We start from the raw sequence: 288,358 nt of genomic DNA, 5'->3' as shown, positions 1-288,358 counted from the left end.
CACACTGGGTGGACTTGGAGATAGGGGAGGAAACAGGAGGGCGCCCACCCTGGAGAATGGACATGGGACTAATGGCAGATGAGGGGGTGTGTCTAAGTGTGAGGGGGTGCATTGAAAAGTACTTGGAACTCAATGATAATGGGGAGGTCCAGGTGGGAGTGGTCTGGGAGGCGCTGAAGGCGGTGGTTAGAGGGGAGCTGATATCAATAAGGGCACATAAAGGGAAGCAGGAGAGTAAGGAACGGGAGCGGTTGCTGCAAGAACTTTTGAGGGTGGACAGACAATATGCGGAAGCACCGGAGGAGGGACTGTACAGGGAAAGGCAAAGGCTACATGTAGAATTTGACTTGCTGACTACGGGCACTGCAGAGGCACAATGGAGGAAGGCACAGGGTGTACAGTACGAATATTGGGAGAAGGCGAGCAGGTTGCTGGCACACCAATTGAGGAAAAGGGGAGCAGCGAGGGAAATAGGGGGAGTGAGGGATGAGGAAGGAGAGATGGAGCGGGGAGCGGAGAGAGTGAATGGAGTGTTCAAGACATTTTATAAAAAATTATATGAAGCTCAACCCCCGGATGGGAGGGAGAGAATGATGGGCTTCTTGGATCGGCTGGAATTTCCCAAGGTGGAAGAGCAGGAAAGGGTGGGACTGGGAGCACAGATCGAGGTAGAAGAAGTGGTGAAAGGAATTAGGAGCATGCAGGCGGGAAAGGCCCCGGGACCGGATGGATTCCCAGTCGAATTCTATAGAAAATATGTGGACTTGCTCGCCCCGGTATTGACGAGGACCTTTAATGAGGCAAAGGAAAGGGGACAACTGCCCCCGACTATGTCTGAAGCAACGATATCGCTTCTCTTAAAGAAGGAAAAGGACCCGCTACAATGCGGGTCCTATAGACCTATTTCCCTCCTAAATGTAGATGCCAAGATCCTGGCCAAGGTAGTGGCAATGAGAATAGAGGAATGTGTCCCGGGGGTGGTCCACGAGGACCAAACTGGGTTGGTGAAGGGGAGACAGCTGAACACGAATATACGGAGGCTGTTAGGGGTAATGATGATGGCCCCACCAGAGGGGGAAACGGAGATAGTAGTGGCAATGGATGCCGAGAAAGCATTTGATAGAGTGGAGTGGGATTATTTGTGGGAGGTGTTGAGGAGATTTGGTTTTGGAGAGGGGTATGTTAGATGGGTGCAGCTGTTGTATAGGGCCCCGATGGCGAGCGTGGTCACGAATGGACGGGGATCTGCATATTTTCGGGTCCATAGAGGGACAAGGCAGGGATGCCCTCTGTCCCCATTATTGTTTGCACTGGCGATTGAGCCCCTGGCGATAGCGTTGAGGGGTTCCAAGAAGTGGAGGGGAGTACTTAGAGGAGGAGAAGAACACCGGGTATCTTTGTATGCGGACGATTTGCTACTATACGTGGCGGACCCGGCGGAGGGGATGCCAGAAATAATGCGGATACTTGGGGAGTTTGGGGATTTTTCAGGGTATAAATTGAACATGGGGAAAAGTGAGTTGTTTGTGGTGCATCCAGGGGAGCAGAGTAGAGAAATAGAGGACCTACCGTTGAGGAAGGTAACAAGGGACTTTCGTTACCTGGGGATCCAGATAGCCAAGAATTGGGGGACATTGCATAGGTTAAATTTAACGCGGTTGGTGGAACAAATGGAGGAGGATTTCAAGAGATGGGATATGGTATCCCTGTCACTGGCAGGGAGGGTGCAGGCGGTTAAGATGGTGGTCCTCCCGAGATTCCTCTTTGTGTTTCAGTGCCTCCCGGTGGTGATCACGAAGGCTTTTTTAAAAGGATTGAAAAGAGCATCATGGGTTTTGTGTGGGCCGGGAAGACCCCGAGAGTGAGGAAGGGATTCTTACAGCGTAGCAGGGATAGGGGGGGGGCTGGCACTACCGAGCCTAAGTGAGTATTATTGGGCCGCTAATATTTCAATGGTGAGTAAGTGGATGGGAGAGGAGGAGGGAGCGGCGTGGAAGAGATTAGAGAGGGCGTCCTGTAGGGGGACTAGCCTACAGGCTATGGTGACAGCCCCATTGCCGTTCTCACCGAGGAACTACACCACAAGCCCGGTGGTGGTGGCTACACCGAAGATTTGGGGACAGTGGAGACGGCATAGGGGAAAGACTGGAGCCTTGGGGGGGTTCCCGATAAGAAACAACCATAGGTTTGCCCCGGGGGGAATGGATGGGGGATATGGAATGTGGCAAAGAGCAGGAATAACGCAACTGAAAGATCCGTTTGTGGATGGGAAGTTCGCGAGTCTGGGAGCGCTGACCGAGAAATATGGGTTGCCCCAAGGGAATGCATTCAGGTATATGCAACTGAGGGCTTTTGCGAGGCAACAGGTGAGGGAATTCCCGCAGCTCCCGACACAAGAGGTGCAGGACAGAGTGATCTCAAAGACATGGGTGGAGGATGGTAAGGTGTCAGATATATATAGGGAAATGAGGGACGAAGGGGAGACTATGGTAGATGAACTAAAAGGGAAATGGGAAGAAGAGCTGGGGGAGGAGATCGAGGAGGGGCTGTGGGCAGATGCCCTAAGCAGGGTAAACTCGTCGTCCTCGTGTGCCAGGCTAAGCCTGATTCAGTTTAAGGTATTACACAGGGCGCATATGACTGGAGCACGGCTCAGTAAATTTTTTGGGGTGGAGGATAGGTGTGCGAGGTGCTCGAGAAGCCCAGCGAATCATACCCATATGTTTTGGTCATGCCCGGCACTACAGGGGTTTTGGATGGGGGTGACAAAGGTGCTTTCAAAAGTAGTGGGGGTCCGGGTCGAACCAAGCTGGGGGTTGGTTATATTTGGGGTTGCACAAGAGCCGGGAGTGCAGGAGGCGAGAGAGGCCGATGTTTTGGCCTTTGAATCCCTAGTAGCCCGGCGCAGGATATTGTTAATGTGGAAAGAAGCCAAGCCCCCGGGGGTGGAGACCTGGATAAATGACATGGCAGGGTTTATAAAGCTAGAGCGGATTAAGTTCGTTCTAAAGGGGTCGGCTCAAGGGTTCACCAGGCGGTGGCAACCGTTCGTCGAATACCTCGCAGAAAGATAGATGGAATGGAAAAAAGAAGGCAGCAGCAGCCCAGGATCGGGGGGGGGGGGGGGGGGGGGGGTGGGGGGGGAGGAGGAACCAGAAGGACTCTCAGGGTTGTTAATATATACTGTATAATATGTATAGGTCGCTGCAACAGATAATTATATATTGGACTGTTAAATTATATTTTTGGAGAGTGTTACTTGTGATAAGGCAGTTGCCAATTAGGGTTAGTATTCATTTTTGTTATTTATTATTTATTCATTTTTTGTTTATAAAATAGGTCATTGTTATTTGTGTTGTTATAATATTGTGTAAAGGATGCACAATGTACTGTGTTGGTTGACCAAAAATTTTCAATAAAATATTTATTAAAAAAAAAGAAGAGGATTGACATTGTATTCGTTACCGTTTACTGTTTGTTGGTGGGGTGTAAATTTTGAAGAAAATGTGAAAATGGAGAATAAAAATATTTTTTAAAAAAACATTTTTATTTTGGTCACACCCGGATGACCATTGTGGAGGTCCTTTAGGATCAGCTCCTGTCCTTTATCTGGGATGACCAAACAAGTCCCCCACAACAGGATACCATCTTAGACATTGAATTCGGACAGCATGGAGGAAAATCCCATCCTCGTCACCTGTTTTGTGAGGGCCACAAAGAATCCAGCATGAGTTTGTAGAGTCTTCTTTTTATAAATTTAGAGTACCCAATTATTTTTTCCCAATTAAGGGGCAATTCAGCATGGCCAATCCACCTACCCTGGGTTTGTGGGGGTGAAACCCACTCATACACGGGGAGAATGAGCAAACTCCACAAGGACAGTGACCCAGAGCCGGGATTGAACCCGAGTCCTCAGCGGCGTGAGGCAGCAGTGCTAACCACTGTGCTGCCAGAGTTTGTAGAGTCAAAAAACTTTCTTTACAACAATATGCACAAAGTACCAGTAGTCCACTGGATAAAAGCTTTGACAAAGGGTCATCTGGACTCGAAACGTTAGCTCTTTTCTCTCCCTACAGATGCTGCCAGACCTGCTGAGATTTTCCAGCATTTTCTCTTTGGTACCAGCAGTTCACTACTGGTTCCCTCTCTAGCCGGTACCACACTGGCCAGCTCTAGTTATACAGCTGCACTACTAATGATTGCCCTGCCCCACTCTTATCTGGGGAGCTCATATTCCCCAAAGAACATGAGGTAACCAAGTGGGATCTGGGCAGGTTATAACAGTGAGGTTGTAGGTTGGTAGGGTGGCAGGTTGGTTGAGGTATTCCCGGGATCGGGTCAGGTCAGGAGGGATAGTAAGATCCGGGGCTAATTGGTTGGGTGATAGTTGGATTGGGGTCGGGAAGGGTAGTTGCATGCTGGGTGGTCAGAGGTTAGCGTGGTCACGCCAGTTTTTCTGGTGTGAAAGGCCACAGTTTTTACGACGGCGTGGGGACTGATGTGCCATCAATTAACACAAGACGAGTAGTGAACAAAACTGTGGCTTTAATAAGCTAAACAGAAAGCCTCCTGGCCACTGATCCCGAACTGGGGCAGGGCCGGAGGTCAGCCACCTTTATACCGAGCCCGAGGGGAGGTGGAGCCATCAGGCAGTGGTTTACCACAATACATGTAGTACAGTAACAGTTTACCACAATACATATAATACACTAACAGTGGTTTACCACAGGGACGTAGTCCCAAAAACAGAGAATCCAGACCCAGATCTCCAATGATACGCAGACAGGAGGATAATATAAAGAGCACAATTCTGAAGAGGTTGCTGGAATAGAGGGACCTGGGGTATATGTGCACAAATAATTGGAAGTGGCAGGATATATTGAGAAAGAAGTTAATAAAGCATTTGGGATTCTGTGCTTTATAAATAAAGACAGGGGAGGGGAGGCGGTAGCTTAGTGGTATTGTCACTGGACTAGTAATCCAGGGACCCAGGGTAATAATGCTCTGGGGACCAGGGTTCAAATCGTACCACGGCAAATGGTGGAATTTGAATTCAATAAATATCTGGAATTAAGTCTAATGATGACCATGAAACCATGGTCGATTGTTGTAAAAACCCATCTGGTTCACTAATGTCTTTTAGGGGAGGAAATCTGTCGTCCTTGCCTGGTCTGGCTTACATGTGACTCCAGACCCACAGCAATCCTCAGGGATGGGCAATAAATGCTGGCCCAGCCAGTGACATCCACACCCCATGAACAAATTTTTAAAAAGAGTAACATTTTTAAAATTGAATACAAAAGCAAGGAAGATATGGTGAGCCTTTATAAAGCACTAATTCAGACTCAACTGGAGTATTTAGGAAGGATGTGTAGGTTTTAAAGAGGGTGTAGAGAGGTTTACGAGGATGATTCCAGGGATAAGGGTAGATTGGAGAAGCTGGGACAGTTCCCCTTGGAGAAGAGAAAGTTGGGAAGGGGTTTGGTGTTTTTTTGTAGAGATATTGAAATGGGAGGAAATGAGTGGCAGCGTATGGCGACGTGGGAATGCTTGATTGATTTGTTGAAGAGAGAGTCTAAATGCATTGCTTCTACATTGTTGGAACCCTTCCTTCATGTGCGGGTAGGTTTGATGGGCACACTCCTCCAAGTGGTCTTATATAGTGGTTTCTGGTGGTTTCCTGGGGGTCCTCCTTGTTGGGTTGGGTTTTCCATGTGGAGGCAGTGTTTGTGCCTCTGTTGAGGCAGCGCTGTCGTATCCCCTAATATCCTTCTTGCGATGGCATGCAGTGCTGGATGGTGGCTGATATTCGGAGGTCAGCTTGGGCATTCGTCCCTTCGGGGTCTTTTTTGCTTCTTCTCTTCATGTGGGTGAATAGTATGAGGTTATAAATCCTGGGTCTGGTCTGATGGTTTATTGTAATGTGGGGGAGGGAATCAGTCCACCCTCCCAGCGCACTCAATTATTGGGTGCCTTGACAATTTGTCTTCTCTTTGGTGGTGGGATCTCCCTGGCTGGGTCTGACACAATCTTTTTTAGTAAAAATGGAGTGGTGCACTGCTCTGGGTGTGGTGGGCAAGGTGCAAGACCGGCCTGGAGTGTAGGGCTTGGGGTGTGCTAGAGATCCTGGGGGTACTGACTCTTGTGTGTTGGAGTATTCCGAGCTAGGACAGGTCCAGTGCTGTGGTTGGTATCCTGTTGCCCCCTAGGGTTGGGATGTCCCTTCTCGAAGGCACTTATTAGCAACATCCTGAGAGGCTGGGTTTTGCTTTGGAGGTGTTTGAATATCCTTGACTTAAGGACTCTTCTGTGCATGGAGGACCGGGGTTGAGTCGGGTCCAATACTTTGGTTGATATTCTGGTTCCCAAAATTATGGTCAGGACGTTTTCCGGTTTGCATGAGCAGTTTTTTTCTCTTCTTCATCAATGGGTGATTGGGTGCGCTGGAGGAATATGGACCCATGGTTGAGTCTTTTTATCCTGTGATGCGGTTCAGGCGCCTGGACCGCTCTGGAGGGGCCCTCCAGCATAGCGCTGGGAGGCGTTCCCTTATGGTGGTGGCCTGCTGCATCCTCCACAACATCACGCAGCAAACATGAGATTGGAGGGAGCATTGGTCTGGGTTCCAGTTTGTAAGAATCATTGGTTTGTACAGGGAAGGATGGATGGGGGTTTTCAGAGGTGGCAGAGAGCAGGGATCGAGAGGATGGGGGATTTATTTACAGATAGGAGCTTTCCCTGTTTGAAGGGTTTAGAGGAGAAATTTGAATGGCCAGCAGGAAACAGATTCAGGTATTTGCAGGTATGGGATTTTTTGCAAAGACAGGTTTCGACCTTTCCACTCCGACCGCCACAGGGAATACAGGACAGGGTAGTTTCTAGAACGGGGGGTGGGAGAGGGGAAAGTATCAGATATCTGCAAAGAACTCATGGAGTCAGAGGTAACTGAGATAGAGGAGCTAGAGGGCAAATTGGAAGATGAGCTAGCGGGAGAGATAGAGGCAGGTCTGTGGGCGGATGCCTTGAGTAGAGTCAATACATCCTCATCATGTGCCAGGCTCAGCCTGATACAATTTAAGGTAGTTCACCGGGCACACATAACGGTGGCCCGAATGAGCAGGTTTTTTGGGGTAGAGGGCGTGGTGTGCGGGGGGGGCAGCAAATCATGTCCATATGTTTTGGGCATGCCCGAAGCTTAGGGGATTCTGGCAGGGTTTTGCAGATGTCATGTCCACGGTACTAAAAACACGAGTGGTGCCGAGTCCAGAGGTGGCGATTTATGGAGTGTCGGAAGATCCGGGAGACCAGGGGGCGAGAGAGCCTTGGCCTTTGCCTCCCTCGTAGCCCATAGATGGATATTGCTCGCGTGAAGGGACTCGAAGCCCCTGAAATCAGAGACCTGGGTTAGCGACATGGCTGGGTTTCTCAGTCTCGAGAAAATCAAGTTCGCCCTGAGAGGGTCAATGCGAGGGTTCGTCCGGAGGTGGCAGCCGTTTGTCGACTTCTTCGGGGAAAATGACCTGTCAGCAGAGGCAACAAATTTAAAGGGGGGGGGTGTAGGCTATTTCCTGTTTAGGGTAGGGGGGACTTGTTAGGGATGGAGATGACTTATGTAATATGTTTAGATTTGGATTTGCATTGTTTACTGTTGTTACTGTTATTATTATAAAATTACAAATACCTTAATAAAATGTTTTTTTTAAAAACATCGTGCAGCAGTGGGTAACGTGCTGGATGAACATCAGTCCTCGTCCGATGAGGAGGATGCAGATTGGTCGAGGATGGGCAGGGCATGGAGCTCGGGCAGGCATGGGAGGCCGCACAACGTGTGCGCTTGGGCCAAATCGCATGGGATAATCTAATCGCCTCCAAGTTCACCGATTGGGGATTGGCCCCATATCCCAGCTCAATACCCCCCCCCCCACACTCCTCTGCTTGCAACCCCCTCCGGGATTCCTACCTGCCTCAATAAGGGGTGCGGGCCCAGGGTTGGCAATAACAGTGGATCAGGTCCATGGGATGGAGGATGATGGCAACTCGGATGTGCTCTGGTGCTCTGTATCGTTTGACAACGTCTGACTCCTGCCCACCATAGCACTTGCCGCAGTCCATCTGGGTGATCCCTGCATGCGAGCTGGCCATTCCATCACATCGAACCCCTGGGGTGGTGGAGCTGGGGACGGTGGGGGTAACGGTGAGGGAGGAGGAGACTGTGGGGGGATACCGGAGTGGTGAGCGCTGGCTGAACTGCAGTCCCTGGCCAATCCCACCCACAGCATCTATCCATTCCTCCCTTTGCGGCCGGCCCAGACCAGCCCATCCCTCACACCCTTCTGACAGAGCACCGAGGAGTTTAATGTGAACAAATATATACTGGTTTGTGCCCTAGCCCCTAATGCTATACTGTGCCCTGCACGCGTGCCAACTTAACTGGTATCTACTGTTCTGGCCTTACGGGCCCTAACGCTACATCTAGGTGAATCCCCAGGCGGTACAGCAGGAGTTGGTTGGTATGAAGAACCTGTGATTGAATCCTACAGGAATACAGACAGGTCTGGAATCCAAGGGGAGGAAGTTGCGATTAGTGCCTCTGGTGCTTCTGGAGTTGAGGGAAATGTATTTGGTGCGTGCCCGAACATGGCGCGAAACGTTTATCCTGAACTCTCGTGGTAATTGCGAGCAATCACCCCGTGGGGAGGTGTGCACCATTTTACCATTTTCTCATGGCTTTATCCTGTTTTTCCCTTCTTCTCTGGTGGGGCTTTTGGAGGTATCAAATCATGTCTAACGATTATATTGAGCCAGTTGTACTGCTGTTCTCCTGTTTCCCTCTGTAACATGTACATTGAGCCTTTACCTTTTCTTGTGGCGCTGGCCCATTCCTGTGGTTTTGTTGTGTTTTATGTTCAAATGTAAAATTTCAATAAGTATACTGTTATAACCCGACCGGACACCATGGGGTCTGTAACCTCAGAGCTCCTGTGGCCTCACCTGAGTATGATCTCCTTAGATGAGGGTGGAGCTACACCCTTAAGCCAGGGACTTCATGGGGCATAAATACCCCAGCCTAAGTGTGGGCAGGAGACCCTTCGAGGAGTGGAGTTGTAATATAATAGGTAGAATAAACTTGAGTTTTTCTTACAGTCATCGCTTCCGTGTGCTCGCTCACCTGGTATGGTACATATACTTTTTTTTAAATTGGTTTGAACTGTTATTCAAACAAGGGGGTTGAAGGGCAGCACGGCGGCACAGTGGTTAGCACTGCTGTCTCACGGCTCTGAGGTCCCAGGTTCGAATCCGGCTCTGGGTCACTGTCCGTGTGGAGTTTGCACATTCTCCCTGTGTTTGCGTGGATTTCACCCCCACAGCCCAAAAGATGTGCAGGGTAGGTGGATTGGCCACGCTAAATTGCCCCTTAATTAGAAAAAATTAATTGGGCACTCGAGCTTTATTTAAAAAAACAAAGGGGTTGCAATTCATGGCCTGCCCACGCCCATCCCAGTGGAGATGGACACATCTACCTGATTATGGTGCAGAGTTAAGCAACTCTTGCACTGTTGGCTCCTTTTATGTTCAGCAGGTTGAGCACCATTTACTGACAGCACGAGGTGCAATCAGCCTTCCGTTCTTAAAGATTGTGCCTCTGAAAGGGAAGTCGCACTGTATGATAGGAGGCTACTGCTGAATACTGTTGCTACAATTCCAAACATCTCTTCAAGTGACTGATAGACTGACGCAGCAATAGATCACATAACAATTAATTGCTGGTTCTTTTTAAACAATGTAACAGCTACAATACTGGCATCTACCCGACAATGTGGAAAATTGCCCAGCTATGTCCTGTCCACAAAAAACAGGACATATCTAGTCAGGTCAATTGCAGCCCCTCAGTTTACTCTTAATTATCAGCAAAATGATAGAGTGTGTCATCGACAGTGCTATCAAGTGGCGCTCACACAGCACTTAACCTGCTACCAGCAATTGGTTTGGTTCCTCCGCAGCCCTTTGTCTTCAGACTCATTACAGCTGTGGTCCAAATATTGGTCAAAAGAGCTGAATTCCAGAGGTGAGCTGAGAGTGACTGTCCTTGACATCAGGGCAACATTTGACCGTGTGTGACATCAAGGAACATGGGCAAAATTGAAGTCAATCAGAAAAGGGGAAAACTCTCCAATGGCTGGAGACATACCTAGCACAAAGGAAGATGGTTCACAGAAACCCCACAGTGCAGGAGGAGGCCGTTCAGTCCACCGAGCCTGCACCAACCCTGCAAAAGAGTACCCTATCCAGGCCCATCCCTATCCGTATAACCCCACTTAATCTTTTGACACCAAGGGGCAATTTAGCATGGCCAAACCACCTAGCCTGCACATCTTTGGACTGTGGGAGAGAACCGGAGCACCCAGAGGAAATCCATGCAGACACGGGAAGAAAGTGCAAACTCCACACAGACAGTCACCCAAGGTCGGAATTGAGCCCGGGTCCCTGACGCAGTGAGGCAGCCCCAGACATCAGTGCAGAAGTTCGTCAGCGTAATGTCTTAGGCCCAACCATCTTCAGATGCTGTGGAAAAGACCGTCTGTCCATCATAAGGTCAGAACTGAGGATATTTGCTGATGATTGCACAATGTTTAGCTCCATTTGCAACTCCTCAGATACTGAAGCAGTCTGTGCCTGCTTGCAGGAAAATCTGAACAACATTCAGGCTTGGATGGATAAATCTCAAGTAATTTTCTTGCCTCATAGATGCCAGCCAATGGCCATTTCCAACAAGAGAGAATTTAACCATCTCCCCTTGACATTCAATGGCACCCCTTCCACCACATTAAATATTAATTGCCCCAACAACTGGTGCACAGTGGCAGCTGTATCTACATCTACAAGATGCACTTTGGTAGCTACTCAAAGACGCGTTTGGCAGCGCCTTCTAACCCTGTGACATATACCACTTGCAAGAGCAAGATCAGCAGATACATGGGAACATGGTCCAGATCAGCTCCTCCAAGTCACACTCAACCTCAACTTGGAAATACATCTCCATTCCTTCACTGGGCCAAAATCCTGGAACTCCCTCCCTAACATCACTGTGGATGTACCTACACCGCATAGACTGCAGCGGGTCAAGAAGCTGGTTCACCACCACCTTGTTAAGAGCAATTAGGAGGCTGGCCATAAATGTTGGCCCAGCATTTCCCTAGCGACTGCCACATTGCATGAACAAATAAGGAAAAAATAAGTGGCACTACATGATCTTGATCTTTGGTGAGCGACGTGTGAATTTGTTAATTCATGTGTCACTTTAAATGATAGGCCTTCCACTGGAATATACCACACATGCTTTTGCCACAAAGTAAATATAATAGAATCTTTTCCCACATGTTTCGTACAGGATGTGGATTATGAAATGAATTGTAGTTCTACTTAATGCCAATGGATGGAGTTCGAACCCTTGGTGTTTGTAATATTTAAAACAGATCAGAAGTTCTATTCCAATTTTCCCGCTTATAAATAGAACTGTTCAGCCAACAAACATATTAGCCCATAACTTCCTGGACCTCCAACGTTGCATTTAGGGGATTACCCAACGATGCGCTGGGGAATCCCTCTTGGAAGTTCCCATGTAAATTTAGCCCAGGGTCTTTGCAATTACAGCGAGGAGGGTAAATCCATCCAGAGTGACAAACCTCCGGAGATTGACACTCTGAGGAAGTTACAGGCCTACGTGCAGTTTGCCTTGGTCCAAGTCTGGAAATTGGTTGATGTGATGTCATGGCTCATCAGGATTTCAATCCCAAGAAACCTATTGAAGCAGCCCCCACTTGAGTGAATGCACAGCCTGTACTCGTACTGAGGTCAATCGGCAATGAGCGACCCACAGGCAAACACCGGGTGTTTTGGTCTCAAGAGCAGCGGTTTTGGAAAAGGACAAAATGGTCAGGGTTCCCCACCTAATGATGGTACAGCCAACCATAAAGAAACAAACAGATCATCGCATTTCTTTCATTCCGACAATTTGAAGTGTTGCTGTGATGAGTAGAACAGCAAGGTTGTCTCAGTTCACAAAGTGTATGTGGATTTGAGTGCAATATATCATCGCTTACACAATATGCCAACTTTGCTGGCTGCGCAGTTCTAGTCATAAGTGGAAATGTTGGAACAGGATAGGATTGGGAACCAGGGTTGCGAACCCAACCGCATTGGCGTGAAGTCTCCAGGAATTCAAGATCAATCTCCAAGACATTGCCGTGCGCAACCCTGGAAAATAAATCATCGAGACATTTAAAAAGATGCTTTCTAAAAAAACATTTCTTTGAACATTTCTCTTTACCAGATATTAAAATATTGGAAATGGTTTTAAAAGGTATTTGGGTAATGAGTCTTTTTGCTTTCCAATTGGTGTAGGAAAGCCGTGTGTCACAAGGATGGCGGTTTTGCCAATCATTGGCAGGAGCGTGGGGGGGAGGGGGAGCTGATCATGTGATGAAGCCTCCAGGAATACATTTGATCACAGCTGGCAACTCTAACTTTGGATCTGTTTTAAATATTACAAATTCCAAAGGCTTTAACTCCATCCATTGGCAATAAAGCGAACTGCATTCACGTTAGAATCTGCTTCCTTTTTAAAAAAAATATGTTTATTCAAAGTTTTTCAATAATTTTTACAAAACACTCCAAAAAGGAAAGAAAATATACAAAATAAAAATGAAAAGGGCAATACGCCAACAAACAAAGCAACTTAATCCTCTAACCCTTAAATGGCTTAACAAATTAAGAACAAAATGGGGCAAACGCCCCTTACATAAACCAAACAAGAACCCCCGCCCCCCCGGGTTGCTGCTGCTGCTGACCTCCACCTAACGTTCCGCGAGAAAGTCAAGGAACGGTTACCACCGCCTGGAGAACCCCTGCACAGACCATCGCAAGGCAAACTTCATCTTCTCCAACCTGAGAAACCCCGCCATGTCACTGACCCAAGCCTCCACGCTTGGGGGCTTCGTGTCCCTCCACATTAGGAAGATCCTTCTCCGGGCTACCAAAGAGGCAAAGGCCAGAACTCCGACCTCTTTCGGCTCCTGCACTTCCAGCTCATCTGACACCCCAAATATCGCTATCCCCCAGCTCGGTTTTACCCGAGTATCCAAGACTCTGGACGTAGCCTTTGCGAAGCCCCTCCAAAATCCCGCAAGCGTCGGACACGCCCAGAACATATGGGGGTGGTTTGCTGGGCTCCCCGAACACCTCATACACCTGTCCTCTACCCCAAACAACTTACACATCCTCGCCCCTGTCATATGCACCCTGTGCACCACTTTAAACTGGATCAGACTGAGCCTGGCGCAAGGCGAGGAGGAATTAACCCTGCCCAGGGCATCAGCCCACAGGCCCTCATCCAGCTCCTCACCCAGCTCCTCCTCCCACTTGCCCTTCAGTTCCTCCAGCGAGGCTTCCTCCGCCTCCTGCAACTCCTGGTATATCGCCGAGACCTTACCCTCTCCGACCCACACGCCCAAAATCACCCTGTCTTGTATCCTCCGGGCAGGCAGCAGCGGGAATTCCCCTACCTGCCTCCTCACAAACACCCTGACCTGCATATACCTGAAGGCATTTCTCGGGGGTAACCCAAATTTCTCCTCCAGCGCCCTCAGACTGGCAAAAGTCCCATCAATGAATAAGTCCCCCATCATTTTAGGTCCCACCCGATGCCAACTTAGGAATCCACCATCCAACCTGCCCGGTGCAAACCTATGGTTGTTCTGTATCGGGGACCAGCTTGAGGTCCCCACCTCCCCCCTGTGCCGTCTCCACTGGCCCCCAGATCCTCAATGTCGCCGCCACCACCGGGCTCGTGGTGTACCGCGTCAGCGGTAGCGGCAACGGTGCCGTCACCAGTGCCCCCAGGCTAGTACCTCCACAGGACGCCGCCTCTAGTCTTTTCCATGCCGCTCCCTCTCCCTCCATTACCCATTTCCGAATCATTGCCACATTAGCGGCCCAGTAATAGCTACACAAATTCGGCAGCGCCATCCCCCCCCCCCCGACTACGCTCCAAGAACAGTCTCTTAACCCTCGGGGTCTTACTTGCCCATATAAACCCCATAATGCTCTTGCTCACTCACTTGACAAAGGCCTTAGGGATAACAATAGGCAGGCACTGGAACACGAACAATAACCTAGGGAGGACCGTCATCTTAACGGACTGCACCCTGCCCGTCAAGAGAGTGGCAACACGTCCCATCTCTTAAAGTCCTCCTCCATCTGGTCCACCAACTGTGCCAAGTTGAGCTTATGCAGGAGCCCCCCCAACTCTTGGCCACCTGGATGCCCAAATACCGGAAACTCCTCTCCACCCTCTTGAGCGGCAGCTCCTCCAGCCTCTTCTCCTGACCCCTCGCATGTACCACAAAGAGCTCGCTCTTCCTAATATTGAGCTTGCACCCTGAGAAGTCCCCAAACTCCCTAAGAGTCTGCATGACCGCTGCCATCCCCTCCACTGGATCAGCAATATACAAAAGCAGGTCATCTGCATATGATGAGACCCGATGCTCTTCCCCTCCCCGGACCAACCCCCTCCAGTTTCTCGACTCCCTTAGTGCCATGGCCAGCGGCTCAATTGCCAGGGCAAACAGCAGGGGGGACAGGGGGGACCCCTGTCTCGTCCCACGGTACAATCTGAAGTACTCTGACCTCAGCCAATTTGTCGATACGCTCACTACCGGGGCCTGGTACAACAATTTGACCTACCCTATGAACCCCTCCCCGAACCCAAACCTGCCCAGCACTTCCCACAGGTACTCCCACTCCACCCAATCAAAGGCCTTCTCCGCGTCCATTGCTGCCACCACTTCCGCCTCCCCCCCCCCCCTCCAAGAGCATCATGATCACATTCAGGAGCCTCCGCACATTTGCATTCAATTGCCTGCCCTTCACAAACCCCGTCTGGTCCTCGTGTATCACTCCCGGGACACAATCCTCAATCCTAGTGGCCAGGACCTTTGCCAGCGTCCACATTGAGGAGCGAAATCGGCCTATATGAGCCACACTGCAGCGGGTCTTTGTCCCGCTTGAGGATAAGCGAGATCAGTGCCCGAGACATAGTCGGGGGAAGAATCCCTTCTTCCTTCGCCTCGTTGAAGGTTCTCACCAGCAATGGACCCAACAGTTCCACAAACCTCCTATAGCACTCGACCAGGAACCCATCCAGCCCCGGGGCCTTGCCCGCCTGCATGCTCCCCAACCCCTTAACCAGCTCCTCCATCCCGATCAGGGCCCCCAAACCTTCGACCTGTCCATCCTCCACCCTTGGGAACCTCAATTGGTCCAGGAACTGCCGCCGCTTCTCCCCACCACCCAGGGGTTCTGACTTGTACAGGTTCCCGTAGAAATCCCTAAAGACCTCATTTATTTTGGCAGGAGTCGGCACCATGTTCCGTCCTCTGTCCCTGATTCCTCCAATTTCCCTAGCCGCCTCCTTCCTACGTAGCTGATGCGCCAGCATCCGACTCGCCTTCTCCCCATACTCGTACACTGTCCCCTGCACCTTCCTCCACCGGGCCTCAGCTTTCCCCGTAGTCAGCAAATCAAACTCCGTTTGGGGGCTCCGGCGCTCCTTCAGCAGCCCCTCTTCAGGGGATTCCACGTATCTCCGATCCACCCTCAGTATCTCCCCCACCAATCTCTCCCTCTCCATCCTCTCCCTCTTCTCCCTGTGAGCCCTGATTGAGATTAGCTCTCCCCTGACCACCGCCTTCAGCGCCTCCCAGACCACACTCACCAGTACCTCCCCATTACCATTGGCCTCTAAGTACCTTTGAATGCACCCTCGGTCCCGCCCACAGACCTCCTCATCTGCCAGCAGTCCCACATCCATGCGCCACAGCGGGCGCTGGCCCCTCTCCTCCCCCAACTCCAGCTCCACCCAGTGCGGGGCGTGGTCCGAAATCGCTATGGCCGAGTACTCCGTCCCCTCCACTCTTGGGATCAACGCCCTACTCACCACAAAGAAGTCTATCCGTGAATAGGCCTTGTACACATGGGAAAAGAAGGAGAATTCTCTCGCCGCTGGCCTGGCAAACCTCCACTGGTCCACTCCCCCCATCTGATCCATAAACCCCTTCAGAACCTTGGCCGCAGCTGGCCTCCTGCCCGACCTCAACCTAGATTGATCCAGTGTCGGGTCCAGTACCGTATTGATGTCCCCCCCCTCCATTATCAGATTCCCCACCTCTAGTTCCGGGATCCGGCTCAGCATGCGCTTCATGAACCCTGCATCGGCCCAATTCGGGGCATATACATTCACCAGCACCACCCGGGCCCCCTGCAGCCTACCACTCACCATCACAGAACGGCCCCCATTATCCGTCACAATACTCACTGCCTCGAAAGTCACCCACTTGCTCACCAGGATTGCGAACCCCCTGTTCTTCGCATCCAGCCCAGAGTGAAAGACTTGCCCCTCCCATCCCTTCCTCAGTCTGATCTGATCCGCCACCTACAGATGTGTCTCCTGCAACATAGCGACGTCTGCCTTCAGTCCCTTTAAGTGCGTGAACACCCGGGCCCTCTTGACCGGCCCATTCAGGCCTCTCACATTCCACGTGATCAGCCGGATCGGGGGACTATCCCCCCCCCCCCCCCCCCGCCGGCCACGTGCCCACGCCTCCCGTACTCTCCAGCCCCCCAGACGGGGGCTCCCCGCTCCACCTCTCCCTCTTACTTCCAGCTCCCCCTCAGTCAGTACAGCAGCAACCCAGATCCCCACCCCCACCCCAACCCCCCCTCCCCCGGCCAGGCAATTGCTTAGCCCCCCGGCTCCCCCCATTGCACTCTTGTAAGTCAGCTGACTCCTGCTGACCCCGGCCTCGTGCGCCTCCACGTTCACCGGCAGGCCCAGGATCCCATCCTCGTTATCAGAGGCTTTCTGTTGCACCTCCTTAATCGCCGTCCCCTGTGCCCTCTGGGTCTCCACCAGCCTCTCGATTGACGCCTTCATAGGGGCGAACATCTCCGCCTTCAACTCTGCAAAGCAGCTTTTCAAAAACTCCTGCTGCTCCCGAGACCACTGAGCCCACGCTGCCTGGTCTCCACCCGCCGCCATCTTGCTTTTCCGCACCCACTCTCCTCACTTTTCCAGTGCCGCTTTTTTGACCACACCGCTCCTGGTCCACTCCATACAGTGCTGGAGGAACCTCACTGCTACCTTCCCACACCGGGAATCGTCATCCAAGTGCCCCTGGGGTGATTTGTTATGTTGTAGGTGTAACATAAGCGGCTTCCTTGTGGTGCACTTGACAACGGAAGGTTCAGACGTGGTGATAACTTCAACACGTTTATTAAATTATTTACACTTCTATTACGCGGGTTCGACACTACTGCTAATCCTACTATAGCTACCCAGACTGACTAACCAGTCGCTGCCATCCACGTGGTGGGTGTAATATTGAATCAACCCTGTGTCTGTACTCACTGACTGTCTTCACTGGAAAGAGGCAGATCATGTGTGTGGTGTCCTTTATATATGGGTTGGTGTAATGCCCCCCTGTGGTCGTGTCACCTCCTTGTGTATCGTGAATGTCTATTGGTCGTGTCCTATCTACTTGATCTATTGGTTGAGTGTGTGTGTGTGATGTCTTTGGTGCTCCCTTTTTTATATGTTACATATTTTCTGCACACTTTGAGAAAATTGAACAAAAAACAGGTAGATAGGTTAAGGTATGTACAAGTCATGGGAACAGTGATTAAACAATAAGTCCAAATCATTCGTGTGAGTCCAAAAACCATCAATCATCATGGTCAAATGTCTCTTTTGGTTATGAACGCCATCAACGTCCCTGTGCCACAGGAACCAAGAAGTGGTCAAATCACTTCGCTGTCTGATTTGGAATCTTTTTCCGACGTTTGTGATGGTGCTGTCGGATGGCATCTTGTAGCTGATAAAGTGTTGACGTTGAAGAGGTACCATCAACAGTATCATTCGAGGTCATGGATGTGTCATATGTTGAAGTTGGATAAGACTGTACATAGAGACTTCCGGTGGCGTGGGCGAGCAGGGTGGCTGCAATAACAAGAGCTCCCGCCGGTGGCCGTGATTCACGGCGATTTCAGGGAAATCCCCGAGTCCTCACGCACTCCCCGACTATCGTCGGCCTTTGGGGCCGCCACGAGCAGCCAGCGGGGCCGGTTTAAAAACCAGCGAAGAACCCCGCGCGGGTGTCGGGCGGCGGGGGCTGAGGCGCCGGGCCCGGCAGGTCAGAGCAGCGGGGGGCAGAGCTACGAGGAGGCCGAGGCCAGGGCCCGAGGCCAGGGCGCCATGTAGGGAGGGTACTCCACGTCGGATGGCTCCCACCTAGGAGGAAGAAAGAAGGTTGAAGCCTGGTCCCAGGTGAATGTAGAGGAGAAAGAAAGAAGATTTAAGGAAGTTTGGTGAAAGTTTTTTTTTTCAAAAAAGAAGAATGTCAGATTGATGAAGGGCAGGAGGGTGAAGGGAGGGAGAGGAGAAAGGACAGAAGATAAAAAACAATAAGCCGCTAAAGGATGCGAAAAGCAGCGTCGAAGAAAGGAGGAAACGCGGGTTCGCCGCCATAGGAGAAGACGAGCAAAAGCAAAAGTGTTGACAGGATGGCGGAAGCTGAACTGCAAGGCGGGACCGCACCACTTATGGTGGAGAAGATGACCGAGGTGATGGCGGTGGAGCTGGAAAAACATTTGGTGAGGCACATGGAGGTCTTGAGGAAAGAGATGGCGGTCGTGTTGAGGTCATTATTGGAGGAGGCAATCGGCTCGATGAGGGTGGAGGTGGCAAAGGCATCGGCCGAGGTGAGAGAGCAGGGCGAGAAGATGAAGGAGGTGGAGGAGGCCGTGTCACGACACAGCGACCAGGTCACCTCGATGGGGGACGAGCTGCGGAGGGTGGTGGAGGTTAACAGAGGACTCCGAGCAAAGCTGGAAGACTTGGAAAACCGTTCAAGGCGGCACAATTTGTGAATTGTGGGCTTGCCCGAAGGGACAGAGGGCCCAAGGCCAACGCAATACTTCGCTAAGAAGTTGTCGGAGCTGATGGGGGAGGGTGAGAGCCCCACCCTGTACGAGCTAGACCAAGCTCATCGATCATTAAGGCCGAAGCCCAAAGTGAACGAGCCGCCACGGGCAGTAATTATCTGCTTCCAGAAGTTTTGCATGAAGGAGAAGGTATTAAGCTGGACGAAGCAGGAGCGTGAGGTGCTGTGGGATGGTACTGCGGTTCAGATCTACCAGGACTGGACGGTGGAGTTGGCCAAAAGACGAGCGGCGTTTGGGCGAGTGAAGGCGGCTTTGTACAAGAAGGGGGTGCGATTTGGTGTGGTGTACCCGGCGAAGTTGAGAGTAACATATAACGCCAAAGACAGCAGAGGCGGCTGAGGCGTTCGTGAGGGCAGAAGGCTTGGGACAGACGTGAAGAGCGGAACTGGAAGAGAGACTGTGGACTGTGTTTGAGCGGCTGGAAAATGTACAAATGTTACAACTTTCTTTTTACTGATTTGTATTGAAATTTACTTCTCTTTGCATTGTTACCGAGTTCAAGTTAATGGTGTTCTATGTTGCGACGGTTAAATGTTATGTTAGTGAATTGTAGGGGTTGGATTGTTGGGTTTATTTTGGTGTTTCTTTCTCTGGGACTGGGCGGAAGGGGGCGAGAAGTCTTGGCGGGGGAGCCACCCGCGCTAGCTAACTAAAGTCAGTTAGTGAACGGGGGTGAGGTGAGAGGAGGACTGCGGACGTTGGAGCCTGGATAGCAGGCTTCAATGGGCCTACGAGGCGAGCAAGAGGGATGGATGTTGGGGGATGTTTTTGTAGGGGGGGGTTCTTGGGAGGGGGGGAAAGGGTTTGATGTTAACAATGGACAGGGGCGGGTCAGGCTTATGGGGAAGGGCCCGGTGGTATGGTGATGGTGGATAAGAAAGGTGGGGGGGTGAGAGACCCCCAGTAAGGATAATTATGTGGAACGTGAGAGGGCTAGGAGGTCCAGTCAAGAGGTCAAGGGTGCTTGCACATCTTAAAAGTTTGAAAGCCGATGTAGCAATGCTGCAGGAGACTCACTTGAGGGTGAAGGACCAGGTGAGACTTAAAAAGGGCTGGGTTAGCCAAGTGTTTCACTCCGGATTTGATGGAAGGGCTCGAGGGGTAGCGGTGCTGGTCAGCAAAAGGGTACGCTTCCAGATGGAGAAGGTGGTGGCAGATCAGGGGGACAGATATGTGATTGTGACAGGGGCACTGGAGGGGAGATTAGTGGCGCTGTTAAGTGTATACGGTCCCAATTGGGACGATGTAGGATTCGCGAGGAAGGTGCTTGGGGCTATTCCCGACTTGGACGCACATGAGCTGATTGTGGGGGGGGACTGGAACTTGGTGCAGGAGCCAAGGTAAGACAGATCACGGCCACGCTCGCTGGTCCCATCAGGGGGGGGCGAAGGCGCTGGCTGGGCTAATGGTGGAAATGGGAGGGGTGGACCCTTGGAGGTTCCTGCACCCAAGAGAACGGGAGTATTAATTTTTCTCAGCGGTCCATAAGGTATACTCGCGGATCGACTTTTTTGTGGTGGGGAAGGCTTTGCTGGCTGGAGTCAAGGGGTCGGAATACTCTGCAATTGCAGTGTCAGATCACGCTCCACATTGGGTGGATATGGTGCTAGAGAAGGGGGCAGCGCAGAGACCAGGGTGGAAACTGGATGTGGGGCTTTTGAGGAACCAAGTGTTCTGTGAGAAAATTGAAAAGGTAATTAAGGAATATGTAGGTTTCAATTGTACTGGTGAGGTGTCAAAGGCAGTCGTCTGGGAGGCTCTAAAGGCGGTGGTGAGAGGTGAGGTAATTTTGTTCAAGGCCAGGGTGGATAAAGAGGAGAGGTTGGAGCGGCAGAGGATAATAGATGAGATGTTGGAGGTAGATCGGAGGTATGCAGAGGATGGGGACTCGGCGAAGCTGGAAATGAGGAAGGAACTACAGGCGAGCTTCGACCGACTGTCCACCAGGAAGACGGTGCGCTAACTGAGACGAGCAAGGGGTGCAGTTTATGAACATGTTAGCAGGTCAGCTCCTGAGGGAGGCAGCGGCAAGGGAAATTCTTCAGGTGAAGGATAGGGCAGGGAAGTTGGTGGTGGCCCCTGTGCTGATTAACAAGGTTTTTGAGGAGTTTTATGAGAGGTTGTACAAGTCAGAGCCACTCGGGGGAGACCGTGAGATGCAGGAATTTCTCGATGGGTTGGAGTACCCGAGGCTAGGGGAGGGGGACAGGGCTACATTAGAAGGAGCAATAGTGGAGCAGGAGATAAAGGATGCGATTGGGAGGATGCAGTCGGGGGAGGTGGCAGGGCCGGATGGGTTTCCGGTGGAATATTATAAAAAATTTAAGGATAGGTTGGCACCCCTGATGGTGGGGATGTTTGAGGAGGCGATAGGGAAGGGGGTGTTGCCACAAACCTTGGGGCAGGCATCGATTTCCCTGTTACACAAAAAAGATAAGGATCCGACAGAGTGTGGGTCGTATCGGCCCATATCACTTCTGAATGTGGACGTAAAAGTGTTGGCGAAGGTACTGGCGGGTAGGCTGGAGGAGTGCCTCCCGAAGGTGATGGGGAGGATCAGACGGGGTTCGTGAAAGGGAGGCAGCTGTTTTCGAACATTAGGAGGGTTTTGAACGTTGTTATGGCACCGGCGGAAAGAAAGGAAACAGAAGTAGTTGTTGTCATTGGACGCTGAGAAGGCATTTGATCGGGTAGAATGGGGGTACCTGATGGCAGTGCTGGAGCGGTTTGGGATTGGACCAAGGTTTTGTGAACTGGGTAAAGCTATTATATAAGGAACTGAAGGCGAGTGTCCGCACAAATAATATCAGTTTGAGATACTTTTCTCACCACCGTGGGATGAGACAGGGATGTCCTATGTCCCTCCTGCTGTTTGCACTTGCGATTGAGCCGTTGGCCATCGCATTAAGAAGTTCGGGAGCATGGAAAGGAATAGTGCGGGGGGGGGGATAGAGCATAGGGTGTCCTTATATGCCGACGACTTGCTGCTGTATGTGTCGGAGCCGAGTGCGTCGATAGGAGGAATATTGGAGCTACTGCGGGTATTTGGGTCTTTCTCGGGGTACAAGTTGAACCTGGACAAGAGTGAGTACTTTGTGGTGTCTCGGCTGGGGGTGAGACAGGGGTCGGGGGGCTGCCATTCCGTAGAGCAGGGACTCATTTTAGGTATCTAGGGGGTGCAGGTTGCCCGGGAGTGGAGGAGGCTTCGCAGGTACAACATCGCTAGTTTGGTGGGGAGAGTGAAAGCCGATCTGGCAAGGTGGGATGGCCTTCCTCTGTCACTGGCAGGTCGGGTACAGGCGGTTAAAATGAATGTGTTGCCGCGATTCCTGTTTATTTTTCAATGCCTACCGATTTTCCTGCCAAACGTCTTTTTTCAGGGAGATTGAGGGAAGGACTACCTCATTCATATGGGGAGGGAAGGTGGCCAGAGTGAGAAAGGTGCTGCTACAGATGGGAAGGCAGGCAGGTTTGGGTCTCCCGAACCTGTTGTACTACTACTGGGCGGCGAATGTGGAGAAGGTGCGGAGCTGGGTCAGAGGGGTTGATTTTCAGTGGGTCAGAATGGAGGAGTTTGTGCAGGGGGTCGGGGCTGAAGGCACTTGCAACAGCGCCGCTCCCGATAGCTCCGGGGAAATATTCAGGGAGTCCGGTAATAATAGGTTCATTGAGAAGTTAGTCTTACTTCGGTGGTAGGCAAAGTAATGGAAAGGGTACTGAAGGATAGGATTTCTGAGCATCTGGAAAGACACTGCTTGATTAGGGATAGTCAGCGTGGATTTGTGAGGGGTAGGTCTTGCCTTACAAATCTTATTGAATTCTTTGAGGAGGTGACCAAGCATGTGGATGAAGGTAAAGCAGTGGATGTAGTGTACATGGATTTTAGTAAGGCATTTGATAAAGTTCCCCATGGTAGGCTTATGCAGAAAGTAAGGAGGCATGGGGTAGTGGGAAATTTGGCCAGTTGGATAACGAACTGGCTAACCGATAGAAGTCAGAGAGCGGTGGTGGATGGCAAATATTCAGCCTGGAGCCCAGTTACCAGTGGCGTACCGCAGGGATCAGTTCTGGGTCCTCTGCTGTTTGTGATTTTCATTAATGACTTGGATGAGGGAGTTGAAGGGTGGGTCAGTAAATTTGCAGACGATACGAAGATTGGTGGAGTTGTGGATAGTAAGGAGGGCTGTTGTCGGCTGCAAAGAGACATAGATAGGATGCAGAGCTGGGCTGAGAAGTGGCAGATGGAGTTTAACCCTGAAAAGTGTGAGGTTGTCCATTTTGGAACGACAAATATGAATGCGGAATACAGGGTTAACGGTAGAGTTCTTGGCAATGTGGAGGAGCAGAGAGATCTTGGGGTCTATGTTCATACATCTTTGAAAGTTGCCACTCAAGTGGATAGAGCTGTGAAGAAGGCCTATGGTGGGCTCGCATTAATTAACAGAGGGATTGAATTTAAGAGCCGTGAGGTGATGATGCAGCTGTATAAAAGTTTGGTAAGGCCACATTTGGAGTATTGTGTACAGTTTTGGTCGCCTCATTTTAGGAAGGATGTGGAAGCTTTGGAAAAGGTACAAAGAAGATTTACCAGGATGTTGCCTGGAATGGAGAGTAGGTCTTACGAGGAAAGGTTGAGGGTGCTAGGCCTTTTCTCATTAGAACGGAGAAGGATGAGGGGCGACTTGATAGAGGTTTATAAGATGATCAGGGGAATAGATAGAGTAGACAGTCAGAGACTTTTTCCCCGGGTGGAACAAACCATTACAAGGGGACATAAATTTAAGGTGAAAGGTGGAAGATATAGGAGGGATATCAGAGGTAGGTTCTTTACCCAGAGAGTAGTGGGGGCATGGAATGCACTGCCTGTGGAAGTAGTTGAGTCGGAAACATTAGGGACCTTCAAGCAGCTATTGGACAGGTACATGGATTAAGGTAAAATGATATAGTGTAGATTTATTTGTTCTCAAGGGCAGCACAGTAGCATTGTGGATAGCACAATTGCTTCACAGCTCCAGGGTCCCAGGTTCGATTCCGGCTTGGGTCACTGTCTGTACGGAGTCTGCACGTCCTCCCCGTGTCTGCGTGGGTTTCCTCCGGGTGCTCCGGTTTCCTCCCACAGTCCAAAGATGTGCGGGTTAGGTGAATTGGCCAATGATAAATTGCCCTTAATGTCCAAATTGCCCTTGGTGTTGGGTGGAGGTGTTGAGTTTGGGTAAGGTGCTCTTTCCAAGAGCCGGTGCAGACTCAAAGGGCCGAGTGGCCTCCTTCTGCACTGTAAATGCAATGATAATCTATGATTAATCTAGGACAAAGGTTCGGCACAACATCGTGGGCCGAAGGGCCTGTTCTGTGCTGTATTTTCTATGTTCTATGTTCTAAAATCTGGAGGCAGTTTCGCCAACACTTCAGGTTGGGTTTAGGGTCAAGGGAAATGCCGATTCGGGGGAACCACAGATTTGAGCCAGGGAGGTGGGATGGAAGTTTTCGGAAATGGGAAGAGAAGGGGATTAAGACGTTAAAAGATTTGTTTCTTCAGGGTCGGTTTGCAGGATTGAGGGAGCTGGAAGCGAAGTAGGGGCTAGCGCATGGGCTAGTTTAGGTACATGCAGGTTCAGGATTTTGCCAGGAAGGAGAGACAGAGATACAGAGCTTCCCAGAGGAACCGGCCTCCACATTGCTGGAGGTGTTGACGACAAGGGGACTGGAGAAGGGGGCAGTGTCAGCGGTGTATGGAGCTATTTTGGAAGGGATAAGGCACCACTGGAAGGGATCAAAGCAAAGTGGGAGGAAGAGCTGGGAGAGGTTATAGAGGAGGGGGTCTGGTGTGAGGTGCTCCGGAGAGTGAATGCCTCCACCTCATGTGCGAGGTTGGGGCTGATACAGCTGAAGGTGGTATATAGAGCGCACCTCACGAGGGCGAGGATCAACCGATTTTTTTAAGGAGTAGAGGATGTGTGTGAGCGTTGCGGGGTGGGGGGTGGGGTGGATCACGTTCATATGTTTTGGTCCTGTCCAAAGCTAGGGGAGTACTGGAAAGAGGTGTTTGGGGTAATTTCCTTTTTTTTTTTTTATTAAATTATTTATTGAAAATTTTTGGTCAACCAACACAGTACATTGTGCATCCTTTACACAATATTATAACAACACAAATAACAATGACCTATTTGACCCGCCCCCCCCCCCCCCCCCCCCCCGGCCGATCCTGGGCTGCTGCTGCTGCCTTCTTTTTCCCATTCCGTCTATCTTTCTGCGAGGTATTCGACGAACGGTTGCCACCGCCTGGTGAACCCTTGAGCCGCCCCCCTTAGAACGAACTTAATCCGCTCTAGCTTTATAAACCCTGCCATGTCATTTATCCAGGTCTCCACCCCCGGGGGCTTGGCTTCTTTCCACATTAGCAATATCCTGCGCCGGGCTACTAGGGACGCAAAGGCCAAAACATCGGCCTCTCTCGCCTCCTGCACTCCCGGCTCTTGTGCAATCCCAAATATAGCCAACCCCCAGCTTGGTTCGACCCGGACTCCTACTACTTTTGAAAGCACCTTTGTCACCCCCATCCAAAACCCCTGTAGTGCCGGGCATGACCAAAACATATGGGTATGATTCGCTGGGCTTCTCGAGCACCTCGCACACCTATCCTCCACCCCAAAAAATTTACTGAGCCGTGCTCCAGTCATATGTGCCCTGTGTAATACCTTAAACTGAATCAGGCTTAGCCTGGCACACAAGGACGACGAGTTTACCCTGCTTAGGGCATCTGCCCACAGCCCCTCCTCGATCTCCTCCCCCAGCTCTTCTTCCCATTTCCCTTTTAGTTCATCTACCATAGTCTCCCCTTCGTCCCTCATTTCCCTAGATATATCTGACACCTTACCATCCCCCACCCATGTCTTTGAGATCACTCTGTCCTGCACCTCTTGTGTCGGGAGCTGCGGGAATTCCCTCACCTGTTGCCTCGCAAAAGCCCTCAGTTGCATATACCTGAATGCATTCCCTTGGGGCAACCCATATTTCTCGGTCAGCGCTCCCAGACTCGCGAACTTCCCATCCACAAACAGATCTTTCATTTGCGTTATTCCTGCTCTTTGCCACATTCCATATCCCTCATCCATTCCCCCCGGGGCAAACCTCTGGTTGTTTCTTATCGGGGACCCCCCCAAGGCTCCAGTCTTTCCCCTATGCCGTCTCCACTGTCCCCAAATCTTCAGTGTAGCCACCACCACCGGGCTTGTGGTGTAGTTCCTCGGTGAGAACGGCAATGGGGCTGTCACCATAGCCTGTAGACTAGTCCCCCTACAGGACGCCCTCTCTAATCTCTTCCACGCCGCTCCCTCCTCCTCTCCCATCCACTTACTCACCATTGAAATATTAGCGGCCCAATAATACTCACTTAGGCTCGGTAGTGCCAGCCCCCCCCCTATCCCTGCTACGCTGTAAGAATCCCTTCCTCACTCTCGGGGTCTTCCCGGCCCACACAAAACCCATGATGCTCTTTTCAATCCTTTTTAAAAAAGCCTTCGTGATCACCACCGGGAGGCACTGAAACACAAAGAGGAATCTCGGGAGGACCTCCATCTTAACCGCCTGCACCCTCCCTGCCATTGACAGGGATACCATATCCCATCTCTTGAAATCCTCCTCCATCTGTTCCACCAACCGCGTTAAATTTAACCTATGCAATGTGCCCCAATTCTTAGCTATCTGGATCCCCAGGTAACGAAAGTCCCTTGTTACCTTCCTCAACGGTAGGTCCTCTATTTCTCTACTCTGCTCCCCTGGATGCACCACAAACAACTCACTTTTCCCCATGTTCAATTTATACCCTGAAAAATCCCCAAACTCCCCAAGTATCCGCATTATTTCTGGCTTCCCCTCCGCCGGGTCCGCCACGTATAGTAGCAAATCGTCTGCATACAAAGATACCCGGTGCTCTTCTCCTCCCCTAAGTACTCCCCTCCACTTCTTGGAACCCCTCAACGCTATCGCCAGGGGCTCAATTGCCAGTGCAAACAATAATGGGGACAGAGGGCATCCCTGCCTTGTCCCTCTATGGAGCCGAAAATATGCAGATCCCCGTCCATTCGTGACCACGCTCGCCACTGGGGCCTTATACAACAGCTGCACCCATCTAACATACCCCTCTCCAAAACCAAATCTCCTCAACACCTCCCACAAATAATCCCACTCCACTCTATCAAATGCTTTCTCGGCATCCATCGCCACTACTATCTCCGTTTCTCCCTCTGGTGGGGCCATCATCATTACCCCTAACAACCTCCGTATATTCGTGTTCAGCTGTCTCCCCTTCACAAACCCAGTTTGGTCCTCGTGGACCACCCCCGGGACACATTCCTCTATTCTCATTGCCATTACCTTGGCCAGGACCTTGGCATCTACATTTAGGAGGGAAATAGGTCTATAGGACCCGCATTGTAGCGGGTCCTTTTCCTTCTTTAAGAGAAGCGATATCGTTGCTTCAGAAATAGTCGGGGGCAGTTGTCCCCTTTCCTTTGCCTCATTAAAGGTCCTCGTCAATACCGGGGCTAGCAAGTCCACATATTTTCTATAGAATTCGACTGGGAATCCATCCGGTCCCGGGGCCTTTCCCGCCTGCATGCTCCTAATTCCTTTCACCACTTCTTCTACCTCGATCTGTGCTCCCAGTCCCACCCTTTCCTGCTCTTCCACCTTGGGAAATTCCAGCCGATCCAAGAAGCCCATCATTCTCTCCCTCCCATCCGGGGGTTGAGCTTCATATAATTTTTTATAAAATGTCTTGAACACTCCATTCACTCTCTCCGCTCCCCGCTCCATCTCTCCTTCCTCATCCCTCACTCCCCCTATTTCCCTCGCTGCTCCCCTTTTCCTCAATTGGTGTGCCAGCAACCTGCTCGCCTTCTCCCCATATTCGTACTGTACACCCTGTGCCTTCCTCCATTGTGCCTCTGCAGTGCCCGTAGTCAGCAAGTCAAATTCTACATGTAGCCTTTGCCTTTCCCTGTACAGTCCCTCCTCCGGTGCTTCCGCATATTGTCTGTCCACCCTCAAAAGTTCTTGCAGCAACCGCTCCCGTTCCTTACTCTCCTGCTTCCCTTTATGTGCCCTTATTGATATCAGCTCCCCTCTAACCACCGCCTTCAGCGCCTCCCAGACCACTCCCACCTGGACCTCCCCATTATCATTGAGTTCCAAGTACTTTTCAATGCACCCCCTCACCCTTAGACACACCCCCTCATCTGCCATTAGTCCCATGTCCATTCTCCAGGGTGGGCGCCCTCCTGTTTCCTCCCCTATCTCCAAGTCCACCCAGTGTGGAGCGTGATCCGAAATGGCTATAGCTGTATACTCCGTTCCCCTCACCTTTGGGATCAATGCCCTACCCAGCACAAAAAAGTCTATTCGCGAGTAGACTTTATGGACATAGGAGAAAAACGAGAACTCCTTACTCCTAGGTCTGCTAAATCTCCACGGGTCTACACCTCCCATCTGCTCCATAAAATCTTTAAGTACCTTGGCTGCTGCCGGCCTCCTTCCAGTCCTGGACTTCGACCTATCCAGCCCTGGTTCCAACACCGTATTAAAATCTCCCCCCATTATCAGCTTTCCCATCTCTAGGTCCGGAATGCGTCCTAGCATCCGCCTCATAAAATTGGCATCATCCCAGTTCGGGGCATATACGTTTACGAAAACCACCGTCTCCCCCTGTAGTTTGCCACTCACCATCACGTATCTGCCCCCGTTATCCGCCACTATAGTCTTTGCCTCGAACATTACCCGCTTCCCCACTAATATAGCCACCCCCCTGTTTTTCGCATCTAGCCCCGAATGGAACACCTGCCCCACCCATCCTTTGCGTAGCCTAACCTGGTCTATCAGTTTCAGGTGCGTTTCCTGTAACATAACCACATCTGCCTTAAGTTTCTTAAGGTGTGCGAGTACCCGTGCCCTCTTTATCGGCCCGTTCAGCCCTCTCACGTTCCACGTGATCAGCCGAGTTGGGGGGCTTCCTCCCCCCCCCCCCCCCCTTGTCGATGAGCCATCACCTTTTTCCAGCTCCTCATCCGGTTCCCACGCAGCTGTATCTCCCCCAGGCGGTGCCCCCCCGCCCATCCTCTCCCATACCAGCTCCCCCCTCTCCCCAGCAGCAGCAACCCAGTAATTCCCCCCTCCCACCCCCCCCCGCTAGATCCCCCGCTAGCGTAATTACTCCCCCCATGTTGCTCCCAGAAGCCAGCAAAATCTGGCTGACCTCGGCTTCCCCCCGTGACCTCGGCTCGCACCGTGCGACGCCCCCTCCTTCCTGCTTCTCTATTCCCGCCATGATTATCATAGCGCGGGAACCAAGCCCGCGCTTCTCCCTTGGCCCCGCCCCCAATGGCCAACGCCCCATCTCCTCCACCTCCCCTCCTCCCCCCATCACCACCTGTGGGAGAGAGAAAAGTTACCACATCGCAGGATTAGTACATAAACCCCTCTTTGCCCCCCACATTCGCCCCACCACTTTGTTCGAACGTTCTTTTTAATAACCCGCTCATTCCAGTTTTTCTTCCACAATAAAAGTCCACGCTTCATCCGCCGTCTCAAAGTAGTGGTGCCTCCCTCGATATGTGACCCACAGTCTTGCCGGTTGCAGCATTCCAAATTTTATCTTCTTTTTATGAAGCACCGCCTTGGCCCGATTAAAGCTCGCCCTCCTTCTCGCCACCTCCGCACTCCAGTCTTGATAAACGCGGATCACCGCGTTCTCCCATTTACTGCTCCGAGTTTTCTTCGCCCATCTAAGGACCATTTCTCTATCCTTAAAACGGAGGAATCTCACCACTATGGCTCTGGGAATTTCTCCTGCTCTCGGTCCTCGCGCCATCACTCGGTATGCTCCCTCCACCTCCAACGGACCCGCCGGGGCCTCCGCTCCCATTAATGAGTGCAGCATCGTGCTCACATATGCCCCGACATCCGCTCCCTCCACACCTTCAGGAAGACCAAGAATCCTCAGGTTGTTCCTCCTTGCGTTGTTTTCCAGTGCCTCCAACCTTTCCACACATCGTTTCTGATGTGCCTCCTGCGTCTCCGTCTTCACCACCAGGCCCTGTATATCGTCCTCATTCTCGGCTGCCTTTGCCTTCACAACCCGAAGCTCCTGCTCCTGGGTCTTTTGTTCCTCCTTTAGCCCTTCGATCGCCTGTAGTATCGGGGCCAACAGCTCTTTCTTCATTTCCTTTTTGATCTCTTCCACACAGCATTTCAAGAACTCTTGTTGTTCAGGGCCCCATGTTAAACTGCCACCTTCCGACGCCATCTTGGTTTTTGCTTGCCTTCCTTGCCACTGTTCTAAAGGATCCACTGCAATCTGGCCACTCTCTCCTCCTTTTTCCATCCGTATCCAGGGGGGATTCCCTTCTGGTTTACCGCACAGTGTTTTTAGCCGTCAAAATTGCCGTTGGTGCTTCTATCAAGAGCCCAAAAGTCCGTTTCACAGGGAGCTGCCGAAACGTGCGACTCAGCTGGTCATCGCCGCACCCGGAAGTCTCGTTTGGGGTAATTTCCAAGGTGGTGCACGTGAAACTGGACCCGGGTCCCCAGGAGGCCATATTCGGGGTGTCGGACCAGCCAGGGTTGGAAACGGGAGCGGAGGCAGATATCATAGCCTTCGCCTCGTTGATCGCCCGAAGGCGGATCCTGCTGGGATGGAGAGCAGCCTCTCCACCCTGTGCCCTGGCGTGGCGGGGGGACCTGTTGGAATACTTGACCCTTGAGAAGGTTAAGTTCGAACTGAGGGGAAGCTCGGGGGGGGGGTTCTACAAGTCATGGGCACTATTTATTATGCACTTTCAAGAACTGGATAACATCGAACATTAGTTGGGAGGGGTGGGTGGGGGGGTGGGGTGGGGGAGGGGGGCTGTGTAGATTAAGGGTGACTACGGGTAATCCCTGATTCCTTTTGGTCATTTGTTTATGTAAACATGCGGGCTGATGTTTGGGGGTTGGTGGGCGGATGGGATCATTGTTATTATGGGGATTGACATATCTTGCTGATTATTGTTTATTGTTGATGGGTGTAAATGTGGGAGAAAATGTGAAAAAGGAGGAGAATAAAAAATTTTTTTTTTTTAAAAGACTGTACATACTGGTTCTGGCCACGTGCTGTGCAGGAAGGGTGATCCTGCTGAGAACCATTGAGGCTTGTCGAATTGGAAACAGAATTGCTGCTCGCATAAATACCTGGTGATGGTGTGAAACTAGAACCTTGCATCTGATAGGAATATGCCGTCTGGCCAGGCTGTGGTGCAGCAAATCCTGGGCTGTAACTAAGGCATCCAGTCTGTAGTGCAGATTGCGCTGGCGGTAGTCCTCCTTCGGTCTTGATTCCATTAGTGGGCAATCCGTAGTGCTGGCCTGTTTGAGAATATGCTGCATAGACTGCTGGCTGCTGCATGCCTGAATACTGGGTTTGTCCAGCATGAGCTGTCATTGGCTGCCCTGCTGGTGTGGAAAAAATGTGTGGATATAGCTGTGGTGAATATTGGTGTATTCCTCTTGGACTGTAGCCGCTGCTTGTTATTACTGACCCAGTGTAATTGTTAAGTGATCCATCTCCTGTCGTTGTGGCATCTGCTGTCACCCTGAGTGTGCCATCACTGAGGTTGCGGCACTCCCTGTCTGGAGTAAAGTCCGGTTTACGTGAATCAGTGTCGGCGTTTGGTTGCTTCCCATCTGGAGTCTGGTCTGTTTTAACTGAGTCAGTGTTGGTTTGTTGATGCTCCCCGTCCGGAGTCTTAGCAGGTTCACCGGAGTCACCAGTGATCTCACAGTGATCGTTGAGTGCCTCGTACACACTAGCTGAGGTCTGTCACTTTGCACATCCTGCATGGGAAGTGGGATGCTGTCGTCACTCGTCTCACATACCGTGGGTAGAGCCTCAGCAGCTGCTTGTTGTTCACTTGGTTGGGTAAATTGTCAGAGTCTTCATCTGATGGTGCAAACAATGTGGATGGACTGTCATTGTCTTGCTGTTGTCCTTCATTTGGGCTTGGACTGTCATCGTCGCTTTGTTCTTCACTGTAGCATGATAAGACCGTCATTGTCGTCCTGCTGTGCACTGGAGCGTGGTAGACTGTCATAGTCTTCTTGCTGTTTACTTGAGCATGGCAGACTTGCATCATTGGTCAGAGGAGGTTGCTAGACCCTCATGGTCTTGTTCCTGCAAGGACTGCACGTCGGAGTCTTGCGTTGCTTCTGTCCACGAGCCCGCTGTGGAAGCTTGTGACACTGGAGTCACTTCTTGTTCGTGCAAGGACTGCGGTGTGGAGTCTTGCATGTCTTCTTTCGTAGAGTCGGGAACCCTGAGCAGTGCGCTCTGTGTGGCAGCAGGCCGCTCTCTCTGGGCGTGTACCGCTCTCTGTCTCTTAATTTCAGGCCGCAGCATCATCCTGCACTCACGAGTTGGGATGTCATATCTGCTGGGCTGAAGATCCTCAAATCCGAAGAACGAATCCGCGTCTGCGTTGGATTCAATACGGGGATCGCCAATGTGCAACACGTCTAGTTGCGGTTCGGATTTGGTACTGGGGTAGCCTGCCAAGGTGAAAGGTTCATCTGTGTCATTGTGTTCTAGGACCATATCATCACTGTTTCCGTCGGAGCTGGCATTGGGCTCGCGAGGTCCAGAGAAAATATAAAGGTCGGTATTGAAGTATTCAAGGTCGGAATCATCGGTTTGTGCGTAGGTAACTGCTTGCTTCAGAGTTCTTCGGAGGTTAATTTCATTTCCTGGTTCAATTTGAGGCATTGTGCTGTCATTCCAGGTGAAGGAAGGTTGTTTTGCGGCTTTAAAAGATTTTTTCTTTGATTTGGGACGTTTCCCCTTTAAATGGGCGTGGTCCGAGGCCTCTGACATCATGACGCATGTGACATAGCGCGTAGGAAGCGATTGTGCATGCGCAGATCGCTGTTCCTTTACCGCTTTATGCGCTATCCTTTTCCTTTATGCGCGGCGTCTTGCGTGTGCGCAAACAGACATTCCCGTTCTGCGCGCTTCTCGCGCAACTGCGCAAGTGCAGTCCCTTTAGAAATATGGCCGCTGATCAAAACTGTTCTCTGCTCCGGGATCTCGGCCTCGGGGTGAGTACTAGCGCTTCTCTTACCTTTTCTTGCTGGTTGGAGTGTGTTTTCCTCACAGTATTTGACGAATTTGTCCAGGACTGCCTGGAAGTCGCTCCTGTTTTGCCCCTTGGTGAATCTGAATTTTTAAAAGATTTCTTCTGCTCTGGCACAAGCGATGATGAGGAGAAGCTCTGTTTTTTCAGGATCGGCCACTTCTTCTAGTTCGGCTGCCACCAGGAAGATTTCAAACCTTTGCCGGAATGCCCGCCAGTTTTTGCGGAGATCGCCGTGGCACTGGATCCCCTGCAGAACCCGGATCTCAAACATCTTACCTGGGTATCGTTGCTGGTTGTCACTGTACGCTGAGGTATGGCTATATGGATTGAAACAGTTCAGTCCTGGTACCATGTTTTGTCATGTTGTAGGTGTAACATAAGCGGCTTCCTTGTGGTGCACTTGACAAAGGAAGGTTCAGACATGGAGATAACTTCAACAATTTTATTAAACTATTTACACTTCTATTACTCGGGTTTGACACTACTGCTAATCCTACTATAGCTACCCAGACTGACTAACCAGTTGCTGCAATCCACGTGGTGGGTGTAATATTGAATCAACCCTGTGTCTCTACTCACTGACTGTCTCCACTGGAAAGAGAGGCAGATTATGTGTGTGGTGTCCTTTAAAAATGGGGTGGTGTAATGCCCCCCTGTGGTCGTGTCACCTCTTTGTGTATCGTGAATGTCTATTGGTCGTGTCCTATCTACTTGATCTATTGGTTGAGTGTGTGTGTGTGATGTCTATGGTACTCCCTCTAGTGTCTAGCTAGCCTACGTGCATTTCATTGATGCACATCACCACAAGGGGCTCCTTAAAAGGGCCCAAAAGTCCGTTCACGGCGGGAGCTGCCAAACATGCGGCCTACCCAGGCATAGCCACAACCGGACGTCCAGAATCTGCTTCCTTTATTAATCATGTGGAGTATTGCCTTTGCTTCTTGAGAAAAATCATGACCAATCTGACCATGTCCATGAGATTCATCTGTTATTCCCTTGATCCTATTCCCACTAAGCTACAGACTTGCTGAGGAGTCTGGAACATTCTGACTTGTCTTCCTGGTTCCTATCCTCCATCAATGCCAACACCTCATCCTCTTCCTAATAGAACCTTCCCACCCAATTGGAGGAGGTGCAACACCTTCCCCATTACCTCCTCCCTCCTCACTGTCCAAGGGCCCAAACACTCCTTTCAGGAGAAGCAACATTTCACGTGCACCTCCTTCAATTTGGTCTATTGTTTTTGCTGCTCCCAATGTGGGTCCCCTCTACACAGGGGCAGGGGGACTAAACATAGGCTGGGTGACCGCTTTGTGGAACACCTTTACTCTGCCTGCAAGCTTGTCCCCAAACCTTCCCGTCGCTTGCCATTTTAACTCAGCACCTTGCTCTCATGCCCACATATCCAAACTTGACCTGCTGCAATTCCCGGGTGTAGCCCAATGCAAATTGGAGGAGCAACATCTCATCTTCTGATTAGGCACGTTGCAGTCCTCAGGAATTAACACTGAGTGAAACAGCTTCAGACTATGAATTTTTCATCTTTTTAACAAAATTTTCCAATTAAGGGGCAATTTAGTGTGGCCAATCCACATAGCCTGCACATCTTTGAGTTGGGGGGGTGAGACCCAAGCAAACACTGGGAGAATGTGCAAACGTCACATGGACAGTGACCCAGGGCTGGGATCAAACCCAGGTCCTCGGCGCGTTGAGGCAGTAGTGCTAACAACTGCGCCACCGTGCTGCCTTCGCTGATTGTATTTCTAAGAGAATCATATATAAAATAAAAAGTACCATACTTTGTATAAGACTTTGGTGCATCTATACTTGGAGTACTGTGTCTCAGTTTAGTCTCCACACATGTCAATAGATACTTAAGTTTCGTAGAAGGTAAAGAGGAGGGAGACCAGAATGATATCTAACCTCAGAGCTCTTAGCTTGACACCAAGAATGACAGAATTGGCACCAAGATTTAGGGCTGTTAATTACAGACAAATGGGATGATTGAGGGGATAAAATTGATATTGTTAGTGGGAAACTATTGGATTCAGTCAAGATTGATACGAAATTTGAGATGAATAGGGCTGGAAAAAAAGCTAACATTTTGGGTTATGCTCCAGGATTTGTTATAAGTGTCAACTCTCTCTGGAGGCAAGATTTTCATCTCCCAATGGAAGCAAGAATCAAGTTGTGTAATGCTGAGCTTAGATTTTGTTTGGGTGGAAAATACATTTCCTCTGCCTTCCCCACCCCATGCCTTTTTGCAGGTCAGTATGGCCTTGGGTGCAAACCCCACACACACCTCTTATGAGGTTGCTGTTGCCATTGTGAAAATCATAGGAAATTTGAATCTCCTTCCACACACTAAGTGCTGGTGTGGATTTTGGAAGTCCAAAAATCAATTGCACCTCATGGCTTGCTGAGAGTCTGGAACATTCTGACAGTTAAGTATAAAATGGCTTGACACCTTCTAAATCACTATTAATATTTTTAATGCAGTAATTGGTCAGTGGACTGTCCTGCAAAGATAAGTTGACCATTACATTGATCAAAATTATCTAAGGGTTGACATGCATAAACAGTACTTTTCTCAATGAAGAAATTGCCACAATGCATTCAAACTGTACCAAAATGTGCTGGCAAACTGTTGTGTCATGTTTTATACTGAAATTTGAATATCCAGATAGTTTTTACTTTAAAAGAATGGCCCTGCCATTGAATTAAAAAAATCGAGGTTGCCTGCTCCACTCCATTGACTGACAGGCAATCTGACAGGCGATGTGAGAGTGACTGCCCTTGACATCAAGGCAGCATTGACTGAATATGGTATCAAGGAGCCCTAGCTAAACTGGAGTCCATGGGAATCATGGGGAACATGTTCCGCTGGTTGGAGTCATACCTGGCACAAAAGAAGATGGCTGTGGTGGTTGGAGGTCAATCATCTCAGCTCCAGGACATCACTGCAGGAGTTCCTCAGGGCAATGTGTAGCCATCTGGCATGGCCACTTACAACATGAAACATGGATGTTCGCAAAGCCTAAAGGGAAATATGGACAATGTAAGATTCAGGCAGGCACAGAGCCAGCATGTATATTCGTGAGCAGAGAATCTAGACAGCATCGAAACCCCCAACCGATTAGCATTTTAATGACCCATCTCCGTAAGACAAAGGACTGATACTCGAGTAACCGATACAGTCCCAGACACATCGGCGCCACTCCCTTTACTCAGGAAGCACAAACAGCAAGGTCAATGACCGCTTAGGACACGTCCAGCCATCAAGGCACCCACCCCTTTATTGGCTCAGATCAAAGGCAATGATCGAGAACTGCCCAATTAATTGGGTCCAAACCTAAGGACCGCCCAAAAGAGCGGGAAATCCCCAAGGATAAAGAGAGACACTGCCATGTGTTTGATCTCTTTTGGACCTGGCGCTCCGGCAACGTCCAACTCCAATTGCAGCAGCACCAGAAGCAAGTCCAAGTTCAACGCTCGCTACCAGACGGATGAGCCCAGCTGAGCAGCAGTTACTTCTCCAGACCCAGTAGATCCAGATTCGAACAAAGGCCACTGTTCCTCTGACCTAAGCCGGGTGCCTGAAGTTAAGTACAGGTTGTCATAGTTGTTAGGTGTAGTTTAAGTGGTACTGTTTATGTTGCATGTGTAAGTTAATCTTGTGTGTAAATAAAGTACCATTGATCTTGAACTAACTAACTGCCTGTTTGGCACTTTGATCGATACCCGGTTGAACCTTGTGGCGGTATCATTTTATACCTGGCGACTCTGAAAGCAATATAATATCGATATCTAGATAAAAGAAGGGCAACCTCATTGACTGCCATATTTATAGCAAGTAAAGATAGCAACAAATGTCCTAGGCCCAACCATCTTCAGCTGCTTCATCAATGACCTCCCTTCCATCATAAGGTCAGAAGTGGGGATGTTGGGACTTCCGGTTGCGGCGATGACCAGCTAAGCCGCACGTTTCGGCAGCTCCAGCTTAAACGGACCTTCGGGCTCTTTTAAGAGCCCCAACGGGAAATTATTTTTTGACGAAACCCGGTGTGGGGTGAGGCAACAGGGAGTCCCCCCAGTGAGAAAGAAAAAGATCGGTGGCAGCCAGATCTCGGAGAATCCTCGAGGGCAGCGGCAGAAGAAAGAAAGGAGCAAGATGGCGTCGGAGGGAGCCCAGGCGACATGGGGACCGGACCAAGACGAATTTTTAAGATGGTGTGTGGAGCTGCTTAAAAAGGAGGTGCAGGCCCCGATGCTACAGGCAATCAAGGGGCTTAAAGAGACACAAAAGGCCCAGGTGATAGAGCTCCGTGTGGTGGAGCAGAAGGTAACGGACAACGAGGACGAGATCCTGGGCCTAGTGGTCAAAATGCAGATGCACGAGGCGCTCCATAAGAAGTGCATCGAAAGGATTGAAGTCCTGGAAAATAGATCAAGGAGAAAGAACCTCCGGATCCTGGGTCTCCCCGAGGGAGTGGAAGGAGCTGACAGTGGGGCTTACGCGAGCACGATGCTACGCTCGCTAATGGGAGCTGAGGCCCCTTGGAAGTGGAAGGGGCCCACCGGGTCCCTGTGAGGAGACCAAAGGCGGGAGAACCACCTAGGGCGATGATCGTGCGATTTCGCCACTTCAATGATAGAGAGGTGGTTCTGAGATGGGCCAAGAAGGTACGAAGTAGCAGATGGGAGAATGCGGTGATACGAGTGTATCAGGATTGGAGTGCGGAGGTGGCGAGAAGGAGGGCGAGTTTCAATCGAGCCAAGGAGGTGCTGCATAAGAAGAAAGTGAAGTTCGGGATGTTGCAGCCGGCGAGATTGTGGGTCACGCACCAGGATAGACATTACTATTTTGAGACGTCGGAAGAAGCATGGACCTTCATTCAAAAAGAGAACCTGGACCAGAACTGAGGGACTGATGTTGGAGGGGAAACGACAATGCTGATGTATAGAGGTGTAAATTGGGGAGGGGGGGACACTGAGAAATGTGGGCGCCGGTGGGGGGGGAAGAAGAGACACAGGCGGGGGATGGGGAATGGGAACGGGGCGGTAGGGGGAGCTGCGCCATGGGGGGTGGGATGGTTCTAGAAAGCGCGGGGTTTCTTTTTATTTTCCCGCGCCAGAGAGATGATGGTGGGAAGATAGGCGCAAGGAGGATGGGAGTTCCTCACACGGGGGGGGGGGGTCAAGGAGAGAGCGGGAGAAGCCGGGGTCAGTTGAAGTCAGCTGACTTTCGGAAGCAATATTGGGGGAGTAACCATGCTAGATGGGGATCTAGCGGGGGGGGGGGGGGGGGGGGGGGGGGGGGGGGGGGGGGAGCGGGGACGACAACCGGGTTGCTGCTGCGGAGATCGAAAGGGAGCTGGTAAGAGAAAAGGTGGTCGAGGCGGGAATGCCCGAGTGTTCGCGCACTTAAAGGGACTGAAGGCAGACATGGCCATGCTTCAAGAGACGCATCTGAAGGTGGCGGACCAGGTTAGGTTAAGGAAAGGTTGGGTGGGACAGGTGTTCCACTCAGGGCTGGACGCAAAGAATAGAGGGGTGGCCATATTGGTGGGGAAACGGGTGTCGTTCGAGGCTAGGAACATCGTAGCAGACAGCGGGGGCAGATATGTGATGGTGAGTGGCAGACTGCAGGGAATGGAGGTCGTGCTGGTCAACGTATATGCCCCGAACTGGGATGATGCAGGATTTATGAAGCGGATGCTGGGACGCATCCCGGACCTGGAGGTAGGAAACCTGGTAATGGGGGGACTTCAACACCGTGCTAGACCCAGGGTTAGATAGATCTAGATCCAGGACCGGAAGAAGGCCGGCAGCGGCCAAGGTGCTTAGAGGGTTTATGGACCAAATGGGGGGAGTGGATCCATGTAGATTTGCTAGGCCGCTGGCCAAAGAGTTCTCCTTTTTCTCCCATGTCCATAAGGTATACTCCCGGATAGATTTCTTTGTTTTGGGAAGGTCACTGATTTCGAGGGTGGAAGGAACGGAGTACTCTGCCATAGCTGTTTCAGACCATGCTCCACATTGGGTGGATCTGGAACTAGGAGAGGAGAGAGAGCAGCGTCCACTCTGGCGACTGGATGTGGGATTATTGGCGGATGGGGGAGTCTGTGGAAGAGTGCGGGGATGTATCGAAAAGTATCTGGAGGCCAACGATGATGGGGAGGTCCGAGTGGGGGTAGTATGGGAAGCGCTGAAGACGGTGGTCAGGGGAGAGTTGATCTCCATCAGGGCTCACAAGGGGAAAACAGAGGCCAAAGAAAGGGAAAGATTACTGGGGGAGATTTTGAGTGTGGATAAAAAATATGCAGAGGCCCCGGACGAAGGACTATATAGGGAGAGGCGACGACTCCAGGTGGAGTTCGACCTGCTGACCACAGGGAGGGCAGAGGCACAGTGGAGGAAGGCACAGGGGATGAGATATGAAAATGGGGAAAAGGCGAGTCGCCTGTTGGCCCACCAGCTTCGAAAGAGGACAGCGGCGAGGGAAATAGGGGGAGTTAGGGATTAAACGGGAGCCATGGTGCGGAGAGCAGGGAAGATAAACGAGGTGTTTGAGACCTTTTACGAGAGGCTATATAGGTCCCAACCCCCGGAGGGAAAGGAGGGGATGCAGCAGTTTCTGGACCAACTAAGGTTCCCAAGGGTGGAGGAGCAGGAGGTGGCAGGCCTGGGGGCGCCAATTGGGGTGGACGAGGTGACCAAAGGGCTGGGGAACATGCAGGCAGGGAAGGCCCCGGGACCTGACGGGTTCCAGGTGGAATTTTATAGGAAATATGTGGACTTGTTGGCCCCGCTGCTGGTAAGAACCTTTAACGAGGCCAGAGAAGGGGGGACCCTACCCCCGACAATGTCGGAGGCGACGATATCACTAATCCTGAAGCGAGATAAAGACCCGCTGCAATGCGGGTCTTATAGGCCTATCTCACTCCTAAACGTGGACGCCAAGTTGCTGGCAAAAGTGCTGACAATGAGGATAGAGGATTGTGTCCCGGGGGTGGTGCACGAAGATCAGACAGGGTTCGTAAAGGGGAGACAATTGAATGTCAACGTGCGACGGCTATTGGGGGTGATAATGATGCCCCCAGCAGAGGGGGAGGCAGAGATAGTGGCGGCAATGGATGCAGAGAAGGCATTTGATAGGGTAGATTGGGAGTATCTATGGGAGGTGCTGAGGAGGTTCGGGTTCGGGGAGGGGTTTGTCAGCTGGGTTAAACTCCTCTATGGGGCCCCAATGGCAAGTGTGGTCACAAATCGGCAAAGGTCGGAGTATTTTCGACTACATAGGGGAACAAGACAGGGATGCCCCCTGTCCCCATTACTGTTCGCGCTGGCAATTGAACCATTGGCCATAGCGCTGAGAGACTCCAGGAAATGGAGAGGGGTGGTTAGAGGGGGAGAGGAACACCGAGTGTCACTCTACGCAGATGACCTACTGCTATATGTGGCGGATCCAGTGGGGGGGATGATAGAGGTTATGCAGATATTGAGGGAGTTTGGAGATTTCTCGGGATATAGGCTTAACATGGGGAAGAGTGAGCTTTTCGTGATACACCCTGGGGACCAGAGTAGAGGGATAGATGGCCTACCGCTAAGGAGAGTGGAAAGAAACTTCCGATACCTGGGGATTCAGATAGCCAGGAGCTGGAGAACCTTACACAGACTCAATCTGACTCGGCTGGTGGAGCAAATGGAAGAGGATTTCAAAAGGTGGGATATGCAGCCGCTGACACTGGCGGGTAGAGTGCAGGCGATTAAGATGATGGTCCTCCCGAGGTTCCTATTTGTGTTTCAATGTCTCCCTATATTGATCACTAAGGCCTTTTTCAAAAAAATAGATAGGAGCATCATGAGCTTCGTGTGGGCAGGGAAGGCCCCGAGGGTAAGGAGGGGGTTCCTGCAACGTAGCAGGGACAGAGGGGGACTGGCGTTGCTGAATTTGGGCGACTACTACTGGGCCGCCAACGTGGTAATGATCCGTAAGTGGATGATAGAGGGAGAGGGGGTGGCGTGGAAAAGGCTGGAGATGGCAACCTGTAAAGGAACGAGCTTAAAAGCGCTGGTGACGGCGCCACTACCGCTCTCCCCGAAAATGTTTACCACAAACCCAGTGGTGGCGGCAACATTAAGTATCTGGGGGCAATGGAGGCGACAGAGGGGTGTGCTGGGAGCCTCGGTGTGGTCCCCGATCAGGAACAACCATAGGTTTGCCCCAGGGAGGTTGGACGGAGGGTTCCAGAGCTGGCACCGGGCAGGAATTAGGAGAGTGGGAGACTTATTTATAGATGGGACGTTTGCGAGCTTGGGAGCGCTAGTGGAAAAGTATGAGCTGCCCCCGGGGAATATCTTTAGGGATATGCAGGTGAGGGCGTTCACGAGACAACAGGTGAGGGAATTTCCGCTGCTCTCGACACAAGGGATCCAGGACAGGGTGCTTTCGGGGGTGTGGGTCGGGGAGGGCAAAGTGTCCGAAATATATTGGGAGATGAGAGAAGAGGGGGAGGAGCTGGTAGAAGAACTGAAGGGAAAATGGGAAGAAGAGCTCGGGGAGGAGATTGAGGAGGGTTTGTGGGCTTATGCCCTAAGTAGGGTAAATTCCTCTTCCTCGTGTGCCAGGCTTAGCCTGGTCCAATTTAAGGTGCTACATAAAGCACACATAACGGGAGAGAGGTCGAGCAGGTTCTTCGGAGTGGAGGACAAATGCGGGAGGTGCGGGGGAAGCCCGGCGAACCACACACATATGTTTTGGTCGTATCCGGCACTGGAGGGGTATTGGAGGGGAGTGGCGGGAGTGATCTCGAAGGTGGTGAAGGTCCGGGTCAAGCCAAGCTGGGGGTTAGCTATATTTGGGGTAGCGGATGAGCCGGGAGTGCAGGAGGCGAAAGAGGCCGATATTGCAGCCTTTGCGTCCCTAGTAGCCCGGCGTAGGATTTTACTCATGTGGAAGGAAGCGAAACCCCCCCCCGGCGTGGAGGCCTGGGTAAACGATATGGCAGGGTTCATAAAACTGGAGCGGATGAAGTTTGCGCTGAGAGGATCGGCTCAAGGGTTCACCAGGCGGTGGCAACCGTTTCTCGACTATCTAGCGGAACGTTAGGGGGAAAATAGATAGCCAGCAGCAGCAGCCCGGGGGGGGGGAGGGGGGGATAAATTGTTTGTGTTCTAGATGGGGTGAGGGGGCGGGGGGGGGGGGGCACTATTTTGTGTTATTTTGTTAGTTCACTATTTTATTTAAACAATGTTATCTATCAGTTATCATGGTACCGTTTTTGTTGATTTGTAAGGGGGGAAAATTGTGTTTGAAAACTTTAATAAAATATATTTTTTTAAAAAAGAAGTGGGGATGTTTGCAGATGGCTGCACATTGGTCAGCACCATTCGCAATTCCTCAGATAATGAAGCATAATGATCTAACCATTGCCCCTTGACATTCAATAGCATTATCATCACTGAATCCCCCACACTTAACATCCTGGAGTTTGCCATTGATCAGAAACTGAACTGGACCAGCCATATTAATACTGCGGCTACCAAAACAGATCAAAGGCTAGGAACCCTACGGGGAGTAACTCACCTTCTGACCCCTCCCAAAGCCTGCCCACTATCTACAAGGCACAAGTCAGGAATACTCTCCACTTGCCTGGATAAGTGCAGCTCCAAGAACATTCAAGAAGCTCAACACCATCCAGGACAAAGCAGCCCGCTTGATTGCTCCTCCTTCCACACACCATCAAACCCTCCACCACCGATGAACAGTGGCAGCCGTGTGCACCATCTACAAGATGCACTGCAGGAACCACCAAGGTTCCTTCGGCAGCACCTTCCAAACCCACGACCATTACCATCTAGAAGGACAAGAGTAGCAGATACCTGGGAGCACCACCTCCTGGAGGTTCCCCTCCAAGCCACTCATCATCCTGACTTGGAAATATATCGCCATTTCTTCACTGTTGCTGGGGCAAAATCCTGGAACTCCCTCCCTAACAGCACTGTGAGTACGCCTATACCACAAGGACTGCAGCAGTTCAAGAAGGTAGCTCACCACAATCTTTTGAAGGGCAACTAGGGATGGGCAATAAATGCTGGCCTAACCAGCAACGTCCACATCTTATAAATACATTTTAAAAATAACGCCACTAAAAACTCTGGCTTGATTGCTGTTGGTGAGATCTTGCTGTACACAAATTGGCTGCGGTATTTCTCATATTCCAACAATCTCCACATTTGTAAAGTATTTCATTGGCTGTCAAGTGTTTTGGAATGTCCTTGGGATATACTTCATAAAGAGGAAAAGAAAAGCAAATAGTCAATTTACGAATATCTTTTTTTTTAAATTTAGAGTACCCAATTCATTTTTTCCAATTAAGGGGCAATTTAGCATGGCCAATCCACCTAGCTTGCACATTTTTAGGTTGTGGGTGCGAAACCCATGTAAACACTGGTAGAATGTGCAAACTCCACACGGACAGTGACCCAGAGCCGGGATCGAACCTGGGACCTTGGTGCATGAGGCAGCAATGCTAACCACTGCGCCACCGTGCTGCCCTTAACTTAAGAATATCTGGGAAGGTCCTTGTTATTCTCCTAAACTCCATGTAGCATGTTGCTCATTATAAACACTGCACGTAACAATTTCTATAACTGGATATATCCTCTTCACTCACGAACTAGTCCAACTCCCTTTTAAGGGACTGCGCAGAATCCATACCCACCACATGTTTTGGCAAACAGTCCCAGGCCTGGGTCTTGAAAAATGTGAGGCAGGCTCTTCTGCGGCTTCCAAAATCTACACCTAACTCATGACTGATATTATGTTTTCGAGCAAGATTTGGGTTTGATATGCAGTCTATAGGCTGCTATGCAGTGCGGGAGGAGCATGGATGTGAAGGTAGACTGTTTACAAGGTTGGCAGCATTCCAGCTCCCAACATCGGCTTAGGTCCCTTCAACATCATCCCTTGCCTCCACCCACCCCATGTCCCTTTTGCTCTCCATTCTCCTCATGTCCCCCTGCTCTCTACATGTCCCCTCCTATCCCCCATGCCACCTTATTCACCCTCCATAACAACTTACCCAGGATCTGCTATATATACCCCTCACTGACCATGCAAAAGCAATGGGAGATGGTGGAGTAAAAACCCGTAACCATCTAATAAAACTCCCATCGAAAAGTTTCTAATTGATACTGCTAAGAAGAAATACTGCAGTCTCATAGAAACAAACGTTAATCTCTTAAATGGCCATTAAGAAGTGTAAACAAGCAACCAAGTATTCAGGAACTATATCAAAGTAAGATTATGTTTTTACAACCTCTAAACACTATTAATGAATCCCCTGAGCAGCTGTGTCAACAGTGCTGAGTGCTCCAGCAAGTTTTGGAATTCAGCAAACATTCATAACAGCCACAGCTATCAAAATATTAGCATTCAGCTCCAGAATACCTGAAACTGATAGACCAGATAGTAGTGTTTAGTACTGTTGCTTCAGAGCGCCAGGGACCCGGGTTCGATTCCCGGATTGGTTCACTGTCTGTGCGGAGTCTGCATGTTCTCCCCATAATAATAAATAAGAATGATAATCTTTATTGTCACAGGTAGGCTTATATTAACACTGCAATGAAGTTACTGTGAAAGGCCCCTAGTCGTCACATTCCGGCGCATGTTCAGGTACACAGAGGGAGAATTCAGAATGTCCCCATTGCCTAACAGCATGTCTTTCGGGACTTGTGGGAGCAAACCGGAGCACAATAAAGATTATTATTATTACATTTCCATTTCAAATCAGATTTAAACATTTTAAAATTAATTTATGGGATGTGTACATTGCTGGTTAGGCCAGCATTTATTGCTGATCCCTAGTTATCCTTCAGAAGGTGGTAGTGAGTGCCGTCTTGAATTGCTGCAGTCCCTGAGATGTAGGTACACCCGCAGTGCTGTTCGGGAGGGAGTTCCAGGATTTTAACCCAATGACAGTGAAGGAACTGCAATATATTTCCAAGTCAGGGTTGTGAGTGACAAGTGGTGGCGTTCCCGGGTATCTGCTGCTCTTGTCCTTCTAGATGGTAATGGTTGTGGATTTGGTAAGTGCTATCTAAGGAACCACTGCAGTTACTGTGTGCATCTTGATGGGACACATGGCTGCCACTGTACGTCGGTGGTGGAGGGTTTGAATGTTTGTGGAAGAGGAATCAATCAAGCAGGCTGCTTTGTCCTGGATGGTGTCGAGCTTCTTGAGTGTTGTTGGAGCTGCACTGATCCAGGGAAATGGAGGGTATTCCATTACACTCCTAACTTGTGCCTTGTAGATGGGGGATAGGCTTTGGGGGGGGTCAGGAGATGAGTTACTTGCCGTAGGATTCCTAACTTTTGATGTGCCCTGTTAGACACAGTATTTATATGACTAGTCCAGTTCAGTTTCTGATCAATGGTAACCCCTAGCACATTGACAGTAAAGGATTCAGCAATGGTAATGATATTGAATGTCAAGGGGCAATGGTTAGACCCTCTCTTGTAGGAGATGGTCATTGCCTGGCACTTGTGCGGCATGAATGTAACTTGCCACTTATGAGCCCAAGCCTGGATATTGTACATGTCTTGCTGCATTTGGACATGGACTGCTTCATTACCTGAGGAATCGCAAATGGTTAGCTGTTATAAATATTGTTGAGGACTCTGCTGTGTAAGGCGGCCTGGTGACGCAATAGTTTTTTAAAAATAAAATTTAGAGCACCCAATTATTTTTTCCAATTAAGGGGCAATTTAGCGTGACCAATCTACCTACCCTGCACATCTTTGAGTTGTGGGGGTGAAACCCACGCAGACACGGGGAGAATGTGCAAACTCCACACGGACAGTGACCTAGGGCCGGGATTCGGACCCGGGTCCTCAGCGCCATGAGGCTGCAATGCTAACCACTGCGGGTGGCGCAATAGTTAAAAGGTTAGGAGGGGTTATTGGGTTCCGGGAATAGGGTGGAAGTGAGGGCTTAAGTGGGTCGGTGCAGATTCGATGGGCCGAATGGCCTCCTTCTGCACTGTATGTTCCATGTTCTATGTTCACTGCTGCCTCACGGCGCCGGGGAACCAGGTTCGATCCTGGCCACGTATCATTGTCTGTGTGGAGTTTGCACATCCTCCCCATGTCTGCGTGGATCTCACCGCCACAACCCAAAAGATGTGCAGGGTAGGTGAATTGATCACGCTAAATTGCCCCTTAATTGGAAAAAAAAGAATTGAGTACTCTAAAAACTTTTTAAAAAGGACTCGACTGTGTGATGGAGGGTGGATAGATAATCTAAGTGTTCACAGTCTCTGAATCTGAATCAGAATGAGTCCTGGTGCAGTGCAGAACTGAAGGAGTTAGCAATGTCATCGTTCAAATGCAGTGCTAAACTTAGGTCCAGCCAGCTCTCTCAGTTTGGCGTAATAGATCTCATGGCATTATTCAAAGAACCGGGCAGTTCTCCCTCGTGTCCTGTCCTCAACCAACATTAATAAAACAGATTACCTGATGATTTGTCTCATTGCTGTTTACGGGACCTTGATATACACAAATTAAGTGACATGTTTCTCTACACTTTGTCAGTACTCAATTGCCATTTAGGGCATGCTGAAATAGAAAAGGTGTTCTGTGATGCAAATTCTTTCCTTTTCTTTGACAGTGTCAACACACCATTTTCCTGAAAATCAGGCTTTTTGAAAACCACCATGTTGGGCAGATATTCCTCATCATGCTCTGTGGGGGAGTGGACAGAATGTCTTCTGCATTGAAAGCACCAAAATAACTGACATTCTCCTGTGACGCTCATTATAATGGTGTGGGTCGGCGTCGGGCATGTTGGAGGTGTACAATCAGTGGATTCAGCTACATTTGAGGTCTTACAGGTAGGAAGTTCATTCAATGGGCGGGCACACAGGAGCCCGTCCTGACCATGAAGCAGTTTTATGCTGTGTGGGGGAGTTGTGGTCGAGGCCTTGGATGGGAAGCCCGCGCCGTTGCCCCAATTGAGGCCATTTCCCACCCAGCCTCAATTTTAAGTCTGGTGGGAACATGGAACCGCCATAGAGCAAGGTCAGAAAGAATTTCAGTTAGATCTCAGGGAGAGAGGAGGTGGGACAGTTTCCATCAGAAATCCCCTTCTGATTGGGGGCACACTCCCTTTAAGGCCCAGTGACCCCCAGATCTCCATTTCACCACCCCCCCCCCCCCCAGCCCCCCAGCCTCTCCCCCAAGACCACAATCGCCCCTATTGTGACCCCCCCACTCCCCTGGCCTTCCCTACCCTCCCCACCCTGGGACTTCTTATACTTATCTTGTCCTCCGGCACCAGCACCTAGGCTCAGGCAGATTGGTGTAGTTCCTCTTCTGTCCACTGCAGCACTGTCCCTGCAGGGACTGGAGAGTCACTGGCCAATCAGATTGGCCTGCAGTTCTCTAAAGTGGGATTTAGTCCCAAGTGAGGAGCGGAAGTCCTGGCTGCAGCCAATCAATGGCCATTGGAGTGTAAATTGACTGCGGGGCAGTCAGAGTTGGCGGAGATGTATGGCTCCTTTAAATTTTTTGCCTGGCCACCCATCTCCGATAATTGAAAGCGCCCCAACTTGTACATGGCCTGCCCATAGAACATTTATCCACGCAACTTAGAGAGAATATTGCCTCCAACCCTCCGAGATCTTTCTGTTCCTCCAATTCTGGTGTCTTGCAGCACAGCTTTCTATGTGAAAAACAATTTTAGAAAGTAACTTGGAAATCAACACCCGAGTACATGACTCAATCAATTAAAAGGTCATCCCCACCCGTGAGGTCAGGTGACAGCTTGAGTTACAAGAAATCATAGTGGTATTTGTAACTGGAATAAAACAGGACACAAATAAAGTTGTTGGCTGCTTTCACCATCCATTGCGTTTAAAACGGAGGAGGGAGTTTCAGAACAAAGTCAATTAAATTCTTCAACAAGGGCGACATGGTGGCGCAGTGGTTAGCACTGCTGCCTCACGGCGCTGAGGACCTGGGTTCAATCTTGGCCCGGGTCACTGTCCGTGTGGAGTTTGCACATTTTCTCCATGTCTACGTGGGTCTCACCCCCCAACCCAAAAAGAGGTGCAGGGTAGGTGGATTGGTCATGCCAAATTGCCCCTCAATTGGAAAAAAATAAGTGGGTTACTCTAAATTTATTTCAAAAAATTAAATTCTTCAACAGCATGGATATAATTTGAAACCATCAAAATAGGAATCTGTGAGGGAAGGTTTGTGTCATATGTACTCTGCACTGTAGAAACCAACAATGACCAAATGTGTTTGCTAACTCTGACTCCACTGAAGAGCACTTTAAATGCTGTCCTTTCATATGACATGGTGGTACAGTGGTTAGCACTGCTGCCTCACAGCGCCTGGGACTCGGGTTAGATTCTGACCTCAGGTCACAGTGGATTTTGGACTTTCTCCCCGTCTCTGCTTGGGTTTCCTCCCACAGTCCAAAGATATTCATGTTAAGTGGATTGACTATGCTAAATGGCCCCATAAGGTCGGGTTGCAGAAATAGGGTGGGGAATTGGTTGCAGGAATAGGGTGGTCTTTCGATTGGTCAGTGCAGACTCAAAGGGCCGAATGGCCTCTTTCTGCACTGTAGGGATTCTATGATTCTATGACATGGACAGTCAGTGGTGTGAACTTCTGAATACTGTGAACACACCACTTTCAAGTAATAGTAACAGTGAAGAAAATACTTTCCCAACTAATATACGGCCACTCTGGGTAACCAGAAATTAGAGTGAGAAAGATAAATGGTGGAGTTTTTAACCTGATGGTGCACTCTGACTGCAAAGGAGAAGGTAGAAAACACAGATATTGGAGACTAACATTGAAGGAGACAGAAGCATTGATGAACCTGGTCACGACAACTGAAGACCGATGATGTTCTACAGCCATTCCGTCTAGAATGTGTGATCACAGTACTCTTACTAACACCTTAGCAACAATCTGTAGTTCCTTGAAGTATCGTGTAACAAAGAAATAGAAAGCCGAGGTGACAGAATGTGTTCTTAATTGAGAGCAGAACTCAGATCTTCTTAAACCTCATGGACTATTGACATGGTCATTGACTGAATATTCCCTCTTTTGGAGAAAGTACAGATATCCTCCTGTTGTGTTCATCTTACAAGTTCTGGTTGGTTGAGAGCAGTATTGCTTTGATACAAGTGAACATTTGTTCTTGATGTGTTTCCCAGCACTTTCCCTGGTCTTTCTTAAGTAGATGCCTCAAAAGGTACTGTGACATGTGCCAGATTTGGTAAGAATTTTGTCAACTGGTTTTATTTGATTTGATTTATTTATTGTCACATGTACCAAGGTACAGTGAAAAGTTTTGTTCTGTGTACAGTCCAGGCAGATCACTCCACATATGAAAACCATAGGACATACAATAAATACACAATGTAAAGATGAACATAAGACATCGGGTGAAGCATATGGAGTATAATGCTACAGCAGTAGAGAAGATGTGCAGAAAGATCAGTTCAGTCCATAAGAGGGTCATTTAGCAGTCTGGGTACAGCAGGGAAGAACCTGTTTAAGAATCTATTGGTGCGTGTCCTCAGACTTTTGTATCTTCTGCCTGATGGAAGAGGTTGGAAGAGAGAATACAAAGAACAAACAAAGAACAAAGAAAAGTACAGCACAGGAACAGGCCCTTCGGCCCTCCAAGCCTGTGCCGACCATGCTGCCCGACTAAACTAAAATCTTCTCCACTTCCGGGGTCCGCATCCCTCTATTCCCATCCTATTCATGTATTTGTCAAGATGCCCCTTAAACGTCACTAATCACTCCTATTTACATTCCGTTTGTCTTTCTGTCCAAGACATCCTTGTCAATCTCCAACTATCACTAGCCCCCTATCCAGCGCCACTGCTCCACACCGTGCCCTCCTCCCTTACCACTACACTATAAATCTGACCCTATTTCCAGTTCTCCCCAGCTTTGACAAAGTCATCCAGACTTGAAACGTTAGCTCCTTTCGTTCTCTTCTATTTATGTATTGCTACCCTTGGCCCGTTTCTATGCTGTTTCACTAACTGGACAGTGGGGTTAACTTTGTACCACGGTTTGCTTTCTCCCTTAATATGGATCTGTGCTGAAACCAGATTTCAAGATTTCCTGGCAATCTGGATGGCTTTCTCAGGGGTTGGATCTTGCTTCACTTGAAACATGTCTGAGAGTGGGCCGTCCTCCAATCCTGCAACCGTTCTATTCTCGATTTGCTCAGATTTCAGGTCACTGTAATCACAGCCTTCAGCCATTCTGTGTAGTTGATTAATGAAGGAGTCCATAGGTTCACCTGGCTGCTGGAAACATTTACTAAATGTAGCCCTTTCAAGGATTTTATTACATCTGAGGTTAAGATAAACATTGAATGCTTTTAAAGTGATTGATTCCTCGTCCAACTATTATAATGTAAGTTATTCTGCATACTGAATAAAGCAGTGTCTTCATCGTCTGTCTTTGTACCCAGACCTGAAACAATCGTGAACTAGGGAATCCCTTTCTCCAGAGTCCCCAATTTTGATTGATCTTGGCCTTGAATAACTCCAAATTATTCTGGAAGATTTCTCATCCATGATTAAAATGTTTAAATTAAAAAGATATCCAAAAATCCAACATGCTGCCACCTTTCGATTCTAGACAAAGACTTCCCGCACTTGCTGGTTTTGGTGGGCTCCCACAGTAATGCCATTCACGATCTGGGCATTTACCTTTTTTCAACAATAGCTAGATGGATCGATGGTTCGAGTCTTTCCTGCTTGAGGGGGTGGGGTTGGTGGGGGTTCCCTCAGGGAGGTTGGGCTTGGTCAGGAGCTGAAGCATTCGAGGTTGGTGGTCGCCCCTGGGCTGGGAGGGGGGGGGGGGGGGGGGGGGTGAGGCCTTCAAGCCATCTTTAAATATCGTGGAGACCCATAACAGGGGCAACCACAGATGCAGGCTGTCCTACCGAACACTTACAGGACAGAGCCCTACTGTGGTTTCTGTCCCGAAAGTCAGTTTCACTCGCTTTGACTGTGAGCAGCCTCTAGCTTCACAGCGGAAGGCTATTTCAAATGAGGAATTTGCTTTGATAGATGTGATAACACTTCACGCTTCTCGACTCCCAAGTGCCTCCTCGAGGGACTACGTACCATGCCTCAGAGGATGATTAGTGCATTGCATGTAAAGCAAACTTTGATGCCTGAACAATGTGTCTGAACTCTAGGAGCATCAGTTCCATTGAGGAAGCTGCCAATAGTCAAACACTAATGAGCAGGGCTTCAGCACTGAGGATCCTCTCGCAGCCAAAGGGTAAATGTGTGGATGAGTGGAGGGAACCTGAGCACGGCCTCCCTAATGTTCCCGGAAGAGGTCTGGGTTCTGGGGTCTAGGGACTCCTGATCTGGCCGAGAGTGAGGGTGCAGAGCAAGGCTTGCCAGCACAACTGGCTTGCTGGATGGCACAGAGAAAATGTGGGACATGTAAAGTTAGGGGACGCTTGGGGGATTGAGGGTCCCGGAATGGAAGCCCTAACTGATTGTCGGTATCTCTCCTTCTCCAGTTCTTTACAGATATAATGACGTTTTCTGGTGCGTTGCTGGTGGCAGCCGAGGTGGGCAGACGCCGGAGAAGGCATAAGCGACAACGCAGGGCTAGAGGTAACACCCCATGTGCAGGGGACGCAACAGACCCCTTTATACTAAATCTCAGTCAAAAGCACAGGGCCTCAAACAGCTGGAGGGAACTGTATCTATATCTGCACACTCATGCACTTTGGCATCCTCTTCTGTGTTGCACCCGCCTGCAACTAAGAAAGAAAGATTTGTGTTTATCAAGCACTTTTAACAACCTCAGCATATCCCAAAGCACCAATTAAATGTTTTTGATTAAGGTTTTACTGTAAGGAGGCATGGCAGCAAATTATGCCAGATTTCCCCTGTTTCTTCTGTAGCAGTGGTTTCAGGTTCCTCACCACGGCTTGAACACAGAATATAGAACATTACAGCGCAGTACAGGCCCTTCGGCCCTCGATGTTGCGCCAACCTGTGAAACCACTCTAAAACCCATCTACACTATTCCCTTATCGTCCATATGTCTATCCAATGACCATTTGAATGCCCTTAGTGTTGGCGAGTCCACTACTGTTGCAGGCAGGGCATTCCACGCCCTTACTACTCTCGGAGTAAAGAACCTACCTCTGACATCTGTCCTATATCTATCTCCCCTCAATTTAAAGCTATGTCCCCTCGTGCTAGACATCACCATCCGAGGAAAAAGGCTCTCACTGTCCACCCTATCCAATCTTCTGATCATCTTGTATGCCTCAATTAAGTCCTCTTAACCTTCTTCTCTCTAACGAAAACAACCTCAAGTCCCTCAGCCTTTCCTCATAAGATCTTCCCTCCATACCAGGCAACATTCTGGTAAATCGCCTCTGCACCCTTTCCAATGCTTCCATATCCTTCCTATAATGCGGCGACCAGAATTGCACGCAATACTCCAAATGCAGCCGCACCAGAGTTTTGTACAGCTGCAACATGACCTCATGGCTCCGAAACTCAATTCCTCTACCAATAAAAGCTAACACACCGTACGCCTTCTTAACAACCCTCTCAACCTGGGTGGCAACTTTCAGGGATCTATGTACATGGACACCGAAATCTCTCTGCTCATCCACACTGCCAAGAATCTTACCATTAGCCCAGTACTCTGTCTTCCTGTTATTCCTTCCAAAATGAATCACCTCACACTTTTCTGCATTAAACTCCATTTGCCACCTCTCAGCCCAGCGCTGCAGCTTATCTATGTCCCTCTGTAACTTGTGACATCCTTCCGCACTGTCCACAACTCCACCGACTTTAGTGTCATCTGCAAATTTACGCACCCATCCTTCTACGCCTTCCTCCAGGTCATTTATAAAAATGACAAACAGCAGTGGCCCCAAAACAGATCCTTGTGGTACATCGCTAGTAACTGGACTCCAGTCTGAACATTTCCCATCAACCACCACCCTTTGTCTTCTTCCAGCTAGCCAATTTCTGATCCAAACTGCTAAATCACCCTGAATCCCATGCCTCTGTATTTTCTGCAGTAGCCTACCGTGGGGAACCTTATCAAACGCTTTACTGAAATCCATATACACCACATCAACTGCTTTACCCACATCCACCTGTTTGGTCACCTTCTCAAAGAACTCAATAAGGTTGGTGAGGCACAACCTACCGTCACAAAACCGTGTTGACTATCTCTAATCAAATTATTCCTTTCCAGATGATTATACATCCTATCTCTTATAAACCTTTCCAAGATTTTGCCCACAACAGAAGTAAGACTCACTGGTCTATAGTTACCGGGGTTGTCTCTACTTCCCTTCTTGAACAAGGGGACAACATTTGCTATCCTCTAGTCTTCTGGCACTATTCCTGTAGACAAAGATGACTTAAATATCAAAGCCAAAGGCTCAGCAATCTCCTCCCTAGCTTCCCAGAGAATCCTAGGATAAATCCCATCCGGCCCAGGGGACTTATCTATTTTCACACTTTCCAGAATTGCTAACACCTCCTCCTTATGAACCTCAAGCCCTTCTAGTCTAGTAGCCTGAATCTCAGTATTCTCCTCGACAACAGTGTCTTTTTCTTGTGTGAATACTGACGAAAAATATTCATTTAGCACCTCTCCTATCTCCTCGGACTCCAAGCACAACTTCCCACTACTGTCCTTGACTGGCCCTACTCTTACCCCAGTCATTCGTTTATTCCTGACATATCTATAGAAACCTTTAGGGTTATCCTTGATCCTACCTGCCAAAGACTTCTCATGTCCCCTCCTGCCTCTTCTTAGCTCTCTCTTTAGGTCCTTCCTAGCTAACTTGTAACTCTCGAGCGCCCTAACTGGCCCATCATGTCTCATCTTTACATAAGCCTCCTTCTTCCTCTTGACAAGTGTTTCGACTGCTTTAGTAAACCACGGTTCCCTTGCTCGACCACTTCCTCCCTGCCTGACAGGTACATACTTATCAAGGACACGCAGTAGCTGTTCCTTGAACAAGCTCCACATTTCCATTGTGCCCATCCCCTGCAGTTTTCCTCTGCATCCGATGCATCCTAAGACTTGCCTCATCGCATCATAATTGCCTTTCCCCCAGATATAACTCTTGCCTTGCGGTATATACCTATCCCTTTCTAAAGTAAACGTAATCGAACTGTGGTCACTATTACCAAAGTGCTCACCTACCTCCAAATGTAACATCTGGCCTGGTTGAGTGTTATTGCTTGAGTGCAATAATCAAGCTGACACTCCAGTGCAGTACTTGGGAGTATGACAAGTCAGAGATACCATCTTCAGATGAGAGGTTAAGTCCAAAGTCCTCAATGCCTGCTCACATGGATGTTAAAAGAAACCATGGCGGCAGCACGGTGGCGCAGAGGGTTAGCCCTGCTGCCTCACGGCGCCGAGGTCCCAGGTTCGATCCCGGCTCTGGGTCACTGTCTGTGTGGAGTTTGCACATTCTCCCCGTGTTTGCGTGGGTTTCGCCCCCACAACCCAAAGATATGCAGGGGAGGTGGATTGGCCACACTAAATTGTCCCTTAATTGGAACAAAATGAATTGGGTACTCTAAATTTATTTTTTAAAACGATACCATGGAATCATTTTGAAGATGAGCAGGGAGTTTTCCCCGGTGTCCTGGCCAGTATCTAACCCCCCTCCTAGTCAACGGGTGGGTTTCTCCATTTGGAAGACTACCCGCCAGAGAATTGCTACCGGGAGCACAAATCACAAAGCAATTCAGTATCCCTCGCCATGCAAAATTTGCATGGCAAGGAATATGAGGGATTCCCGAGGGAATCCCGCAATTAGGCCGCCATTTTGAGTGGGCAGCCCGATAGCAAAGCTCCACAGCTGGCCCCCCCCCGCGCCCCCCCCCCGCGCCGCCCCCCCCCGCCCCCCCCCCCGCTGCCCCCCACCCGCCCCCCCCCCCGGCGCCGCCCCCCCCGCCCCCCGCGCCGCCCCCCCCGCCGCCCCCCCCCCACCCGCCCCCCCCCCCCCGCCGCCCCCCCCCCCCCCGCCGCCCCCCCCCCCCCCCCGCCGCCCCCCCCCACTGCAAATCAGCGTCCCACAGACCTGCCCCCCTGCCATGCTCCCGCGTCACGAAGCAGTCCACCAACCCCGGATTTTCTGGGAGCCACCCGTTTCCCCCAATTATGGGGTGATCCGACCCACCCTCCCCAAGGGACCCCCAAATAGGGAGAACACCCACAGCAATCCCCTAAGTAGGGAGACCCCCAAAGAGACTCCCTAAATAGGGAGACGACCACAGTGACCGTCTAACTGAAGGGACACCCCCGAGACCCCCTAACTAAAGAGCCCCCCCCCTAAAGACCCCCTGACTAAAGGCACCCCCAGAGGGATCCCCTAAATAGGGAGACCCTCCTAAATAGGGAAACCCCCCACAGTGACCCTCTAACTAAAGGGACCCACCCCCGACTCCCTAACTAAAGAGACCTCCCCCAGGGACCCCCTAACTAAAGGGACCCCCACAGGGACCCCCCTTAATAGGGAGACCCCCAAAATACCCCCCCCCCCAGGGACCCCTAACTAAAAGGACCACCTAGAAGCTGGAGAACAATCCAGACAGGGACAGTGAAATAAATCACAGTTGTAACACTCACCTGGAAGCTCCACATTTCCATTCCTGTTCTCATCAAGTGAACTGCTGTCACCTGTGTTTAAACCTCTCAGATCCATCAGCTGCAAACCATTCATTCATTTCTAATAATGGGCTGTGATTGACAGCTTCCACAAACGAGGTGTGAACTTTGCTTCATTCATCTTCTTCATGAATGAGCAACTGTAAGTGCTGTAACCACAATGTTTAGATTTGGATTTATTGTCACGTGTACCGAGGTACAGTGAAAAGTATTGTTCTGCGTACAGTCCACACAGATCGTTCCACACATGAAAAATATAGGACATATGATAAATGCACAAGGCAAATACATAGACATTGGGTGAAGCATACGGAGTGTGGTGCTCCAACAGTAGAGAAGATGGACAGAGAGATAAGTTCACTCCATAAGAGGGCCACTCAGGAGTCTAGCAACAGCGGGGAAGAACCTGTTTTTGAATCTATTGGCGCGTGTTCTCAAACCTTTGTATCTTCCGCCCGAGGTCAAAGGAGTACAGGTCCACAGGTCACTGAAAGGGGCAACACAGGTGGAGAAGGTAGTCAAGAAGGCATACGGCATGCTTGCCTTCATTGGCCGGGGCATTGAGTATAAGAATTGGCAAGTCATGTCGCAGCTGTATAGAACCTTAGTTAGGCCACACTTGGAGTATAGTGTTCAATTCTGGTCGCCACACTACTAGAAGGATGTGGAGGCTTTAGAGAGGGTGCAGAAGAGATTTACCAGGATGTTGTCTGGTATGGAGGGCATTAGCTATGAGGAGCGGTTGAATAAACTCGGTTTGTTCTCACTGGAACGAAGGAGGTTGAGGGGAGACCTGATAGAGGTCTACAAAATTATGAGGGGCATAGACAGAGTGGATAGTCAGAGGCTTTTCCCCGGGGTAGAAGGGTCAATTACTAGGGGGCATAGGTTTAAGGTGAGAGGGGCAAGGTTTAGAGTAGATGTACGAGGCAAGTTTTTTACGCAGAGGGTAGTGGGTGCCTGGAACTCGCTACCGGAGGAGGTGGTGGAAGCAGGGACGATAGTGACATTTAAGGGGCATCTTGACAAATACACGAATAGGATGGGAATAGAGGGAAACGGACCCAGGAAGTGTAGAAGATTGTAGTTTAGTCGGGCAGCATGGTCGGCACGGGCTTGGAGGGCCGAAGGGCCTGTTCCTGTGCTGTACATTTCTTTGTTCTTTGTTCTTTGTTTGAGGTTGAAAGAGAGAATAACCCGTGGATCTTTGATTATGCTGCCCGCTTTCCCAAGGCAGCGAGAGGTATAGACAGAGTCAATGGATGAGAGGCGGGTTTGTGTGATGGACTGGGCTGTGTTTACAACTCTCTGTAGTTTGTTACGGTCTTGGGTCAAGCTGTTGCCATACCAAGCTGTGACGCAGTCAGATAGGATGCTTTCTATGGTGCATCACAATTACAAACATCAACCACATCAAAGAGAGGTAAGTGCATTCCAATCACGCCCCTTCATGCTTGAGCGGTTTTGAAGAGCTGAGCTGGCCATTGACAGCACTTAACTCTCTTTGAAGTGGTTACTCGTCTATGAAAAAGATGAATTAAAGATGAACGCCAGACTGCAAGCCACGATGCCGCATCGCGGGGCAGAAATCCAGCCCAACATCACAAAAACAGTTTGCTGTGCGCATCTGGGCTATTGCATTTCCTGCAGTCCAACCTAGATGATACTTCAAAAATACTTAATTGGCTGTAAAGTACTTTGAGATGTCCAGTGGTTGTGAAAAGCCATTATAAATGCATATTTGTCCTGTTCTTTTGGAGGCTCTGCCGGATTCCTGTGGGAGTTATGTTGGGAAACTGCGAATCACAAGGTTCTGCCACTGCATACGCACCCCCCACCCCCCCCCCCCACCCCCCCCACCCCCACCCCCCACCCACCCCCGCACCCCCACCACCACCTACAGACCTACCATTTCAGGATTTCAGGTAATCTTGTCAGCCAGCATGTCTGTTCATTTCTCAGTTGAAAGAAATGTCAGAAAAAGATGACGGGGGGGACCTCCAGGTTTGGCTTGTAGAAGAACATTGCATGTAAGGTAGTGCCCACTAGAACCCTTGTTTTTGGTACTTTTCACCTGTTTCCCAGGGGTGATTGATTGGTTGACAAATTTGTCCCATTTGAGAGCCTTTTGGGTGAGCATATCAAAAGGCGCAAAAAAGAATATTGAGAAGAAAGGTGTGAGCAGTAGTCCTTCTGAAGAATTGACCAAGGTGAGGAGTCCTGTGGGATAGAAGATGGCGGAGGCAGGCTTGTTGGGTGGGGTCGTACCTATTATAATGGATAAGCTGACGGCGGTAATGGCTGTCGAATTTGAAAGACCAATTGGGCAAGCATTTCAAGAGGCAAGGGAGAGAAATGATGGAGACCCTCAAGAAAAAATCAGTGGATGATGCATTGGTCACAATAAAGGAGGCTTTGGGGAGGACTTCAGAGACAGTGCGGGAGCATGGTGAGGTGTTGAGGGGTTGGAGGACAGACACGGTCACGACATAGCGATCAGCTGGCCTCACTGGAAGCCGAGCTGCGGAGGGTGGAGGGCAATAACAAGGTCCTGAGAGCCAAGGTCGAAGACCTGGAGAATAGGCCGAGGCGGCAGAACCTCAGGATCGTGGGGTTGCCCAAGGGGGTGGAGGGTCTGAGGTTGACTGATCATTTTGAGGCAATGTTTATGAAGTTGATGGGGGAGGAGGATCAGATCTTCCCACCCATCAAATTTTTTCGGGCTCACCGGTCGCTCCAGGCGAAACCATGGGCGAATGAGTCATCATGAGCGGTGATAGCATGTTTTCACAACTATCAGATGAAGGAGAGGGTCCTGAAGTGTACCAATTAAAATCGGGAAGTTTGGTCAGAAAGCAGCAGTATTCGGATATACCAAGACGTCATGGCTTAATTGGCAAGGAGGCGGGCGGCCTTTAATAAGGCACGGTCAGAACTTTTTTAGAGTGGTGTGAGATTTGGTGTGGTGTACCCGGCGAGGCTGAGGGCATAATGCCAAGGAGCATTTCTTCAAGGCGGTGGAGGAAGCCTTACATTAAGGCTCAAGGATTTGGACTGAACTGAGTGGGTTTGCAAGAGACTTTGCTGGTGGTTGAGACCGGTTTGTATCGGGACATTTGATGTAAAGATGTAAAGATGTGTGATTTGTTCTTTTCCCCCTGTTCCCCTTCCCCCTTTTTCTTTCATGTTCCGAGTTGTTTTTAATTGAAATTGGTTCGTTTGGGGCTTTTTCTTCTGGTTGTGGTGTTTTCTCTTATCGGTGGGCATTTGTGGTTTTGAGGGTGTTGTGTTATGTAATTTGGAATAACACAAGCTGCCACTTGATGCAGTTTTGAGTAAAAAATGCTCCAGACTTTGAAGTGAGTTCAATGTGTTTTATTGAACTATTAGCACAGTTCTCAATGAGTTTGACTCTCTGCTAATCTAAATGTAGTCTAAGGTTAGTTAAATATGAGTTGAAGGATTCGTCTTTACCTTGCAATCGCTGCTTGAATATGTAGAGCTCGAAGATTTCGTTGGTGTCCACCTCACAGTGGCTGTCAAACTTGTCCAGGGTGGTCTGAAACTTTGTCTTGTCCTGGTCTTCGGCAAAGTGAAAGGAGTTGAATATTTCCAAGGTGTGATCACCCGCTGTGGTGAGGAAAAGAGCTATCTTCCGTGCATCAGACGCACCAGTGAGGTCTGATGCTTCGACTTAAAGCTGAAATTTCTGCTTGAATGTCCACCAGTTGGCACTGAGATTGCCGGAGGCCCTGAGCTGGTGAGGAGCCGGAATCTTTTCCATTGTGCTGGCATACATTCGCTGGTCGTCACGGATCTTGCTGAGTTGAACTAACTAGATTGAACAGACTCCTGGTATCATGTTGTGTTATGTAATTTGGAATAACACAAGCGGCCACTTGATGCAGTTTTGAGTAAAAGATGCTCCAGACTTTGAAGTGAGTTCAGTGTGTTTTATTGAACTATTAGCACAGTTCTCAATGAGTTTGACTCTCTGCTAATCTAAATGTAGTAACTCAGTCTAACTGAACCAGCCTTGCTCTAAGCAATGTGCTGGGGTGTGATGCTGAGGATACACCCTGTCTCACTCTGTAGATGTTGGCCTATGGAAAGAGGCGGGGTGTGAGTGCCTCATCCCTTTTATAGTGAGATACCACCCCTGAATATCCTGACTGCTCATTGGTCGTGTCCTATTCTATGTGTTCATTAGCTGCATGATTGCATATCATGACAGAGGGAGTTTGGGTTGGGGTAGGGGTGCGGGGTAGATTTAGGGTTAAGGGAGGGGGTGGGGGAGTTTCGGCTCTTGGGTGTGGTGGTATGGTTTTTTTTAGTTTCTTTCGATCGTTTATTTGTGGCATCTGGGCTCCGGCGGGGGGGGGGGGGGGGGGGGCTACCTTGCCAGCAAACTGAGGTTGGCTGGTGAATGGGAGCAAGGTGGGGGGAGGGGTTGCGGCTTGCTGGACCTGTTTAAAAGGTTTCTATGAGCCTAGAAGGTGTGAATGGTATGGAGGAGAGACCGGTTGTTTCAAGAGGTAGTAGCTGCGGGATTTCTGGGATTGTGGGCCCCTCCAGGGGTAGCAAAGATACTGACGACATTCATGAAGGCGATGAGTGGAGCAGATCCATGGCAGTTTTTTGCACCCCCAGGCAGGGAATTCTCATTTTTCTCTCCAATGCACAAAGTGTACTCGTGCATCAATTTTGTTTGCGACTCGGAGGTCTCTGCTGCCAGGGGTGAGGAAAGCAGAATATTCTGCAATAGTGATTTCAGATCACACTCCGCACCTGATGAATGTAGTTTTGGAGGTGGGGCTGTTAGCAGATTTGGGATTTTGTGTGAAGGTGGTCAGACTGATTGATGAGTATGTGAAGTTTAACAAGAATGAGGAGGTATCGTCCTCGGTGCTGTGGGAGGCCCTGAACGTGGAGGTGAGAGAGGGGATAATCTCGCACAAGGCGCAGGAGGATAGGGAGACAAGGGAAGAGCAGCGTGGGTTGGTGGATGAGATCTGGGAGATGGACTGAAGGTACTGGAGTGACCCCCATCCCAGAAATTCTGGTTAGTCGAAAGAACAAGCACCCTACCTAGGCCCGTGTCCCACCCTATCCTCGTAGCCCAGTAACCTCACCTAACCTTTTGCCACTAAGGGGCAATTTAGCATGGCCAATCCATCTAACCTGCACATCTTTGGACTGTGGGAGGAAACCGGAGCACCTGGAGGAAACCCACGCAGACACGGGGGGAAAGTGCAAACTACACACAGACACCCAAGGTCGGAATTGAACCCAGGTCCTGGGCGCTGTGAGGCAGCAGATATCATGGCTCTGATTTTTTTTCCCCTCTTTTTTTAACAAATTTCGAGTTGTTATGGGCCAGGGTTTAGAGAACCCCAAAGTGTATCATGAAGTTCACCTGACCCACAACGTTTAATAGATTGTGGTATGGGGAGCACACGGCCCACTCTACAGGTGTGGTACAGCAGAAATGGAAAAGTATTTTTGAAAGCAAAACAATGTTTATTCTATGAACTCAAGTTAACCTTTTTAAAACATACAGTGAACATCTTAGCAACCATTAATTCAAATACAACCCTCAAAGAATACAACACTAAGTAATCCTTTCAGCTTTCCTTTTAACATCCATAAGACTTAAAACACCTTTCCCCAGAAGCACATCAGGTTAAAGTCACTACTGTTATTAGTTTTAAATCACCAGGATTGATTTACAGTCTTTAGGTTACAGTGAGAGATTCATACATCTTCTGGCTGTGACTGCAGCTATCCAGCTCTGAAAACAAAACTAAAACACACCCTGCAGCAAACAGCCTAAAACAAAAGTAAAAAGCTGACAGACAGCCCAGCTCCACCCACACTCTGACATCACTGCAGTAATATACACCCATTTCTTAAAGGTGCTCTCACTACAGATATTTATATACACAACCCATTTATAAACACCCATTTCTTAAAGGTACTCTCACATGACAGAGTACCCAATTATTTTTTCCAATTAAGGGACAATTTAGCATGGCCAAACCGCCTAACCTGCATATCTTTGGCTGTGGGGTTGAGACCCATGCAGACACGGGGAGAATGTACAAACTCCACACGGACTGTGACCCGAGGCTGGGTTCAAACCTGGGTTCTCTGGGCCATGAGGCAGCAATGCTAACCACTCTGCCACCGTGCCACCATTTACGGAGTCCAGTGCACCGCTCAATGACAGCCCGGGCAGGTGGCCACATGGGCCTCGTTGTATCGGATCTCCACATCAGTCACCGGCCTCCATACTGGCGTCTTTAGTCAGGTCCTCAGTGGGTAACTTTTATCCCCCAAGAGCCAACCGGCCACCCTGGGGTGGTCCTCGAAGAGGCTGGGGATGTCTGACTGCCCCAGGATGTAGCTGTCGTGCACACTCCCTGGGAAGCGTGCATACACATGCATGATCTGCAAGGGGTGGTCGCACGAGCTGGATGTTCAGGGAGTGTAACCCCCTCCTGTTGATCAAGGGCACTCCAGGTGGCCCAGTGAGTGCAAGGCGACATGTGTGCCATCTATTACCCCCTGGACCTAGGCATCCCAGAGATGGCGGAGAATCCTACTGCCCGGGCATCTTGTTGGGCCTGGTACATGTCAAATTTTATATTGTTTTCTGCCCAGGCAATCTGGGCACCTGTGACTGGGCACCCGGGTACTCTTGTGGGCTGTAGCTTGTTTGATGCCGCACAAGTCCCCGCTCAAGTCCATGAATGATCCTGAGGCATAGAAGTTCAGGGCTGCGGGGACCTTGATGGCCACAGAGAGGGGGTATCCTCTCCTCCAGGTAGTGCCACGTCTGCGAGGACATGGCACATTAGCTGCGCCATCCCTTGTTGAGGTGGAGCCTCCTGCGGCACACGTTGTCCATCGTCTGTTCGAAAGACCAGTGACACCTGTACACCTTGGGCCATTGGGGGTCTCCCCTCTGGGTCCCTCCCTGGCCTGATGGGTGGCCAGGTCCTCAGGATTTGGGGTGGGGCCCTGCACATGGGTCGCTGCCTTGAGTCTCTGTCAATGCTGCTGCAGCTGCCTTCTGTAGTGTCTGGCCGCCTGGCCTGCCAACAGCACCACTAAGGCAAGTTTCTTTTTTATTCATTCATGGGACATGGGCATTGCAGGCTTGCCAGCATTTATAGCCCATCCCTAATTGCCCTTGAGGGGGCATTTAAGAGTCAACCACATTGCTGTGGGTCTAGAGTCACATGTAGGCCAGACCAGGTAAAGACGGCAGATTTCCTTCCCGAAAGGACATTAGTGAACCAGATGGATTTTCATGACAATCGACAATGATTTCATGGTCATCATTAGACTTTTAAGTCCAGATTTTTATTGAATTCAAATTTCACCATCTGCAGTGGTGGGATTTGAACCTGTGTCCCCAGAGCATTACTCTGGGTCTCTGGGTTACTTATCCAGTGGCAATACCATTATGCCACTTTGAGTTCTGTGGGGTCCAAAATATCGTCCATGCCGTGCAATATCTGTAAGGGATTGATGAGGTTAAGAGACTGACCACCAGCGGTGTCTTCCACCCCAGGACCCTCCATTCCCCCATCGCTCCTTCCCAACCACCCCACATCTGACACACTCTGACCATGCACCCCCAACGGCAGCGGGCCCCTGATCACTGGACCATTGACCCTGTACCACAGACACCCACAGTTAACGTTACCTGGACCGGACGCTGGTCCCCTCCCTGGTGCACACCCGCCCACCCTCTGGTCACAGAGACGTTCCTGGTGCCGGGGCCCAGCCCCTGGGTGTTAGGATGTTGGCCGGTGCGCCCGTGGTGTTGCCTCCCGGAGTGTTCAGGCACAGCGTCCAGGCACCACTGTCTGCTGGGCAATAACTCCCACTTGTTACATGGCATGCCTACCCACTTGGGATGTGTGAAGTGCCCACATAACTATGATTATCATAGAATCATAAAATCACGACAGTGCAGAAGACCATTCGACCCATTGTGTCTGTACCGACCCTTCGAATGAGCACTCTATCCATGTCTGCCCCACTCTATCCTTTTAATCCCGTAACCTAACCTGCACATACCTGGACACAAAGGAACAATTTAGCATGACCAATCCATCTAACCTGCACATCATTGGAATGTGGGAGGAAATTGGAGCACCCAGAGGAGACCCATGCTTACACGGGGAGAATGTTCAAACTGCTTACAGACAGTGACCCATGGCCGCATCGAATCCGGGTCCCTGGCGCTGTGAGACAACAGTACTAACCACTGTGCCACCATGCCAATTCCCAATTAGCTATAGCCTTCACCCACATGGCCAGAGGCCTCGGCGGTCAGTGGGAGTTATGGGTGGTCAGTGGGACAGGCAGGCAGGGGCTGGGGTTGTCCCCAGAATGAGTCCACACAGTCCAGGGGTTAGCATGATGGACCCGTGGGCGCTGAGATACCCATTCCCCCCCTCCCCAGCCTAGCCCAGGCCATGGGCAGCTAAGCCCCCTGCTCTGCAGCCCTCCCTCCATTGATGGCAGCCCATCCCGACCGAGGCTGCCCCTCCGGTGGCTCCCCCTCCGAGCACCGGGGCAGCAACCCCAGTGCCGCCGGGCTCTTTGCCTGTGAGCTAAGGTGGCTACTCACCATCTCAGGTTTACGCAGCGGCCTTCCTGCCATCTTCATGTTTTTTAAAAGGAGTACTAATCGGCGCCCACTTGCTTGGGAGGCCATTAGCTAGGGGGTCGCTTCCGTTAATTGTATGGAGATTGGCCTTAAGTGGTGATTATTGGTTTCTCGCCATGCTACGGCGGGATCCTGATTTCGCCAACAGGAGCGAGCCGGTTAGATAGCACACGGATCGGCGCCTGGCGCAGTTCTCGTTTTTGGCCTCTCCAGCGATTTAACAGCCTCGTCGCGCTCTCAGTTAAACGCAACGTGGCCATTTGGTTCCGGAGTCACCGAAGACCAAGTCGACGCCTGAGTCGCGACCAGCACTGCGGCGCTCTCAACGACAGATCAAGGCGTCCGATCGTCTAAATTTGTAACCTTCTCTGTAATTTTAAAACCAATCTGTATGTATATAGTTTTCCACCATCCTCGCTGGACTTATTTTTAACAGGGGGTGAATGTGGTAGTCACCACTGTTGTATTATATTGTATATATGGGTATTACGATAAGGCCCCTGTACTACAGGTACGGGGGTAGATCCCTGCCTGTTGGCTCCGCCCAGGAGGCGGAGCATAAATGTGTGTGCTCTCCGAACAGCAGCCATTTCGTAAGCTGCTGTAGGAGGCCACACATCTCTGTGTAATAAAGCCTCGATTACATTCTACTCTCATCTCGTCGTAATTGATAGCGCATCAGGGTGGCCGGTTAATCAACGCGTCGCTTTTAAAATTCTCATCCTTGTTTTTAAATTCCTTCCTGGCCTCGTCCCATGAGGCTCCCATGAAGTGCCTGGGATGCTTTATATTACAGGCATTATAAAATGCATGTTGTTGTTGTTAAAGATTCGAGTAATTGTTATAGAACATTAGAACAGTACAGCACAGAACAGGCCCTTCGGCCCTCGATGTTGTGCCGAGCATTGTCCGAAACCAAGATCAAGCTATCCCACTCCCTGTCATTCTGGTGTGCTCCATGTGCCTATCCAATAACCGCTTGAAAGTTCCTAAAGTGTCCGACTCCACTATCACAGCAGGCAGTCCATTCCACACCCTAACCACTCTCCGAGTAAAGAACCTACCTCGGACATCCTTCCTGTATCTCCTACCCTGAACCTTATAGTTATGCCCCCTTGTAACAGCTACATCCACCCGAGGAAATAGTCTCTGAACGTCCACTGTATCTATCCCCCTCATCATCTTATAAACCTCTATTAAGTCGCCTCTCATCCTCCTCCGCTCCAAAGAGAAAAGCCCTAGCTCCCTCAACCTTTCCGCATAAGACCTATCCTGCAAACCAGGCAGCATCCTGGTAAATCTCCTTTGCACCCTTTCCAATGCTTCCACATCCTTCCTATAGTGAGGTGACCAGAACTGCAGACAATATTCCAAATGTGGTCTCACCAGGGTCATGTACAGTTGCAGCATAACCCCGCGGCTCTTAAACTCAAGCCCCTGTTAATGAACGCTAACAAACTATCGGCTTTCTTCACGGCTCTATCCACTTGAGTGGCAACCTTCAGAGGTCTGTGGACATGAACCCCAAGATCTCTCTGTTCCTCCACATTCCTCAGAACCCTGCCGTTGACCCTGTAATCCGCATTCAAATTTTTCCTACCAACATGATTCCTTTAATGAGAAACAGCAGTTTTTGTGGTCAAGTGGATGTCTATGATTCGCATAATACCATGTGTGACATTAAAAAAAAATTTTTTTTAAGTGTACCCAATTCATTTTTTTCCAATTAAGAGGCAATTTGTCGTGGTCAATCCACCTGCACTGCTCATCTTTGGGTTGTGGGCGTTAAACTCCACACGGACAGTTACCCAGAGCCGGGATCGAACCTGGGACCTCTGCGCCATGAGGCAGCAGTGCTAGCCACTACGCCACCATGCTGCCCTTCCATGAGTGACATTCTATGGGGTTTCCTTCATCGCATTCCCTGTGTAAGGCTCAAACTATAGGTGAAGGTAGTTAAACTCTACCTTGAGCAGACGATTTCCGTTGTCGCACATGAGGTGACTCCCTCCGGAGAACTTTGTTTAAGCTCTTTTCACCCGACCTTCAATGGAAATGGGGACTGAAAATTGTTGGGGTCAATGGTTGAGTGTCCCACAGTAAGGGGATGCATAATAGGTACAGAACTATGGGCAGCACGGTAGCACAGTGGGTAGCACTGTTGCTTCACAGCTCCAGGGTCCCAGGTTTGATTCCCGGCTTGGGTCACTGTCTGTGTCGTGTCTGCACATTCTCCCCCTGTCTCTGTGGTTTCCTCCGGCTGCAACAGTTTCCTCCCTCAAGTCCCAAAAGACGTGCTGTTAGGGAATTTGGATATTCTGAATTCTCCCTCTCTGTACTTGAACAGGCGCCGGAATGTGGCGACTAGGAGCTTTTCACAGTAACTTCATTGCAGTGCTAATGTAAGCCTACTTGTGACAATAAAGATTATTATTATTAACAGAAGAAGGAAGAAGCAGTTGCAAAAGTGGAAGCTTCAAGTGCCTTGGTGGAGGAGAAAATGGCGGAGGTGATTGCAGTGCCGGGGCCACCCCACTAACCATTGAGATCTTAGCTGTGGAACTACAGAAACTGCGGTGAGAGGTCTTAGGGGACAATGAGAAGGCGGTTGAGGTAATTTCCTCGATTCGAGGGACCCTCGCTAAGATGGACAAGGTGCGGGCAGCATGTGGCGCAGTGGAACTATGGCGCTGAGGACCCGAGTTCGAATCCCGGCCCTGGGTTACTGTCTGTGTGGAGTTTGCACATTCTCCCCATGTCTGCGTGGGTTTCACCCCCACAACCCAAAGATGTGCAGGTTAGGTGGATTGGCCACGCTAAATTGCCCCTTAATTGGAAAAAAAAATAATTGGGTACTCTAAATTTATGGAAAAAAAGATGGACAAGGAGGTGAAACAGCAGGGTGTGGAGCTGCAAGAGGTAGGGGTTGTTCTGTTGCGGCAGAGCGATCAGATCAGGGCTCCGGGGGTGATGGTGGCAAGGGTGGTGGCCTGCAACAAGAGTTTGAGGGCTAAGATGGACGACCTGGAAAATTGGTCGAGAAGGCAGAATCTGAGGTTGGTTGGATTGCTGGAGGGGCTGGAGGGCCCAAACTCGACAAAGTTTTTGGCACAGTTGTTTTGGAAGATGGTGGGGGAGGGGGAAATGCTGGACTCTCCCGAGCTGATCTTGAACCCACCCGGTCGTTGAGGAAGAAGCACCGTGCTGGTGAGCCGCCTTGTGCAATTATTGTGCGATTCCACAGCTATTAGGATAAAGAAAGAGTTTTCCGGTGGGCAATGGAGAATCTGGGGCGTCATTCTCCGACCCCCAAGCGGGTCGGAGAATGGCCGTTGGCCGCCGTGAATCCCGCCCCCGCCAGTTGCCGAAGTCTCCGAAGGGAGAAAAGTCGGCGGGGCATTAATGGCGCCGCAGACGTCGGAGAATGGCACGGGTGTGCGCAAGGCAGACGATTTTGGGCCTGCCGATATTCTCCCTTCCGGATGGGCCGAAGTCCCATCGACGTGATGACCGGTCACGTCGACGTAAATCAAACCTCCTTTTCATCGGCGTGAACCTGTGCTCCAGGTTCACGCCGACCAGCGTGGAGGTGAGTGACGGCCTGGGGGGTTGGCTCTGGGCAGGCGATGGCGTGGCCGCAGTCTGAATGTGTGAGGAGAGGTGTGTCTCGGGTTCTGTGTGTGTGTATGTGCGGCGGGGGGGGGTGGTTAGAGTGGGCTGGGCTCCGGGGGAGTGCCGGGAGGGGGGTCCGTGCCGGGGAGGAGGATGGGGGGTCCGTGCCGGGGAGGAGGATGGGGGGGTCCGTGCCGGGGAGGGGGATGGGGGGGGGGGTCCGTGCCGCGGAGGAGGATGGGGGGCCCGTGCCGGGGAGGAGGATGGGAGGTCCGTGCCGGGGAGGGGGATGGGGGGGTCCGTGCCGGGGAGGGGGATGGGGATGGGGGGGGTCCGTGCCGGGGAGGAGGATGGGGGGGGGGGTCCGTGCCGGGGCGGGGGATGGGTGGTCCGTGCCGGGGAGGGGGATGGGGTCTGTGCCGGGGAGGGTTATGGGAGGTCCGTGCCGGGGAGGAGGATGGGAGGTCCGTGCTGGGGAGGAGGATGGGGGGGGTCCGTGCCGGGGAGGGGGATGGGGGGGGTGGTCCGTGCCGGGGAGGAGGATGGGGGGGTCCGTGCCTGGGAGGAGGATGGGGGGGGGGTCCGTGCCGGGGAGGAGGATGGGGGGGTCCGTGCCGGGGAGGAGGAAGGGGGGGTCCATGCCGGGGAGGAGGATGGGGGGGTCCGTGCCGGGGAGAAGGGGGGGGTCCGTGCCAGGGAGGAGGATGGGGGGGTCCGTGCCGGGGAGGGGGATGGGAGGTCTGTGCTGGGGAGGAGGATGGGGGGGTCCGTGCCGGGGAGGAGGATGGGGGGATCTGTGCCGGGGAGGCGGATGGGGGGGTCCGTGCCGTGGAGGGTGATGGGGGGGGGTCCGTGCCGGGGAGGGGGGGGGGGGGGTCCGTGCCGGGGAGGGGGATGGGGGGGGTGTCCGTGCCGGGGAGGAGGATGGGGGGGTCCGTGCCGGGGAGGAGGAAGGGGGGGGTCCGTGCCGGGGAGGCGGATGGGGGGGTCCGAGCCGGGGAGGGGGATGGGGGGGGGTCCGTGCCGGGGAGGAGGATGGGAGGTCCGTGCCAGGGAGGAGGATGGGGGGGTCCGTGCCGGGGAGGGGGAGGGGGATGGGGGGGGGGGGTCCGTGCCGGGGAGGAGGATGGGGGGGGGTCCGTGCCGGGGAGGAGATGGGGGGGGTCCGTGCCGGGGAGGGGGAAGGGGAAGGGGGGGGGGTCCGTGCCGGGGAGGAGGATGGGGGTGGGGTCCGTGCCAGGGAGGGGGATGGGGGGGGGGGTCCGTGCCGGGGAGGAGGATGGGGGGGGTCCGTGCCTGGAAGGAGGATGGGGGTGTCCGTGCCGGGGATGGGAATGGGGGGGGTGGGGTCCGTACCGGGGAGGAGGATGGGAGGTCCGTGCCGGGGAGGAGGATGGGGGTGTCCGTGCCGGGGAGGGGGATGGGGTGGGGTCCGTGCCGGGGGGGGAGGATGGGGGGTGTCCATGCCGGGGAGGGGGATGGGGGGGTCCGTGCCGGGGAGGAGGATGGGGGGTCCGTGCCGGGGAGGGGGATGGGGTCCGTGCCGGGGAGAGGATGGTGGGTCCGTGCCGGGGAGGAGGATGGGAGGTCCGTGCCGGGGAGGGGGATGGGGGGGTCCGTGCCGGGGAGGGGGATGGGGGAGGGGGGTCCGTGCCGGGGAGGAGGATGGGGGGGTGGGTCCGTGCCGGGGAGGGGGATGCGAGGGCAAGTGAGTTGGTCCACCTGGCCAGGTGCCAGCCTCCAACAGTTGGACCCATGCGGTCCATGCCACCTGGCTGGGGGGAAGGAGGGGATATGGGCAATGATAACATGTCGTCGTTCCCACCGCCCCCCCCCCCCCACCAGGCCGTCATGTTTTCCGATCATCCAGCGATGTTGGCCGCCGTGGCGGCAGCCGCTAATGTCTATGTTGCCCTGGATGAGGAGGAGGTGGAGGAGCGTGCCAGAGAGGCGGGGCAGGCGGCAGCCGCCCAGGCTAGAGGGACACCTGACCGACAGGGGGAGGAGGGGGAGGAGGACGTCGCGGCCCCACGGCAACGGAGGCACCTGAGGGCGCCCCGTGTGTACCGGCCCCGGCAGTCATACCAGGACCTCACGGACCGGGAATGCAGGAGGAGACTCCGGCTGAGGCGGGAAACCGTGGCACACATCTGCCACCTGCTGGCACACCTGTCACCGCGTGGCACTGGCGGTGGACACCCTCTCCCCGTGTCTGTCAAGGTTACGGTGGCCCTGAACTTTTATGCAACGGGGTCATTCCAGGCACCGAGTGGAGACCTGTCCGGCATATCGCAGACATCGATGCATCGGTGCATCCGGGCAGTGACAGATGCCCTATATGCCATGGCGCACCGCTACATCCGCTTCCCTGTGGACCGGGCCAGCCAAGATGCCCGGGTCGTGGGCTTCTCTGCCGTGGCCGGGTTCCCCATGGTCCAGGGCGCAATTGATGGGATGCACGTCGCCGTGCGGCCACCTGCAGATAACAGGGCCGTGTTCACCAATAGGAAGGGGACCTATTCGATGAACATACAGGTGGTCTGCGACCACCGCATGATGATCCTGCACGTCTGCGCCCGTTACCCAGGCAGTGTACACGACTCATACGTGTTGTCGCGGTCATCCATCCCCGGCATGTACGAGGGACACCATCCCCGGCTGAGGGGCTGGTTGCTGGGCGACAGGGGCTACCCATTGCGATCGTGGCTGATGACGCCTATACGGAGGCCACACAATGAGGCGGAGAACCGCTACAATGATGCCCATGTAGCGACAAGGGGAGTGATAGAGAGGTGCTTTGGCGTGCTGAAGATGCGTTTCAGGTGCCTGGACCTCTCTGGGGGCACCCTCCAGTATCGGTCAGATAGGGTCGGCTGCATCATTGTGGTGTGCTGCGTCCTGCACAACATAACCCAGCAGAGGGGCGATGTGCCGCAGGCAGAGGAGGGCGGAGTGGAGGAGCAGCAGGAAGAGGCGCAGTCCTCCCCAGATGAGGAGGATGGGGGCAATGGTCAGGGCAGACGGGCTAGACACAGGCGGGTGGCTGTCCACAGTTACCGGCTGGCCCAGCGGGCACGGGACAGACTGATAGCCGCCCGCTTCACTGACTAGATGGGCGTGGGAATCGGGTAGTGTGGCCACAGACCGCACACCATGGCAACAGCCGACCACCCACACCCCCACCCATCCACCCACCCAGCACCCACCCCCCCCTCCCCAACCCCACCCACCCCACCCGCATGCACACCACCCCCCCCCCATTGCCGATCCACCTGCGGCACAACGGGCCGGGCTCACACAGTTGCGGGTGGACGCGTGTCTATTGCAGGCCATGGAGGATGATGACAACCCGCCCTGCGGTGAGCTCCTTGCTCCACATCGTTGGACTATGTCTGACCCATGGCCACAGTACCACCATCCACCCGGACCATCCCTGCATGCGGCTGTGACACTGCAGCGCACGGTCCCGTCCTCTGCCCGGGGGATGTTGATGGCGGCCCAGGGGGAAGGGGGCAGACTCACCTGGGGCTGAGGTAAGACCACCCCTCACACACACACTTGCGCTCAACGTACATGACACCCCCGCACGCTTTGGACAGAGCACAAAGGCAGCTTCTGTAGGTGTAACATAGACTTTAATAACCAAAGGAGTTCATGCACGTGCCCTAGCCCCTAAAACTCATCTGTGCCCTGCACCCGTGCCAACTTACTCAGTGTCTAATTGTTTGGCCTTACGGGCCCTTTGACTACGTCTACGTGGTTCCCCAGACGGTACAGCAGAACTGGAGGTGGACTCCTGTGATTCCTGCCCTCTGACACAGGATCCCTTTGGCGGCCGTTTCCTGGGGCGTCCTGGCCTAGATGGGCCAGGCTGCGGCCCGGGCGACTGGGATGGCGAGCTGCCAGCCTGTCCTGCCCGTTGCCCACCCGATGCACCTGGGACGGAAGGGGGGGGAGTCCGAGGTGTCGCGGTGTTCCGGGACCTCCCCTACAGGGGGAGCCGGGACGGACCACACCACCTCCTCCTCCCTCGGGGTGCCCGATGGCCCCCAGGCCGCTACATGGATGGGGGATGCGAACGGACTGGCCATCCGACGCCCCCCCGACATCTGGCGCTGCCAGTCCTGGAGGCCCGTGCTGGTATCGACAGGGGTCTGCAGGTTTGCAGCCATGGAGTCCAGGGGGTTGGCAAACCCTGTCTGTGACTGTGCGACGCCGGCTCGCACATGGCCACTGGCGCCGATGCTCTCAGCAATGGCCTTCTGAGACTGGGCCATGGCCTGCAGAGACTGGGCCATGGCCTGCAGAGACTGGGCTATGGCCTGCTGAGACTGGGCTATGGCCTGCAGAGACTGGGCCATGGCCTGCAGAGACTGGGCCATGGCCTGCTGAGACTGGGCTATGGCGTTGAGCGCCTCTGCCATCTGGCGCTGGCACTGGCTCATGGCCTCCTGTGAGAGGGCAGCCATGTCCTGGGCCACAGACGCCGCCTGCACGGAAAGCCCCAGGCCTCGCAAACCGTTCCCCATGTCTGACACCGTCGCACCCATTGCCTCCACCGCGGACGCCACCCGTGCGGTGTCGGCCTGGGTGGCACGCATGACCGGCACCACTCCCAGCTCCTGGACGCGGGTGGACTCCTCCACCTGCAACTGCAGCCGCCGCAAGCCGGCCGTCACCCTCTTCGCTCGTCTCCGGGTCGGTGGTTGAATCGGATCTATGTGTGGGTGTGGTAACTCCAGGAACCGGGGATCCATCTGGGCGGCAGATGTTCGCTTGGGCTGGGCTGCCCTCCGACCGCCCGGCCCCTCTGCTGCTCCTACCTCCACCTGCTGTACCGGGACGGCTGTGTTGTGCGCACCAGTGAGTGTACCAGACGCCTCATCACTAAAGTGCCCAACCGAGGTGAGTGTTTCTGCGATGGTGGAGGGTGTTGGTGACAGCAGTGGCGTTGTGTCGTGCTCTTCGTCCCACTCTGAGTCCACAGCACTTTGGAGTGGGGGTTCGTCTCCACCCATCCACTCTGAGTCACTGTCCGGTATTTCGTCTTCCTGGGTAGTGCTGTACCGGGTAGTGCTGTCTCGGGTAGGGGTGTCCCGGGTAGGGGTGTCCTGGGTAGTGGTGTCCTGGGTAGTGGTGTCCTGGGTAGTGGTGACCTGGGTAGTGGTGTCCTGGGTAGTGGTGTCCTGGCTCGGCTGTGACGGGGGCCTGTGGCTGCCCCTCTCGTCGCTGGGTGGCACACGCCTGCGTCGTCGCACCCGCACGTGACGGGGGCGTCGTCTCCCTGTTGCTCCAGGTCTCTCCGTCTCCCATGGTCTCCAAGGGACATCCTGCGGGCGTCGCATGCCGGAGGGTCCGGGTCTCTCCGTCTCCCGTGGCCTCCGAGGGGCATCCTGTGGGCGTCGCATGCCGGAGGGTCCGGGTCTCTCCGTCTCCCGTGGCCTCTGAGGGGCATCCTGCGGGCGGTCTGCATCTGCGGGGTTGGGTGCCTCGACGTTTGGTCCTGCGATACACAATGAAGCATGCATGGTTAGACACGCAGGCAGTGATCAGGTGATATGGGGGAGGGGGAGATAGGGGAGGGGGGATATGGGGACGGGCTGTCGGTGGCTCACTTGCTAGTACGCCCCCGACCTCTGCATCAGCAACCTCACGGTCCTCAGGTCCGCCAGCCAGTTCCAGGGCCCTTTCCTCGTGTTTGGTCAGTGGCCTCTCATCAGCGGGGCCTCCTCCAGTCCTCACATGCTCCCTATTGTTGTGTGCGCGCTTCTCCTGTGGGGGGTGGTGGCAGGGGTAAAAGGCAACAGTGTTAGACAGGTATATGAATGCACGCCATCGGTTGCTCGTGTATTGCAGAGGTTAAGGTTAGGGCTGGATTCACTTGGGGATATGGGGGATATGGGGGAGGGGGGATATGGGGGAGGGGGGATATGGGGGATATGGGGGAGGGGGGATATGGGGAGGGGGGATATGGTGGAGGGGGGATATGGGGGAGGGGGGATATGGGGGAGGGGGATATGGGGGAGGGGGATATGGGGGAGGGGGGATATGGGGGAGGGGGGATATGGGGGAGGGGGGATATGGTGGAGGGGGATATGGGGGATATGGGGAGGGGGGATATTGGGGAGGGGGGATATGGTGAGGCGGAATATGGGGGGATATGGGGGAGGGGGGATATGGGGGAGGGGGGATATGGGGGATATGGGGGAGGGGGGATATGGGGAGGGGGGATATGGTGGAGGGGGGATATGGGGAGGGGGGATATGGGGGAGGGGGGATATGGGGGAGGTGGGATATGGGGGAGGGTATATGGGGAGGGAGATATGGGGAGGGGGGATATGGGGGTGGGGGGATATGGGGGAGGGCGGGGTATGGGGAGGGGGGATATGGGGGAGGGGGGATATGGGGGATATGGGGGAGGAGGGATATGGTGGAGGGGGGATATGGTGAGGCGGAATATGGGGGGATATGGGGGAGGGGGGATATGGGGGGATATGGGGAGGGGGGATATGGGGGAGGGGTATATGGGGAGGGGGGATATAGGGGAGGGGGGATATGGGGGAGGGGAGATATGGGGGCTATGGGGGAGGGGGGATATGGGGGAGGGGGGATATGGGGGAAGGGGGATATGGGGAGGGGGGATAATGGGAGGGGGGATATGGGGAGGGGGGATATGGGGATATGGGGGAGGGGGGATATTGGGGAGGGGGATATGGGGGAGGGGGGATATGGGGGAGGGGGGATATGGGGAGGGGGGATATGGGGAGGCGGAATATGGGGGGTATGGGGGAGGGGGATATGGGGAGGGGGATATGGGTGATGGGGGAAATGGGGGAGGGGGGATATGGGGGAGGGGGGATATGGGGGAGGGGGGTATATGATGGAGGGGGATATGGGGGAGGGGGGATATGGGGGATATGGGGAGGGGGATATGGGGAGGGGATATGGGGAGGGGGGATATGGGGAGGGGGGATATGGGAAAGGGGGGATATGGGGAGGGGGGATATGGGATGGGGGAGGGGGGATATGGGGAGGGCGATATGGGGGAGGGGGGATATGGGGGAGGGGGATATGGGGAGGGGGGATATGGGGGATATGGGGGAGGGGGATTATGGGGGAGGGGGGATATGGGGAGGGGGGATATGGGGAGGGGGATATGGGGAGGGGAGATATATGGGAGGGGGGATATGGGGGAGGGGGATATGGGGGAGGGGGGATATGGGGAGGGGGGATATGGGGGAAGGGAGATATGGGGAGGGGGATATGGGGAGGGGGGATATGGGGAGGGGGATATGGGGAGGGGGGATATGGGGGTGGGGGGATATGGGGGAGGGGGATATGGGGAGGGGGGTTATGGGGGATATGGGGAGGGGGATATGGGGAGGGGGATATGGGGAGGGGGATATGGGGAGGGGGGATATGGGGGATATGGGGAGGGGGATATGGGGAGGGGGGATATGGGGAGGGGGATATGGGGAGGGGGGATATGGGGAGGGGGGATATGGGGAGGGGGGATATGGGGAGGGGGATATGGGGAGGGGAGATATGGGGATGGGGATATGGGGGAGGGGGGATATGGGGAAGGGGGATATGGGGAGGGGGATATGGGGGAGGGGGTATATGGTGGAGGGGGGATATGGGGAGGGGGATATGGGGGAGGGGGGATATGGGGGGGATATGGGGAGGGGGGTATATGGGGGAGGGGGGATATGGCTATCGGGCGGGGGGGAGGCTCACCCTGCCTGCTCTGACGAGGTCGTTCACCTTCTTGTGGCACTGGGTGCCTGTCCGTCGTGTCAGGGCCGCAGCGGTGACGGCCTCTGCCACCTCCCTCCACAGACGCCGGCTGTGGCGTGGGGCAACTCTGCGGCCGTGCCCGGGATACAAGGCCTCCCTCCTCTGCTCCACTGCGTCCAGGAGCGCCTCCACGTCCCGTGACTGGAACCTCGGGGCTGAGCGGCGGCCAGCCATCCAGTCGGGTGTTCCGGTCGGGTGGGGGGGAGCAGCGCGTCCTTATGAGCCGTCGCGCCGTGCGGCGTGTATGACGCTGCATGGCGTGAACCACGTGCGCAAGCGCGGATCCCGTCTCGTCGCTGCTAGCCCATTTCGGGCCGGAGACTTTGCAACGATTTTTACGGTGTGACGCAAATCAGATTTGCGCCGATTTTTGCGCCGATCGGCGGACTTTGCGCCGATAACGGAGAATTTCGCCCCTTAAGTGCAGATGGGAAGGCCAGAAGGTGAGAATCTACCAGGATGTTGGAGCGGAGATGGCCAGGAGGCGTGCAGCTTTTAATGAGGCCAAGATATCGTAATAAAGTACAGCTTTGGCGTGGTTCACCCCGCACGCCTTCGGGTTATCTACGAAAAGAAGGACCACTACAATGAGACTACAGAGGAAGCTGAGGCATTCGTCCAAAGAAATGGACTGGGATTGAAATAATTGTAGTGTAATTTGTACGGATTGAGGGATGTTTGTTTGAAGCTGGGTGGGGGTTGCTTGTTTTTCTGTCTGTTATGTTTTTTAGTATCAATGGTTGAAGGGGTGTTGATTGGCCTGGTGTGTAACTTTACATGTGGAATTGTAAGTGGGGGTTGGTGGAAGGGTGCTGCTCACTGTTCATGTTACGTTCTGTTGGAATTCATAATGTCGGAGTAATGAATGGATCCCTTAGGGCAGCACGGTGGCGCAGTGGGTTAGCACTGCTGCCTCACGGCGACGAGGTCCCAGGTTCGATCCCAGCTCTGGGTCACTGGTCCGTGTGGAGTTTGCACATTCTCCCTGTGCTTGCGTGGGTTTCGCCCCCACAACCCAAAGATGTGCAGGGCAGGTGGATTGGCCACACTAAATTGCCCCTTAATTGGAAAAAATGAATTGGACACTCTAAATTAAAAATAAAATGAATGGATCCCTGTGTGGGGGCCACCCCACTAGCTAGAATAGTTAGTCAACGTACGTAAAGGGTTATCTGCGGCTCGTACGGTGGAGGGTTTATTAGATATGAGCTTAGGTTATTTTGGTTATTGGGTGGCTGAGGTTTGGTTGCAGAGGGGGCACTTGGGGGTCTGGTTGGTGTTTACTTGATCGATTGGGTGTGGTGTTGGTAGGTGGTGGGGAGGGGTGGTAGATTAGTCCTCTCACGGTGGCTGGCGGTTTTTCTTTGTCCTGATGTATTGGGAGCTCTGGTGGCCAGCATGAGTGGGCCTGGTGTCAGCCGTTCTCAGTGGGTTGCTGGACTCCCTCGCAAGGTGGGAATGGCTGACTCTGGTAAGGAGGAGAGGCTAGCCGACCCCTCCAGTCGGCTGGTCACATGGAATGTGAGAGGGTTGAGTGTCCCTGTAAAGAGATCTAGAGTGTTTGCGCACCTTAAGACCTTGAGGATTGATGTGGTGCTGTTGCAAGAGACCCATTTGTGAGCTGGAGATCAGATAAGGTTACGGAAGGATTGGGTGGGGCAGGTGTTTCATTCGGGCCTGGGGGTCAGCGATCCTGATTAATTTGGTAGCCTTTTTGACAGGGAAGGTTTTGACGGTTCTGAATGGGAGGTACATGGTGGTTAGTGGGTTGTTAGGGGATGCATGGGTGGTGCTGGTCAATATATATGCCCCAAATTGGGACGGTGCAGCTTTTATTAGTAAGTTGTTGTCTTTGATCTCGGATTTGGATTCACACCAGCTAATCACTGCATAATGAATTCCCAACTGGATAAGACGAGGCCTAAGGCGTTGAAGCCTTCTGGGATGGCAAAGGCACTGTTGGCTTTTATGATGTAGATTGGAGGAGCAGGTCCCTGGAGATATCTACACCCAGGGGAGAAGGATTTTTCATTCTTCTCTCAGGTTCACCAGGTTTATTCCAGGATTGATCTCTTTATGGTAGGTAGGTTCCTGCTGCCGAGGGTGGTGGGTGCAGGGTACTTTGCGATAGTGTTCTCTGACCGTGCTCTGCATTATGTGGGCGTGGTGGCTGGGTGGGGCTCCGCTCAGCAACCCCCAAGGAGATTTGATGCATCGCTGTTGGCGGATAAGGGCTCCTGCAAGACACTTTCCTCTGCCATTGAGGAGTATCTGAGATTTAATAGAGGCAAGGCTATTTCACCTTCCACATTGTGGGAGTCGTTGAAGGTGGCTTTTAGAGGGGAGATCATCTCTTTTAAGGCACACAAGGAGAAAGTGAAAGGGTGGAGAGGAGAGGTCGGTGGATGCCATCTTAGAGGTGGACCATAAATATTCGGTCAATCAAGCACGGTGGCGCAGTGGATAGCACTGCTGCCTCACGGCGCCGAGGTCCCATGTTCGATCCCGGCTCTGGGTCACTGTCCGTGTTTGGGTGGGTTTCGCGCCCACAACCCAAAGATGTGCAGGGTTGGTGGATTGGCCACGCTAAATTGCCCCTTAATTGGAAAAAAATTAATTGGACACTCTAAATTTATTAAAATAAATATTCGGTCAATCAGACACCAAGTTACTGGCTAGTAGGATGAGGCAGTTCCTGGACCAACTGAGGTTTCCACAGGTGGAGGAGGGGCGAGTAGAGGGATTGGGGGCCCTGATTGAGATGGAGGAACTGGTTAAGGGGTTAGGGGGTATGCAGGTGGGCAAGGCCCGGGACCGGATGGGTATCCCGTAGAGTTTTATGGGAAATTCTCGGAGCTGCTGGGTCCGCTGTTGTTGAGGACTTTCAATGAGGCTAAGGACAAGGGAACCCTTCCCCCGACGGTGTCGCAGGCTCTGATCTCGCTTATCCTCAAGCGAGATAAGGACCCGTTGCAATGCGGCTCCTATAGGCCGATTTCGCTCCTTAATGTGGATGACAAGCTGTTGGCCAGGATTTTGGCCACTAGGATTGAGGGCTGTGTCCCGGGAGTGATCAATGAGGATCAGACAGGGTTTGTGAAGGGCAGGCAGTCAAGAGTCTACGAATATGCGGAGGCTCCTGAATGTGATCATGATGCCCTCGGAAGGGGGGGATGCAGAAGTGGTAGCGGCAATGGACGCGGAGAAGGCCTTCGATCGGGTGGAGTGGGAGTACCTTTGGGAGGTGTTAGGCAGATTTGGGTTTGGAGAGGAATTTATAGGGTGGGTCAAATTGTTGTAACAGGCCCCGGTAGCGAGTGTGTCGACGAACCGGCTGCAGTCGGGTACTTTAGATTACATCGAGGGACGAGGCAGGGGTGCCTCCTGTCCCCCCTGCTGTTTGCCCTGGCGATCGAGCTGCTGGCCATGGCATTGAGGGAGTCCAGAAACTGGAGGGGGTTGGTTCGGTGGGGGGAGGAGCATCATGTTTCACTGTATGTGGATGACCTGCTCCTGTACATTGCGGATCCGGTGGAGGGAATGGGGGAGGTCATGCAGATTCTTAGGGATTTTGGAGACTTTTCGGGGTATAAGCTGAATGTTGGAAAAAGCGAGCTTTTTGTGATTCATGCGAGGGGCCAGGAAAAGAGACTGGGAGAGCTACCGCTTAAGGTGGTGGAGAGGAGCTTTCGCTACTTGGGCATTCAGGTGGCTAAGAGCTGGGAGGTCCTGCACAAGCTCAATTTAGCGCAGCTGGTGGATCAGATGGAGAGGACTTTAAGAGGTGGGACATGCTGCCGCTTTCCCTGGCGAGCAGGGTGCAGTCCGTAAAGATGATGGTCCTCCCCACAGATTCGTTCCGGGTAGAATAGACGGGGGGGTTCCTAAGTTGGCACAGGGCGGGTATCAAAAGGATGGGGGACTTGTTCATTGATGGGACTTTTGCTAGTCTGAGGGCGCTGGAGGAGAAATTTGGGCTACCCCGGGGAATACCTTTAGGTACATGCAGCTTCGGGCGTTCGTGAAAAAGCAGGTGGGGGAATTCCCGCTGCTGCCTGCCCGGAGGATACAGGACAGGGTGGTCTTGGGCGTGTGGGTAGGGGATGGCAAGATATCGGAAATATATCAGGAGCTGCAGGAGGCCTCGGTGGAGGAGCTGAAGGGCAAGTGGGAGGAGGAGCTGGGTGAGGAACTGGTTGAGGGTCTGTGGGCTGACGCCCTGGGCAGGGTCAATTCCTGGTTTGGGCAGTGGATGGATTTTGTTTGTAAAGGGCAGATACCCCACCTTGTTTTGTTAAATTGTTAAATAGTTATGGTGTTTTCTGTTTTATTGCTATGTTTTCTTTTTGTTGTTTTTCTTTTTGCAGTGGTTTGTAAAAATTACTGGCTAGTAGGAAGAAGCTACAGTTGGAGTTTGAGCTGCGGTCAACTGATAGGGCGGTGCGCCTGCTACGATGCTTGAGGGGGCTTTTTAATGAGCATGAGGAAAAGGCCACTCACTTGTCGGTGCACCAGTTGAGGCAATGGGGGGGGGGGCTCTCGAGAAATTGTGCAGGTTAGGTATGGGGGGAGTAGAGTGGTCTCTGCCCGGCGAAGATTAATGAGGCGTTTGAGGCATTTTATCAGAACATTTACGTGTCCGAGCCCCCAGAGGATGGGTTGTCAGTAGAGTTTTTCGGATAGTTTGGCTATTCCGGTGGTGGAACATGAGAAAAGGGAGGAATTGGAGGCCCCTCTGACTTTGGAGGAGGTTATGGAGGGTATGGGTCTGAGGCAGTCAGGGAAGGCGCCGGGGCCAAATGGGTTTCAGATTGAATTTTGTAAGCAGTTCGCCGGATTGCTCGCCCCAATGCTGCTTGAGATGCTTAAGAATTCTTTTTTTTAAATTTAGAGTACCCAATTCAATTTTTTTTCAATTAAGGGGCAATTTAGTGAGGCCAATCCACCTACCCTGCACATCTTTGGGTTGTGGGGGCGAAACCCACGCAAACACGGGGACAATGTGTTTGAGAATTCTGTGACTCGGGGCACGTTGCCAGCCACATTGGCGCAGATCTCTTTGATCTTATAGAAGGGTAAGGATCTGACAGAGTGTCGGTCCTCCCAACCCATTTCATTATTGAACGCGGATGCAAGGTTGTTGGCAAAGGTCTTGGCTAGGCACATGGAACCCTGCCTCCCAGGGTTCATATTGGAGGAGCAGACGGGGTTTGTTAAAGGGAAGGCAGTTGTCGCGGGTTGCGAGACGCAGGCCGGGGACTGGCCCAAGAAGGGTTATGGTTAATCAGCAGGGGAGGGGGGCAGGGTGCCTCCCTGAGCAGGCTGGTCACATGGAATGTGAGAGGGCTGAATGGGCCAGTGAAATGGTCGCGCGTGTTTGTGCATTTGAGGAGCTTCAAGGCGGATGTGGCATTTCTACAGGAAACGCATTTGAAGATTGGGGACCAGACTAGGTTGAGGAATGGATGGGTTGGACAGGTTTTTCACTCGGGGTTGGATATGAAGACGTGGGGAGTGGCGGTGCTAATAAATTTGCACCAGGGTAGTTGGACACAAGGCTCTGGGGGTGGCAGCAGGCAGGGATCTACCGGTTTAGGGACCTATTTGTGGGGGGCAGCTTCTTGAACCTAGAGGAACTGGAAGAGGAGCATGTGCTGCCCAGTGGGAATGGGGTCCAGTACCTACAGGTACAGGATTATGTTAAGAAGCAGGTGCCGTCCTTTCCCGACCTGCCGCCCCGGGACTGCAGGACAAAGTGGTGTCGAAAACAGGAATTGGCGAGGGAAGGGTGTCGTAGATTCATTAGGAATTAATGGACTGGGAGGGCACCCCAATTGGAGAAGTCAAACGGAAGTGGGAGAAAGAGCTGGGGCGAGTGGTGGAGGGTGGGTCATGGGAGGAGGCTCTGAGGAAAGGGAACGCATCCTTTTCGTGTTAATCAATTCAAAGTGGCTCATAGGGCGCATATGACGGTGGCCAGAACGAGCAGGTCCTTTGAGAGGGTGGAGGATAGGTGTGGGCAGTGCACAGGGAGGCCCGCGAACGAAATCCACCTGTTTTGGGGTAGTCAGAAGCCGGAGGAATTCTGCCGGAGGTTCGCTGATGTTATATCTGACGTACCGAAGGTTGTCCCGATTCCAGAAATGGTGATTTTCGGAGTGTGGGAAGACCCGGGAGTCCAGGGGCGAGAGAGGCCGACATTTTGGCCTTTGCCTCCCTGGTAGCCGGATCTTGTTGGAATGGAGGGACAGGGGGCCACTGAAACCAGGGTGTGGGTAAGTGACCTCGCGGAATTCCTGAAGCTGGAAAAAAAATCAAGTTCGCCTTGAGAGGATCTGTGTGGGGGTGTTCAAAGGGGATAAAAATGAGGGTGGCAGGGTGGAGGGGAACGGCAGGGAAGGTGGGGTGTTATTTATTGGTCATGAGACTTCCTGGGCTGGATTCTACGCAGGTGAGATTCTCCGTTGCACCGGCAGTGCACCCACTCCCAGGGATTTCCTGACAGCATGCGGCTGCCCACAATGGGAAACTCCATTAGCTGGCTGGCGGGATGGAGAATCCCGCTGCCGGGGGGCACGCTGCACCAGAAAACTGTTGCGCCAGGGCGGAGAATCCGACTCCCTGTTTTTAAAATATTTTTTTAAAAAGGGAAGGCAGTTCTCGGTTGTCGGCCAATGTTAGGCGGCTGCTTAATGTTGCTTTGTCCCCAACTCCAGCCTTTCTCTCGGAGGTGATTATCTCGTTAGTTATGGAAAAAGTGTTTGATAGGGTGGAGTGGGGCTATTTGTTTGAGATCATGGGGAGGTTTGGCCTAGATTTATATCTTGGATCTGGCTCTTCTACAGAGCCCCCACTGCGAGTGTTCATAACAACACTTTAAGTTTGAAATACTTCTAATTGAGGAGAGGCAGTTGAATAAACTCGGTTTGTTCTCACTGGAACAATGGAGGTTGAGGGGCGACCTGAAAGAGGTCAACAAAATTATGACAGGCATAGACAGAGTGGATAGTCAGAGGCTTTTCCCCAGGGTAGAAGGGTCAATTACTAGGGGCAGAGGTTTAAGGTGCAAGGGGCAAGGTTTAAAGTAGATGTACGAGGCAAGTTTTTTACACAGAGGGTAGTGGAACTCGCTGCCGGAGGAGGTGGTGGAAGCAGGGGTGACAGTGACATTTAAGGGGCATCTTGACAAATACATGAATATGATGGGAATAGAGGGATACGGGCCCAGGAAGTGTAAAAGATTGTAGTTTAGTCGGGCAGCATGGTCGGCACAGGCTTGGAGGGCTGAAGGGCCTGTTCCTGTGCTGTACTTTTCTTTGTTCTTTGAGACAGGGGTGTCCACTGTCCCTGCTATTGTTTGCCTTGGCAATTGAGACTCTGGCCATAGCAGAGTCGGGGGAGGGAGAAAAAGGGTAAAAGGTTGTACAAACTGTATAGTTCATTGTTGGGAAGCATGTTTCCCGGGGTGTTTATTTGCTGTAACCTGTTTTGATATTTTTTAAAATACTTTTTTTAAAAAAGGAAATGAAGAAAATGGAAGTGGCAAACTAAAAAGTTGTTAGCTATTAGCAAGCTTATGTTTAGGTATGCCTACTTCCAATGAAGTGTCAAAGAGGGCCAATTCAACAAAAGAACAGAAAAATCACAGTTGATCATGGTAAGGCTAGATATAAAAGTGCCTTGTTACATTTACATATAATTCTGATCAGAAAGTAGGAATCTTTTGCTCCCGATTTTCATCATCACTTACACAGCTAGTGCTTGAGAACAATCCTGCCACTAAATTTAAATCCCTATTTTGTGATCAAGATGTATGCTCCCTCTGCTTCTGAAACTGGCTCATGCAAATAGTCCACTCCAAGCCAACCACGAAGAAAGACAAAGAATTGGACTTTCTTTATTATTCCCTGAAGAGTAACTGTATTGTTAACATTTAAGCTTTCTTTTCAGCTCATTTCTCAGAGGTGAGCTGGCATGATGCTCTTCTCCACTCCCCATTCACAAGTATATTATAAAATCTTACCTTTTTGGTAGCGCTGCACTGGAAGAGCCAATGATAAGTTCCCACTGCCCAGAAATGCCTGTCTGGTTCTGTACAGGCGGTTTCATTGTAACTATTGTGACAATTTTTGGAAGTGGTCTGCAGCAGTCCCTTTAAGGATTGCCTGTTAGACGACATGTAAACCATAAAATACAATCAACTCGGCAATGCTGATTTTTCAAAGCTCCACCAACAGCACCGAGCCTCGCAGTACAGGCTGTCAATTTCAGGCTGTGCAGAACAAGCCTCATGATACCTCCAAACTCCATTCTTTAAAAAAAAAATTTAGAGTACCCAATTCAGTTTTTAAATCAAGGCGCAATTTAGCGTGGCCAATCCACCTACCCTGCACATCTTTGGGTTGTGGGGGCGAAACCCACGCAAACACCGGGAGAATGTGCAAACTCCACACAGACAGTGACCCAGAGCCGGGATCGAACCTGGGATCTCGGAGCTGTGGGCAACAGGGCTAACCCACTGCGCCACTGTGCTGCCCTTCTAACCTCACATTTGATAGCGGCCTCCTCTTCTAAAGTGCTACTTGGCCACCTAAAATGGACACAAGGCTGAAAGAAATGTTCCATTTAAAGTCGGTTGAACTTCATTTTTTTGGCACATTATTTAGCGTAAGTCTGTGCTTTCTTTGGCACATCACAGTTTGCTGATATTGAAATGTGACTTTTTTGCATTGCAAGACATCTTGGTAATTAATCTTTCTTCAATTTTCCTCCTGCTATCTTGGAACCAGCAAAATCTTTTGGAGGTTGGAATAATGCTGCAATAATTGGTGGAGGAAAAGGGGACAAAAATCATACACCTTGGGCGGAATTCAGACCAAGGAACTGATCATCGACTTCAAGAAGCATGGCATGACACACGCGCCCGTCTGCATCAATGGCTCCGAAGTGGAGATGGTCGATAGCTTTAAGTCCCTGGGGGTCACCATCACCAACAGGCTGTCCTGGTCCACTCACATTGATGCAACAGTCAAGAAAGCCTAACAACGTCTTTACTTCCTACGGAAGCTAAAGAAATTTGGCATGTCTGCATCGACTCTCACAAACGTCTACAGATGTGCGATAGAGAGCTTCCTATCCGTCTGCATCACAGCCTGGTATGGCAACTGCTCGGTCCAAGATCGCAAGAAACTGCAGAGTGTGGTGAACTCAGCCTTTGCATCACACGAGCTTGCCACCCGCACATTGATTCTGTCTACACCTCCCGCTGCCTCAGGAAAGCAGACAGCATTATCAGAGACTGATCTGTTCCCTGTCAGACACTATTCACGACGCCCTATGCTGCTCTTGCTCATGTATTTGCTTTGTTTGGCCCCTTGTTCCGTACTGTAACCAATCACTGTTTGTCGATGTACCATTTGTCAATGTACTCTGTTGATTATTCTTTTGTCTATTAAATACGTACTGTGTACATTCCCTCGGCCGCAGAAAATACTTTTCACTGTACTTCGGTATATGTGACAATGAATCAAATCAAATCAAAATCAAAGTGCCGGCGCAACGGAGAATCCGGAGGTGATTCATAACGGAAAATCAGTGTGAACCCCTCACCGATTCCGGTACCAGTGAAGGGTTAGCACCGGTGCTGTGTGGAACACCCGCAGATCGTGCGCGAAACAGCTGGAGAATCGCTGGGTCCCGGGCTGCGTATGCGCAGGGCTGACGAGATGCACCGGTCACGCTGGAAAACATGGCGCCAGCTGTGCTGGAACCCTAACCTTTTTTTTCTTTATTTTTAAAAATAAATTTAGAGTACCCAATTCATTTCTTTTCAATTAAGGGGCAATTTAGCGTGGCCAATCCCCCTACCCTGCACATCTTTGGATTGTGGGGGTGAGACCCATGCAGACATGGGGAGAATGTGCAAACTCCACACGGACAGTGACCCAGAGCCCGGGTTCACGGCGCTGTGAGGCAGTAGTGCTATCAACTGCGCCACCATGCCACCTTAGAAATTTTACTTTAACAGGATAGTGCGATATTGTTAAATTGACAGGGAAAAATCCCATTAGTAGTTTTTAACACTGTGCAGACAATAAGTCTGATTTCAGTGACAGCCTCAGCCCTCATTAACCTGTTCTGCACCAATTCAGAAAAACACCAAGAGAGTGGTTAAGTAGACAAAAGGACAAGGTTGAAGTTAATGATAACAGTGATAGTAAATTCATATTTGGGGGAAAGATTCAATACCTGAAATTAGATAAACAGCATAAGTTCTTTCCCATTCTGTAGAAGTAGATGTCGTGTTAGGTACACTGGTCTAACACTGGCTGCAACTGGATGCAGCTTAGATCAAACAGATACTCAAGACCTTGAAGTTAGTTCAATCAGGTTTATTGAACTAATAACACAGTTAGCACAGTTCTCTGTGAGTTCGACTCTCGGCTAACTTAAGTGTGGTTACTCTGTCTGACTGAACCAGACTAGCTCTTAGCCACGTGGTGGGGGTGTGAGATTGTAACAACACCCTTGACTGACTCTCTAGATATTCATCAGTGGATAGAGGCGGTTCGTGAGTGCCTCGTGTCTTTTACAGTCAGATCCCACCCCTGAGTGTCTTGCCTGCTTATTGGTCATGTCCTGTTCTCTGTGTCCATTAGCTGCTTGTCTGTATGTAATTATGTGTGTGTCTGCATATCATGACATCTCCCCTTTTTAAAAATGTTTTGATGACATATGTGAGCGTATTTACAAGAATAGGCCAATATTAACATATATACATGCAGTGGATATGAACATATGTACATGTGAAAACAGCTGTCTAATGCGAGAACACAGAACATAGCAAACAGAACAAATGTTCATAAGTCCAGTCTCTGTGGCTTGCGTCTGATCCTGGTCGACCGCCGGAGAGGTGGTGGTGGGGACGACAGCGCCTTGATGGGCGGGATTGAAGCCTGACTGGTGGCCTCGTGAGTCGAGGTATCAGGAGGTGGCAAAACAACAGAAGGAAACGGAGAAGAATGTGGTTGCGGGCAGGCAACTTTGCGCAGTGCCCGTCTGTTTCGTCGCACAACAGAACCATCAGCCAGACGCACAACATACGAGCGGGGGGCAGCCTGTCGAACAACGACAGCTGGAGCTGACCTGCCTTCATCAGGGATCTTGAGCCGAACAGTCTGACGGGGATAACACGGGCAAATCGATGGCATGAGCATCATAGCCCTGTTTTTGCCGGTCTCGGAGTTGTTGCACCTTCTGCAGCACCGGGAGGTGATCCAGGTTGGGCACGTGTATGGCTGGAAGTGTCGTTCGCAGGTCCCTGTTCATCAGGAGTTGAGCCAGCGACATGCCAGAGGACAGTGGGGTCGCCCTGTACGCAAGCAGCGCAAGGTGAATGTCAGAGGCAGAATCCGCGGCCTTGCAGATGAGCTGCTTCACTGTGTGCACCCCTTTCTCAACTTTTCCGTTTGACTGCGGATAGTGTGGGCTGGAAGTGACGTGTCTGAACTGATACGACTGGGCAAACAGAGACCATTCATGGCTGCTGAAGCACGGGCCATTGTCACTCATGACAGTGAGTGGGATACCATGCCTGGAGGACGTCTCCTTACAGGCCTTGATGACGGTCCGAGATGTGAGGTCTGACAGCTTCACGACTTCAGGGTAATTGGAAAAATAATCAATGATTAACACGTAATCACGACCATTTGCATGAAAGAGGTCGATGCCAACCTTGGACCACGGAGAGGTTTCGATTTCATGCTGCTGAAGTGTCTCCTTACTCTGCGCTGGCTGGAAGCGTTGACAGGTCGCACAGTTAAGGACCATGTTTGCGATGTCCTGGCTGATCCCGGGCCAGTAGACATAGAATTAAACATAGAATTTACAGTGCAGAAGGAGGCCATTCGGCCCATCAAGTCTGCACCGGCTCTTGGAAAGAGCACCCTACCTAAGGTCAACACCTCCACCCAATCTCCATAACCCAGTAACCCCACCCAACACTAAGAGCAATTTTGGACACTAAGGGCAATTTAGCATGGCCAATCCACCTAACCTGCACATCTTTGGACTGCCTGCCTGGCTCTGCATCTGCACTTTTCCACACCCTGGTGGCCCTCATGGAGCACCAAGCTCTGGAGACTGTGTGGAATTACAATCCAGTCCAGTTTGAGGAGGATGCCATCACCCACTGTCAGGTTGCCCTTTACATTGAAAAATTGAGGGCACTGCCCTTTTTGCCAGCCATTGGCGAGGTGCTGCATAACACGCTGCAAGAGGGGGTCTTTGGCTGTCTCCTCACGGATACGAATCACCTTCTCATCAGATGCCAGGAGGGTGCTAGCACACAGCTGCACCAGTGACTCAATTTGCCGGATGACGTTCAGTGGTTCACTAGGCACGGTGATGGAGCGGGACAGTGTATCGGCAATGATGAGCTCCTTGCCAGCCGTGTAGACCAGGTCAAAGTCATACCTTCTGAGTTTGAGGAGGATGCGCTGCAACCGAGGCGTCATGTCATTAAGGTCCTTGTGGATAATGTGGACCAGGGGCCTGTGATCCGTCTCAACTGTGAATGTCGGCAGGCCGTAGACATAGTCGTGACACTTGAGAATGCAAGTGAGAAGGCCAGGCATGCCTTCTCGATTTGTGCATACCTTTGTTCGGTGGGCGTCATTGCCCTTGATGCGAAGGCAACCGGTGCCCAGGATGGGGTGTCATCGCGTTGCAGCAGGACCGCACCGATGCCATCCTGGCTCGCATCTGTCAAGATTTTCGTTTCCCTGTCAGGGTCGGAAAATGCCAATGCGGGTGCAGTGGTGAGCTTGGCTTTCAGCTCCAACCACTCTGCCTGATGGGCCGCTTCCACTCAAAGGCAGTGGACTTCTAGGTTTCCTCAGCACCGCAGTCCCAGTACTAACCACTGTGCCGCCCTCAAATCTTTCTTAATGTTGATTTTTGCCAATAAAATATTCTTAACTGTCGAGTGCCTACTCCAGGATATACGTGCCATGCTTCAGAGGATGATTAATGCCCAGCATCTCAACGAAACGTTGATGCCTGAACAGAGTGCCTGAACTCTAGGTGCATCATTGCCGGTCTCAAAGACCGTGTTAGGGAACTGGAGCTGAAGCTGGATGAACTTCGGATCATCCGGGAGGCAGAGGGGGTGATTGAGAAGAGTTACAGGGAGGTAACCACACCCAAGGTACAGGACAAGAATAGCTGGGTTACAGTCAGGGGGAAAAAAACAAACAGGCAGAAAGTGCAGGGATCCCTCGTGGCCGTTCCCCTTCAAAACAAGTATACCGTTTTGGATGCTGTTGGGGGGGATGACCTACCGGGGGAATGCCCTAGCGGCCAGGTCTCTGGCACTGAGTCTGGCTCTGGGGCTCAGAAGGGAAGGGGGGAGAATAGAAAAGCAATAGTTGTAGGAGATTCAATGGTTAGGGGAATAGATAGGAGATTCTGTGGTCGCGAGCGAGACTCCCGGAAGGTATGTTGCCTCCCGGGTGCCAGGGCCAGGGATGTCTCGGATCGTGTCTTCAGGATCCTTAAGGGGGAGGGTGAGCAGCCAGAAGTCGTGGTGCACATTGGTACCAACGACACAGGTAGGAAAAGGGGTGTGGAGGTAATAAACAAGTTTAGGGAGTTAGGCTGGAAGTTAAAAGCCAGGACAGACAGAGTTGTCATCTCTGGTTTGTTGCCGGTGCCACGTGATAACGAGGCTAGGAATAGGGAGAGAGTGCAGTTGAACACGTGGCTGCAGGAATGGTGTAGGAGGGAGGGCTTCAGGTATTTGGATAATTGGAGCGCATTCTGGGGAAGGTGGGACCTGTACAAGCAGGACGGGTTGCATCTGAACCAGAGGGGCACCAATATCCTGGGAGGGAGGTTTTCTAGTATTCTTCGGGAGGGTTTAAACTAATTTGGCAGGGGAATGGGAACCGGATTTGTAGTCCAGCAACTAAGGTAGCCGATATTCAGGACGCCAAAGCGTGTAATGAGGCAGTGGGGAAGGGAACACTGACAAAGGAGAGTACTTGCAGGCACGGAGAGGGGTTGAAGTGTGTATACTTCAACGCAAGAAGCATCAGGAATAAGGTGGGTGAACTTAAGGCATGGATCGGTACTTGGGACTACGATGTGGTGACCATCACGGAAACTTGGATAGAAGAGGGGCAGAAATGGTTGTTGGAGGTCCCTGGTTATAGATGTTTCAATAAGATTAGGGAGGGTGGTAAAAGAGGTGGGGGGGGGGGGGGGGGTGGCATTATTAATTAGAGATAGTATAACAGCTGCAGAAAGGCAGTTCGAGGGGTATCAGCCTACTGAAGTAGTATGGGTTGAAGTCAGAAATAGGAAAGGAACAGTCACCTTGTTAGGAGTTTTCAATAGGCCCCCCAATAGTAGCAGAGATGTGGAGGAACAGATTGGGAAACAGATTTTGGAAAGGTGCAGAAGTCATAGGGTAGTAGTCATGGGCGACTTTAACTTCCCAAATATTGAGTGGAAACTCTTTAGATCAAATAGTTTGGATGGGGTGGTGTTTGTGCAGTGCGTCCAGGAAGCTTTTCTAACGCAGTATGTAGATTGTCCGACCAGAGGAGGGGCAATATTGGATTTAGTACTGGGTAATGAGCCAGGGCAAGTGATAGATTTGTTAGTGGGGGAGCATTTTGGAGATAGTGACCACAATTCTGTGACTTTCACTTTAGTAATGGAGAGGGATAGGTACGTGCAACAGGGCAAGGTTTACAATTGGGGGAAGGGTAAATACGATGTTGTCAGACAAGAATTGAAGTGCATAAGTTGGGAACATAGGCTGGCAGGGAAGGACACAAGTGAAATGTGGAACTTGTTCAAGGAACAGGTGCTACGTGTCCTTGATATGTATGTCCCTGTCAGGCAGGGAAGAGATGGTCGAGTGAGGGAACCATGGTTGACAAGAGAGGTTGAATGTCTTGTTAAGAGGAAAAAGGTGACTTATGTAAGGCTGAGGAAACAAGGTTCAGACAGGGCATTGGAGGGATACAAGATAGCTAGGAGGGAACTGAAGAAAGGGATTAGGAGAGCTAAGAGAGGGCATGAACAATCTTTGGCGGGTAGGATCAAGGAAAACCCCAAGGCCTTTTACACATATGTGAGAAATATGAGAATGACTAGAGCGAGGGTAGGTCCGATCAAGGACAGTAGCGGGAGATTGTGTATTGAGTCTGAAGAGATAGGAGAGGTCTTGAATGAGTACTTTTCTTCTGTATTTACAAATGAGAGGGGCGATATTGTTGGAGAGGACAGTGTGAAACAGATTGGTAAGCTCGAGGAAATACTTGTTAGGAAGGAAGATGTGTTGGGCATTTTGAAAAACTTGAGGATAGACAAGTCCCCCGGGCCTGACGGGATATATCCAAGGATTCTATGGGAAGCAAGAGATGAAATTGCAGAGCCATTGGCAATGATCTTTTCGTCCTCACTGTCAACAGGGGTGGTACCAGGGGATTGGAGAGTGGCGAATGTCGTGCTCCTGTTCAAAAAAGGGACTAGGGATAACCCTGGGAATTACAGGCCAGTTAGTCTTACTTCGGTGGTAGGCAAAGTAATGGAAAGGGTACTGAAGGATAGGATTTCTGAGCATCTGGAAAGACACTGCTTGATTAGGGATAGTCAGCACAGATTTGTGAGGGGTAGGTCTTGCCTTACAAATCTTATTGAATTCTTTGAGGAGGTGACCAAGTATGTGGATGAAGGTAAAGCAGTGGATGTAGTGTACATGGATTTTAGTAAGGCATTTGATAAAGTTCCCCATGGTAGGCTTATGCAGAAAGTAAGGAGGCATGGGATAGTGGGAAATTTGGCCAGTTGGATAACGAACTGGCTAACCGATAGAAGTCAGAGAGTGGTGGTGGATGGCAAATATTCAGCCTGGATCCCAGTTACCAGTGGCGTACCGCAGGGATCAGTTCTGGGTCCTCTGCTGTTTGTGATTTTCATTAATGACTTGGATGAGGGAGTTGAAGGGTGGGTCAGTAAATTTGCAGACGATACGAAGATTGGTGGAGTTGTGGATAGTAAGGAGGGCTGTTGTCGGCTGCAAAGAGACATAGATAGGATGCAGAGCTGGGCTGAGAAGTGGCAGATGGAGTTTAACCCTGAAAAGTGTGAGGTTGTCCATTTTGGAAGGACAAATATGAATGCGGAATACAGGGTTAACGGTAGAGTTCTTGGCAATGTGGAGGAGCAGAGAGATCTTGGGGTCTATGTTCATACATCTTTGAAAGTTGCCACTCAAGTGGATAGAGCTGTGAAGAAGGCCTATGGTGTGCTCGCGTTCATTAACAGAGGGATTGAATTTAAGAGCCGTGAGGTGATGATGCAGCTGTACAAAACTTTGGTAAGGCCACATTTGGAGTACTGTGTACAGTTCTGGTCGCCTCATTTTAGGAAGGATGTGGAAGCTTTGGAAAAGGTGCAAAGAAGATTTACCAGGATGTTGCCTGGAATGGAGAGTAGGTCTTACGAGGAAAGGTTGAGGGTGCTAGGCCTTTTCTCATTAGAACGGAGAAGGATGAGGGGCGACTTGATAGAGGTTTATAAGATGATCAGGGGAATAGATAGAGTAGACAGTCAGAGACTTTTTCCCCGGGTGGAACAAACCATTACAAGGGGATATAAATTTAAGGTGAAAGGTGGAAAATATAGGAGGGATATCAGAGGTAGGTTCTTTACCCAGAGAGTAGTGGGGGCATGGAATGCACTGCCTGTGGAAGTAGTTGAGTCGGAAACATTAGGGACCTTCAAGCAGCTATTGGATAGGTACATGGATTACGGTTAAATGATATAGTGTAGATTTATTTGTTGTCAAGGGCAGCACGGTAGCATTGTGGATAGCACAATTGCTTCACAGCTCCAGGGTCCCAGGTTCGATTCCGGATTGGGTCACTGACTGTGCGGAGTCTGCACGTCCTCCCCGTGTCTGCGTGGGTTTCCTCCGGGTGCTCCGGTTTCCTCCCACAATCCAAACATGTGCGGGTTAGGTGAATTGGCCAATGATAAATTGCCCTTAATGTCCAAATTGCCCTTGGTGTTGGGTGAAGGTGTTGAGTTTGGGTAGGGTGCTCTTTCCAAGAGCCGGTGCAGACTCAAAGGGCCGAATGGCCTCCCTCTGCACTGTAAATTCAATGATAATCTATGGTCAATCTAGGACAAAGGTTCGGCACAACATCGTGGGCCGAAGGGCCTGTTCTGTGCTGTATTTTCTATGTTCTATGTTCTATGTTCATCATCATAGGGGCGCTACCAGGAATCAAACACTAAAGAGCAAGCCTTCAGCATTAGGTATCCTCTCATGAACAAAGCGTAAGTGTGTGTATTTGGGGAGGTCACAGGAGCCTGGCCTCCCTAATGTTCCCGGCAGATGTCTGGAGTCTAGGGGCTCCGAATGTGGCTGGGGGTGAGTGTGCAGAGCAAGGTTTGCCAGCACAACTGGCTCGCTGGATGACACTCTGAGAGAAGGCGAGTGAGTCATGTTCAGGGAAGGGCTTGTGGGATTTGAGGATCCTGGGACGGAAGCCCTAATAGATTGTCGGTCTCTCTCCTTCCCCAATTCCTTCCAGATTAAAAAATGTTCGCTGATGTGGATCCCAGAGGCTGCCTTGCGTTGCTGGTGGCAACCGAGGCACACAGAGGCCGGAGGAGGAGGCAGCAACGACAACGGAAGCTGGAGGCAGTACACCATGTGCAGGGAACCACTGCACTCCCTGAAGATCCGGCCACTCATTAGGCTGAGGAGGAACTCAGAGGGGGAGGCCAGCGACGGCCCAAGGGTGTACAGGCAATGTTGGTCTTTTGATGAGATGACGGACAGCATGTGCCACAGGAGACTCTGTCTCAACAGAGAGACAGTGTTGCACCTGCCCACGTCCTTGGAGGCATGACACCCCATGGAAGACGAGGACACCCGTTCCCGGTGGCCATGAAGATCATCGCAGCCCTGTACCTTTATGCAACCGAGGAATTCCAGGGCTCGAGTGGGGACCTATGTGGCATTTCTCAAATTACAGCCTACAGGTGGATCCGGTAGGTAACAGATGCCCTGTATGCCCCGGCATCCAACTGCATCACCTTCAACCTGACCAAGCCCACGAAGATGCCAACGCTGGATGCCCAGGTCCAGGGGGCAATAGAGGCATGCATGTCGCCTTGTGGGCACCGGGGCATCAGGTTCCATTTGCTGCGTCTGTACTCACATGACCAACCAATCGTATTGCTGTCTAAGGTGTGACTTCCTCACGAGGGGTGGAACTCTTGCGTTAAAGCAAATAACCCTACTCCAAGCGTTAAATTGCTGGCCATTGGGATTGTGGACGGGATCACCCTGATCTTTTAGCTGGGGGTTATGGCGGGGTATGAACTTTAATAAGGACACGGGGAGGCCACACAGAGTAAAAAAGAACGAAGTTTTATTTACACAAACAATATATGCACTACCCGGTCGATCCCTACCAGGTTCCTCTCTGGTCGGTGCCTTACTGGCCAACCTTATGTACACTGGGTAATTGAGATAACCCGCACCTAGTGAGGGAGATCGTACTCCACAAGGAGCATGGGGAAGACAAGTATTCCCATCCTGTAGGTCCCGTGCGAGATATTACATGAACCATGGCACCCATAAAATCCAACCTATGAGTTGTGTGACCAAGTCAAATTTATTCCAGCAGGCCTTCGCTTAAAGTGGTGGTTGTGTTCCTGAAAATCGCTACTTGAAGCGAAACCCTTTAAGTAAAGCCAGAGTTAGGATAATTTGTGCCCAGAAAAATCAATGTAAATATTGAAACGCTGGACCATACATGTACAACGCTGTGCATTCTGAGCTGAAATAATTTGCAAAGTAAATGAAGTCACTAAATATAACAGAAATATGGAATAAATTTAAATTACTCAATTGGAGTATAGTATAGTTCGTGACTTTAAAATTGCTGCCATGCCTGCAGGCTTCTTCCTTGCAGAGACCTCTTTTAAACACCAATTTTATAACGGGTTCCTCAAACACAGGTACTGTACAGTAAAGTACAGAGCCCTGTACAGCAAAGAACAATAAAAGTTCCTTAACTAATACAGGGTACAGTTAAAAAAAAACAGTTTATCACGGTGCCGAGGTCGATCCCGGCTCTGGGTGACTGTCCGTGTGGAGTTTGCACATTCTCCCCATGTCTGCGTGGGTTTCGTCCCCAAAACACAAAGATGTGCAGGGTAGGTGGATTGACTAAATTGCTCCTTAATTGGAAAAAAATGAATTGGGTACTCTAAAATAAAAAAAACACAGTTTAAAATGAAGTTTAGTTTAGCACAAGGGGAGTACTTGGGAAAAAAATATTCCTCAAATGTACAGTAAGGATAAAATGACACCAACATAACCACAAGCCGGATTCTACTTACAGAATCACTGGGCAACGTTGCGCGATGACATCACGCACCCTATAAAAGGGGGAACACTGCACTTTAAATGGAACCCAGGCATAAAGCATGAAGCCATTTAAAAGAGGACACTTAAATGGAGACTCCCTTTACTTTCTTAGAGGGCAAAGGTTGAAAGGGTGTAAATGCTCATTGAGATTCTTGATGTTTGTTCAGGGAGTTGGGGGCATTTACATTACATGGAATTGGATATTATATACAATGCAAAAATAGACCATTCGGCCTCACTGTTCCATACTGGTACAGCAGGTAATAAGGAAGACAAATGGAATTTTGGCTTTATAGCTAAATGAATATAGTATAATAGAGGGAAATGTTGCTGCAAATGTACAAGGCATTGGTGAGGCCACACCTGGAGTGCCGTGTACAGCTTTGGTCCCCTTATTATTACTCGTTGGAATTTAGAAAGGTGCGGGGGGAATCTTATAGAAACATATAAAATAATGAAGAGAATAGATAGGATAGATGCGGGTTGGTTGTTTCCACTGGTGGGTGAAAGCAGAACTAGGAGGCATAGCCTCAAAATAAGGGGAAGTAGATTTAGGACTGAGCTTAGGAGGTACTTCTTCACCCAAAGGGTTGTGAATCTATGGAATTCCCTGCCCAGTGAAGCAGTTGAGGATCCTTCATTAAATGTTTTCAGGATAAAGGAATAAAGGGTTATGGTGTTCGGGCGGGAAAGTGGAGCTGAGTCCACAAAAGATCGGCCATGATCTCATTGAATGGCGGAGCAGGCTCGAGGGGCCAGATGGCCTACTCCTGCTCTTAGTTCTTATGTTCTTATTTGAGGAGGGATGTAGTTACATTAGAGGCAGTTCTAGAAGGTTCGCTAGGTTGATTCCAGAGATGAGGGATTTGTGTTATGAAGAGAGATTGAACAGTTTAGGCCTATGCTCTCTCAAGTTTAGAAGTGTCGATGGTAGCCATGATGTGGAGACTTCACCTGATGAAGGAGCAGTGCTCCGAAAGCTTGTGCTTTCAAATAAACCTGTCGGACTTTAACCTGGTGTTGTGAAACTTCTTACTGAGTTTAGAAGGATGAGAGATCTAATTGAGGTATATAAGATGATAAAAGATATTGACAAAGTAGGTGCAGAGCAGATGCTTCCTCTTGTGGGGTAATCTAGAACAAGAGATCATGGGCGGGATTCACAGATCCCGTGGCAGAGTGTCCATGCTGTCGTGTTTTACCACGTCGTGAACGGGTCGCTGCCAGGACTAATTCTGGCCCCTACAGGGGGCCACCATGGCGCTGGAGCGGTTCATGCCACTCCAGCTGCCGATCCCGGTGCGAACTGGGCGCCACGGGATCCGTGTATGCGCAGTGATGCCGGCGCCCACGCGCGCATGCGCAGTGGCCTCCTTCAACGCGCCGGCCCCGACGCTACATGGTGCAGGACTACAGGGGCCGGCGCGTAGGAAAGGAGGCCCCCAGCCAGAGAGGCCGGCCTGCCGATCGGTGGGCCTCGATCGCGGGCCAGGCCGCATCGGAGGCCCCCCTGGGTCGGCGCCCCCCTCCCCCCCCCCCCACAGGCTGCCACCTGACCCTTCCACGTTGAGTTCCTGCCGGCTGTGAGCAGGTGTGGACGGCGGCGGCGGGACTCAGCGTTTTCATGACAGCCGCTTGGCTTATCCCGGCCCGAGATGTAGAGCGGCCCGCAACCGGCGCCGCGCCAAACACGCCAGCGCCAATGGCACCGATTCTCCGCTCTGCGGAGTCGCGTATCTGTGGAATTGACTACCCCAGAGAGCAGTAGATGCCGGGACATTGAGCAGATTTGAGGAGGAGATAAACAGATTTTTAATTAGCAAATGATTTAAGAGTTATGGGGGACGGACAGAAAAGTGGAGTTGATGCTGAAAGGAGATCATCCATGATCGCATTGAATAGCTGAGCAGGGTCGAGGGGCTGAATTGCCTACTCCTGCTCCTAGTTCTTATATTCTTTTTTTTTTAAAATTAGAGTACCCAATTCATTTTTTCCAATTAAGGGGCAATTTAGCGTGTTCAATCCACCTACCTTGAACATCTTTGGGTTGTGGGGGCGAAACCCGTGCAAACTCCACACGGACAGTGACCCAGAGCTGGGATCGAACCTGGGAACTCAGCGCCGTGAGACTGCAGTGCTACCACTGCGCCACCGTGCTGCCCAGTTCTTATATTCTTATGTACTGAGTTTTACGCTCTACGTCAACATCCTCTCTTCCTTGCTCGTCTATCTATTCCCTTCTTCCTCATTTGCTTATTAGGCTTCCCCTAAAATTCACTGTACTATTCACCTCAATTACTTCCTGTGGTATCAAATTCTTCATCCTCACCACTCACTGGGTGAAGAGGTTTCTTCTGAATTCCCTACTAGATTTCTTGATGACTTCCTTGATGACTCCCCTCAAGAATAAACGGTACCGAGCCTATCCATTCCTTCCTGATCGTCATATCCCTACTGCTCTGGCATCATCCCGACAAACCCCCTTGGCATGCTCTCAAGGCCTTCACACACCCATTCTAGGCCTCCCCATCCCACCCCTCCCCAACCCCCTCAAACCTCCACCACCTCCTCAGATCAGTTTAAAAAAAAAGATTTCAAGGACCCAATTCATTTTTTTCCCAATAAGGAGCAATACCGATGGTCAATTCCCCTACCCTACACATCTTTGTGTTGTGGGGGTGAGACCACGCAGACCTGGTCCAATTTCCTTTGCTCCCTTGAAGGTATTATGATACATTGGATCACATTACAAGTTCCTAACCTGGCCTGAACTGTTTTGATGCTACCAAGCACACTTCCCAACAGGAAGGGAGAGAAATACGATGAGTCAGTGACTCAAGATACTCTTACTGCAAAAACAGAAGTTTGCATTAACTCCCTCTCTTCCCAGAATATATGTGCATAGAAATACACTCACACAAATATACACAACACACAGGTACATATAGAACTATGTGCAAATAAATACACAGATACCAGTGCGACCAACTTTTGCAGGGAAAATTAGCAGACGCATGGCATGGGGCACAGTGAGCAAAGGCAGGGTTTCCTGCCAGGGCTATGAGAACGGGTGTCCGGGAGGTGGCTGCCAGGGCGGTGAGAGTGGGGGTGGGCTGGTGGTCGCGACAAGATCTGCGACGGGGGGGGGGGGGGGGGGGGGGGGGGAGTGGGATGGTCGCTGGCAGGCCTATGAGAATGGGGGTCAGCTGGCTTTCATGGCTGCCAGGGCTGTGAGAGCGGGTGGAGGCGGTGGGTGCCAGGGTAGTGAGAGCGTGTGGAGTGGGGGGGTGGCTGCCAGGGCTGTGAGAGTGGGGGGTGTGGGGGGGCTGCCAAGGCTGTGAGAGTGGGGGGTGGGGTGGCGGCTGCCAGGGCTGTGAGAGTGGGGGTGGGGCTGCCAGGGCTGTGAGAGTGGGGGGTGGGGTTGCCAGGGCTGTGAGAGTGGGGGGTGGGGTGGCGGCTGCCAGGGCTGTGAGAGTGGGGATGGGGCTGCCAGGGCTCTGAGAGTGGGGGGTGGGGGTGGGGCTGCCAGGGCTGTGAGAGTGGGGGTGGGGCTGCCAGGGCTCTGAGAGTGGGGGGTGGGGCTGCCAGGTCTGTGAGAGTGGGGGGTGGGGGTGGGGCTGCCAGGGCTGTGAGAGTGGGGGGTGGGGCTGCCAGGTCTGTGAGAGTGGGGGTGGGGGGGGGGTGGCTGCCAGGGCTGTGAGAGTTGGGGTGGGGTTGTGGCTGCCGGGGCTGTGAGAGTGGGGGTGGGGGTGCCAGGTCTATGAGAGTGGGGGTGGGGGGTGGGGGGGGGTGGCTGCCAGGGCTGTGAGAGTGGGGGTGGGGTTGTGGCTGCCAGGGCTGTGAGAGTGGGGGTGGGGCTGCCAGGGCTGTGAGAGTGGGGGTTGCGGGTGGGGCGTCCAGGGCTGTGAGAGTGGGGGGTAGGGGTGCGGCTGCCAGGGCTGTGAGAGTGGGGGTGGGGGTGCGGCTGCCAGGGCTGTGAGAGTGGGGGTGGGGTTGTGGCTGCCGGGGCTGTGAGAGTGGGGGTGGGGGTGGGGCTGCCGGGGCTGTGAGAGTGGGGGTTAGGGTTGTGGCTGCCGGGGCTGAGAGAGTGGGGGTGGGGCTGCCAGGGCTGTGGGAGTGGGGGTGGGGCTGCCTGAACTGTGAGAGTGGGGGTGGGGCTGCCGGGGCTGTGGGAGTGGGGGTGGGGCTGCCAGGGCTGTGAGAGTGGGGGGTGGGGTTCCCAGGGCTGTGAGAGTGGGGGTTGTGGCTGCCGGGGCTGTGAGAGTGGGGGTGGGGGTTGTGGCTGCCAGGGCTGTGAGAGTGGGGGTGGGGCTGCCAGGGCTGTGAGAGTGGGGGTGGGGCTGCCAGGGCTGTGAGAGTGGGGGTTGTGGCTGCCAGGGCTGTGAGAGTGGGGGGTGGGGTTGCCAGGGCTGTGAGAGTGGGGGTTGTGGCTGCCAGGGCTGTGAGAGTGGGGGTGGGGTTGTGGCTGCCAGGACTGTGAGAGTGGGGGGTGGGGTTCCCAGGGCTGTGAGAGTGGGGGTTGTGGCTGCCGGGGCTGTGAGAGTGGGGGTGGGGGTTGTGGCTGCCAGGGCTGTGAGAGTGGGGGGTGGGGTTCCCAGGGCTGTGAGAGTGGGGGTTGTGGCTGCCGGGGCTGTGAGAGTGGGGGTGGGGGTGGGGCTGCCAGGACTGTGAGAGTGGGGGTGGGGCTGCCAGGGCTGTGAGAGTGGGGGTGGGGCTGCCAGGACTGTGAGAGTGGGGGTGGGGCTGCCAGGGCTGTGAGAGTGGGGGTGGGGCTGCCAGGGCTGTGAGAGTGGGGGTGGGGGTGGGGCTGCCAGGGCTGTGAGAGTGGGGGTGGGGTTGTGGCTGCCAGGGCTGTGAGAGTGGGGGGTGGGGTTGCCAGGGCTGTGAGAGTGGGGGTGGGGTTGTGGCTGCCAGGGCTGTGAGAGTGGGGTGGGGTTGTGGCTGCCAGGGCTGTGAGAGTGGGGGTGGGGCTGCCAGGGCTGTGAGAGTGGGGGTGGGGGTGGGGCGTCCAGGGCTGTGACAGTGGGGGGTGGGGCGTCCAGGGCTGTGACAGTGGAGGGTGGGGCTGCCAGGGCCGTGAGAGTGGGGGTGGGGGTGGGGCGTCCAGGGCTGTGACAGTGGGGGGTGGGGCGTCCAGGGCTGTGAGAGTGGGGGTGGGGGGTGGCTGCCAGGGCTGTGAGAGTGGGGGTGGGGCTGCCAGGGCTGTGAGAGTGGGGGTGGGGTGGGGCGTCCAGGGCTGTCAGAGTGGGGGGTGGGGTTGTCAGGGCTGTGAGAGTGGGGGTGGGGTTGTGGCTGCCAGGGCTGTGAGAGCGGGGGGTGGGGTTGTCAGGGATGTGAGAGCGGGGGGTGGGGGTGGGGCTGCCAGGGCTGTGAGAGTGGGGGGTGGGGTTGTCAGGGCTGTGAGAGTGGGGGTGGGGGTGGGGCTGCCAGGGCTGTGAGAGCGGGGGGTGGGGTTGTGGCTGCCAGGGCTGTGAGAGTGGGGGGTGGGGGTGGGGCTGCCAGGGCTGTGAGAGTGGGGGTGGGGGTGGGGCTGCCAGGGCTGTGAGAGCGGGGGGTGGGGTTGTGGCTGCCAGGGCTGTGAGAGTGGGGGTGGGGGTGGGGCTGCCAGGGCTGTGAGAGTGGGGGTGGGGTTGTGGCTGCCAGGGCTGTGAGAGTGGGGGTGGGGCTGCCAGGGCTGTGAGAGCGGGGGGTGGGGGTGAGGCTGCCAGGGCTGTGAGAGTGGGGGGTGGGGGTGTGGCTGCCAGGGCTGTGAGAGTGGGGGTGGGGCTGCCAGGGCTGTGAGAGTGGGGGTGGGGTTGTGGCTGCCAGGGCTGTGAGAGTGGGGGTGGGGCTGCCAGGGCTGTGAGAGTGGGGGTGGGGGTGGGGCGTCCAGGGCTGTGAGAGTGGAGGTGGAGTATTGGCTGCCAGGGCTGTGAGAGTGGGGGGTGGGGTTGTGGCTGCCAGGGCTGTCAGAGCGGGGGTGGGGTTGTGGCTGCCAGGGCTGTGAGAGTGGGGGGTGGGGGTGGGGCGTCCAGGGCTGTGAGAGTGGGGGTGGGGCTGCCAGGGCTGTGAGAGTGGGGTTGGGGCTGCCAGGGCTGTGAGAGGGGGGGTGGGGGTGGGGCTGCCAGGGCTGTGAGAGTGGGGGGTGGGGCGTCCAGGGCTGTGAGAGGGGGGGGTGGGGCTGCCAGGGCTGTGAGAGTGGGGGTGGGGCTGCCAGGGCTGTGAGAGTGGGGGTGGGGCTGCCAGGGCTGTGAGAGTGGGGGGTGGGGCGTCCAGGGCTGTGAGAGGGGGGTGGGGGTGGGGCTGCCAGGGCTGTGAGAGTGGGGGGTGGGGCGTCCAGGGCTGTGAGAGGGGGGTGGGGGTGGGGCTGCCAGGGCTGTGAGAGTGGGGGTGGGGCTGCCAGGGCTGTGAGAGTGGGGGTGGGGGTGGGGCTGCCAGGGCTGTGAGAGTGGGGGTGGGGGTGGGGCTGCCAGGGCTGTGAGAGTGGGGGGTGGGGCGTCCAGGGCTGTGAGAGGGGGGTGGGGTTGTGGCTGCCAGGGCTGTGAGAGTGGGGGTGGGGCTGCCAGGGCTGTGAGAGTGGGGGTGGGGCTGCCAGGGCTGTGAGAGTGGGGGTGGGGGTGGGGCGTCCAGGGCTGTGAGAGTGGGGGGTGGAGTTGTGGCTGCCAGGGCTGTGAGAGTGGGGGTGGGGTGGGGCTGCCAGGGCTGTGAGAGTGGGGGTGGGGGTGGGGCGTCCAGGGCTGTGAGAGTGGGGGGTGGGGTTGTGGCTGCACGGGCTGTGAGAGTGGGGGTGGGGGTGGGGCGTCCAGGGCTGTGAGAGTGGGGGGGTGGAGTTGTGGCTGCCAGGGCTGTGAGAGTGGGGGTGGGGTGGGGCTGCCAGGGCTGTGAGAGCGGGTGTGTGGCTGCCAGGGCTGTGAGAGTGGGGTGTTGGGGGGGGGGAGGGGGTGGCTGCCAGGGCTGTGAGAGTGGGGGGTGGGGTGGCGGCTGCCAGGGCTGTGAGAGTGGGGGTGGGGCTGCCAGGGCTGTGAGAGTGGGGTGTTGGGGGGGGGGAGGGGGTGGCTGCCAGGGCTGTGAGAGTGGGGGGTGGGGTGGCGGCTGCCAGGGCTGTGAGAGTGGGGGGTGGGGCTGCCAGGGCTGTGAGAGTGGGGGTGGGGCTGCCAGGGCTGTGAGAGTGGGGGTGGGGTTGTGGCTGCCAGGGCTGTGAGAGTGGATGTGGGGTTGTGGCTGCCAGGGCTGTGAGAGTGGGGGTGGGGCTGCCAGGACTGTGAGAGTGGGGGGTTGGGGGGGGGGGGAGGGGGTGGCTGCCAGGGCTGTGAGAGTGGGGGGTGGGGCTGCCAGGGCTGTGAGAGTGGGGGTGGGGCTGCCAGGGCTGTGAGAGTGGGGGTGGGGCTGCCAGGACTGTGAGAGTGGGGGTGGGGCTGCCAGGGCTGTGAGAGTGGGGGTGGGGTTGTGGCTGCCAGGGCTGTGAGAGTGGGGGTGGGGCTGCCAGGACTGTGAGAGTGGGGGGTGGGGCTGCCAGGGCTGTGAGAGTGGGGGTGGGGCTGCCAGGGCTGCGAGAGTGGGGGTGGGGTTGTGGCTGCCAGGGCTGTGAGAGTGGGGGTGGGGCTGCCAGGGCTGTGAGAGTGGGGGTGGGGGTGGGGTTGTGGCTGCCAGGGCTGTCAGAGCGGGGGGTGGGGGGGTGGCTGCCAGGGCTGTGAGAGTGGGGGTGGGGTGGGGCTGCCAGGGCTGTGAGAGTGGGGGGTGGAGTTGTGGCTGCCAGGGCTGTGAGAGTGGGGGTGGGGTGGGGCTGCCAGGGCTGTGAGAGCGGGTGTGTGGCTGCCAGGGCTGTGAGAGTGGGGTGTTGGGGGGGGGAGGGGGTGGCTGCCAGGGCTGTGAGAGTGGGGGGTGGGGTGGCGGCTGCCAGGGCTGTGAGAGTGGGGGTGGGGCTGCCAGGGCTGTGAGAGTGGGGTGTTGGGGGGGGGAGGGGGTGGCTGCCAGGGCTGTGAGAGTGGGGGGTGGGGTGGCGGCTGCCAGGGCTGTGAGAGTGGGGGTGGGGCTGCCAGGGCTGTGAGAGTGGGGGTGGGGTTGTGGCTGCCAGGGCTGTGAGAGTGGGGGTGGGGTTGTGGCTGCCAGGGCTGTGAGAGTGGGGGTGGGGCTGCCAGGACTGTGAGAGTGGGGGGTTGGGGGGGGAGGGGGTGGCTGCCAGGGCTGTGAGAGTGGGGGGTGGGGCTGCCAGGGCTGTGAGAGTGGGGGTGGGGCTGCCAGGGCTGTGAGAGTGGGGGTGGGGCTGCCAGGACTGTGAGAGTGGGGGTGGGGCTGCCAGGGCTGTGAGAGTGGGGGTGGGGTTGTGGCTGCCAGGGCTGTGAGAGTGGGGGTGGGGCTGCCAGGACTGTGAGAGTGGGGGGTGGGGCTGCCAGGGCTGTGAGAGTGGGGGTGGGGCTGCCAGGGCTGTGAGAGTGGGGGTGGGGTTGTGGCTGCCAGGGCTGTGAGAGTGGGGGTGGGGCTGCCAGGGCTGTCAGAGCGGGGGGTGGGGGGGTGGCTGCCAGGGCTGTGAGAGGGGGGTGGGGGTCGGGTTGTGGCTGCCAGGGCTGTGAGAGTGGGGGTGGGGTTGTGGCTGCCAGGGCTGTGAGAGTGGGGGGTGGGGGGGTGGCTGCCAGGGCTGTGAGAGTGGGGGGTGGGGATGTGGCTGCCGGGGCTGTGAGAGTGGGGGTGTGGTTGTGGCTGCCAGGGCTGTGAGAGTGGGGGTGGGGTTGTGGCTGCCAGGGCTGTGAGAGCGAGGAAGGGGCGTCCAGGGTTGTGAGAGTGGGGGGTGGGGGGGGGGGGGGCTGCCAGGACTGTGAGAGTGGGGGTGGGGCTGCCAGGGCTGTGAGAGTGGGGGTGGGGCTGCCAGGGCTGTGAGAGTGGGGGTGGGGTTGTGGCTGCCAGGGCTGTGAGAGTGGGGGTGGGGTTGTGGCTGCCAGGGCTGTGAGAGTGAGGAAGGGGCGTCCAGGGTTGTGAGAGTGGGGGGCTGCCATGGCTGTGAGAGCGGGGGTGGGGCGTCCAGGGCTGTGAGAGTGGGGGGTGGAGTTGTGGCTGCCAGGGCTGTGAGAGTGGGGGGTGGGGGGGGGGCTGCCAAGGCTGTGTGAGTGGGGGGTGGGGTGGCGGCTGCCAGGGCTGTGAGAGTGGGGGGTGGGGGTGGGGTTGCCAGGGCTGTGAGAGTGGGGGTGGGGCTGCCAGGGCTGTGAGAGTGGGGGGTGGGGGTGGGGCTGCCAGGGCTGTGAGAGTGGGGGGTGGGGTTGCCAGGGCTGTGAGAGTGGGGGTGGGGCTGCCAGGGCTGTGAGAGTGGGGGGTGGGGGTGGGGCTGCCAGGGCTGTGAGAGTGGGGGGTGGGGTTGCCAGGGCTGTGAGAGTGGGGGTGGGGATGTGGCTGCCAGGGCTGTGAGAGTGGGGGTCGGGTTGCCAGGGCTGTGAGAGTGGGGGTGGGGTTGCCAGGGCTGTGAGAGTGGGGGTGGGGTTGCCAGGGCTGTGAGAGTGGGGGGTGGGGTTGTCAGGGCTGTGAGAGTGGGGGGTGGGGTGGCGGCTGCCAGGGCTGTGAGAGTGGGGGTGGGGTTGCCAGGGCTGTGAGAGTGGGGGGTGGGGTTGTCAGGGCTGTGAGAGTGGGGGGGTGGGGATGTGGCTGCTGAGGGCTGTGAGAGCGGGGGTTGGGGGTGCGGCTGCCAGGGCTGTGGGGGTGGGGGTGGGGTTGTGGCTGCTGAGGGCTGTGAGAGCGGGGGTTGGGGGTGCGGCTGCCAGGGCTGTGGGGGTGGGGGTGGGGTTGTGGCTGCCAGGGCTGTGAGAGTGGGGGTGGGCGTGGGGCGTCCAGGGCTGTGAGAGTGGGGGTGGGGGTGGGGCGTCCAGGGCTGTGAGAGTGGGGGTGGGGGTGGGGCGTCCAGGGCTGTGAGAGTGGGGGGTGGAGTATTGGCTGCCAGGGCTGTGAGAGTGGGGGTGGAGTTGTGGCTGCCAGGGCTGTCAGAGCGGGGGTGGGGGGGTGGCTGCCAGGGCTGTGAGAGTGGGGGGTGGGGGGGTGGCTGCCAGGGCTGTGAGAGTGCGGGGTGGGGATGTGGCTGCCAGGGCTGTGAGAGTGGGGTTGTGGCTGCCAGGGCTGTGAGAGTGGGGGGTGGGGATGTGGCTGCCAGGGCTGTGAGAGTGGTGGGTGGGGATGTGGCTGCCAGGGCTGGAGAGTGGGGGTGGGGGGCTGCCAGGGCTGTGAGAGTGGGGGGTGGGGTTGCCAGGGCTGTGAAAGTGGGGGGTGGAGTATTGGCTGCCAGGGCTGTGAGAGCGGGGGGTGGGGGGGTGGCTGCCAGGGCTGTGAGAGTGGGGGTCGGGTTGTGGCTGCCAGGGCTGTGAGAGTGGGGGTGGGGTAGGGCTGCCAGGGCTGTGAGAGCGGGGGTGGGGCGTCCAGGGCTGTGAGAGTGGGGGTGGGGGTGGGGCTGCCAGGGCTGTGAGAGTGGGGGTGGGGGTGAGGCGTCCAGGGCTTTGAGAGTGGGGGTGGGGGTGGGGCTGCCAGGGCTGTGAGAGTGGGGGTGGAGTTGTGGCTGCCAGGGCTGTGAGAGTGGGGGTTGGGGGGGGGTGTGGCTGCCAGGGCTGTGAGAGGGGGGTAGGGGTGCGGCTGCCAGGGCTGTGAGAGTGGGGGTGGGGCTGCCAGTACTGTGAGAGTGGGGGTGGGGTTGTGGCTGCCAGGGCTGTGAGAGTGGGGGTGGGGTTGTGGCTGCCAGGGCTGTGAGAGCGAGGAAGGGGCGTCCAGGGTTGTGAGAGTGGGGGGTAGGGGTGCGGCTGCCAGGGCTGTGAGAGTGGGGGTGGGGATGCCAGGACTGTGAGAGTGGGGGTGGGGCTGCCAGGGCTGTGAGAGTGGGGGTGGGGATGCCAGGACTGTGAGAGTGGGGGTGGGGCGTCCAGGGCTGTGAGAGTGAGGGTGGGGCGTCCAGGGCTGTGAGAGTGGGGGTGGAGTTGTGGCTGCCAGGGCTGTGAGAGTGGGGTGTGGGGGCGGGGGGGCAGTGGCTGCCAAGGCTGTGAGAGGGGGGTAGGGGTGCGGCTGCCAGGGCTGTGTGAGTGGGGGGTGGGGCTGCCAGGGCTGTGAGAGTGGGGGGTGGGGTTGCCAGGGCTGTGAGAGTGGGGGTGGGGCTGCCAGGGCTGTGAGAGTGGGGGGTGGGGGTGGGGCTACCAGGGCTGTGAGAGTGGGGGGTGGGGTTGCCAGGGCTGTGAGAGTGGGGGTGGGGATGTGGCTGCCAGGGCTGTGAGAGTGGGGGTCGGGTTGCCAGGGCTGTGAGAGTGGGGGTGGGGTTGCCAGGGCTGTGAGAGTGGGGGTGGGGTTGCCAGGGCTGTGAGAGTGGGGGGTGGGGTTGTCAGGGCTGTGAGAGTGGGGGGTGGGGTGGCGGCTGCCAGGGCTGTGAGAGTGGGGGTGGGGTTGCCAGGGCTGTGAGAGTGGGGGGTGGGGTTGTCAGGGCTGTGAGAGTGGGGGGGTGGGGATGTGGCTGCCAGGGCTGTGAGAGTGGGGGGTGGGGTTGTGGCTGCTGAGGGCTGTGAGAGCGGGGGTTGGGGGTGCGGCTGCCAGGGCTGTGGGGGTGGGGGTGGGGTTGTGGCTGCCAGGGCTGTGAGAGTGGGGGTGGGCGTGGGGCGTCCAGGGCTGTGAGAGTGGGGGTGGGGGTGGGGCGTCCAGGGCTGTGAGAGTGGGGGTGGGGGTGGGGCGTCCAGGGCTGTGAGAGTGGGGGGTGGAGTATTGGCTGCCAGGGCTGTGAGAGTGGGGGTGGAGTTGTGGCTGCCAGGGCTGTCAGAGCGGGGGTGGGGGGGTGGCTGCCAGGGCTGTGAGAGTGGGGGGTGGGGGGGTGGCTGCCAGGGCTGTGAGAGTGCGGGGTGGGGATGTGGCTGCCAGGGCTGTGAGAGTGGGGTTGTGGCTGCCAGGGCTGTGAGAGTGGGGGGTGGGGATGTGGCTGCCAGGGCTGTGAGAGTGGTGGGTGGGGATGTGGCTGCCAGGGCTGGAGAGTGGGGGTGGGGGGCTGCCAGGGCTGTGAGAGTGGGGGGTGGGGTTGCCAGGGCTGTGAAAGTGGGGGGTGGAGTATTGGCTGCCAGGGCTGTGAGAGCGGGGGGTGGGGGGGTGGCTGCCAGGGCTGTGAGAGTGGGGGTCGGGTTGTGGCTGCCAGGGCTGTGAGAGTGGGGGTGGGGTAGGGCTGCCAGGGCTGTGAGAGCGGGGGTGGGGCGTCCAGGGCTGTGAGAGTGGGGGTGGGGGTGGGGCGTCCAGGGCTGTGAGAGTGGGGGTGGGGGTGGGGCTGCCAGGGCTGTGAGAGTGGGGGTGGGGGTGGGGCGTCCAGGGCTGTGAGAGTGGGGGTGGAGTTGTGGCTGCCAGGGCTGTGAGAGTGGGGGTTGGGGGGGGGTGTGGCTGCCAGGGCTGTGAGAGGGGGGTAGGGGTGCGGCTGCCAGGGCTGTGAGAGTGGGGGTGGGGCTGCCAGGACTGTGAGAGTGGGGGTGGGGTTGTGGCTGCCAGGGCTGTGAGAGTGGGGGTGGGGTTGTGGCTGCCAGGGCTGTGAGAGTGGGGGTGGGGCTGCCAGGACTGTGAGAGTGGGGGGTTGGGGGGGGAGGGGGTGGCTGCCAGGGCTGTGAGAGTGGGGGTGGGGTTGTGGCTGCCAGGGCTGTGAGAGTGGGGGTTGGGGGGGGGTGTGGCTGCCAGGGCTGTGAGAGGGGGGTAGGGGTGCGGCTGCCAGGGCTGTGAGAGTGGGGGTGGGGCTGCCAGGACTGTGAGAGTGGGGGTGGGGTTGTGGCTGCCAGGGCTGTGAGAGTGGGGGTGGGGTTGTGGCTGCCAGGGCTGTGAGAGCGAGGAAGGGGCGTCCAGGGTTGTGAGAGTGGGGGGTAGGGGTGCGGCTGCCAGGGCTGTGAGAGTGGGGGTGGGGATGCCAGGACTGTGAGAGTGGGGGTGGGGATGCCAGGACTGTGAGAGTGGGGGTGGGGATGCCAGGACTGTGAGAGTGGGGGTGGGGATGCCAGGACTGTGAGAGTGGGGGTGGGGCGTCCAGGGCTGTGAGAGTGGGGGTGGAGTTGTGGCTGCCAGGGCTGTGAGAGTGGGGTGTGGGGGCGGGGGGGCAGTGGCTGCCAAGGCTGTGAGAGGGGGGTAGGGGTGCGGCTGCCAGGGCTGTGTGAGTGGGGGGTGGGGCTGCCAGGGCTGTGAGAGTGGGGGTGGGTCTGCCAGGGCTGTGAGAGTGGGGGTGGGGCTGCCAGGGCTGTGAGAGTGGGGGTGAGGCGCCCAGGGCTGTGAGAGTGGGGGTGGGGTTCTGGCTGCCAGGGCTGTGAGAGCGAGGAAGGGGCGTCCAGGGTTGCGAGAGTGGGGGGGGGGGCTGCCATGGCTGTGAGAGCGGGGGTGGGGCGTCCATGGCTGTGAGAGTGGGGGGTGGAGTTGTGGCTGCCAGGGCTGTGAGAGTGGGGGGTGGGGGGGGCTGCCAATGCTGTGAGAGTGGGGGTGGGGTGGCGGCTGCCAGGGCTGTGAGAGTGGGGGTGGGGCTGCCAGGGCTGTGAGAGTGGGGGGTGGGGTTGCCAGGGCTGTGAGAGTGGGGGTGGGGATGTGGCTGCCAGGGCTGTGAGAGTGGGGGGTGGGGTTGCCAGGGCTGTGAGAGTGGGGGGTGGGGATGTGGCTGCCAGGGCTGTGAGAGTGGGGGTGGGGTTGCCAGGGCTGTGAGAGTGGGGGTGGGGTTGCCAGGGCTGTGAGAGTGGGGGGTGGGGTTGCCAGGGCTGTGAGAGTGGGGGGTGGGGTGGCGGCTGCCAGGGCTGTGAGTGGGGGTGGGGTTGCCAGGGCTCTGAGAGTGGGGGTGGGGATGTGGCTGCCAGGGCTGTGAGAGTGGGGAGTGGGGTTGCCAGGGCTGTGAGAGTGGGGGTGGGGTTGTGGCTGCCAGGGCTGTGAGAGTGGGGAGTGGGGCTGCCAAGGCTGTGAGAGTGGGGGTGGGTACGGGGGCTGCGAGAGTTGGGGTGGGTGCGGGGGATGCCAGGGCTGTGAGAGTGGGGGGTGAGGTTGTGGCTGCCAGGGCTGTGAGAGTGGGGTGGGGTTTTGGCTGCCAGGGCTGTGAGAGTGGGGGGTGGGGATGTGGCTGCCAGGGCTGTGAGAGTGGGGGTGGGGCTATCAGGGCTGTGAGAGTGGGGGGGTGGGGATGTGGCTGCCAGGGCTGTGACAGTGGGGGGTGGGGATGTGGCTGCCAGGGCTGTGAGAGTGGGGGTGGGGCTATCAGGGCTGTGAGAGTGGGGGGTGGGGATGTGGCTGCCAGGGCTGTGAGAGCGGGGTTGTGGCTGCCAGGGCTGCGAGAGTGGGGGGTGGGGCTGCCAGGGCTGTGAGAGTGGGGGGTGGTGCTGTCAGGGCTGCGAGAGTGGGTGGTGTTGCTGCCAGGGCTGTGAGAGTGGGGGTGGGTGCAGTGGCTGCCAGGGCTGTGAGAGAGAGGGGGGGGGGAGGTTGTTGCTGCCAGGGCTGTGAGAGCGAGGGTAGGTGCGGGGGCTGCCAGGGCTGTGAGAGTGGGGGTGGGTGCGGGGGCTGCCAGGGCTGTGAGAGGGGGTGGGTGCGGGGGCTGCCAGGGCTGTGAGAGAGGGGGTGGGGTTGTGGCTGCCAGGGCTGTGAGAGTGGGGGTGGGGCTGCCAGGGCTGTGAGAGAGGGGGTGGGGTTGTGGCTGCCAGGGCTGTGAGAGTGGGGGTGGGGCTGCCAGGGCTGTGAGAGTGGGGGTGGGGTTGTGGCTGCAGGGCTGTGAGAGTGGGGGTGGGGCTGCCAGGGCTGTGAGAGTGGGGGTGGGGCTGCCAGTGCTGTGAGAGTGGGGGTGGGGCTGCCAGGGCTGTGAGAGTGGGGGTGGGGTTGTGGCTGCCAGGGCTGTGAGAACATGCAAGCAAGAGGAGAGCGAGTCCTGCACATGCTTGAGCTTTATCAGACTGAATTCCGGTAATAGCAACATCCTGGCAACATTCGACACGGGAACACGGGACAATGGCCAGGACACAGGACAATCGTGTAAAATTAGGGACAGCTGGTCACCCTGACAGATGCCTACAGACCCATCCAACATACTCGGAAACGCACATCCAGGTGAACACACACAGATACATAGATACATACCCTTCAGCAGTCACGGCTTTGCAGTCTGCAAATCCGCTGGGGATATTGTGAATCCTGTGCCCTCAGCTGTGAGGGTAAGTCAGTCAATGTCAATACCCACCAGCTTTTCCCAAACTTGTACAAAAACAATTAATTTCAGAATGACACAAATTGGATGTGAAGTTTTCTGAGATGCAGCACAATAGTGGTGCAGTGAGCACACTCACCCACACACTTTGGGGACAGTCCACGCAATCAAAGAGATCAGTTTTGTTATAAGAGCAACTTTAATGCCTTCTATTTTTAAAGAGATCGCAGAAATTTGCTTGCTTTATGTGGGTCATATTTTATAAAAACACGTGGCATTTTAGACATAGTGCCGTCGCCGCATCTTGGGGTAGACGTTCATCTTGGGCAGTCAATCGTCAGCCCATAAAATTGGGCTATAAATGGGCGACTGTTTCACTATCCTTTTAACGGTACTGCCATGATAAATTTATACCTCAATCATTTATGAGTAGACTAACGGGAAATCCCGTTGACAACGGCGGGATTGGTAGATCCCACTGGCGGGCCACCTCCGCTGCAGAAAAACATGCGGCGGAGTGATCGGTAAATCCCACCCATGGTGTTTAATTAATTTGCTGGAGATTTTATTTAAGAAGTAACAGCGAGGTTTGATGAGGGTAATGCTTTTGATCTGATATACATGGACTTCCAAGAGGTATTTGATACAGTGCTGCACAGCAGGGTTTATAGCTCATGGAATAAAAAGGACAGTAAGAACATGGATACAAAATTGACAGAGTGACAGAGTGGTTAATGGATGTTACTCACCCTGGAGGGAGGTTTGTAGTGGAGTTCCCCAGAAGTCAATGTTGGGACACTTACTCTTCCTAATATATATATATATTTAAAATTTAGAGTACCCAAGTTCTTTTTTTCCAATTAAGGGTCAATTTAGTGTGGCCAATCCACCTCACTGCCCATCTTTGGGTTGTGGGGGTGAAACCCACGCAGACACAGGGAGAAAGTGTCTCCACACAGTGTCCCGGGGCCAGGATCGAACCCAGATCCTCAGCACTGTAGGCAGCAGTGCTAACCACTGCACCACCGTGTCGCCCCTCTGATATATAATAATGACTTAGACTGTACTGGACATGTTTTCAAAATTTGTAGATTATATGAAACTTAGAAGCATGAGCTGTGAAGAGGATAGTGTGCAACTTCAAAAGGATAGAGACAGGCTGGAATTGATTGATAAGTAGTAGATGAAGTTCAATGTAGAAAAGTGTTGTTTGAAAGGTAGAACATGGAGAGACAATATACAATTCTAAAGGGGGTGCAGGAGTAGAGGGACCTGGGTGAATGTGTACATAAATCATTGGTGGTGGCAGGACAGGTTGAGAGCATGGTTAATAAAGCATACAGTATCACAGGTTCTATTGCATAACCACTTCCTTACCTTGCAGGTCAGCTGTTCGGGAGAGAGATCAGTTTTGGGAGCAGGCCTATTGGCTGACTGTAAATCAGGAAGGATACAAAGGGTGTGGCTGAAGTGCCTTTAGAAACAGAGTGCTGAAGGCAAACAGAGTGTATCTGAGTTTGGGTGAGGCTGAGTTCGGGTAAGAGGGGAGTGACAAAAAAAAAAAAAAATCAAGTTAATTAAGTAAAGTAATTAACTAGTTAAGGGAATTTGGTGCTCACCTGAAGGAGGTGCAGAGAAGCAGACCTGTGAGGGAGTCTCTGGAGCAACTACATCACAGCCAGCAGGTAAGTGTTTGGCTTGTAACTGGTAAGTGATTTCTCTCTCTTTGACTTTCTCCTAGCTGTGTAGTGTAGTTCAAATTTAACTTCAGGTTTAAGTCATGGCAGGAGAGCTCAGACCCGTGTCATGCTCCTCTTGTGAGATGTGGCAAGTCAGGGACCCTTCTGGTGTCCCTGACTCCTTCATCTGCAAGAAGTGTGTCCAACTGCAGCTCCTGTTAGACCGCTTGACGGCTCTGGAGCTGCGGATGGACTCACTTTGGAGCATCCGCGATGCTGAGGAAGTTGTGGATAGCACATTCAGTGAGTTGGTCACACCGCAGATTAAAATTACTGAGGCAGATAGGGAAAGGGTGACCAACAGACAGAGGAAGAGTAGGAAGGCAGTGCAGGGATCCCCTGCGGTCATCTCCCTCCAAAACAGATTTACCGTTTTGGAAACTGTTGGGGGAGATGGCTCACCAGGGGAAGGTGGCAGCAGCCAGGTTCATGGCACCGTGGCTGGCTCTGCTGCACAGAAGGGCGGGAAAAAGAGTGGCAGAGCTATAGTGATAGGGGATTCAATCGTAAGGGGAATAGACAGGCGTTTCTGCGGACGCAAACGAGAATCCAGGTTGGTATGTTGCCTCCCTGGTGCAAGGGTCAAGGATGTCTCGGAGCGGCTGCAGGGCATTCTGGAGGGGGAGGGTGAACAGCCAGCTGTCGTGGTGCATATAGGCACCAACGATATAGGTAAAAAACGGGATGAGGTCCTACAAGCTGAATTTAGGGAGTTAGGAGTTAAACTAAAAAGTAGGACCTCAAAGGTAGTAATCTCAGGATTGCTACCAGTGCCACGTGATAGTCAGAGTAGGAATGACAGGATAGCTAGGATGAATACATGGCTTGAGAGATGGTGCAAGAGGGAGGGTTTCAAATTCCTGGGACATTGGGACCGATTCTGGGGGAGGTGGGACCTGTACAAATCGGACGGTCTGCATCTGGGTGGGACCGGAACCAATGTTCTCGGGGGGGTGTTTGCTAGTGTAGTTGGGGAGGGTTTAAACTAATGTGCCAGGGGGATGGGAACCGATGTAGGAAGTCAGTGGGGACAGAAACAAAAGGCAGGAAGGGAGAGTGTGTAAAGCATGACCAGAGAAAGCAGGGCAGAGAGCAAGGAAGGTCTACATTAAACTGCATTTATTTCAATGCAAGGGGCCTGACGGGCAAAGCGGATGAACTCAGGGCATGGACGGGCACATGGGACTGGGATATTATAGCTATGACTGAAACATGGCTAAGGGAGGGGCAGGACTGGCAGCTCAATGTTCCGGGCTACAGATGCTATAGAAAGGATAGAACAGGAGGTAAGAGAGGAGGGGGAGTGGCGTTTTTGATTAGGGAGAACATCACGGCAGTACTTAGAGGGGATATATCCGAGGGTTCGCCCACTGAGTCTATATGGGTGGAACTGAAAAATAAGAAGGGAGAGATCACCTTGGTAGGACTGTACTACAGGCCCCCAAATAGTCAGCGGGAAATTGAGGAGCAAATATGTAAGGAGATTACAGATAGCTGCAAGAATAATAGGGTGGTAGTAGTAGGGGACTTTAACTTTCCCAACATTGACTGGGACAGTCATAGCATTAGGGGCTTGGATGGAGGGAAATTTGTTGAGTGTATTCAGGAGGAATTTCTCATTCAGTATGTGGATGGACCGACTAGAGAGGGGGCAAAACTTGACCTCGTCTTGGGAAATAAGGAAGGGCAAGTGATAGAAGTGCTAGTGAGGGATCACTTTGGGACAAGTGACCATAATTCCATTAGTTTTAAGATAGCTATGGAGAATGATAGGTCTGGCCCAAGAGTTAAAATTCTTAATTGGGGCAAGGCCAATTTTGATGGTATCAGACAGGAACTTGCAGAGGTAGATTGGGGGAGACTATTGGCAGACAAAGGGACGGCTGGTAAATGGGAGGCTTTTAAAAATGTGTTAACCAGGGTGCAGGGTAAGCACATTCCCTTTAGAGTGAAGGGCAAGGCTGGTAGAAGTAGGGAACCCTGGATGACTCGAGATATTGAGACTCTGGTCAAAAAGAAGAAGGAGGCATATGACGTACATAAGCAACTGGGATCAAGTAGATCCCTTGAAGAGTATAGAGATTGTCGAAATAGAGTTAAGAGGGAAATCAGGAGGGCAAAAAGGGGACATGAAATTGCTTTGGCAAATAATGCAAGGGAGAATCCAAAGAGATTCTACAGATACATAAAGGGGAAAAGAGTAACTAGGGACAGAGTAGGGCCTCTTAAGGATCAACAAGGGCATTTATGTGCAGAGCCACAAGAGTTGGGTGAGATCCTGAATGAATATTTCTCATCGGTATTCACGGTGGAGAAAGGCATGGATGTTAGGAAACTAAGGGAAATAAATAGTGATGTCTTGAGAAGTGTGCATATTACAGAGGAGGAGGTGCTGGAAGTCTTAAAGCGCATCAAGGTAGATAAATCCCCGGGACCTGATGAAATGTATCCCAGGATGTTGTGGGAGGCTAGGGAGGAAATTGCGGGTCCCCTAACCGAGATATTTGAATCATCGGCAGCCACACGTGAGGTGCCTGAAGATTGGAGAGTGGCGAATGTTGTGCCCTTGTTTAAGAAGGGCAGCAGGGAAAAGCCTGGGAACTACAGACCGGTGAGCCTAACGTCTGTAGTAGGTAAGTTGCTAGAAGGTATTCTGAGAGACAGGATCTACAAGCATTTAGAGAGGCAAGGACTGATTCGGGGCAGTCAGCATGGCTTTGTGCGTGGAAAATCATGTCTCACAAATTTGATTGAGTTTTTTGAGGGAGTGACCAAGAAGGTAGATGAGGGTAGTGCAGTAGACGTTGTCTACATGGACTTTAGCAAAGCCTTTGACAAGGTACCGCATGGTAGGTTGTTGCAGAAGGTTAAAGCTCACGGGATCCAGGGTGAGGTTGCCAATTGGATTCAAAATTGGCTGGACGACAGAAGGCAGAGGGTGGTTGTAGAGGGTTGTTTTTCAAACTGGAGGCCTGTGACCAGTGGTGTGCCTCAGGGATCGGTGCTGGGTCCACTGTTATTTGTGATTTATATTAATGATTTGGATGAGAATTTAGGAGGCATGGTTAGTAAGTTTGCAGATGACACCAAGATTGGTGGCACAGTGGATAGTGAAGAAGGTTATCTAGGATTGCAACGGGATCTTGATCAATTAGGCCAGTGGGCCGACGAATGGCAGATGGAGTTTAATTTAGATAAATGTGAGGTGATGCATTTTGGCAGATCGAATCAGGCCAGGACCTACTCAGTTAATGGTATGGCGTTGGGGAGAGTTATAGAACAAAGAGATCTAGGAGTACAGGTTCATAGCTCCTTGAAGGTGGAGTCGCAGGTGGACAGGGTGGTGAAGAAGGCATTCGGCATGCTTGGTTTCATTGGTCAGAACATTGAATATAGGAGTTGGGACGTCTTGTTGAAGTTGTACAAGACATTGGTACGGCCACACTTGGAATACTGTGTGCAGTTCTGGTCACCCTATTATAGAAAGGATATTATTAAACTAGAAAGAGTGCAGAAAAGATTTACTAGGATGTTGCCGGGACTTGATGGTTTGAGTTATAAGGAGAGGCTGGATAGACTGGGACTTTTTTCCCTGGAGCGTAGGAGGCTTAGGGGTGATCTTATAGAGGTCTATAAAATAATGAGGGGCATAGATAAGGTAGATAGTCAACATCTTTTCCCAAAGGTAGGGGAGTCTAAAACTAGAGGGCATAGGTTTAAGGTGAGAGGGGAGAGATTCAGAAGGGCCCAGAGGGGCAATTTCTTCACTCAGAGGGTAGTGAGTGTCTGGAATGGGCTGCCAGAGGTAGTAGTAGAAGCGGGTACAATTGTGTCTTTCAAAAAGCATTTAGATTGTTACATGGGTAAGATGGGTATAGAGGGTTATGGGCCAAGTGCGGGCATCTGGGACTAGCTTAATGGTAAAAAACTGGGCGGCATGGACTGGTTGGGCCGAAGGGCCTGTTTCCATGCTGTAAACTTCTATGATTCTATGATTCTATCTATGATTAATAAGGAGGTGGAATACAAGAGCAAGAAGGTTATGTTGGACTTGTATAAAACATTGGCTCAGACCAACTGCACTTTCCAGTTCTGTACATCACACTTTAATAATAATAATCACTTATTGTCACAAGTAGGTTCAATGAAGTTACTGTGAAAAGCCCCTAGTCGCCACATTCCGGCGCCTGTTTGGGGAGGCCGGTACGGGAATTGAACCCGGGAATTCTGCATTACAAGCCACTGTGCTAAACCAGACATGAACCTTTTGAGAGAGTTCAGGAAAGATTCACGAGAATGGTTCCAGGGATGAGTGACTTCAGTTACGAAGATCGATTAGAGAAGCAGGGACTCATTTCCTGGTAGAAAAGAAGGCTGAGAGGAGATTTGTTAGAGGTATTCAAAATCATGAGGGGTCTGGACAGAATAGATGGGGACAAACTCTTCTCTCTGGTGGAGGATTGAAAATAAGAGCTTAAGGTAATTGGCAAAAGAAGCAATGTGGCCATGAGGAGGAACTTTTTAATCCAGCTAGTGGTTAGGATCTGGAATGAGCTCCCTGACAGTGTGGAGGCAAGTTCAATCCAGGCATTTAAGAGGGAATTGGATTATTATTTGAATAAGAAGAATGAGCAGCATTGCAGGGTGAAGGTGGCGGAATGGCACTAGGTAAATTCCTTACTCACAGAGCTGGCACAGGCACAATGGGCCGAATGGCCTCCTTCTTGCTATAATACTTCTGTAATTAATGGATCTATTCTAGTGGTTAGACAGGGCACTAAGACCTCTGCCCAACGTTGCATCTCTATTAAACACAGCTTGCAGTTTAAGTGACAACTTTCCATTTGCAAACTTACTGCCCTTTCTGCCTGCAATATCTGCATTCCAAAAGTAATTCATTATACCTGATGCACTTTAAGATTTCCTTTGCTGTTCTCATATTATAAATATTTTGAATCCTGCTCATTCTTAGGAAGGAGAATAAGCAGGAAACACATTTCTAAATCTTTATTAATTCAATTCTAGTCCTAACGACTGAGTGTAGTAGAAGGTGTAAAAGTAGCTTTCCTTTCCCTTGCATCAATCTGGACTAACTGCAAGGGAAGCTTGGGACAAGCTGTAAAGGATTCATGCCACCTAGTGTTGCCAACATTGTTTGGGCGTATCGGAGGAAATTTCATCACAAGAACCCATCACCCATCCCCAAACTAGACATGGGTCACCAACATCAGTGCTCATAGCAGACATTATTTTGCCAATTGGAAAGCAAACAAACTCTTCATCAGCTGATCTCATGTTTCTTGTTGCGGTGGCTTTAAGTCAAATAGCCTTTTTTGCCATCTCAGCATCTGTAAATGAAAGAGTTCAAAGACTTCTTCATCAGCCTATAAATTATCTCCCAGGTCTAATGCAGTGGCGTCCTGTAGATTAATTCCTGCAGGTTCCAGTAACGCCACACCAAACGTTACAGTTGCAAGCACTGGCATAAGCACTGGCATAGGTAGACCAGTTTAGCTCAGTGGGCTAGACAGCTGGTTTGTGATGCAGAACAAGGCCAGCAGCACGGGTTCAATTCCTGTACCAACTGAGGTACCCGAACAGGAGCCAGACTGTGGCGACCAGGGGCTTTTCACAGTAACTTCATTGCAGTGTTAATGTAAGCCTACTTGTGACAATAAACAGATTATTATTAAGCACTGTGGGGTTGAAGGGGCCATTGGCCAGCAATGTATTTACTTCAGTTGGCTGGACAGCTGGTCTATGATGCAGAGCGAGGCCAACAGTGCGGGTTCAATCTCCATATTGGCTGAGGTTATTCATGAAGGCCCTGCCTTCTCAACATTGCCCATTGCCTGAGGTGTGGTGGTCCTCGGGTTAAATCACCACCAGTTAGCTCTTGCCCTGAAAGGGAAAAGTAGCCTGTGGCCATCTGGGACTATGGTCACTTTCCTTTCTGTGGTAAACCATTGTACTGTTGTACTGGGGCAGCACGGTAGCATTGTGGACAGCATAATTGCTTCACAGCTCCAGGGTCCCAGGTTCGATTCCGGCTTGGGTCACTGTCTGTGCGGAGTCTGCACATCCTCCCCGTGTGTGCGTGGGTTTCCTCCGGGTGCTCCGGTTTCCTCCCACAGTCCAAAGATGTGCAGGTTAGGTGGATTGTCCATGATAAATTGCCCTTAGTGTCCAGGATTGCCTTTAGTGTTGGGTGGGGTTACTGGGTTATGGGGATAGGATGGAGGTGTTGACCTTGGGTAGGGTGCTCTTTCCAAAAGCCGGTGCAGACTCGATGGGCTGAATGGCCTCCTTCTGCACTGTAAATTCTATGATAATCTATGACATGCCTGGGCTTGTCCCTGCTGGCTCCAAACCACTGTAGTATATAATCTGTGTATTGTGGTAAACTGCCACTGTATTATATGTAATGTGGTAAGCTACTGCCTGCTGGCTCGGTATAAAGGTGGCTAGTCTCCGCCGCTGCCTCAGTTCGGGATCCGAGGCCAGGAGGCTTTCTGTTTAGTTTATTAAAGCTTCAGTTACATTCACCACTCGTCATGTGTTCATTGATGGCATATCAATTTAATAAACTAAACCTCTAAGATGAATTCATCACTCAAGCCTTATCGCCTGGAGCTGGACCCACAGGCAGCTGGTGCCACTGCAATATTCGAGCACTGGCTAAGCTGCTTCGAAGCATACCTCGGGTCCTTCACCGAAGAGTTCACCGACCTCCAAAGTAAGCAGATCCTCCAGGCACGGGTGAGCCCGCAAGTCTTTCTTCGCATCAGGGATGCCCCTCGTATACGGAGGCGATAATGCTGCTGAAGGGACACTATGTAAAGTTTGTAAACAAAGTGTATGCTAGCCACGAGACGACAACGCCCTGGGGAATCACTAGCAGAATTCCTGCGTGCCTTGCGGGTACTCTGCCGGAACTGTGACTGCCAGGCGGTATCGGCTACCCAACATGCGGAGCTGTTGGTCAGGGACGCTTATGTCGCAGGTATGAAATCGAACTACATCCACCAGCGATTGCTAGAAGGAGGTACACTCGGCCTCCCAGAGACAGTGCAGCTCTCAAACTCACTGGAGGTGGCCTTCCAGAACATGGAGGCCTACACCTCCGACCGCGCGGCACCCTTGTGGACCTCGTGGGTGCTGCCATCACCCGACTGGAGTGCGGCGCAAGCCTCTGCTGCGCAGCAGCCCGTCAACACCGGAAGCCCGAAGTGCTACTTTTGCGGCCATGGTAAGCATCCCAGACAACGCTGCCCTGCACGGAACGCAACTTGCAACGGGTGTGGGAGGAAGGGCCACTTTGCGAAACCCTGCCAGGCCCGATCTCTCCCGAAAACTCCTAGGCCCAACAGCGCTGCCTGCTGCCTGTCGGGGCCGCCCCCAGCTGCCACGCCACCCGCCATGTGCGACCCGTGGGCGCCGTCATCTTTGACGCCATCTTGCACTCCACCCACCATGCGCGATGCATGGGGGTCGCCATCTTTGACGCCATCCCCGATGCCATCCGCCACGCGCGACCCATGGGGGCCGCCATCCTGGGACCATTCCGCAGCCTCCAGCCCTGCTCACCCCGTCGTACGCTGGCCACTGCTACTTCCGACCGGCCTACCCATCACCTTCCGAATTTCGCCTCCACCACGCTCGACCAGCCTCGGCCTTATCACCTCACAAAATCTACGATGACCGTCCGGATCAACGGGCACGAGACGGCCTGCCTTTTCGACTCCAGCACAGACAGCTTCATACACACAGATACGGTAAGGTGCTGCTCCCTCCCAATTTTACCCGCGACCCAGAAAATCTCCCTGGCTTCAAGAACACATTGTGTAGCAATCCGGGGGTACTGTGTCACGGCCCTTACCGTACGAGGCGTAGAGTACACTAACTTTAAACTCTACGTCCTTCCCCATCTCTGCGCTGCCCTATTACTGGGGCTCGACTTCCAGTGCCACCTCCAAAGCCTTACTTTAAAGTTTGGTGGACCCCTGCCCCCCCCCCCCCCCCCCCCCTCACCGTCTGTAGCCTCACGACCCTTAAAGTCACCCCATCCTCGCTCTTCGCTAACCTCACCCCGGACTGTAAGCCCGTTGCCACTAGGAGCAGACGATACAGTGCCCGGGACAGGGCCTTTATCAGGTTGGAGGTCCAGCAACTACTACAAGAGGGGATCATTGAGGCTAGTACCAGCCCCTGGACAGCCCAAGTGGTCATCGTCAAGACTGGGGAGAAGCACCGGATGGTCATCGACTACGGTCAGACCATCAACCGGTACACGCAGCTCGATGCAAACCCCCTCCCCCGCATATCTGACATGGTCAATCAGATTGCGCAGTATTGAGTCTTCTCCACAGTTGACTTGAAGTCCGCGTACCACCAGCTCCCTATCCGCCCGGAGGACCGCCAATACACTGCCTTCGAGGCAGATGGCCGCCTCTACCACTTCCTCAGGGTTCCCTTCGGCGTCACTAATGGGGTCTCAGTCTTCCAACGAGAAATGGACCGAATGGTTGACCAGTACGGGCTGCGGGCCACGTTCCCGTACTTAGAAAATGTCACCATCTGAGGCCATGACCAGCAGGACAATGACGAAAACCTCCGGCACTTCCTCTACACCGCTAAACTCCTGAACCTCACCTATAATAAGGAAAAATGCGTTTTCCGCACAACCCGCCTAGCCATCCTTGGCTACGTTGTGGAAAACAGAGTCCTAGGGCCCAACCCCGACTGCATGCGCCCCCTCCTGGAGCTCCCCCTCCCCCACTGCCCCAAGGCCATGAAGAGATGCCTGGGGCTCTTCTCGTACTATGCCCAGTGGGTCCCAAATTATGCGGACAAGGCCTGTCCACTTATTAAATCCACTGTTTTGCCCCTGACGGCTGAGGCCCACCTGGCCTTCAACCGCATCAAGGCAGATATTGCCAAAGCCGCGATGCACGCTGTGGACGAGTCCATTCCGTTCCAGGCAGAGAGCGATGCGTCGGACTTTGCTCTGGCCGCTACCTTCAACCAGGCGGGCAGGCCCGTGGCTTTCTTCTCCCGTACCTTCCATGCCTCTGAAATTCGACACTCCTCTGTCAATAAGGAAGCCCAAATCATTGTAGAAGCTGTGCGACATTGGAGGCATTACCTGGCCGGCAGGCGATTCACTCTCCTCACTGACCAACGGTCGGTTGCCTTCATGCTTTACAATACACAGCGGGGCAAAATCAAGAACGACAAGATTCTGAGGTGGAGGATCGAGCTCTCCACCTACAACTACGATATCTTGTACCGACCTGGGAAGCTCAATGAGCCCCCAGATGCCCCATCTGAGCGGTACATGTGCCAGCGCACAAGTGGACTAACTCCGGGTCCTCCACAATGACCTCTGTCACCCGGGGGTCACCCGTTTTTTTCACTTTATCAAGGCTCGCAACCTGCCCTACTCCATCGAGGAGGTCAGGAACGTGACCAGGGACTGCCAGGTCTGCGCGGAGTGCAAACCGCACTTCTATCGGCCAGACAGAGCGCACCTGGTAAAGGCCTCTCGCCCCTTTGAGCGCCTCAGCATCAATTTCAAAGGACCCCTCCCCTCCACTGACTGTAACGTATACTTCCTCAACATTGTTGACAAATACTCAAGATTCCCCTTTGCCATCCCATGCCCTGACATGACTTCTGCCACCGTCATCAAGGCCCTGCACAGTCTTTTCACCTTGTTCCGGTTCCCCACCTACATTCATAGCGATCGGGGTTCCTCCTTCATGAGCAACGGGTTGTGTCAGTTCCTGCTTACCAAGGGCATCACCTCCAGCAGGACGACCAGCTACAACCCCCGGGGTAACAGACAGGTGGAGAGGGAGAACGCGACGGTCTGGAAGGCTGTCCTCCTGGCCCTACGGTCTAGAAGTCTCCCAGTCTCCCGCTGCAGGAGGTCCTCTCCGATGCACTCCACTCCATCCGGTCGCTCCTGTGCACTGCCACCAACGAGACCCCTCACGAGCGTATATTTGCCTTCCCCAGGAAGTCCACCTCCGGGGTCTTGCTTCCGTCCTGGCTGACAGTCCCAGGGTCCGTCCGCCTCCGGAAGCATGCGAGGAGCCATAAAGCAGATCCCCTCATCGAGAAGGTCATGCTCCTCCATGCCAATCCACAATATGCCTCCTTGGCACATCATGACGGGCGACAGGACACAGTCTCACTCCGGGATTTGGCACCTGCAGGTTCCCCAGCGACCATCACCACCACCCCCGATCCTACACAGTCTCCCTCCACCACTACCCAGCTACTTCAAGGTCTGGCACCCGCAGGCCCACCGGCGGCCATCGCCACCACCCCCACCCACACACCGCCCCCCCCCCCCTCCACCGACTCAACTACTGGGTGAAGAAGAGGACGACACGCTTCCGGACACGCAGGTCTCAACACCGGTGCCCACACCACAGCCGGGACTGAGGCGATCACGGCGGAAGGTCAAGGCCCCCCCGACAGACTTAATCTTTAAGTCCAATTCACCCCCGCTGGACTATATTTTTAACAGGGGGGGAATGTGGTAAACCACTGCATTGTATTGTACTGTTGTACTGTTACATGCCTGTGCTTGTCCCTGCTGGCTCCGAACCACTGTAGTATATAATCTGTGCATTGTGGTAAACTGCCACTGTATTATATGTAATGTGGTAAACTACTGCCTGCTGGCTCCTCCTCCCCTCGGGCTCGGTATAAAGGTGGCTCGTCTCCGCCGCTGCCTCAGTTCGGGATCCGAGGCCAGGAGGCTTTCTGTTTAGTTTATTAAAGCTTCAGTTACCTTCACCACTCATCGTGTGTTCATGGATGGCATGTCACTTTCATTAACAAAAGAAATGGGGGGAATACGGGTGGAGTTACTGTCGCAAGACAAACAAAGAAATGTACAGCACAGGAACAGGCCCTTCGGCCCTCCAAGCCCGTGCCGACCATACTGCCCGACTAAACTACAATCTTCTACACTTCCTGGGTCCGTATCCTTCTATTCCCATCCTATTCATATATTTGTCAAGATGCCCCTTAAATGTCCCTATCGTCCCTGCTTCCACCACCTCCTCCGGTAGCGAGTTCCAGGCACACACTACCCTCTGCGTAAAAAACTTGCCTCGTACATCTACTCTAAACCTTGCCCCTCTCACCTTAAACCTATGCCCCCTAGTAATTGACCCCTCTACCCTGGGGAAAAGCCTCTGACTATCCACTCTGTCTATGCCCCTCATAATTTTGTATACCTCTATCAGGTCGCCCCTCAACCTCCTTCGTTCCATCAGAACAGGAAATGTGTGATTTTTTGGGGGGCATGGGTTTGATGCCCTCACTGGGTAAGATGCCAATCAATTGGTTCCAGAGTGCTTCCCCTGTTCACCAACAAAGATGTCACTGCTTTCTGTAGCAGGGAGGCACGTGGAAAGATTTGCAGCGGTTAACGCTGAATAAGTCAGCCAGATGTTAACATCCAAGCGCTTCACAATGCATCTTAATCGGAGGCCAGGTCATATTTCGTCAGCAACGGTGCAAGAGGTGGGGGGGGGGGGGGGTACTCGCTGCTGCACTTGGCAATTAATTTAGGAAACAAATTTGCGCTACCAATCTGCAGAGCGCTTAGCGTTCCCGACCAAATTTGGAGAGGGAGGAGGAGCCCGCCTCAACCGCACTTGACGCACAAGGCTCGGGCGGGGAGCGGGAGAGCAGCCCGGGTGTCTGACACGCGGCTCCGCCAACCGCGGCCGCCCGGCGCACGCCAGTCCACCAATCGGACGGGGAGGGAGGCGGGGTTCGGCGAGCCCACCAATCGGGAGGAGGACTGGGTAGGAGGCGGGGCTTGTCTCCTCCCCTCCGCCCGCCATCAGATTCGGTTGCGCGGCGGGCCGGGCCGAGTGCGCATGCGCGGGGCAGGCCGGCCCAGCTGAAAGTTGAGGAGAAAGCGAAGCGGCGGGAGCTGGTGCGTGTCGGCGCCGATCGCCACAGACCCAGACAGACGGAGAGAGAGGGAGACAAAGAAACAACGACGGCCTTTGTGCGCTTCACGGCCCGCTGAACATGACAGAGCCGCAGTCGGCACTCTTACTCCGAAGGCAGCTGGCAGGTAAAAAGGGAAAGAGACATGATCGGTAGGGGAAGGCCCCCCCCCCCCCCACCCCGGTTCGCCGTCACCGGGATCCCTCCCCCCCCCCCCCTCGATGGCGGCGGTCGGTCGTTGCACAATCGGCGCCTCAGCAACTCTGCCCCCCTCCCCCGTTTATTCTCGGCCCGCTTTAAGCGCCGACTCTCCCGGGGTTCTTTAGCTCCCGCCTACTGTTTGAAGCCACAGGCCCGGTTTCTTTGTCCGGTTACGGTTCTTCTGTTTATTTCGTCCGTCGTCTCTACACTGCCCCCCCCCCGCCCCCCCGTTATTCGCTCTCCCACTGCCCCCCCCCCCCCCCCCCAAGGACCGGCTTGCGCCTGGCGCCCAGCATGTCAGCTCCCGGCCGTGCTGTCCTGAGCTCTGCCTCTATTGTTGCCCCCAGTTCCTTTCTCTTCCCCACCGTCCCCATTTCTTTCCTCTCCAGCGTCCTCCTATTCCCAAAATACATCGGCGCAGTGATGCACCAGTTTGCTTTTTAAAACTATCCGTACGTAAAATGCCGGGTCAGATCTTTAAAAATTCGTTCGTTATCAATTCGCACCGGCTCAAACTATTTTAGCTACTATTACATTCACATACGAGACGGGTTGGCTCGATGTCTCTTTCCTCAATGGGAGTTTTAATTTGTATTTAGTATTCTCCCCCGACATGCCACATATCACTCTCTCCTGACTGGGTACATTTTGTGTTCATGGTAAATAATACAAATGTCTGGCTTTGGATTATTAGAACATTGCTTTATCTCTGGTATGCTGGAGTCCTGCCCTGCTTGTTGTTGAATATATGGGATCAGTCCTGGGATTCTGGCACAGAATGTTGGTCAGGATACTGATCTTTAAATAGTGCCTGACTAGGTGGTTGGATCTTTTGGTCTCCTCTGATAGATGGCAATGTAGCATTTCCTCAGTGTTGTGCTGAAGATTGTACTCCAGACATGGAATAGGCTGGAAGTGACATTCCAGATATGTCATATACATAGTAACAGGAGAGTCGAAAGAAGAATGTGGGCTGGTTATGAACCAAATGGATATTATCTTATGGAGGCATGAGTGTTTTAGATTTGTCTTCACCAAATGGAGGATGTTGCCAGTCTCACAATAAATTGATAGAGCCCTGCCAACCCTTTAAGTACTTGAAATGAAAATCGCTGATTGTCACAAGTAGGCTTCAAATGAAGTTACTGTGAAAAGCCCCTAGTCGCCACATTCCGGCGCCTGTTTGGAGAGGCTGGTACTTTTGAATAGAAACTCCTCTGATAAGGATGGGTTGAATTCTAAGTTCCTAAGTGAAGTGAAAACAGCAAAAGCGTAGAAATCAAAAGGAGTCATTACCTAATGTGATGTCATAGAATAGAATTATCATAGAATTTACAGTGCAGAAGGAGGCCATTTGGCCCATCGAGTCTGCACCGGCTCTTAGAAAGAGCACCCTACCCAAGGTCAACACCTCCACCCCATCCCCATAACCCAGTAACCCCACCCAACACTAAGGGCAATTTGTCATGGCCAATCCACCTAACCTGCACATCTTTGGACTGTGGGAGGAAACCGAAGCACCCGGAGGAAACCCATGCACACACTGGGAGGATGTGCAGACTCCGCACAGACAGTGACCCAAGCCAGAATTGAACTTGGGACCCTGGAGCTGTGAAGCAATTGTTATGATGTGATTCACCTTCTATCCTTTTCTGATGAGATGTGTAATGGAGTTTGATGTTAGGACCCCTCTCTCCCTGATATATAATATATATTGACCTTTGTGTACAGGGTACAGTTTCAAAATTGAATGCTATAAAACGGGGACCATGAAGTGGAGAACCTTAAAACTACACAAGTTGATGGAATGGGTGTTAAATTAAATTTAATACAGAGAAGTGTGAAATTATTCCATTTTGGTAGGAAGAATGCAGAGAGACAACCTAAAACGCACCATTCTAAGTAACGAGTAACTCATTTTTGGGGGGACAAAGTTAGTAGAGTACCAAGAAAACTAGCTTCCCTTTTTAATATTACTTAGAATTTACAGTGCAGAAGGATACCATTCAGTCTATCGAGTCTGCACCGGCCCTTGAAAAGAGCACCCTACCTAAACCCATACCTCCACCCGATCCCAGTAACCCCACCTAACCTTTTTGGGCACTAGGGGCCAATCCACCTAACCTGCACAGACAGTGACCCAAACCGGACTCGAACCTGGGATCCTGGAGCTGTGAAGCAACTGTGCTACCGTGCCGCCCAGTATTAGTATAGGATTTCTACTATATGCCTATCCAGGTGGATCTGTGCCAGTAAGCACTGCACATTATACCAAGTAGGGTTGGATATTTATGAGCCTTAAATTCTCAGCCATCTGTCTTCCAGTGAGGGTGCTATGAATGAACCAAGGTACTCACAAAATTAAACTGAAGTTGTGTGGGTCTAGTTTTATTTTTATTTCCATCTGGTTTAAGTTTATCATTCGTGTAATCATCAGTTGCAAGCCATATTGCATAAAATCACCCATTTCTTTCAGAGGTGAGGGCTGCAGGAGAACCTGCCATTCAAATTCAGAACTTTACCATCTGTGGGGCACTGAAATGGTTCAGGAAATATTGTTCATGCTCAGTTAGCCCCGTAAATTTACTCTACCTTGTATACTGGCAAAAAGCAGTAGAGAATTCATGGACTAGGAGAAACAACGATGGTTAGAGCTACAAGAGGAAAGGTGAGAAAAAGTTTGCGGATTCTAAAAACAACACTTTTACTATATTTAAGGGAAAGGCGGTAATTAAGGAAATTGTAGACTTGCTAAATAGCTACTTTGTATCTGCCTTCATAGAGGTTGAGTTTCGAAGGAAAATAATTCCAGGGCAGGCACTAACTTGATTCACTAAATTTTATTAAAACATGATGTTCTAGCGAAGTTAAAAGTAAAATGGCCATTGTCCCAGATCACAATAGGCTACTTTCCCTTTGAGGGAAAAAGCTGACTGGTGGTGATTTATCTTGATGACCACCACATCTCAGGTGAGGTACACAATTGAGAAGGCAGAGCCTTCATGAATAACCTCATCCGGTACAGGAATTGAACGCGCACTATTGGCCTCATTCTACATCACGAACGAGCTGTCCAGCCAACTGAGCTAAACTGGTCCCCAGTTGGTCTAGAGACTACTGTCGCAGATAGACAAATTTTAAGGATCTGATGGCTTCCGCCCCAAGGTATTGGAGGAAGCAGGCTAGAAAATTTTGGATGCATTAGTAGCTATCTTCCAAAACTCGTATACCTATTTAGGAATTGTCCCCTTTGGATTGCAAAATGCTAATGTCACTCCATTATTTTAAGAAGGCTAAGAGATAGCTTATTAGTCCTGCCATTTTTTAGTTTAACATTAGATGTTGTGGCATTACTGGAATCTAATAATAATCGTTTATTGTGAAAAGCCCCTAGTCGCCACATTCCGGCGCCTGTTCGGGGAGGCTGAGATGGGAATTGAACCCGTGCTGCTGACATTGTTCTGAATTACTAGCCACCTGTTTAGCCAAACCAGCCCCTTCAATCTATGTATCGGGATGGAGTGATTGCGCTTTTGGACAAATATTTTTAAAAAATCTTTTAAAAATAAATTTAGAGTACTCTATTCATTTTTTCCAATTAGGGGGCAATTTACTTTACTAGCGTGTTCAATCCACTTAACGTGCGCATCTTTTGGGGTGTGGGGGGCGAAACCCACGCAAACATGGGGAGAATGTGCAAACTCCACACGGACAGTGACCCAGAGCCAGGATCGAGCCTGGGACCTTGCGCCGTGAGACTGCAGTGCTGCCCTGCTTTTGGACAAATATGAGCTGATCAGAAGGAGCCAGAATCGATTTGTAAAATTTGAGACAACTAATTAAACTATTTGAACTTTTGATGTGATATCTGATGGTGTAGATAAGAAAGCACCTGGATGTTACTTGTTTATGGCCAGAGTTAAAATGAGTATAGGTGGAAATGCAGGCAAACCTATTGGCTTGGAGCTACGCGATATGGGAATGAAGGTTCTGTAATTGACAGGATGCGACCAGACGTGCCCCACTGGCATAGTAAATAGTATGTTTGGGAGCAGAAAATTGAAAGGATACATTGATGTATCACAAAGTTTGCTCGTGCTGTTTGGGGTTGAGGTTTAAACTAATTTGGCGGGGGGTGGGTGGGATACAGTATGGAGAGCGAAGGTGGACATGTTAAGGCACACGGTAATATGGCAAAGCTAAATGGCATTTGTTTTAATGCAAGGAATATTATGGGTAATGCAAGGAATATTATGGGTAAGGCTGATGAATTGAGGGTGTTCTTAATATATGGGAGTATATTCCCGTACCGGCCTCCCCGAACAGGCGCCGGAATGTGGCGCCTAGGGGCTTTTCACAGTAACTTCATTGAAGCTTACTCATGACAATAAGCGATTTTCATTTCATCTTATAAAATGAAAATCGCTTATTGTCACAAGTAGGCTTCAATGAAGTTACTGTGAAAATCCCCTAGTCCCCACATTCCGGCGCCTGTTCGGGGAGGCTGGTACGGGAATTGAACCGTGCTGCTGGCCTGCTTTGGTCTGATTTCAAAGCCAGTGATTTAGCCCTGTGCTAAACGAGCCCCATGGGACATTGTTGAGGGAGAGGCAAGACAGGCAGCTCAATATTCCAGGCTATAGAATCTTCGGGCTTGCTATGGGGTGTCACATTATTGATTAAGTAAGAGTCAATTACTGCAGTGGGGAGGAATGATATATTTAACAGGCTCCTCAATTGAGCCCATGTAGATGGAACATTAAAACAAAAGGCATCTTTTTTAGAATGAATTTAGAGTACCCAATTTTTTCCAATTAAGGGGCAATTTTAGCGTGGCCAATCCACCTAACTTGCACATTTTTGGGTTGTGGGGGCGAACCCCACGCAGACACTGAGAGAATGTGCAAACTCCACACGGATAGTGACCCAGCGCCCGGGATCGAACCTGGGACCTCGGCGCATGAGGCAGCAATGCTAACCACCGTACTGCCCCTGAACAAAAGGCATCTTGACAAACGCATGGATAGGATGGGTATAGAAGGAAACGGTACAAGGAAGTGCTGAGGGTTTTGGCAAAGGTTGGTACCATGACCGGTACAGGCTTGAAGGGCCTGTTCCTGTGCTGTATTGTTTTTGATTTATTATTGTCACACTTATTAATATACAATGAAAAGTATTGTTTCTTGCACGCTGTACGGACAACGCATACCGTACATAGGGAAGGAAGGAGAGACTGCAGAATGTAATATTACAGTCATCTAGGGTTTAGAGAGAAAATAAACTTAATACGAGGTAGTTCCGTTCAAAGGCTTGATGACAGCAGGGAAGAAGCTGTTCTTGAGTCGGTTGGTACGTGACCTCAAACCTTTGTATCTTTTTCCTGACGGAAGAAGGTGGAAGAGAATATGTCCGGGGTGCATGAAGTCCTTAATTATGCTGGCTGTCTTTGTTCTTTTTTTTAAAAGTGGACAGTCGTGTTGCCTGGAGTGTACTGTAGGTCCCCAGCCGGGGAGAGATAGAAGAGCCGATGTGTAGACAAATCTCAAGAGAAGTATAAAATTATGGGGTAATAATGTTTGGAGATTTCAACTTCCCCCCCAATATTAATTGAGATACACAAAGTGTGAAAGGCTTAGAGGGGGCGGAATTAAAAGTGCATCCAGGACAGCATTTTGAGCCAGTATGTAGACAGTCCGACAAGAGAGAGGGTGGTACTAGAGGGATATAAGCCAGGCAATTGGTGGAAGTGTTGGTGTGGGAGGATTTCGGTGATGACCATAACTTGGTAAGATTTAAAGTAGTTATGGAAAAGGACCGAGATGGAATGGAAATCAAAGTTCTGAATTGATGGAAGGCTGAATTTGAAAGATATATATATAAGGACCTGGCCAAAGCTACTTGTAGGAAAATCCACATCAGAGCAGTGGGAATCGTTCATAAAGAAAATACTGTGTACAGGGCCAACATGTAAGGGTAAAAAGATGGGACCAACAAGTCCAGAGAACTCTGGGATGTCATGGGATATACAGGAAAAAAAGGGAGGCTTTTTGCAGTACAGGGGGCTCAAAACAGTGGAAGCCCTAGAGGAGTATAGTGCAGTGTGTACTTTAAGAAATTGGGAGAGCGAAGAGGGGTTATGAGAAAGCACGGGGGGTGAAATACAGGAAAGTCCCACAGTATTTTATGAGTATATTTAAGGGCATGAGGGTTACCAGAGAAAGAGTAGGGCCCATTGGGGACCAAAGTGGCAATGTGTATGTGGAGCTGGTGACTTGGGTAAGATTTTAAATGTGTTTTTTGCATCTGTTCACTATGGAGAAGGAGGAGGAGAATGTCGATGTAGAAATCAGGGAGGGGAACTATGATATAAAGTGCATACATCCCCAGGCCCAGACTACTCCCAGGCTTCTGTGGGAGGCAATGGAGGGGATTGCATGGGCTCTGACACAAATTTTTGAATCCTCTTGGCCATGGGAGAGGTGCAAGAGAGCTGGAACACAGCTAGTACCACCCTCTCTCTTGTCGGACTTTCTACATACTGGCTCAAAATGCTGTCCTGGATGCACTTTTAATTCTGCCCCCTCTAAGCTTTTCACACTTTGTGTATCTCAATTAATATTGGGGGAAGTTGAAATCCCCAAACATTATTACCCTATAATTTTATACTTCTCTTGAGATTTGTCTACACATCGGTCTTCTATCTCCCTCCTTATTCAAAGAGGGGGGGTAGGGATAAGGATGGATGGCATGGTGGTTAACACTGCTGCATCACTGTCTCAGGGACCCTGAGACAGAATACAACCAATCCTCCGTCCTTATAACAAACGAACAAAGAAATGTACAGCACAGGAACAGGCCCTTCGGCCCACCAAGCCCGTGCTGACCATGCTGCCCGACTAAACTACAATCTTCTACACTTCCTGGGTCCGTATCCCTCTATTCCCATCCTATTCATGTATTTGTCAAGGTGCCCTTAAATGTCACTATCGTCCCTGCTTCCACCACCTCCTCCGGTAGCGAGTTCCAGGCACCCACTACCCTCTGCGTAAAAAACTTGCCTCGTACATCTACTCTAAACCTTGCCCCTCTCACCTTAAACCTATGCCCCCTAGTAATTGACCCTTCTACCCTGGGGAAAAGCCTCTGACTATCCACTCTGTCTATGCCCCTCATAATTTTGTAGACCTCTATCAGGTCTCTCCTGAACCTTCTTCGTTCCAGTGAGAGCAAACCAAGTTTATTCAACCGCTCCTCATAGCTAATGCCCTACATGCCAGGCAACATTCTGGTAAATCTCTTCTGCACCCTCTCTAAAGCCTCCACATCCTTCTGGTAGTGTGGCGACCAGAATTGAACACTATACTCCAAGTGTGGCCTAACTAAGGTTCTATACAGCTGCAACATGACTTGCCAATTCTTATACTCAATGCCCCGGCCAATGAAGGCAAGCATGCCGTATGCCTTCTTGACTACCTTCTCCACCTGTGCTGCCCCTTTCAATGACCTGTGGACCTGTACTCCTAGATCTCTTTGACTTTCAATACTCTTGAGGGTTCTACCATTCACTGTATATTCCCTACCTGCATTAGACCTTCCAAAATGCATTACCTCACATTTGTCCGGATTAAACTCCATCTGCCATCTCTCCGCCCAAGCCTCCAAACAATCTAAATCCTGCTGTATCCTCTGACAGTCCTCATCGCTATCCGCAATTCCACCAACCTTTGTGTCGTCTGCAAACTTACTAATCAGACCAGTTACATTTTCCTCCAAATCATTTATATATACTACAAAGAGCAAAGGTCCCAGCACTGATCCCTGTGGAACACCACTGGTCACAGCCCTCTAATTAGAAAAGCATCCTTCCATTGCTACTCTCTGCCTTCTATGACCTAGCCAGTTCTGAATCCACCTTGCCAGCTCACCCCTGATCCCGTGTGACTTCACCTTTTGTACTAGTCTACCATGAGGGACCTTGTCAAAGGCCTTACTGAAGTCCATATAGACACATCCACTGCCCTACCTGCATCAATCATCTTAGTGACCTCCTCGAAAAACTCTATCAAGTTAGTGAGACACGACCTCCCCTTCACAAAACCATGCTGCCTCTCACTAATACGTCCATTTGCTTCCAAATGGGAGTAGATCCTGTCTCGAAGAATTCTCTCCAGTAATTTCCCTACAACTGAAGTAAGGCTCACCGGCCTGTAGTTCCCTGGATTATCCTTGCTACCCTTCTTAAACAGAGGAACAACATTGGCTATTCTCCAGTCCTCCGGGACATCCCCTGAAGACAGTGAGGATCCAAAGATTTCTGTCAAGGCCTCAGCAATTTCCTCTCCAGCCTCCTTCAGTATTCTGGGGTAGATCCCATCAGGCCCTGGGGACTTATCTACCTTAATATTTTTTAAGACACCCAACACCTCGTCTTTTTGGATCTCAATGTGACCCAGGCTATCTACACACCCTTCGCCAGACTCAACGTCTACCAATTTCTTCTCTTTGGTGAATACTGATGCAAAGTATTCATTTAGTACCTCGCCCATTTCCTCTGGCTCCACACATAGATTCCCTTGCCTATCCTTCAGTGGGCCAACCCTTTCCCTGGCTACCCTCTTGCTTTTTATGTACGTGTAAAAAGCCTTGGGATTTTCCTTAACCGTATTTGCCAATGACTTTTCGTGACCCCTTCTAGCCCTCCTGACTCCTTGCTTAAGTTCCTTCCTACTTTCCTTATATTCCACGCAGGCTTCGTCTGTTCCCAGCCTTTTAGCCCTGACAAATGCCTCCTTTTTCTTTTTGACGAGGCCTACAATATCTCTCGTTATCCAAGGTTCCCGAAAATTGCCGTATTTATCCTCCTTCCTCACAGGAACATGCCGGTCCTGAATTCCTTTCAACTGCCACTTGAAAGCCTCCCACATGTCAGATGTTGATTTGCCCTCAAACATCCACCCCCAATCTATGTTCTTCTGTTCCCGCCTAATATTGTTATAATTAGCCTTCCCCCAATTTAGCACATTCATCCTAGGAACACTCTTATCCTTGTCCACCAGTACTTTAAAACTTACTGAATTGTGGTCACTGTTACCGAAATGCTCCCCTACTGAAACATCTACCACCTGGCTGGGCTCATTCCCCAATACCAGGTCCGGTACCGCCCCTTCCCTAGTTGGACTGTCTACATATTGTTTTAAGAAGCCCTCCTGGATGCTCCTTACAAACTCCGCCCGTCTAAGCCCCTGGCGCTAAGTGAGTCCCAGTCAATATTGGGGAAGTTGAAGTCTCCCATCACCACAACCCTGTTGTTTTTACTCTTTTCCAAAATCTGTCTACCTATCTGCTCCTCTATCTCCCGCTGGCTGTTGGGAGGCCTGTAGTAAACCCCCAACATTGTGACTGCACCCTTCTTATTCCTGATCTCTACCCATATAGCCTCACTGCCCTCTGAGGTGTCCTCCCGCAGTACAGCTGTGATATTCTCCCGAACCAGTAGTGCAACTCTGCCTCCCCTTTTACATCCCCCTCTATCCCGCCTGAAACATCTGAATCCTGGAACGTTTAGCTGCCAATCCTGCCCTTCCCTCAATCAGGTCTCTGTAATGGCAACAACACCATAGTTCCAAGTACCAATCCAAGCTCTACGTTCATCTGCCTTACCCGTAATACTTCTTGCATTAAAACATATGCACTTCAGGCCACCAGACCCGCTGTGTTCAGCAACTTCTCCCTGTCTTCTCTGCCTCAGAGCCCCACTGTCCCTATTCCCTAGTTCTCCCTCAATGCTCTCACCTTCTGACCTATTGCTCCCGTGCCCACCCCCCTGCCATACTAACATCCGTCAAGTCCCTCTCCTCGGTGAATACCGATGCAAAGAACTCATTAAGAATCTCACCAATTTCCTCTGACTCCATGCATAAATTCCCTCTTTTGTCTTTTGAGTAGGCCAATCCTTTCTCTAGTTACCCTCTTGCTCCTTATATACGAATAAAAGACTTTGGAATTTTCCTTAACCCTGTTAGCCAAAGATATTTCATGACCCCTTTTAGCCCTCTTTATTGCGCGTTTGAGATTTGTCCTACTTTCCCGATATTCCAAAGCTTCGGCTGTCTTCAGTTGCCTAGACCTTATGTATGCTTCCTTTTTCCTCTTAGCTAGTCTCACAATTCCACCAGTCATCCATGGTTCCCTAATCTTGCCATTTCTATCCCTCATTTTCACAGGGACATGTCTGTCCTGCACTCTAATCAACCTCTCTTTAAAAGCCTCCCACATATCAAATGTGGATTTACCTTCAAACAGCTGCTCCCAATCCACATTTCCCAGCTCCTGACGAATTTTGGTACAGTTGACCTTCCCCCAATTTAGCACTCTTCCTTTAGGACTATTCTCGTCTTTGTCCATGAGTATTCTAAAACTTACCGAATTGTGATCACTATTCCCAAAGTAATCCCTGACTGAAACTTCAGCCACCTGGCCGCGCTCATTCCCCAATACCAGGTCCAATATGGCCCCTTCCCGAGTTGGACTATTTACATACTGCTCTAGAAAACCCTCCTGGATGCTCCTTCTAAATTCTGCTCCATCAAGACCTCTGACAACAAGTGTATCCCAGTCAATGGTGGGAAAATTAAAATCTCCTATCACCACCACCCTGTTGCTCCTACATCTTTCCATAATCTGTTTACATATTTGTACCTCTATCTCACGCTCGCTGTTGGGAGGTCTGTAGTGCATTCCCAACATTGTTACCGCACCCTTCCTATTTCTGAGCTCTGCCCATATCGCCTCACTGCTCGAGTCCTCCATCGTGCCCTCCTTCAGCACAGCTGTGATATCCTCTCTGACCAGTAATGCAACTCTTCCACCCCTTTTACGTCCCTCTCTATCCCGCCTGAAGCATCGATATCCTGGGATATTTAGTTCATGCCCTTCCCTCAACCAAGTCTCAGAAATAGCAATAACATCATACTCTCAGGTACTAATCCAAGCCCTAAGTTCATCTGCCTTACCTACTACACTTCTTGCATTAAAACAAATGCACCTCAGACCACCAGTCCCTTTGCGTTCATCATCTGCTCCCTGCCTACTCTTCCCCTTAGTCACGCTGACTTCATGATCTAGTTCCTTACAGGCTTTAGTTACTACCTCCTTACTGTCCACTAACCTCCTCATTTGGTTCCCATCCCCCTGCCACATTAGTTTAAACCCTCCCCAACAGCGTTGGCAAAAGCACCCCCAAGGACATTGGTTCCAGTCCGGCCCAGGTGTAGACTGTCCAATTTGTAGTAGTCCCACCTACCCCAGAACCGGTCCCAATGTTCCAAAAATCTGAACCCCTCCCTCCTGCACCATCTCTCAAGCCACGCATTCATCCTGCCTATTCTTTCATTTCTACTCTGACCACCATGTGGCACTGGTAGCAATCCTGAGATTACTACCTCTGAGGTTCGACTTTTAACTTGGCTCCTAAACTCCCTACATTCTGCTTGTAGGACCTCATACTGTTTTTTTACCTATATCGTTGGTGCCTATATGCACCACGACAACTGGCTGTTCACCCTCCCCCATCAGAATGTTCTGCAGCCGATCTGAGACATCCCTGACCCGTGCCCCTGGGAGGCAACATACCATTTGGGAGTCTCGTTTTCGACCACAGAACCGCCTATCCACTCCCCTTACAATTGAATCCCCTATGACTATAGCCCTTCCACTCTTTTTCCCGCCCTTCTGCACAGCAGAGCCAGCCACGGTGCCATGAACCTGGCTACTGCTGCCTTCCCCGGTGAGCCATCTCCCCCAACAGTATCCAAAATGGTATACCTGTTTTGGAGGGAGATGGCCGCAGGGGACACCTGCACTGCCTTCCTGCTTTTTCTCTGCCTTTTGGTCACCCATTCCCTTTCTCCCTCAGCAATCCTAATCTGTGGTGTGACTAATTCGTTAAACGTGCTATCCACTACCTCCTCAGTATCACGGATGCTCCAAAGTGAGTCCATCCGCAGCTCCAGAGCCGTCATGAGGTCTAACAAGAGCTGCAGCTGGACACACTTCCCACACGGGAAGGAGCCAGAGACATCAGCCACGACCCTGAGCTCCCACATTGAGCAAGAGGAGCATAACACGGGTCTGAGATCTCCTGCTATTTTTAATCTTAAGCTTAACTTAGTCTAACTATAATATCAAATAATAGATAAATGAAAAAGGAAAAAAATAAATTGTTACCAATCACAAGATTTAAAAAAAAGAAATAGAAAAACCCTACCTTATCAACACACCTCGGGGGGGGGGGGGGGGGGGGGGGGAGAAAGAAAAACTACTTACCAGTCACCAGCCAATCACTTAGCTGCTGGCTGTGACGTTACGGTTCAACTTCTTTCTACTTCTACCTGCCCTCGAGTCTCCCTCGTGTCTTTAGGATCCTTAAGGGGGAGGGGGAGCAGCCAGAAGTCGTGGTGAACATTGGTACCAATGATGTTGGTAGGAAAAGGGGTGTGGATGTAATAAACGAGTTCAGGGAGTTAGGCTGGAAGTTAAAAGCCAGGACAGACAGAGTTGTCATCTCTGGTTTGTTGCCGGTGCCACGTGATAGCTATGAATAGGGAGAGAGTGCAGTTGAACACGTGGCTGCAGGAATGGTGTAGGAGGGTGGGAGGGCTTCAGGTATTTGGGTAATTGGAGCGCATTCTGGGGAAAGTGGGACCTGTACAAGCAGGACGGGTTGCATCTGAACCAGAGGGGCACCAATTTCCTGGGAGGGAGGTTTTCTAGTACTCTTTGGGAGGGTTTAAACTAATTTGGCTGGGGAATGGGAACCGGATTTGTAGTCCAGCAACTAAGGTAGCTGATGTTCAGGACGCCAAAGCGTGTAGTGAAGCAATGGGGAAGGTAACACTGACAAAGGAGAGTACTTGCAGGCACGGAGATGGGTTGAAGTGTGGAAGAAATAGGAAAGGAGCAGTCACCTTGTTGGGAGTTTTCTATAGGCCCACCAATAGCAGCAGAGATGTGGAGAAACAGATTTTGGAAACGTGCAGAAGTCACAGGGTAATAGTCATGGGCGACTTCAACTTTCCATATATTGAGTGGACACTCTTTAGATCAAATAATTTGGATGGGGTGGTGTTTGTGCAGTGTGTCCAGGAAACTTTTCCAACACAGTATGTAGATTGTCTGACCAGAGGGGAGGCCATATTGGATTTGGTACTTGGTAATGAACCAGGGCAAATGATAGATTTGTTAGTGGGGGTGCATTTTGGAGATAGTGACCACAATTCTGTGACTTTCACTTTAGTAATGGAGAGGGATAGGTACGTGCAACAGGGCAAGGTTTACAATTGGGGGAAGGGGAAATACGACGCTGTCAGACAAGAACTGAAGTGCATAAGTTAGGAACATAGGCTGTCAGGGAAGGACACAATTGAAATGTGCAACTTGTTCAATGAACAGGTACTACGTGTCCTTGATATGTATGTCCGTGTCAGGCAGGGAAGAGATGGTCGAGTGAGGGAACCATGGTTGACGAGAGGTTGAATGTCTTGTTAAGAGGAAGAAGAATACTTATGTAAGGCTGAGGAAACAAGGTTTAGACAGGGTGCTGGAGGGATACAAGATAACCAGGAGGGAACTGAAGAAAGGGATTAGACGAGCTAAGAGAGGGCACGAAAAATCTTTGGTGGGTAGGATCAAGGAAAACCCCAAGGCCTCTTACACATATGTGAGAAATATGAGAATGACTAGAGCGAGGGTAGGTCCGATCACGGACAGTAGCGGGAGATTGTGTATTGAGTCTGAAGAGATAGGAGAGGTCTCGAACGAGTACTTTTCTTCAGTATTTACGACCAAGAACACTACAGACAGTTACCCGCAGATCCGACCAAGGAACACATCCGCCAACTTAACAGACTGATCAAGACCTTGGATCCAGATCTTCAGAGCACCCTACGTGCTCTCATCCCACGTACTCCCCGCATTGGAGATCTCTACTGCCTCCCGAAAATACATAAGGCCAACACACCAGGCCGCCCTATCGTTTCAGGCAATGGGACCCTGTGTGAGAACCTCTCTGGCTACATCGAGGGCATCTTGAAACCCATCGTACAAGGTACACCCAGCTTCTGTCGCGACACGACGGACTTCCTACAGAAATTCAGCACCCATGGACCAGTTGAACCAGGAACATTCCTCGTCACAATGGACGTCTCGGCACTCTACACCAGCATCCCCCATGACGACGGCATTGCTGCAACAGCCTCAGTACTCAACACCGACAACTGCCAATATCCAGACGCAATTCTGCAACTCATCCGCTTCATTCTGGATCACAACGTCTTCACCTTCGACAACAAGTTCTTCATCCAGACGCACGGAACAGCCATAGGGACCAAATTCGCACCCCAATACGTCAACATCTTCATGCACAAGTTTGAACAGGACCTACTCACCGCACAGGACGTTCAACCAACGTTATACACCAGATACATCGATGACATTTTTTTCCTTTGGACCCACGGCGAAGAATCACTGAAACGACTACACGATGACATTAATAAGTTCCATCCAACCATCAGACTCACCGTGGACTACTCTCCAAAATCAGTTGCGTTCTTGGACACACTCGTCTCCATCAAGGACGGTCACCTCAGCACGTCGCTTTATCGCAAACCCACGGATAACCTCATGATGCTCCACTTCTCCAGCTTCCACCCTAAACACATTAAAGAAGCCATCCCCTATGGACAAGCGCTCCGTATACACAGGATCTGCCCAGACGAGGAGGAGCGTAACAGACATCTACAGACGTTGAAAGATGCCCTTGTACGAACGGGATATGGCACTCGACTCATCGATCGACAGTTCCAACGCGCCACAGCGAAAAACCGGACCGACCTCCTCAGAAGACAAACATGGGACACAACCGACAGAATACCCTTCGTCGTCCAGTACTTCCCCGGAGCGGAGAAACTACGTCATCTTCTTCACAGCCTTCAACACGTCATCGATGACGATGAACATCTTGCCAAGGTCATCCCCACACCCCCACTACTTGCCTTCAAACAACCGCGCAACCTCAAACGAACCATTGTTTGCAGCAAACTACCCAGTCTTCAGAACAGTGACCACGACACCACACAACCCTGTCATGGCAATCTCTGGAAGACGTGCCAGATCATTGACATGGATACCACTATTACACGTGAGAACACCACCCACCAGGTACGCGGTACATACTCGTGCGACTCGGCCAACGTTGTCTACCTCATACGCTGCAGGAAAGGATGTCCCGAAGCGTGGTACATTGGCGAGACCATGCGACAACGAATGAACGGACATCGCGCAACAATCACCAGGCAGGAATGTTCCCTTCCAGTCGGGGAACACTTCAGCAGTCAAGGGCATTCAGCCTCTGATCTCCGGGTAAGCGTTCTCCAAGGCGGCCTTCAGGACCCGCGACAACGCAGAATCGCCGAGCAGAAACTTATAGCCAAGTTCCGCACACATGAGTGCGGCCTCAACCGGGACCTGGGATTCATGTCGCATTACATTCATCCCCCACCATCTGGCCTGCAAAATCCTACCAACTGTCCTGGCTTGATACAATTTACACCTCTTTAACCTGGGGTTACCCCATCTCTGGATCTGTAAAGATTTAATCACCTGCTAATGCTTGCATTCCTAGCATTGTTTGGCATCTTTGAATTTGTCTATATATGTGTTTCTGGAACAGACCTCTGCATTCACCTGAGGAAGGAGCAGCGCTCTGAAAGCTAGTGACATCGAAACAAACCTGTTGGACTTTAACCTGGTGTTGTAAGACTTCGTTCAGTATTTACGAATGAGAGGAACCATATTGTTGGAGAGGACAGTGTGAAACAGACTGGTAAGCTCGAGGAGATTCTTGTTAGGAAGGAACATGTGTTGGGCATTTTGAAAAACTTGAGGATATACTAGTCCCCCGGGCCTGAAGGGATATATCCAAGGATTTTATGGGAAGCAAGAGATGAAATTGCAGAGCCGTTGGCAATGATCTTTTCGTCCTCACTGTCAACAGGGGTGGTACCAGGGGATTGGAGAATAGTGAATGTCATGTCCCTGTTCAAAAAAGGGAATAGTGATAACCCTGGGAATTACAGGCCAGTTAGTCTTACTTCGGTGGTAGGCAAAGTAGTAGAAAGGGTGCTGAGGGATAGGATTTCTGAGCATCTGGAAAGACACTGCTTGATTAGGGATAGTCAGCACGGATTTGTGAGGGGTAGGTCTTGCCTCACAAGTCTTGTTGAATTCTTTGAGGAGGTGACCAAGCGCGTGGATGAAGGTAAGGCAGTGGATGTAGTGTACATGGATTTTAGTGAGGCATTTGATAAGGTTCCCCATGGTAGGCTTATGCAGAAAGAAAGGAGGCATGGGATAGTGGGGAATTTGGCCAGTTGGATAACAAACTGGCTAACCGATAGAAGTCCGAGAGTGGTGGTGGATGGCAAATATTCAGCCTGGAGCCCAGTTACCAGTGGTGTACCGCAGGGATCAGTGCTGGGTCCTCTGCTGTTTGTGATTTTCATTAATGACTTGGGTGAGGGAGTTGAAGGGTGGGTCAGTAAATTTGTAGGCGATACGAAGATTGGTGGAGTTGTGGATAGTGAGGAGGGCTGTTGCCACCTGCAAAGAGACATAGATAGGATGCTGGGCTGAGAAGTGGCAGATGGAGTTTAACCCTGAAAAGTGTGAGGTTGTCCATTTTGGAAGGACAAATATGAATGCGGAATACAGGGTTAACGGTAGAGTTCTTGGCATTGTGGAGGAGCAGAGAGACCTTGGGGTCTATGTTCATACATCTTTGAAAGTTGCCACTCAAGTGGATAGAGCTGTGCAGAAGGCCTATGGTGTGCTAGAGCTCATTAGCAGAGGGATTGAATTTAAGAGCCGTAAGGTGATGATACAGCTGTACAAAACCTTGGTAAGGCCACATTTGGAGTACTGTGTGCACTTCTGGTCGCCTCATTTTAGGAAGGATGTGGAAGCTTTGGAAAATGTGCATGTTGCCTGAATGGAGAGTAGGTGTCATGAGGAAAGGTTGAGGGTGCTAAGCCTTTTCTCATTAGAACGGAGAAGGATGAGGGACGACTTGATAGAGGTTTATAAGGTGATCAGGGGAATAGATAAAGTAGACCGTCAGAAACTTTTTCCCTTGGTGGAACAAATCATTACAAGGGGACATAAATTTAAGGTGAATGGTGGAAGATATAGGGGGGATATCAGAGGTAGGTTCTTTATCCAGAGAGTAGTGGGGGCATGGAATGCACTGCCTGTGGAAGTAGTTGAGTCGGAAACATTAGGGACCTTCAAGCAGCTATTGGATAGGTACATGGATTACGGTAGAATGCTGGGGTGTAGATTTATTTGTTCTTAATCTAGGACAAAAGTCTGGCACAACATCGTGGGCTGTGCTGTATTTTCTATGTTCTATGATCTTTACTCGGCTGGGATCCTTACAGTGATTGTTTTTTTTTTGGTTAGAGGAGGAGGTAGGGAGGGAAACACCGAAGAAGTGTTTGGTGTTTAACTAGCACTTGACAACCGCTCCTCCACAAACCACCACCTGGATACAGTGACCGCAATGCACTGATGCAAATTTTCCCCGCAACTTTTTTTTTCCAAAAAATATACTTTATTCATAAAATCTCTAATAAACATTACAGAACATTTTGAATTGTTGTGACTACATTTCCATCAAAGTTAAGTATTCACTTGATTTTCTTATATTCAATTGGGATGACATTCCACACATTTCCCTGTTTACTTTACAATTCTTTCGTAAGTGTTTACATCGACATGTTTCTTTTATACATTGGAGTGTTAATGATTCAGACCGAGGGGTTTTACACTGTTACCCGCCCCTCGGTGTGTATTTGCTGGTAAGACCTTACACAGTGGCCTTTCCCCATTGCGCCTTGGCGGCAGCTGCCCCAAGCTTGAGTGCGTCCCTCAGCACGTAGTCCTGGACCTCGGAATGTGCCAGTCTGCAACACTCGGTTGAGGACAATTCTTTGCACTGGAAGATCAGCAAGTTTCGGGCAGACCAAAGAGCATCTTTCACCGAGTTGATGACCTTCCAGCAGCAGTTGATGTTTGTCTCGGTGTGTCCCCCTGGAAACTGTCCGTAGAGCACAGAGTCCTGTGTCACAGAGCTGCTCGGGATGAACCTTGACATTAATTTTTCCAATTAAGGGGCAATTGTAGCATGGCCAATCCACCTACCCTGCACATCTTTGGGTTGTGGGGACATGGGGACAATGTGCAAACTCCACACGGAGAGTCACCTAGAGCCGGGATTGAACCTGGGACCTCGGCGCTGTGAGGCAGCAGTGCTAACCGCTGCACCACTGTGTTGCCCTTCTCAACGGCTCCTTCAACAGCATCATCCAACCCCACAATCTTGATCAACTACAAGAACAATGGTACCAGATGCCATGGGGATACTACCACCTGCATGTTCCCCAAACTATCCTGACTTGAAACTATATTGTTCTTTTGTTGTCGCTAGGTCAAAATCGTGGAACGTCCTTTTTTTTAATAAATATATTTTATTAAAGTTTTTCGATCAAACAAAATTTTCCCATTTTACAACTTTGTAATAATATATACATTGATTGTGCCAACAACAAAATAAGAAACAACAGAAATAGTAACTTCGTAACATCTAATATAAATAACTAATATATAAACACACACAAAACCCCTGAGGACCCAAATGAGCCCTCTTTCCCCCCCTCCCCCCTGGGTTGCTGCTGCTACCTTTCCTATTTTCCCTTATCGCTCTGCGAGATAGTCGAGGAACGGTTGCCACCGCCTGGTGAACCCTTGAGCCGAACCCCTTAGTGCGTACTTTATCCGCTCCAATTTTATGAAACCTGCCATGTCATTGATCCAGGCCTCCACACCCGGGGGCTTAACTTCTTTCCACGTAAGTAGAATCCTTCGCCGGGCTACCAGGGACGCAAAGGCCAAAACATCGGCCTCTCTCGCCTCCTGCACTCGCGGCTCATCTGCAACCCCAAATGTAGCCAACCCCCAGCCTGGTTCGACCCGGACCCCCATCACCTTTGAAATCACTTTTGCCACACCCACCCAGAACCCATGCAATACCGGACATGACCAAAACATGTGGGTGTGGTTCGTCGGGCTTCCCGCGCATCTCCTGCACCTATCCTCCACTCCAAAAAATCTACTCAGCCTTGCTCCAGTCATATGCGCCCTGTGTAGAACCTCGAATTGTATCAGGCTGAGCCTGGCACACGAGGACGAAGAGTTTACCCTACTTAGGGCATCTGCCCACAGCCCCTCCTCAATCTCTTCCCCCAGCTCCTCCTCCCATTTTCCCATCAGCTCCTCTACCATCGTCTCCCCCTCGTCTCTCATTTCCCTATATATATCTGACACCCTACCATCACCCACCCATGCCCCCGAAATCACTCTTTCCTGGATCTCTTGTGCCGGGAGCTGCGGAAATTCCCTCACCTGTTGCCTCACAAATGCCCTCACTTGCATATAGCGAAATGCATTCCCAGGTGGCAACCATATTTTTCTGTCAGTGCTCCCAGACTCGCGAACGTCCCGTCTAAGAACAAGTCCTGCAATTTCGCAATTCCTGCTCGCTGCCAAGATTTAAATCCCCCATCTATCCTTCCTGGGACGAACCTATGGTTGTTCCTTATCGGGGACCACACTGAGGCACCCGTCACTCCCTTATGTCGTTTCCACTGCCCCCAAATTTTCAGAGGTGCCACCCACTGGGTTTGTGGTCTATTTTTTCGGGGAGAACGGTAACGGCGCCGTCGCCAGTGCTTTTAGACTAGTTCCCCTACAGGACACCATCTCCAGTCTTTTCCACGCCGCTCCTTCCCCTTCCCTCATCCACTTACATATCATTGACACGTTGGTGGCCCAATAATAATCACTTAGACTCGGCAGTGCCAGTCCCCCTCTGTCCCTACTGCGCTGCAGGAACCCCCTCTTTACTCTTGGGGTCTTTCCAGCCCACACAAAGCTCATAATACTCTTGTCCACCTTCTTAAAAAAGGCCTTTGTAATCAGTACAGGGAGGCACTGGAACACCATTTTAACCGCCTGCACCCTGCCCGCCAATGACAGGGGCGCCATGTCCCACCTCCTAAAGTCCTCTTCCATCTGCTCTACCAATCGTGCCAAGTTAAGCTTATGCAAGGTTCCCCAGTTCCTGGCCATCTGGATCCCTAAATACCGGAAATCCCTTGTTACCCTCCTCAACGGTAAATCGTCTATTCCCCTGCCCTGTTCCCCGGGGTGCATCACAAACAGTTCACTCTTCCCCATATTCAATTTATATCCTGAAAATTCTCCAAACTCCCTGAGTGTCTGCATTATCTCAGGCATCCCCTCCACTGGGTACGCGACATACAACAACAAATCATCCGCGTATAATGACGCCCGATGCTCTTCTCCTCCTCTAAGTACCCCCCTTCACTTCCTAGAGCCCCTCAGCGCTATGGCCAGTGGCTTAATTGCCAACGCAAACAGTAACGGGGACAGGGGACATCCCTGTCTTGTACCCCTATATAGTCGGAAGTGGTCAGATCGTTGCCTATTTGTAATCACACTTGCCACCGGGGCCCTGTACAGGAGCTGAAACCATCTAATGAACCCCTCTCCAAATCCAAATTTCCTCAGTACTTCCCTCGGGTAGTCCCACTCCACTCTATCAAATGCTTTCTCTGCATCCATCGCCACCACTATCTCCTCCTCCCCCTCCGGTGGGGGCATCATCATCACCCCCAGCAGCCTCCGTATATTAGCATTCAATTGCCTCCCTTTAACAAACCCCATTTGATCATCATGCACCACCCCAGGGACACAGTCCTCTATCCTCGTCGCCAAAAGCTTGGCATCTACGTTCAAGAGGGAAATAGGCCTGTATGACCCGCACTGCAGCGGGTCTTTGTCTCTTTTCAGGATCAGCGACATAGTCGGGGGTAGTGTCCCCCTTTCCCTAGCCTCATTGAAGGTTCTCGTCAGAAGTGGGGCCAGCAGGTCCACGTATTTCCTATAGAACTCCACCGGGAACCCATCTGGTCCCGGGACCTTCCCTGCCTGCATGTTCCCAATTCCTTTTACCACCTCCTCCACCTCCATCTGCGCTCCTAGTCCTGTCATCTCCTGTTCCTCAACCTTCGGGAACTCCAGCTGGTCTAGGAAACGCATCATTCCCTCTTTCCCTTCCGGGGGTTGAGCCTTATATAGCCTCTTGTAAAATACCTTAAACACCCCGTTCCATCTTTCCCTCCTCATCTCTAACCCCTCCGATCTCTCTCGCCGCCCCCTCTTCCTAAGTTGTTGGGCCAGCAGCCGGCTCGCCTTCTCTCCATATTCATACTGCACTCCCTGTGCCTTCCTCCATTGTGCCTCCGCCTTGCCCGTGGTCAACAAGTCAAAGTCCGTGTGCAATCTCCGTCTTTCCCTGTACAGCCCTTCATCTGGAGCCTCCGCATATTGCCTATCCACCCTCAAAATCTCCCTCAATAATCTCTCCCTTTCTTTACCCTCTTGTTTCCCCTTATGGGCCCTTATGGAGATCAGCTCCCCTCTAACCACCGCCTTCAGTGCCTCCCAGACCACTCCCACCTGGACCTCTGTCATCATTAATCTCTAGGTACCTTTCAATACATCCCCTCACCCTTACACATACCCCCTCATCCGCCAACAGTCCCATATCTAATCTCCAGAGTGGGCACTGTTCCTTTTCCTCTCCTACTTCCAGATCTACCCAATGTGGGGCATGATCTGAAATGGCTATAGCCGAATACTCCGTTCCTGCCACCTTCGGGATCAGCGCCCTTCCCAGGACAAAGAAGTCTATCCGGGAGTACACTTTGTGGACATGGGAGAAGAAGGAAAACTCTTTACTCCTTGGCCTAGTAAATCTCCAGGGATCCACTCCTCCGATCTGCTCCATAAAGCCCTTAAGCACCTTGGCCGCTGCCGGCCTCCTCCCGGTCCTAGATCTGGACCGGCCCAGCCCTGGGTCCAGCACCGTGTTGAAGCCCCCCCGCCCCCCCCATTACCAACTTTCCCATCTCCAGGTCCGGGATGCGCCCCAACATACGCTTCATAAAGTTCACATCATCCCAGTTCGGGGCATATGCATTCACCAGCACCACCGCCTCACCTTGCAATCTGCCACACACCATGTATCTACCCCCACTGTCCGCCACTATGGTCTTCGCCTCAAACAATACCCGTTTCCCCACCAGTATTGCCACCCCTCTATTTTTCGCATCCAAGCCCGAGTGGAATACCTGACCCACCCATCCTTTTCTTAATCTGACCTGATCCGCCAGTTTCAGGTGCGTCTCCTGAAGCATGACGACGTCTGCCTTTAGCTTCTTTAGGTGCGCAATACCCTTGCCCTCTTAATCGGCCCGTTCAACCCTCTCACGTTCCACGTGATCAACCGGGTTGGGGGGCTCTTTACCCCCCCCCCTCGTCGACTAGCCATCCCCTTTTTTAGACCAGCTCCTCACCCGGTTCCCCCCTGACGGCGCCCTCCCGTCCCGACCATCCCATCCCGTAACAGCTCCCCCTTCCCCTTAGCAGCAGCAACCCAGTTAACCCCCCCCCCCCCCTGCTAGATCCCTCTCTAGCTTAGTTGCTCCCCCCATATTGCTTCCGGAAGTCAGCAAACTCTGGCTGACCTCGGCTTCCCTCGTTTATCCTTAGCCTCCCATTATGTGAGGCCCCCTCCTTCCTGCGCCCCCTTTTCCCGGCACAATTTCCATAGCGCGGGAACAAAGCCCGCGCTTCCCTCTCTGCCCCGCCCCTGATGGCGCAGCTCCCTCTCTCCGTCCCCCTCCCCTTCCCCACCGGCGCCCACATTTCTTCGTGTCCCCCCCCCCCTTCGAGGGGAAAGAAAATTTTCCCCCATCTGATTCACAGTCCCTTGCCACCACCTCACTACTTCATTTCAAACACTCTTTCTCCAATCTAGTCCAACTTCTCCTCTTCAATAAATGTCCACGCCTCTTCTGCCGTCTCGAAGTAGTGGTGTTTACCCTGGTATGTAACCCACAGTCTTGTCGGCTGCAACATTCCGAACTTCACTTTCCTCTTGTGGAGCACCGCCGTGGCCCGATTGAAACTCGCCCTCCTTCTCGCCACCTCCGCACTCCAATCCTGATACACGCGGATCACCGCGTTCTCCCACCTGCTGCTCCGTGTCTTTTTCGCCCATCTCAGAACCATCTCCCTGGCCTTGTAGCGGTGGAACCTCACCACTATTGCTCGAGGTATTTCTCCTGCCTTTGGTCTTCTCACGAGGACTCTATACGCTCCCTCCACTTCCAGGGGGCCCGTCGGGGCCTCAGCTCCCATTAAGGTGCGGAGCATCGTGCTCACATACGCCCCAACGTCGGCTCCCTCTGCCCCTTCGGGAAGACCCAAGATTCTTAAGTTCTTCTCCTCGAGCTATTTTCCAGGGCTTCCAGTCTCTCCATACACCTCTTATGCAGTGCCTCGTGCGTCTCCGTCTTCACCACCAAGCCCTGTATCTCCTCATTTTCGGCAGCTTTTGCCTTCACTCCACGGAGCTCCATCTCTTGGGTCTTCTGCGCCTCCTTTAACCCCTCAATCGCCTGCAGCATCGGCGCCAGCACCTCCTTGAGCTCCTCCACACATCGCCGGAGGAACTCCTGCTGTTCCAGGCCCCATACCAACTGGCCTCCCTCCACCGCCATCTTGCTTCTCTCTTCCCTTCTTTGCCGCTGCTCCAGAGGATCCTCCGCAACCTGGCCACTATTATCTCTTCTGTCCATTCACATCCGGGGGGACTCCCTTCTATGTCGCCTCACAGTGGGGTTAGCCTTCGAAAATTGCCGTTGGGGCACCCGATAAGAGCCCAAAAGTCCGTTAAAACGGGAGGTGCCGAAATGTGCGACTTAGCTGGTCATCGCCGCACCCGGAAGTCGTGGAACTTCCTTTTTAACTGCACTAAAAGGACGATCCTTTTAAAACAGAAATGAGAGGGCAGCACGGTGGCGCAGTGGGTTAGCCCTGCTGCCTAACGGCGTCGAGGTCCCAGGTCCGATCCCGGCTCTGGGTCACTGTCCGTGTGGAGTTTGCACGCTCTCCCCGTGTTTGCGTGGGTTTCGCAACCCAAAGATGTGCAGGGTAGGTGGATTGGCCACTCTAAATTGCCCCTTAATTGGAAAAAATGAATTGGGTACTCTAAATTTAAAAAAAAAAACAAATGAGGAAGAATTTCTTCAGCCAGAGGGTGGTGAATCTGTGGAACTCTTTGCCGCAGATGGCTGTGGAGGACAAATCACTGAAGGTCTTTCAAACAGATATTTAGGTTTTTGATTAATCAGGGGTTATGGGGAGAAAGCAGGAGAATCGAGATGAGAAAAATATCAGCCATGATTGAATGGCGGAGCAGACTCGATGAGCCGAGTGGTCTAATTCTGCTCCAATGTCTTATGGTATTCGGGGTGGGCAATAAATGCTTATCTAGCGTTTCATGAATGAATAATATACATTTTGATCAGAGCTGTCAGTAAATACACCTAGTGGAAATCTAGAAAGACTACCCAACAAAGCTGTTGAGACTTGGTAAATTGCAAATTTCAAAACTGCAATTGTTTCTTTTAACAAAGCTAAATACTGGGAATGCTGGGAATCTGAAGTACTACTAGAAATATTCAGCAAGCCTGGTAGCATCTGTGAAGAGGGGCAGTTAACTTTTCGAGTTGAATTCTGATTCTTTGGGGATGTTCAGAACAAGAACTGTTTTTGTTGGGCTAGGTTATTAAGGGCTAGTGGGCTATGGTGGATGTAAAATGCAAACCAGCCATGATCTAATTGGTGGAATGGCTCAAGATGCTGCATGGCTTACTCCTGTTTCCTATCTCCTGTCTACTGTGTAATCCCATACGTTTGGTGAATTTGGAGCATTGAACTTGTTTGTATAAGATGAGTGAACTGATCTTTACCAGGACAGTGTGAGAGTGCTACAGTTTGCATTTGGAGTGGTGGCGGATGGTTTCACCCAGGAATCCCACTTGTTAACTTGTGATCCAACTAGAAGTGTGTGGCTGTCAAATTGACCAGTTGGATTTTGAAATTCAGCACCAGGCTAAATAGCCTGCCTGTCTCGACCATAGTTGTGTAAATAGTAATTTGGCTGAGGTATTGAAATTCAAATTAGAAAGAGACAAGTGTTGGTAGTGAATACTTTTTTTTTCCCAATGAAGGGGCAATTTAGCGTGTTCAATCCACCTATCCTGCACATCTTTTTTGGTTCTGTGGGTGAGACCCATGCAGACATGGGGAGCTTGTGCAGCTCCACATGGACAGAGTCCCGGGAGTGAACCCGGGTCTCGGCGCTGTGATGCAGCTGTGCTAACCACTGGAAGTTGCATGTTTTAAAATTAACAGTCCGATGAATAAATCTGACGTTGAGCCAGATAGAACAAGGTCTGTCTGAAAATTTACTTTTGGTATCTTTGGAATTGGTTGAACTAGGCCAGGGTGGGAATCTATAATTTCTCCTCTGATGTGCCAGCCTCAAATGGGGGTAACTTTGACCAAAGTTTCTCTTTTGATATGCTAGCTAGATAATGATGCACAGTTGATGAGTAACATGAGTGGGTATTAGAGGGAAGTTGGCAGTAATCTCTGCAGCTGCCTGCTCTAAAGTAAAAACACTGCCTAGAATTTTGATGCTATTACATATATCATGGTTGGCCAGCATGTTGTGCTTTGCACAATCTACATGAACATCTATGGCAAAAATAAATATGCTCGTCTTGAATTGTAAAATGCATTATGCTTTTATAAAACTATGTAACTTGGTACCAGTAATCCACTGCATTGAAAAGTGTCCAGAATTTGCAATTGTTTGTTTTAAATTGCATTGACTGCAAATTGTTTCCAGCATTTTGCCTGCTTATGAAGGTGGCATAATAAACACCGTTTAAACTGATGCACTGGAGGAATTCTTACATGGCGTTTTTGCCCATTTTGCAAATTGGCAGCATCAATTTCCCAACCCTCTCGGATGTATTTGTTACATTCTATCACCATACCAATCACACCACAGGCTAAATATCGTTTCCACCTTCTGGTATGAAGAATAGATGAAAGGTGAAATGGCATAGTTGTAGTCTATGGGTAACCCAAGACTGTTTGCAGTCTGTTGTGTGCTTTCTTGACTGTTAGAAGGTCTATGGCTCAGTCAATACCACCCCTGCCTGAGCCACACGGCTCCATGTTCAAGTTCCACTTCAGGATTCTAACCACAAAAGCAGTGTTCATGATGAGATTCAAACAGGTTGGTAAACAGCCCAATGGTCCTTCCACTTCCATCCTATTCCCCCCAAGAGAAAAAGTGTCTGAAGATACACAAATAAATTGTCTTTTAGATTGACTTCTGAAGAGATTGCCAAAGATTCTCTGGCTTGTCGTTGCTCCATTTATTGCCTGACCCAACTGGGATTATCTCTGATTAGACATACAGAAAAGTTGCTACTTGACGATTGGCTGCTCAATTTGAGTTGCTAGGCTTGAGACATTGTACCAATCAACAGGACTGCAAAGAGATGTAACTTGAGTTGATTTCTGCGCAGAAAGGGAGTTCTAGAAAGATTAGGTGCCTCCGTGTGGGTAAGTTGTGACTTCCCAGTAATTCGCCAAAATTCTTTAACAGAAATAAGAACTGGCTGAGCTCCTGTGAAGCTGATCAAATGTGACCATATGGTGACAAAACATTTCCTGGAAATTAGCTTCTCTTTGCTTTGAAAGTTAAATCTGCTATATTAAATGTGGAAGATCTATCTTTTATGTGAGGGTGCAGATTTCTTCGAATTGATTATCCTTGGTCTATATTGTGTTATGGGCCAGGGTTTAGAGAACCCCGAAGTGTATCATGGAGTTCATCTGACCCACAGCTTTTAATAGATTGTGGTATGGGGATTACACGGCCCACTTGACAGGTGTGGTACAGCAGACATGGAAAAGTATTTTTTTAAAGCAAAACAATGCCATACCTCCCCCTCTTTTACCACCTTCCCTGAGCTTACTGAAACATCTAAACCCCGGAACCTGCAACAACCATTCCTGTCCCTGTTCTATCCATGTCTCCGAAATGGCCACGACATCGAAGTCCCAGGTACCAACCCATGCTGCAAGTTCACCCACCTTATTCCGGATGCTCATGGCATTGAAGTAGACACACTTCAAACCACCTTCCTGCCTACCGGTACACTCCTGCGACCTTGAAACCTTACTCATGACCTCACTACCCTCAACCTCCTATACATTGGAGCTACAATTCAGGTTCCCATCCCCCCACTGAATTAGTTTAAACCCTCCCGAAGAGCATTAGCAAATTTCCCCACCAGGATATTGGTACCCCTCTGGTTCAGGTGTAGACCATCCCTTTGTAGAGGTCCCACCTACCCCAGAATGAGCCCCAATTATCCAGGTGTCTGAATTCCTCCCTCCTGCACCATCCCTGTAGCCACGTGTTCAACTGTTCTCTCTCCCTATTTCTCGTCTTGCTAGCACGTGGCACGGGTAACAACCCAGAGATAATAACTCTGTTTGTTCTCGCTCTAAGATTCCACCCTAGCTCCCTGAATACCTGCCTTACATCCCCATCCCTTTTCCTACCTATGTCGTTGGTGCCTATGTGGACCACGACTTGGGGCTGCTTCCCCCTCTCCCTTAAGGATCCCGAAAACACGTTTCGAGACATCACGGACCCTGGCACCTGGGAGGCAACACACCAACCGCGAGTCTCTCTCGTTCCCACAGAATCTCCTATCTGTCCCCCTAACTATGGAGTCCCCAATGACTAATGCTCTACTCCTCTTCCCCCTTCCCTTCTGAGCAACAGGGACAGACTCTGTGCCAGAGACCTGTACCCCATGGCTTACCCCTCATATTATGTTCATAATTTTATAAACTTCTATCAGGTCGCCCCTCAGCCTGTGTCTTTCTAGGGAAAACAACCCCAGTTTATTCAATCTCTCCTCATAGCTAATACCCTCCATACCAGGCAATATCTTGGTAAATCTTTCCTGTACTCTCTCCAAAGCCTCCACGTCCTTCTGGTAGTGCGGTGACCAGAATTGGACACAGTATTCCAAATGTGGCCTAACCAACGTTCTGTATAACTGTAACATAAATATGTGATCTATTATACTCGATACCCCGTCCTATGAAGGCAAGCATGCCATATGCTTTCTTTACCACCATTTCCACCTGTGCTGCCACTTTTAATGATCTGTGGACCTGCACGTCCAGATCTTTCTTGTGTGTCTATGCTCCTGATGGTTCTGCCATTTATTTTATAGCTCCCATCCGAATTGTATCTACCACGTTACATTTGTCAGGGTGAAATTCCATCTGCCTTTCTCTGCCCAATTTTGCAGCCTACCTGTACCTTGCTGTATTCTCTGACAATCTTCACTATCCGCAACACCTGCAATCTTAGTATCATCCGCAAACATGCTAATCAGAGCAGCTACAATTTCTTCAAGTAATTTATACATCTGTCTGTCTGTCTCAGTACTGATCCCTGCGGATCACCACTAGTCACAGACCTCTATTCGGAAAAACATCCTTCCATTGTTGCCCTCTATCTCCTATGGCCAAGCCAGTTCTAAATCCATCTAGCTAGTTCACCCCTGACCCCATGTGATCTAATCTTTTGCGCCAGCTTGCCATGAGGGACCTTATCAAATGCTTTACTAAAGTCCATGTAGACAACGTTCACATCCCTTCCCTCATCAATCTTTTTTGTCACCTCCTCAATAAATTGAATTAGTGAGACATGACCTCCTCGTACAAAACCATGCTGTGTGTCGCTAATAAGACCACTTCCAAATGTGCATAGATCCTATTTCTGAGAATCTTTTCCAACAATTTCACTATCCTGACGTCAAGCTCACTGGCCTATAATTACCCGGGTTATCTTTGCTACCCTTCCTAAATAACGGGACAACATTGGCTATCCTCCAATCCTCTGGGATTTCACCTGTGGCCAATGAGAAAACAAAGATTTCTGCTAGAGGCCCAGCGATTTTTACCTCTTGTCTTCCTCAGTAATCTGGGATAGATGCCACTTGGCCTTGAGGATTTGTCTACTTTAATGCTTTTTAACACACCTAACACTTCGTCCCTCGTAATAACGACCTGTTCTAAAGGTTTACACGTCCCTCTGAGACACTACCAATCAACATGTATTAGTAAAGAAATGGTTTGGGGAAATTAATGGGATTGAAGGCGAATAAATCTCCAGGGCCTGATAATCTTCATCCTAGAGTACTTCAGGAAGTGGCCTGGGAAAGAGTAGAGCCACTGGTGGCCATCTGTGCCCCACAACTGTTCACGTAAATTAATGATTTGGATGAGGGAACTAAAAGTTGGGTGGGAGTGTGAGCTGTGAGGAGGATGCGAGATGCTTCAGCGGGATTTGGACAGGCTGAGTGGGCACATGCATGGCAGATGCAGTATGATGTGGATGAATGTGAGGGTGAGGTTATCTATTTTAGTAGCAAAAATAGGAAGGCAGATTATTATTTGAATGAGTGTAAATTGAGAGAGGTGGATACTCAGCGAGACCTTGGTGTCCTCGTGCATCAGTCGCTGAAAGTAAGCATGGAGGCACAACAGGCAGTAAAGAAGGCAAATGGTATGTTGGCCTTCATAGGGAGAGGATTTGAGTATAGGAATAGAGATGTTTTACTGCAATTGTATAGGGCTTTGGTGAGGCCACATCTGGAGTATTGTGTGCAGTTTTGGTGTCCTTATCTGAGGAAGAATGTTCATGCTATGGAGGGAGTGCAGCAAAGGTTTACCAGGTAACAGGATTCGACTGGGTAGACTCCGAAAGAATGTTCCCAATGCCCAGAACGATGGGTCATAGTTTGAGGATAAGGAGTAAACCTTTTTAGAACTGAGGTGAGGAGATATTTCTTCATCCAGAGTGGTGAATCTGTGGACTTCACTACACAGAACGTAGTTGAGGCCAAAACGATGTGTAATTTCAAGAAGGAATTAGATATAGCTCTTGGGGCTAAAGGGATTATCATAGAATTTACAGTGCAGAAGGAGGCCATTCGGCCCATCGAGTCCGCACCGGCTCCTGGAAAAAGCACCCCACCCAAGGTCAACGCCTCCACCCTATCCCCATAACCCAGCAACCCCACCCGACACTAAGGGCAATTTATCATGGCCAATCCACCTAACCTGCACATCTTTGGACTGTGGGAGGAAACCGGAGCACCCGGAGGAAACCCACGCACACACTGGGAGGATGTGCAGACTCCGCACAGACGGTGACCCAAGCCGGAATCGAACCTGGGACCCTGGCGCTGTGAAGCAATTGTGCTATCCACAATGCTACCGTGCTGCCCCAAGGGATATTGGGGGAAGGCGGGATCACGGTATTGAAATTGATGATCAGCCATAATAATGAATGGATGAGCAGGCTCGAAGAGCTGAATGGCCTCTTTGCTTCGATTTTCTATAGCGTTGCACAGAATACGACTCCAGCAGCTAAAATGTTATACTCTATTTATACAGCATTTAATCTACATGTTTGTGTTACCTGAAACTACGATCATGGAATCTTACCAAGAAAACATAACTTTCCAAAGGTTAGGGGATTTGCGTTACAAGATTTAGCTCAGTTGGCTAGACAGCTAGATCGACCGATAGAGGAATGTCAGCAGCGCACCGGCTGAGGTTATTCATAAAGGCCCGCCTTCTCAACCTTTCCCCTCACCTGAGGTGATCCTCATGTTAAGCCACCACCAACCAGTCAGCTCTCCCGCTCCAAGGGGAAAGCAGCCTATGGTCATCTGGAATTATGGTGACTTTACCTTTTTACTCCATGATGTACCAGGTTCCACATTCTAGCCACTCTGAGTAAATAAGTTTCTCCTGGACTCCTTTCTTATAGTTTGGTCACTATCTTATATTTATGGCCCCTAACTTTTGGATTCTCCTGGAAGTGGCGGTATCTCCTCTACACTACCCTATTGAACTCCTTCGTCATTTTGAAGATCTATCACCATCTATTTTGTTTCTGCAGAAAAGTGCCTCAGTCTGTTCAATCGTACTTGACACAACAGATATTGTAACCTATCAGATTTGATTTTGCAAACTTTTGTTATGTCCCAAGATATTGCAAAAGGGCCTTGCTAATAATGGCAGATACTGGATGTTCCACTTTATTAGCAACCTTAAGAAAGCTGTCCTTTCCCGTCTCTCCATTTCTTCTACTGTTGAAGCAGAAAATCTGGTCTATCCCAAAGCTGTTCTGTATAGAAGACTTGGCTTAACTAGCTTTCTGCCCTGTGCAATACAGCATCGTTACTGATGGAAATCACTGATATGACAGGCATTGGAAATTTGTTTGTGAACCTGCTGCTTGTAATTCTGGTAGGGCACTTTGATGCTTAAACTACTGTGTCATGTTTATAAATTCAGCGTCTGAATTTTTGCGAGGTTGCTTGGACATTGTCAGTTCTAGGAATGCTTTGGGGAAAGTGGCTGTACGGTAGACTATTGCCACAGAACCACAGCTGCAGAATGGCCTCAGGCCAGATAAAATTAATCTGCTTGAATAAGCAGCTGCAATGTACAATTGGACAGTTATCTCCACCAGTGTACAACATAGTGGAATGGGCCACAGTAAAACTGCGACTGTTGTTGTTTGCACTAGGAAGCTATTAAGCATAATTTTAATAACTAACAGCATGGTGGAAGAAATATACAATGGTTACTGTCAGATTGATTTTTAGAATTGAGCACGTCCTTATGCCTGCATAATAGTGGTGCTAGTGTTCTCCACTTTTTAAAAAAAGAACTACTGCAGAGCAACTTGTTTCTCCTGCATATCAGTGTTTAGTGAGCAACAGGAGTGTGGAAAATAATTGGTTTCTTAATGACCTTGCATTACAGGCTACAGTTAATTATGGGGAGGGAAGAATTTGTAGTGCCCAGACAAAACCTTTTTTAATATAAATTTAGGGATTATCCAATTTTGTTTCCAATTGAGGGGCAATTTAGTGCGGCCAATCCACCTACCCTGCACATCTTTTTGGCTCGTTGGGGTGAGACCCACGCCGACACTGGGAGAATGTGAAAACTCCACACGGACAGTGACCCGGGGCTGGGATTGAACCTGGGTCCCGGCAGCGTGAGGCAGCAGTGGTAACCATTGTGCCACCGTGCTGCCCCCATCCCCTCGTTCGTTAAGTGCGCCCTATACACCACTTTCAATTGAATCAACCCCAAGCCTCGCACATGAGGTTGAGGCATTGACCCTTCGCAACACTTCACACCATAATCCTTCCTCCAGCCCCACCCCAACTCTTCCTCCCATTTAGCCTTAATACCTTCCAGAGACTCCTTTTCCTTCTCCGTAATCCAACCATAAATTGCTGAGACAACCTCCCTCTCCAACCCCCCACCACAGCACCGAGGAGGGCGGTGCCCCAGGGAAATGCGGAAAAGTCTTTCTTGTGAAATTCTGCACCCGCATATACCTAAAGCCTTCCTCACGCTGCAGCCCATACTTCACCCCAATCTCCCCTCCAGAAACAGATCCTTCATCCCTTTCACCTCCCATCCCCGGAACCTCGCATCCATCCTACCCAGCTCAAACCCACAATTCCCTCTTATTGGTATCATCCACGTCCTCAACTTGGAAGTGCTGTCGAAATTGCCTCCAGATCATCAGCGTGGCTATTCCTACCGGATTCCCAAAATACTTCACTGGGGCTAGTGGTGCCGTTGCCAGCGCCCGCAACTCCAACCCCTTACAGGTCCCCGCCTCTATCCACACAGCGTCCGACTCTTTCCTCCAGCCCCGCACTTTCTCCGCATTCGCCGCTCAGTAATAGGGCAACAGATTTGAAAGAACCAAGCCCCCTGACTGTCCTCCCTTTGGAGCACCACCTTCCTTATCCTCACCACCTTCCCTGCCCACACAACGAGACCAGCCTCGCCATCCATTGAAAAAATGCCTTTGGCAAAAAGACCGGTAGAAACTAGAACAGGAACAAACTGTGGCAAAATATTTATTTTGACTGCCTGGAACCGGCCAGCCAACGACAAAGGGAGATTATCCCATCTCCCCAGATCCTCTTCGCCTTCCCTATCCGGCTCGTGAAATTGAGCTTACGGAGTCACGCATAGTCCTAAAGTGAGTTGTTGCCACCCTAAATGGCAACCCCTCCTCTCCCACGCCTCCACCTGAAGGAGACCGGACAACCCCCCCCCCCCCCCCCCCCCCCCAACCACCGATTCTCCCCCACCACCACCACCGATACTGGTGAGGATCCAGTTATCGCGTGGCTGCTAACATCCTCCTCACAAACACAGCGCCGTCCCGTTCGGGGCATACACAGACCAACACCACCAACCTCCCCTCCAGCGCACCTGCCACTTTCACGTACCTGACCTCTTGATCCGCCACCATCGTCTCCATTTGGAACCTCACCCACTTACCCACCAGTATAGCTCTCCCCATGTCCTACTATTGAAGCCAGAATGGAATACCTGGTTCAGTCAGCCCTTCCTCCACCTCATCTGGTCCTTTACCCTAGATGGGTATCCTGTAACAGCACTACCTCTGCTTTCAGATGTGAGAAAACTCATGCTCTCTCCACTGGTCCCCCTAATCCTTGTACGTTCCATGCCACTACTCTCACTCTCTCTCTCTCTCTCTCTCTCTCTCTTTTCCCGCAATTTCCATCCTTCGAGGCCCTGCCTCATAAACTGGACCCCGCCCTGGCCCTAGTCACTGTCTGTCTGTCTGTCTGTCTGTCTGTCTGTCTGTCTGTCTGTCTGTCTGTCTGTCTGTCTGTCTGTCTGTCTGTCTGTCTGTCTGTCTGTCTGTCTGTCTGTCTGTCTGTCTGTCTGTCTGTCTGTCTGTCTGTCTGTCTGTCTGTCTGTCTGTCTTTCTCTCTTCCTCTCTTTCTCTCTCTTCTCTCTTTCTCTCTTTCTCTCTTTCTCTCTTTCTCTCTTTCTCTCTTTCTCTCTTTCTCTCTTTCTCTCTTTCTCTCTCTTTCTCCCCCCCCACCCCACAAGCAATGTTTTTGTTGTGGGGATGAGACCCACACAGACACGGGGAGAATGTGCACACTGCACATGAGCAGTGCCCAGCAGGGCTTGAGCATGGATTTCAGCGCTGTGAGGCAGCAATGCTCACCACTGTTCCACCGTGCTGTCCCATCCCTAGCACCCATACAAGAGCAAGAACCCCAAATCAAAAACCATCAAAGTCCAAATTAAGTGCAATCCCAGGCCTACTGCCTTCACAAACATCTCCGCTGCCGTCTTGAAATAAGAGTCTCTGCCGTTGTACGTGACTCCGCTTTGCCGGGTTGACCACACCAAACCGCACGTTGTGCTTATACAGCATGGCCGTAGCCCGTCCGAAGGCCGCTTGCCTCCTTGCCAGTTCCCGCATCAAGTTGGAGTGGATTTGTTTTATTGTCATGTGTACCAAGGTATAGTTAAAAATGTCATTCTGCATACAGTCCAGACAAATCATACATGAAAAAAAACATAAGACATATACAAATACACAATGTAAATATGGTTTGAGTGATGTAGAAAGGGGATCTGTGTGAGAGAGCTCGCAGAGAGGCACCACACTCCGACACCATCTTGCTTTTCCTGGTTTATACGTATACCCTTGCATTCCCACTCCACCTTGCACCTCTGCTTCGTCCACCTCGGCACACTCCTTCACCTGAAAATTATGGAAACAGACAATCACTGCCCTCGGTAGCTCATTCACCCTCTGCCTCGACCAGTGGGCCCTGTCCAACTCCTGCTGGAAGAGCTTTACTCCCTCCCTAATCAGCTTCGCCATCATATCGGTGAAGTATTCTGTAGGCCTCAGACCCTCCACACCTTCGGACATACCCACGATCCTTAGCATATGCCATCGCGACCTGTTCTCCAGGTCTTCCAACTTGGCTCTCAGCCCTCTGTTGATCTCTGCCACCCTCTGCAGCTCCTCATCCACCAAGGTGAAATGGTCACTGCCGTGAGAGGTTTCCTCCATCCCCTTTCATTTTCTCCCCGTCCTCCCACACCACGCCTCACCAACTGCTCTCTCACCGGGGCAATGATCTCCCCCACCCACGCCTTCGACGAGGTAATCATAACCTGATGCTTTTCAAAATGCTTTGAGAGCAGATATTCAAACTCCCCAGCCATCACCTCTAGAAGCAGAGGACACAATCTCAGACGAAAGGGACGATCTTTTAAAACAGAGATGAGGAGGAATTTTTTCAGCCAGAAGGTGGTGGATCTGTGGAACTCTTAGCCGCAGAAGGCTGTGGAGGCCAAATCACTGAGTGTCTTTAAGATAGATTCTCGGTTAATAAGGGGATCAAGGGTTATGGGGAGAAAGCAGGAGAATTGGGATGAGATAAATATCAGCCATGATTGATTGGCAGAGCAGACTTGATGGGCTGCTGGCCTTATTCTGCTCCTGTGTCTTATGGTCTTCTAAAATGTAACTGACTATCTACTACACCTTTCCCAACCCTACCTTCCTTGTCTCTGTGTGTCTGCCTGTGTGTGTGTGTCTGCCTGTGTGTGTGTGTCTGCCTGTGTGTGTGTGTCTGCCTGTGTGTGTGTGTCTGCCTGTGTGTGTGTGTGTGTCTGCCTGTGTGTGTGTGTGTCTGCCTGTGTCTGCCTGTGTCTGCCTGTGTGTGCCTGTGTGTGTGTGTCTGCCTGTGTCTGTCTCGGTGTGTGTGTGTGTCGGTGTGTGTGTGTGTGTGTGTCGGTGTGTGTGTGTGTGTCGGTGTGTGTGTGTGTGTCTCTCTCGGTGTGTGTGTGTGTCTCTCTCGGTGTGTGTGTGTGTCTCTCTCGGTGTGTGTGTGTGTCTCTCTCGGTGTGTGTGTGTGTCTCTCTCGGTGTGTGTGTGTGTCTCTCTCGGTGTGTGTGTGTCTCTCTCGGTGTGTGTGTGTCTCTCTCGGTGTGTGTGTGTCTCTCTCGGTGTGTGTGTGTGTCTCTCTCGGTGTGTGTGTGTCTCTCTCTCGGTGTGTGTGTGTCTCTCTCTCGGTGTGTGTGTGTCTCTCTCTCGGTGTGTGTCTGTCTCTCGGTCGGTGTGTGTGTGTGTGTCTCTCGGTCGGTGTGTGTGTGTGTGTCTCTCGGTCGGTGTGTGTGTGTGTGTCTCTCTCTCTCGGTGTGTGTGTGTGTGTGTCTCTCTCTCTCGGTGTGTGTGTGTGTGTGTCTCTCTCTCTCGGTGTGTGTGTGTGTGTGTCTCTCTCTCTCGGTGTGTGTGTGTGTCTCTCTCTCTCGGTGTGTGTGTGTGTGTGTCTCTCGGTCGGTGTGTGTGTGTGTCTGTCTCTCGGTCGGTGTGTGTGTGTGTCTGTCTCTCGGTCGGTGTGTGTGTGTGTCTGTCTCTCTCTCTCTGTGTGTGTGTGTGTCTCTCTCTCGGTGTGTGTGTGTGTGTCTCTCTCTCTCGGTGTGTGTGTGTGTGTCTCTCTCTCGGTGTGTGTGTGTGTGTCTCTCTCTCGGTGTGTGTGTGTGTGTCTCTCTCTCGGTGTGTGTGTGTGTGTCTCTCTCTCGGTGTGTGTGTGTGTGTCTCTCTCTCGGTGTGTGTGTGTGTGTCTCTCTCTCGGTGTGTGTGTGTGTGTCTCTCTCTCGGTGTGTGTGTGTGTGTCTCTCTCTCGGTGTGTGTGTGTGTGTCTCTCTCTCGGTGTGTGTGTGTGTGTCTCTCTCTCGGTGTGTGTGTGTGTGTGTCTCTCTCTCGGTGTGTGTGTGTGTGTCTCTCTCTCGGTGTGTGTGTCTCTCTCTCGGTGTGTGTGTGTCTCTCTCTCGGTGTGTGTGTGTCTCTCTCTCGGTGTGTGTGTGTGTCTCTCTCTCGGTGTGTGTGTGTGTCTCTCTCTCGGTGTGTGTGTGTGTGTCTCTCTCGGTGTGTGTGTGTGTGTGTCTCTCTCGGTGTGTGTGTGTGTGTCTCTCTCTCGGTGTGTGTGTCTCTGTGTGTGTCTCTGTGTGTGTCTCTGTGTGTGTCTCTGTGTGTGTCTCTGTGTGTGTCTCTGTGTGTGTCTCTGTGTGTGTCTCTGTGTGTGTCTCTGTGTGTGTGTGTGTGTGTGTCTCTCTGTGTGTGTGTGTGTGTGTCTCTCTCTCGGGGTGTGTGTGTGTGTGTCTCTCTCTCGGGGTGTGTGTGTCTCTCTCTCTCGGGGTGTGTCTCTCGGTGTGTGTGTGTGTGTGTCTCTCTCTCGGTGTGTGTGTCTCTCTCTCGGTGTGTGTGTCTCTCTCTCGGTGTGTGTGTCTCTCTCTCGGTGTGTGTGTCTCTCTCTCGGTGTGTGTGTCTCTCTCTCGGTGTGTGTGTCTCTCTCTCGGTGTGTGTGTCTCTCTCTCGGTGTGTGTGTGTGTGTGTCTCTCTCTCGGTGTGTGTGTGTGTGTCTCTCTCTCGGTGTGTGTGTGTGTGTCTCTCTCTCGGTGTGTGTGTGTGTGTCTCTCTCTCGGTGTGTGTGTGTGTGTCTCTCTCTCGGTGTGTGTGTGTGTGTCTCTCTCTCGGTGTGTGTGTGTGTGTCTCTCTCTCGGTGTGTGTGTGTGTGTCTCTCTCTCGGTGTGTGTGTGTGTGTCTCTCTCTCGGTGTGTGTGTGTGTGTCTCTCTCTCGGTGTGTGTGTGTGTGTCTCTCTCTCGGTGTGTGTGTGTGTGTCTCTCTCTCGGAGTGTGTCTCTCTCGGTGTGTGTCTCTCTCTGTGTGTGTGTCTCTGTGTGTGTCTCTGTGTGTGTCTCTGTGTGTGTGTGTGTGTGTGTGTGTGTGTCTCTCTCTCGGGGTGTGTGTGTGTGTGTCTCTCTCTCGGGGTGTGTGTGTGTGTGTCTCTCTCTCGGGGTGTGTGTGTGTGTGTGTGTGTCTCTCTCGGTGTGTGTGTGTGTGTCTCTCTCTCTCGGTGTGTGTGTGTGTGTGTGTCTCTCTCTCTCGGTGTGTGTGTGTGTGTGTGTCTCTCTCGGTGTGTGTGTGTGTGTGTCTCTCTCGGTGTGTGTGTGTGTGTGTCTCTCGGTCGGTGTGTGTGTGTGTGTGTCTCTCGGTCGGTGTGTGTGTGTGTGTGTCTCTCGGTCGGTGTGTGTGTGTGTCTGTCTCTCGGTCGGTGTGTGTGTGTCTGTCTCTCTCTCTCGGTGTGTGTGTGTGTCTCTCTCTCTGTGTGTGTGTGTGTGTGTCTCTCTCTCTGTGTGTGTGTGTGTGTCTCTCTCTCGGTGTGTGTGTCTCTCGGTGTGTGTGTGTGTGTGTGTGTGTCTCTCTCTCGGTGTGTGTGTGTGTGTGTGTGTGTGTGTGTCTCTCTCTCGGTGTGTGTGTGTGTGTCTCTCTCTCGGTGTGTGTGTGTGTGTCTCTCTCTCGGTGTGTGTGTGTGTCTCTCTCTCTCGGTGTGTGTGTGTGTCTCTCTCTCTCGGTGTGTGTGTGTGTCTCTCTCTCTCGGTGTGTGTGTGTGTCTCTCTCTCTCGGGGTGTGTGTGTGTGTGTCTCTCTCTCGGTGTGTGTGTGTGTGTCTCTCTCTCGGTGTGTGTGCGTGTGTCTCTCTCTCGGTGTGTGCGTGTGTCTCTCTCTCGGTGTGTGCGTGTGTGTCTCTCTGTGTGTGTGTGTGTGTGTGTGTGTCTCTCTCTCGGGGTGTGTGTGTGTGTGTCTCTCTCTCGGGGTGTGTGTGTGTGTGTCTCTCTCTCGGGGTGTGTGTGTGTGTGTGTGTGTCTCTCTCGGTGTGTGTGTGTGTGTCTCTCTCTCTCGGTGTGTGTGTGTGTGTGTGTCTCTCTCTCTCGGTGTGTGTGTGTGTGTGTGTCTCTCTCGGTGTGTGTGTGTGTGTGTCTCTCTCGGTGTGTGTGTGTGTGTGTCTCTCGGTCGGTGTGTGTGTGTGTGTGTCTCTCGGTCGGTGTGTGTGTGTGTGTGTCTCTCGGTCGGTGTGTGTGTGTGTCTGTCTCTCGGTCGGTGTGTGTGTGTCTGTCTCTCTCTCTCGGTGTGTGTGTGTGTCTCTCTCTCTGTGTGTGTGTGTGTGTGTCTCTCTCTCTGTGTGTGTGTGTGTGTCTCTCTCTCGGTGTGTGTGTCTCTCGGTGTGTGTGTGTGTGTGTGTGTGTCTCTCTCTCGGTGTGTGTGTGTGTGTGTGTGTGTGTGTCTCTCTCTCGGTGTGTGTGTGTGTGTCTCTCTCTCGGTGTGTGTGTGTGTGTCTCTCTCTCGGTGTGTGTGTGTGTCTCTCTCTCTCGGTGTGTGTGTGTGTCTCTCTCTCTCGGTGTGTGTGTGTGTCTCTCTCTCTCGGTGTGTGTGTGTGTCTCTCTCTCTCGGGGTGTGTGTGTGTGTGTCTCTCTCTCGGTGTGTGTGTGTGTGTCTCTCTCTCGGTGTGTGTGCGTGTGTCTCTCTCTCGGTGTGTGCGTGTGTCTCTCTCTCGGTGTGTGCGTGTGTGTCTCTCTGTGTGTGTGTGTGTGTGTGTGTGTCTCTCTCTCGGGGTGTGTGTGTGTGTGTCTCTCTCTCGGGGTGTGTGTCTCTCTCTCTCGGGGTGTGTGTGTGTGTGTCTCTCTCTCGGGGTGTGTGTGTGTGTGTCTCTCTCTCGGGGTGTGTGTGTGTCTCTCTCTCGGGGTGTGTGTGTGTGTGTCTCTCTCTCGGGGTGTGTGTGTGTGTGTCTCTCTCTCGGGGTGTGTGTGTGTGTGTCTCTCTCTCGGGGTGTGTGTGTGTGTGTCTCTCTCTCGGTGTGTGTGCGTGTGTCTCTCTCTCGGTGTGTGCGTGTGTCTCTCTCTCGGTGTGTGCGTGTGTGTCTCTCTGTGTGTGTGTGTGTGTGTGTGTGTCTCTCTCTCGGGTGTGTGTGTGTGTGTCTCTCTCTCGGGGTGTGTGTCTCTCTCTCTCGGGGTGTGTGTGTGTGTGTCTCTCTCTCGGGGTGTGTGTGTGTGTGTCTCTCTCTCGGGGTGTGTGTGTGTCTCTCTCTCGGGGTGTGTGTGTGTGTGTCTCTCTCTCGGGGTGTGTGTGTGTGTGTCTCTCTCTCGGGGTGTGTGTGTGTGTGTCTCTCTCTCGGGGTGTGTGTGTGTGTGTCTCTCTCTCGGGGTGTGTGTGTGTGTGTCTCTCTCTCGGTGTGTGTGTGTGTCTCTCTCTCGGGGTGTGTGTGTGTGTGTCTCTCTCTCGGGGTGTGTGTGTGTGTGTCTCTCTCTCTCGGTGTGTGTGTGTGTGTGTCTCTCTCTCTCGGTGTGTGTGTGTGTGTGTCTCTCTCTCTCGGTGTGTGTGTGTCTCTCTCTCTCGGTGTGTGTGTGTGTGTGTCTCTCTCTCTCGGTGTGTGTGTGTGTGTGTCTCTCTCTCTCGGTGTGTGTGTGTGTGTGTGTCTCTCTCTCTCGGTGTGTGTGTGTGTGTGTCTCTCTCGGTGTGTGTGTGTGTGTCTGTGTGTCTCTCTCTCTCGGTGTGTGTGTGTGTGTGTCTCTCTCTCTCGGGTGTGTGTGTGTGTGTCCTCTCTGACTCTGGGTCTCTCTCGGGTGTGTGTGTGTGTCTCCTCTCTCGGTGTGTGTGTGTGTCTCTCTCGGTGTGTGTGTGTCTCTCTCTCGTGTGTGTGTGTGTGTCCTCTCTCTCGGTGTGTGTGTGTGTCTCTCTCTCGGGGTGTGTGTGTGTGTCTCTCTCTCGGGTGTGTGTGTGTGTGTCTCTCTCGGGTGTGTGTGTGTGTCTCTCTCTCCGGTGTGTGTGTGTGTGTCTCTCTCTCGGGTGTGTGTGTGTGTGTCTCTCTCGGTGTGTGTGTGTGTGTCTCTCTCGGTGTGTCGTGTGTGTGTGTCTCTCTCTCTCGGTGTGTGTGTGTGTGTGTCTCTCTCTCTCGGTGTGTGTGTGTGTGTGTCTCTCTCTCGGTGTGTGTGTGTGTGTGTCTCTCTCTCGGTGTGTGTGTGTGTGTCTCTCTCTCGGTGTGTGTGTGTGTGTCTCTCTCTCGGTGTGTGTGTGTCTCTCTCGGGGTGTGTGTGTGTGTGTGTGTGTGTGTGTGTGTCTCTCTCTGGGTGTGTGTGTGTGTCTCTCTCTCGGTGTGTGTGTGTGTGTCTCTCTCTCGGTGTGTGTGTGTGTGTCTCTCTCTCGGTGTGTGTGTGTGTCTCTCTCTCGGTGTGTGTGTGTGTGTCTCTCTCGGGGTGTGTGTGTGTGTGTGTGTCTCTCTCTGGGTGTGTGTGTGTGTCTCTCTCTCGGTGTGTGTGTGTGTGTCTCTCTCTCGGTGTGTCTCTCTCTCGGTGTGTGTGTCTCTCGGTGTGTGTGTGTGTGTGTGTGTCTCTCTCTCGGTGTGTGTGTGTGTGTGTGTGTCTCTCGGTGTGTGTGTGTGTGTCTCTCTCTCGGTGTGTGTGTGTGTGTCTCTCTCTCGGTGTGTGTGTGTGTGTCTCTCTCTCGGTGTGTGTGTCTCTCTCTCGGTGTGTGTGTGTGTGTCTCTCTCTCGGTGTGTGTGTGTGTGTCTCTCTCTCGGTGTGTGTGTGTGTGTCTCTCTCGGGGTGTGTGTGTGTGTGTCTCTCTCTCGGGTGTGTGTGTGTGTGTGTCTCTCTCTCGGGGTGTGTGTCTCTCTCTCGGGGTGTGTGTGTGTGTCTCTCTCTCGGGGTGTGTGTGTGTGTGTCTCTCTCTCGGTGTGTGTGTGTGTGTCTCTCGGTGTGTGTGTGTGTGTGTCTCTCGGTGTGTGTGTGTGTGTGTCTCTCGGTGTGTGTGTGTGTGTGTCTCTCGGTGTGTGTGTGTGTGTGTCTCTCGGTGTGTGTGTGTGTGTGTCTCTCGGTGTGTGTGTGTGTCTCTCTCTCGGTGTGTGTGTGTGTCTCTCTCTCGGTGTGTGTGTGTGTGTCTCTCTCTCGGTGTGTGTGTGTGTGTCTCTCTCTCGGTGTGTGTGTGTGTGTGTCTCTCTCTCGGTGTGTGTGTGTGTGTCTCTCTCTCGGTGTGTGTGTGTGTGTCTCTCTCTCGGTCGGTGTGTGTGTCTCTCTCTCGGTCGGTGTGTGTGGGGGTCTCTCGGGGTGTGGTTGGGGGGTCTCTCGGCGTGTGTGTGGGGGGGTCTCTCGGCGTGTGTGTGGGGGGGTCTCTCGGGGTGTGTGTGGGGGGGTCTCTCGGGGTGTGTGTGGGGGGGTCTCTCGGGGTGTGTGTGGGGGGGTCTCTCGGGGTGTGTGTGGGGGGGTCTCTCGGGGTGTGTGTGGGGGGGTCTCTCGGGGTGTGTGTGGGGGGGTCTCTCGGGGTGTGTGTGGGGGGGTCTCGTAGTGTGTGTGGGGGGGTCTCGTAGTGTGTGTAGTGTGATGTTATACATTTTGGTAGCGAGATGAAAGAAGGACAATATGAAATAAAGGGTATAATGCTGGCGGAGGTGCACAAGGTGTACACAAATCGCTGAAAGGGCCGGACAGGTTGAGAAAGTGGTGAATAAGGCAATTGGGATTCTGAGCTTCGATAAAACACTCATTTGGTACCAGCTGGTGTATTGTCCAATTCTGGTGCAATCCACAGTTCAGGAAGGACTTTAAGGCATTAGAGAAGGTACAGAAAAGATTCTTTAATTTTAATAGTAATCTTTATTGTCACATATCGCAAATAGACTTGCATTAAAAAATTTTTTTTTTCGAGTACCCAATTCATTTTTTTCCAATTTAGCGTGGCCAATCCACCTACCCTGCACATCTTTGGGTTGTGGGGGCGAAACCCACGCAAACACGGGGAGAATATGCAAACTCCACACGGACCAGTGACCCAGAGCCGGGATCGAACCTGGGACCTCCGCGCCGTGAGGCAGCAGTGCTACCCACTGCGCCATCGTGCTGCCCCTCAAGTAGGCTTACATTAACACTACAATGAAGTTACTGTGAAAAGCCCCGGCGCTACACTCCGGCGCCTGTTCGGGTACACTGAGGGAGAATTCAGAATGTCCAATTCACCTAACGGCACGTCTTTTGGGACTTGGAGGAAACCGGAGCACCCGGAGGAAACACACGCAGACACAGGGAGAACGTGCAGCCTCCGCACAGACAGTGACCCAAGCCGGGAATGGGACCGTGGAACTGTGAAGCTACCGTGCTGCCCATGAGAATAATTAGAGTACAGGAACTTCTGCAATGTGGATGAGTATTCAAAATCAAGATGGGTTTGAAGAGAGTAGAGTGAAGCTGTTGCCATTGACAGGAGGTTTGAGAACCAGTGGACGTTGATTATAAGGTGAATGACAGGCAGCATGAATTTTATTTTTAATCCAGTGAGTGATTAGCATCTGGAATGCACTGCCTTGGTAGAGGCAGATTCATTGTGGCTTTCAATGGGGAATTGGATAGGCATCTGAAAAGAGAATTTGCAGTACTGTGGGGAATGGGACCAGCTGAGTTGCTCTTGCAAAAAGCCCACGTGGGACTCACTGGTCAAATTGCTTCCTTCTATGCTGTAACCATTCTATGATTCTAGGCAAATGATCCATGTTTTCTGTGCAGTTGGTGTGACATTAATTAAAATCATCTTGCAAATTAACCTAATAAAAGCAAAATACTGCAGATGCTGAAAATCTGAAATAAACAGAAAACTTAACTCTCAAAGGATCGTTTAGATCTAAAACATTAACTCTTTTCCCTCCAGAGATGCTGCTAGACCTGCTGAGTTTATCCAGCATTTTCTGTTTTGATTGCAGATTAACCTGTTGTGAAGGCTAATCTCAAAGTCAGGTTGCTTAGGCCCTTCACTGTATTGACAGTGATGATGGTGGCTGTAGCAGGTACAAATCCAGATGAATTCTTAGCACGTGAAAAGCTATGACTCATCTGGGAGGCACCAAAACGTGTAATGGGCTATGCTGCAGTCAAGTTGGTGCTAAATCTGGGGACTACAACTAGATGTAACATGTATTTTTGTAGGATTTTCTCATGTAAACTAAAATTGGAACTCTTAATTGTACTGAGATTTATTTGTCTTTTGGAAATGATTATTTTCTCTTTAATCCAATGTGAGATTTTCAAAAATGCGTGTTTTTAAACGGCCTTTGATTAAAGTACATGTTTATTTCATTTTTATCTCAATCTTGTATCGAGTGTCAGGTTTTGATTGCTGCTCTGTACAGCTGAAACTTGCTTGGCAAGTTGCTTTGTTATCACTTCTGGAGGTGTGGCTTCCCAAATCATCGTGTGTAAAAAGTGGTGGTTGGCTCATGATCACTTGCCTGTCAAGTTTTTAATTAATACCTAATTGATGAAAGCTGCACAGATCAAAAATAATGAAGAATCAGTGTTAAATAAAGAATCATAAAAAAAACCCAATTATTTATTGAGACCTAAAAACAATTGCACAAAAACCACCAGAGCTTTGAGCAGTTTTGATTATTGAATATAGAACAAAGAACATTACAGCGCAGTACAGGCCCTTCGGCCCTCGATGTTGCGCCGTCCTGTGAAACCACTCTAAAGCCCATCTACACTGTTCCCTTATTGTCCATATGTCTATCCAATGACCATTTGAATGTCCTTGGTGTTGGCGAGTCCACTACTGTTGCAGGCAGGGCATTCCACGCCCTTACTACTCTCTGAGTAAAGAACCTACCTCTGACATCTGTCTTATATCTATCTCCCCTCAATTTAAAGCTATGTCCCCTCGTGCTAGACATCACCATCCGAGGAAAAAGGCTCTTACTGTCCACCCTATCCAATCCTCTGATCATCTTGTATGCCTCAATTAAGTGACCTCTTAACCTTCTCTCTAACGAAAACAGCCTCAAGTCCCTCAGCCTTTCCTCATAAGATCTTCCCTCCATACCAGGCAACATTCTGGTAAATCTCCTCTGCACCCTTTCCAATGCTTCCACATCCTTCCTATAATGCGGCGACCAGAATTGCACGTAATACTCAATGCGGCCGCACCAGAGTGTTGTATAGCTGCAACATGACCTCATGGCTCCGAAACTCAATCCCTCTACCAATAAAATCTAACACACCGTACGCCTTCTTCACAACCCTCTCAACCTGGGTGGCAACTTTCAGGGATCTATGTACATGGACACCGAGATCTCTCTGCTCATCCACACTGCCAAGAATCTTACCATTAGCTCAGTACTCCGTCTTCCTGTTATTCCTTCCAAAATGAATCACCTCACACTTTTCTGCTTTAAACTCCATTTGCCACCTCTCAGCCCAGCGCTGCAGCTTATCTATGTCCCTCTGTAACTTGTAACATCCTTCCGCACTGCCCACAAATCCACCGACTTTAGTGTCATCTGCAAATTTACTCACCCATCTTTCTACGCCCTCCTCCAGGTCATTTATAAAAATGACAAACAGCAGTGGCCCCAAATAGTTTGATTTATTATGTAATTTGGTGCCAACATTTGTTAGCATATTGTAATTTGTTGTAAGCTGTTCCGCAGTGTGCTTCTTGTAGTTTTGGGGGAAAATTTAAATTGCTTATGCCGAACTGGAGCGATATGCCTGTTATCCTCTTCTTCCACCCCAAATTTTAAAAATATAAATTTTAGAGTACTTCATTTTTTTTCCAATTAAAGGTCAATTTAGAGTGTCAATTTAGTGTGTCCAATCTACCTACCGTGCACAACTTTGGGTTGTGGGGTGAGACACACATAGACACGGGAGAACGTGCAAACTCCACATGGACAGTGACCCGGGGCCGGGATCGAACCCGGGTCCTCAGTGCCGTAAGGCAGCAGTGCTTTCAACTGTGTCACCCCTTCACCCCAAATTTCTGACCATGGAAGTGAAAGGTAATAACTTTCCACAATGGCCCCTGTAACTCTCCTTTCAACACCACCCTCTGATGTTATGCTGCTTGAACACTCTTTTAATATTTTAAACATTCTTTTTTTTATCCTGTCCCGTACTAACTTGGATTCTATTAGACTCCTAATAAAGTATTAGACACTCTATTTGTACATCTTGTCCTTTGCTCTCATGTCAATGTGAATGGATTTTTTTGCAGTATTTTGTAATACACACACACCATCTTATTCGTTAGTAATTTGCAATGTTAATATGGGTGCAGGTGGTGCACTTTGATCTAGGAGGCTGGTGGAAACTGAAATGCTATGCCAGTTACTACTTCAAGGATGCAGATGCTTCATAACTGGTAAAACTCAGATACCGTAGATCACAGCATATAAATTCACCTGGCGTGTAAGACAATCTCTGATTTTAGAGGCCAAAATACACGTTTAGGCCTCTACTTGATGTACAAGTCGACCCATCTTCCCGATTTTTCAGTTAACTGCCACATATTTGGGGCTATGCTCATATTAGCCTCAATTTTTCTAACTGGGAAATACATGTTGGATTAAGTAGGATGCTCTTTCCAAGGGCGGTGCAGACCCGAGGCCGAATGGCCTCCTGCACTGTAAATTCTATTCTATGAATGTTTAGGGTTATACTCCTAAGTCAGCACATGGGGTCAAATGGGTGATACAGGCCATATTTCCAAGAAGAATTACAGAATCACTACAGTGCAGAAGGAGGCCATTCGGCCCATCGAGTCTGCACCGACCCTCCAAAAGAGCGCCCTTCCTAGGCCCACTCCCTCACCCAATCCCAGTAACCCCACCTAAACATTTGGATACTAAGAGGAAATTTAACATGGTCAATCCTCCTAACCCGCAGAGCTATGGACGTGGGAGGAAACCGGAGCACCCGGAGGAAAAACACAGACACAGGAAGAAAGTGCAAACTCCGCACAGTCGCCCAAGGCCAGAATTAAACCCGGGTCCCTAGCGCCATGAGGCATCAGTGCTAACCACTGTGCCACATGCTGCCCTAATTGGGAATTGTGGGAGTTTAATATGTCCACAAAGAGCAGACTGCGCATGGTGATTAGCTAACAATTTTTTCCCCTTTCCAAGGGGGTTCATCTCTTTTTTGCCCATGTTCGAACCAAGGCAGTAATGAGGTCAGGAACTGAGTGGCATGACAGATCCCAAACTTGAGCGTCAGTGAACAGGTTATTGCTAAGCAAGTGCCACTTGATAGCACTGTTGATACCCCCTTCCATCAATTTATATATCATTGTAGCTATGTAGCATTATGTAGCATTTTTTTTAAAAAATAAATATTTTATTGAAAATTTTTGGTCAACCAACACAGTACATTGTGCATCCTTTACACAATATTATAACAACACAAATAACAATGACCCCCCCTCCCCCCGATCCTGGGCTGCTGCTGCTGCCTTCTTTTTTCCATTCCATCTATCTTTCTGCGAGGTATTCGACGAACGGTTGCCACCGCCTGGTGAACCCTTGAGCCTTAGAACGAACTTAATCCGCTCTAGCTTTATAAACCCTGCCATGTCATTTATCCAGGTCTCCACCCCCGGGGGCTTGGCTTCTTTCCACATTAACAATATCCTGCGCTGGGCTACTAGGGACGCAAAGGCCAAAACATCGGCCTCTCTCGCCTCCTGCACTCCCGGCTCTTGTGCAACCCCAAATATAGCCAACCCCCAGCTTGGTTCGACCCGGACCCCCACTACTTTTGAAAGCACCTTTGTCACCCCCTTCCAAAACCCCTGTAGTGCCGGGCATGACCAAAACATATGGGTATGATTCGCTGGGCTTCTCGAGCACCTCGCACACCTATCCTCCACCCCAAAAAATTTACTGAGCCGTGCTCCAGTCATATGTGCCCTGTGTAATACCTTAAACTGAATCAGGCTTAGCCTGGCACACGAGGACGACGAGTTTACCCTGCTTAGGGCATCTGCCCACAGCCCCTCCTCGATCTCCTCCCCCAGCTCTTCTTCCCATTTCCCTTTTAGTTCATCTACCATAGTCTCCCCTTCGTCCCTCATTTCCCTATATATATCTGACACTTTACCATCCCCCACCCATGTCTTTGAGATCACTCTGTCCTGCACCTCTTGTGTCGGGAGTTGCGGGAATTCCCTCACCTGTTGCCTCGCAAAAGCCCTCAGTTGCATATACCTGAATGCATTCCCTTGGGGCAACCCATATTTCTCGGTCAGCGCTCCCAGACTCGCGAACTTCCCATCCACAAACAGATCTTTCAGTTGCGTTATTCCTGCTCTTTGCCACATTCCATATCCCCCATCCATTCCCCCCGGGGCAAACCTATGGTTGTTTCTTATCGGGGACCCCCCCCATAAGGCTCCAGTCTTTCCCCTATGCCGTTTCCACTGTCCCCAAATCTTCAGTGTAGCCACCACCACCGGGCTTGTGGTGTAGTTCCTCGGTGAGAACGGCAATGGGGCTGTCACCATAGCCTGTAGGCTAGTCCCCCTACAGGACACCCTCTCTAATCTCTTCCACGCCGCTCCCTCCTCCTCTCCCATCCACTTACTCACCATTGAAATATTAGCGGCCCAATAATACTCACTTAGGCTCGGTAGTGCCAGCCCCCCCCTATCCCTGCTACGCTGTAAGAATCCCTTCCTCACTCTCGGGGTCTTCCCGGCCCACACAAAACCCATGATGCTCTTTTCAATCCTTTAAAAAAAAAAGCCTTCGTGATCACCACCGGGAGGCACTGAAACACAAAGAGGAATCTCGGGAGGACCACCATCTTAACCGCCTGCACCCTCCCTGCCAGTGACAGGGATACCATATCCCATCTCTTGAAATCCTCCTCCATTTGTTCCACCAACCGCGTTAAATTTAACCTATGCAATGTGCCCCAATTCTTGGCTATCTGGATCCCCAGGTAACGAAAGTCCCTTTTTACCTTCCTCAACGGTAGGTCCTCTATTTCTCTACTCTGCTCCCCTGGATGCACCACAAACAACTCACTTTTCCCCCATGTTCAATTTATACCCTGAAAAATCCCCAAACTCCCCAAGTATCCGCATTATTTCTGGCATCCCCTCCGCCGGGTCTGCCACGTATTATGTTGCATTTTTATATGGCATCTTCCACAACCTCAGTTTCCCAAAGCACTTAGAAAGTACTTAATTATTTATTTATTTAAAAAAAATTTTTTTTTTTTTTTTACAGTACCCAATTATTTTTTTCCAATTAAGGGGCAGTTGGCATGGCCAATCCACCTACCCTGCACATCTCCGTGTCGTAGGCAGCAGTGCTAACCAATGTGCCACCATGCCGTCCAGAAAGTACTTAATTATTGTATAGTTACTTGTTATATAAAAACATAGCTAATTTACATACACAGCTTCCCACAAACTAGAAGAATGATAAGATTACCTTTTTAAAAAAAAAAGTGATAGCTGAGGAATAAAATCGGGGAGAATGTCCTAAGCCGGGAAAGCTGAAGCAGTTTGACCCTGGTATGCATTTGTGACCTTGTTGAATATCAATACTGCACCCACTTCCAATTTTAAATTGATGTTAAGCCTTCAACTAACCAGTCTCGTGTTTACTAAGTAAATGCAAGTTTTATCAATGTAAATTAATTTTAAAGCAAGTAGTGAGCTAAGGCACACAACTGTTATTAAGTGGTTTTAATTCTCAACTTATCTCATGTTCACGTCGCATCAAATATTCACTGATACAATTCTTGGTTCTACACCCTGGAACCTCCACCTGTCCACATTCAATCCTCAGTGAAATTAAGTTCTCAATATTTTTTTCTCAATTATCTGTTAAAATCCTTTGTTCCATGTGAAGGACTACCAAGGTGTAGCTGCATTGAGAATTTCTTGCTGATGATTAAGATTGAATGTAATGCCATCTGTAGCAAGTTACTTTGCTAACTGCACATTCTTCTGTTCATGCTGTGCTAAGGGACTTTTTATGCTTGTTCATTTAGTCTGCAACGCTGCACAAGAAAATGCACAAGACTTCTAAACCGTAGCAGGAGGGCAGTGACATTAGTGACAATCTGTATGCTAGTACCTTTTAGTTGCTTGTATTGAGTCACGCAACACAGTTGTAAAAGATGAACGTTAAACCTTGTAATGTAATCAGTTACTGAGATGGAACTGTACTACTTTAGCCTGCATAACCTGCACTTTAATATTTAGCAATTGTTTGAAAGAAGTTTCCAGCCAACAGTAATTTTCCAGGTTTTGATAGGGAAGGGGAAATGACAGGAGAAGGAGAGCAGGGTGTTACAATTAATACATAATGCAGTCTAGAGACAGTAAAGAGCTTAAAATAATTATTCTATGTTACATACTGTAGCAGACTGCACTTATTTTTCAACTTTTGATTTAAAACGGTTGCAGTTTAACAGACCTTGTCCTCTGTCTAGTCCAACTGCCAAAAGCTGAAACTGTAGTTGCTGTTATGATGCAGAGTTGGAAGAAACTGAGCTATTTAATTCTGCTTTGACCTAATTATTCCACAGCAACCTAATTATTCCACAGCAAGTTGAAAGCTTGTACACAAAACAACTTTTAAAATAAGTTAGTACCAGAGTTGTATTCCTCACTAATGTACCTTAAATGGTTTGCAGTGTGGGACAGCTCAAACATTACTTAAAATTGGTGTACAAATAATTGAATTTCTAATGGAACCTATTTGTGGTCACCTAATTAATATTAATATTTTCCAAGTTTTCCTCACTTTTTATTATAATAATAATCTTTATTATAGACAGTAAGATTCCATACTTTTTTTTTTTGTGGAATTTTTTTAATTTAAAACCGATTTGTAACGTTTACAGAGAAAAAAGGCCTTAACATATTGAAAACGAACAGTGGGGTAGAATAAACATATTAATAAAGCACTTCCCCAACCAGCTCTATTTACCCATGCCCCACGTGCTCAACTAACCTAATGTGGCTCTAACCCCCCCCCCCCCCCCCCCCCCCCCCCCGGGTGCTGCTGCTGTCGGTTTCCTATGCTATTCCCTGCAAGTGACTATCTCCCCCGGGGATTTCTGATTCCCTATCCCCCCTTACCCTCTTAAGTCTTCTCTGCTCTCTCCCCCCCCCCCCCACCTCTACCTCGTGCTCCAGCTCCGTTACTGTGTCCGCCTGGGTGGAGAGCTTCACCTCGACCTCCCTGAGCGCCTTCTCTTGGACCGCTTGCGCCTCGACCATTCGATCCATCACCGCCCTTATCGGGTCCAACGTGTCCCTCTCCAAGTCGGCGAAGCAGCTCCGGAAAAACTCCATCTGCTGCTCCCTTGGCCAGTGAGCCTCCGCTCCCTGTTCCCCGCTGGCCGCCATGCTTCGCTGCCCGGTCTGGGGTCCCCGCTGCTCCTGCTTCGAACTTCGCCACTCCACTCGACCACTTCTGGTCCGTCTGTCCATAGCCCGGGAGGAAAACCTCTTCTTTTCGTCTCCTCCGCCGATTCAGGCCGCCAGGTCCCGAAGAAATCCTGCAAAACAGGTCTGTTTGCCCATCGCGGGCGGGAGCGATCCAACCTGCGACCTGCTTCCTCGAGGGCGCCACCTGAAGTCTAAGATTCCATACTTAAGAACATCAGAAATAAAACAATAAAATAAGCCTCCCCATGTCTGCTCTGTCATTCAATAAGATAATGGCTGACGATTGGGGACTTAATTTCGCTTTCCTCTTGTCTGCCACCCATAATCCTTGACTCCCTTGTCAATCTAACTCCATCCTGAATATATTCAGTGACTCCACCTCTTCTGCTTGCTGGGGACGTGAATTCTGAGCGCTACCAACCCACTGAAAAAAGAAATATCCCCTCATCTGTCTTAAATGTTTTATTTTGAAACTGTATCCCCTAGTTCTAGATTCTAGAGAGGAAATATCCTGTCAGCATCTACCCTGTCAAACCAACTCCGAGTCTAGTCCCAACCTTTCCTCATTAAACAACCCCTTCATCCCAGGAATTGGCTTTGGGAACTCTCCAACTGCTTTAATGCAGGTATATCCCTCCTTAAGTAAATTTAAAAAAAAGTTAGAGTACCCAATTCATTTTTTCCAATTAAGGGGCAATTTAACGTGGCCAATCCACCTACCCTGCACATCTTTGGGTTGTGGGGGTGAGACCCACGCAAACATGGGGAGAATGTGCAAACTTCACACAGACAGTGACCCAGAGCTGGGATCGATCCTGGGACCTCGGTGCCATGAGGCGGCAGTGTTAACCACTGTGCCACCGTGCTGCCCTACTCTTTAAGTAACATGACAAAAACTGTACTGTAGGTATGGTCTCACCTGTACCATTATAGCAAGACTCCCCTACTTCTATACTCCCATCGCCATTGCAATATTCTGTTGGCCGTCCAAATTATTTGCTATCCCTGCACACTGACAATTCTGATGTGTATGCAAGGGCATCTGGATCCTTTTGGCACGCACGCAGTGTCTCTTTCTATTTCTATCTCAATAATATTCTGCTTTTTGTTTTACTCTTCTTGCCAAAGTGGGAAACATAACATCTTCCACCTTATACTTCATCTGCCACATTTTTGCCCCACTCGCTTAACCTATGCCTGTTGAAGATTATACAGCACTGATCCCTGTGGCAATCCACTGGTTAGAGTTTGCAATCCACATAATACCCCATTTACCCTAACTCGTTCGAGGAAGAGTCCTTTTGGACTCTAAATGTTTTGTTAAAATACATTTGTAGTACCCAATTCTTTTTATCCAATTAAGGAACAATTTAAAGTGGTCAATCCACCTACCCTGCACATCTTTTAGGGTTGTGGGGGATGAGACCCACGTAGATACTGGAGAATGTGCAAACTCCACACAGCCCGTGACCCAGGGCCAGGATTGAACCCGGGTCCTCGGTGCCGTGAGACAGCAGTGCTAACCATTATGCTGCCCCTTTGGACTCTAAATGTTAACTCTATTTCTTTCTCCACAGATTTTCCCAGATCTTTGGTTTTATTTCTGTTTCTAGCTAGCCGGTCCTCCCTCCATAATGTATTAACGTTACTCCCAACATCTATAAGCTCTTATCTTGTACAATAACATTTATGTGGCACCTTTATCAAATTCATTTTGGAAATCCAAATATACTACATCTACCGATTCCCCTTTATTCACTCCTATGTGCTACATCCTCAAAGAAATCTACTGAATTTGTCAAAGAGGATTTCCCTTTCACAAAGCCATGGTGACTGTCTGATCCGAGTACGATTTTCTAAATCCCCTGCTACTACCCCTTTTTAATAATAGATTCTAGCATTTTTCCAATGATAGATATTAGGAATCGTAGGCCAGTTAATCTGCGTTCAGTCTCCCTCTTTATTTTTTAAATTTAAGAGTACCCGACTATTGTTTTTCCAATTAAGGGGCAATTTAGCATGGTCAATCCTCCTAACCTGCACATCTGTGTCGTGGGGGTGAAACTCACGCTGACACTGGGAGAACCCACCTCCTTTCCTCTCAAATTGTCAAATAGCCTTGAATATTCAGATCCCAGCCTTGGTCATCTTCATCATCTCTCTAATGCCTATCATATCATACTCCTTTATTTCCAGTTGTGCTATCAATTCATCCATTTTGTTAACTAATCGGATAAAACCCATAAAATTTTAATCTTTTAAATGTTTTTTTTGCCTGCTCTTGAGCTTATTTCTGGTGCACTGTTAGGTGCGTTTACTCTGTCTTCCTGTCGTACTCTGGTTATCACTGCCCTGTCTTATCCATTAAACTTTTTAAACCTCCTCTCGTATGAACCCTCTTTCTACCCCCGCCGTTCAGTTTTCAAGCCCTCCTCTACAATTTGCAAGTCTTCTGATTCCAGTGTGATTCAGGTGAAGGCTGTCCCGACAGTACAGCTTCCACTTTCCTCAGTGCCCTGTGAATCAAAATCCATTTCTCGCCCACCATTCTGCCACACATTCAACTCTGATAACCGTACAATCATGCAATTTACTCATGACTTGAGGAGTAATCCAGAGATTATCATATTTGTGCTTCTGCAATTTCGTCTCTATCTGCTTATATTCTTTGGGCTGACCCTTTTTTCTTAGTACGAAGTCTTGCAACACCAGGTTAAAGTCCAACAGGTTTGTTTCGATGTCACTAGCTTTTCTTAATCCTATGTATGTCGTTGGTAGCCACATGGACCATTAGAACCGTCTCATTCCGGAGAGGGACCAACGCCCGCTGTGGTGTCTGGATGTGGGATTACTGGCGGGTGAGGAGGTGTGCAGGAGGGAGCGGGGGTGCATTGAAAGGTATTTGGAGGCCAACGACAATGGAGAGGTGCAGGCGGGGGTAGTATGGGAGGCGCTGAAGGTGGTCAGGGGAGAGTTAATTTCCATCAGGGCTCACAGGGAGAAGAGAGAGGGCAGGGAAAGGGAGAGGTTAGTGGGGGAGATTTTAAGAGTAGACAGGAGATATGCAGAGGCCCCGGAGGAGGGACTACTTAGGGAGCAGCGAAGTCTCCAGATGGAATTCGACCTGTTGACCACAGGCAAGGCAGAGGCACAGTGGAGGAAAGCACAGGGGGCGACGTACGAGTATGGGGAGAAGGCGAGCCGGATGCTGGCACATGAGCTCCGTAAGAGGATGGCAGCGAGGGAGATAGGTGGAGTCAAGGATAGCAGGGGAATCACGGTGCGGAGTGCAGTGAAAGTAAATGAGGCATTTAAGGACATTTATCAGGAGCTGTACTGATCTCAGCCCCCAGCGGGGGAAGAGGGGATGCGACGATTTGTAGATCAACTGAGGTTCCCGGGGGTGGAGGAGCAGGAGGTGGCTGGTTTGGGGGCGCTGGTTAAAGGACTGGGGAGAATGCAGGCAGGGAAGGCCCCGTGGCCAGATAGAACATAGAAAAATACAGCACAGAACAGGCCCTTCGGCCCACGATGTTGTGCCAAACCTTTGTCCTAGATTAATCATAGATTATCATTGAATTTACAGTGCAGAAGGAGGCCATTCGGCCCATTGAGTCTGCACCGGCTCTTGGAAAGAGCACCTTACCCATAGTCAACACCTCCACCCAATACTAAGGGCAATTTTGGACACTAAGGGCAATTTATCATGGCCAATCCACCTAACCTGCATATTTTTGGACTGTGGGAGGAAACCGGAGCACCTGGAGGAAACCCACGTAGACACGGGGAGGATGTGCAGACTCCACACAGACAGTGACCCAAGCCGGAATCGAACCTGGGGCCCTGGAGCTGTGAAGCAATTGTGCTAGCCACAATGCTACCATGCTGCCCTTAAGAACAAATAAATCTACACTCTCATTTTACCGTAATCCATGTACCTAACCAATAGCTGCTTGAAGGTCCCTAATGTTTCCGACTCAACTACTTCAACAGGCAATGCATTCCATGCTCCCACTACTCTCTGGGTAAAGAACCTACCTCTGACATCCCCCCCCCCCCTATATCTTCCACCATTCACCTTAAATTTATGTCCCCTTGTAATGGTTTGTTCCACCCGGGGAAAAGGTCTCTGACTGTCTACTCTATCTATTCCCCTGATCATCTTATAAACCTCTATTAAGTCGCCCCTTATCCTTATCCTTCTCCGTTCTAATGAGAAAAGGCCTAGCACCCTCAACCTTTCCTCGTAAGACCTACTCTCCATTCCAGGCAAAATCCTGGTCATCTCCTTTGCACCTTTTCCAAAGCTTCCACATCCTTCCTAAAATGAGGCGACCAGAACTGTACACAGTACTCCAAATGTGGCCGTACCAAAGTTTTGTACAGCTGCATCATCACCTCACTGCTCTTAAATTCAATCCCTCTGTTAATGAACGCTAGCACACCATAGGCCTTCTTTACAGCTCTATCCACTTGAGTGGCAACTTTTAAAGTATGAACATAGACCCCAAGATCTCTCTGCTCCTCCACATTACCAAGAACTCTACCGTTAACCCTGTATTCCGCATTCATATTTCTCCTTCCAAAATGGACAACCTCACACTTTTCAGGGTTAAACTCCATCTGCCACTTCTCAGCCCAGCTCTGCTTCCTATCTGTGTCTCTTTGCAGCCGACAACAGCCTTCCTCACTATCCACAACTCCAGCAATCTTCGTATCATCTGCAAATTTACTGACCCATCCTTCAACTCCCTCATCCAAGTCATTAATGAAAATCACAATATTTGCCATCTACCACCACTCTCTGACTTCTATCGGTTAGCCAGTTCGTTATCCAACTGGCCAAATGTCACACTATCCCATGCCTCCTTACTTTCTGCAGAAGTCTACCATAAGGGGAGACTTATCAAATGCCTTACTAAAATCCATGTACACTACATCCACTGCTTTACCTTCAGCCACATGCTTGGTCACCTCCTCAAAGAATTCAATAAGACTTGTAAGGCAAGACCTACCCCTCACAAATCCGTGCTGACTATCCCTAATCAAGCAGTGTCTTTCCAGATGCTCAGAAATCCTATCCTTCAGTACCCTTTCCATGACTTTGCCTACCACCGAAGTAAGACTAACTGGCCTGTAATTCCCAGGGTTATCCCTATTCCCTTTTTTGAACAGGGGCACGACATTCGCCACTCTTCAATCACCTGGTACCACCCCTGTTGACAGTGAGGACGAAAAGATCATTGCCAACGGCTCTGCAATTTCATCTCTTGCTTCCCATAGAATCCTTGGATATATCCCGTCAGGCCCGGGGGAACATGTCTATCCTCAAGTTTTTCAAAATGCCCAACACATCTTCCTTCCTAACAAGTATTTCCTCGAGTTTACCAGTCTGTTTCACACTGTCCTCTCCAACAATATGGCTCCTCTCATTTGTAAATACAGAAGAAAAGTACTCGTTCAAGATCTCTCCTATCTCTTCAGACTCCATACACAATCTCCCGCTACTGTCCTTGATCGGACCTACCCTCGCTCTAGTCATTCTCATATTTCTCACATATGATGGGTTCCCGGTTGAGTTTTGCAGGAAGTATGCGGACCTGTTAGCCCCGTTGCTAGTGAGAACTTTCAATGAGGCAAGGGAGGGGGGGACCCTGCCCCCGACAATGTCCGGGGTACTGATTTCTCTGATCCTGAAGCGGGACAAAGACCCACTGCAATGTGGGTTGTATAGGCCGATTTTGCTCTTCAATGTGGATGCTAAGTTGCTGGCAAAAGTGCTGGCCACGAGAATTGAGGATTGTGTCCCGGGGGTGATTCATGAGGACCAGACGGGATTTGTAAAGGGCAGGCAGCTGAACACCAATGTTCGGAGGCTCCTAAACGTGATTATGTTCTTATGGGATATGGTGTATGGGCCAGAGAGTGGAGCTGAGTCCACAAAGATCAGAAATTATCTCATTAAATGGCAGAGCAGGCTCGAGGGGCCAGATGGCCTACTCAAGTTCCTAGTTCTTATGTTCTTATGATGATGCCATCGGTGGAGGGAGAGGCGGAGATCGTGGCAGCTATGGACGCGGAGAAGGCCTTTGACCGGGTGGAGTGGGAGTATCTCTGGGAAGTGTTGCGGAGGTTTGGGTTTGGGGAGGGGTTTACCAGGTGGGTTAAGCTCCTATATAGAGCCCCGGTGGCGAGTGTGGCTACGAATCGGCGGAGGTCGGAGTATTTTCGGCTGTATCGAGGGACAAGGCAGGGGTGCCCCCTGTCCCCCCTGTTGTTTGCATTAGCAATTGAGCCTTTGGCCATGGCATTAAGGGAGTCCAGGAAATGGAGGGGGGTGGTCCGAGGGGGAGAGGAGCATCGCTGTATGCGGACGACCTGTTGCTGTAGGTGGCAGATCCAGTGGAGGGGATGGTGGAGGTCATGCGGATCCTAAGGGAGTTTGGGGACTTCTCGGGCTATAAGCTCAATGTAGGGAAAAGTGAGCTCTTTGTGGTGCATCCAGGGGACCAGGGAAGAGGGATAGACAACCTACCGTTGAGGAGGGAGGAAAGGAGCTTTCGGTACTTGGGGATCCAGGTAGCAAGGAGCTGGGGGGCCCTGCACAAACTTAATTTGACGCGGCTGGTGGAGCAGATGGAGGAGGACTTCAAAAGATGGGATGTGTTGCCACTCTCGCTAGCGGGCAGGGTACAGTCGATTAAAATGATGGTCCTCCCGAGGTTTCTTTTTGTGTTCCAGTGCCTTCCTATTATGATTACCAAGGCCTTTTTTTAAGCGGGTAGGTAGGAGCATCATGGGTTTTGTGTGGGCCAACAAGACCCCGAGGGTAAGGAGGGGGTTTCTGGAGCGTAGTAGGGACAGGGAGGGCTGGCATTGCCGAATCTGGGTGACTATTATTGGGCGGCCAACGTGGCGATGATCCGTAAGTGGGTAATGGAGGGAGAGGGGGGGCGGCATGGAAGAGGTTGGAGGTGGCGTCCTGCAAAGGAACGAGCCTGAGGGCACTGGTGACGGCACCGCTGCCGCTCTGGCCGACAAGGTACACCACGAGTCCGGTAGTGGCAGCAACGCTAAAGATCTGGGGGCAGTGGAGACAACATAGGGGTGAGATGGGAGCCTCGGTGTGGTCCCCGATCCGGGGAGAACCATCGGTTCGTCCCAGGGAGGATGGATGGGGGAACCCGGCACAGCGGATTCAGGACAGGGTGATTTCGGGTGTATGGGTCGGAGAAGGCAAGGTTTCGGCGATATATCAGGAGATGAAAGAAGAGGGGGGAGGCTTTGGTAGAGGAGCTGAAGGATAAGTGGGAGGAGGAGTTGGGGGAGGAGATTGAAGAGGGTCTGTGGGCGGATGCCCTGAGTAAGGTCAATTCCTCTTCCTCATGTGCCAGGCTCAGCCTGATACAGTTTAATGTTATTCCCAGAGCACATATGACCGGGGCGAGGCTGGAGTAGGTTCTTTGGGGTGGAGGACAGATGTGGGAGGTTCTTGGGAAGCCCGGTGAACCACGTCCATATGTTTTGGTCGTGCCCGGCACTGGATGGGTTCTGGGGGGGTTTCGCGAGGACTATGTCCAAGGTGGTGAAAGTCCAGGTCAAACCAAGTTGGGGGCTGCCATTATTTGGGGTGGCGGACGAGCTGAGAGTGCAGGAGGCGAAAGAGGCTGGTATTCTGGCCTTTGCGTCCCTGGTATCCCGGCGGAGGATCTTGCTATTATGGAAGGACGCAAAACCCCCCAGTGTGGAAGCCTGGATAAATGACATGGAGGGTTCATTAAGCTGGAGAGGATAAAGTTTGCCTTGAGAGGGTCTGCGCAGGGGTTCTTCAGGCGGTGGCAACCGTTCCTAGACTAACTCGCGGAGCGCTAGAAGGAGCTCGGTCAGCAGCAACCCGGGGGGGGGGGGGGGGGGTATTTGGGCGGGTGGGGAAGGGGTTTTTCCCAGGTGGTATTTGTAAAAGCATACGGGAGGATTAATATGTGCGGGAGAAACCCATTGTATAAGTTCTGTATTAAGTTTGATTGATATGTTTATGTTCTGTTCTTCTTTTTTCTGTTACGGGGGGGGGGGGGGGGGGGGGTTTAACTGGCTGAAAATTTTTGTTGGAAAAACTTTGAATAAATATATTTTTTAAAAAAAAGAACCGTCTCATTCCAAGTTCCCCTCCAGTCTTGAGGAGGTGTCCTTAATCCTGGCACTAGGCAAGCAACACAGACAGCCCTTGGAACTCACTAAATCTACACATTTAATGCAGTACTTGTATATCTCCTTGGTAACTATGACTCAGTAAAGATTTAGCTCAGTTGGCTGGACAACTAGTTTGTGATGAATAGGGAGGCCATCGATGCGGGTTCAAATTCCTCGTACAGGTGTAGGCTATTCATGAAGGCCCCACCTTCTCAACCTTGCCCCTCACCTGAGGTGTGGTGATCCTCTGGTTAAACCACCATCAGTCAACTCTGCCCACTCTCCCACTGAGAATTTGAGGCCTTGTTTCTTTCTGGTCTGTGAGACTTTTTTTTGTGTTACTGACCTGGGAGCAGCTTCAATTGCTGTAATACTGTGAGTCAGCACTAAGTTTAAAAAAAACAAATCTGCAACTTTAGAGTTGAGGAACGTAATGTAAGATTCAGGTTACCTAGTGATTCATGTCATCTGTCCTTGAATTGCCACTTCTTTAGTAATGTATATAGATTGTTACTTGCACTTCAAGAGGTGAGTTACGTAACTGAGTGAAGGTTGAGGAAGCCAAGGTGAGCTCTGTTTTAGTAGATTGAAGAGCTAAGGAAACTTCCATTGTGATTTAGTATAACATTTTGCCTGATCCTTGGCTATGTGCAGATGTGACAGCTATGCTAAACAGCTAAATGTTTTCATATGGTATTACTTGGTGGTGCGTTAGAGGTTACTTTGTTGCTGGGAGGAGATGCACATTAATATAAAATTAGAACGCTTGTAAAATCTCAGGAATTGAGTTTTTGACTCACGTTAAGGATAGTTTTCCTTCCCGCCAAATCTATACTCCGGTGGGGGGAGGGGATGGATGGACGACACAGCTCTGTACTGTCTACGCTTTTAGAGTCATTGACCCATAATCTCTGGGCAATGGATACCTGAACCCATTTACCTTTTCCCTGACTCTCCTCAACATACCTTCTTAATAATAATTAGTGTTGAATAAAGGGGAACGTGGCTTCCTTTCCCTCTACTGCATTCAGCGGATTTCAGCACTGCAGCCCGGTAGCACAGTGGTTAGCATAGTTGCTTCACAGCTCCAGGGTCCCAGGTCCTATGATATTTCTATGATGTTGCCATGGGCTCTTGACCGTTGCTTTTTCAATGCTTTCAGCTGTTCGTTGATATCATGTGGCAGTGAATTGGATTTGCTGAAGACTTGCGTCTGTGATGCTGGAGACCTCGGGCAGAGATGGATCATCCACTTCATGTTCCTGGCTGAAGATGGCTGCAAATACCTTGTCTCTTGCATTGATGTGCTGGGCTCTGGCACCATGCCGAATGGGGATGTTTGTGCAGCCGCAGCTGCCTTTGTTTAATTGTTGTCCTTGATTAATCACTGGATATAGCAGGGTTGCAACCATAATCTGCAGAAATTAGGAGTTGCACAATGTGGATGAGATTGAAATTGGACTTGAGGGAGCCAAAAAAGAGAACATCTGACTCCTGTTTTTTGTATCTTGTATTCTTGTCACTTTAGTTCTTACTTAAACGGCTACTTGTAGTCCGTATTATACTTCTTTACACCTGGCTACTTTGCAGCAAGGCAGACAAATTAACATACTTCCTTACTTTTACCATGGTAATCAGTAAACTTCTTGTGCTTAAGTAACACATGATCAAATTCTATATACCTTCCACTTCAGGGCTGTTTTCAGACAGGTCTCTTCAGTGTTCTCAGTTATATTAGAAATTTTCAAATGCGTGTTTTGACAGAGGATGTACTTCTGAGGCTGTACAAGGCTCTGGTCAGACCCCATCTGGAGTATTGTGAGCAGCTTTGGGCCCTGTATCTAAGGAAGGATGCGCTGGCCTTGGAAAGGGTCCAGAAGAGGTTCACAAGAATGATCCCTGGAATGAAGAGCTTGTCGTATGAGGAACATTTGAGGACTCTGGGTCTGTATTCATTGGGAGTTAGAAGGGACGAGAGGGGATCTTATTGAAACTTACAAGATACTGCGAGACCTCGATAGAGGGGACGTGGAGAGGATGTTTCCACTTGTCGGAAAAACTAGAACCAGAGGACACCATCTCAGACTAAAGGGGCAATCCTTTAAGAGAGATGATGAGGAATTTCTTCAGCCAGAGGGTGGTGAATCTGTCTAACTCTTTGCTGCAGAAGGCTGTGGAGGCCAGATCACGGAGTGTCTTTAAGACAGAGATAGATAGGTTCTTGATTAATAAAGGGGTTATGGGGAGAAGGCAGGAGAATGGGGATGAGAAAATATCAGCCATAATTGAATGGCGGAGCAGACTCAATGGGCTGAGTGGCCTAATTCTGCTCCTATGTCTTATGGTCTTGGGACGCAATCCTGACTCGTTCAATTTACAGATTGTTATGTACGTATGCAGTCCCTAACCTCCCAAGACAACTTCTTAAAGTATGTTAAATCTCCATTACCTGGAACTACTGGCACTATTTGCTAACATAGAATTACCTGACAGTTGAACAGATATCCTAGTTGAAATAATGAACTCGTTGAATTGAAACCTCCAACCGTTCATGAATTATGGAAGAATAAACGTGCTCTGACTGTACAACTGGGGCTGCAAAATATGAATTGAATTTAGGATTATATATCCAGTCCAATGTTAAGCTGACTCATGAAAGCCAAGTTACGACCCACCATCTAAACCCCCTGTGGCAAAGAATTCCACAGAGTCACTACCCTCTTGTGAAGAAATCCCTCCTCGTCTGTCACTAATGGGCGATCCCGTACTCTGAAATTATGCCCTCTGGTCCTAGTGTCTCCAAAAGGGGAAACAACCTCTCTGCATCTACCCTGTCAAGCCCCTGAGAATCCAATATATACCTCAATAAGGTTGCCTCTCATTCTTCTAAACTCCAATAAGTATAGGCTCAACCTTTCTGATGATAAAATCTCTGCATACCCGGGCTCAACCTAGTGAATCTTCTCTGGACTGCCTCCAATGCCATATATCTTTCCTTGGATAAGGGGACCAACAGTGTTCACAGTATTTCAGATGTGAAACTGGTACTGTGTATTATTTTAGCAAAACTTCTCTGTTTTTATACTCCATTCCCTTTTGAAATAAAGGCCAACATTCTATTTGCTTTCCCAACTACCCTGCTGAACTTGCATGCTGGCCTTTTGTGATTTATGAATGAGGTCCCCCCAAATCCTGTCGGAGAATCTTCAAATTCCTCTGTGCTGCAGCTTTCTGCCGTCTTTCCGCATTTAAGTAATATTCAGTTCCTTTATTCTTCCTACCATACCAAAATGCATAGCCTCTACATTATAGTCCATCTGCCCAAGTTTTTGCCCACTCGCTTAACTTGTCTATATCCCTCTAGATTCTTGGTGAATTCCTCACCACTTGTCTTCCCATTTATTTTTTGTCACCTGCAAACTTGACAATAGTACATTCAAGTGTTAGAAGTGGAAAAACAGCTATGAAAGGAAACCAAATACAGAACAATACAAAAGAGAATGACAGGCGGTGACTAGTGTGGTACTGCAGGGATTGATGCTGGGGCTCCAGCTATTAACAATGTGTCCATGATTTAGATGAGGGAACTAAATGTAATATCTCCAAGTTTGCAGATGACACTAGGCTGGGTGGGAGGGTCAGCTGTGAGAAGGATGCAGAAATTCTTCAATGTGATTTGGACAAGGTGTGAATGGGCAAATGAATTGCAGATGCAGCATAATCTGGATTAATGTGAGGTTATTCATTTTGTAGTAAAATAAGGAAGGCAGATTATTACCTGAATGGCTATAGATTGAGAGAGGGGAATATGTAACGAAACCTGGTGTCCTTGTACGCCAGTTGCTGCAAGTAAGCATGCAGCAGGCTGTAAAGAAGACAAATGGTATGTTGGCCTTCACAGCGGGAGGATTTGAGTACAGGAGCAGGGATGTCATGCTGCAATTATACAGTGCCTTGGTGAGACCACATCTGGAATATTGTGTGCAGTTTTGGTGTCCTTATCTGAGGAAGGATATTCTTGCTATAGATGGGAAACAACAAAGGTTTACCAGACTAATTCCTGGGATGGCAGGTCTGACGTATGAGGAGAGCTTGAGTCGGTTAGGATTATATTCGCTGGAGTTTAGAAGAATGAGGGGGGATCTCCTAGAAACCTGTATAAAAAATAAAAAAAATGTTTTTTAAAATTAACAGGACTACACAGGGTAGATGCAGGAAGGCTGTTCCCAATAGCAGTGGAGTCTAGAACTATGGGTCACTGTCCAAGGGTACTAGGTAACCTATTTGGGACTGAGATGAGAAATTTCAGAATCTGGAGAGGTCAGCCTGTGGAATTTGCAGTTGAGGCCAAAATGTTATGTTTTCAAGAAGGAGTTGGATATAACTCTTGGGATCAAAGCGGGAACAGGTTATTGAATTGGATGGTTAGCCAATGAATGGGGGAACATGCTTGAAGGGATGAATGGTCCACTCGTGATCCCTTTTTCCTATTTCCATAGCCTGGACTGATCTTGTAAAATATATATTTTTTAAATATATTTTTATTCAAATTTTTACATATTTTCACCAACCCCCCCCCCCCCTTACAGAAAAAAGAAAAACAAAGAACGCATAAATAAACATCTTACAACTACATAAACACAGGAGTAAACACAAAGTTTACTACTGTGCCAGCTCCGGAACCCTCCATCCATTCTCCCCGGGATGAACCGATGGTTCTCTTGGATCGGGGACCAAACCGAAGCCTCTACCTCACCCCTGTGGCGTCTCCACTGCTCCCAAATTTTCAAAGTCGCCGCCACCATCGGACCCGTGGTGTACCTCGTCGGCGGGAGCGGCAGCGGTGCTGTCACCAGCGCTCTCAGACTCATGCCCACACAGGACGCCATCTCCAGCCTCTTCCATGCCGCCCCCTCCCCTTCCATTACCCACTTGCGTATCATCGCCACATTGGCAGCCCAGTAGCACCCACATAGATTAGGCAACGCTAACCCTCCTCTGTCCCTACTCCGTTCCAGAAACACCCTTCTCACCCTCGCCACACAAATCCCATGATGCTCCTGCTGACCCGCTTAAAAAAGGCCTTGGGGATCAGGATGGAGGAGGCACTGGAATACGAAAAGGAACCTCGGGAGCACCTTCACTTTCACCGACTGCGCCCTACCCGCCAGGGAGAGTGGCAGCATATCCCACCTTTTAAACTCCTCCTCCATCTGCTCCACCAGACGTGTCAAGTTGAGCTTGTGTAGGGCCTCCCAGCTCCTGGCCACCTGGATCCCCAGGTTCCCAAAACCCCTTTCCGCCCTCTTCAATGGAAGCTCGTCTATCCCCTTCCCTGGTCCCCTGGGTGTACCACAAAGAGCTCATTCTTCCCCACGTTGAGGTTATACCCGGAAAAGTCCCCAAACTCCCTGAGGATCCGCATCACCTCTGGCATCCCCCCCACTGGGTCCGCCACATACAGTAACAGGTCATCGGCATACAACGACACCCAGTGTCGTCATCCTCACCCCCGGACCAGCCCCCTCCAGTTCCTGGACTCCGTTAAAGCCATAGCCAAAGGCTCAATTGCCAATGCAAATAGCAAGGGGGCACTCCTGCCTCGTCCCCCGGTACAATCAAAAGTATTCCGTCCTCCTCCGATTCGTGGCCACACTCTCCACCGGGGCTTCATAAAGTAGCCTACCCCAACTAATGAACCCCTCCACGAACCCAAACCTCCTCAACACTTCCCAAAGGTACCCCCACTCCATCCTATCGAAGGCCTTCTCCGCGTCCATCGCCGTCACTATCTCCGCTTCCCTCTCCACGGCAGGCATCATGATTACGTTAAGGAGCCTCCGCACATTGGTATTCCGCTGCCTTCCCTTCACAAAACCCGTCAGGTCCTCGTGAATCACCCCCGGGACACAGTCCTCAATTCTGGTAGCCAACACCTTCGCTAACAGCTTTGCGTCCACGTTGAGGAGCGAGATTGGCCTATACGACCCACACTGTAATGGATCCTTGTCCCGCTTCGGGATCAGCGTCCTGGACATCATCGGGGGTAGGGCTCTCTTCTCCCCCCGCCCCCCCCCCCCCCCCCCCCCCCCCCCCTCGCCTCATTGAAAGTCCTCACTAGTAGAGGGCCCAGCAGGTCCATGTACGTCCGGTAAAATTCCACCGGGAGCCCATCTGGCCCCGGTGCCTTCCCCGCCTGCATACTCCCCAACCCCTTAGTCAGCTCCTCCGGCCCTACATGGTGCCCCAAGCCCAGCCACCTGCTCCTCCTCCACCCTCTGGAACCTCGGGGGCTCAGACCTATACAGCCCCTCATAAAAGTCTCTAAATACCCCATTTATTCCCACCGCACTCCCCACTGTTCCCCCCCTTTATCCCTAACCGTCTCCCCGTACTCAAACCCTTGCGCTTTCCTCCACTGCACCTCTGCTTTCTTGGTGGTCAAGCCTGGTGGCTTTGTCGCTCCTTGAGTAGTCCCTCCTCGGGGACCTCTGCATACCTCCTATCCACCCGTAAAATCTCCCCCACCAATTCCCCCCCCCTCCTCTCCTTCCACTCCTTGTGGGCCCTAGTGGAGATTAGCTTGCCCCTAATCACCACCTTCTGCATCCCAGACCACCTGCACCTCCCCATTATCGTTAGCCTCTAGATAGCTTTCAATGCACCCCTGGATCCACCCGCTCACCTCCTCATCCGCCAGCGAGCCCACATGACCTTGTAAAATTATAATCCTATTTCAAAGATTGGTAGTGACTCACTGCTTTACCTGGGAACATCTGTCAAGCATGGCGCTTTGACAACATACGATGTTGTCAGACAAGAATTGAAGTGCATAAGTTGGGAACATAGGCTGGCAGGGAAGGACACAAGTGAAATGTGGAACTTATTCAAGGAACAGGTGCTACGTGTCCTTGATATGTATGTCCCTGTCAGGCAGGGAAGAGATGGTCGAGTGAGGGAACCATGGTTGACAAGAGAGGTTGAATGTCTTGTTAAGAGGAAAAAGGTGACTTATGTAAGGCTGAGGAAACAAGGTTCAGACAGGGCATTGGAGGGATACAAGATAGCCAGGAGGGAACTGAAGAAAGGGATTAGGAGAGCTAAGAGAGGGCATGAAAAATCTTTGGCGGGTAGGATCAAGGAAAACCCCAAGGCCTTTTACACATATGTGAGAAATATGAGAATGACTAGAGCGAGGGTAGGTCCAATCAAGGACAGTAGCGGGAGATTGTGTATTGAGTCTGAAGAGATAGGAGAGGTCTTGAATGAGTACTTTTCTTCTGTATTTACAAATGAGAGGGGCGATATTGTTGGAGAGGACAGTGTGAAACAGATTGGTAAGCTCGAGGAAATACTTGTTAGGAAGGAAGATGTGTTGGGCATTTTGAAAAACTTGAGGATAGACAAGTCCCCCGGGCCTGACTGGATATATCCAAGGATTCTATGGGAAGCAAGAGATGAAATTGCAGAGCCGTTGGCAATTATCTTTTCATCCTCACTGTCAACAGGAGTGGTACCAGGGGATTGGAGAGTGGCGAATGTCGTGCCCCTGTTCAAAAAAGGAACTAGGGATAACCCTGGGAATTACAGGCCAGTTAGTCTGAATATTCAGCCTGGATCCCAGTTACCAGTGGCGTACCGCAGGGATCAGTTCTGGGTCCTCTGCTGTTTGTGATTTTCATTAATGACTTGGATGAGGGAGTTGAAGGGTGGGTCAGTAAATTTGCAGACGATACGAAGATTGGTGGAGTTGTGGATAGTAAGGAGGGCTGTTGTCGGCTGCAAAGAGACATTGATAGGATGCAGAGCTGGGCTGAGAAGTGGCAGATGGAGTTTAACCCTGAAAAGTGTGAGGTTGTCCATTTTGGAGGTGTTGAGTTTGGGTAGGGTGCTCTTTCCAAGAGCCGGTGCAGACTCAAAGGGCCGAATGGCCTCCTTCTGCACTGTAAATTCAATGATAATCTATGATTAATCTAGGACAAAGGTTCGGCACAACATCGTGGGCCGAAGGGCCTGTTCTGTGCTGTATTTTCTATGTTCTATGTTTTCTGCTTTCTCCAAAAGCCAGGTTTCTCGCCCACAATATTTTGTACAATTTGAAACATTTGTTTCAAGTAGCATTCACATTCTTTTGCAGAACATAGTCATACAAAAGTATAAACTCATTTGGCCCATTTGAAGTATTCCAAAATATTGTAATTGCTGCATCTTTGGAGGAGCAGTTTGCTTTTGAAAAGGGGTGGAAGATAAATGGTTACTGGAGCTTACCATTGCTCTACTTTGCTGTTTGTTTCCCCATTGTGCTGGCTTTATTCCCTGTAATGAGTGTCATTACTACTATGAAATGAATGTTTTTACTCCGCCTAATCACGTGTGGAGCTGATCCAGAATTCTTTTTCTGGCTGGGTTTTAATCAAAATGTTAATGGTGAAAGGAGACATGGATCCCAGTATGAGTTTCTTTATGCAATTTCTTGTGAATGCAAAGTTAAATGTGGCATATTTTTCATGCAGTTCTGTTTGGATTTTTACCTTTATTTTTCTGCTCGTGTTACTTTCTGGCATGCAGAACACCAGCTGGAGATGGTGCAGAGGTGGCTGTAGTTTTGTTTCTCTACCACTGATAATCTGTCTGCAGAACATATTGGCTGGAGGGAGGGCAATGGCTCCTAAGTGAAGGGAAATAAAATGTGGTGGGCTGTTGAATATTTTGATGAAAACGGGGTTTGAGATGAGTAGTGCAGTGCTCTTAATTCTGACTATTTTCTTGGCTTCCAGTAACACTCCTTTTGGGTTTTATTTTTTTTTGTACTGTTAAATGGCAATCCTACTTCACTGAGTCCCAGCAATGAAGTTACTAACTTGGTAATGAACACTTGGATCGATTGATCTACTGAAGGTTGTCTTTAGTATATTTAGATCTCCTTAGTCTCTTGCAACAGTGGATTAGTATATGATGCTGTGCAGTTTTGGCTTATTTTTCTAATTTCTTTTTTTAAATATAAATTTAGAATACCCTGTTGTGTTATGCTGCGTCGTGTAGCATAAGCTGCTTCCTTGATGTATGCTTTGACAAAGGAAGCTCCAGACTATGAAATGAGTTCAACTTGTTTATTGAACTATTAACACAGTTCTTAAATGAGTTTGACTCTGCTAATCTAGCTGTAGTAACTCAGTCTATCTTTACCAGATTGCTCTAAGCCACGTGCTGGGTGTGATGCTGTTGATCAACCCTGATGTACTCTCTAGATGTCTGTCTGTGGAAAGAGGCAGAGCATGTGTGCCCTGTCCTTTTATATGGGTTGTGAAGTGCCCCCTTGTGGTAATGCCACCTTTGGGTGTCCTGATTACCCATTGGTTGTGTCCTGTTCTAATGATCCATTGGCTGTATGTCTGCATGTCATGACATCTCTGGTGCTCCCTCTAGTGGTTACTTAGTTGTAGTGTATTTACATTAACCCCCTGTGTATATACAGTGATGCATAGCACCACAACCCAATTCTATTTTTTACATTTAAGGGGCAACTTAGCGTAGCCAATGAGCCTACCCTGCACATCTTTTAGGGTTGTGAGGGTGAGACCTACGTAGACACTGGGAGAATGTGCAATCTCCACACGGCGCTGAGGACACGGGGCCGAGATTGAACCCGGGTCCTCAGCGTTGTGAGACAGCAGTGCTAGCCACTGTGCTACTGTGCTGCCCTAATTTTTAAAATTTCTAACCATTTATTTTTGTATTGTGAAGAAGGGAATGAATACTATAGAAACATCTGCAGTTGCTGCTAAAGTTTGTGTTCTGATGTTGAATCCCAAGTTTCTTTACCCGTCAGTCTGGCCTCAATAAAAGTCGAGATGGATTTGCAGGTACAGCATTAGTTATTTTATTTAGCTTGCAAGCTTTCCTCAATTCCTAGGAGCATGAAGCACATTCTGCTCCATGGACTTCTGGAATCAAGTGAGGATATAAGACAAATGTACTGATACATTCAAATGGCATCAAGTTTCACATACTCGACGCCCATAGGTCATCCTATATCCCTCCTGACCTGTTTGATCTATTCTGATTGGCTCACTTCCAATCCCTTCCTCTGGCCTCTATTACTCAGCATCCTTTTCTCCTGCTTTGGTGGACACACCTCTTCCTGCTTTTCCATGCGGTCTGAAATCCTTTGTCTGTGAACTCACCAGAATTAAACTGGCCTACCTCTACATCACATTAACTAATATCTCTAAAGTAACTATTTTATATCACATTCGTCACTGAAGCACAGCGCTTAAATGCCACCCCATTTTCTGGAGTAATTTCACATTACCTTCATTGCAGTGTTAATGTAAGCCTACTTGTGACACTAATAAAAGATTAGTGTGCTCTTTTGGTGTCCTTATCTGAGGAAGGATGTTCTTGCTATGGAGGGAGTGCTGCGAAGGTTTGCAGGCTGAATCCTGGGATGGTGTGACCGTCATGAGGAGACAATAGGTTAGGATTATATTAATTGGAGGTTAGAAGAGTAGGGGGGGGGGGAATCTCAGAAACTGAGAAAATTCTAACAAGATTGGACAGGGTAGATTCAGAAAGAATGTTCCTGATGGTGGGGGAATCCAGAATTAGCGGGGTCGTAGTTTGAGGATCTGGGGTCAACCTTTTAGGACTGAGGTGAGGAGAAATTTCTTGACCCAGAGATTGGTGAATCTTTGGAAATCACTGTCACAAAAGTAATTGAGGCAAAAACGTTGTGCATTTTCAAGAAGGAATTAGCTATAGCTCTTGGGGCTTAAGGATATGGGGAAGGTGGGATCATGGTATTGAACTACGATCATAATGAATGGTGGAGCAGGCTCGAAGGGCCGAATTGGCTTCCTCCTGCTTCTAGTTTCTATGTATGTTTCTATTTATAATGTTTCTCATTACCTCTGAATTCATCTGCATAGAGTACAAACATTTGGAGGCAAAATTCCAATGTTCACCGTTGGTCGTAATCATGCCCAGGATAGCCTGAACAGATTTTTTAGTTTCACACAGAAAGAACTAGCAATTTTTGAAATATTGCATGTTGTACTCATGAGCTGGGCTCTTGTATCCACCATGGTGCGACTTAATGTTTGTATAAATATTTTATTGACTGCCGTATCTGCCAAGTACTGATTTCAGGTCACATTGCAGTGAAACTGGAATTATGAATGCATTTCTGAGGTGGCGCCTGCATCCTGCTGTGTACTTGCATCTTTTGTGTTATTTTCCCTTTACACTCCACTCCTCCCAATCCTTTTGGCCGATAACATTAGAGTTGACTAGTTGAATCCTGCTTCCTACCTCTCCCTTCCCTTAAGTTACACCACATTTTCTTGCAATGTCATGGCTGGAGACTGGGTATATTGTCAATAATCCCAATTCTTCACAAACTACTTCAACATTAGAAGTATGCCTGCGACTTGTTTTCAATAATAACTACATTCTGCCCTTTTTGAAAACCTTCTTGTGAGCTAAGTGCCTGCATTGCTTTCTCAGCCCGCCAGACAGTTAGTGGCAACTATAATCTTAGGTTTTCCATTGTGGATGAATGAAGTGTTCAGGAGGTACTTGGCTCAAAGTACTGTCGCTTAGCAAGATTTTTGTCTCTACTCCAGGTCAGTAAATTCAGCAGGCATTACTGCATATTGATCAAGGCCTCTAACATTGCTGGTTGCAAATCCTCCCCTAATGTGACCTGGCTGGGATTGGCGACTCAGCATGTGTCACAGAGATCTTTTGGACTCGACTAGCTAGCTGCTTGATGAGCATGAATGCCTATCCCACACTTAGTCTTCGTCAAGTCTCAATCCAAGTTAAGCTCGCCATAAGTTACCTGATATAATGGATTATATTTTTTCTTCGCCCTCTGCGTTTGAGACTTCTGTGTTGGTGTTGAGGCCTGTGGAATCCCTGAATATGGGTACTGTAGGAGTTTGAGCACCAACACAAGAGTATTAATAAATTTGTGTTTAATTTTAGTGACGTAATCGAGAGCTGAGCCTTTGGATGTTTAGATATTTTGTGGATCAGAGCTGGCCTGGCTGATTACCTATAATTACCTATAATTATTTTTGACTCTTAACAGAGGCTTTGCTTACATTCAATCTGCACTTGGCAAGCGTGCCATCTTGGGGCCAACTTAACCCCTCCGATTCCGCTTGCCTCCTACCATATCTCCACAATGACAGAACTGTGAAGTGAGGTAAAGAGCAATTAATGTATAAGATTGGGGTATTACTTCATCCTGATCACCCCAGGGAACGTCCAACTAAAACAGCAGAAGTTGAGCAAGAGAACTTTCGAACCTAAACTTGCATTTGAGGTCGTCATAATCCCTGAATTAAAGCTGTGTTCATATAAACCAGTCTCCAGGATGATGGCAGTTGGCTTTTGTGATGAAAGGGCCAAATCAAGATGGCATGTAAAGTGCTAGATACATTAATATATCTGATACCAAATCTGAACCAGGGATTTTTTATATTTGGACTTTGTTTAACTTGCTGCTATTGCTTCTGCTAATGCTGATCCGATTAAAGTCTATTAGTGTGATGTCCAATGTTAGTCCTCTGCTCTGACTTGATGCACAGGTGTATTCCTACCTTTAAATTCAAGGGCAAATGATTGTTTTATCTCGCCAAGTGCACTACCTTCAATTATAGACAGTTAATGGGATGTGCAGGCTTTAAGCTTTGAAATCTGGAGATTGCTGGCTGGTGGGCTGGAATGTATCACCGTGTATTCTCAGCATTTCAAGCTGCAACATAAATGTAATCATTTAATCAAAGGTTTAAACACTGGTGACTTCTTAAAAATATTCTGAGGCATAGTTATGCTTGTGTTCTCAAACTAAAATTGGTACTGCCCTGAGATTCCAAGTCAGATCGGTGGATTTTGCTCAGTATGTTGACAAAACAATAGTAGTTCCAGCACTACTTAGACCCAAAACAGTACTTTGGGTCTCTTCAGGCAATGAAAGACACAGTACTTCACAGCCAATAACATGTCCTTTTTTTGGGAAGTATTATCACTGTATTTAAATGTATACAAGGGCCAGCAATAGTCATGAGATTTATGGTCAATAAGTACTGCCTCATTAGCCAGGACCACATCCCATGAATTATTATTTTTAAAAAATCTTGTCCAACATGATTTTTCATACATAGGCAGGATCCTATTGTCCTGACGTTAAAATAATTCTGACCTGGAAGCAGAATATAATGTTTTTTTTATTCCTCTTCCCTGTGCTCCTCTTCTTTTCTCAACCTTGCTCATAACTTGTGCTTGGGCACACTCCTTTATCCACAAATGACAGAATGTGACAGATGTCGTGTCCCTTTGTCATGTATGAAGTTTCTGTAATGTATGCTGATCAGGCTGCTGCTTTTTCTCCCCATTGCAGACTTGCACATTGCATCAGTGGGCAAGCTTCTTTCATGACTAGCTCTCCCTCATTGATGCTTGGGTGAGTGGCTGATGTAAAAAGTTAAGATGCAATTGTTCCCTCCCAAAAATGTATTTTCTTTTCCAATTTTGAGCTACTTGCTCCCATTTGGATTTTGCAATATTTGTTGAGGACATAAGTACTTTAAAAAAAAAAAAAAAAAAAAAAATGTTCTCAATCTTTTGTTTTTATGATTTGATTATAAAATTATCTGTGCTTAACACTAGATTTGTGGCTAGGCAGTTAATGCACTGGCAAGGCATGTTTTTCCCATGAACAGATAATCACCCAGTGATTCAGGCTGGAATGTCTGGAAACATCACTTAAAAATGCTACGAAGCATCACTATCCGTGGCAATATCCCAAAAAGAATTCCACGCAAAACTTTATTTAAAAAAAAAAACCTACACCGTATGAAAAAGATTTAAAAAAAAAAAAAAAAAAAATTGCTGCTTCCCGTGTGTAAATTTTCTGCTTGACTTTGAATGCTCAATCAAGAAACATGTGCATTTATATAGTGCCTTTCTTTACTGCTGGACATGCTAAAGACCTTGCAGCTAATGAAGGGAGTTGGTGTATAATGTAGGCAATGGCAACCAATTTGACCAGATCATTTTTTAGTGATGGTTGAAGGATATGTTTTAACTAGGATACTATGGACGATTCCCCAGTTCTTTATCCAAATAATGGAAACTATGCATCCACTTGAGGCAGACCGGTTATTTGTTAATGTCCCCTCCAAAATGCTACGCCTCGACTGCACTGAACTATCTTCCTGGATCATCAGTGCTTTCCAAACCTTTTCCCACTGGGATACCAATCCAAAGCTTCAAAATTGCATGACCCTTCTGAGCGACTGGGGGGAGAGAGGCAGGCAGAGGTTTTAATTTTCACATTTTTAAAAGCATTCCTTTCTTGGTTTGTTTTTTGAAGCAGATATCAGGCCTCTATCATCAACCAGTTAGGCCATACCCCACAAGTATTTAGAGGGGCCTGACTGCTATTAACATTCAATCAGGGTTCTGCAGCAGCTATTGCTACCCCCCCCCCCCCCCCCCCCCCCATTTTGGGAAGTCCTTTCCCAGATTATGTTCTCAGGCCACTGAGTGTGACTTGAACCTCTGACCTTCTGACTTGGGTGAGAACACTACTGACTGAACATGGCATTCGCACAATTTTATCGAGAAGCTTTCAACCATACTCTGAAGCATGTTGTTGAGGTCTGTACTCTGGGGGCTGGTGAAAGGAGAGGAGATGGAGGAATTTTGCATGACTGATTCATTTGCTCTTTTATCATAAATTTGCACATAAAAGTACAACTTTAATAACTAGCAAAATAATCTGGGTGAAATTAGCATTGTATGTTGCTGTATGAATGCAAGATATAGGAGCAAGAGCAGGCCATTCGACCCCTCAAGCCTGCTCCATCATTCGGTAAGATCAATGCTGATTTTCTTCTTCAGCTACACCTTTCCATCCTGTCCCAACACCCCCCCCCCCCCCCCCCCCCCAATAGCCTATTGATTTCTGACTTAACTTAGCATCCAAAGCCCAAAAGTGAAGTTCTCAAATCATCTTCTGAGACCGGACCTCTGTTTTCTAGATTTCCCAGCCAGAGAAAATATCCCCTTAGCAACTACCCTGTTGAGCCCCATCTGAATCTAGTATCGCTCTGAGATCATCTCTTTCTCTAAACTCAAGGAGAAATGGAAGGAGTCTCCTCATAAAATAATTCCCTCATTCCAGGAACTAATCTAGTGAGGTTTCTGCAATCCCTCTGGGGCAAGCATATCCTTCCTTGGGATAGGAGACCAGGATTGTACATAGTACTTTAAGTATGGTCTTGTCAAGATCCGATAAATCCTAGTAAGATTTACTCAGTATTTTACTGCCAATCCTGATGTAATAACAAATATTATTTGATTTCTGCTAGCTGTCCCTGCGGGTTAACCTTTTCTGTGATTTGTGAAGGACCACTAGGTCTCTGAATACCAACCTTTCAGACTCTTGCCATTTAAAAAAAAAACATTGCTTTTCCTGAAGTGGATAAATTCATGTTCCACAGTTTATTCCATTTACCATATTCTTGCCTACTCACTTAACCTGTTCTTTGCTGCATCCTCCTTAGGTGGGAAAATGAGCTATCTTTATTTTGCCGGCAAATTTGGATACATGTTTCTTGCTCCTCTTGTTTTAAGTCATTATATAAACTGTAAATAATTGCAGCTCAAGACTGATCCTGATAGTATCACAGTTACAGCCGACCCATTGTTTTCCCTATAATCTTTGTTAGCCATGGACTGAGGATTGGTTGATATAATTTTGTTACTGTGAAGCCAAATGTTGTGTAATAACCTTGTGTAAAAGTGAAGTTCCAGATGACCATGGGCTGCTTTCCCCTTTTGAGGGGAGGGGGCGTTTAACCTGAGGATCACCACTCCTTAGGTGAGGTTGGGAAGGTGGAGCCTTCATGAATAGCCCCAGCCGGTATGGTAATTGAAACCATGCTGCTGGCCCTGCTTTGCATCACAAACCAGCTGTCTAGCCATGTGAGCTGAACTGGAACCTTGTGTGGCACCTTATTTTTAAAAAATTAAAAAAATTTAGAGACCTAATTGATTTTTTCCAATTTAAGGGGCAATTTAGCATGGCCAATCCACCGATTCTGCACATCTTTGGGTTGTGGGGGCGAAACCCACGCAAACATGGGGAGATTGTGCAACTTTACACGGACAATGACCCAGAGCCGGGAACGAACCTGGGACCTCGGCGCCGTGAGGCAGCAATGCTGACCGCTACACCACCGTGCTGCCTTGTGTGGCACTTTATTGACTGCTTTTTGAAAATCCACATGTATTACATTCACTGATTCTCCTTTATCTCCCCTACTAGTTGTGTCTTCAGAGTTTGTCAAACACAATCTCCTGCAATTGTACAGGTGAGACCACATCTGGAGTATTGAGTCCCGTTTTGGTCTCCTTATTTGAGGAAGGATATGGTGGCAATGGAGGCAGTTCATAGGAGGTTCACCAGATTGATTCCCGGGATGAAAGGGTTGATGTGTGAGAAGAAATTAAACAGTTTGGACTTATACTCACTGGAGTTTCGAAGAATGAGCGACAATCTGATTGAGGTTTACAGAATACTAAGAGGGATTGATAAAGTAATTGTAGATCAAATGTTCCCCCTTGTGGGGCAAACTAGAACGAGAGGTCACGAATATAGGTTGAGAGGCAGTAGATTTAAAACTGAGATGAGGAAGAACTACTTCTCTCAGCGGGTGATGAATTTGTGGAACTCTCTGTTCCACAAAGTATGGCATCAAGGAGTTCTAGCAAAACTGGAGTCGGTCGGTTGGGGGGGGTGGGGGGGGGAAGCTTTCTGGTTGGAGTGGTACCTGGCACAAAGGAAGATGGTTGTGGAGGTTGGAGGTCAATTATCTCCACTCCAGGATATCACTGCAGGAATTCCTCAGGGTACTGTCCTCGGCCCAACCATCTTCAGCTGCTTTTTCAATGGCCTCCCTTCCATCATATGGTCAGAAGTGGGTAATGTTCAGCACCATTCGCAATTCCTCTAAGATAATGAAGCAGTGCATGTCCAAATGCAGCAAGTCCTGGCCTGACAAGTGGCAAGTTACATTTGTGCCAGGCAAAGGAAGGCAATGTACCAAAGCCATGCCCTTCCAAAGTTTATTAACAGAAATTTGCATTACGTAAACATTTGTGACATACTTCTGAAATGTAGAGGACATGACTTGTGTATTATGTTATTGAATAATTACATGTGCAATACCTTGGACTATATTTGGAATCGGCTGGTTACTAGCAATGGTAAAAATGTTCTTTTTAAACAATTAACAAATGTTTAGCCTGGTTGTAGAATTAACTTGCTGCTTTCAGTTCATGCAGCAAATAATTTGGCTGCAGTGTTGGACTGAGATAATAGTGCATAAAAGCATGTCATTACTAGCCAACTGTGACATTCAAATTAGTTTAGCGTGCCAGCAGAACTTGCAAAACCTGTGTACTCCTCTTAAATATTTTTCCTAAAGGTCCCTCGTGCAAAGTTCTTTAGCAGTAAGGCAATCAGATGCTTGTTCACTCTTATGTGCGTGCTCTCTCTTGAAAGGAATTTAATCATAAATCTGAAGGCTATGGGAATGAGTGAATTTCCCCCCAAAAAATAACATTAACCAGATGCAAGGCTAGCTTTTTCAGGCACATAGCCTAGTTTTGTTTTCTTGGCTGAATTTCCTGACAGAAGGTGGAGCTCTGCAGTAAGTCAGGTGATCAGTCACAGAAATTAACTGATTGTTCTTAGTTGTTTTTAAAGGATAATTTTCCACCAACCTGATGAATGTTAAGTTTCTAACATTATTTGTAGGCTTTACGGACCATCTCATTGTTGCTCATAGCAAAATTCCAACTCTGCGTAGTTTCACAGTGAAGATGATGAACGCATCCTGCAGATAGAACATATAGAACATAGAACAATACAGCGCAGTACAGGCCCTTCGGCCCACGATGTTGCAAAGAAACAAAAGCCATCTAACCTACACTATGCCATTATCATCCATATGTTTATCCAATAAACTTTTAAATGCCCTCAATGTTGGCGAGTTCACTACTGTAGCAGGTAGGGCATTCCACGGCCTCACTACTCTTTGCGTAAAGAACCTACCTCTGACCTCTGTCCTATATCTATTACCCCTCAGTTTAAAGCTATGTCCCCTCGTGCCAGCCATATCCATCCGCGGGAGAAGGCTCTCTCTGTCCACCCTATCCAACCCCCTGATCATTTTGTATGCCTCTATTAAGTCTCCTCTTAACCTTCTTCTCTCCAACGAAAACAACCTCAAGTCCATCAGCCTTTCCTCATAAAATTTTCCCTCCATACCAGGCAACATCCTGGTAAATCTCCTCTGCACCTGCTCCAAAGCCTCCACGTCCTTCCTATAATGCGGTGGCCAGAACTGTACGCAATACTCCAAATGCGGCCGTACCAGAGTTCTGTACAGCTGCAACATGACCTCCCGACTCAATCCCTCTACCAATAAAGGCCAACACTCCATAGGCCTTCTTCACAACCCGATCAACCTGGGTGGCAAATTTCAGGGATCTATGTACATGGACACCTAGATCCCTCTGCTCATCCACACTTTCAAGAACTTTACCATGAGCCAAATATTCCGCATTCCTGTTATTCCTTCCAAAGTGAATCACCTCACACTTCTCTACATTAAACTCCATTTGCCACCTCTCAGCCCAGCTCTGCAGCTTATCTATATCCCTCTGTAACCTGCTACATCCTTCCACACTATCGACAACACCACCGACTTTAGTATCGTCTGCAAATTTACTCACCCACCCTTCTGCGCCTTCCTCTAGGTCATTGATAAAAATGACAAACAGCAACGGCCCCAGAACAGATCCTTGTGGTACTCCACTTGTGACTGTACTCCATTCTGAACATTTCCCATCAACCACCACCCTCTGTCTTCTTTCAGCTAGCCAATTTCTGATCCACATCTCTAAATCACCCTCAATCCCCAGCCTCTGTATTTTTTTGCAATAGCCTACCGTGGGGAACCTTATCAAACGCTTTGCTGAAATCCATATACACCACATCAACTGCTCTACCCTCGTCTACCTGTTCAGTCACCTTCTCAAAGAACTCATAAGGTTTGTGAGGCATGACCTACCCTTCACAAAGCCATGCTGACTATCCCTGATCATATTATTCCTATCTAGATGATTTTAAATCTTGTCTTTTATAATCCCCTCCAAGACTTTACCCACTACAGACGTGAGGCTCACCGGTCTATAGTTGCCGGGGCTGTCTCTGCTCCCCTTTTTGAACAAAGGGACCACATTTGCTGTCCTCCAGTCCTCTGGCACTATTCCTGTAGCCAATGATGACATAAAAATCAAAGCCAAAGGTCCAGCAATCTCTTCCCTGGCCTCCCAGAGAATCCTAGGATAAATCCCATCAGGTCCCGGGGACTTATCTATTTTCAGCCTGTCCAGAATTGCCAACACCTCTTCCCTACGTACCTCAATGCCATCTATTCTATTAGCCTGGGGCTCAGCATTCTCCTCCACAACATTATCTTTTTCCTGAGTGAATACTGACGAAAAATATTCATTTAGTATCTCGCCTATCTCTTCAGACTCCACACACAATTTCCCATCCCTGTCCTTGACTGGTCCTACTCGTTCCCTAGTCATTCGCTTATTCCTGACATACCTATAGAAAGCTTTTGGGTTTTCCTTGATCCTTCCTGCCAAATACTTCTCATGTCCCCTCCTTGCTCGTCTTAGCTCTCTCTTTAGATCCTTCCTCGCTACCTTGTAACTATCCATCGCCCCAACCGAAACTTCACACTTCATCTTCACATAGGCCTCCTCCTTCCTCCTAACAAGAGATTCCACTTCCTTGGTAAACCACGGTTCCCTCGCTCGACGCCTTCCTCCCTGTCTGACCGGTACATACTTATCAAGAACACGCAGTAGCTGATCCTTGAACAAGCCCCACTTATCCAGTGTGCCCAACACTTGCAGCCTACTTCTCCACCTTATCCCCCCCAAGTCACGTCTAATGGCATCATAATTGCCCTTCCCCCAGCTATAACTCTTGCCCTGCGGTGTATACTTATCCCTTTCCATCATTAACGTAAACGTCACCGAATTGTGGTCACTGTCCCCAAAGTGCTCTCCTACCTCCAAATCCAACACCTGGCCTGGTTCATTACCCAAAACCAAATCCAACGTGGCCTCGCCTCTTGTTGGCCTGTCAACACATTGTTTCAGGAAACCCTCCTGCACACACTGTACAAAAAACGACCCATCTATTGTACTCGAACTATATCTTTTCCAGTCAATATTTGGAAAGTTAAAGTCTCCCATAATAACTACCCTGTTACTTTCGCTCATATCCAGAATCATCTTCGCCATCCTTTCCTCTACATCCCTAGAACTATTAGGAGGCGTATAAAAAACTCCCAACAGGGTGACCTCTCCTTTCCTGTTTCTAACTTCAGCCCATACTACCTCGGAAGAAGAGTCCCCATCTAGCATCCTCTCCGCCACTGTAATACTGCTCTTGACTAGCAGCGCCACACCTCCCCCTCTTTTGCCTCCTTCTCTGAGCTTACTAAAACACCTAAACCCCGGAACCTGCAACATCCATTCCTGTCCCTGCTCTATCCATGTCTCCGAAATGGCCACAACATCGAAGTCCCAGGTACCAACCCATGCTGCCAGTTCCCCTACCTTGTTTCGTATACTCCTGGCATTGAAGTAGACACACTTCAAACCACCTACCTGAACACTGGCCCCCTCCTGCGACGTCAAATCTGTGCTCCTGACCTCTATACTCTCATTCTCCCTTACCCTAAAACTACAATCCAGGTTCCCATGCCCCTGCTGCATTAGTTTAAACCCCCCCAAAGAGCACTAACAAATCTTCCCCCCCAGGATATTTGTGCCCCTCAGGTTCAGATGTAGACCATCCTGTCTGTAGAGGTCCCACCTTCCCCAGAAAGAGCCCCAGTTATCCAGAAATCTGAATCCCTCCCGCCTGCACCATCCCTGTAGCCACATGTTTAAATGCTCTCTCTCCCTATTCCTCATCTCACTATCACATGACACGGGCAACAACCCAGAGATAACAACTCTGTTTGTTCTAGTTCTGAGCTTCCATCCTAGCTCCCTGAAAGCCTGCCTGACATCCTTGTCCCCTTTCCTACCTATGTCGTTAGTGCCAATGTGGACCACGACTTGGGGCTGCTCCCCCTCCCCCCTAAGGACCCGGAAAACACGATCCGAGACATCACGTACCCCTGCACCTGGGAGGCAACATACCAAACGTGAGTCTCTCACGCTCCCACAAAATCTCCTATCTGTGCTCCTGACTATCGAGTCCCCAATTACTAATGCTCTGCTCCTCTCCCCCCTTCCCTTCTGAGCAACAGGGACAGACTCTGTGCCAGAGGCCCGTACCCCATGGCTTACCCCTGGTAAGTCTCTCTTCCCCCCCCCCCCCCCCCCCCCCCCCCCCCCCCCCCCCCCCCCCCCACAAGTATCCAAAGCGGTATACTTGTTTCTCAGGGGAACGACCGCAGGGGATCCCTGCACTGACTGCTTTTTCCCAGTCCCTCTTACAGTTACCCACCTATCTCCAATCTTTGGTGTAACTAATTCCCTGAAGCTGCTATCTATGACCCCTTCTGCCTCCCGAATGATCCGAAGTTCTTCCAACTCCAGCTCCAGTTCCCTAACTCGGTCTTGGAGGAGCTGGAGATGGCAGCACTTCCTGCAGGTAAAATCAGCAGGGACACTAACTGCATCCTTCACCTCAAACATCCTGCAGGAGGAACATTGCACTCCCTTCCCTGCCATTCCTCTAACTTACTACCAAGATCTGGCTAACAACTAAATTTTTATAAAAAATAATAATAATATAATAAAATATGGTACTTACCTCAGACCAATGGGTTTTATTATTAGGTTAGAGGAGGAGGGCGGGTGGGAGACACTACACGTGTAGTGTCTCGGGTTTCCTCTCCACCAGAATTTATTGGTGAGGGTCTTCCCAGACGTCCGCGGGTCGACTTCCTGTTCCCGCCTAAAAAACTAATTTAAAAAAAAAAGAAAAATTCTCAGCTCCTGCTGAAATTGACTAACCAGCCAGCTCCACTCCCGCCGAAATCGACTGGCCTGCCCCTGCAAAGACAAGTGCTTTTAAAGGTTGACTTACCTCCCAGCAGCCACTTCCGCACTGCTCCCGCTGAAACTGACTCACCAGCTGTTCTCACGCCGAAATCGACTGGCCTGCCCCTGCAAAGACAAGTGCTTTTAAAGGACAGACTTACCTCCCAGCAACCACTTCCGCAATGCTCCCGCTGAAACTGACTCACCAGCTGTTCTCACGCCAAAATCGACTCTAGATCTAGTTGATTTCTTGTCAGATTAAGTTGCTAGCGATATTGCGTTTATCAACTTGAAAATTATTTACAATAACTTTAAAGTTGACCGTATCTGACCAATTTAACAATATTTACTAACCATATTGAATGCATTGCTCGAGGATATGCTCTCCTACCATTGCAGTACCAACAAATAGCACCGCCCTTTGACATTCAATGGCATTACCATCACTGAATCCCCTACAATCAACTTCCTGGGGGTTACCATTGATCAGAAACTGTAAGTGGACTAGTCATATTAATACTGTGGCTACCAGGCAGGTCAAAGGCTAGGAATCCTATGGCGAGGAACTCGCCTCCTGAAATGAAATGAAAATCGCTTATTGTCACAAGTGGGCTTCAATGAAGCTACTGTGAAAAGCCCCTAGTCGCCACATTCCGGTGTCTGTTCGGGGAGGCTGTTACGGGAACCCCCAAAAAGCCTGTCCACCATCTACAAGGCACAAGTCAGGAGTGCAATGGAATACTCTCCACTTGCCCGGATGCGTGCAGCTCCAACAACATTCATGAAGCTCAACACCATCCACGGCAAAGCACCCCGCTTGATTGCTCCCCCTTCTACAAACATTCAAACCCTCCACCACTGCCGAACAGGGGAATTTTGCTATGAGCAACAATGAGATGGTCCGTACAGCCTACAGATAATGTTAGAAACTTAATTTTCCACCAACCTGATGAATGTTATCATCCTTTAAAAACAACATCAGTTAATTTCTGTGACTGATCACCTGATGTACTGCAGAGCTCCACCCAAATCATACATCTACAAGATGCACTGCAGTAACTCCCCAAGGTTCCTTAGCACCTGCCAAACCCACGACCACTTCCATCTAGAAGGACAAGAGCAGCAGATACCCGAGAACCCCATCACCTGGAGGTTACCCTCCAAGTCACTCACCACCCTGACTTGAAAATATATCGCCGCTCCTTCACTGTCGCTGGGGCAACATCGTGGAACTCCCTCTCTAACAGTATAGTGGGTGTACCTACACCTCGATGACTGCAAGAAGGCAACTCACCACCATCTTCTGAAGGGCAACTAGGGATGGGCAACAAATACTGCCAAACCAGCCACTCCCACAACCCGTATATTAATTTTTAAAGAAAATTATTCTTCCTTATTCTGATCTTGTGATCTTTGCTAAAGAGGCACTGATTGTGACGAGATCTATCCTTGAGAGGTTTCTTCCTATAAGTTGTATTACTAACAGGAGGATGTAATTGAATGCTAAACCAGCAGACTTGGCTGTTTAAATATGCCTAATGCAGAAGACTGGTAAAAGGTGCATGTTGTAGCACCTAATTATTGTTGGGATCATGATGACCTTGATTGTGCTCAAACCATATGAGAGCTCTAGGGAAGGCAAATGGAATTTCAGGTTGTATTTCCATGTCCAAGACTATCTGGTCTTGTATCAATAGTGCTAGTCTAAATAAGACTTAAATGCTTACATTTGGGCAGTGTTGTCCTGTTGGATTTTGATACTTACCAAATTTCACCCCTTGATTTAAAAAAAAAAAAAATAAAGAAATATTAAGAAAACAAATAGGCAATATTTTAAAAATAGGGGTGAGGTTTTAAACTACCAGCAATCAAAACCAATACATTCACTGTCCGAACCAGAGGAATAGCTTCAAAAGGGTTTTGCAATTCACCTGTTCAGCAAAACAAGCCTGCTGTACCCAATTCAAAGGGCGGTGACAATCTGTTCTGTTTCTGACAGCGTGCTTCAGTTAATTTTAAAACAAATCTGAAGGAGTAAACTCCTTTTTAACTGAATCCATTTAACAGTATATTAGGAGACTCTGAGGAAAAATATCTTTTTTAAATATAAATTTAGAGTAATTCTTTTTTCCAATTAAGGGACAATTTAGTGTGGCCAATCTACCTACCCTGCACATCTTTTAGGATTGTGGGGGTGGGACCCATGCAGACACTGGGGGAATGCATGGACAGTGACCCGGGGCCGGGATCGAACCCTGGTCCTCTGCGAAGTGAGGCAGCTGTTCGAACCACTACACCACCGTGCTGCTCAGGAGGGAAAAGAATGAACCAATCTTTACGGAATGGCTTAACTCTGTCGCCTGCCATTTCCAACACAGCATCTAGATATTTAATAGACTTCTGGCTCATGACCACCTCTTGTAATCTCTTAAGCCAAAAGCACCCTATTCTTTTCAGTCACTTGACCGACCTATTAGGACGACTGAATGTATTTGGGTGTTGCTGCATTGCCTCAACTTGCTAAAATGGCACACTTCCACCCTAATTGGCATCTATGCAATGATGTTCGTCACTCTCACACCTCAACTGTTTTGTGAAAACTTCTAACTACCATCTAAACAAAACCAGGTTCTTTAATTAGCATCCTTTGTCACTAGATTCCACAAGAAAATTCTGCAAGCAATCGGACTGCTGTCCTTGCAAATGCTGGCTTTCATAGCACTTCACCGAACAGTCCAACTGATTTAAATGCATGATTTAGAAGCACTTAACACAGGATTGGAGAAGATAACACGAGTGGAATATTTTCCTTGTTTCATTGAGCATGTGACTCTTCAGCTTCTGAGCCACAATAAATCCATCTAAGTTGTATTCTGATACATGTAGCAACAGTCTGATGTATAATTCTTATCAAACGGCAATGTGATTGATTTTCTTTGCTTAATTAGAATTGATGACATATAGTGGTCTAGAGCAGTGTTTTCAGACTTTCTTTCCTGGGACCCACTTTTAGCAACTGTTGGATCTTCGAGACCCATGCCGCCAACCTTACAACCCACCATTATTGCTTACCTTTAATGCAGCAGGTGAGCCTGCTTGGTCCTCACAAGCTCACTTGCTTCGTCATTCAATGTTACATTTCTGCTAAGGACTTCAGCTGACGATTTAAATTCTCGCTGATCCTTTGAGAAAAATCAAAAGGTTTGTCCTAACTCACCGTGCCTAGTATTCAAATGCCTTTGAAGATTTGAGTTTTTAAAAAAACTTCCATTTGTCAGTACTCCCCTGCATGTAACACACATGGGCTTTGCAGCGGCACAATTAAAGTCATTACCTCAAGAAATCATCTTTATACTACTTTGTTCCTGATTTCAGTTTCTTCTTAATTGTTTGTTCACCAGCGGCCCTGGAGCTCTGGATCAGCTCACACCAGCACTGCTTTGTCCTGTCGTGGACTCTCCTGCGAAGCTCTTTCCAGTAGACTCAATTGTCAGATCCTGGCTTGTTTGTGTCCTCTCTTCCTTATTATAATATAATCATAGAATTTACAGTGCAGAAGGAGGCCATTCGGCCCATTGAGTGCACCGGCTCTTGGAAAGAGCACCCTACCCATGGTCCACACCTCCACCCTATCACAGTAACCCCACCCAATACTAAGGGCAATTTTGGACACTAAGGGCAATTTATCATGGCCAATCCACCTATCCTGCACATCTTTGGACTGTGGGAGGAAACCGGAGCACCCGGAGGAAACCCACGCACACACTGGGATGATGTGCAGACTCCGCACAGACAGTGACCCAAGCCGGAATCGAACCTGGGACCCTGGAGCTGTGAAGCAATTGTGCTATCCACAATGCTACCGTGCTGTCCATCTTCAGTTCTCCACATAGTCCTGTTACATGGTTGAAGTTTCAAAACTAGAGTATATGGTTGCGAGGGATCGTGTGTAATTGGGAAATTATGACACATGTGTATACAATTTATAGGCAGTGTTGGTTTCGTCTAATGCTGACTTTTTTGATGGATTTGTGCATGCACTCCTGTCTTAACAGCCAGCTGGGACTATCCAGTCCCTTTTTTGTAGGCTCAAAGTCTGCATTTCCCCAGCAAAATCTTTAACTTTGGGACCAAGTTAATTTCCCTCTGGAACAAACTGTTGAAGTGTAATGGGTGTGGATTTTCTGCAGAGAATTAGACACTTCTTTTGAGAAGAGGGCAATTTTCATTAAAAATAAATTGTTATATAGCTGTGATTATGAGGAACATTGAGCTCTTAATCTCTCTCTAGATTGATTGTTGTCTTGGTCAGCAACATACCTGAATAAGTTGCCCGTCCGAAAGGTGTTTACAAAAGCAAAATATTGCGGTTGCTGGAAATCTGAAATAAAAGCAGAAAGTGCTACAAAGATTCGGCAGCATCTGGGGAGAGAAACAGATAACTCTCGAGTCCGTTAGATACAGACTCTAAATGTTAACTCTGTTTCTCTTTCCACATGCTGCCAGCCCAGTCATTCCAGCATTTTCTGTTTTTATTACTAAGACATTTATGCCTGAGGGATGAGTGGATGGTGTAAATGATTGCAGAAAGCTGAGGAGGGTGGGGGTGGAGAGCTAATGGCTTGTTGCAATGCTTTTTTGTAAGTTGCATTTGGGGGTGCAGTCTCCATTTCTGTCCTGGGGTTAAGGATATAGGAGAAACAAATTCATGCTTACCTAGGCCATTAAACATTAAATTCATTAGACTGGTTCTTTCCAATGCCACAATTGCCATCACTGCAATTTAAAAATAACACCACCGACGAACACTTCAAAAGGACGATATTATACATGTTTTCATAAATAGACTTTGACTCTTGATTTATAGTGTCGTCTGTAGGACTAACCTGAAGGGTAACTGATCATGTGGGTTGTTTTTGAACAGTGCTCTGTCACAATTTATGTTAAGTATTAGAACTTGCTCAAAATGTAACCTTTGTCCATACTTACCATTTTACTTCTCATTCTAGAGCTGAACAAGAATCCTGTTGATGGTTTTTCAGCGGGGTTGATCGATGACAATGACCTATACAGATGGGAAGTACTCATCATTGGCCCTCCTGACACACTATAGTAAGTATTGCATGTAATTTTAGGGTGGGTGATTATGCTTTGTTCATGTCATAGGAGTCCCGCAGTATGGTGAATAAAACTGTTGCAAAATCTAGGCAGTGATGACCTGTTTTCCCATTCTTGTCAGGTTTGGGGGGTGGGGGGGGAAACGGTGAAAATATACTATTGCTCAAATTTTATACATTAGGTGATTTTCTAGGCTGCTTTCCAGTGGGTTCTTGAGTCTATAAATGAAGGAATAACAAATGGGTGACCCTGAAATGCTATAGTTTTTCTTTTTCCAAAAATAAATTTAGAGTACCCAATTATTTTTTTCCCAATTAAGGGGCAATTTAGCATGGCCAATCCACCTGCCCTGCACATCTTTGGGTTGTGGGGGGTGAAACCCACGCAGACATGGGGAGAATGTGCAAACTCCACACGGACAGTGATCTGGGGTTGGGATCGAACCCGGGTCCTCATTGGAAAAAAATAATTGGTTACTCTAAATTTGTCAAATAAACCAAAATAGGATATTCATTGATGAAAAAATTATTTATTTCATAAAATAGGTGGGTGCTGCTATGTTCGATGAATCTTGCAGGCGAATTATAGTGGCATTACGTTCAAATGGAATCATACAGCTCTGGTGCTGTGACACCAAAGGAAATTCTGCTTTGTGGCTTTTTCTACTAATTTTGCTCATTTTGGGAGAGGGAGGTCGTTTTCACCCTTTTTGGTTCTCCCCTCACCAGACTGAATTTTAAAAAACCCAGTCCCTGATTCGTGTAGCCAATGAAGTTGAGTGAAATGGAATATTTGTTTCCACATCTTAGTTTCAGTAAACTTAGCCTTATGTTGTGTATTCTAATCTAATCCTTCAATTTACTTTTTGTTTTGCAACTTGAATGCAATGTGATGTAAATATCACCACTGTGCTGCAAAGATGCGTGGTAGTATCATTGGTCTATTCTACCTTCCTGGCACTGGTCAGAAATATAAAACGAAGGAGAGGTGTGGAGGGGCAGGTGATCTGTAGTCTCTCAGTCCCAAAACTCTGCAGGCGCAGCTCTTGGAAACTGGAGAGTAATATTATAACTGGGGCCTGTAGAATTCAGCAGCACCTTGAGGTCAGTTTCCATGACCAGTCCAACCAAATCCTGATTTAAGGATGTAAGATTTCTGGGCAAGCCTATTCAACTTTTGTAGTGCATTACTCTCTGTATGTTTGCTATCTTGCGGTGTATTTATATTGGCAACTCATCGCGGCTCTAAGGCCTAGCCAGTTAATGTAAGAACTGTTGCCCAGAAGTTAATGTAAATACTCATAATGATGAGGGCAAGTATATGCAGTTTATACTTTTTTAAAAATATATTTTTTATTCTCCTTTTTCACATTTTCTCCCAAATTTACACCCACCAACAATAAACAATAATCAGTAACAAATATGTCAATCCCCATATCAATAACAACGATCCCATCCAAACCCCAAACATTAGCCTGCATGTTCATATAAACCAATGACAAAAAGGAATCAGGAATCACCCATAGTCACCATTACCATTAACACACACAGCTGCCACCACCCCCCCCCCCCCCCCACAAAACTAATGTTCGATGTTATCCAGTTCTTGAAAGTGCATAATGCTGGTGGGGAAGCGGGTGTCGTTTGAGGCCAAGAACATAGTAGCGGACAATGGAGGCCGATACGTGATGGTGAGCGGTAGGTTGCAGGGGATGGGGGTGGTATTGGTAAATGTATACGCCCCGAATTGGGACGATGCTGGATTAATGAAACGGATGTTGGGGCGTATTCAGGACTTGGAGGTAGGAAGCTTGATAATGGGTGGGGATTTCAACGCGGTGTTGGACCCAGCACTGGATCGCTCCAGATCTAGGATGGGAAAGAGGCTGGCTGCGGCCAAGGTGCTCGGGGGGGTTTATGGATCAGGTGGGGGGGGTAGATCCGTGGAGATTTGCCAGGCCTTTGGCCAGAGAATTTTCTTTTTTCTCCCATGTACACAAGGCCTACTCCCGGATAGATTTTTTTTGTTCTGGGCAGGGCATTGACCCCGAAAGTGGAGGGAACGGAGTATTCGGCCATAGCCATTTCGGACCATGCCCTGCACTGGGTGGAACTAGAGCTGGGGGAGGAGAGGGACCAACGCCCACTGTGGCGGTTGGATGTGGGACTGCTGGCAGACGAGGAAGTGTGCGGGAGGGTGCGGGGGTGTATCGAAAGGTATCTGGAGGCCAACGACAATGGGGAGGTGCAGGTGGGAGTAGTATGGGAGGCGCTGAAGGCGGTGGTCAGGGGAGAGTTGATCTCCATCAGGGCTCATAGGGAGAAGAGAGAGGGCAGGGAAAGGGAGAGGTTAGTGGGGGAGATTTTAAGAGTAGACAGGAGATATGCAGAGGCCCCTGATGAGGGACTACTCAGGGAGAGACGAAGTCTCCAGACGGAGTTCGACCTGTTGACCACAGGCAAGGCAGAGGCACAGTGGAGGAAAGCACAGGGGGCGACGTACGAGTATGGGGAGAAGGCGAGCCGGGTGCTGGCACATCAGCTCCGTAAGAGGATTGCAGCGAGGGAAATAGGTGGAGTCAAGGATGGAAGGGGAACTACGGTGCGGAGTGCGGTGAAAGTGAATGAGGCATTCGAGGCCTTCTACGAGGAGCTGAATAGGTCCCAGCCCCCAGGGGGGAAAGAGGGGATGCGACGATTCTTGGACCAACTGAGGTTCCCGAGGGTGGAGGAGCAGGAGGTGGTTGGTTTGGGGGTGCCAATTGGGGTGGAGGAGCTGGTTAAAGCACTGGGGAGCACGCAGGCAGGGTAGGCCCCGGGACCGGATGGGTTCCCGGTGGAGTTCTGTAGGAAGTATGTAGACCTGTTAGCCCCGTTGCTGGTAAAGACTTTCAATGAGGCAAGGGAGGGGGGGGACCCTGCCCCCGACAATGTCGGAGGCGACAATCTCTTTGATCCTGAAGCGGGATAAGGACCCACTGCAATGCGGGTCGTATAGGCTGATCTCGCTCCTCAACGTAGATGCTAAGTTGTTGGCAAAAGTGTTGGCTACGAGGATTGAGGACTGTGTCCCCGGGGGGTGATTCACGAGGACCAGACGGAATTTGTAAAGGGCAGGCAGCTAAATACCAATGTGCGGAGGCTCCTAAATGTGATTATGATGCCATCGGTGGAGGGAGAGGCGGAGATAGTGGCAGCTATGGACGCGGAGAAGGCCTTTGAACGAGTAGAGTGGGAGTATCTCTGGGAAGTGTTGCGGAGGTTTGGGTTCGGGGGAGGGTTTATTAGCTGAGTTAAGCTCCTATATAGAGCCCCGGTGGCGAGTGTGGTTACGAATCGGCGGAGGTCGGAGTACTTCCGGCTGTATCGAGGGAGGCGTCAGGGGTGCCCCCTGTTGTTTGCATTAGCAATTGAACCTTTGGCCATGGCATTAAGGGAGTCCAGGAAATGGAGGGGGGTGGTTCGAGGGGGAGAGGAGCATCGAGTGTCGCTGTATGCAGACAACCTGTTGCTGTATGTGGCGGACCCAGTGGAGGGGATGGTGGAGGTCATGCAGATCCTAAGGGGGTTTGGGGACTTCTCGGGCTACAAGCTCAATGTAGGGAAGAGTGAGCTCTTTGTGGTGCATCCGGGGGATCAGAGAAGAGGGATAGATGACCTACCGTTTAGGATGGCGGAAAGGAGTTTCGATACTTGGGGATCCAGGTAGGTAGGAGCTGGGGGGCCCTGCACAAATTAAATTGCCGCGGCTGGTGGAGCAGATGGAGGAGGACATTAAACGGTGGGACATGTTGCCACTCTCGCTAGCGGGCAGGGTCCAGTCGATTAAAATGGTGGTCCTCCCGAGGTTTCTTGTATTCCAATGCCTTCCAATTGTGATCACCAAGGCCTTTTTAAAGAGGGTAGGCAGGAGCATTATGGGTTTTGTGTGGGCGAGTAAGACCTCGAGGGTAAGGAGGGGGTTCCTGGAGCGTAGTAGAGATAGAGGAGGGCTGGCGTTGCCGAATCTGGGTGGCTACTATTGGGCAGCCAACGTGGCGATGATCCGTAAGTGGGTGATGGAAGAAGAGGTTGGAGATGGCGTCCTGCAAAGGAACGCGCCTGGGGGCGCTGGTGATGGCACCGCTGCCGCTCTCGCCGACAAGGTACACCACTAGTCCGGTGGTGGCAGCAACACTAAAGATCTGGGGCCAGTGGAGACGGCACAGGAGTGCGATGGGAGCCTCGGTGTGGTCCCCGATCAGAGATAATCATCGGCTTGTCCCAGGAAGGATGGATGGGGGGTTTCAGAGCTGGCATCGGGCAGGTATTAGAAGAATGGGGGACCTGTTCATCGATGGGACGTTTGTGAGCTTAGGGGCGCTGGAGAAGTTTTGACTACCCCCGGGAAACGCTTTCAGGTACATGCAAGTGAGGGTGTTTGTGAGGCGGCAGGTGAGGGAATTCCCGCTGCTCCCGGCACAGGGGATTCAAGACAGGGTTATTTCGGGCGTATGGATCGGAGAGGGCAAGGTGTTGGCGATATACCAGGAGATGAAAGAAGAGGGGGAGGCTTTGGTAGAGGAGCTGAAGGGTAAATGGGAAGAGGAGCTGGGGGTGGAGATCGAGGAGGGTCTGTGGGCTGATGCCCTAAGTAGGGTTAATTCCTCTTCCTCGTGTGCCAGGCTTAGCCTGATACAATTTAAGGTTGTTCACAGAGCGCATATGACGGGGGCGAGGCTGAGCAGGTTCTTTGGGATGGAGGACAGATGTGGGAGGTGCTCAGGAAGCCCGGCGAACCATGTCCATATGTTTTGGTCGTGTCCGGCACTGGATGGGTTCGGGGGGGGGGGGGGGGGGGGGGGGTGTTGCGAGAACTATATCTAAGGTGGTGAAAGTCCGGGTCAAGCCAAGCTGGGGGCTAGCACTATTTGGAGTAGCGGACGAGCCGGGAGTGCAGGAGGCGAAAGAGGCCGGCATTCTGGCCTTTGCGTCCCTGGTAGCCCGGCGAAGGATCTTGTTCGTGTGGAAAGATGCGAAGCCCCCCAATGTGGAAGCCTGGATAAATTACATGGCAGGGTTTATCAAGTTGGAGAGGATAAAGTTTGCTCTGATAGGGTCTGTGCAGGGGTTCTCCAGGCCGTGGCAACCGTTCCTAGACTATCTCGCGGAGCGTTAGATGGAGTTCGATCGACAGCAGCAGCAACCCGGGGGGGTCATCGCTTTTGTGGGGGGGGGGGGGGGGGGGGGGGGGGGGGGGGGGGGGGGGGGGGGGGCGGCGCGCATCTGCAAGAAAATACATAAATGATCCGGAAAACTGATATGTTACGGGAGGAATCCAATGTACATAAATTCTGTATAGTATTGATTTGCCACGTTTATGTCTTGCTATGCGAGTTTCTTTTCTTTTTGTTACGGGGGAGGGGTTTGGTCTGTATGGGTGAAAATTGTGTTAAAAATTCTTAATAAACATATTTTAAAAAAACAAAAAGAATGTGAATAATGGCCATGAATTGTTGATCCCTCCAACCCATCAGGATCCGACTTCGGGCGATCAACAAGGCGAAGGCTACAACATCTGCCTCCGCACCCGTTTCCAACCCTGGCTGGTCCGACACCCCGAATATGGCCTCCCAGGGGCCCGGGTCCAGTTTCACGTGCACCACTTTAGAAATTACCCGAAAAACCTCCTTCCAGTAATCCTCTAGCTTTGGACAGGACCAAAACATATGAAACGTGATTAGCGGGGTCCTCCCCGCAATGTTCCCACACATCTTCTACTCCTTCAAAGAATCTGCTCATCCTTGCCCTCGTGAGGTGTGCTCTGTATACCACCTTCAGCTGTTTCAGCCCCAACTTCGCGCACGAGGTGGAGGCATTCACTCTCCAGAGCACCTCATACCAGAACCCCTCCTCCATATCCTCTCCCAACTCTTCCTCACACTGTGCTTTGATCCCTTCCAGTTGTGCCTTCTCCTCTTCCAAAATAGCCCCATAAACCGCTGACACTACCCCCTTCTCCAGTCCCCCTGTCATCAGCACCACCTCCAGCAATGTGGAGGCCGGATTCACCGGGAAGCCCTGTATCTCCTTTCTGGCAAAGCGGTGCTGTGGCTAGTGCTTTCAATCCCGACCCCCTGCACAAACTCTCCTCCATTCTGACCCACTGGGAATCAACCCCTCTGACCCAAGCTCCGCACCTTCTCCACATTCGCTGCCAGTAGTAATAAATCCGGTTCGGAAGACCCAAACCCCCTGCCTGCTTTCCCTCTGTAGCAGCACCTTTCTAACTCTGGCCACCTTCCCTCCCCATATGAACGACGCAATCCTTCCCTCAGTCCAAAGGTGTGCAGGTTAGGTGGATTGGCCATGATAATTGCCCTTCGTGTCCAAAATTGGCCTTAGTGTTGGGTGGGGTTGCTGGGTTGTGGAGATAGGGTGGAGGTGTTGACCTTGGGTAGGGCGTTCTTTCCAAGAGCGGGTGTAAACTCGATGGGCCGAATGGCCTCCTTCTGCACTGTAAATTCTAAAAAATTCTATGATCTCTCTGAAAAAAGCCTTTGGCAGGAAAATCGACAGGCATTGAAAAATAAACAAATCGTGGCAACACATTCATTTTACAGAAATCGCGGCAACATGTTCATTTTATATGCAGTTTATACTTAAATGGGATTAAGTCTTGTAGCCATCTGGGATGGCCACTTTCAGCATATACAATGGACACTCGCAGAGCATTCAGGGAAAAATGGACAATGCAAAGTAACAAGCAGGCACAGAGCCTGAATGTGTATTTAATAGACAGACTGCAGACAGAATCGAAACTCTTGGCCGATTTGCACATTGATGGCCCATCTCCGATGAACAAAGACTGGTGCTCAGGTAGCCGATACCGTCCCAGACATTCCGGTGCCACTACCCCAGAAACAAACAAAGCAAGGCCAACGGCCACTTGGGACATGCCCAGCCATCAAGGCACCCGCCCCTTTATTGGCTCAGATCGATGGCAGTGATCAAGAAGTGGCCCAATTAATTGGGGCCAAGTTTAAGGCCTTCCTAAAAGCATGCGAAATCCCCCCCGTGTATAAGAAGGAACCCTGCCATATGTTCAGCCTCTTGGATTCGGCTCTCAACTGGAGAGACCCTTCCACCTGCACCACCAGAAGCAAGTAAGTTCAAGTTCAACGCTCGCTGCCAGACGGACAACCATAGCTATACTCCTGCTACTTCTTCGAACCCAACAGCCTCAGATCCGAACAACGGCCACTGTTCCTCTGACCTAAGTGGGCACCCGAAGTTAAGTATAGGTGTCAGTGATAGACATAGTTTAGCCTGTAGTGTTGTGCATGAGTAAATCATACTGTGTGTAAATAAAGTAGCATTGACTTTGAATTGACTAACTGGTGTATTGGCTCTTTGATCGGTATTCGGTTGAACCTTGTGGCGGTATCAAGAGATACCTGTCGATTCTGAAAGCATATTCATAATTAAGATTAAGAAAGGCGACCTTATTGATCGCCATATTTATAGCTACTAGAAAGAGAGCAACAGTCTCCATTAGATTTGGAGTACTTCATAAACTAGGTTTAATACTGCACTGGATTTGCACTACTGAATGACCAGCCTAATTGGTGAGGTTGCCTTCTACCTAGAATTTCTCTGTCTAGTTGGGTTGAATCCAGAATTACTTCAAACATTGAGCTTGTGATCTAGATGCACCTTTAATGAGCAAACAAAATAGTAACTCAAATGTACATGATCTGACAGAGTTCTAAATGCAGGAATCTGCGAATCAAATCACAGACTGATCATTCAAGAGTTCACTTGTGCTGTGACGGAATGGATCAGAAAATGGAGTTGGTTCATCCTGCTGAAAATACCAGCATTTCTCTTGCCTGGCCGGGAAGCTTGTGACAAGGATACAGTTTAAGAGCAGTCTATAATTTCAAAAGGAAGTTGGAGGTCACTTGAAGTTCCTTCCAGGTCATTGGGAGAAAGCAGGGGAATGGGACCTTCTGATTTGATCGGCAGAGAGCAAGCATGGTTTGATTGGCTGAATGGCCACCTCCTGTGATTTATATGACTGAGAACAAGAGATCAGGGATGGGGGTTGTGTATTATTGTCGAGAGAGGGATTGTGGTTGTGGGTATCAGCTAATTGCAGAGAGGAAAGCTTGTTGAACCTAGAGGAAACATTGCTATTCCTGCTGACCCACAAGCATGTTGTAAAGTCGTATCAATCCTAACCTCCATTTACCTGTCTCGTTCCCCAAGGCCTAGGAAATCTCTGCAAAAATGCATTTTGAGAGGAAAAGGCCTGTAAAAATTAGGCTTGTACTTCCTTAAGCTTTTACTGACCAAGTGTGGATTGATTGCCTGACCTTCTGTCTGTTTAAACCTGAAGTGGTCAGATCAGTTTTTAATTTTGGCTTTAACTTCTCACGTGACCTCACCCACTAGGGATTAAAATTACACTACTATTTATTGCACATCAGAGTTTTGTACTGTGCTGATTCTCTCAGGCACAGAAAATGTATGCTTGAAGCACAAGTAATATTATCAAGGATGGCCTTTTGTCCAGCATAACGTGTCAATTCTAAACTACAGCTGTTTGGACAAACCAAGATGGCAGCCAAAATTATTTTTGGAAAATGCTTGATTTAATTTTCTCCCTTTTGTTTGCAGTCGATTGGCATCATGTATCTTCATGCTTTTCTGCTATTGATTCTCACTTTATTTGGATACGGTTTATTTTTGTTCCTATACTGTCAACTTCCAAAAACATAATTTTAAGGTGGCACATCTTGCTTACCAAGGCTTTAAAAATGGGAAAAATCTGAACACCTAGATAAAGGAGCATGTAAAGAACACTTGAAACCCCTGACTGAATTGCAGAATGTATGAAAGTTCATTCCTCAAATACTATGCAATTTGAGATCTTTGATATTTTGCATGACTGTTCTAAACCTTCACTATTAGCTACGCTATTGATCTGTTAATACATATTGAAAATGACACCGAGCATTTCTTCTCGCCTCCATTGTTTTATAAATATGGAATTCCATTGTTGCAGTCAAGGAGCTTGCTCAATAAAATTGGATAAGATAAAGCAGTTGGGACTGACTAAGCAGTTTACAAACCAGCTATCATGAATTTGCAGGAGCCCAGTTGGCCATGGTGTGTCCCTACCATTACTTGTCACTTGGCACACCACCAAAAACAGATTACTTTTATCATTCACTGCTGTGTTTTTATGAACAGGCATGGTTGCACTTAAAAATAATTAATTAGCAATGGAAGCACTTTATGTCACAGAATGATGGGCCATATGTATAGAATGCTGTCTTACTGTTCAACTTTTCCAATCACAAGGAATGGAAATACAAGCTGAAGTTATATTAATATTCTACATCGTGTGTGCGTGTGGCATCTAGCTACTATCCCTGTGCTAAACCAGCCACTGATGATCTGCAGTGGAGTGCCATAAGCACAAGTGTGAAATGTCTTGGGACTTAGCCAGGGATAAATGTGTGGGAGTGAGACTAGCAGTTATTGTGGGATATTCTTACTGTGATTAGATGGGTCAGAAAGGAACCAGATAAGGACAGTCCCACTAGTTGAGATGTATTGATGAAGAAAGATGTTAGTGATTCCTTTGAGAGCTGCAGAGCAGAGAAGAAAGGTGAAGGCTAGTGCATCTCGATCAATCTCAGTTATTTATTTGATTAGGGCCTTTGACAAGGGTGGAAATCTGTTTGGAGAGGTGCAGGCAATTTAGTGTGGCGAATCCACCTACGCTGCACATCTTTGGGTTGTGGGGGTGGGACCCACGCAGACACTGGGAGAATGTACAACTGCTGGGTTTGAGGGAAATATCTATAATATCTTGTGATGGTGCAGCAGAGGAATTTTTGAGTTTAGCATGATAAGCTTGTGATTTGCACCAACACAAATTAGTTTTGTGTTGGTGCTGTGCAATTTGCTGCGTTTCAGCGTTGAGCAATTACCATTCGCTGTGGATCTTATTGTTTTAGATGGTTTTGCTCGGGTATCATTGATTTTGTTTTAAAAATTGAGCTTGAGGGCAGCATGGTGGTGCAGTGGTTAGCACTGCTGCCTCATGGCACTGCGGATCCTGGTTCGAATGCGGATCCGGGTTCGACCCCAGCCCCGTGTAGAGTTTGTACATTCTCCCCATGTCTGCATGGGTCTCACTTTATATTTATTTCTAGTTCAATTTTTTAAAAATATGAGTGATTGCCTGCCTTTTTTGGAGGAAGCATTTCTTCTGGGGCAGTCCCTTGGGATTGAGTATGAATTGCTTCCCCTCCGGTCTGATGGGTTCTGAGATGGCTGATAAATCCAAAATGTGATCTGTAGACTGTCACCTGAGGCAGGTGGGTCTGGGAGGTGCGTGCATGCATCAACTTTATCAATGGGTTTGGTGCCTTCCTAAATTAGCAGTCTCCATTTTGGTCAGCCTCCAAGCCAGGAACTCCCATTGGTTTGTGGGAATGTTTGACCTATTCGGGGATGCTTTTGAGGACATTCCTAAGGCCGTTCCATTTTCCACCTGGGATTCTCCTACCACAGAGTTCTAAGACCTGAACAGTTGCTTCGCCAGATTTAGAGGATCTTGCGATGGCGCTGCTGGTGATACTTCTCAGAGGTGCCTGCTGTAGGTTATCTCCTCTTCAAAGTATATAGGAGCATGGGGATTGTTGCTTAGTAAACCGTGGCTTTGAGATCCAATACCCTTTTTTGATTTTCCTTGAGGTACCATTTAGCAACTATGTCACATCCTGCCACAATGACAATCACTTAAAAGGCTGCTCTCTTCTAATAAGCTGTAATTGGATTTTATTTAAGTGTTGCAACCTACTCATTTCCTAATTTAGAGAACCAGCAGGTCGTGCTGCTTTGTAATCTGATATCTGCAGAAAAAGTTTAGAACTGGCATAGGGTTTGGCAAGTTACTTTCTTCTTACTGTATGTTGGGAATGGGAATGTCAAGCATGGGGCAGGAGATCTGATTGTTTCATTCACAACCTTAACTGTAATATAATCGGTGATACTTTCTGAAGCAAAATGGGATTTGCTGTTTTGGCGCTGTAAGAATTTGTTTTTGTTGAGTGGCGCGGTAAGAATTTGTGTTATGCAAGTTTAGTCCGTTGCATTGCGAGGGCATGAGACATATTTAGTCAACAGCCTAATGATGCACAGACCTTTTTAATGGCAATCATAGTATGATTGCAGTGAAAGCAGTGTTTGAAATGGAAAAAACATTTGAAAAGGTACTAAGATTCTAGATTTGGGTAAGGATTACTTTAATGGGATGAGACAGACTGTCCACAGTAAACTGAACAAATCTATTTAATGGATAAAAAGATGAAAGGGCTTGTGGGAGGCTTTTGAAGAATTCGATGTGATGGAGATCCAATGTATACCCCTAAAGGGCAAGAGTTCTACTTTGCAGAAGACGTAGTCACAATAAGAGCTAAGAGACAACGTGAAATTAATACGAAAAGCATCCAAAAAATAGCAGAGATCCTGGTCAATAGGAAAAATGCAAAAGGGTGACAGAGTGCAAGATAAGATCTACAACAGGGAGAATGAGGAGAAACATGCAAGAGGTGTGGATCAACACAGCTTTTACAATGATTAGCAGAAAGAGGATTATCAGAAGCAAAGTGGGCTCACTTTTCCTCCATTGTAAATACTGAGGTGAGTATGCCAGGTATCTTGAGGAAACTATTATTGGGACAGCAACAGCGCAAAATTAAAGTAAGTAAGATAACAGTAGTGGCAAAATTAATGGCATTGTGGCAAATCCTCAGGATAGAGTTCCTATCCCAGGGTTTTAAAAGATATAGATGAGAACATTGCAGATGTCTGAATTCATGACCTCCACAATTTAAAAATGGTGTATTGGCCTTGGAGGAAGTGCATGTAGACTTCCATGGAGTCAAGAGGAGGTCGACTAGTTCTGGTTGTATTCCTTAGAATTTTGAAGATCATGGAATGGCTTGATTGAAGTATTCAAGCTATTAAGGGAAACCGTTTCCAGTTGAAGAGTCTTAGATTAATTTTTGCCCATTTAATCCCAACAATTAAAAGTAGAGGACCGACCGTTGGAATACTCTTTTAGAGAACAGCAATTGACTTGAGGTTTATAGATTTGTGTGAGACAAAGATATTGGAGAATATGGGGCAAAAGCTGGCTGAGATCAGCCATGATCTTTTTAAAGAATAGATTTGATGGACCAAATGGCCTACTCCATTTCTATTGGCAATGTGACGTTGGAGGTACATTCATAAAATTAATATATGAACTGTAAAACATTTTATTTCTGAAAGCCCGCTTACAGTTAGTATTCCAAACACTTAGAATGCTAGACAACATTTGTAAACAATAAGCAAAATTGCGTATGCACATTTTGACGGGGTGAATGGGTAATTGACCAAACGTGAGACACCTAGATGACTTCAGTGATACTACCTGTGACTAAAGCTCCAAGACCCTTCTCCTGGTAGGTATGTGAATTTAGCATCTCGTACTGTTTTGGACATCCCACTTACTTTTGGTTGAAATAAGGGCAAGAACACAAATTGGAACGGGGTAGGCCATTTGGGCCTTTGAGTCAGATCCATCATTCAGTAAGATTATGATGGATCTGATGGTGGCCTCACTCGACTTTCCTGCCCGCTTTCCATTTATCCTTGACTCCCTTGTAGGTCAAAAATCTGTCAAACTCGGCTTTGAATATATTTAATAAAAAGCCTCCACTACTCACTATGATGGAGAATTCCAAAGATTAACATCCTTCTAAATTTCTTCAACTCTGTCTTAAATGATTCTGTAATGTCCTCAGTTCTGTATGCCTCCACAAGGGCAAACAGTACCTTATTAAGCCCCTTCAGAATCTTGTATGTTTCAATAAGATCACCTCTTGTTCTTTTTTAAAAAAAAAAGTTTAAAGTACCCAATTATTCTTTTTCCCATTAAAGAGCAATTTAGTGTGGTCAATCCACCTAACCTGCACATCTTTGAGTTGTGGGGGTGAAACCCACGCAGACACATGATGAATGTGCAAACTCCACACAGACAGTGACCCAGGGCCAGGATCGAACTCCGGGCCACAGCGCTGTAGTGCCAGTGCTAACCACTGCACCGCTGTGCTGCTCTTGATCACCTCTTATTCTTAACTCCAGTGGCACAGGCCCAATCTGCTCAATCTTCCCTCTTACAACAACCTTTTCTTTAAGATAAATTTAGAGTACCCAATTCTTTTTTTTATATACCAATTATGGGGCAATTTAGCACGGCCAATTCATCTATCCCACACATCTTTTTGGGTTGTGGGGGTGAGACCCACACAAACATGGGAAGAATGTGCAAACTCCATACGGACATGACCCGGGGTTGGGATCGAACCCGGATCGTCGGCGTGTGAGGCAGCAGTGCTAACCACTGCATCACGGTACTGCCCCTACAACAACCCTTTCAATCCAAAAATTAATCTAATAATAATAATAATAGCCAACCTCCTCGGAACTGCGTCCAATGCAAGTTTATCCCTCAAATGAGCACACCCAAACCATGCAGTGCACCAGGTGCGATCTCGTAATGCCATGTAACAATGCCAAACTACTTTTATGCACCGTTCCTCTTGCAATAGAGGCCAATATTCGATTTGCTAAGACTTGATGTACTTACTAGCTGAAGAACAAGCAGATCAGGATACCCCTGTGTCGCAGCATTCTGTAGCTTTTCTATTCTTCCTACCAAAACCGTACATTTTTCCACATTATTCTCAATCTACTAAATTTCTGCCCACTTGTTTAACCCATCTAAGTCTCTTTTTGCAGAATTGTATCCTCCTCACAACTTCTTTCCACCTATCTTTAATTTGGTTGCGGTACACCTGGTCCCTTCATCCAAGTTATTAATATAGATTGTAAACAGTTGAGGCTTCTGCATTGAACCTCGTGCCACCCCAACTAATTACAACTTGCCTTCCTGAAATTTACCCATTTATCCTGTTTATCTTAATTAACCATTTTAATATTACCCCAATGCCATGAACTTGTAACTCGCTATCTCCTTGTATTTTGATATTAAAGGCAGGCCACTCAGTCGACTGCACTTGCACCAACTCGTCAACCTATTACCTTAATCCCTTCCCCATGTTCTTTTGTTTCTAACTCAAACTGCAATTTAACGTATTTCCTTTCCCCTCCTTTTTTTTAGTCTTAAACTAAAGATTTCATTTATGGCACCCCTTTCACAACTGCAACTCCCAAATTGCTTTGCTGCCATGAAGTACTTTGAGGTGTGGCTACTGCTAAAGGAAAAGCAGCAGCCAATTTATGCACAGCAATGGGATAGTGACCAGACAATCTCTTTGAAACTGAAAGCAAAAGTGCTGGAAATATTCATCAGGTCTGGCAGCACCTGTGGAGAGCAAAAGTTGACATTTGGTAGTCCAATATTTGGAACTCAGTGTGTTGGTTGAGCAATAAATGTTGGCTCGGATATTGGGAAAGCTCTCCTTAGTGTTGCGGGATCTTTCCGTCCTCCTGAGATAGAACACCTTATTAGACAAAAGATAGAATCTTCAACAATGCAAGTACACCTTCAGTGAGTGCTGTATTTGTGTCTGCATAGGTTATGTGATCATAACTGTAGTCCAGTTGAGCCCACAATATTCTTTAAAATATATATATATTTAGTGCACCCAATTAATTTTTTTCCAATTAAGGGGCAATTTAGCGTGTTCAAACCACCTACCTTGCACATCTTTGGGTTGTGGGGCGAAATCCACGCAGACACTGGGAGAATGTGCAAATTCCACACAGACAGTGACCCAGAGCCGGGATCGGGATGAGGCAGCAGGGCTAACCTACTGTGCCACTGTGCTGCCCTCCACAATGTTCTTAAGGGAAGAGTGCAACCACTAAGCCACAGTTCGCAGCCAAATCCTTTCCCGCTAGTTGCTGGCTGGCTAATGAAAGCTATTTTCTCTATTTTTGCAACCCTCTTGCACTCAAATTTGAACTCCTGTCACTCCCAATTAGTTCCGTTTTTCATTATTCTTCTCTCCTAACTAAAACCTCTCGTTCTTGGTCTCTAAAATTCCTCCCTACTCGTGGAAAGAGCTTGATATGCTTTACAAATTAACACCCCCAAAACTGGACACTGTTCTGACCACAGACTAGCCAACAATGTATCCATATTTTACTGTTGATTCAGCTGCTTGTATATTTTGATCTTTTCTTTGTTTCTGCCATCAAATGCAAGTTTGGAATCACAGTTTGTAGACTATCTCCAAAACTGCAACAGATCAGTATCGAGGTTGTTCTGCAGCGTGGAAGTGAAATTCCTGTTGTGTTGCACAAATTGTGTTGCTCAGCTCTTGGTTTATGTTTGTACTTGTGTGAATAGTTTTGTTAATGGGTTTAACTGTTTTCCGTCAGCACTGCGTAACTTCAAATTTGTGCAGAATGATATATTTTCTGTTAAGTAAATGTGACTGTTGTATTGCTATGGAAAATAACTGTTGCATCTTTATTCACAGTGAAGGCGGAGTGTTCAAAGCTCATCTTACCTTCCCCAAAGACTATCCCCTCAGGCCGCCAAAGATGAAATTCATCACCGAAATCTGGCATCCAAATGGTGAGAGTAAAGTAGTCGTTGACAATGCTTGGCTATAGATTGGGACAGAGGTGGAAAAGAAACTGGAGGATAACGAGGGGAAAGCATAGTCCTGCATTTTGACAAAATCTGCCCTTGTAAATCTCCTGTAATGTTTGTACTTTGTGTTGAGGTTGACCGTGTTGAATATGTCAGGTGTGTTATGCCCTGCAGCACACTACTGTTCAATGAACAAAAAATGCTCCCAAATCAGGAAGAATAACAAGCCGAGATGGAAGCGTAGCATACAATCCCTTGGTATGCGCACATCATTAGCCTCTTTATACAAAAGGAAATGTCTGTATATGCAGGAATTCTGAAACAGAAAATGCTTAGCAGGTCAGGCAGCGTCTGTGGAGAAAAAGTTAATGTTTCAGGTTAACCTTTCATCCGGAATTGAAGTTTAATGCAAGTGATTTTAATCAAGTGGCAGGAAAGGTGGCGTGATGAAAAGGAAAAAAGGTCTGTCAATAAGGTGGAAGGTAGGAAATGTTAAATGGCAAACCCCTTTTAGTGACTTTATTTGTTAAATTCCCTGTGATGGCTGCATCTTTGTACATACCACTGGGCTTTGGTTCCCTTGAGTGCATTGTGTTTCACCTTTGTGTTATAGAATTATGGCAGCACTTCACTGTTTTCTGCAGCTGAACACTGGCTGGAGATTTTAAGCTCATGGCTGTCAAAACTAGTTTTGTGTTCGATGGGGATATCATGCAGTGCCACAGTCCATGTCTGTTATACCTGCTTTTTTCCCAGCAACCACAAAGATAGAGAGCTTGGGCAGATAATTTTAAAAAAAAAAAAAGTATTTTTATTCCAATTGTCAACATTTTCCAATAGCATACCCAACATATTAAGCCCCCACCACAAGACTTCTCTACACCACCACCCCCCCCCCCCCCCCGCGATGAGAACTCCCATTAGGTCCCCCAGCCATGTCGAGGCACAGTGTGGAGAAACTGACCACCCCAACAGAACCCACCTGCAAGCAATCAGCAAGGTGAAGCTAAAACATCCGCCCCGCACCTGTCTGCAATCCGGCAGACTCCCCAAATATGGCCCCTAGGGGACTGAGTCCATGTCCACATGTAAAACCACTGACATGGTGCTCAAAAAACTCCTTCCAGCTTCTACTGTACTGTATCCCCTCAAACAACCGGCTCATCCTTGACTTTATCAGATGTGCCCTGTGCACCACCTTCAGCTGTATCAATTCCAGCATCACACCGAAGATTGAGGCATTCATCCTCCGCAGCACCTCACACCACAATCCCTCCTCTAATGCCGTCCCCAACTCCTCTTCCCACGTGGCCTTAATCCCGTCCATGAACAACTTATCCTCCTTCAGAAACCTCCCACTAATCGACGAGACACCCCCCCCCCCCCCCCGACTTCCAGCACCCCCACTGACAGCAACTCCTCCAACAACGAGACGGCGTTATCAGAAAGGTTGGAAAGACCTTCACAAAGTCCCGCCTGCATGTACTGAAAACCCTCCTCCCACGCCAGTCCAACCTTCTCATTCAACTCCTCCTAGCTCGCAAAACACCCTCCCAGAAACAGATCCTTCATCTCCCTGACTCCCCTCTCCTCCCATCCCCAGAACCTCGCACTCATCCTCCCCGGCTTGAATCCGTGACCCCCACCCCCAATCGACATCACCCTCGACCCCGCTCCCAACCTAAGGTGCTGCTGGAATTGCCCCCAAATCATCTTCATGGCAAACAGCACAGGACTTCCCGAATACTTCCCTGTATTCATCACCATGTCCACACCGTACACGAGCCCGCCTCCATCCATACCCACAAAATTTCCACCTCCCTATTCCAACCCCATATCTTCTCCTGCATTCGCAGTCCAATAATAATGCACTGGATTCGGGAGGCCTATCCCCACTGACTGCCGTGCCCTCTGCAATATCACCTTTCTTATCCTGGCCACCATCCCCGCCCAGACAAACGAGGAAATCAGCCTATCCACCCCCTTGAAAACGCCTATGGTAAAGAGACTGGCAGGCACTGAAGCAAAAACCATGGCAAAATGTTCATCTTCACCACCTGCACCCAGCCTGCCAACGACAGGGCAAGACCATCCCGCTTAAACAAATCCATTTCACCCTCCCCACCAAGCTCTCAAAATTCAATTTCCGAAGACCTGCCCAATCCCAGGCTACCTGCACCCCCAGACACCTAAAATGAGAAGCTGCCACACAATATGGCAACCTCCCAACCCCCACCCCTGGAGCAGATACCACAAAATACTCACTTTCCCCTAAATTCGGCATATAACCTGGAAACACCCAAATCTATTAAGCAAACCCATTATGTCCTCATCAAGGAGCCCGGCCCTGAAATGTATAACAACCAATCATCCGCATACAAGAACATCCTATGCTCCTTCTCCCCCATCCACTATCCCCTTCCCAAGGGCTCAATCGGCAACGCAAACAGAAGGGTGGACATGGGGCATCCCTGCCTTGTTCCCCAATGCAACAAAAAATACCCTGAGTTCAAGTAATTCATGTGCGCACACGCCATTGATTCCTTACACAGTAATTTCATCCATGCCACAAACTTAGGCTCAATCCCAAACTTCTCCGTAATCAGATAACTCCGCTCCAACAACTTAAAAAAAATATATATATATATATTTATTAAAGTTTTTTAACACAATTTTTCACCCTTACAAACAATAACCCCCCCCCCCCCTCGTAACAAAATAGAAAGAAAACTCAAATAGCAAGATATATACATGGTAAAACGATATGTTACAGAGCTTTGTACACTGGCTCCCTCCCGTACATGCCAGTTTCCCAAATCTTTCATGTGTTCTCTTGCTCAAACACCCCCTAGGCAGACCCCCCCCCCCCCCCCAAAACAGGACCCCCCCCCCCCCCCCCCCCCCCGGGGTTGCTGCTGACCGACCTTCCTCTAACACGCTCCGCGAGATAGTCTAGGAACGGTTGCCACCGCCCTGCACAGACCCTCTCAAGGCAAACCTTATCCTCTCCAGCTTAATGAACCCAGCCATGTCGTTTGTCCAGGCCTCCACGCTGGGGGGCTTTGCCTCCTTCTACATTAGCAAGATCCTTCGCCGGGCTACTAGGGACGCAAAGGCCAGAAGGCCGGCCTCTTTCGCCTCCTGCACTCCCGGCTCGTCCACTACTCCAAATAGTGCTAGCCCCCAGCTTTGCTTGACCCGGACTTTCACCACCTGAGATATTGCTCCCGCCACTCCTCTCCAGAACCCCTCCAGTGCCGGGCATGACCAAAACATATGGACATGGTTCACCGGACTTCCTGAGCACCTTCCACATCTGTCCTGTACCCCATAAAACCTACTCAACCTCGCCCCCGTCAAGTGCGCTCTGTGAACCACCTTAAATTGTATCAGGCTGAGCCTGGCACATGAGGAGGAGGAATTAACCCTACCTAGGGCATCAGCCCATAACCCCTCCTCAATCTCCTCCCCCAGCTCATCCTCCCATTTACCCTTCAGCTCCTCTACCAACGCTTCCCCCTCTTTCATCTCCAGGTATATTGCCGACACCTTGCGCTCCCCGACCCATACACCCGAAATCACCCTGTCTTGAATTTCCTGTGCCGTGAGCAACGGGAATTCCCTCACCTGCCGCCTCACAAACGCCCTCACCTGCATGTATCTAAAAACATTTCCCGGGGGATCTCAAACTTCTCCTCTAGTGCCCCTAGGCTCGCAAACGTCCCATCAATGAACAGGTCCCCCATTCTTCTAATTCCTGCCCGATGCCAGCTCTAAAAACCCCCCCCGTCCATCCTCCCCGGGACAAACCGGTGGTTACCCCTGATCGGGGACCACACCGAGGCACCCATTGCACCCCTGTGTCGTCTCCACTGGCCCCAGATCTTTAGCGTTGCTGCCACCACCGGACTCGTGGTTTAATCTGACGGCGAGAGCGGCAGCGGTGCCGTCACCAGCGCCCCAGGCTCGTTCCTTTGCAGGACGCCATCTCCAACCTCTTCCATGCCGCCCCCTCTCCCTCCATCACCCACTTACGGATCATCGCCACATTTGCTGCCCAGTAGTAGCTCCCTAGGTTCGGCAGCGCCAGCCCTCCTCGGTCCCTACTGCGTTCCAGAAACCCCCTTCTTACCCTCGGGGTCCTATTCGCTCACATAAACCCCATAATACTCCTGCCTACTCGCTTAAAAAAGGCCTTGGTGATCACGATGGGAAGGCACTGAAACACAAACAGAAACCTCGGAAGGACCACCATTTTGACCGACTGCACTCTACCCGCTAGCGAGAGCGATAACATGTCCCATCTTTTGAAGTCCTCCTCCATCTGCCCACCAACCTCGTCAGATTCAGTTTATGTAGGGCCCCCCAACTCCTGGCTATCTGGATCCCCAGGTACCGAAAGCTCCCCTCCGCCGCTCTCAGCGGTAGATCGCCTATCCCCCTTTCCTGGTCCCCTGCCTGTAATACAAAAAGCTCACTCTTCCCTACATTGAGCTTATAGCCCGAAAAATCCCCAAACTCCCTTAGAGTCTGCATGACCTCCACCATCCCCTCCAATAGATCCGCCACATACAGCAACAGGTCATCCGCATAAAGCGACACTCGATGCTCTTTCTCCCCCTCGGACCACCCCCCTCCATTTCCTAGACTCCCTCAATGACATGGCCAAGGGTTCAATTGCCAATGCAAACAAAAGAGGGGACAGGGGGCACCCCTGCCTCGTCCCACGGTACAGCCGAAAATACTCCGACCTCCGCCGATTCGTCACCACACTCGCCACCGGGGCTCTGTAAAGGAGCTTAACCCAACTAATAAACCCTCCCCTGAACCCAAACCTACGCAGCACTTCCCAGAGGTACTCCCACTCTACTCGGTCAAAGGCCTTCTCCGCGTCCATAGCTGCCACTATCTCCGCCTCTCCCTCCACCGATGGCATCATTATCACGTTTAGGTGCCGCCACACATTGGTGTTCAGTTGCCTGCCCTTTACAAATCCCGTCTGGTCCTCGTGGATCACCCCCGGGACACAGTCCTCGATCCTCGTTGCCAGCAACTTAGCATCCACGTTGAGGAGCGAGATCGGCCTGTACGATCCACATTGCAGTGGGTTATTGTCCCGCTTAAGGATCAAAGAAATCGTCGCCTCCGACGTTGTCGGGGGCAGGGTCCCTTCCTCCCTTGCCTCATTAAAGGTCCTCACTAGTAGCGGGGCCAACAGGTCTACGTACTTCCTGTAGAACTCCACCGGGAACCCGTCCGGTCCCGGGGCTTCCCTGCCTGCATACTCCCCAAACTCTTGCTCAGCTCCTCCAACCCAATTGGTGCTCCCAAACCAGCCATCTCCTGCTCCTCCACCCTCGGGAATCTCAATTGGTCTAGGGATCGTCTCATCCCCTCTTCCCCCGCTGGGGGCTGGGATCTGTACAGCTCCTCATAGAAGGCCTTGAATGCCTCGTTTATTTTCGTCGCACTCCGCACCGTGGCTCCCCTTCCATCCTTGACTCCACCTATTTCCCTCGCTGCCATCCTCTTACAGAGCTGGCGTGCCAGCATCCGACTCGCCTTCTCCCCATACTCGTAGGTCGCCCCCTGCGCCTTCCTCCACTGTGCCTCTGCCTTCCCTGTGGTCAACAGATCAAACTCCGTCTGGAGACGTCGCCTTTCCCCAAGTAATCCCTCCACGGGGGCCTCTGCGTGTCTCCTGTCCACTCTTAAAATCTCCCCCACTAACCTCTCCCTTTCCATGCCCTCTATCTTCTCCCTATGAGCCCTAGTGGAGATTAGCTCTCCCCTGATCACCACCTTCAGCGCCTCCCATACCACCCCCACCCGCACCTCCCCATTGTCATTGACCTCCAGGTACCTTTCGATGCACCCCCTCACCCTCCCACACGCCACCTCATCTGCCAGCATTCCCACATCCAACCGCCACAGCGGGCGTTGGTCCCCCTCCTCTCCCAACTCCAGCTCCACCCATGCGGGGCGTGATCTGAAACGGCTATGGCTGAATACTCCGTTCCCTCCACTTTCGGGATCAGCGCCCTGCCCAGAACAAAAAAATCTATCCGGGAGTAGGCTTTGTGCACGTGGGAGAAAAAAGAAAATTCCCTGGCCTGTGGCCTGGCAAACCTCCACGGGTCCACTCCCCCCATCTGATCCATAAACCCCCTAAGCACCTTGGCCACCGCCGGCCTCTTTCCAGTCCTAGATCTGGAGCGATCCAGTGCTGGGTCCAACACCGTATTCAAATCCCCACCCATTATCAGGCCTCCTACCTCCAGGTCCGGAATGCGCCCCAACATGCGCTTCATGAATCCTGCATCATCCCAGTTCGGTTAATACCACCCACGTCCCCTGCAACTTACCGCTCACCATCACATATCGCCCTCCGTTGTCCACTACGATAATCTTGGCCTCAAACGACACCCGCTTCCCCACCAGTATTGCCACCCCTCTATTCTTCGCGTCCAGCCCCAAATGGAATACCTGTCCTACCCACCCCTTTCCTAACCTGACCTGATCTGCCACCTTTAAATGTGTCTCTTGGAGCATGACCACGTCTGCCTTCAGTCCCTTTAAGTGCGCGAACACTCGGGCCCTCTTTACCGGCCCATTCGGGCCCCTCACATTCCACGTTATCAGCCGGATTGGGGGGGCTCCCCCGACTAGCCATCTCCTTTTCTAGGCCAGTCCCGTGTCCGCGCCGCCCTCCCCCTCCAGTCCCCCAGCCGGGAGACCCCCGCCCCGACCACCACTTCTGTGTCCCATTCCCCTTCGGCCAGTGCAGCAGCAACCCTTTTCCCCACCGCTAGACCCGTGTCTAGCTTTTTTGCTCCCCCCATATCACTCCTGTAAGTCAGCTGACACCTGCTGACCCCGGCTTCCCCTGCCGTCCCATTGACCTCCCCGTGTGGGAATCTCCCAATCAGTGTGCGTTCCTCCATTCCCCCCCCCCCGCCTTTCTTCCCTAGCGCGGGAAAAAACCCCGCGCTTTCCTAAGCCTACTCCGCCCCCTCTGGCACAGCTCCTGTCGCGGCTTTGTCTATTTCCCCCATCGCCATCCCCCTCTCTCCCCCAGCCCATGTAACATTTCCTGCGCGTGATTAACACCCTATATACAATAAACATCAACAGCCCCCCCCCCCCCCCAAACCCTCAGTTTGAGTCCAACTTTTCGGTTTGAATAAAGGTCCACACCTCTTCAGGCGTTTCGAAATAATGGTGCTGATCCTTGTATGTGACCCACAATCGCGTTGGCTGCAGCATTCCGAATCTCACTCCCTTCTGGTGCAACACCGCCTTGGCCTGGTTGAAACCCGCTCTCCTCTTTGCAACCTCCGTGCTCCAGTCCGGGTATATTCGGATCTCCGCATTGTCCCACCTGCTGTTCCGCTCCTTCTTGGCCCATTTCAAAACCCTCTCTCTGTCCGTGAAACGGTGAAACGTCACCACAATCGCCCTTGGCGGCTCATTAGCCTTGGGCCTCCTCGCCCCGGTGTGCCCCATCCAGCCTCGAAGGGGCCTCCGCGCTGTAGCCACCTAAAATGGCTGATTCCCGAGTTAAAATGGTCAAACCCCGATCTAAAATGGCGAACGGAAGAGGCTGATGGGAAAATCAGCCAACAGGACTCAAACGGACAGCTGCAGGCAAAACAGTGTATTCGGCTCTGGGGAAGTCGGCCCAGACCGATACCTGCAGCCATTAACATCACAACAACCCAGCCATCTGCATAGTAAGCAGCCATCCCCGGGAACAATTGCTACACATTAGCAACATAAAGCCGATCCAGACTTTTCGCCGATCAAGGAATCGCCCCATTATTGGAGCATATCGAACCAAGTGATTGGGACCAAGTCCAATCACTTGGAACCAGGGTCAAGATCCGCCCCGAGAGGCGGGAAGCCCCTGGGAACTATAAAAATAGGGGCCAAGTTCAGATCGACCCTTTTTCTCCTGCTCGCAACCTTCGAGACCCTTCAACGAAGAAACAAGTAAGTGTTACTCCAGCGATCGCTACCAGAGAGGTGCTCCAGACTATCGACTCGTACCAGCCTTTTTGAATCCCGCAGGCCAGACCCAATTCGATAGACCATTCGTTTCCCTGACCTGGTGGGCCATCACCAAAATGTTGCTCTTATTAGCCTTCAGTTTTATTAGCTCTAATTCTGTCACCTTTGCTCACGAGTCGCCAGGTATCTTTCTGATACCGCCACGTGGTTCAACCTCAAGTAATGATTAATAATGCAGCACACCGCTTAGTAAAAGTTAAAACAACGATCATTTATTATATACAGCAATAAATACTTATACAATAATCCTACTTCTAGACCCATCATCGCCTCGAGCATCGTGCTCGCATATGCCCCGGCATCAGCCCCCTCCACTCCTTCAGGGAGACCCAGGATCCGCAGGTTCTTTCTCCTCGACCTGTTCTCCAGGTCTTCGAATCTTCACGCCCACCTCTTGTGCAGCGCCTCGTGCTCCTCCACTCTCACCGCCAGGCCCAAGATCTCGTCCTCATTCTCATTGAATTTTATCTGCACCTCCTGGATCTTTACCTCGTGGGCCTTCTGGGTCATCCCTAGTCCTTCAATCGCCGACAGCATAGGCGCCAGCATCTCCTTCCGCAGCTCCTCGAAGCAGCGCTTGATGAACTCCTGCAGCTCCGGCCCGCATTCCGCTTTGTCCCTGGCCGCCGCCATTTTGTTTTTCTTCCCTCGCTTCTCCCGCTGCTCCAATGTCGCTTTTTTGGCCGTTTCACTTCTGGTCCGGTCCATAAAAGGTGGAGGGGACCCCTCTCTCTCCCCATCCCCACGGATCGTCTTCAAATAAATTCCTGTTGGGGCTCCTCTAAAGAGCCCGAAAGTCCATAATAGCAGGAGCTGCCGAATCGTGCGGCTTAGCTCCGCATAGCCGCAACCGGAAGTGCTTCCGCTCCAACAACTTAATGAGATAGCTCCACTCCGCCCGATCAAACGCCTTCTCCGCATCCAACGCCAACTCCCTTCCTTCTGCCTGAGAAAGCACCACTATCTGCAGCTGCTGCACATTCAACGACAGCTATCTTCCCTTAATGAACTTCGTCTGATCCTCCCCAATCACCCACAGTAGATACACCTCCAAACTTGGTGCCAGCACCGTTGCCGATATCTTAGCGTCTAAATTCAGTAGAGATATGGACTTGACTCCCACTCCACCGGGTCCTTATCCTTTTTTTTTTTAGCAGTAATGAGATGGAGACCTGTCCCATGGTTTTCGGCAACGCCAGCCCCCCCCCTCCCCCCCCCGCCTCCCCGATCATCACATCCTCGAACATTTCCACCAACAACGGCGCCAGATTATTCTTTTTACAAAAAAATTTAGAGTGCCCAATTATTTTCGTTTTTCCAATGAAGGGGCAATTTAGCATGGTCAATCCACCTAACCTGTACAACTTTGGGTTGTGGGGGTGAAACCCACGCAGACATGGGGAGAATGTGCAAACTCCACATGGACAGTGACCCAGGGCCGGGATTCGAACCCGTGTCCTCAGCGCCGCAGTCCCAGTGCTATCCACTGCGCCACATGCTGCCCTGCCAGATTATTCTTCTAGAAGTCCACTGGGAAACCATCCGGCCCCGCTGTATTTCCCAATCGCCACCTTCACCTCTCCAACCCCCACCGATTCCTCCAGGCCTGCCCTCTCTGCTTCACTCACCTTCGGACACTCTAGCCTCTCCAAAACCTCCCTCATCTCCAGCTCGTCCTCTGGTGGTTCTGACTTGTACAGGTCTCTGTAAAACTCCTCAAACACCCTATTAAGCCTGGGCAGATAAACCTTCAGTCCCAAACTTTGAGCTGTCTGATCTGGATGTTGGTGCCAATGAGACTCCTTCCTCCTCTAACACTGCCGTTTCCTAACTCAAAAGAGGTGGAGGTGGAATATAAAGAGTTCATCTTGAGTTTTGAAGTCTTTCATTTAAATGTTTTTATCTTGAAGCACTGGGAGAAACAACACAAACCTTAAAATGATAATGGCTGGTTTCCATTCTGAATATATTTAGATATATAGCTTATGAGTTGAAGGTGGACATTTCACTACCATTGTAACAAAGATAACTGCTTTCTACTTGGTCCTCTCGAAGATAAAGAACAAAGAAAATTACAGCACAGGAACAGGCCCTTCAGCCCTCCCAGCCTGCGCCGATCCAGATCCTTCATCTAAACCTGTCGCCTATTTTCCAAGGATCTACTTCCCTCTGTTCCCCGCCCGTTCATATATCTGTCTCGATGCATCTTAAATGATGCTATCGTGCCCGCCTCTACCACCTCCGCTGGCAAAGCGTTCCAGGCACCCACCACCCTCTGCGTAAAAAAAACTTTCCACGCACATCTCCCTTAAACTTTCTCCCCCTCACCTTGAAATCGTGGCCCCTTGTAATTGACACCCCCACTCTTGGAAAAAGCTTGTTGCTATCCACCCTGTCCATACCTCATAATTTTGTATACCTCATAATTTTGTAGACCTCAATCAGGTCCCCCCTCAACCTCCATCTTTCCAACGAAAACAATCCTAATCTACTCAACCTTTCTTCATAGCTAGCACCTTGCATACCAGGCAACATCCTGGTGAACCTCCTCTGCACCCTCTCTAAAGCATCCACACCCTTCTGGTAATGTGGCGACCAGAACTGCATGCAGTATTCCAAATGTGGCCTAACCAAAGTCCTATACAACTGTAACATGACCTGCCGACTCTTGTACTCAATACCCCGTCCGATGAAGGAAAGCATGCCGTATGCCTTCTTGACCACTCTATCGACCTGCGTTGCCACCTTCAGGGTACAATGGACCTGAACTCCCAGATCTCTCTGTACATCAATTTTCCCCAGGACTCTTCCATTGACCATATAGTCCGCTCTTGAATTAGATCTTCCAAAATGCATCACCTCGCATTTGCCTGGATTTAACTCCATCTGCCATTTCTCTGCCCAACTCTCCAATCTATCTGTATTTTGCTGTATTCTCTGACAGTCCTCCTCACTCTGCAACTCCACCAATCTTAGTATCATCTGCAAACTTGCTAATCAGACCACCTATACCTTCGTCCAGATCATTTATGTATATCACAAACAACAGTGGTCCGAGCACGGATCCCTGTGGAACACCACTAGTCACCTTTCTCCATTTTGAGACACTCCCTTCCACCACTACTCTCTGTCTCCTGTTGCCCAGCTAGTTCTTTATCCATCTAGCTAGTACACCCTGAACCCCATACGACTTCACTTTTTCCATCAACTTGCCATGGGAAACTTTATCAAACGCCCGACTGAAGTCCATGTATATGACATCTACAGCCCTTCCCTCATCAATTAACTTTGTCATTTCCTCAAAGAATTCTATTAGGTTTGTAAGACATGACCTTCCCTGCACAAAACCATGCTGCCTATCACTGATCAGTCTATTTTCTTCCAAATGTGAATAGATCCTATCCCTCAGTATCTTCAACAGTTTGCCGACCACTGACATCAAGCTCACAGGCCTATAATTCCCTGGATTATCCCTGCTACTCTTCTTAAACAAAGGGACAACATTAGCAATTCTCCAGTCCTCCGGGACCTCACCCGTGCTCAAGGATGCGGCAAAGATATCTGTTAAGGCCCCAACTATTTCGTCCCTCGCTTCCCTCAGTAACCTGGGATAGATCCCATCCGGACCTGGGGACTTGTCCACCTTAATGCCTTTTAGAATACCCAAAACTTCCCCCTTCCTTATGCCGACTTGACCTAAAGTATTTAAACATCCATCCCTAGCCTCAACATCCATCATGTCCCTCTCCTTGGTGAATACCGATGCAAAGTACTCATTAAGAATCTCACCCATTTCCTCTGACTCCACGCATAAATTCCCTCTTTTGCCTTTGAGTGGGCCAATCCTTTCTCTAGTTATCCTCCTGCTCCTTATATACGAATAAAAGGCTTTGGGATTTTCCTTAACCCTGTTAGCCAAAGATATTTCATGACCCCTTTTACCCCTCTTTATTGCGCGTTTGAGATTTGTCCTACTTTCCCTATATTCCTCCAAAGCTTCATCAGTTTTAAGTCGCCTAGATCTTATGTATGCTTCCTTTTTCATCTTAGCTAGTCTCACAATTCCACCAGTCATCCATGGTTCCCTAATCTTGCCATTTATATCCCTCATTTTCACAGGGACATGTCTGGCCTGCACTCTAATCAACCTTTCCTTAAAAGACTCTCACATTTCAAATGTGGATTTACCACTAAACAGCTGCTCCCAATCCACATTCCCTAGCTCCTGCCGAATTTTGTTATACTTGGCCTTTCCCCAATTTAACACTCTTCCTTTCGGACCACTCTCGTCTTTGTCCATGAGTATTCTAAAACTTACGGAATTGTGATCGCTATTCCCAAAGTAATCACCGACTGAAACTTCAACCACCTGGTCGGGATCATTCCCCAATACCAGGTCCAGTATTGCCCCTTCCCGAGTTGGACTATTTACATACTGCTCTAAAAAAAAAAAACTCTCCTGGATGCTCCTTACAAATTCTGCTCCATCTACGCCTCCAAAACTACATGAGTCCCATTCAGTGTTGGGGAAATTAGAATCTCCCATCACGACCACCCTATTGTTCATACATTTTTCTATAATCTGTCTACATATTTGTACCTCTACTTCACGCTCGCTCTTGGGAGGCCTGTAGTAAAGTCCCAACAATGTTACTGCACCCTTCCTATTTCTTAGCTCTACCCATATTGCCTCAGTTCCCTCCTTAATCACAGCTGTGATATCGTCTCTGACCAGTAATGCAACTCCTCCACCCCTTTTACCTCCCCCTCTATCCCTCCTGAAGCATCTATACCCTGGGATATTTAATTGCCAATCTTGCCCATCCCTCAACCAAGTCTCAATAATACCAATAACATTATATTCCCAGGTAGTAATCCAAGCCCTAAATTCATCTGCCTTACCTGCTACACTTCTCGCATTAAAACAAATGCACCGCAGACCACCTGTCCCTTTGCGTTCATCATCTCTTCCCTGTCTACTCTTTCCCCTTAGTCACATTGAGTTTATTATCTAGTACCTTACTGGCTTTAGTTGCTGCCTCTTTACTGACCTCTAACTTCCTAATATGGTTCCCATCCCCCTGCCACATTAGTTTAAAACCTCCCCAACAGTGTTAGCATTGGTTCCAGTCCTGCCCAGGTGTAGACCATCCGATTTGTAATGGTCCCACCGCCCCCAGAACCGGTTCCAATGTCCCAAAAATCTGAACCCCCTCCCTCCTGCACCATCTCTCAAACCACGTATTCATTCTGACTATTCTTGAATTTCTACTCTGACTGTCTTGTGGCACAGGTAGCAATCCTGAGATTACTACCTTTGAGGTCCTACTTTTTAACTTATCGCCTAACTCCCTAAATTCTGATTGTAGGACCTCATCCCGTTTTTTACCTACATCGTTGGTGCCTATATGCACCACGACAACTGGCTGTTCACCCTCCCACTTCAGAATGTTCTGCAGCTGATCTGAGACATCCCTGACCCGTGCACCCGGGAGGCAACGTACCATTTGGGAGTCTCGTTTTCGACCACCGAAACACCTGTTTACTCCCCTTACGATTGAATCCCCTATGACTATAGCCCTGCCAGTCTTTTTCCTGCTCTTCTGTGCAGCAGAACCAGCCATGGTGCCATGGGCCTGGCTACTACTGCCTTCCCCTGGTGAGTCATCTCTCCCAACAGTATCCAAAACGGTATACCTATTTTGGAGGGAGATGACCACAGGGGACACTTGCACTGCCTTCCTGCTCTTTCTTTGCCTTTTGGTCACCCATTCCCTGTCTCCCTCACCAATCCTAATCTGCGGTGTGACCAACTCACTGAATGTGCTATCCACAACCTCCTCAGCAAAGCGGATGCTCCAAAGTGTGTCCATCCGCAGCTCCAGAGCCGTCATGCGGCCTAACAGGAGCTGCGGCTGGACACACTTCCCGCACATGAAGGAGTCAGGGGCATTGGCCGCGTCCCTGAACTCCCACATTGAGCACGAGGAGCATAACACGGGGCTGGGATCTCCTGCCATTTTTACACCTTACCGTAACTGATTACAAATATAATATCAAATAATGAATAAGTGAAAGGAATAAAGATTTTACTTACCAATCCCAATACTTACCAACACATGAAAAGTTAAATTTCTCCCAGCTACTGCTAATTGGAGCACTTTCCTTACCAGCCAATCAGGTAACTGCTTTGCTGTGATGTCACTCTTCAAGGTAAGTTTTTAAAGAGGAAATTTTACCTTCCCGACAAACCCCTGGTCACTGCTTCCGCCGAAAATCTGAAGGCCGCTTCTCCGGCAGCTGTGTCCCCGCCGCTCTCCTCGCGCTCTTTCACTGTGTCCCCGCTGCTCTCACGCTCTTTCACTGCAGGCTGTGACATCATGGTTCAACTTCTTTCTACTTCTACCTGCCCTCTAGTCTCCCTCTTGATCTTTACTCGGCTGACATTTCCATTTTGGCAAGGAGTAAGGCATCCTCTGCCTGTCAATCAGACAACAGGTGAAATGTGCATGGATATGCAAGAGCAAATAATGTGGCCTATAAAATGTTTATATGGAGAATGCGACCGTTCGTTAAAGGATTGAATAGATCTGGCATGAGATGATAGGCGGTAAAATAATTGAACGAAGACATTTGCAGGCAAAAGACGTGTGAAAAGCTGTGGTAGTAAGGCAGATGGGACTGGAAGCAAGAAAACTGGCTGAGTAAACTCCGTGGGTGAACACTGATCGTAGACTGCCCTACCAGCTCACCCCAAGCAGCAGCGACATATTGCTTTCCCCCCTTTCATAGAACATAGAAAAATACTGCACAGAACAGGCCCTTCGGCCCACGATGTGCCGAACTTTTGTCCTAGATTAAGAACAAATTAATCTACACCCCATCATTCTACCGTAATCCATGTACCTATCCAATAGCCGCTTGAAGGTCCCTAATGTTTCCGACTCAACTACTTCCACAGGCAGCGCATTCCATGCCCCCACTACTCTCTGGGTAAAGAACCAACCTCTGACCCCCCCCCCCCCCTATATCTTCCACCATTCACCTTAAATTTATGTCCCCTTGTAATGATTTGTTCCACCAGGGGAAAAAGGTCTCTGACTGCTCTATCTATTCCCCTGATCGTCAACCTCTATCAAGTCGCCCCTCATCCTTCTCTGTTCTAATGAGAAAAGGCCTAGCACCCTCAAACCTTTCCTCGTAAGACCTACTCTCCTCGCAATACCTACTCTCCATTCCAGGCAACATCTGGTAAATCTCCTTTGCACCTTTTCCAAAGCTTCCACATCCTTCCTAAAATGAGGCGACGAGAACTGCACACAATACTCCAAATGTGACCGTATCAAGATTTTGTACAGCTGCATCATCACCTCACTGCTCTTAAATTCAATCCCTCTGCTAATGAACGCGAGCACACCATAGGCCTTCTTCACAGCTCTATCCACTTGAGTGGCAGCTTTCAAAGATGTATGAACATAGACCCCAAGATCTCTCTCCTCCTCCACATTGCCAAGAACCCTACTGTTAACCCTGTATTCCGTATTCTTATTTGTCCTTCCGAAATGGACAGCCTCACACTTTTCAGGGTTAAACTCCATCTGCCACGTCTCAGCCCAGCTCTGCATCCTATCTATGTCTCTTTGCAGCTGACAACAGCCCTCCTCACTATCCACAACTCCACCAATCTTCGTATCGTCTGCAAATTTACTGACCCACCCTTCAACTCCCTCATCCAAGTCATTAATGAAAATCACAAACAGCAGAGGACCCAGAACTGATCCCTGTGGTATGCCGCTGGTAACTGGGCTCCAGGCTGAATATTTGCCATCCACCACCACGCTCTGACTTCTATCGGTTAGCCAGTACGTTATCCAACTGGCCAAATTCCCCACTATCCCATGCCTCCTTACTTTCTGCAAAAGCTTACCATGGGGAACCTTATCAAATGCCTCACTAAAATCCATGTACACTACATTCACTGCTTTACCTTCATCCATGTGCTTGTCACCTCCTCAAAGAATTCAATAAGACTTGAGGCAAGACCTACTCCTCACAAATACGTGCTGACTGCCCCTAATCAAGCAGTGTCTTTCCAGATGCTCAGATGCCCTTTTTTTGAACAGGGACATGACATTCGCTATTCTCCAATCCCCTGGTACCACCCCTGTTGACAGTGAGGACGAAAGGATCATTGCCAACGGCTCTGCAATTTCATCTCTTGCTTCCCATAAAATCCTTGGATATATCCCGTCAGGCCCGGGGAACTTGTCTATCCTCCAAGTTTTTAAAATGCCCAACACATCTTCCTTCCTAACAAGTATCTCCTCGAGCTTACCAGTCTGTTTCACACTGTCCTCTCCAACAATATGGCCACTCTCGTTTGTAAATACTGAAGAATAGTACTCGTTCAAGACCTCTCCTATCTCTTCGGACACAGTGCACAATCTCCCGCTACTGTCCGTGATCGGACCTACCCTCGCTCTAGTCATTCTCATATTTCTCACATGTGTAAAAGGCCTTGGGGTTTTCCTTGATCCTACCCACCAAAGATTTTTCATGCCCTCTTTTACCTCTCCTAATCCTTTTCTTCAGTTCCCTCCTGGCTATATCGTATCCCTCCAGTGCCCTGTCTGAACCTTGTTTCCTCAGCCTTACATAAGTATCCTTCTTCCTCTTAACAAGACATTCAACAGGGGGCGACCTACGAGTACGGGGAAAAGGCCAGTCGAATGCTGGCACACCAGCTCCGTAAGAGGGCGGCAGCGAGGGAAATAGGGGGAGTCAAAGATGGTGGGGGAGCCATGGCTCCCAGTGTGCAACAGAAATAAACAAGGTATTCAAGGCCTTCTATGAAGAGCTGTACAGGTCCCAGCCCCCAGGGGGGCGGAAAGAGGAGATGAGAAGATACCTGGACCAACTGCGGTTCCCGAGGGTGGAGGAGCAAGAGGTGGTTGGTTTGGGGGCACCAATCGGGTTGGAGGAGCTGAGTAAGGGTTTGGGGAGCATGCAGGCGGGGAAGGCCCCGGGGCAGGATGGGTTCCCGGTGGAGTACTATAGAAAGTATCCGGACCTGTTGGCCCCGCTACTAGTGAGGACCTTTAACAAGGCAAGAGAGGAGGGGACCCTGCCCCCGACAATGTCGGAGGCGACAATTTCCTTGATTCTGAAGCGAGACAAGGATCCACTGCAATGTGGATCGTACAGGCCGATTTCGCTCCTTAATGTGGACACTAAGCTATTGGCAAAAGTGCTGGCCACGAGGATTGAGGACTGTGTCCCGGGGGTGATACATGAGGACCAGACGGGATTTGTAAAGGGCAGGCAATTAAATACGAATGTGCGGCGGCTCTTAAATGTGATAATGATGCCATTGGAGGAGGGAGAGGCAGAGATAGTGGCAGCCATGGACGCGGAAAAGGCCTTTTACCGAGTAGAGTGGGAGTACCTCTGGGAGGTGTTGCGTAGGTTTGGGTTCGGGGGAGGGTTTATTAGCTGGGTTAAGCTCCTTTACAGCGCCCCGGTGGCAAGTGTGGTGACGAACCGGCGGAGGTCGGAGTACTTTTGGCTGTACCGAGGAACGAGGCAGGGGTGCCCTCTGTCCCCCCCTGCTGTTTGCATTGGCGATCGAACCCGTGGCCATATCACTGAGGGAGTCTAATAAATGGAGGGGTGTGATCCGCTGGGGAGAAGAGCATCGGGTGTCGCTATACGCGGACGACCTGCTGCTGTACGTGGCGGACCCAATGGAGGGGATGGTGGAGGTCATGCAGACTTTGAGGGAGTTTGTGGAGTTCTCGGGCTATAAGCTCAATGTAGGGAAGAGCAAGCTTTTTGTACTACAGGCAGGGGACCAAGAAAGAGGGATAGGGGACCTACCGCTGAGGAGGGCGGAGGAGAGTTTTCGGTATCTAGGGATCCAGATAGCCAGGAGCTGGGGGGCCCTACACAAATTGAATCTGACTAGGTTGGTGGACCAAATGGAGGTGGACTTCAAAAGATGGGACATGTTGCCGCTTGCGTTGGCGGGTAGAGTGCAGTCGGTCAAAATGGTGGTCCTTCCGAGGTTTTTGTTTGTGTTCCAGTGCCTCCTCATCGTGATTACCCAAGGGCTTTTTCAAGAGAGTAGGTAGGAGTATTATGGGGTTTGTGTGGGCAAACAGGACCCAGAGGGTAAGGAGAGGGTTCCTGGAACGCAGTAGGGACTGAGGAGGGCTGGCGCTGCCAAACCTAGGGAGCTACTACTGGGCAGCAAACGTGGCGATGATCCGTAAGTGGGTTATGGAGGGAGAGGGGGCGGCATGGAAGAGGATGGAGATGGCGTCCTGCAAAGGAAAGAGCTTGGGGGCGCTGGTGATGGCACCGCTGCCGCTCTCGCCATCAAAGTACACCACGAGCCCGGTGGTGGCGGCAACGTTAAGGATCTGGGGCCAGTGGAGACGGCATAGGGGTGCAGTGGGAGCCTCGGTGTGGTCCCCGATCAGGGGTAACCACCGATTTGTCCCGGGGAAGATGGACGGGGGGTTCCAGGGCTGGCATCGGGCGGGGATTAGAAGAATGGGAGACCTGTTTATCGACGGGTCATTTGCGAGCCTAGGGGCACTGGAGGAGAAGTTTGAGCGACCCCCGGGAAATGCATTCAGATATATGCAGATGAGGGCTTTTGTGAGGCGACAGGTCAGGGAATTCCCGCTGCTCCCGACACACAAAATTCAAGACAGGGTGATCTCGGGTGTATGGGTCGTGGAGGGCAAGGTTTCGGCAATACACCGAGATGAAAGAAGAGGGCCACGAGGATTGCTCTAGCAGAAGAGTTGAAGGGTAAATGGGAGGAGGAGCTGGGGGAGGAGATCGAGGAAGGTTTGTGGGCTGACGCCCTGGGTAGGGTTAATTCCTCCTCCAGGCTCAGCCTGATACAATTTAAGGTGGTTCACAGAGCGCACCTGACGGGGGCGAGGTTGAGTAGTTTCTTTGGGGTAGAGGACAGATGCGGAAGATGTTCAGGGAGCCCGGCTAACCATGTCCACATGTTCTGGACATGTCTGGCACTGGAGGGGTTCTGGAGAGGAGTGGCGGGAGCAATATCTCAGGTGGTGAAAGTCTGGGTCAAGGCAAGCTGGGGGCTAGCACTATTTGGAGTAGTGGACGAGCCAGGAGTGCAGGAGGCGAAAGAGGCCGGCATTCTGGCCTTTGCGTCCCTGGTAGCCCGGCGAAGGATCTTGCTAATGTGGAAGGAGGCGAAGCCCCCTAGCGTGGAGGCCTGGACAAACGACATGGCTGGGTTCATAAAGTTGGAGAAGATTAAGTTTGCCTTAAGGGGGTCTGCGCAGGTGTTCTACAGGCGGTGGCAACCGTTCCTAGACTACCTCGCGGAACGTTAGAGGAAGGTTAGTCAGCAGCAGCAGCAACCCTGAGGGGGGGGGAACGAGAGATTGTTTGAGGGGACAGATGAGCGGGGGATAACATGGAGGGTGGGGGAAACTGGCACGAACGGGCGAGAGCCAGTGTATAAAGCTATGTAAATATATCATTTCACCATGTATATATCTTGCTCAGGGCGATTTTGTGTTATTTTGTTACCGTGGGGGGTGGGGGATTTATTGTTTGTAAGGGGAAAAATTTGTTTTGTTAAAAAACTATAATTAATATATTTTTTTAAAAAACAAGACATTCAAACTCTCTTGTCAACCATGGTTCCCTCACTCGACCATACCTTCCCCGCATGTATGACAGGGACATGTATTCCAAGGACACGTAGTATCTGTTCCTTGAACAAGTTCCACATTTCAATTGTGTCCTTCCCTGACAGCCTATGTTCCCAACTTATGCACTTCAGTTCTTGTCTGACAGCATCGTATTTACCCTTCCCCCAATTGTAAACCTTGCCCTGTTGCACGCACCTATCCCTCTCCATTACTAAAGTGAAAGTCACAGAATTGTGGTCACTATCTCAAATGCTCCCCCACTAACAAAACTATCACTTGCCCTGGTTCATTACCAAGTATCAAATCCAATATGGCCTCCCCTCTGGTTGGACAACCTACATACTGTGTTAGAAAAGCTTCCTGGGCACACTGCACAAACACCACCCCATCCAAACTATTTGATCTGAAGAGTTTCCACTCAATATTTGGAAAGTTGAAGTCACCCAACTACCCTGTGACTTCTGCACCTTTCCAGAACCTGTTTCCCAATCTGTTCCTCCACATCTCTGCTGCTATTGGGGGGCCTATAGAAAACTCCCAATAAGGTCACTGCTCCTTTCCTATTTCTGACTTCAACCCATACTACCTCAGTAGGCAGATCCTCCTCGAACTGCCTTTCTGCAGCTGTTATACTATCTCTCATTAACAATGCACCCCCCACCCACGCCTTTTACCACCCTCCCTAATCTTATTGAAACATCTATATCCAGGAACCTCCAACAACCATTTCTGTCCCTCTTCTATCCAAGTTTCCGTGATGGCCACCACATCATAGTCCCAAGTACCGATCCATGCCTTAAGTTCACCCACCTTATACCTGATGCTTCTTGCGTTGAAGTATACACACTTCAACCCATCTCCGTGCCTGCAAGTACTCTCCTTTGTCAGTGTTACCTTCCCCACTGCCTCACTACATGCTTTGATGTCCTGAACATCGGCTATCTTAGTTGCTGGACTACAAATCCGGTTTCCATTCCCCTGCCAAATTAGTTTAAACCCTCCCGAAAGAGTACTAGAAAACCTCGCTCCCAGGATATTGGTGCCCCTCTGGTTCGGATGCAACCTGTCCTGCTTGTACCGGTCCCACCTTCCCCAGAATGCGCTCCAATCATCCAAATACCTGAAGCCTTCCCTCCTACACCATTCCTGCAGCCACGTGTTCAACTGCACTCTCTCCCTATTCCTAGCCTCGCTATCGCGTGGCATTGGCAACAAACCAGAGATGACAACTCGGTCTGTCCTGGCTTTTAACTTCCAGCCTAACTCCGTAAACTCGTTTATCACCTCCACACCCCTTTTCCTACCTACGTCGTTGGTACCAATGTGCGCCAAGACTTCTGGCTGCTCCCCCTCCCCTTTAAGGATCCTGAACACACGATCTGAGAAACCCCTGGCACCCGGGAGGCAACATACCTTCCGGGAGTCTCGCTCGCGATCACAGAATCTCCTATTTATTCCCCTAACCATTGAGTCTCCTATCACTATTGCTTTTCTATTCTCCCCCTTCCCTTCTGAGCCCCAGAGCCAGACTCCGGCTGAGAGACCTGGCCGCTAGGGCCTTCCCCCCGGTAGGCCATCATTTGCACCCCCCCCCCCCCCCCCCCAAAACCCACAAACAGCATCCAAAACGGTATACTTGTTTTGAAGGGGAACGGCCACAAGGGATCCCTGCACTGTCTGCCCGTTCGTTTTCTTTCCCCTGACTGTAACCAAGCTACTCTTGTCCTGTATCTTGGGTGTGGTTATCTCCCTGTAACTCTTGTCTATTACCCCCTCTGCCTCCCAGATGATCTGAAGTTCATCCAGCTCCGGTTCCCTAACATGGTCTCTGAGGAGTTGGAGTTGGGTGCACTTCCCGGAGGTATAGTCAGCGGGGACACCGGTGGTATCCCTCACCACCCACATCCTACAGGAGGAGCATGCAACTGCCTTCGCCTCCATCCCCTCTTACCTTACAGAATATAGCTGCACTGTGAACCAACTAGAACTCCGCCCTCTGACTCTGCTCCCAGTCAGCTGCACTCTCTGTAAACCCCCGGCTCCCTTCACGCTCTATGAGAAAATGTAGGAAATGAAATGAAAGGAGCACCGTACTCCCTCAGTCACAAAACTCACTGTAGCACTCAAATGCACCCAAATTCAGCATTCCCTCAGTCACCAAACTCTCACTATAGCACTCAAATGCACCCAAATTCAGCACTCCCTCAGTCACCAAACTCTCACTATAGCACTCAAATGCACCCAAATTCTGTCTGCACTGTAGCTGGCTCAGATTTATACTGTGAATCTAGCCTCTGAAAACTGGCCTAATCCACTTAACTAATTAACAAGCTCTAGCTGCAAGTAACTACAAGTAGAACCTTTGTTTAAAGCTGATTTTAAAATTTCACCACCTTCTCAACTAAACAGCAACTTTTAAGTTAATTAACTAAATAAAAGAAAGACTAGACTTTAGATAAAAATGAACCCTTATTATCCCTCAGTCACCAAACTCTCACTAGCACTCAAATGTACCCAAATTCAGCACTCAGTGCAAACCAATTTCGCTCCGAATCTTTCAGTCTTTACCATTGCAAGCTCCCCAGGGGTCGCCAACCCTGTTCCTGGAGTGGTGAAACACGGTGGTTTATTGATGGGGAGTAAAGGCAGATCCATTCCATTATTGATTACCCTGCTATTGATTCCCTCCAGACATTATAGACACAAAATCTGCTGAGGACAACAAAGTCAAATCTCGGGTGACTTAACTGAAATTGCCTTTTGGAGTTTGCCCTTTTCATGTTTAATATCTATATCAAAATTGAGGTTGTTTTAGATTTTTGATTCTGTTTAACAGTCCACTATTGCATAGCCCAACTGCTTTTTTTAAATTGCTACCTGGTGCCAGGTTTGCCAGTTATCTTGGGTATTGATCTATCATGGTCAATTTTGACCAATCACTTTCCTAAGCCAATGACTACTGATCCTACATCCTGAATCTGTCACATTCATTCTGTACAGTAACACAGCGCCAGGGACCCGAATTCGATTCCCGGCTTGGGTCACTGTCTCCTGGTGTCTGCGTGGGTTTCCTCCGGGTGCTCTGGTTTCCTCCCACAAGTCCTGAAAGCTGTGCTGTTTGGTGAATTGGACATTCTGAATTCTCTCTCTGTACCCGAACAGGCACCGGAGTGTGGCGACTAGGGGATTTTCACAGTAACTTCACTGTGCTACCGTGCCGCCTATCTGTACAGAAATGCTCCTCCAATCCTTGGTTAATGAAGGACTGTTTTCATGGGTTCTCTTGTTAAGATATGCTGCAACGGAAGAAGGCAGTTGTATTGGGAGCCATAACCTTTATTTGGTTTGCACAGCAATTGCATTTGGCTATCCGGTCTCTTGAACCTGGATTAGGAATATAGTGGAATTAAAGGCTGTTGCATAGTGGTTGTCCACATGAACCGTGCAAAATTGGGTGGCTGTTGGATGTAATCTGACCAGTTTTGTAGCTATGTTTGAAATTGAGCACCAGAGCAAAAGAAACCAGAGAATTTGCATTGCGGCACTAGCATACTCAAATAATTGGCCAGTTTTAAATGCTACGTTTCACATTGGCAAAGCCATTTGGGCTATATATGGAGTAGAGCACAATGCTTGTCTCAATGGTCTTCTAGTTTTGTGTGCCTGTGTTTTTGTTTCCTGATTCCTGATCCCCCACCCAACTCTGTTTCTTGTGACTGTGAAACTGGTAAGATGATGCAACTGGCAACTTGATTGGCCTTTAGAGCAGTTCTTCCTGGAGACAAGCCCAACTGGCTCAGGTTTTCTGTATTGCTGTGAACGTGTTTAATACTATTGGCACGTTTCCTCTACACAGTGGCCACATTGTCACTGCATGAGTGGAATTATAGACTTTGCTTCTGTGTAATTGAAATCTATCTTGATTTATTACTACTTAACTGCCAGATGGGAGATTATGGCAATATTTGCAATATTGAGTGCTTGTCCTAACTGTTCACTAGCATTTACAGCACTTGTCAATTCAGGTCCCTGGCTCTAGCCTGCAACAAAACAAAAAAACAAGTTGTACAAACCAGACCTTTTCAAATTGACTTTGGGTGACCGGAGTACTGTTGTCATGTGGGTTGGTTCATTGTCCTCCTAGAGGAGCTAACTGCACACCGATTCAACACTCTTAACCAGTGTGGAAATGTTAGATCATTTCTTAAAATTGCTCACCCCTTCACAAAATAGCTGGAATTGCTTCCTATATACATTCGATCTGCAGCTGTTCATGAAGCAAAGCCTATGAATGCAATACTATAATCTGACTTGGCTGTAAGGATTGTATGTTCATAGTGTTATTTGCCTCCTACTTTGATTCCTTAATAGATCATGCTTTATTTCTAAAGTTTGTTTAATAGGAAAATGCATTGGCGAAATTTTGATGGTTTATTGGGTGGCTGAATACGTTTTGACTAATTTGAACACATAGTAAAAAAGATGCTTTGTGTGCCAATCTAATTGGCAGTAATGAACTACTCTAACTTGAGTTAAGAAACTGTCTTTGTTCTGTTATAGTTGATAAGAATGGTGAAGTGTGCATCTCTATCCTTCACGAACCTGGAGAGGATAAATATGGATATGAAAAGCCCGAAGAACGCTGGCTGCCAATCCACACTGTAGAGACTATTCTTATTAGTGTGATTTCAATGTTGGCAGATCCAAATGGAGACTCACCGGCCAATGTAGACGCAGCGGTAAGGGCTTTTTATTTGAAGTCAGAACTTTGGCTCCAACGTCATAGCATTGGGGAATTTGGTCACGCGAAGCAATTTAATTTCTGTTTTCTAAGATTTTTTTTGTAAACCTTTTCAGACTAAAGAATGAATCTGAGTCTAATGGTAATTTGCTAACGTTGGCTTTCACCAAAAGTAGCAGCAATGGGTGGCGCAGTGGTTAGCACTGCTGCCTCATGGCACCGAAGATTCGGCCCCGGGTCACTGCTCGTGTGGAGTTTGCACGTTTTCCCCGAGTCTACGTGGATCTCACCCCCACAACCCAAAGATGTGCAGGGTAGCTGGATTGGCCATGCTAAATTGCCCCTTAATAAAAAATCATTTGATATCTCAGGTGGTTGTTAATAATTACATAACATTATTCAAAGGCCAGTGGTCTAGTCAGCCTTTGATAGATAGCTGTATTTTTTTTCCTAAGAAGTTAAATGGTCATTTTGCCTGGTATTATGGGGTATTGTTGTCTAAAAATCTGCTACCGCATAATACAGGAATAGGAATTGGTCCATATGCTGCAACATCTCTAATGTTCCCCACGCAGTTAAATGGCCATTTCGCCTGCTATTATGGGGTATAATGGGGTATTGCTGTCTAAACATCCGCTACCACATAATACAGGAATAGGAATCAATTGTTCCATCATTCAAATAGGTAAAATTAATGTGTTCCTCAATTCCCTTGTACCTAGGAATGCCTGCGCCAATGACCCAGTTACCCTCCCAACATTTCCTAAATGACAATAGGAGAATTCTTGGTCCATATAACATCTCTAATGTTCCCCACGCAGCTCTGTGACCAATGACACCTGGGAAGACCAAACTACACTGGAATATCTGTCTTTGAACTTTATACATGGGATAAGGGCATCACTGATAAATCTGATCATTCATTTCACTGTAGTTTGTGGGACTTTACTATATAGCGATTGTTTATCTACACTGACTGTAGTTACTGCTAAAATGAAATACTGTTTATTTTTTTTAAAAAGATTTTTTTAAATATATTCAAGATTTTTGGCCAAACATAACAGTACATAGTGTTTCTTTTACACAACAATAAAGCAATATAAATAACAGTGGCCAGTTTTAAACAAGTAAATAAATAATATATAAACAAAAACAAAACTGAATGGCAACTCCCCCCCCCGGTTGCTGCTGTTGTCTACTTCTTTCCCATTCCCTCTATCTTTCTGTGAGGTAATCGACGAACGGTTGCCACCGTCTGGTGAACCCCTGAGCCGAACCCCTTAACACAAACTTAATCCGTTCTAACTTTATAAACCCTGCCATGTCGTTTATCCAGGTCTCCACACCCGGGGGTTTGGCTTCCTTCCACATTAACAATATCCTGCGCCGGGCTACTAGGGATGTAAAGGCCAAAACATCAGCCTCTCTCGCCTCCTGCACTCCCGGCTCTTCTGCAACCCCAAATATAGCCAACCCCCAGCTTGGTTCGACCCGGACCCCCACCACCTTCGAAAGCACCTTTGCCACCCCCACCCAGAACCCCTGTAGTGCCGGGCATGACCAGAACATGTGGGTGTGATTCGCTGGGCCTCTCGAGCATCTCGCACACCTATCCTCTACCCCAAAAAATTTACTAAGCCGTGCTCCAGTCATATGCGCCCTGTGTAACACCTTAAATTGTATCAGGCTTAGCCTGGCACACGAGGACGATGAGTTTACCCTACGTAGGGCATCAGCGCACATCCCCTCCTCAATCTCCTCCCCCAGTTCTTCTTTCCATTTCCCTTTCAGCTCATCTACCATGATCGCCCCCTCGTCCCTCATTTCCCTATATATGTCCGACACCTTACCACCCTCCACCCATGTCTCTGAGATCACTCTATCCTGCACCTCCTGCGTCGGGAGCTGCGGGAATTCCCTCACCTGTTGCCTCGCAAAAGCCCTCAATTGCATGTACCGAAATGCATTCCCTTGGGGCAACCCATATTTTTCCGTCAGCGCTCCCAGACTCGCAAACGTCCCATCTACAAACAGATCTCTCAGTTGTATTACCCCAGCTCTTTGCCATGCTCCAAATCCCCCATCCATTCTCCCCGGAACAAACCTATGGTTATTTCTTATCGGGGACCGCACCGAAGCTCCCGTCCTTCCCCTATGCCGTCTCCACTGCCCCCAAATTTTCAATGTAGCCACCACCACCGGGCTTGTGGTGTATTTCTTTGGTGAGAACGGCAACGGTGCCGTCACCATTGCTTGTAGGCTAGTCCCCCTGCAGGACGCCCTCTCCAATCTCTTCCACGCCGCTCCCTCCCCTTCTCCCATCCACTTACACACCATTGAAACATTGGCGGGCCAGTAGTACTCACTTAGGCTCGGTAGTGCCAGCCCCCCCCTGTCCCTACTACGCTGCAAGAATCCCCTCCTCACTCTCGGGGTCTTCCCAGCCCACACAAAACTCATAATACTCTTCTCGATTCTTTTGAAAAAAGCCTTCGTGATCACCACTGGGAGGCACTGAAACACAAAAAGGAATCTCTGGAGGACCACCATTTTAACCACCTGCCCCCTACCTGCCAATGACAGGGACACCATATCCCATCTCTTAAAGTCCTCCTCCATCTGTTCCACCAACCGCGTTAAATTAAGCCTGTGTAATGTACCCCAATTCTTGGCTATCTGGATCCCCAAGTACCGGAAGTCCCTTGTTACCTTCCTCAACGGTAAATCCTCTATCTCTGCCCTGCTCCCCTGGATGCACCACAAACAACTTACTTTTCCCCATGTTCAGTTTATACCCTGAAAAATCCCCAAACTCCCCAAGTATCCGCATTATCTCTGGCATCCCCTCCGCCGGGTCCGCCACATATAGCAACAAATCATCCGCATACAGAGATACCCGGTGTTCTTTCTCTCTTCCCCCCCCCCCCCCCCCCCGAGTACTCCTGAAATACTGTTTAAAGTGTATTTGGAAACGTGTCGTGCAAATGGAAATTCATCAATAGAAGTTCCAGCGTTAAAGATAAGGCTGAGGGCGATCTTGCTACTTTGCTTTGTGATTTGCATTCTTCATGCAGCAGCTCACCAGCTTCAATTTTGGAGGCAGAAGCGCATTTGTTGAATTGTTCATTACTTTGTTCTGACTTACAATTTGTAGAAAGAATGGAGGGAAGACCGTAATGGTGAATTCAAAAGGAAAGTTGCACGCTGTGTAAGAAAAAGTCAAGAGACTGCATTCGAGTGATACTTCATTTACCAGGAAGCTTCACTTTCTGGGTAAGCACAATAGAAAACTGTCAATCTAGCACAATGTTGATTAAATGGGATCTTTCTACCATCAGGCTGGTTTGTGTCATGTTGAGTGACTGGCGTGAGTTCAACAGCAGTTACAGTCCCTTGATATTGTAAATTACTTTAGTTTCCTTTAGTGATTTATAAGCCGCAAAATGCAGAGCGAGAATGATAGCCCTCCCTCACTGACCTCTCGTTACGATCCTTTTGTTATACAGCAAATATGTTGAAGGGTGATGAAACAGAGAATCTTTACATTAAATATTGTTACTTAATCTTTTGTATTGGCTTTAGCAGTAGATTGTCAAAGTATAATTTGCTGGTATGGTATTTAACCATATGAATATATTTAAACTTCTATTCAACATTGATTTGCAGGATGAGACAGTAGCCCGGTCTAGCATGGATTGAAACATATTCCAGTATGTGAAGTTTGTCCTATAGTTGTAAAGTTATACGTAAAACTTTAAAAGTGCTTATCTGCAGACTACAGGCCAACCAAAGTGCTGTGTAGTTATTTATATTTGTATTAAACATTGTGGGCAGCACGTTGGCATAGTGGTTAGCACAAGGCTTCACAGCGCCAGGGTCCCAGGTTTGATTCCTGGCTTGGGTCACTGTCTGTGCGGAGTCTGCACGTTCTCCTCGTGTCTGTGTGGGTTTCCTCCGGGTGTTCTGGTTTCCTCCCACAAGTCCTGAAAGACGTGCTATTAGGTAATTTGGACATTCTGAATTGTCCCTCAGTGTACAGGCGCCGTAATGTGGCGACTGGGGGCTTTTCACAGTAACTTCATTGCAGTGTTAATGTAAGCCTACTTGTGACAATAAAGACTATTATTATAACACCAAGTTCACTTTACTGTGCTTCTGATCTTTGCAGCATACTGACTGACATTAGTATGCTATAAGAAAAATAGCACTTAAATCATTACTGTGATGCTGTAAGGTACATTTATGTATAACTCTCAATGATTGCATCTATTAATATTTTGGTATAATGCATACAATCTTTTAGTTACAGCCCAAATTTGGAAGGACAGTCTTGAGGTTCAACCTCTGGATATTTTTCCCAGGCGGTGTACACATTGAAAATTTCACATTTCCATTTTTTCTTGACTGAAATCCTGTGGAATCTCAACATGTGAAATGTGCACTTTCCAAGACTTGTTGGAAAGGAGGAGAATTTAAAGAGCAGAGAATGAATTCTGCCTTGTCTAGGCTAACAGCATATTCGGTCTCAAATGTACTCTAGGCCTTTTTGGGTGGATTAACTTTTTAAAATTTAATTCCTGTTGAACATGAATAGTCATTACATTAGTTTTGGCGTCTTTTAAAAAAAAAAAAAAAAATGTAATTAATGTTTCACTGTTTAGGTTACCATAATGCAAATTTAAGGCAAGAACCATTGAAGTAATGGCCACTTTTTCTTTAAAACTAATGTGAGTTACCTGACCCGTGTAATGTCTGGATGTTGAGAGCAAGCGATTAGAGGCACCTTTAACTTTTCCACCCATAGTTCGCAGTCCTGTGAATTAATCCAAGTAGTTTGCACATGTTCTGCCACTGCAACATCCCCTAGTGCTTCCACCAATAGTTACCATTTTTAGTTTTTTTTCACTCATTCACAGGATGTGGGTGTTGCTGGCAAGGCCAGCATTTATTGCCCATCCCTAAGTGCCCTTGAGAAGCTGATGGTTAGCTGCCTTTCTTGAATACAACCAAGTGGCTTTCTGAACCGTTTCAGAGAGCAACCACATTGAGAGAGTACCGCATTTTAGAGAGTAAACTACATTATTGTGGTTCTAGAGTCACATAGGCTAGACTGCGTAAGTATGGCCGATTTCCTTCCCTAAAAAGACACTAGTGAACCAGTTGGATAGTTTCATGGTCACCAAATCTGCTGCTAGCTTTTTAATTTTAGACTGATTTGAATTTTAATTCCTCAGCTACAATGGTGGAATTTGAACTTGTGTCTTTGAATTACTATCTAGTAATGTGACCTCTATCTCCTTTAGTACTTCAGAGTGATATAACTAGGAGGCACTGGGCAATGAATGTATGGGAGACAATCCACAAAATGTCCTGTTAAAGGTTTAAGGTTCATGAACTAATATTCAAACCCAAATAGCCTTTTAAGTCCATTTTTCTGCATTGACTTCATGTTTGTTCTAGCACAACTGTTGGATCACGTTGAAAGCTGCTTAGATAATCAGTGGGAGTGGTAGAAGAGTAATATTTGGAGTTGGTGATGGGATGTAATCCTGATCGCCAATTTAACAAATTTGAATAAAACTTGTTTGGATATCTTCTATCAGGGAAGCATTGGTAAGTGCCGCATTAATATGTAGGGGTATGGAAGTTCAAAGTTGTCCTGTTGAAGTTCCCAACAGTAAATGTGGTACTTTTTTTATTCAGCCTTTCCAGTCAGTCTGAAATTCAGGCAAGTTGGGGCCACTTGGATTCTTTGGAGTCAAAAATTTAAGTCCTTTGGATCACATGCATCAGTTCCAATGTTCAACATCATTGATTTTTTTTTTGCACTGGGAATGCAGATTTCCATGGCTTTCATTTCCCCACCATGTTGTTCCTTACCAATAAAAAGTATCTGAATATGGATAGCCATGACCTAAATTTCTCTGAAGATTTCTTGGTGAGAGATGTGGCTTGGTTGTGCCTGGTGTGGTTAGAGGGCAGTTTCTATTTTTCCTTCTGCCACGGTGTGCTGAAAAGGTTTTGGAGGTTTTACGTATTTGGACTAAATTGTAACAATAACTAATGGAAAATTTCTGAGTTGCAGGTCTCCAATTAAGAACCAACATGGCACTGTTGACTTTCTACACTCAACCCACCAACTGTTGGACCTCTTCAAACTGTAACAAGTTGGTAATCCTGGATTGGCATTATGGAGCGTGAGTGAATTGTGCCATCCTCATTGTGGAGTTAAGCCTATCGTGCCAACTTGGGGAGGGGGGAAACAAAATGATGCATCAGGATTCCTGTGAACTGCTTTGATCTTCAGGAGGAATTGTAAAGACCTGTACATAGCACAACATTATCTGGATATTCTATATACTGTAGACACCCACAATATGCATTGTACCAAATTAAAGCTTGCTTGTAGTTAGAGAATCGTGTAAATTCTGAAAGATTTTAGCAAGGGGGCTTTGTGCATTCAATTTTCTTCAGTTTACTATTAAAAAAAACAAGTCATCTTGCACTGTAAAACTAAAAGTAGCGTTTATTAATTTTTAAGATTGATTCCATAGTGAGAATGTTTTACCAGATATTCTGATGCTGCATTAACACTCGGTGGCCTAAAGTATTTTGGGCATAAATGCTACTACTTTGCAGATGTTCAAATTTAAAATGCAGATACTTTTGGTTATACAGCAAGGGGTTAAAGTTTATACCTGAATTTGAAATTAGCCACGGTGACCTCATTAGTCTTCACTGCCCAACTGATGAAGCAATTGTTTTCTTGAGCTTGACTTTGTGGGGAGTGTCTGAAGTAGGCTTCACAGTGTTTAGGTGTAGGCTTTCACCCTTCTAAGTGGGAGTTTGAGAACTTTTGATATTAAAAAGCTGTTTTGTGTGTGTGTTATTCTTTCTAGCTATACTGCAGATTTTCTGCCTGATGTACAAAGACAAATGGTGATGTATATTTTCATGTAATTTGATTTTTGGAATTCTGTCACCTGTAGTGAAAGTTCTTCCAAAATATAATTGTTTTCCAGTACGAGTTGTCAGTTTCAATTGTGTAAAGCCTCCCAATTGCACTTAAATTGTTGAGATTTGAACGCCTGCAAACGGATCAAACTCTATGCAAAAAAACTGTACTCTAGATCTTCACCATAGTATTTTGTAGGTTCTGCTTACAGTGCACTTAAATGCAATCTTAAGACTGATGAGTTCTCATGAATACTAGTATTTTTAAACACGTTAATGCACATTTTGATGTTTTTTTTAAAACCTGTTTTTCTTTGAACTTTGTGCCGTGGCCAGAATAAATTGGTGGCTGGGGAAGGAAAGGGGAGAGGTTAATTCTTGCAATTCATTAGGGACCCCTTCATCTCTTTGTTGCATTGCTTAATTGTAATCTTGATGGTCAGACGTTTTGTGGAATCTAGTGCAGTTTTGAATGGAGATGGACTGGGCTATTAGTGCTGATATCAGAGTGCACAATAACCTTGAATTCAATATGCTTTGAAACTGCAGATATGTGACTTGAGCTAAAGCCTCTTGAAACTGGTAGAAAAATGCAAAGGGTTTACTGGATTTTTCAACTGACTTTATTCTCCCATTTGTGGCATGGCTGGTTAGAAGCTGGAATGTAGGAGACAGTGTTGGGTTAAGAGACTCTTGAATTGGTAGCCAGTGACTATAGTGCCTCTGAGGGCGAATTCCGGAACTGCAGCTTTTCAGTTTGCATATGAATGACCTGAGGTGGCATTTTGCAAATAACAATTTCAAGAATCATCCTATATGAGCATAATAATTACAAATGCAATGAGGTAAAGATAATACAAGAACAGCGTATAATCTAATGAAATGCAAGGTTGGAGAAAAGGATTTTAGGGCTGTATGTACATAACTCATTAAGGTTCAAAATATTATCAAAGCAAAGACTAAACCTTAAGGTATAGAATGAAACTTTGGATGGTAACCATCGGTTTTATTCCCTTGGATATTAAGAGGTGAACTGATTTTTTTTTTAAGTGATTCAAAATAATGGTATTGAGATTAACTCTTCTGTCTGGGAAATCTCTAATAGGGATAATAACCCTGACAATTTGAGCTAAACAAGTTTGCACCCAAGAAAAATTGATGCTGAGAATATGGGAATTAAAAACCACAATGTACTGAGACGTTTGACAAAGGAATACTGGGGGATATGAAAAAGAAACCACAAAATGGGTGGCGAGATAGTTGCCCTTGCTAATGAACTAATAGTACAAACTCTTTGCACTGAATGATCTGATCTTTCTGGGTTCTGTATCTGTGCAGCTCACGTTGCTGCTAAAGATCAAGTTTTCAAGCTCCAAGATGAGTTTAGTTCAATGCTGATTATAGAGACTTGTCAGGCCTACAGTTTCCAATGCTATTGCGTCACTTCGTGAAGTAGCTCTGAGAGCCAATTCATAATATCATATCCAGTGAAATGAAAGTGCATGTTTCAAGTGATCCGAGCCATCAAGACATCTTATCTGAGCCAGGAATATGCCATTCCTATGTTGTCAGCCATTATGCGTTAAGTGCAACTGTGCCTGTGGAAGGTGTATATTAAAAACTTTTGCTGCAAAATTTACTGCTGATAGTTACTGGTTTTTTTTATTGTAAGAAGTTCACTAAGATGTAACGTTACTCCATTCTAAAAACGACAATAGCATTTTTGTGCTAATATTGTTGGCCAACTTTGTTACTTATTAATGTGGACATAAAGCAATGACAGCCAACTTAATGATCAGCCACCCCAGATATAGTAAGTAGTTTTGCTAGTTACCGTGGAATAAACAGTTTGCAGCACAACAACAACTTCAGAAGCATTATCAAACAAAATTTGTTGTTCAGTCATATATTGGGACGGAAGGGGGGTCAAGGCTGGAGAACATTTGGCGCCTATGTTCCTCAAGAGGGGTGAAGGCATGGAGGGAGGGATTTGAAAACAAGGATAAGAATCTTAAAATGGAAACATTGCTTAACCAAGGTACAATGCAGGTCAACAAGCACAGAGATGGATAAGCAGAGTTTTGAACAACTTCCAAGTTTGCAGAGGGTACATCTTGGGGCATCAGCCAGAAATGCATTTGAATAGTATAAAGTAGAGATAACAAAATGTGTACGAGGTTTTCAGCAGATGAACTGTGGAAAGAGTTGAGTTGGACAATGCTGCGGATGCTGAAAAGGGCAGTCTTAAGGCAGATGTGATAGGAAGCTCACATTGATCAAATATAGCACCAAAGTTGCAAACACTGGTTTCAGCTGATATTGTTGGCAAGGGAATGAACCATATGATGGGAAACAAAGACAGTGGCTTCTGCCTTCCGATATTTAATTGGAGAAAATTTCTTCTTGTCCATGACTAGCTGTTGGATAAGCAGTTTGATATTTTAGAGATAGTACTGGACTCTGAGGTGGAACTGGGTGTTGTCAGTGCTCTGGAGGTGAGGTGGAACTGCGTGTTGTCACTGTATTATAATCAGGTGAGATGGAGCCAAATGGCTCCATCTTGTCCCCCCTCATTTGACTGCAAAGTATTTTGGTTTGAAAGATCATACTTGCCAATTCAGTGAGTGCTTAACTTGCATGCAGTGGTCATAAAAGAACCACTCCGCCAGATATTCTTGGGTTTAACAAAGGTTAGCTTTATTATACTTAAACCGACCCAACTAAAATAATATAGGCACCAACCTCCACAATGGGGAATGATGGGTTGGCTAAATTAGAGCCTGTAAAAAGAAAAAATATACAATCTGTACTTTAGTGACTCAGCTGGCTTTAGGCTGAATCCAGTGGTTTTCTGATTTCTGTGTCAAGGTGATTTAAAACTGTAGGTGGATGAATTTGTTCTTCTGGAAACTGTGGAGTTCAGTTCTCTGCACATGGAAAGAGAGCCAATTAAAAGCAGACGGGGCCCAAAAGCTTGCAAGTTGGATGGGGAGAGAGGAAGAGTCTCTCAGCTGCTTGATCAGTTCTGCAGAGAGAGCATGTGCTTAAAACAGCTTGTCATGTATTGGCTCTCCCACCTGACCAGTTGCTCAAAAATGATCAAGTCTTCCAATTGTAACTTGATTAGCTCCCGTTGTCGTATTAATTTTCTGTCTCCAACATAATACTTCATCGGATTACCATAGATACCTTGCTAATGAAACAGGAGGTTGAGTACAAATCACAATACGGAACAGGCCCGTCGGCCTTCCCAAGCCTGTACCAGTCATGATACCATCCTTGACCAAAACCCTCAGCACTTCATAGTGCCCTATCCCTCTATACCCATCCTATCCATGTATTTTTCGAGATGCCTTTTGAACACTGTTAATGTATCTGCTTCCACAACCTCCCAGGCAGAGCGTTCCGGGCACACTCCACCCTCTGTTTAAAAAGAAAAAAAACTCCTCACACATCTCCTCTAAGCTTTGCCCCATGGACCTTAAATCTATGCCCCCTGGTGACTGACCCCTCCACCATGGGAAAGAGTGCGTGCCCATCCACTCTATCCATGCCCCTCATAATCTTGTAGACCTCTTAACAGATCGCCCCTCAACCTCCGTTGAAAACAGTCCGAGTCCATTCAGCCTCTCCGCTTAGCTAACACCCTCCAGACCAGGCAACATCCTGGTAAACCTGCTCCGCACCCTCTCCAAAGCCTCCACATCCTTCTGGTAGTGTGGCGACCAGAATTGTGCGCAATATCCCAAGTGTAGCCTTACCAAGCTTCTGTACAACTGTAGCATGACTTGCCAGTTTTTATACTTGATGCCCCATCCAATGAAGGAAAGCATTCCATATGCTTCCTTGACTACCTTGTCCACTTGTGATGCCACTTTCAAAGATCTGTGGACCTTTACGCCCAGATCTCTCTGATTTTCTATATTCCTAAGAGTTTTGCCATTGTATATTTCCCTCTGTTAGACCTACCTAAATGCATTACCTCACATTTGCCCCGATTAAACTCCATTTGCCATTTCAGTGCCCAAGTCTCCAATCTATCTGTCTTGCTGTATCCTCTGACAATTCTCAACACTATCTGCCATTCCAACAACCGTGGTGTCATCCGCGAACTTACTAATCAAAGCAACTACATTTTCCTTCAAATCGTTTATGTATACTACAAACAACAGAGACTCCACAGATCCCTGTGGAACACCACTAACCGCAACCGTCCATTCAAAAAAAAAAAAAAACACCCTTCTACTTCTACCCTCTGCATTCTGTGAACGAGCCAGTTCTGTATTCATCTTGCCACCTCACCTCTGTGATCCTGTGACTTCACATTTTGTATCAGTCTGCCATGAGGCACCTTGTCAAAGCCTTACTGAAGTCCATGTAAACAACATCCATCGCCCTCCCCATAACAATCACCTTTGTAACCTCCTCAAAAAACTCACCATGTTAGTGAGGCACGACCTCCCCTTCACAAAATCATGCTGTCTTTCACTATTTGTTTCCAAATGTGTATAAATCCCGTCTGAGAATTCTCCAATAATTTACCTGCTACTGATGTGAGGCTCACCGGCCTACGGTTTCCTGGATTATTCCTGCTACCTTTCTTAAAAGCGGTGCCACATTAGCTATTCTTCAGTCCTCTGGGATCTCACCTGTAGCCAAAAAGGATACAACGATGACGGTCAAGGCCCCAGCAATTTCCTCCCTTGCTTCACTCCGTATTCTGGGGTAAATTCCATCCGGCCCAGGAGACTTAGCAACCTTAATGTTTTTGAAAACACCCAATACCACCACCTTTTTTGATGTTAACATGACCCAAACTATCGACACACCCTGCCCAAGAATCATCTTCCACAAAGTCCTTTTCTTTGGTGAACAGTGATGCAAAGTACACATTTAGTACCTTGCCCATTTCCTCTGGCTAAACACATAGATTCCCCTCCACTGTCCTTAAGTGGTCCAATCCTTTCCCTGGCCACCTTCTTGCTTTTTACATATGAATAAAAAGCTTTGAGATTCGCCATAATCCTATTTGCCAGGGACTTTTCATGACCCCCTCCTAGCCCTCCTATTTTCCCGCTTAAGTACCGTCCTACTTTTTTCTACTCTTCAAGGGTTTTGACTGTCCCCTTCCTTCTAGACCGTACAAAAGCCTCCTTTTTCTTTTTGACGAGGTTCATAATATCCTTCGTAATCCAAGGCTCCCTAAACTCCCCATACTTATCCTATATTCTCTCAGGAATGTGACTTTCCTGTATCTTAATCAATTGTCGCCTGAAAGACTCCTACATGTCCGATGTTGATTTGCCCTCCAATTCTTCAATTCCTGTCTAAAATTATTGTAATTTGCCTTTCCCCAGTTTAGCGCCTTAACGCGAGATTACACGCCTCGACATTACCCTCATCCCTATCCAAAGGTACCCTAAAACTTACGGAATTATGGTCTCCTCCCAAAATATTCCCCTACTGAAACCTCAACCACCTGTCCAGGCTCATTCCCCAATTCCGGGTCCAGTACTACCCCTTCCCTCGTTGGACTATCTACATATTGTATCAAGAAGCCTTCCTGGATACACCGTACAAACTCTGTCCATCCAAGCTCCTAGCATTGTGAGTCCCAGTCAATATAGGGGAAGTTGATATCCCCTACCACAACAACCCTGTTACTTCTGCATGTATCCAAAATCTCTCTACCTAGGAAGCATATGTAAGGATGAGAAAACAAGGTTCAGTTGGGTCGCTTGAGAGTTACAAGGTAGCAAGGAATAAGCTTTAAAAAAAGGGCTTAGGAGGGGGCATGAGAAGTCCTTGGCGGGTCGGATCAAGGAAAATCCCAAGGATTTTTGCTCTTGTGTGAGAAATAAAAGAATGACCAGGGTGAGGTTAGGGCCAGTCAAGGACAGTAGTGGGAACTTGTGCATGTAGTCAGAAGAGATAGGAGAGCCATTGAATGAATACTTTTCTTCAGTGTTCACCAAGGAGAGGGGCCATGTTTTTGAGGATGTGTGTGATACAGGCGGGTAGGCTGGAGGAGGTAGATGTTCTGAGGGAAGATGTATTAGCAATTTTGAAAAACCTGAGGGTCGACAAGTCCCCTGGGCCAGATGGGATATATCCTAGGATTCTTTGGGAGGCAAGGGATGAGATTGCAGAGCCTTTGGCTTTGATTTTTGGGCCCTCACTGTCCATGGGGATAGTGCCAGAGGACTGGAGAGTGGTGAATGTTGTTCCTCTGTTCAAGAAAGGGAATGGGAATGACCCTGGTAATTATAGGCCGGTTAGTCTTTCTTCGGTGGTCGGTAAGTTAATGGAAAAGGTCCTGAAGGATAGGATTTATGACCAGTTGGAAAGATGCAGCTTAATCCGGGATAGTCAACACGGATTTGTGAAGGGTAAGTCTTGCCTCACAAGTTTGATTGAATTCTTTGAGGAGGTAACTAAGTGTGTAGATTAAGGTAGAGCAGTTGATGTTGTATACATGGATTTTAGTAAGGCATTTGATAAGGTTCCCAATGGTCGGCTCATGAAGAAAGTAAGGAGATGTGGGATAGAGGGAAATTTGGCCAATTGGATAAGTAACTGGCTATCACATAGAAGACAGAGGGTGGTGGTGGATGGAAAATTTTAAGACTGGAGACCAGTTACTAGCGGTGTACCACAGGGATCAGTGCTGGGTCCTCTGCTATTTGTGATTTTTATCAATGGCTTGGAGGAGGGGGCTGAAGGGTGGGTCAGTAAATTTGCTGATGACACCAAGATTGGTGGAGTAGTGGATGAGGTGGAGGGCTGTTGTAGGCTGCAAAGAGACATTGATAGGATGCAGAGCTGGGCCGAAAAATGGCAGATGGTGTTTAACCCTGATAAGTGCGAGGTGATTCATTTTGGTAGGAACATTTTGAATGCGGATTACCGGATCAACGGCAGGGTTCTGAGGAATGTGGAGGAACAGAGAGCTCTTGGGGTTCATGTCCACAGACCTCTGAAGGTTGCCACTCAAGTGGATAGAGCGGTGAAGAAAGCTTATAGTGTGTTAGCGTTTATTAACAGGGGGCTTGAGTTTAAAAGCCGTGGGGTTATGCTGCAACTGTACATGACCCTGATGAGACCACATTTGGAATATTGTGCAGTTCTGGTCACCTCACTATAGGAAGGATGTGGAAGCATTGGAAAGGGTGCAAAGAAGATTTACCAGGATGCTGCCTGGTTTGGAGGGTAGGTCTTATGCGGAAAGGTTGAGGGAGCTAGGGCTTTTCTCTTTGGAGCGGAGGAGGATGAGAGGCGACTTAATAGAGGTTTATAAGATGATGAGGGGGTAGATAGAGTGGACGTTCAGAGACCGTTTCCTCTGGTGGATGTAGCTGTTACAAGGGGGCATAACTATTAGGTTCAGGGTGGGAGATATAGGTAGGATGCCCGAGGTAGGTTCTTTACTTGGAGAGTGGTTAGGGTGTGGAATGGACTGCTTGCTGTGATAGTGGATTCGGACACTTTAGGAACTTTCAAGCGGTTATTGGATAGGCACATGGAGCACACCAGAATGACAGGGAGTGGGATAGCTTGATCTTGGTTTCGGACAAAGCTCGGCACAACATCGAGGGTCGAAGGGCCTGTTCTGTGCTGTACTGTTCTATGTTCTATCTTATTCTCTAACTCTCGCTGACAGTTTGGGGGGCCTGTAATAAACATTGTGATTGCCTCGTTGTATGAGCCCTCCGAAGTGTCCTCCTGCTGTGGCTATATTTTCCTTAACAGTAATGCTACTCCCCCACCCCTTGTACAATTGTTGTCTTTGGTCGGGGCAGCACGGTAGCACAATGGTTAGCACGGTTGCTTCACAGCTCCAGGGTCCCAGGTTCGATTCCCGGCTTGGTTCACTGTCTGTGCGGAGTCTGCACGTTCTCCCCATTTCAGCGTGGGTTTCCTCCGGGTGCTCTGGTTAGGTTACGTGGGGTTACTGGGATGGGGTGGGCTGGGCTGAAGTGGGTTGCTCTTTCCAAGGGCTGGCGCAGATGTGATGGGCCAAATGGCGGCCTCCTGCACTGTAAATTCAATAATTCTATGATCCCCGCTATCTCTCCTGAAGCATCTATATCCTCCAACGTTCAGCTGCCAACCCTGCCCTTCCTTTAACCACGCTTCTGTGATAGCCACAATATCATAGTTCCAATTATCAATCAGTGCTCTTAAGTTCAGCATTACCTGCTATACCTCTGGCATTGAAACAAATACACTTCAGACCTTTCACATTCCCCAGGGAATTGTTGTCTTTGGTTGGTTTTGCAGATTTGCTGCCTTATTCTCAGTAGAGATTGCAACGTGGAATGAACTGTAGTGCAAATTAGGTAGACACCCAGGCTGCGAGTTCAAGTCACTTAGTCCCAGTTTTTAGAAAGTATATTTTTAATTTCTATTCATGTTTCCAGCCAGTGGATTGAAAATCATTTTGATATTGTGTTTCTTTGTGAGAATACGTGGAAACAGATTTCTGAAGATGTTGCTATGGGGCATATTGAGAATTAGATGAGAAAAAGGAGGGGCCATGAACAGACCCTTGGGAGACAATAGAGGTAATGCTGCAGGGGTGGGGAGAAGTTTGTACATGGTGCAAAAAACAGACCATTCGGCCCAACCAGTCCATGCTGGTGTTTATGCTTCAATTGCCTTCTCTCACCTAAGTTTATCATTATACTCATCCATTCCTTTCTCCCTCAAATGTACTTCTAGCCTTAATTTCATCGCTGAATTTATTTTAAAATTTAGAGTACCCAATTCATTTTTTCCAATTAAGGGGCAATTTAGTGTGGCCAATCCACCTAACCTGCAAATCTTTGGGTTGTGGGGGTGAAACCCACGCAAACACTGGGAGAATGTGCAAGGTAGGCAGATTGACCACACTAAATTGCCTCTTTTTTAATGAACAATTTTATTGAGGTATTATCTCTCAAGGCGAACTTAACTTTCTTTCGACCAAGAAAGCTCGCCATGTCCGATAGCCATACTTCGGTCTTCCGGGGCCTTAAGTCCCTCCATGCCAACAATATTCGTCGCCGGGCTACCAGGGAAGCAAAGGCCAAGACGTCGGCCTCCTTCTCCTCCTGGACTCCAGGGTCCTCCGACACCCCAAAGATTGCCACCTCGACTCATTACCACCCCAGTTTTCAAAACCTGGGACATGATGTCCACTAATCCCTGCCCGTACCCCCTGAGTTCAGGGCACGACCAGAACATGTGCACGTGATTAGCCAGCCCACCGGCGCATCTGGCACACTTGTCCTCCAGCCCGAAGAATTTACTCATCTGGGCCACCGTCATGTGGGCTTGGTACATGACCTTAAACTGGATCAGACCGCATGTTGCGGTCGTGTTTACTCTGCTCAAGAGCTTCTGTCCAAATACCGTCCTCCATCTCTTCTCCCACGCCCCCCCCACTTAAGCTTCAGGTCCTCAGTCTGTGTATCCTCTGCTCCCATTAGTTCTTTGTAAATATTTGAGACTCTACCCTTACCTACCTCTCCCCTCTATACTACCCTGTCCTGCCTCCCCTTTGGCGTGGGAAGGACGGCACCAGCCTGCGCACGAAATCCCGCACCTGTATCTAAAGTCATTCCCTCCTGCCATCCCAAACTTTTCCTCCAACGCCCTCATGCTCGGGACGCTCCCTTCCAAGAACAGATCACCCACCCTCGCAATCTCCGCCACAGTCGATATCCGCCGTCCATGTTCCCCGGGGCAAATCGGTGATTGCCGCAGATTGGGGTCCACACTGATGCTCTCAATTCCCCAATGTGCCTCCTCCACTAGCCCCAGATCTGAAGAGCCGCTACCACTATAGGGCTGCAAGGAGTACCGCACCTGCGGGAGCGGCACAGGTGCCGTAACCAGGGCCGCCAAACTGGTGCCCCTGCACGAAGCAGCCTCCATCCGCTCCCAAACTGACCCCGTACCCACCATCCATTTCTTTATCATCGCTATGTTGGCCGCCCAGTAGTAGTTGCAATTTCGGCAACGCCAGTCCCCCTTCCCCTCTGTTCCTTTTGAGCATCATCTTCCTCACCCGCGGGGACTTCCCCGCCCAGACAAATCCCAGGATAATTTTATTCAGCCTCTTAAAGAAGGACCGGGATGAAAACGGGGAGACACTGAAATATGAGAAAGAATCTCGGGAGAATCGTCATCTTAACAGTCTGCACCCTCCCCGCTAGTGACAGCGGGAGCGCATCCCAACTCCGAACCTCCTCCCTCACCCGTTCCACCAGTCGGGACAGGTTGAGCTTATGCAACTTGCCCCAGTCACGTGCCACCTGTATCCCCAGGTGTCTGAAGCTTTCTCCTACCAACCTGAACGGAAAACCCTTCAGTCTACTCTCCTGCCCCCTCGCCTGAATTACGAACAACTCGCCATGTTCAATTTATATCCTGAAAACTGGCCAAATTCCCTCTGGGTTTCCATGATACCGTCCATCCCCGCCATTGGGTCCGATATGTATAACAGCAGGTCATCCGCGTAAACAAGACTTTATGGTCTCTTTCTCCCCCCCCCCCCCCCCCCCCCCCCCCCCCCCCCCCCGGACCAGCCCTTTCCAGTCCCTTGAAGCTCAGAGCAATTGCCAGGGGCTCTATGGCCAGCGCGAACAGCAGTGGGGAGAGAGGGCAACCCTGTCCTGTCCCACGGTGCAGTCTGAAGTAATCTGATGTCGTACTATTCGTCCTTACACTAGCCTTTGGGGCCTGATATAACAGCCTAACCCAGTCAATGAACCCCTCCCCGAACCCAAACCGTCCGAGCTCCTCCCACAGATAGTCCCACTCGACCCGGTCAAAAGTTTTCCGCATCCATATCTACCACTATCTCTGCTCTCCGGTGGCATCATAATCACATTAAGCAGCCTTCTTAGATTGGCCACCAGTTGCCTACCCTTTACGAACCCGGTTTGGCCCTCCGCAATTACGTCCGATACACAGTCCTCAATTCTAATCGCCAAGATCTTGGCCAATAACTCCGCATCTGCGTTGATCAAAGATATCGGCCTGTAAGACCCACAGGCCTTGGGGTCCGTTTCAGAATAAGCGAAATAGTGGCCTGCGACTTCGTCGGGGGTAGAACCCCTCTGTCCCTTGCATCGTTAAAAACCCTGACCAGCATCACTATCACGGCAAACTTTTTATAAAATCCCACCGGATACCCATCCGGCCCCAGGGCTTTACCCGACTGCATGACCTTCAGGCCCCCTAATACCTCTTAGATCCTGACCAGGGCCCCCAGTCCGTCTACCAGCCCCCTACACATTCTTGGGAAGGTCAGTCCGTCCAGGAATCGCATCATCCCCTCCGGTTCCCTGGGGAGGTTCTGAAGTGTACAGCTTACTATAAAAGTCCCTAAACATCTTGTTCAGCCCTGCCGGGTTCCCCACCAGATTTCCCTCCTCATCTGCTTATCCTACCTATCTCCCTAGTCGCTTCTCTCTTCCTTAGTTGTTGCGCGAGCATTCTTCTGGCCTTCTCTCCATGCTCGTACATCGCGCCTTTTGCCTTTCTAAGCTCCTCTAGGGCCTTGCATGTAGTCAGCACCCCGAACTCGGCCTGCAGCCTCTGTCGTTTCCTGAGTAACTCTGACCCCGCGTAGCTCCTGTCCGTCCATAAAATTTCCTTAACCAGTCTTATTGGATAGGCACATGAAGCACACCAAAATGACGGAGTGGGATAGCTTGATCTTGGTTTCGGCCAAAGCTCGGCACAACATCGAGGTACCGAATGGCCTGTTCTGTGCTGTACTGTTCTATGTTCAGTCGGTCCGTTTCTGTTCTATCTGTCCTGTCCCTATGAGCCCGGATTGAGATCAGCTCCCCTCTCACCACTGCCTTCAGTGTCTCCCAGAGCACCGCTGCTGAGACTTTTCCGGTATCATTTACCTGCCGGTAATTCTGCATGCATCTCCTGAGTCTCTCACACACCGCCTTGTCCGCTAGCAATCCAGCTTCCAGCCTCCATTGTGGGTGCTGAAAGCTATCCTTACAAATCTGTAGATCTACCTAGTGCGGAGCATGGCCCGATATGGCAATTGCCGAATATTCTGCCCCCACCATCCCGGCCAGCAAGTTCCTACTTATGACAAAGAAATCGATTCGGGAATGCACTTTTGTGTACATGGGAGTAGCACAAAAACTCCCTCGCCGACAGCCGGCTAAATCTCCACAGATCAGCTCCCCCCATTTGCTCATGAACCCCCTCAGTTCCTTTGCCATCGCTGGCAACCTGCCCGTTTTGGAACACGACCAATCCAGGCTCGGTCCCAGGACTGTTAAAATCCCCACCCATGATCAGTTTGCGCGAGTCCAAGTTGGGGATCTTCCCTAGCAGCCTCCTGATAAAATCCACATCATCCCAATTAGGGGCATACACACTAACCAAGACTACTCTCACCCCTTCGATCTTACCCCTAACCAGAACAAATCTGCCGCCCCCATCCGCAACTGTACCCTCCGCCTCAAATTGAACCCTTTTATTAATCAGGATCGTAACCCCCCTAGTCTGAGTGTCGAGCCCCGAATGAAAAACCTGACTAACCCAGTCCTTCCTTAGCCTAACCTGGTCTGCCACTTTCAGGTGCGTCTCCTGCAGCAGGACTACGTCCGCCTTCAGAATGCGCGAACATGCGCGCCCTCTTCACTGGCCCGTTTAACCCTCTAGCATTCCAGGTGATTAGCCTGGTTGGGGGGCACTTCGCCCCCCCCCCCCCCCCTTTGCCGATCAGCCATCCCCTTTCCTTGGCCAGGCCCCCAGCCATGTGTCACGCATCCTCTGGCCCGCCTCCCATCCGTCTCCACCCTGATCCTCACTGTTGCCATGTCCAATTTCCATCCTCGTCAGCAGATCAATTCCCCCCCCCCCCCCCCCCCCCCCCCCAAGCAACACCATCCTGCCACCTAACCCCTGCTCTAATCTAACTATATGAACACTCCCCACCTGGCTTCTGTTGACTAGCCCACCCAGCTAGCCTGGTGGTTCCCAGCTTCGGCGCCAGTGAGAGACTCGCCCATTGTTCCCTGGCTCCCCTCCCTCCGGCCCATCCATACCACTTTCCCAAACCAGCCCTGCTTAAACAAAAACGCTATACAAGTCAGACACATCCCCAACAATAGTGCAATTTAAATCAAACAAATAGAGATGAGAAGTACCAGGCACTCTCAGCCCTTCCCCTCCAAACACAGAAAAAGATTGCAAAAACGTTCCCGCGAAACCCCCATCATAACTGCACCTTTTTAACCATTTTCTTTTTTATATTTTCCCCCTACCAAAACTCCAACCAAACAAGAAACCCTAAAAGGAAACATTCAAGGAAATCCCGAAAAAGAACAAGAAAAAAACACATCGCAACCAAAATACATTAACCTAAAAAGGTCGAAAAAACCCCAAAAAGAACAGACCCAAGCATGCAGGCATCTCTCACAGTGAGAGAGAAACAAAATAGACGTAAAAGTTCTACCATGTGTCCAAGATTCCTCCGCTCAGGGCCAGCCCATGCTTCTTAACAAAGTCCATCGCCTCCTCGGGTTCCTCGAAATAATGGTGCTGGCTCTCATACGTAACCCACAGTCGCGCCGCAAAAAGCAGCCCAAACTTCACCTTGTTCTTATACAAAATCTCCTTCATCTGCCTGTAGCCTCCCCTCCTCCTGGCCACCTCAATACTCAGGTCTTGGTAAACACGCAGGGTGCTATTGTCCCAAGTACAGCTTTGTGTGCTCTTGGCCCATTGCAGAACCCGCTCCTTGTCCAGGTACCTGTGGAACCGGACCACCATCGCTCGTGTGGAACCGGACCACCACCGCTCGTGCGGAACCCCCTCATCGCGGCTGCCTCACCTGCACTCTTGTGTGCCCTGTCCACCACCGGCGGGCGAGGGAACACCTCGTTTCCCAACAGCTTCTGAAACATATCCTCCACATACGTGGCAGCATCCAGCCCCCTCCGGGAGGCCAGTGATTCTTACATTCTGCCGGCGGGATCTGTTGTCCAGGTCCTCCAGCCTTTCCAGGAGCATCTTTTGCTGATCCCTCAACCTGTGAATCTCCACGTCCGCCACCGTTTGAAAGTCAGCCTGCTCCTCCACCGTCTTCTCCAGCTTCTGGAGCTTCTCAGCCTGATCATCCAGCTTTTTTTCCAATTGGTCAATCGACTTCTGGAGCGGTTCCAAATTATCACGCTTCAGAGCTAAAAAGCCCTCCTGCATGGCCTGTAGCAGCTGCTCCATTGTAGGCTGGGCTGTCGGCACCTTGCTCTGGACTTCAGCCATATTGGTCTCTCTCACAGCCACCACCGTGCCCTTGCCTGACCACTTCTGCTGTTTACGGTCCCTCCGGCTTCTTAAGTCCATACAACTCTGTATGGGTTCAGCGCCTGAGTACTATTGCTTTCCAGTTCCGCGCTCAAAAACACAAAAAAGTCGGGGGGGGGGGGGGGAAGGTCCAAAAGTCCGACCGAAACGGGAGCCACCAAATGAGCGACCTACTCCCACCGGAAGTCCACTAAATTGCCTCTTAATTGGAAAAAAGAATTGTGTACTCTAAATTTTTTTTAAAAAGTATAATTTAAGGTGAGACTCCTTGCTGAGTACTGTATATAAACCTGGCTGCCCTCTGGTACATAACAATTGATAACTCATCATGTGCTTTGACAGACCGGTCATCCTGGGAGGATCTCGTTGAGCTCAATCCTATTGTCATCCGATCTCCAGACAATTCCACTGCTGCAGTGTTGCCATGGCTGTTTTTCCAAAGCAAATAATCATTGACCGGCCACCCATTTGATGTGTGTCCCTGCTGGTTTGCCATAAGAGCAACTTTGCCATTCCCACAACTGGCCTGCAAATCCTTTCTCTTCCACTAATGATCCAGATCCCTTCTGACAGCCTCTATTCCAGGACAGTTGGTTCCAGTGGCTTGTGGCTCAGCATCAACTAGCTTTTCCAATTGAGCACAAGTGCGGGTGGCGCAGGGTGGCGTGGCAGAAGGAAGGGAGAAAATTTGTAAAACTCATTCTCATATGAGTAAGACTATTTGAAAAATGAAAATCGCTTATTGTCACGAGTAGGCTTCAATGAAGTTACTGTGAAAAGCCCTTAGTCGCCACATTCCGGCGCCTGTTTGGGGAGGCTGGTACGGGAATCGAACCGTGCTGCTGGCCTGCCTTGGTCTGCTTTAAGGTCTGCTTTAAAAGCCAGCGATTTAGCCCAGTGTGCTAAACCAGCCCCTGCAGTACTGCAGTAGAAAGTGGTCCCCAATGGTACATGGGTATTGAATTATTGATTCTGTAAATATAAGGCTTGCGTTCCCAATGGCCAGCATTTATATTGTGGAGCGGGGTTTCACCATGATGCTGCTGCTGCAGCAGTTATTTCTAAGAGGAAGTGGGAATCTAATTCTTTTGCTTTTTAATTATTGCAGAAATCGTTATTGTCAAATCAATTCATGATGTGGAATTACGTCCATGTTGCAGTGAAATTATGCGCACACATCATATTGCTGATCAGCTAAATTGATGATGTGGCCGAGAGACGCTACCACTTGTATAATCTCAGCTGCATGCAGTGCTTTGGTATTTTAATGCAACCCCATTCATTTCCTATGAAACCAGGAGCTAGTTTGTTGTAAATGTTCAGCAGTAAGGGGCGGCATGTGGCATAGTGGTTAGCACTGCTGCCAACGGCGCAGAGGACCCGGGTTTGAATCCCGGCCCTGCACTCTTGTGTGGAATTTGCACGGTCTCCCACTGTCTGCGTGGGTTTCACCCCCACAACCCAAAGATGTGCAGGTTAGGTGGATTGGCCATGCTAAATTGCCCCTTAATTGGAAAAAATAATTAGGTACTCTAAATTTATTTTTTTAAATGTTCATTGGCACAATTAAAATGTTTTGGATCGGATGTCACCTGAATGAATTAAAATTGATCATTTTGTTTAGCATTCTCATCGTGTCAAATGTGCTGCAGTACACCTGTTTTCGCATTGAATTGTGGCCGTTTGCCATTACCACCGACACCCAGTGAACTCAGACTTGCGTTTAACTCTTCATTGAAAGGGTGCTTTCCTATTCTGGTCATGGAGATGCCAGTAACTGGGATAATTCACCAGTTCCCTATTATCTTATTTGGTATATAATTAACTGAAATGGTTAATGGGTAATCTAATCCGAGATGCTTGATACTTGATAATCTTAGCTTCTTTCTCTTTGAGAAGTATACCAAGCCACACAGTAGCAGGTCTGAGTCATCACATTCAAGCTATGCTATAACAAATCATTTAGTAAGGGGGGAAAAATACATGGTATAATACTGAATATTGGATAGATTTAACCAACTGATCACTCGCACAGAAATTAAGCAATTCTGTATTCTGTTTGAGGATGCTGCTTTCTAGGTAAATATACTCTGTTTTCTTCCAGGGTTTTGTGGTTACACTGAGGCTATCCACTAACTATGGAGGAACTAGATCTTCAGTAATGGCTTATGGTTCCACCTATTTCCAAATTACTCACCTATCTTTCCCTGCACCCCCCGATCCATCCTCAAGGGGCAGCAGCAGGTAGAAGATTTGAAGATGTTCAGATTCCATATCTACAATGATAAAGCTCAATCCTATCTCCCCACCACCCCTCATTAACTACTCCACTCTCTGATTGCAAGACTCAGTCCACCATTATCTAAGCCAGGAGCTACACTCCCCCCCCCCCCCCCCCCCCCCCCCGGTGCCTTCAATGTGAACTTCTCATCCTTGTGTTCAAATCCCTCCACTAGTTTCACCCCTCCCTATCTCTGTAACCTCCAGAACCCCTGCCAATCTCAAGGAATGCTGACTGATTCCCAATGCTGACTTATTCCTTCCAAAGTCTCTTTGCCCCTTTACTGGCGGCAGTGCCTTAAACCATACAGGCCAGAAAGTCTGGAATTCCATCCCTTTACTAGAAAACATCCCCTTCAATAATCCACTGTGTAAACCCTCCTGGTCTCCTTCCTTTGCTTGGTGTCTGCACTTCTGGAAAGAGTATTTCTTAGCTTTTTGGGGTGCTATTTAAATGCAATCTCTACTGAAAGAGCAAACTCCAAGTCAATAATAACAAAATGAACCACTCCTACCTTGTAAAGATGTAGGATGGCAGAGTAACTAAATCAACAACAGGAATGGAATTCCCAGCAAAAGTCCTGTGAGAAGGAATGTTACTAATATCTATTAGTATGTAGAAGAAAAACCAAGGGATCGTTCAAACAGAACTGAACCAGATTACGTGCAGTGACAAAATATAATTCTTGTGGTTTGAAATCTTTATTTAATTTGTTCCAACAATAAAGCTGAAACTGTTGACTGAAAACAATCATTTTTCCCAAGAAGCAGTGAAATGAAATCATTTGCTACTTCAAATTTCTAATTCCAGCCTTTACATATGGTATAACAAGAAGTTAATTCCCGCCTTTACATATGATACAACAGAAGTTACATGCATCTAGCAGTCAGTGGTGATCAGTGCCTGTGATGAGAAATCTTATCACTGTTGTCCCTTGTACACAAGGTCAGAGGTGCTAATTTCAGAATGTTACGAAACTGCCACTTCTAAAGTGTTGGAGGGGGTATCATGCCCAAATAAAATTGATACGAAGACTGACCCCAGTCACCCAAAGGTAGAATGTGGTCCTACAGCCTCCTCTACCTGCTGATAAGGATATGGCAAGAATAGAGGAACTCGATAACGTAGATATGGTTACATTGATTTATTTAGAAATTTTTGTGTTTGAAATGGAGGAGATCCGGATGTTGAAAATAGTCCAAAGGAAGAAAACATCACTATGGAAAAGGCTGGGACGTTCTACGTGCAACACTCGTGGGGCAATGAATGATTTTTGTTCTTTTATACATTATTACTCTGCAGAAATACACCTCCGCTCTACCATCAACAGTGGCAAGCTACAGTATCATTGGATAATTAAACTTTGTATTTTAAAAAAAGCATTTCCATTATTTTTGCCAATAAAATTTATTTATGAAGCAAAGCATTGTAAATTTTCTTTTCGGGCATGTTAAATATTGTGTTTTTTCTCTTGGGTCCCTTTATCTGAGGAAAGGCAAGAATTCTGACTCCTGGGCCTCTTGCTGTTCTTGTTTCAGTCACCCACTGGGTCGCGCCCTCCAGTTGTACCTCTTTAGGGCAAAACCTGCCATTTTGCAAATGCGTTCGGTAGAAATTGAGGACTTGCTGTGAGGGACAGTGAGCACAAATTCATCCCATCATCCTTGCCTCAGTTTGTTTGACTGATTTCCTCTTTTTTGTTTTGGAAAGAAAACTTCACAAGAGCTACTTTAACCTCTTTAAAAGTAGTTTTCTAAAACTGGATGCCAAACATTGTGATATTTCTGCTTTTGTCAGCTATTAAAGAGGAAACTTTCAATCTTTTTTGGTAATAAACTTGACATTTTCGGAATAACTGATTATCACATAACGTACTTGAACTGCCAATACTTCAGCCTGGCTGTTGGTTGACTATTGGTGTCGCTGGATTCTGGTTTGCATGCGTTCGCAGGTAATGGTGAATATATAATCCAAAGTTAAATAATGCACACTTGGGAATTTTGAGAAATTATTTTGCAATCTTAAATTACTTTGCTCAATGAGTTGAGTGAGGCAGTCATTGCTCATGTCTGCTTATTGGACAGCATGGTAGGACAGTGGTTAGTACTGTTGCTTCGCAGCTCCAGGGTCCCAGATTCGATTCCTGGTTTGGGTCACTGTCTGTGTGGAATCTGCACGTTCTACCCGTGTCTGCGTGGGTTTCCTCCAGGTGCTCCGCTTTCCTCCCACAGTTCAAAGATGTGCGGGTTACGTGCATTGGCCAAGCTAAATTGCCCTTCATGTCCAAAAAAAAGGGTGGTAGGGTTGCGGGGCTAGGGTGGAGGTTTGGGCTTAGGTATGGTGCTCTTTCCAAGGGCCAGACTCGATGGGCTGAATGGCCTCCTGCAATGTAAATTCTATGATATTAATAAGCCAAAAATAAGTACCTCTTGGTCAGGCACTTCTGTCTTGCTGGTCAGGTGCTGCTGTCTGTGACCAGTTCTCCAATTGGTGCTCCTGTTAATGAGATTTTCTCCAGAAGCAAAGCTTTACATATTCAATCCTTAAAAAACAAAACAAAGTATTTAATGAACTAGATTATTATAATTCAATTAAATTTCACTCCATTGTTTAATGTAAAAATCCCATCTAGATTACTACATTCATTTTTGGGCACTGCACAGGCACCAGAATGCTTCCAGATTTAAATTATGGAGGGAGGCTACATGAATGTAATTTGAATTTCTAGAAGAATAAGGGTACAAGCAAGGGTTCGGGCACGGTGGAGAATCTGTCTAATTCTCTATGCTCCATTCACATTTGTATAGTTTATTCCTGATGTTTTTCTTGAGTGCAGTGTACCATGGCTGCAGTATGTTATCATCGACAGGTACACTGCATCAACTTTCCAATGCTTTTCCATCAGTCACTGCCACACTCGAACCCCCTCCACCTTGAAGAATATAGGCGGCAGGTTCCTGGAAACTATTAGCTCCAAGTTCCCTTTTGCATACTTAATTTGATCAAACGTCATCATTGTTTCAGCAGCACTGAGTCTAAATCCCTGCATGACATACTGGACTGCAGTAGTTCAAGAAGGCCACTGATACTTTCTCAATGTCAATAAGGGTAGAAAGCAAATGATGGTATTGCCAGTGATGACCCTGTTAGAGTAGTAAAGATATCCTTCCTGGTGTATTCCTAGTGTGTTACTGACACATTCCCAATGCATTCCTGGTATACTGATGCAGTCCTGGTGTATAGGTAATACATTCCTAAAGTGTTTCCTGCACACCCTGGTGCAATCCTTATACATTCCAGTTTTTCAAGCAAATTTGGGACTTTAAGAGGTAACATGACAATGAGACAAACCTGGCTTACATTGCCTGATGGTTATCAAAGTCACATCATATCCTATATAACTGACAAAAGCAGCGTATCCCTCATAATCTGTCTGCAGCCTTCAACACCACTGACCATTCCATCCTCCTCCTAAACCTCTCGCAACATCCAGTTGGTTGGAACTGCTTTTACCTGATTCCATTTTTTGCCGGAATGAGAAATTTCTGCTTTTTGACAATGTTGACTTGTTGATCAAGGCATTTTGGCCTCTACTGCCTACCCCCACATTGTTGCCTCTGGTATCCCCAAGATTCTAACCTTTGTTCTGAATATTATCTATATTTAAGAAGGGGGACAGAACATGTCCAGGAATTATAGACCAGCTTAACATTGGTAGCAGGAAACAATATGCAGTCCTTACTAAAGGAGAGAATAGAAGAGCTTCTAGAAACGAGAAATACAATAATGAACATAGATTTCAAAAGGGAATATCTTGCTTTACCAACCTCATTAAATTAAAAAAAGAATAGTTTTATTCAACTTCTTCAATTTTATACATAAAAGTAATAACAGACTCAGACTTTCTCCCACACAGGAAAACCAAACAGAACTCTCCCCAGTGCTCCCCCCCCTCCCTCGCAACTAGCTGACTAGCTCTTTAAAGAACAAAATAAATGGCTGTCATATTCAGTAAAACCTTTTGATTGCCCCTGATGGTGCACTTCACTTTCTGGAAATACAAAAACTCCATAAGATCCCTCCGGGATCTGGTTAGCACTGCTGCCTCACTGCCGAGATCCCAAGTTCGACCCCGGCTCTGGGTCACTGTCCGTGTGGGCTTGACCCCCACAACCCAAAGATGTGCAGGGTAGGTGGATTGGCCACGCTAAATTGCCCCTTAATTGAAAAAAATGAATTGGGAACTCTAAATTTATTTTTAAAAAGATCCCCCAGCCATATCGAGGCACTGGGTAGCGAAGCGGACTTCTAGCCCATCAGCACCCGCCTTTGAGCAATCAGCAAAGTGAAGGCCAAAACATCAGCCCCTTCCCATTCTGCAGCTCTGGCAGGTCCGAATATGGCTCCGAGGGGACAAGACTTCAGTTCAATTTGTAGGCTCACTGACATAGTGCCAAGGAAGGAGAGCCAGAACCCCATGAGTTCAGGACACAACCAGAACACATTTACATGGTTGGCTGGGCCCCACCCACAGTGCTCTCACACATCCTCCACACCCACAAATAACCTGCTCATTCTGGATTTGGCCATATGGGCCCTTTGCACTACCATCAACTGTATCAGCCCTAACCTCACATTATGATGTTATGTTCACCCTATGCAGAATCTCACAACATACCTTCTCCAGCTTGAACCCCAACTCTTCCCACTTGGCCTTAACCTCTTCTAAGGACACTGCCTTCTCCGCTCTAAGCCTCCCATAAATCCCCGAAGTACTATCTTCATCCATCCCCGCCAATTTCCAGACCCTCTCTGGAAACGAGGAAGGCAGCACCACCGGGAACATTGGAAAGATCTTCGTGAGGTTGTGCACCTAACTTTTATCTAAATGTATCAGCCCATGAAAGTCCAAATGTCTCCGCCAACACCTCAAAGCTCGCAAACCGGCCCTCCAAAAACAAATCCTTCAACACCACAACCCCTATCCCCAGAATCTAGCGTCCAGCCTCGCCGGTTCAAGCATGTGATTCACACACACCCAGCACCAACTTCGATATCACCCCCAATTTGAAGAGCTGACAAAATTGTCTCCATATCTTAAGTGTGGAGACCACCACTGGATTCCCTGAGTACTTTCCTGGAGTAGAAGGTAGTGAAACCGCAAACAAATCCCTTAACCCCGACCCCCTACATGAACCCGACTCCATGTGCACCCATACAACCTCAAGACCCCCACACCATCCCAGCCTTATCAGTGTTTGTCATCCAATAATAAAATACTCCTTGAACTTTTTGAGGGGGTAACCAAGACTAAACAATGGGTGTAAATAATAGATGTAATTTATCTGGATTTTTAAAAGTCCTTTGATAAGGTGCCTCGTAATTGACTAATAAATAAGGTTAGAGAATGGTGTCAAGAGGCCAAGTGACAATCGATTGCTAACTGGCTTCAGGAGAGAGAGCAGAGAGGGAATAAAGGGTAGCTATTCAGAGTGTCAAAGAGTGGAATGTGTATTGAGGATCAGTGCAGGAATCACTGCTGATTGCAATTTACATTTTTAAAATACATTTAGAGCACCCAATTTTTTCCAATTAAGGGGCAATTTAGCGGGCCAATCCACCTACCCTGCACAACTTTGGGTTGTGAGGGTGAGACCTGGGGAGAATGTGCAAACTCCACACGGCCAGTGACCTGGAGCTGGGATTGAACCCAGGTCCTCAGCACCGTGAGTCTGAAGTGCTAACCACTGTGTCACCGTGCTGCCCCTATGTTATCATGGGTTTAGGGTCTTGGTTTTAGCTTCTATTCGCTGCTACAGAACAATACCATAAGGTTAAAAATAAAATCCTGTACAAATGAGGAAGCTTCACTTTTGAAGAGCTAATCAATAAAACCTTAGAATCATGGAATCCCTCCGGTGCAGAAGGGGGCCATTTGGCTCATAAAGTCTGCGCTGACCCTCTGAAAGGGCACTCTACCTAGGCCCACTTCCCTGCCCTACCCCCATAATGCCACCTAACCGTTAGAAACTAAGGGGTAATTTAGCATGGCCAATCCACCGTACCTGCACATCTTTGTACTGTGGGAGGAAATCAGAGCACCCGGAGGAAACCCACACAGACAATCATGAGGCAGCTGTGCCACCATGCCACCTTCTTCCCCAACCTACCAAAGCGCTAAATGGTACATTTACTCATTAAGAATGGAGCTGGAAATAAAAAAAATGTTCCCCAATAAAACAATTTTTTGTGTTACAAGGCATCCATGATTCAATGGAAGTGTCAGCAGGTTGTGGGTTCAAGTTCCACTGCATAAAACTAATCACAAATTCTAGGCTGATACTAGAGTGTAGGAAGCACTTTTTGAATGGCAAGGATGTGCCCCGTCAGGTGGCTGTAAAAGATCTCATGGAACTATTTTGAAATAGAGCTGGGGAGTTCATTCCAGTACCTTGGCCAATATTTATCTGTTGGCCAACATCACTAAAACACACGAGTCACTCTCACGAGATGGCAGACATTTCTTCACTCAAGGGTTATGGATAATTCAAATTCTCTATCCCAGGAAACTGGATGCTCAGTCATGGAGTATATTCCAGTGGTCAGCACGGTAGCATGAGGTTAGCACTGTGGCTTCACAGCACCAGGGTCCCAGGTTCGATTCTCTGCTGAGTCACTGTCTGCGGAGTCTGTACGTTCTCCCTGTGTCTGCGTGGGTTTCCTCTGGGAGGTAGAAGATCAACCATGATCTTATTAGCTGACAGAGCAGGCTTGAATGACCTACTCCTGTTTCTTATGACCTTATGAACTGTTTGTGGAATTTTGCCATCTGCAAATTGGCTGCCCTGTTTTGCTACATTACAATGTTGACTGCACTTAAAACATATTTCATTGGCTGTGGCACGCTGTGGGACTTCCTGTGGTTGCACTTGATGCTGAAGAGGAACATCATGGGAATGATTGACAGACACTCCTGGTGGTAACGCAAGAGGGAACACAGTCATGTTTGCTTAAAAATAATTTGTTTCAAATTTCGGAATAGTTAGAAGTACACAAGTTACACAAAACCTGACCAACGTAAACAAAATAGCATGTTCACTCAAGGGAGCTCAGATAGTTTTGTGTTCCTTCCCCTTTCACCAATTTGGCCAGTGCTTCTAAATTGACTAAACAACCAGATTATCTTTCACCCTTCATTTTTAAAAATAAATTTAAAATATCCAATTCATTTTTTCCAATGAAGGGACAATTTAGCATGGCCAATCCACCTACCCTGCACATCTTTTGGGTTGTGGGCGAAACCCACGCAAACACGGGGAGAATGTGCAAACTCCACACGGAGAGTGACCCAGAGCCGGGATCGAACCTGGGACCTTGGTGCCATGAGGCAGCAATGCTAACCACTGCACCACCGTGCTGCCCGATCTTTCACCCTTCATAAACTTGAGCGTAATCGTAAGTTATTTTCTGGTGTGATGTTAATGATATTTTAATACTGTGTTGGTAATAAAGTTTGCTTTATTATACCATATCCCTATTTCTTCGTGACATAAGTCCTGGAGTGAGGTATTCTTTCCTCACAGTCTTACAAACCAAAATAAAATATTGGGGTTTCTGTCCAGTACCCTAGCCACTGTTGGGGTCTAGTCTGGGATCGTCAACACCCGTTTCTCATGCAGTATCATTTTGGTATTCTTGAATCTGACTTGGTGGGTGTAAAATGAAAAGCAATGACAGTACTGGTATCTTTCTTAATGATCAGTGCTGATAGAGGCAACATATATTTTCAACAATTATGCCAGTATCATGCTCAGCAACTACTCAAAGTTAGGAAACTGTCTTGCACTGCCTGACAGCAGATCAAAACATTCAAGTGTCCAATTGTGTCAATCATTTGTCTATACAGTTCAAGGTTTTATGGCAGTAAACCTGTAGAGATATATAATTGTAATTAAAAAAAAAAATTTAGAGTACCAATTCATTTTTTCCAATTAAGGGGCAATTTAGCGTGGCCAATCCACTTAGCCTGCATATCTTTAGGTTGTGGGGGCGAAACCCACACAAACACGGGGAGAATGTGCAAACTCCACACGGACAGTGACCCAGAGCCAGGATTGAACCTGGGACCTCAGCGCCATGAGGCAGCACTGCGCCACCGTGCTGCCCTCTATAATTGTAATATAACGGTAATTGATTCATACTGACCATTTGGGACATCAGTTGGGTGTTCAGCACAGTCAAATTTTCAGAGAGATTTAGTTGCAGATCAATCCATCTTACAGCTATGTTGAAGTCTGCTTCTTTTTTCTTGCTGCCTGTCCTTCCTTACTCCTGACTGCACTCACTCAATCCTAAAACATAGAAAATAGGAGCAGGAGGAGGCAATTCAGTGCCTCGAGCCTGCTCTGCCATTCATTATGATCATGGCTGATCATCCAACTCAGTAACCTGTTACTGCTTCCCCCCCCCCAATATCCTTTGATCCCTTTAGTCCCACGAGCTATATCTAACTCCTTGAAAACGTCCAATGTTTCGGCCTCAACTGCTTTCTGTGGTAGAGAATTCCACAGGCTGACCACTCTTTGGGTGAAGAAATTTCCTCTCATTTTAGTCCTAAATGGTTTACCCAATATCCTTAGATTGTGACCCCTAGTTATGGACTCCCCCACCACCAGAAACATCTTTCCTGCATCTACGCTGTCTAGTCCTGTTAGGAATTTACAGGTTTCTAAGTGATCCCACCTCCTTCTAAAATCCAGCGAACATAATCCTAACCGACTCGATTTCTCTTCATACGTCAGTCCCACCATCTCAGGAATCAGTTTGGTAAACCTTTGCTGCACTCCCTCTGTAACAAGAACATCCTTCAGATAAAGAGAACAAAACTGCACACAATATCCCTTCATCCTGGTGTGTCACTTGTTCCCCTTTTTATTTGCAGATTCCCATCCAACTCTTTATTGAGCCTCTGCCCCTCGGTGTAGGAATTGCACTATTGGAGATTTACATTCAAATCAACATATATGAATTTTTAATGACATTTTAAAGCCCCCCGGAGTGTTTGAGACACAAGCTTGAAGAAAATAAGCAAAACACCATGGATTCTGGAATCTGAGACAACAGAAAATGCTGGAAAAACACAGTGGATCACCTTCGCTCAGTCTGCAAGCGTATCCCCAACTTTCCTGTCACTTGCTATTTAACTCAGCTCCTTGCTCTCATGCCCACATGTCCGCCCTTGACCTGCTGCAGTGCTCCAGTGAAGCCCAACACAAACAGGAGGAACAGTATCTCATCTTCCGATTAGGCATGTTACAGCCTTCAGGACTTAACGTTGAGTTCAACAAATCTAGACTGACCTTTCTCCTTCAATTTAGGGTTTTTATATTACATTGTGTATTACATTTTGGTCTCATTGCAACAACACTCCTTCCCCCTTCTCTGCCTGGTCATCTAAGTCCTGTTCTTAAGATTGCTACACTTGTGTTGCAATCTCTGCCAGCTACAGATTTTCCCTCTCAGTTCTTTTTTTAAATATAAATTTAGAGTACCCAATTATTTGTTTTCCAGTTGAGGGGCGATTTGGCATGGCCAATCCACCTAACATGCACATTTTTTGCGTTGTGGGGGTGAAACCCATGCAGACGTGGGGGAAATGTGCAAACTCCACACAGACAGTGACCCAGGGCTGGGATTTGAATCTGGATCCTCAGTGCCGTAGTCCCAGTGTTAACCATTGCACCACATGCCAACCCCCTCTCAGTTCTGATGAAGAGCCAAACGGACTCAAAACATTAACTCTGTTTTCTCTCCCCCTAGAGACCTGCTGAGTTTTTCCAGAATTCTCCGTTAGTTACAAGCTTGAAAATGTTTTTTTAATAAATAAATGCTTTGAAATTACAATGTGAGAACAGGCCATTCTACCGAACTAGTCCTGTCTAATCTTCCACATGGTACCAGTCCAAATTCTATGTGACCGCACGGTTCCCCTGTAATTCCTTTATCATCTTTCATGCATCACCTTTCCATCCTGTTCTTAAACATTGACCTCATCTCTGCTTCAATCACTAACTCCACGAGAGTATCCCACAACCTCACAAACCTTTGTGTGACAAAAGTCACATTTAACATTTAATCTGTCATCTACATCTCCCTAATCGAGACCTCCATCAAATCATCCTCACCCTCTATGAATACTGTGAACAGTTTTGGTCCCCTTACCTAAGGGAAAATATGGGCGGCATGGTAGCACAGTAGTTAGCACTGTTGTTTCACAGTGCAGGGACCTGGGTTCACTACCCGGCTTGGGTCACTGTCTGTGCGGAGTCTGCACATTCTCCCATTATCCTCCCACAAGTCCCGAAAGACGTGCTTGTTAGGTGAATTGGACATTCTGAATTCTCCATCAGAGTACCTGAACAGGCGCCGGAGTGTGGCGACAAGGGTATTTTTACAATAACTTCATTGCAGTGTTAATGTAATCCTACTTGTAACTAATAAAGATTATTATTATATTAAAAGATTATATACTGGCTTGGAGGCAGTCCACTGAAGGTTCACTTGGTTAGTCCCACGTATCGAGGGATTTTGATGGGATATCGTTGGGCAGCACGGTAGCACAGTGGTTAGCACAGTTGCTTCACAGCTCCTGGATTCTCGGCTTGGATCACTGTGTGGCGTCTGCACGTTCTCCCCATGTCTGCGTGGGTTTCCTCCGGGTGCTCGGTTTCCTCCCACAGTCTAAAGATGTGCAGGTTAGGTGGATTGGCCATGCTAAATTGCCTTTAGTGTCCAGAAAGGTTGGGCTGGAATGCAGGGATGGGGCGGAGGCATGGGCTTAAGTGGGGTGCTCTTTCCAGGGGCTGGTGCAGACTCGATGGGCCGCATGGCCTCCTGCACTGTAAATTTTATAATTTTCTTATGGGGAGAGGCTGAGTAGGTTGGGCCTGTATTCATTCAGAAGAATGAGAGGTGACCTAATTGCGACATAAAGGATTCTCAGGGGCTTGACAATGTATCAAAAATTTCAGATTATGCCATAGACCAGGCACACATTGTTCTCAACCCTTTACTGGAATTTGTGATCCCTCCCAATTATATCTTAGTCTCAATCTTATTCATAGAATCATAGAACCCCAGGGCAGCACAGTGGCGCCGAGGTCCCAGATTCGATCCCGGCTCTGGGTCACTGTCCGTGTGGAGTTTGCACATTCTCCCCGTGTATGTGTGGGTTTCACTCCCACAACCCAAAGATGTGGAGGATAGGTGGATTGGCAGTGTTAAATTGCCCCTTAATTGAAAAAAAATTGGGTACTTTTTGTGAGGGCTACGAAGAATCCAGCAAGAGTTGAAGGATAGAAAGAAATGTGGAGGGGGTTAGATAGGGTGGACAGTGAGAGCCTTCTCCCGCGGATGGAAATGGCTGGCACGAGGGGACATAGCTTTAAACTGAGGGGTAATAGATATAGGACAGAGGTCAGAGGTAGGTTCTTTACGCAAAGAGTGGTGAGGCCGTGGAATGCTCTACCTGCAACAGTCGTGAACTCGCCAACATTGAGGGCATTTAAAAGTTTATTGGATAAGCATATGGATGATGATGGCATCGTGTAGGTTAGATGGCTTTTGTTTCGGTGCAACATCGTGGGCCGAAGGGCCTGTACTGAGCTGTATCGTTCTATGTTCTAAATAACATTTATTTACAATAACATATATATACAACAGCAGCAACTTCCTTTGCTGCTCACTCTCCTCTAGCCGGTTCCAAACTGGCCAGCTTTATTTATGCAGGTAATCTGCTAATGATTTCTCCGCCCCCCTCATTGGGGATTGCTATTAGTCCCCAGCCAGTGGTAAGCAGGCAGGTTATAACAGTACTCTAAATAAAATAAAAAAATAATCATAGAATCCCTACAGTGCAGAAGGAGGCCATTCGGCCCATCGAGTCTGCACCGACCCTCTGAAAGAGTACTCCACCCCAGCTCACTCCCCACCCAATCCCAATAACTCCTTAAACTAACCTACACATCATTATTTGGACACTAAAGTGAAATTTATCATGGCAAATCCACCTAACCTGCACATCTTTGGACTGTGGGAGGAAACCGGAGCACCTGGAGGAAACACACACAGTCATGGGGAGAACGTGCAAACTCCACAGAAAATTGAGTCCGGCTCCCTGCCGCTGTGAGGCAGCAGTGCTAACCACTGTGCCACCGTGCTGCCCGAACATTAAATGTGAGTTTTTATGTTCATGGAAAGTAGCAATTCGTTATCCGGCTGTGACTGCTACTTCAAACATGAGTTGGGTGAGCAGATTGAGTACTCCACTGAGCCTGTTTGAACAGAACTGGGGATGGATCAATAGTGTGGTTTGTGGGGTTTCTCTGATTGCAGTTGAGACACCTCCTCATCTGTTATCCTACCTATCTCCCTAGCCGCTTCTCTCTTCCTTAGTTGTTGCGCGAGCATTCTGCTGGCCTTCTCTCCATGCTCGTATATCGCGTCTTTTGCCTTTCTAAGCTCATCTAGGGCCTTGCCTGTAGTCAGCATCCCGAACTCGGCCTGCAGCCTCTGTCGTTTCCTGAGTAACTCTGACCCCGCGTAGCTCTTGTCCGTCCGTAAAATTTCCTTAACCAGTCTTATTGGATAGGCACATGAAGCACACCAAAAAGACGGGGTTGGATAGCTTGATCTTGGTTTCGGACAAAGCTCGGCACAACATCGAGGGCCGAAGGGCCTGTTCTGTGCTGTACTGTTCTATGTAACAGCGATAAATTTCAGGCGTTATCTTCTTGGGGGTTCCACGTGCAATTATCTGACTGCCTTAGGAGTCTGAAAGGGTTGGTTAGAGTCCACAATTGGGGAGATAGTGGCATTGTGGTAATCCAGATGCGCAGGCTATTGCTCTGGGGGACAGGGATTCAAATCCCACCACGGCAGCTGGTGGAATTTAAATTCAATTAAGAAATCTGGAATTGGAAAGCCAGTCTCAGTAATGGTGATCATGGAACCACCATTGATTGCTATTAAAATCCATTCGGTTCACTAATGTCCTTCAGGGAGGGAAATCTGCCATCCTTACCCGGTCTGGCCTACATGTGACTTCAGACCCACAGCAATGTGATGGGCTCTTAACTGCTCCTCGGAAATGGCTCTAGTGAGACACTCAGTTCAAGGGCCAAGTAGGGATGGGCAACAAATGCTGGCCTTACCAGGAATGCCAGCATCCCATTGAAGAATAGAATTCATTTCTCTATATCTCATGGTCTTGTATATTCCTCTTCAGCTGCTTGTTGGAGCCTCCAATTTACAATTTCAAGCTGTTCAACATCATCATTCTCTTTTCCCTTTTGTTCTACATCCCGCTAATCTTCCTTCAATCACCTCTCTTGCCTTAGGCTATGGACACCCTCCTCAAACTGTTAGCTCATTGATGAGGCCATCAAAGCGAGGCTTTAAAACAGGTGATCAGAATGCTTGA

At 49.5% G+C, this 288,358-nt stretch overlaps 1 protein-coding gene across 1 annotated transcript; it reads left to right on the top strand.

Annotated features, from left to right (window-relative positions):
- Window positions 1–124,264: 124,264 nt before the first annotated feature.
- Window positions 124,265–257,765, top strand: ube2g1a (ubiquitin-conjugating enzyme E2G 1a (UBC7 homolog, yeast)). The gene is made up of 6 exons (XM_072469162.1): window positions 124,265–124,467; window positions 211,022–211,124; window positions 226,684–226,781; window positions 251,132–251,310; window positions 254,467–254,585; window positions 257,398–257,765. Exons 1-5 carry the CDS (start codon window positions 124,422–124,424, stop codon window positions 254,551–254,553), a joined length of 513 nt encoding a protein of 170 aa, XP_072325263.1. The 5' UTR covers window positions 124,265–124,421; the 3' UTR covers window positions 254,554–254,585; window positions 257,398–257,765.
- Window positions 257,766–288,358: the final 30,593 nt, after the last annotated feature.

Source organism: Scyliorhinus torazame, chromosome 12 (genome assembly GCF_047496885.1).
Source record: "Scyliorhinus torazame isolate Kashiwa2021f chromosome 12, sScyTor2.1, whole genome shotgun sequence".
NCBI classification, from domain to species: Eukaryota; Metazoa; Chordata; class Chondrichthyes; order Carcharhiniformes; family Scyliorhinidae; genus Scyliorhinus; species Scyliorhinus torazame.
This window is presented reverse-complemented; position numbering and strand designations above follow the sequence as displayed.

What these genes read in the sequence shown, in the direction of transcription:
- ube2g1a (XM_072469162.1), top strand. Translation starts at nt 124,422, where the DNA reads ATGACAGAGCCGCAGTCGGCACTCTTACTCCGAAGGCAGCTGGCAG. An exon ending in GGCCCTCCTGACACACTATA is followed by an intron (nt 211,125 to 226,683) that starts GTAAGTATTGCA and finishes CTTTATTCACAG; the next exon opens with TGAAGGCGGAGTGTTCAAAG. An exon ending in CGGCCAATGTAGACGCAGCG is followed by an intron (nt 251,311 to 254,466) that starts GTAAGGGCTTTT and finishes TACAATTTGTAG; the next exon opens with AAAGAATGGAGGGAAGACCG.